The sequence below is a fragment of the Mesocricetus auratus genome, unplaced genomic scaffold (assembly GCF_017639785.1).
Source record: "Mesocricetus auratus isolate SY011 unplaced genomic scaffold, BCM_Maur_2.0 Super-Scaffold_100009, whole genome shotgun sequence".
Lineage (NCBI taxonomy): Eukaryota > Metazoa > Chordata > Mammalia > Rodentia > Cricetidae > Mesocricetus > Mesocricetus auratus.
In genome coordinates, this window is record NW_024429193.1 from 65,777,084 (window position 1) to 65,986,743 (window position 209,660).

Genomic DNA, 209,660 nt, shown 5'->3' on the forward strand with positions numbered 1-209,660 from the left:
AAGACAGGATATGAGAAAAAGTTCACTTAATCATAAATAAAATATAATTAAAAGCAGACATTTTACAATTGCTCTTATGTTTTCCCATTTTTAGTGTAAACACTTCATTCTGTAGGGCAGGGAGAAACCCACATGGGGCTTGCTTCAACACTGCCGAAGGCAGTGGGAGCTGAGCATCTCAAACATCGGAGGGACAAACGCTGCAGCTGGGAGCCTTTTAAGATCGGATGTGGTCCACAGGCATCAAATTCTACACCAAGAAACTGCTTCATGCACAAAACTAAAAACTACTGTACGGTACTGCATTCAGGCTGTATATAATGCATCTGTGAAAACATAATGACATTTTGTGTTTAGTCTCCTAAGGTATCTCATTGTGCTTACGCAAATATCCCCTAACCCTACCACACACACACACACACACACACACACACACACACACACACACACACACACACAAACCCGATATCTTGTGTAAGGGTCACTCTGCCCTCGATCCCTTTCAGGAAGGATATCAGGGCGTGGCCCTGCAGCAGAGAACTGCAACTGGCAGGAACTGGAGTTCAGACATCTGGGCCAGGTCAGAATGAAGTGTTTACACTAAAAATGGGAAAAATAAGAACAATGTTTAAAATACCTGCTTTTTTGGGTGGTTTTTCCAGGCAGGGTTTCTCTGTGGCTTTGGAGGCTGTCCTGGAACTAGCTCACAGAGATCCGCCTGCCTCTGATTCCCAAGTGCTGGGATTAAAGGCGTGTGCCACCAACGACAGGCAAAATACCTGCTTTTAATTTATATTTTATTTACGATTAAGAGTTTATTTGAATGAGAAGCACCCACATGCTAAGCCAGGGCTTGTGCCACTGAGCTGTACCCCTAAGCCCACCTCACCCCAGTTTAAAGATTAGGGTCTTGCCAGGTTACCCAGGCAGGCCTTGAACACAGTCTGAGTAGCTAGGGGTATAGCCCTGCACAACCAGGTCAGGCTCAACTTACTTTCTGTTTCTTTCCTATTGCGCTGTTATTGGGGAGGAGGTGGCTTGTGGCCAAGAGCACAAAGCTAGGAAGGCGGACGCTATCTGGAGAGGCCTAAGGTGTGGCGGTTAAATGGCTATCAGGCCCCTAGGGAAGCTGTGACACACCCCAGAAAGGTGGCTCTGCCCTGGATGGAGTAGGGGTGAAGCTAAGGCCCCCTTGAGGATGGCTGTAAGAGGGTCAGATGCGATCCACCTGCACAGCTTACCTACAGTTGGGTGCAAAGCAAACCTTCAAGGACGACGTCTACACCGGCTGAGTGTAAAAACCCGAGGAGGAGGAAGGTGGGAGAGGCACACAGGCTACTACTAGAAGCTGTTTCTGAAGCATGACACGAACTAGATAAAATCTCCTTTGTTTTATCATTTTTTAAATGCATACAGAGTATCTTGCCTGCATGTATGTATGTGCACTGTGACCATGCAGTGCCTGCAGAGGCCAGAAGGGGGCACCAGATCTCCTGGAAATGGAATTACAGAGGGTTGTCAGTTGATCTGTGGGTGCTGGGAACTGAACCCCAGTCCTCAGGAAGATTAGCAGCACACTGAACCATCTCCCCAGCCCCCATATTTATGTTTTTTTTTTCTGATGGAGATCTTTCTTTCCTCTTCTTTGAAAGTCTTTTCCTGTGTGTTTTGGTATTTAAAAAAATAAGACACTTTCAAGTTTACAACATTGATCCTCAAAACCCAGTCTGAGAATTTGATCCAGTTTGAGAATGAATTGGTATGGTTTAATTTTTTTATTATTATTAAAGGGCTATAACAGTGCCTAAGACATTTTAGACACTGGAGGAAATATTTAAAATAAATATCCCAAGGGGGGGAACACCTCAAGATTAAAAACAAAACCTAATAACACACCCTATTAAAGTATACAAGGAACTAGGTGAGGTAATATAACCATGGTTCCAGTTACTTGAATTGAGCTCAAGGTCAGCCTGGGCAATATGGCAAAGCAGACTCTTTTTCCACAAGCAAATCAGTAAGTTCTGAAAGGCTCTCTCTCATGTGGAACTCCCAGCTGGCGTCTCTGTAGGCCTGGCCTGTCTACGGGAACAAACCCACACAAGGGCAGAGGTCCTGCCTTCCTGAGATGTCCGGTAGACATGGGGTTTCAGACCCCTCATCAACACCATAGCCGCGTTTCCTGACTTAATAGACATATACTGCACGTCTGCTGTGTGCTAACTGCTTCCCTACCCCAGAGAAAACAAGAAGCTCCTTTCCCCCTTGTTCTTACCAAGCTGATATGTTAGTAAGACTAGAGGAAAACAGGTAGAAATGCAGCGCTGGTTGGTTTTAAGTCTACAAGAACAATGCTGCGGGAAGAATAGAGGCACTTGCACCCTTCTTCCAGTGCAGAAGCAAGGAGAGCAGCAGCTCCCAAGCAGAAGTGAGCATGGGACATGGTAGTACACCTGCAAGCCCAGCACCCAGGAGACAGACAGGAGGATCTTCGTAAATTCCAGGCCAGTCTGGTCTATGCTCAATTCCAGGTTAGCCCGTGGTACATTTTAAGACCCTGTCTCAAAACACAAAAACCAAAATCCAAACCCAGAAATATAACCTACTGTGTTCTAGCTTCGCTTCTGTTGTGATAAAAATACTGTGACCTACAGCCACTTAGGGGAGGTTTATTGGCTTAAAGTTCCAGATCCCAGTCCATCATTCTGGGGCAGGCAAAGCAGTAACTTCAAACAGTCATATCCACTCATAGTCAGGAGCACAGAGAAATAAATGCACACACCCTCACTTGCCAGTGTCAAGCCTGATTTACTCAGTTCAAGAACCCCTGCCTCAGGAATGTGCTGCCCACAGTAGTCTGGGTCTTCCCACATCAACAAGTCTAATTATGACAGTTCCCCTCAGACGCATCCATAGGCCAGCCCAGTGTAGACAGTCCCTCAGTGAGACTCTCCTCCAGGTGATTTTAGATTGTGTTATGTCAACAATTAAAGCTAACTATTGCAGTTGTGTTTTGGTTTGCTTGTTTGTTTACTCTTTTGCAGGGCCCTGAGACCCAGCTCCCATATAAACCACATGGAGTCTTATTCTTTATTATAAATGTCTGGCGTTAGCTTGGCTTATTTCTAGCCAGCTTTTCTTAAATTATCCTTTTGCCTCTGGGCTTTTATCTTTTTCTGTTTCTGTCTACCTTTCTTTACTTCTTACTCTGTGGTTTGCTGTGTAGCTGGGTGGCTAGCCCCTGGTGTCCTCCTCCTTCTCTTGCTCCTCAATCTTCTCTTCCCAGATTTCTCCTCTTATTTATATTCTCTCTGCCTGCCAGCCCCACCTATCCTTTCTCCTGCCTTCTTGTTGGCTGTTCAGCTCTTTATTAGCCCAATTAGTTGTTTTAGACAGGCAAAGTAACACAGTTTCAACGAGTTAAACAAATGCAACAGAAAAGAATGCAATACATCTTTGCATCATTAAACAAACGTAACACAGTATAAACAAATCTTTAACTAGTATTTTACAACAAACTATCATGCTTAAATTTAAAGGATTAGCCAAAGGAAGCACTAGGAAGCCCCCCCCCAACCAGCAGATGTGAAAGCATGGATATGACAGTTGCTGCCAGTGGAAAAAAAATCATATTGAAAATGAACAAAACCAGGAATATTCCTTTCAGGCTCCTGTAGTTAAGCAGAAGCAATGTGCATCTCCATCCCAGGAGAGGGCCTGTGATGCAGACCTGTCCAACCACAGAATCCCCCGGACACACACAGAATTCCCCCGTCCGTTAGTCATAAGTCATGACTTAGGGCAGTCAGTGGTTTCAGCTTTTTCAGTGTGTAGGAAAACAAACAGTAAACTAAAAAGGAGCAGAGAAAGATAGGGCCCAGGAGGTCTTTATGACATATTTCAGCCCCAAGATCTAGACATATTGGAAGCTCACCTTTGAACTTGCAACTGACACAATCAAAGAGGGAAATCCTTTTACTTAAGTAGCTTACATTGGATTCCTGAAATTTGCAACTAGTTTAATATGTCCTCTTTCAGGGAGAGAACTTCACTTTCTGTGCAAGGAAGGGTATAGACGGACAGGAGGACAGATGTCAGATCTCTCTCAGTGTCTAATAAAGCTTGTGAAACAGGCAGGTTTTAGGCATCTGAGAAAGTACAGAAAATCAGTTCTGCTCCTTGGGCTCAGGACTGAGGGATATGTGTTTGGGGCACAGTCTAAAATGAATGAGCTATATGAACCCAACAGCCTACTATATAGACCTATAGTTTAAAGACAGAGGAGGCACACAATAGGTGCTTTAAAACATCAGAAAACTGGGTCTGGTAGCATAGACCTGTGATCCCAGTTAGCTAGGAGGGCTAAAGCAAGAGGCTGGGAGTTCAAGGCCAGCAGAAGCAAATCAGAAGCCCCTTCTCAGAATAAAAAGTAAAGAAGCAAGGGATACAGGTCAGTGACAGAGTGGGCGCTTGCCTAGCGTGTGTGAGCATCCAGGCTCAATCCCCAGTACCACAAATAATAAATTAATATTAAACACCAAGAATAGTTTAAAGCCAGCTCCATCCCACATTAATGATCATCTGTCTTATTAGTGTTACTACTGCTGTGATGAAACACTATCACCAAAAGCTACTTGGGGAGGAAAGGGTTTAGTTTACTTTCATCACCACATCATAGTTCACTGGTGAAGGAGGTCAGGGCTGTAACTCAGGCAGTAACCTAGAGGCAGGAGCTGATTACTGGCTAGCTCCTTATAGCTAGCTCAGCTTTCTTCCTCATCGAACCCAGGACCAAGCCCAGGGTGACACTACCCATACTAGGCTGGGCCCTCTCCCATCAATCACTGATTAAGAAAATGCTCTACAGGTTTGCCTACAGCCTGATTTTTTGTTTGTTTTTTGTTTTTTTCGAGACAGGGTTTCTCTGTATTGTTTGGGAGGCTGTCCTGGAACTCGCTCTGTAGACCAGGCTGGCCTCGAACTCACAGAGATCCGCCTGCCTCTGCCTCCCGAGTGCTGGGATTAAAGGCGTGCACCACCAACGCCCGGCATACAGCCTGATCTTATGGAGGCATTCTCTTAGCTGAGGTTCTCTCCTCCCAGATGACTCCAGCTTATGTGAAGTTGACAAAGCATCGGTCACAGATCTATCCTAAACACTTAAATTTTAGAGAAATTTAATATTGACCTCTTTATTCTCAATGCCAATCATCTGGTGCTTTCGAGAAAACGTAAAAGCTTTCAAACAGCTGTGCCCATTAAGGCCATATCTACCAGATGTCATAGCAAAACAAATCGCTGGAGCTCAAGAGATCACCGCAAAAGCCCCAAAGCTCAGATTCTGCTGTTCGCATACTTCAGAACTCTAATCAGTTTGTCACAGATAATAACGCCAACCTTGGTCTAAATGAGAGCGTCAAGTCTTCAGGTCTGTGAGTCAGTAAGATGCTTGTGTGGCAGTGTGCTGGAGAATAAAAATAGCAGCTCAAGGGTAAGCACCAGGTCTCCTGCTGGCAAGAGTAACAGCGCCTCCGTAGTTTTTTAAAAATTATTTTTCCTTCTTTTTTTTTTTATAAGGAATCACCAAATAACGACTGTCTGCCCAGTATTCCAGGGCTGTATGTATGCCCAAGCTCAGGACTCTTCCCTCCGCCCCCCCCCCAAGCCAAATCTTAGTCCACATTGGACAACACTGGGTAGGATGTAAAATAAAATATGATGCATCGCTGCAACAATCAGATGCTATTCTCATAGGAAATGATGCCATCCCAGCCCATACCTCCCTTCTCTGACCACGTCACCTTCACATTGCCAGGCCCCTAGTCACTGAGAAATGTTAAGACCCAAACCACATAACCTGATGGCTTGGCTTCAAGCTCTAACTCTGCAACAGTATTAGGACCCTGGCTGAGACTTACCTTCTGCCATCTGTAAAATGGGAACAGGACTTACTGCACTAGGTTGTTGGCAGGATTAAATGAATTAGTGGATTTGAAGTCCCTGACACAGTATCAGGAGCAAATGCTCAAAAAAGAGAACTATAATTAGTACAATAATCTCTTATTCTCTTAATCTCTTTTCAGCTCTAGAATTTTATGCAGTCTACAGTAGGGAAATAACGCAGGATAGCAAATACGCAAAACAGCACAAAGATCTCCAGCCTCTGAAACTACAGCGCCGAAGAGAAATCAGCTGCGGCAGTACAAATGCCCGCATGCCAGCCCCTAATCACGAGCTAGCCACTTTAAAGTCTGACAACTGGTCAAGGGAAGCATAGGTATCTTTTTGTAGATAAGCCAAGGAGGAGACTGGAGAGGTTAAATAACTCAATGTCACGCTGCTGAGAAGCAGTGGACCTGATTCTACCGTTCATGCCCGCTTCAGCGTCTTTCTCCGCCTCCCACACAGCAAGCACTCAACTGTGAATAACATTCATGTTTTTCAGGATCTATAAAGCGATGGGGACAAGACCGCTTTCCTAGAGAAATAAGTGGGCATCGTCACTCAACTGCCCACAAATTGACGCTCCTGCATTCTCCGTCGCTAATGACCTCCTCTAGCAACCTGTCCTCCCTCTCCAGCAGGCAGCTTGGAGGCCTCGGTGCGCCGGTGTGCCGGCGTCCTCCTGCAGCCGCTTAGACACAGCCCCCTTGGCTGATTGCACGCTTGCATTCTCCCCCTACGTGTTCAAAAGCCCCCCGCAAGTTTCCGGGACTCTGGTACTGACGAGGAACACCTCGGGCCGGCTTACCCTCTGGCAGGGCCCAAGAACCAAGGTAAACAGACGAAGGAAAGGCAGGTGACGCAACAAGGCCTCCTGCTTCAGGGCCAGCCCCAGGCTGAGCGCCACGACCGCGACCCCCGCGTGGGATCCCACGGAGGGCACCTCCGCGCCCCAGTGCCAGCCACGCCAGGGCGCCGGGTAGGCTCCCGGGGCCAGGCGCCCGTGCCCGCATCCGCGGGCGGGGATCCTCTCGGCGGGAGGGCCTCGGGTACCCAGCGGCTCCCGCCCGCAAGAGCTCCCGAGCATCCGCGCAGCCCCGCCGCGCCCTCCGCCTCCACCCCCGCGCCTCTCTCCCCGGCGCCGCAGGTTGCAGAGGCGGCGGCCTGCGGGAGCCGAGGAGCCTCTTACCCGCGCGCGACTCCTCCGACGCTGCCCACTCGTGAGCCTGCCGTTGCGCTGGACCTTCCCGCTGATCCCAACGCGTAGTCTTCCACCTTCAGTCAGGAATCAATGGCTAGGGCGCAGATTGGTGACATCACTGGCGCGCCGGCGTGGGAGGGAGGCCCATGTGATGCATCCCTCTTTTGTTTGAGCCCTTGGAGAATGATGTATTTTGTGGCTCCGTCTTAATATTTCACCATCTGAGGAGGGCATTTTTGTGTGCATGGTGGGAACCAGGTATCTGGCGTTAGGATACTGAGGTTTTGCTCAGGGCCTTGATTCTTCTCCCCAGTCCTCCATACTGTGTTTTGGTTGGAAGACCCGAGAGCATAGATAGATAGAATCAATCTTCTTTTTCAAGGTACCTGAAGACCACAGAACTGGTTGTCAGTGTGCTATAACCAGTAGACTTCGGATGATTGGTTTGAATTAAATCAGTGCAGGAAAGAGCATCGTAGTGGGCTCAGGGTCTAAGAGCACCAGCTGCTCTTCCAGGAGACTCGTTGTTAGATTCCCAACACCTACAAGGTGACTCACAACCATCTCCAGTTCCAGGCAATCTTGTGCGCCCTCTTCTGGCCCCCACTGCCACTGCACATGTGTGGTACACAAACATACTGCATGCAAAATACTCATAGAAACCAATATAATGAGCGCACATTCAACTTGACACCCACCACAAAAACTAAAATACTTCCAATGAACTTTTCATCACTTTGTTATTGGTCCCAACCTTCTACTGTTGCCTTCTCCTCAGTAGTAGCTCCCATCTTGAATGTTCATTTACACAGCTACTACATTGCTTTAATTTCTTTTCACATGTTATTACTAAGCAACACATTTTTATTAGTTGTGTGTATATTTTCCAAACTTGTTAAGCATCTCCTTTCATAAGTAAGTTGCATATTGTACATTTTCACTGCTAGAGAACAATTTATTGTGTACCACAATCCATGTATTCCTTCTCTAACTATTTAAACACAATTTTCAGTCTTCTATTTCCAAGTGTGGCTGTGATCACTATCTTCTGGTACCATTGTATAAAATTTCTTGGATATTTTTATATAGATGAAAGACAGATGGGTCTTTGTTCTGGTGATGATCCATTTTGTAGCATAGTATCTAATTTTTATAGAAAGTATCTATACCATGCATGTAGTGGTTTCTTCCTCTTGTTAAGACTCAGGGACTAAGCCCAGTATGTTGAGGTGCACCTTTAACACCAGCACTTGAGGCAGAAGCAGGCAGATCTCTGAATTCAAGGCCAATCTGGTCTACAAAGTGAGTTCCAGGATAGCCAGGGTTACACATAGAAACCTGGCTCAAAAATCCAAAAGAAAAAAAAAAGCTCCCTCCCTAATCAGGGAATTAACAACATGTGTAAGGTTCAGGAAGCTCCTGAAACTTACAAGATTCATAACCCCCTCCATGTTACATAAGCGGTAGCAGATTCCTGGGGAGAGGAGACACAACTGGCTGCTCTGCCTTCCTTATGTGTAGAGCTTCAAGGATGCAGCTTTTGTGACTTGTCACCTATGCTGGGTGAGCTTTTAAGTGATGTGTGCTCCTATAAATAACCACAGTAAACTCATTTGTTTATCAAGTTGGACTTTGGTAATCAGAGTCATTCATCCCCTATCTCAAGTGAGTAGATGTTTGAGTCTCCACAGGAAAAGTCACAGAGCACATACCAACTAGCATTTATGTCTTCTGTAATATCTCAGATCTTCTGGTTTTTTTGTTGTTGTTGTTTTTTATTTTTAGTGAAATAGTAAGGTGGTTGGCAGAGAACATTTCCTGTCTCCAGACAGGCTCTTGTCACACCCTCCTCCAAGAATGGAGTGGGTAGATAGTGGGGAGTGTACAAATATTGCTGATTCAGGGTCAACTACCTCAAGTGGAGTAAAACAACTTTAAACAAATTGCTGTGTGGGACTTGGATTCTAGGACCCCTGGGGTGCTAGGCATTGTAGTCCTGAGAAGCTTTCAGTGAGCTTTGGGGTCCCAACCAACAGCGGTGCCTTGCTGAACAAGTCTTCAGGTCGCCAAGAGGAGTAACTGCATGTCTCCAGTCTCTTGCAGGTCTTATGGGCTGGAAGCAGTGGCAGAGGCAAACTCCCTTTTGCAGCTGAACTGTGGTGTCTTGGAGTTGGAGGCAGAAATGGGTGAGACTGGCTTGAGCGCCAGGTGGTGGAAGCCTTAGGCACATGGAGCCCCGGGCAAGTCCCCCGGGTGTGAGTCTTGAAGAGTGAGCCAGCTAAGATCCAGACCCTGAAGTCCTTAGGCTTCTTCCTTTGAAGAAGCATCTGGAGATCAGTGTGTGCACGCTCATGCACGTGCGCACGTGCATACACACACACACACACACACACACACACACACACACACCTGCCCCCCAGCCTGAGCTAGAAACTGGACCCTGAACCCTTCCTTACCTCCTTCCTCCAGCAATTCTGTGATTCTGTCTGTGTGTAAGAATGGACGTGCAACGTGCCAGTTGGGCCCTGATTGACTGATTGTGGATATGCAAATAAGATGAAAAAAAAGACCAATCAGGAAAGAACTGTCAACCATGGTGTGGAAAGGGGAAGAATCCTAAGCCTGCTGAAAGTTGCCAAAAGTTAACAGGAAGGTAGGTAGGGCTCTGCCTCTACAGTGGTGTGAAAAAAGACTCTTGTAAGCAAGTTGTCCTTTTCCTGGTTGCTATGGTGATCTTGCAGACTATTACCTGCTTCCCTTTTGCAGTCACTGGGGCTGCTTCTTCAGCTATTAACATTCTGGATCCTGCCTGCTATCAGAAATTTCCACATTGGGGTCAAGGGAGGGCACCCACTAACAATAGGTGTTGGGCGGAATCCAATCCTGGACTTATTGATCTACCCTTAAACATCTCTCCTACTTAGGATAGGTGTCTGCTGTCCTCTGCTGTGAAATGGATTTCAGGGCTGAGCAAGGAGAAAGATATGACCTGGAGACAGCTGTAGCAAGTTTTACTTGGGCCAGTTTTGCATGTAAGAGAGACCCCTTCCTCTCAACATAAGATCCAGAGATTCTAGGAGACAAGAGACCCATCCCCAAATTTGTTGTTGTTGTCTTGGTTTTTCGAAACAGGATTTCTCTGTGTAACTTTGGAGTCTGTCCTGGAACTCGCTCTGTAGACCAGGTTGACCTCGAAACTCACAGAGATCCACCTGCCTCTTCTTCCTGAGTGCTGGGATTAAAGGTGTGCACCACCAGTGCCCGGCAAACCATCCAGATGTTAAGGAAAGCAGGGAAACTTCCAGAGGGGAGAGTGGGTACCATCATAGTATCCAGCAGTCTACCAGTGAATGGTCTAGGTATAAGGGGGTCACTGAAACTAATTGTTCTTTTGGGCAAGAGATTTATTAGAAGAGTTATTAATGTTGACAGGCAGACAGAGAGCAACAAGGGTGAGGCTCTGATGAGAGTTCAGGATCCCATGGCAGAGTGGGGAATCGCTTCTGATAGGTCTCCAACAAAGGCAGAGGTATGTTTCATATAGTCACGCTGTCTCTCACTCCTGTTCATCAGGGGAAGGGAGGAACTTCCTGGGTGATGTCACTCTGAGGGTGTGGGGAGGAGGGGCACATTTAGTTAAGGTGTACCCATTATACAGGTGGAAGATGTGTTACCACCAGCTGACGTCCCAGAAGTCTGAAGGAAAAAGGCAGCGTCCTGGAATCCAGACACCTGAGAGTCTGTTTCTCGACTGGGACAGGTTCTCTGTAGGGTGTCGGTCTCTCCCTGTATTGGAAAGGGTCCTGGAATCAACTATGAGGATGGAGAGGGCTGCAGATGAGCACAACTTGAGTAGGGTCTGGTCTGGGATTTAACATTTCTTTCCTTGTGTTTTGCTGTTAGACCTAGGGGTAGGGGAGCATTTTGATGACTGATTCAGCAAGTTTTATTTAGATTGGCTAGTTAGCTGCCTCATCCTAAGTCTGGGATTTCAGAGAGCAGCCCCTCACTGGCTTTAAGGTCCCTTTCATGGGGAAGGCTTAGGGTTGGTAGAAAACAACTTCAATATTGGCTGTTAGCACCTCAAGGCTGCCTGGTTGGCACGGGGGGGGGGTGCCAGTGTAGATAAGTGCAAAAGTACATCATGTGGAAGGGGAGTCATCACAGGTTCAGGGGTTTAGCAAGGCAAAGGGGTGGGTGTACATCATGGGGTTACAAGTTCAGCGGAGGTTGAAGCACATGGTTTGCAGAATATATTAGGCTTGGGAAATAGAAACTTGTAAGATCTGGAAACTTAGTAACAATGTATAACAATGTGGTTCCTTAACAATGTGACTCCTGATTTGGCTCTCACACTGTTACCAGGGAGGGGACAGGCTACAGATTCACAGAGAGGCTCTTCATGGGGGAAGGGGGTGGGAGGGAGGGGGTGAGAGGTTAGGGAGACTGGGGAGAGAAGGAAAGACTTCTATAGGTACCTGTGGTTAGATTAGCTTGCAGCCTAGAATCTTATAGTGGGGAGATTGCGAGCCAAGAACTGCTCAGCTGCAGAACTTAACCTCATCTGTAACTAGCAGGTTTTGTTACAGGTTCATAAGCTCCAAGCAAACATGGCCAAGTGGCTAAACATCTGCTTACTTGGGCAACGTTTAAAACACTTAGATGGCGCTAGGGTGGGACTCGGTGTTTCTGAAGCAAGGAGCTCCCTTGAACTTAAGAACTCAAAACCAGCCTGGACAGCAAAGTAAGAGCTCATCTATGGCAAAACAAAACCCTTCTTGAATATGCAAACCTTTGGGCTTAGTGAGTGCTGTTGACAAACTTCTGAGTTGATACACTCCAGTCTGTTGTGAAGAAATAAGCAACAAATTAGAAATAAGCCAATCCATCAGCTCTTCCTTGTTACATTTATGCGGAGGATTTTCCTTGTGTTTTGCCCATGGTTTTAGTGGGCATGTAATACTAATATGGACATGTTCTTTGTCAATTTTATTGCACATTTTCTTTCATTTCTGTCTTTTCATTTTCTATTTTAACATTAGATATTTAACTTAACTTTTGAATTTTTTGTCCCCCTCCCCCCATTTTTTTAACAGGGTTTCTCTGTGTAACTTTGGAGCCTGTCTTGGAACTGATTTTGTAGACCATACTGGCCTGGAACTCACAAAGATCTACCTGCCTTTGCCTCCTGAGTGCTGGGATTAAAGGCGTGCATCACCACCGCCCAGCATCAGCTTTCTTCTTTAAAAGTTTTATTTTATTTTGTGTGTATGAGTGTTTGCCTGCATGTGAGTCTCTGCACCACATGCCTACCTGGCATGTATGGAGATCAGAAGAGGCCATCAGATCCTCTGGAACTGGAGTTACAGATGGCTGTGAGCTGCCACGTGGGTGCTGGGAACTGAACCCATACCCTCGGAAAGAACAGCCCGTGCTCCTAACTGTTGAGCCATCATTCAATCCTTGTTAGCTTTCTTATTGCTGTGTAAAATTTCTTTGTATGTTTTCAGTGATGGTTTTTGTCAGCCATATCTTTGGTTTGTTTGTTTATTTTGTTTTTGTTTTTTGAGACAGGGTTTCTCTGTGTAGCTTTGGAGCCTGTCCTGGAACTCACTCTGTAGACCAGGCTGGCCTCGAACTCACAGAGACCCACCTGCCTCTACTTCTCCAGTGCTGGGATTAAAGGCGTTTGCCACCACTGCTCTGTCCAGCCTTATCTTTGTAAATATTTTCTTTCCTACTATTTCTAAAATTCTTTTGACAGTGGCTTTCACAGAGCACAAAATTTTAGTGGCAATAAAGTTCACCTTACCAATTTTTCCTTCCTTTGGTTGTCACATCTAAAAGTTCATCCCCAGACCCTCTCATATCTAAATTTTATCCTATATTATCTTCTATGGGTTTTTATGATTTTTCATTTTACAGTTTTTGAAACAAGGTCTAGCCAAGGTTAGGTTTAAAATAGTAAACATATAGTGTCAGTGTCTTAGGGTTACTAGTGTTGTGATGAAACACCATGACCAAAAGCAACTTGGGAAGGAAAGGATTTATTTGGCTTACTCCTCCATATCACTGTTCACATTGAAGGAAGTCAGGGCAGGAATTCAAACAGGGCAGGAGCCTGGAGGCAGGAAAGTGATTGTGGATGGTGGTTGCACACCTGTGTGTGTATATAAAGTGACTGTGGATGGTGGTTGCACACCTGTGTGTGTATATAAAGTGACTGTGGATGGTGGTTGCACACCTGTGTGTGTATATAAAGTGATTGTGGATGGTGGTTGCACACCTGTGTGTGTATATAACGTGATTGTGGATGGTGGTTGCACACCTCTGTGTGTATATAAAGTAATCATTGAATTGTACATGTTAAACTAGTGGATTTTATCATATTTCCACAATGCTGGGGGTTTTGTTTAAAGCTATCTGTTTTATTTTGTTATTTGGGTTGGATTTTTATTTTGTTTTGTTTTCAAGACAGGGTTTCTCTGTGTTAACAGTCCTGGAACTTGCTCTGTAGATCAGGTTGGCTTCAAACTCACAGAGATCTGCTTGCTGGGATTGAAGGCAATATCGATAGTACCACAAAGGAAAATTAAGAAGAGGAAAGCTGGGATATCAGCTTTCTCTTTAGAAAACCAGTTTTTTATGGACACGATGGCACAAGCCTGTTATCTTGGCATCTGGGAGCTGGAGCTTAAGGTCATCTTCCCATACATAGCAACTCTGGGGACAGCTTAGGCTACATAAGATTTTGCTTAAAACAAAACAAAACAAAACCAGCTCAGCAGTGGTGTCGCACACCTTTGGATCCTTTTTGTAATCACAACAAACTCCAGACTCACCATCCTACCACACCAATGTTTCCCAGTCTTCTTAAAGAGTCAACTATAAGGCCGGGCGGTGGTGGTGCACGCCTTTAATCCCAGCACTCGGGAGGCAGAGGCAGGCGGATCTCTGTGAGTTCGAGGCCAGGCTGGACCGACAGCCTCCAAAACAATACAGAGAAACCCTGTCTCGTAAACACCAAAAAAAAAAAAAAAAAAAAAAAAAAAAAGAGTCAACGATAGCTGTCTTTTTAGAATCATGATTGTTAGGAATTGACAATAGGGTGGGAGGATGGGGGGATGGTGGGGGTGCGGGGGGAGGGAAGGGAGAGGGAACTGGGATTGACATGCAAAACAAGGTATTTAAAATTAAAATAATAAAAAATTTAAAAATCATGATTGTTTATGTGAGTGTTTTGCCTGTATTTATGTCTGTGCACCATGTGTTTGTCTGGTGCTCAGGGAGGTCAGAAGAGGACGTTGGGAGTTGAACCCTGGTGCTGTGGAACAGTCCTTTTGCACACTGTGAATACGAATGACTCTCGTTGGCTAATAAAAGCTGGTTGGCTAGGCAAACTAATAGGCAGGGTGATCAAACTGAGGATACAGGGAGAGAGAAGGGCGGAGTCAGAGAGATGCCAGGAGCCACAGAGGGAAGGACAGGGAAGCCCGAGCTCCGTGGCAGAATGTAGATGAATAGAAATGGGTTAACTTAAGCTGTAGGCGCTAGTTAGTAATAAGTCTGAGTTATTGACCAAGCATTTACAATTAATGTAAGCCTCAGTGTAGTAACTTGAAAGTGGCTCCCGGGATGGGAAAACTCGGCTTACACCCTGGTCTTCTGGAAGAGCAGCCCAGTACACTTAACCACTGAGCCATGGCCCTAGTCCCTTCCTCAGTCTTATTCCACAATTAATATAGTTTCTACTTCTATAGATTTGCCTATTCTAGATCTTTTGTGTTACTGGAATCTTGTTTGTTTTTGAATCAGTCTTGCTAAGCTGTCAAGGCTAGCCTGCAATTAGCAATCCTCCTGCCTCAGCATCCTCAGTGTTGGGGTTATCCTTTTGGACTGCCACACCTGGTGTCCAGACAAGACCTTTTATAATGACTTCTTTGCCTGAGCAGGGTGTCTTTGAGAGTTAGCTACACTGTAGCACATACACCAGTTGAGGGTTAGCTACACTGTAGCACATACACCAGTAGATACTTTCCTCAAGATTCCTCCGTTCCACGTGCTGATGCACCACATTTGTTTATCTGTTTCGAAAATGTTTCATCCTCTCCATTCCTTGGAATTCTGGATAACACCACTATGAATGCTTGTGTATTTTTGCTTTGAAATGTTTTCATATCTTTGTGTAGATATTTTCTGGAAGGAGAATTTCCCAGTCAGATGATAATCCTATGTTTAACATTTTGAGGGGCTGCCAAAGTACTTCCCCAGTGTTGGGAACACTTTCCATCCCCATCTGCAGTGTGCACGGGTACTAGTTTCCTCACATCCCTTCCAACACTTGTTAATGTCTTTTTTAGGATAAGCACCTGGTCTAGGCAAATCCACTGCAGATGGGTGAGAACTGATCTTCAGGTACTGTGACACCAGAGGCAGACTGATCCAGGACTATGCTAAGTATGATTGCTTAGAGACTTGGTCACAAGACCCTGTGATTTGGGTCAGAGAGGCAGGACTAATACAGTGACCAGGACAAAAGCAATTTTCATTCATGCTGGAATGTGTCTGCTTTATCTTAATCTCATGTGAAAGGCACCAAGCAGGTTCCTGACCGTCACAGTACCAGGGTCTGGTCTGAAAACTCAGCCTGCCATGCAATGGTTTCAGTTTAGCCTGGATCCCTACCCTGTGGGTGTGATGTGTTATTTCAATCTGCCTTTGGTTGGCATTTTGCTAAGGAGTGCTGCTGTATAGTCATTTACTATGAATTGATGTGTTCCCTCCCGGAGGCAGGAAAGAGGTTCCTAAGGATAAGGAAGCTAATATACCTCACAAGGCTTGGATTGCTTAGAAAGTCACGTGATTCACAAAGCCCCCCCCCCAGGTTATGTAAGCAGTAAGCAGGAGACTCAGGTGGAGCTGCCTGTAAGTTGCACAGAGCTCAAGAATACAGCTTTTGTGAGTCATCACCAGTGGTGATGTGGGCTTTTAGTCTCCCACATGCTGACAAGTACCCCAATAAATTCACTAGTTCATCAGGCGGGGCTTGGGTGAGATTGTTGTTTTAGTCTGCCGTTGGTGCTCTGTCTGGGGTGAACGGAAATGTGTTCATAATTTCCCTGGAAAGGTGTTTGCATATCTCCTTGAAGGATTTGTCTTCAAACCCTCTGTCCATAGTGTTAATGACTGTCTGTCTTCTTGTTAAAGTATGAGCTATTTAATATTACATGGATGCTTATCAGATATGGGACTTGCAAATATTTTCCTCCACCCCCATTCTTCTACTTCTTTTTCAGGCAGGGTCTTCTCTGTAGCACAGGCTAGCCTCAGTCACACAGGAATCCTCCTGCCTTAGCTCATAGGGATGAATCAGCATGGGCTCTCCACTTCATCACGAATGCTGAGCAAGCACTCTATCACTGAGTTGGTCCTCCCAACCCCCAAATGCATTGTTACTGCCCTTTTATTTTTGTTGTGGGTGTGCTGGTGTGCAAACATGCAGAGGCCAGACCAGAGCAAGACATTTGGTGTCTTCCTCTGCTGCTGTCTGCCGTATTGACTTGAGACAGGATCTCAGTGAACCTGGAGCTTGTCCTCATGGCCGGGTTGGCTCACCAGCAAGCTCTTCAGATCCATCTGTCTCTCCACCCCTTCTTCAGGGCTGGGCTTGAGGCATGTGAAACCATGGGGGTTTTATGTGGGTACTGGATCCTCATGTTTACAGAGTAGGGGATCTTATCCAGGGAGCCATTGCCCAGCTCTGTGTTTGTTTTCTGAGACACAGTCTAGGATGACCTGCAAGTCACTTTGTAGTTTATGCTGACTTTGAACTTGATGGATTCTTCCTGCCTCAGCCTGCAGAGTGCTGGGGATCATACCACCTACATCATCACACATAGCTAGCCAAGGACTTTTGACTCTATAGCTTATTCTAAGTTTTTAAAAAAATAGAGTTAACTCTTACATAAGGTCTGTGACAGTTTCTGAATTGGGTGTGAAAAAACAGACCGAGCTTAATTATTTTGAACATTGTTATCCAGTTGGCTCAGCACTGTTTGTTGAAATGCTCTGAAGTGTTAATCTAATTAATCTTTTTTAAAAGATATTTTAGAAAGACTTTTTAAAAGGTTTATTTATTATGTTTATAGCATTCTGTCTGAATGTAGGCATGCAGATCAGACGAGGGAACCATTACAGATGGTTGTGAGCCACCATGTGGAAATTGAACTCAGGACCTCTGGAAGAACAGCCAGTGCTCTTAACTGCTGAGCCATCTTTCCAGGTCCAACCTAATTAATCCTAATCAATAAAAAAGCAGGAGTCAGATATCTGTAGACAGAAGTTTCTGTCCCACCTGATCCCACAGCTGTTTAATCCCAAATAAACACACAGAGTCTCATATTAATTGTAAACTGTTTGGCCAATGGCTCAGGCTTCCTATTGGCTAGCTCTCTCTTAATTATTAACCCATTTCTATTAATCTGTGTATCTTCACGTGGTCTTGGTTTACCAGAGATGCCCGGACATCTTCCTTCCTCAGAAGCTACATGGCATCTCCCTGACTCCACCTACTACCTTTCCTCTATCTCTGTTTGGATTTCCTGCCTGGCTAAATCCTGCCTGTCCATTGGCAAAAACAGCCTTATTCTTCAACTAATATGAGAAACATATATTCACAGCATACAGAAGGACATCCCCCAACAGATATCGGGGTAAAAACCTGGAAGATCAAAGGACAGGCGCAGCCATCAGCTGCTTCCTACCTGTCTCCTTTTTCCATCCAGAAGGGCTGAGACCCTGTCTCCACTCAGCCTTATCCTGTCTCCCCTCTGCAGTCCACCAAACCTCTATGACTAACTAGCAGCTAGTTCCATCCTCTGATCTCCAAGCAAGCTTTATTTGTCAGGACACAAACAAAATATCGCACAACAATGCTCCTTCTTTATTCACTTGCCTTGATAACCTCGCCAAAAGTGCTTTGGGTTAGGAAAGCAGTGGGTGCTTTAAGCACCACTTAATGGGGGAATAACAGTAGGAGCATGGAAGACAGCGGTGCTGACAATGACTTCAAACATCAGGAGCTGGCTCAAAAGGTTTCAGAGAAGGACTTTAGGATGTTGCCTAGAAATCGTTCTTGAGATATTTGGGTGAAGGAAGAGGCTGTGTTTTGCCCTTGTCCAAAGACTCCACCTGAGGCTAAAGTGAAGAGTTTTGGATTAATTCAGTTGGCAGAAGAAATCTCAAAACATCCCAGTATAGACTCTGTCATGTGGGTATTAGTGGTAACTCTGATGAAGATTTATAATGAAAGGAGCAAGCTGAGCAAGGAAAAATATTTGAGGAGTAAAAGGGTACCAGAAGGTGGGATGGAGATAAATCCTCTGTTCAAGGAGATAAATGGATTAAGAATTGGAATAAAGGGAGTGGTGACCTCAGGTGGTGGTGGCACAGGCCTTAAATCTCAGCAGGCAGAGGCAAGCAGATCTCTGTGAATTCAAAACCAGCCTGGTCTACAGAGCAAGTTTCAGTACAGTCAAACTTAGTGAAGGACAGAAAGCTGGTGAAGATGTAGTTGAACGAGAGGCCATGTCGCAGACCCAGCAAGCAGCAGAACTTGGCAGCTTTGCCCACATGGTTCTGGCTTTAGAGCTAAGGATAGAAGAAAGCAGTTAAGATCCTGTGGTTATGGTCGGCTGGAGCTGAAGAAACAACTGTGATTAACAAGATACAAGAACTACTGAAGCAAAATTTTGCTTTGCTGGGACACTTGATGCTGGTGGCTGGAGCTAAGAAGTCAACGGTGATTAATAAGAGACCAGAATCTCTGAGTGAAATCTTCTGGGAAGTGTTCCCTGAGTACATAGAGAAGCTGTGTTCCAGAGATGGCCAAGTTTGTACCTTGTGCCGCCAGTCAGACTTGGTAATGTGTAAGCATCACCCAGGTGGTACTGGTTTTGAGGTCATGCAGATCAGCTGAGGCTTGATGCTCCGAGAGGCCAGGAGAAGCCATTGGTGAAGGTGCAGCCCAGTGGCAGCTGAAGGCCCAGAGGTTTTGAGACGCCAGTACCATGGGATGGCCACCAAGAACGGCAGCAGCAGTGGAGTGGAGCCAACAGGAGCCTAGAAGACAGCTGTGTGTGCTGCAGAGGCGGAGAAGTGGCCCAGGCCCTTTGGAGGCATTCAGAAGATCATGAGTGGTTCCCAGGTACTGGACTGTTGGGATTTTGTAATTACCCAAGATGGGATACCTGCCAAGGAGAGCTGCTAACAGGGAGTGGAGCCAGCCCAGAGAAAAAAGTGTGTTGAAGTCAACAAAGCAGAATGGAGTTGGGGATATGGAAAGCATTTTGACATCAGACACAGGGATGTAGGATTTGGAGTTTTCCCAGCTGGCTTTTGGTCCAGCATTTCCTCGTTGTGCTCCTTTCCCTGTGTTTTGGAATGGTAATGTATATCCTGTGCCATTTTATGTTGGAAGTATGTGATCTGGTTTTTGTTTTAATTTTTTTTTTACAGGTGATTACAGTTAAGAGGTTGCCATTCATCTCAGGATAGACTTTGGACTTTTAAACATTGTTGAGACTCTGATAGACTATGGGGACTTTAGAAGTTGGACTAAATGCATTTTGCATTATGATATTGTTACAGGCTTATGGGGGCCAGAGAGTGGAATTTTGTAGTTTGAATGTAATTGGCCCCATAATCCCATAACCTCATAGGGAGTGGCACTATTAGAAGGTGTGGCTTTGTTGGAGTGGGTGTGGCCTCGTTGGGGGGACTGTGTCACTGTGGGTGGGCTTTGAGGATTCATATGCTCAGGGTACCACCCAGTTGTGTCAGTTGATTTCCTGTTGCCTGCACGATGCCATGCCCCTGCCTTGATGGACTGGCTCTGAACAGTAAGCCACCACAAGTAAGTGTTTCCTTTATAAGAGCTGCCTTGGTCATGGTGTCTCTCCACAGCAATAGAAACCCTGACTAAGACACTTAGACTACATAGCAAGTTCTAGACTAGTTTGGGCTTCAGAGGGAAGCCTTGTTTCAAAATGCTAGTGCAAAAACAAAAGTTAGGGGCTGGAGAGATGACTCAGTAGTTAAGAGCACTGGCTGCTCTTCCAGAGGACCTGGGTTCAATTCCCAGCACCCACATGGCAGCTCACAACTGTCTGTAACTGAAGTTCCAGGGCTTCTGACACTCTCACACAGATATGCATGCAGACAAACACCAATGCATATAACCTAAAAATAAATTGCATATTAAAAAAACAAAATTAACCCAATAGACATAATGCTCAAAGTCACTTTATGTTCTCGACTTTTAGTTGTTTTATTCCATGCAGCAGGTGGGAATTTCAGCAATGGTGCTTTGAGGAGTCAACGTGACATCTAGGGGTTATTTCAAGTTTTATTTCATTCTTCAAATCTAAGTTCTTTTATGAGACAGGTTTTTCTTTCTAGTTTGTTCTTTTACCAGCCCGTGGGCAGACGTCAATCCTAACTGAAGGCTTAACAGTCACTTCTACAGCTGATAAAGGCACTAAACCAGGCTGGAGTTTTGGCCTGACAGTGTGTGTATATGTGTTTGTTTGGGTGTGTATGTGTTTGTCTGTGGTGTGTGAGTGTGTGTATGTGTACTGTGTGTGGAGGTTTGAGGACAGCCTCTATTGTTGGCCCTCACCTGTTACCTTGTTTGTGTCAGGGCCTCTGTTGTTAAAGGCTGTGTACACCAGGCCAGCTGACCTGAAAACTTCCAAGTTCTGCTGTCTGCACCTCCCATCTCCCCATAGGAGCACTGGGACTGCAGATGCACACTGCAGTGCCCAACTTCTGCTTGGACTCTGGGGATTTGAACCCAGGTCCTCACACTTGCACAGCAAACGCTCTACTCACTGAGCCATCTCTACACTCTGAAGTTGTGTTTTTTATTTCATCTCAGAGTTTCCATTGCTTCAAAGAGACACCATGACCATGGCAGCTCTTATACAGGAAAACATTTAATTGTGGTGGTTTGCTGACAGAGGTTTAGTCCATTACCATCATGGTGGGACATGGTGGCGTACAGGCAGACATGGTGCTGGAGAAGGAGAGAGTTCCACATCTAGATCCACAGGCAACAGGAAGTGAACTGAGTGTCACACTGAGCTTGGTTTGAGGCCTCAAAGCCCGCCCCCACAGCAACACACTTCCTCCAACAAGGCCACACCTCCTAACAGTACCACTCCATATGAGCTTATGGGGGCTAATTACATTCAAACTACCACAGATTTATTTTGGCCTTGGAGAGCTAGCCTTTCTTAGCAGATCAGCTACACACATCTAGGTATTTTTAAATTTTTACTCAGTATTTAAAGAAATTTCTTAGTATGAGTGTTTTTATTTTTGCTTTGTTATTCTTATTGATAACTTCCTTGGCATGTTGCAGAATGAAGCCCCATTCATTCTTCAATCCAGGCCAGTTACAATCCTCTCCTGGCCCCTGTGCTTCCTGCTTATTTCACTACAAGAAAAAGGATCTCATCTTCTACAAAAAGAGGACTGAGGACTTGAGACCAAAACATGTTTGATTCCTAGATGGCAAAAGAAGCAACATTTAAAAAATGATCTCTGCATATGTGGAACTTTCAGCTAAGACATGTATTGTTTTTATACAGATGAAATGACCATCAACGTAATTTATCTTTCAAAAAGCTCTTTGTAGTAGAGATTTGATATATTCGTAGCTCTGTGAACCTATAAAAGGTCAGTTCCAACCTGAGTGGCTGTTCCTGGCTTGGGAAGGAGAGCCGAGTCCTTGCTCACTGGTGATTGGAGATGCTGGATGAGGAAACCTTCTGTCAAGCCTACAAGACTGGGGAGATTGGCTGTTCTGAGAACCTCTTTTGTCACATATCCCAAGGCTTTATAATAAATGGGTAAAATAGAAATGGATAATAAAAATGGATTATATGAACATACACGTGACTGCTGTATCTCAGTCTGTCTTTTGGCTTATTTCCTGTCCTCCCCTGGTCTGTCCTACCCTGCCAAATGTACTCGGTCTTTTTCTGATATAGGGTCTCAATGTAGGCCAGGCTGGCCCTGAACTTCCTCCATACCCTCAGCGCTGGGTTACAGGTATGCACAGCAACACCCAGCTTTATATTTAGTTTCCAGGCTGTGAGAGACCTTGAAGAATTGAGAACAGACGTCTAAAATAGCAAGAAAAACAAAGAGGGCAGCATGGTGCTGCCAAGGTCCTGGTGGTTCCTGATTGGCAGCTCCCTGATCTTCCTTTGCCAAGTTCCTGAACCATCCAAGCATCAGCTTCTGCATTTATTAAACGGGGCCAATAGTATTCTTGTCGCTTATTTCATATAACTGTGAAGACCAAATGAAACGGAGGCAGGAAAGGAAAATTCTGGGCCTCGGTGTTAATGTCTCTAGATCTTAGCATCTTGTTCAGGAAGGAAATCAAAGCTAAGGCTCACACAGATGGGAAGTAGTGAGGCCACTTCACTCAAAGCAAGGTGATGGCACTAATCAGAAAGAAATGTGCCGCCAAGACCAACAGTGGACAGCGTGAGTGGGAGCCAGCCTGACGCTTCTCTTATGTGGTCCAAAGGATGGAGAGAATGGTTACTGAGGGACATACTGTGGGAAGTTCTCTGTTTTGATGACAGGTTTAAGTTATATAGCCTTTTCTCTGCTGCACGTGTTCCTTTCCATAATGTATCTGATTGAAATCATATGCACTCATAAATTACATAGTTACAAGATGACAAATAAGGGGTTTCTTTTCTTTTTCTTTTTGGTTTTTCAAGACAGGGTTTCTCTGTATTGTTTTGGAGTCTGTCCTGGAACTCGCTCGGTAGACCAGGCTTGGTCTCCAACTCACAGAGATCTGCCTGCCTCTGCCTCCTGAGTGCTGGTATTAAAGGCGTGCGCCACCACCACCCGGTCAAATAAGGGGTTTCTTGTTCACTTAGATGGCACTACTTTGCTGTACAGGTACCCTAAACTGTCTGAGGCTAGATCAACTGCCCTACCCTTGTACGTGACTTTGACTTGTACGTGACTATGACAAGTGTGCTTGAGTAAAAGCTATCTGAGCTTGTTAGTTGTTAGGAGGGGAGAAAATGACTTCATTGTTTGGAGTATGGGAGGATGCAGCTCAATGCAGGTGGAGTCCTGTGTTACTCCTAGGTTGCTAGATGTATTATTTGGAGAGGGCTGTGTGTTCATAATGTATGTGGATAAGACTCTCAGGCTGCGGGGTACATTATTAGCAGTGTTCACACAACCAGACTAGGTGGAGTCCCAGATGGTTAAACTATTCCCAATGCTTGCCTGCTGCAGTGACAGAGGGCAGAAGGCTGGAATATGCTGGGATGAAATATTTCTCATCCCTGGATCTATCTGGCTTTACCTGCTAGGCTGTGTTGCCCCTCTACTACTGAGAAAATGGATAGAAAAGGCTATTGTTGGAGATTTTAGGGTGAAAACCTGGATGCTGACAGCGCTAACATGTGAGGCTCAGCCACCTATCCTGAATCTACTAATTAAAGAGACAGGAAGGAATGAACAGCGGAGAAAGAGACATCTTCAATGGAGCTATAGTGAGAAGGCAGGGCAAATAAAGTGGCCCAGGGACCCCCCAAGTCCTTTGTTGGGGCACTGACATGAGGTTTAAGTTAAAACAGAGGATCATTAATATGGATAATTAAGCAGTTTTGGTGATCTACCCATCATTATATACACTCAGGTCTGTACAGTAAGGTGGTTTTCTAAGCTATTGAGTGTCTTATCTGAAGGATGCAAGCACAAAGCCTTTCTGGAGGTTGCAGCTGATGCTAAGTTACATTGTTAACAATCAGAGTTGAGCATCTGGCAGACTCTCCCAGGCTTCTTGTTTCCTCAGTCCACCTTGGAAGGTGTGACTAGGGCGCCCCCTGCAGTCACTCACAGCTTCTACAACTTTGGGGCTCTAGCGGCCGTCTTTGAAGAAAGGTGCCCAGACAGGCTTAGTTTGCTGTTCACACACTCACACAGTCAACTGCTGGATGGTGAAGCTAAAAAAAAAAATCTCTGGAGCATTTGGCCTAGTGACAAAATGGCATTTTGCTGATAGCTGTTTTTTAGCCCATCAGCTCTGGGAGGAAAACCAGCATTAAGGTATCAAGGCTTTATGATTTCATTATTAACTATATATAGGAACAAATAAACCTCAACCCTCTGCAGAGAACATTCGGAAACTTTATTGAGCGACAAAAAGTAGAAGGAAGAAGAACAAAGGAAGGGTGACATGTGTTCACAACTGTGACGCTCACTCCCAAGTCAGTTGCCACCCCAGCAGAAGTCCAACCTCCCTGTGTTAACCTTGACTGTCGACTTGTCAGGATCTCCAATCAACTGCGCGGCATGCCTCTGGGTGGGAGGTGTCTGCAAGGCCATTTCCAGCAAGGATGAGTCCAGGAGAGACCTTCGCCCGGTGGGCCGTGCCGTGAAACAGTCGTCTCGGGTATAAGAGGTGGAGGGGAAAGGCGTGTTGCTTGCCTGTTTAGTTTTATTTCTTGTGGGGAAGCAGATCTGTCACTGCTGCTGCTGCTGTGGCTGCCGCATCCGTCACTGACAGGCTCCAGCTTCTTCAACCTGAATGGACAACCAGAGACTTTCCAGGAATCTTCCAGGGCTTCACAGCACGCCTGGGATTGCTGAGGCTCTGTGGATGGAGCAGTTACAGGTTCTCTGCCTCCTCAGAGGAGATGGGCATTGTTGGAGTACACAGACCCTATTGTGTAAGCCAGTTTAGTAAGCCCCCTTACACACACACACACACACACACACACACACACACACACACACACCACATGTATTTATATATGTCCCATCAGTTCTGTTCATCTAGACCATCCTGCTTAGCACACTTTCTTTGGCCCCTGTGGTGGTTTGAATGAGAATGGTTCCCATAGGCTCATATGTTTGAATGCTTGGTCCGCAGTTGGTGGAACTGTTTGGGAAGGATTAGGAGGTGTGGCTTTGTTAGAGGAGATGTGTTGCTGTGGGTGGGCTTTGAGGTCTCAAAAGCTTATGCCCTTCCCAGTTAGCTCTTTCTCTCTCTGCCTGGTTGCTGTGTCTCAAGATGTAAGCTCTGGGCTACTGCCGCAGCACCCTGCCTGCCTGCCTGCTGCCATGCTCCTCACCATGATGGTCATGGACTCATCCTCTGGAACCAGGAGCCCCAATAAACTCTTTCTTCTGTAAGTTGCCTTGGTCATGGTGTGTTACAGAATATTTGTTTAATTATGTAAGGACGTGTTGCTGTTTATGCATCTGTTTATGCTGTTTAAGGCATCTGATTGGTCTAATAAAAAGCTGAATGGCCAATAGGGAGGGAGGAGATTTAGGCAGGACTTTCAAGCAGGGCGAGTCAATAGGAGTAGGAATTTAGGCTGGGGGTGGGGTGTGGGAAGAAAAGGAGATGACAGGAGACACCAAGGGCCAGCCAATCAGATGCTGAGGAAGCACGAAAGTCGGGAATACAGAATGAAAGAAAGGCAAAAAGCCCCAAGACAAAACACAGAGGAATAGAAACAGGTTGGATTAAGTTACAAGAGCGAGCTAAGGCTGAGCATTCATAATTAATAATAAGTCTCTGTGCCTTTATTTGGGAGCTGGCTGGTGGTTCAAAGAAAATTCCAACTGCAACAGTGCTTTGCCAAAGCACTAGAACATAACTAAAACGGCTTTATATTTGGGAGCTGGTTGGCGGGCCAAAGGCAGCCCCAACTACAACAGTAGCTGTCAAATAGAAAGTAACCAAAATGGCTTCATACATCTTATTTGAGCCCCAGGGTTATTTGTTTTCATCTCTTCCCACTCAACAAATGGATGTTTATTCCCTAAGGCAGGCTTCAAAACCCTCACTTCCCCTATCCACAATCCTAAACTACACGGTCTGTTTTTAGAGGCAGGGTTTTGCTGTGTGGTCCTGGCTAGCCTCAAATTCATGTCATTCTGTCAGCCTCCCCAATGCTAGAATGACAAGCATGACTGGTCTATAGCAGACATTTTGCAAAATCCTAACTCCCCCAACCCCTGCATTCAAAACCCAATCTAAGTCACAGTTTCAAGACCTCATTCATGTCCTGCCTTGAGACAGGACTACAACTGCAAAACTAAGGCTCTCAAAATAACAATCTTTGATCTATCCCCTAGGATGATCCTAATTCCAAAGAGAACCTTGGGATTAATTTCCATCTCGTGGATACTCCATTCCTTTAATAATCGTCTTTGACCCATCAGAGTTTTTGCCGTTCTCCACCTGACCTTCTATAAAGAAAAGGGGGCCCTGGGCTGAAGAGACGGCTCTTGCAGAGGACCCAGGTTCGCTTCCCAGTGCCCACAGGGTGGCTCTAGACCACTTGTCACTCCAGTTCCAGGGCATCAGACACCCTCTTCTGGCCTCTGTGGCTCATGCACACACATGGTGCACAGACACTCTTGCAGACACACGCATACATACACAAAGATAAAACATCTTTAAAAAGCCAAAATGAATAAATACAATCACTTGCGGGGCACTATTCTAGATGTTACTGGATGGACTAGTGGGTGATCACACTCCTGGGGGTTTCTCCCCTTTGAACATTTTTAAAAGTTGTATGCCTCTCTTATTTAATCTGTTGATGGTCACTTGATTTCTGCAAACCTTCAGTGAATGGATGGGAAACTCACTTTGCCTCTGTGCTACCATTGTGCAGATACGCACCTTAAGGCACAGAGCTCAAGACTGCACAACTTCTCCTAGGATGCTCCTCAAGGAAGAAAGTGGATTCTAACCCAAGATGATACTCTTTAAAATATTTTATTGTTATTGTGTATGTTCTCCCTCTCCCTCCCTCCCCCTCTCTCTCTCTCTTTCTCTGCCTCTCTGTCTCTTTGTGTCCCTCCCCCCTCTCTATCTCTCTATCTGTGTATGTGTGTGTAAGTGTGTGTGTGGTGCTGGGGAGCAGGGCTAGGGCTTTTCGCATCTGAGACAAGCAAGCTACACCAAGGTGCTATGCCTTTCAGCCTTCTTGAGTCTGAGGATGCAGGCGTAGGAGCAAAGAGGAAGTGTGGGTCTGGATTGCATGCCCTGGGGGCGTGGGCTCACAGGCCATCCTACCAAGGTCCCGGCTGGTACCCCAGACATGTTACCCCTGGGATGTGGTCTCTGAGGAGGGTGCTACAGACAGGTCCTTGCCATTCACTTGCTCACTTCCAAGCTGTGTTAATTCTTCCTTGGGAAGTCGCCCACCCCTGTGTGCCTTTGCCTACGCTGGGAACTGAGGGGTCTGTGAGGTGTGTGCTGTGAGGTCTCTGCAAAAGCACCTGGTACACAGTAAGTCTCCGTGAAACCTCGTGCGTGAGTGTTGTCCAACTGCTCTATGGGCTGCCCTGTACATCCCCATCAGACTAGAACACACACACATCCAACAATGTTCTGGAAGGTGACTTGCTAGGTCAGGGTGCTGTGGCCTGAACATCATGACTTGATCTTCTTGCATAAGACACTTGGGATAATAACCAGCTTTCTTTGGCTCACGCAGGGACACGAGCTTAAGGTGATGGTGACAATACCCCGGGGTGGCAAAGGGTTCTGTGGAAACATGATGCTCCAGCCGCAGGTAGGGTGGAGTTTTGTCAGCCCTCATCTGCTGCTCGCTTCCTGTGCTCCTCTGTGGTACCTGCCTAGCACCTGGCCCAGAGCCTCTCCAACCTGACCCTGCTCAAAACCTCGAGCCAGAAGTGAAGCATGAGCTCTTGTCACCTTCTGGAACTTTCTTTTGGATTTCGCTGGGGTCCGAGACTCCTGCCACACAGTCCGAGTGTCTAAAGTCAAGAGTGGGAGACTCCAACCAGTTCCTCCTTCCTATTCTTCCTCCCACCTGCAGCTTGTGTTTGTGTCTCCGTCAGAGTAAAGCATATAGCTGCATTTCTGGGCTCCCAAGTTTCCATTTTCGATGCCAAGCAAATAAAACTCAAGTGACTGTTATGCAGAGCAGCTGGTGCGAAGAAGCCCTTATCAGTTAGGTTTGCTGAGCTGGAGAGTTTGGTATCACAGTCAAGCGTACCTCACCCACAGGCATCAAACAGAGGTGCCTGACCATGGTCAGGGTGTTCTACTTGCTGGGGTCCCCCATAGTTACCGGAGAGCCAAAGCTAAGTGGTTCCTGCCAGTTTAACCAAGAGAGAAGTTCCAAGAGTCTCATGGGTTGGGCAGGCAGCAGACGCTGTCCTTCCATGCTGTGTGTGTACATGTGTGCACACACACGCACGCGCGTGCGCGCGCACACACACACACACACAGTGTGCACGGACGCTTCGCTGTGGCAGTCCCCTGAAAAGTCTTCACTCATCGTTAGACGTCCATTACTCCCCCCCTCCTCCTCCTTCACATCCCTCCTCCCCATTCTTGTTTCTGGCTTCATGGCTCAGGCTGCCCTAAAGCTCCTGACCATCTGGCCTCAGCTTCCAAGTGTTGGGGTACATGTATGCCCCACCCAGCTTGATATTATCATCCTTTTATTAAAAAACGATTTATGCAGGCAGTCAGCTCTGTCCCACCAGCTGGCTCCCCAAATAACCACACAGAGACTTATTATTAACTATAAATGTTCAGTGATGGGGCTGGAGAAATGGCTCAGAGGTAAATAGCACTGGCTGCTCTTCACAAGGTCCTGAGTTCAATTCCCAGCAACCACATGGTGGCTCACAACCATCTGTAATGAGATCTGGTCTGCAGGCATAAATGTAGGCCGAAAACTGTATACATAATAAATAAGTAAACAAACAAATAAATAAATAAATCTTAAAAAATTAAATAAATGCTCGGTGATAGCTTAGGCTTGTCACTAACTAGTTCTTATAACTTAAATTAACCCATATTCCTTATCTACAGTCTACCACGTGGCAGTACCTTCTTTCAGTACGGCACGTTCATCTCCTGCTTTCTCTGCATCTGGCTGGTGACTCCGCCCTCCTTCTTCTCCACGCTCTCTTTTTGTCCAGCAAGTCCTGCCTAGCTATTGGCCATTCAGCCCTTTATTAAACAACGAGAACAACAAATATCACAATGCACAAAAAGACTTTTCACAGCAGATTTTTGAGTGTGTTTGTGTGTGCACATATGTGTAGGGCACATAGGAACCAGAAGAGAACATTGGATCTCTTGGAGATGGAATTACCAGTGGTTGTGAAATGCCTGATGTGGGAACTGAGATCTGAACCTGGGTCCTCTGCAACAGCAGCAAAAACCTCTGAGCATGAAACCTCTCAGAGCCATCTCTCCAACCCATGTTGCTGTGTGTATGTGTGTGTGTTTGCATTTTTATGTGTGTATGCATATGTATGTATGTATGTGAGCATGTGTGTACATGTATGTACATATGTGTGTGCATATGTGTATATGTGTGTGCATGCATATGTGTGTGAGTATGTGTGTGTGCATGAGCATTTGTGCTTGTGTGTGTATGTTTTAATACCCATACTTCAGTGTATATTAAAAAAGCACATTTGGGGGTTGGAGAGATGACTCATCATTTAAGACACTGACGGCTCTTACAGAGAACCCGGGCTCCATTCCCAGCACCCACATATCAGCTCACAACTGAAACTCCATTCCAACGGATCTGAAGTCATCCTTCAACTTCTGTGGGCACTAGGCACACACATGGTACACATACATAGATGCAGGCAAAACATTAACATGTGTAACACAAACATTTTAAAAATATAACAAATGAACTCCAACTTTGCTTCACACTGACTTGTCCTGAAATTCTTTTCTTTAGCCTAACTCAAAATCATAGCTTCAACTGAGCAGAGGTCTGAGTAGAACCCAGGCTTCCCAGCGGGTAACACCAAGTTGTATCTCATTTGCCAGGGTCATTCATCCAAAGAAGGACATAATGCAGCCGCTAACATCGGGAAGTTTGTATGGTAACCACAGTCTAGCCCTCAGACCCAGGCTCACACGCCAGGTGTTCTGACAGTGGTGTCATTGGCAGAGTCCACTCCATTATGGTGGCCCACACTTCAGTCCAGTGCAGGCCCTCGAGCCGTCTTGACTTCTATGATTCTGGTAGCTTTGAAGAGAGCAGTGTGTGTGTGTGTGTGTGTGTGTGTGTGTGTGTGTGTGTGTGTGTGTCCCTCTTCCCTTGCGATTGGATTCAGCTTGCATAAGTCTGGAAGGAGTGTCCCAAAAGTGAGAATGGGGACACATAGCACCCCAGGCAGAACAAGATCTGACTTACTATTGATGTTTGCTTTGAACACTCATTTCAGGTGTTTTCCCACAATGATTCTCTTTCCCTTTATAATAGGTGTTTTATACAGCAGTATCTTAGAGCTATGCAAGCCATTTGCAGTCTTTTTTTGAGATAGAGCCTTGCAATGTAGCCCAGGCTGGTCTTGAACTCACTATGTAACACAGGCTAGCCTACAACTGTGGCAGTGCTCGTGCCTCAGCCTCTCAAGTGCTGGTGTTATAAGTATGTACCACCACACTTGGCATTATTGTCCTTTTCTTATGCACAATTGAATGTGAGTGTGTGGAGTGTGTGTGTGTGTGTGTTTATGCCCGCCATACTCTTTTCTTTCTTCATGGGCTGGGAATATAGCTCAATTGGTAGAGCGCTTGCTTATCATGCATGAAGTCCTAGGTTCTTATCTCCAACTCTGCATGATCTGGGTGTGGTGGCACTCACTTGTACCTACCACTCTGAAAATGAAAGTAGAAAGATCAAAGTTCAGGGGCAGACCCAAAAGATGACTCGGTGGGTAAAGGGGCTTGCTGCCAAGCCTGATGACCTGAATTCAATTCCTGGGACCCACTTGGTGAAAGGAGAGAACTGATTCTTGCCACACATGCTGTTTACACGCATGCGCGCGCGCACACACACACACACACAATGGTTTAAATGAGAATGGCTCCCATAGGCTCCCATATTTGAATACTTAGTCCCAGCTGGTGGAACTGTTTGGGAAGGGTTAGGGGGTGTGGCCTTGCTGGGGGAGGTGTGCCACTAAGAGCTAGCTTTAAGGTTCCTAGTGCTTTTGTGGATCAAGATATGAGCTCTCAGCTGCTCCTTGTTCTGCCATCATGGATTTTAACCTTCTGAAACTGCAAGTCAAATTAAATAAACATTTTCTTTCATAAGTTGGCTTGGTCATGATGTTTTATCACAGCAATAGAAAAGTAACTAAGACACACACATGCAACATAAATAAATAAATTGAAAGCAGCAACAGGCATATGCCTCCATGCCCAGCTATTTATTTGTTTAGTTATTGTATTGTGTGTGTGTGTGTGTGTGTGTGTGTGTGTGTGTAGTATGTGTAATATAGATAAATTTCACATTTGTAGGCCAGTGTGCTCACATATAATGGCCAGGGGTTAACATCTGAATATTTTCTTCAGTCATTTCTCTGTCCTTATTTGTTTGTTTTGAGACAGTCTCTGACTGAGTTTTGACATCTTAGACAGACTGGCTGGCCATCAACCCCCAGGATCTGCCTGTCTCCCACCACGCTCCATATTGCAGGCAGCATGAGCACACCTGGTTTTATGTGGATGCTGGGGATTTGAACTCAAGCTTGTGCAACAAGCACTTAACCCACTGAGCCATCTCCCCAGCCCCTGGATTAAAAATACCGTGCTCTCCATCAAGATTTCTATTTGATTTGATCAGCATCTACTTACATTCACATTCCTTGTTTTATTTACTGAGGTTTTTGTTTTCCGAAACAAGATTTCTCTGTGTAGCTTTGTAGACCAGGCTGGCCTCGAACTCACAGAGATTCACCTGCCTCTACCTTCCCAGTGCTGAGATTAAAGGCGTGCGCCACCACTGCCCTGCTCAGTGAGTTTTGTGTTACTGTATTATTTATTTTGGTGCTTTAATTGAAGATTTGGCCTCTCTCTACCTCTCTCTCTATCCTCCCCCCCCCCCCCGTCTCACACACACCCCTTCATTTATACAAAAGACACTTTATTCTACAAGTTAGATGTATTTCCTATATCTTTCTGACATGCTCCAGTGTTAACCAATTTCTTGTTTCTGTAGATGGGCACTTAAAAAAAAAAGCCCTTTTCTGAAAGGCTGAATTAGCTGCATATAGAATTTGCCTAATTGCATTTGCTCACAAGTTGTATTTTCTGTTAAATCGAAGCATCCTGCTAGAATGTTAAATCACATGACAGGAACAGATATAAATGAGGACACTGATTTATCAATGGGAGCTCTCTCAGTGTGTCTGGTCTTTCAGGAGACATGAAGCAATCCCATGCTTTCTCCTCTAGGAGATTATAATTAGAAGCCGAGTCTTCTCGCAGCATTTTAAAGTTACTCTTAATTTTCAGCTTCTCATTAAAAATGTATATTTGTTGTCTGGGAGGGTTTATTAATAGTTCTGCAAATTCTCTGCTGCTCCTTGGGAACAGATTGCATATTTAAATAGTCTTTTCAGGCACTGGAGAGCAAGCGCCGCCCTCCTCGGGGCTATGCACTTGGAGAATACTAACTAGGTAGCATTGTGCTGCACCAGTGCCTCCGGCTGGTTCTTGCCCAGCACCTCACAGCAGCACCTTCACTTCAGCAGGGGCTCTTCTGAGTCTGCCCGATCCCATCAGGGGCTGCAGCTCTCAGAAACCCAGCAAGTTCTGGCTTGGGTGGAGCCGGTGGTCACGCGCGCATCTCCTTCTGTCCACATGATGGCAGCATTGAGTCAAGGCTCCAATCTGCAAAGGCCCGGCTCTGGGAACTAGAAAGACAAGGTTTCTTCCCGAGGAGGAATGGTTTTGATCTTCTCCAAAGCAACCCTCCTAAAACCATGCAGAGTGCGGTCTGCCCACCACACCTTCGCTGCACCTGGTGGACAATGACAACATTATGGTGTGTTAGGTGACGCTTTGTTTTGAGACTATGAGCATGCATCTTGCGCGGATCGGTTTTCAAGGTGCTGACTTGGTAGGTGTAACTGACCAAGCAGGCTGAATCCCACAGCTCATTTCATGCACAAGCCATTCAATGTGAAGGGTTATTGGTGTTATTTAAAGCGGAACTGGGGGTACTTCTCAGTGATAAAGTGTTTGCCCAGCATTGCAGAAACAAGACCTATCTTAAACATGTAAAGATAAGAAACTGTTGAGTGATTGGCCTCTGCCCTACGCTTCCAAAGACAGCCGGCGTCAGAATCTCACGGAGAGACTGGTTAAAGCATGGGTTGCTGGATCCTTCCCCCGAAGCTCTCCCTCCCCCCAGTAGACTTAGGCTAGGGTTGACGTATTTGCATTTTAACAAGTTTTCCAGTGTTGCTGAAGCCGTGGACCAGGGAATTGGTGCTTTAGACACTCACATTTAATCCTGAGCAGCCCTTTGATGTAAGTATTGTCCTCGCTTCCCAGGTATGAAAACCTAGGTTCAGAAACGTAAATACTTGAGGCTGGGCATGTAGTCTAATGGGAGAGCACTCACCTAGACACGTTGTCTGGTAACATACGCTAGTAGGTGGTAGCTATAGTATATGCCTTGTCGCCTGACTCCCAAACCCTCCCTCCATCTACTGCACCTGTGCTTTGGTGGTCCCTCTGAGTGCCATGGTTTCCAAACACACCAAACATGGACCGATAGCAGTGTAACATTTTGAGACTTTAAGAGTTTAGCCATCACTTCATCTTTGCAGTTACTCAGGGTGAAAGCAAAGAAGTAATAAAAATAAAAATTTAAAGTGTAAAACATAAGTAGGTTTACTAGTGTCTTTTTCATAGGACTCTGGCAGCAAAGGCATTGGAGTGGTTCATGGGACAGGTGTAGGCCCAGGAATAATAAACAGGAGAAGAAAGGCAGAGAAGCCATCAATCAAGTAACATCACTCCAAAGTTTCAGTGAGCTGCTTCTAGTTCAGACAATATTCACTGAAGGTCTACTGGATGATGCCTATTGGTGTTCAGGGCACAAAGATGTCCAAGACATGGATCCTAACTTTCATGGGGTATTAACTGGCCAACCCAAAAGATAAAGCTATTTCAGTATGATTCAACACAATTCCAGACCCAGCATGATTTATTGGAATGGGTATAGGCTACGGGGTTGGGTTGCTGTCAACCCCAGTTTACTATATTCCTTGCATGAAATATGATAAATTGTGACACATGTGTGGTGCATAGATGTAGTTTCTGCTATGTGGGAGACAAAGCAGGGTTGCTTTAGCCCGGGAATTCAAGTCCTGACTAACATTGTAAGACCCTGTCCCCGCCCACCTGTGTGTGTGTGTGTGTGTGTGTTACTATGGATTGAATCTGGGACCTCACACATGCTAGGCTACCACTGAGCCTACATCCCCATTCTTTTGTAACATAATTTTGAAATAGAGCCTCCATAGTCCAGGCTTCTCCCTCTCTCTTCTGTGTGTATAGGCATGCATGCATATTCACGTGTGTGTGGGTACACATGCACGTGTGTGTGGAAGCCAGACAGTCCTCGGGTGTTGTTTTTCAGATGAAACGGGTTTCACTGAAACCTGTGGCTCACTGACTAAGTAGGCAGCCTGGGCACTGAGCCAGGGCTCTCCCGTCTGTCTCCATTCCCCTGGTGCTGGGATCACAGGTGAACATCACCATAGCCAGCTTCACCTGCTTTCTGAGACTTGAACTCTAGTCCCAAGGCTTGCACGGCAGGTACTTTACCAACTGAGCCATCTCCCCGACCCTGTTCTGGATTTTTTTTTTAAGGACAGGGGTTCTCTGGCTTTGGAGCCTGTCCTGGAACTCGCTTGGCTGCCTGGTCACCTAGGTGGGCCTGAGGACTGCAGGTGCAGGAGTTGAGCAGCTGTCTATGGTGAGGACCGCAGGCAGTTTCCAGGGATGCCGCCTCTTAGGCTGCCTTCTCTGCTGGTGGCAGGGGCCTTTCCTGCCAAGGTTTCTCCAGTGCCCCTCCTTCTCTTTTAAACCTGGGTTATGGGAGCCCGGACCTGGTCACAGTGGATTGCAAGGACCGTAGGAAGCAAGGTGCAGGCAGGCATATTTGCAGTGTTGTGCTTTGGTTTATTTTGTTTTAGGTTTGTTTGTTGTTGTTTTCGCTTTTTTTTTTTTTAGTAACTGCTGTGGCTGTACTCTTTTAGACCAGGCTGGCCCTAAACTCACAGAGATCCACCTGCCTCTGCCTCCCAAAGCTGGGATTAAAGGCGTGCGCCACCTCCCATTTTGTTTTAGTTTTTTAAAGCCAGGATCTTCTAGATCAGGCTGGTCTCAACTGTACTGTGTAGCTGAGGCTGGCATGGAACCCCATCCTCCTTTCTCAGTCCCCAGATGTTGAGGTTATAGGTGTGAGCCCACACACCTGGCCTTGAGGGTATTTTGTTCCCCATTTTATCTTTTTTTTCTGTTTCCAATTCAGCTAGAGGCTTATCATTTTCATTAGTCTTTTCAAAGGACCAACATCAGGCTTTTTAGGGTATTATATAATAGTTTAAAAATTATCTTTGTTCTTGTCTCCATTTGTTCATTTTACTGTTCTCCCAGATTGACCTTGAACTTGCTTTGAGACCCAGATTGCTTTCAGACTCACTGTAGTCCTCTCTCCTCTCTCCTGAGTGCAGGATGGTAGACGTGAGCCATATGCCTGGCCCCTTCGACTTTATTTGGATTTATTATGTTATTCTTTTTAATTCCTTAAGTTGTGCGAAACCCATTTTGAAATGTAGTGATTCATTAATGTTTTGTTTTTCATATTTAAAATGTCCATTATGATTTACTCTTTGATTCAATAATCATTGATATTTCTTAATTCCTGAGAGAATTCTTTCAGTTCTAATCTTTGTTTTGCTCAGATTAAGTATATATCACATTGTGGTCAGATGATTTTGATTTCATATTTCCATTTCTTTAAAATGGTGGGGACTGGATGGTCATGAATGGATGGGTAATGTATCTACTCCCCTTTCTTGCTCTCATTGCCCCCCCCAAACAAATTGATTTATCAAGGGCAGAGGTTATGGACTTTGACTCTTCATTTTTTGAAAAAGTTTGGCATAATATAGGCAGGCTATTTGATCCCCTGGATGCTCACATGCGCCTTAATTGTCAGGGTGGAATTGTCAACCCTTACACTCCCGCAGCTATTCAGTGACTGAGGAGACTCTTCGGGTGCTACTGTCTCTTAGGCATCCTTTATCCAGTCCTCCCCAGGAGCTTATGCCTGCCTGGTTATCTGAAGGCTACCTCCTAGTCACCCCACCCTGGCAGCTCTCCAGAAATGGATGCTCTTAGAGGGCTGGTAATCAATGGAGTAAGAGCTTGTTCGGCAGGCCAGCCTAAGACAGACACAGCCCAATTGCTGAGCCCTCCCGAGGCCGGGTCAGCATGCCTGAGCAAACAACTCTGGCTCCCACCAAGCACCCCTGTAATAATAATAATAAGAAGGGTGGATATGTGGGAAGTTAAGGCCTACCAGGCCGAGAGATGGGCCACGCTGGAGCTTGGCAGGTGCTGTCGGTGGCCCTGATCCTGCTCAGGCAATGAGGGACAGCCAATGTCAACGGGTTGGACTGCCTGGGTACTGGGAGGGTACATAAGCTTCCCCCATTGCTAAATAAGCATTTGCTCTTTCACCTGACTCCTGGGGTCTATGTCCTTGACCCTGAGCCTTCTCACCCCCTCCCCCGAGGGAGCCGTTAGGACCCAGCAACAAGTAATCATTGGTGTTTCTTAATTCCTGAGGGAATTCTTTCAGTTATAACTTTTGTTTTGCTCAGATTGAGTATATATCATATTGTGGTCAGAAGTTTTTGTTCGCATGTTCCCATTCCTTTAAAATGATGTGAACTGGATCCATTCCCTGGTTAGTCTCCATCGATAGCCCAGGTACCTCAATAGTTTGTGCTACAAGATTTCATGATTGTTGAGTCATTTGTATGTTCTGTGTCCTTTCATAGTTTTTGTGTGCTTGATCTACTACAATCTCAGAGACATTAAAAATTCATGCGGCAGTCTGTGCTTTGTAATAATTCCGTATCTGTGTTCTGCACGCTGTGCATCTGTTAATAAATGCTTATGCACTCTGTCAGTGGCTGGGGGTTTATTTTGACCAGTAAAGCACTTGCCTTGCCAGCATCCAGACATGAGTTTGATGCCCTAGAACCCATGGAAACATGAGTTATAGTGGCCACTTGTAATATCAGCACTCAGAGGGGTAGATAAATGGTCCCTGGGGCCTGCTGGCTGGCCAGCCTCGTACATTTGGTGAGTACCAGGCCTAGGAGAGACCCTGTCTCTAAACCAAGTTGGACAGCACATGAGGAACAGCAGCACGTTTGTCCTTTGGCCTCCACCAGCTTACACACACATGTGATCATAAAGATCACAATAGATCATAAATCAGCCACCAAACAGCAGTGCTGCTGACAATGCCCCACATGACTGCCCTGGCCCAACCCGGCCAGATTCTTATCGGGTAAGAAGAAACCTAACTCAGCACTCCTCCGAAGCCTCACAATGTGGGTTTCTGTTGGCCAGGAAATTCCTCACTTCCCTTCTCCACACCTTATGGCCGCCTGAGGTTGGGAAAGAGCATCTAGCTCCCGATTAACCCCAACGGCCATCTTCCTCTTGAGGACCCACCCTGCAACTGTCACATAAAGTCCACTGACTGTCTCTCTACTCTTGGGAGACAGCCTGGCAGTTTGTCTCCCAATAAACTGTTTTTCTGCCTGGTGGGGTGGTCTAGTTGTTTTTGCTGTGCTCGCTCCAGTGTGTAAATGCACACACACACACACACACACACACACACACACACGCACGCACGCACGCACGCAACTGCTCAGACATAAGCATGCACTCACATACGTGTACACACATACAAATAGTGTATTTAGAATTGTTATATTTTTGTTGTGAACCCAGTGCTTTTTACATTAAAATTTTCCCCCACCTGCTATCTATGTGAATGTGCTCGCTTTCTTTGGATTGACATGTTCTTGCATCTGTAAAAGTACTTTGTGTGTCTGGAGAGATGACTCAGCATTGAAGAGCACTGGCTGCTCTTCCTGAAGACCTGGGACTGGCTCTCCTAACCCAAGTGGCAGCTCACAACCAGTCAGTTGCTCTGGTGATACAAAGTACACAGGTCATGTATAGAGATGCATGCAGGCAGAACACTCTTACACATAAAATGAGAAGAAAAACAGCTTTACAGCGCTTCTTCATTCTGTGTTTTAGACGCATCCCTTGTCTATTGTTAATGTGGAACTGTGGGTCTGATGGCCCTTGCTTGTGCGGACTCAGAACCAGAGCTTTCATCGTTGTTATGGAAATATTTGGATCCACTTGTTGTTTTTCCTTTTCTGAGGCAGGATCTCATGTAACCCAGGTTAGCTTCAAACTTGCTACATAGTCAAGGCTGACCTTGAACTCACAATTCTCCCACACTTTGGCTTCTAGGGTGATAGGATTACAGACATGTACTGCCATGCCTGCCCTGTTCTGTTTCACTTAAAAAGCAATGTCCCCTTCTCTTTTTCTTCCTTTATTTTTCATCCTCCTCCTCTTTTATTCTATTTCTTTCTTGGAGGCAGGGGTCTCACTATGTATCCTAAGTTGACCTTAACTTGCAATCCTCCTGTCTTAGGTTCCTAAGTATTGAAATTATAGGCATATGCCATCCATTACATGGCTTCCAATTTCTTTGATTATTTTTTCTTACTTTTTTAAAACCAGTTTGGAACCTATAAGACTCTTATTTCACTATATTATTAACTAGCAATCTTTGAATTTATCAGTGGTTACCTTCCTTTCCAACAGCAGCACAACTGTAAATACATTTCACAAAAAGTAGCTATTGGAAAAAAAAACCATAATGGACAGTGTGATAGATAGTGCGATAGAGAGACAGACAGACAGTGCGATAGACAGACAGACAGACAGTGAGATAGAAAGACAGACAGTGAGACAGACAGACAGTGAGATAGACAGACAGACAGTGAGATAGACAGACAGACAGTGTGATAGTGAGATAGACAGACAGACAGTGAGATAGACAGACAGTGGGATAGACAGACAGACAGTGAGATAGACAGACAGACAGACAGTGAGATATGCAGACAGACAGTGAGATAGACAGACAGTGGGATAGACAGACAGACAGACAGTGAGATAGACAGACAGACAGTGAGATAGACAGACAGTGGGATAGAGAGACAGACAGACAGTGAGATATGCAGACAGACAGTGAGATAGACAGACAGACAGTGAGATAGACAGACAGACAGTGGGATAGACAGACAGACAGACAGTGGGATAGACAGACAGACAGTGAGATATACAGACAGACAGTGGGATAGACAGACAGACAGTGAGATATACAGACAGACAGTGAGATAGACAGACAGTGGGATAGACAGACAGACAGTGAGATATACAGACAGACAGTGGGATAGACAGACAGACAGTGAGATAGACAGACAGACAGTGAGATAGACAGACAGACAGACAGTGAGATAGACAGACAGACAGTGAGATAGAAAGACAGACAGTGAGATAGACAGACAGACAGACAGATAGTGAGATAGACAGACAGTGAGATAGACAGACAGACAGACAGTGAGATAGACAGACAGTGGGACAGACAGACAGTGAGATAGACAGACAGACAGTGAGATAGACAGACAGACAGACAGTGAGACAGACAGATAGTGGGACAGACAGACAGTACGGTAGACAGTCATTGTGGTAGATGCCGCCAAGAGCGGGAAGGAGCTGAGGTCCCGAGGGCTCCTGCCTTGCACGGTCGTCGGTTCCTCTGCCTTCAACATGGGAAGCCATGGCCATTAGGATTCTTCCAGATGCCTGTGGCTTGGTTTGGGGTCCTTAGTCGCCAGCCTGTGGGCTGGTCTCTGTCACCATGTGTGGCCCGGCCTCTGGTGCTCTGCAAGAGCAGCACAGATGGATCCTCCCCTCATCCCCTCTCTTCTGACAGACATGGTATTTTAGGTGTTAGTTTTTCCCCTTTCTGAAGCAATTCAGTTCAGTTCACAGATTGTCGTTTAATGGTTTTCTCCCTCTGTCACCTTTCCACCCCGTGGTCAATTTTCTAGAGGGAATTCAGTTGTCCTAATTTCTTTTGTTTTTCAAGACACAGTTTCTCTGTGTAACCCTGACTGTCCTGGAACTCACTCTGTAGGCCAGGCTGGCCTTGAACTCACAGAGATCTGCCTGCCTCTGCCTCCCAAGTGCTGGAACTGAAAGCATGTGCCATCACTGCCTGGTATTTTTTATTTTTATTTTATGTAAACTAACTCCGATTTATTGTCAACAAGACGGTTTGCTTCAAACTAGGGGTAGGATTGCAGATGTGTACTGCCATGCCCAGATGTGTTTGCACCCCAGGGAGACCAGACCTCTGTCTAGAAAGCTGGTTCTTCTCCACCAGCACGCTCCATGCTGTATGAAACTGAAAACCCGTCTTTAAACGGCTCAGTATAAGGGAAACTCCTTCAGAAGTTGTAGAGGCTCAAAAGATGTGTCTTCCTTCTAATACCAACGGCCAACTCCATTTCTCCAGCCTTCTGCTCTCATTTCTGGCTTGCAGTCACTCTGGGGCCCAGGCTGAGCTCAGTCTCGGGATGATCTTCCTGCTCAGCCTCCTGAGCACAGGCAGGCTGTGCCAAGGGGAGCTGTGTTGCCCAGGCTCATCTTGAACTTCTGTGCTCAAGACAGCCACCTGCCTCTGCTTGTTGAATAGCTGGGACCACAGATGTATGGTACTATTCCTAGTTTTCAATATTTTTCCAGAATAGCTCGAAGAATTCAGGACTGCATCGACGTGAGTTCATTGTGAGGGATGTTATAGAGGATATTATGTGAGCGTACGGGTGCACGCCGTTAAGTCCCAGGGTTCTGAGGGAGGCAGTTTCTACGCGGCTGGAGTACAGCACCATCCCAGCATGTGGAGGTGCTCACCAGCCAGGAAGCTTGTCAGGGCCCTTCACATAGGGGTTTCCACAGATGCTCCATCATCTAGGCATGGCGAGCTACTCATGCAGTCTCCAGCCCCACTCCCTTTCTCAGAGGGGAGTAGGCTGCTAATTGAGGTATGGCCTTTCTGGTGAGCGGCCCTCATCCTGAAGCTACCCAGGTGTTCAGCACGACACACCTCATTAGAGTGAAAGCAAGTCATTGCCCAGGAAATTCTCTGGGATTTAGGGGCCTTGAGTCAGGAACCAGGATCAAAGACAAAATAGCAGGAAAGAAGGCTACTATAGGGGAAGGCACAGCGTACGGGATCTCTGTCAGGAACAAGAGACAAGGACCCAATAGGCATTTCTTCTTATGTTACATAGCATTCCTACGCCTCTCCTGTACTCCTTTGGTCTTTGATGGTTTGGGTCTAGGATCAGTTCACTTGGACAGGTGAGGAGGCACCCTATGGGCTTCAGTTGGCTGTGGCCACCACAGATCAGGGAGCAGTGTTCAGTGGGGGAGGGATGGGGGCGAATTCACCAAAGAAAACTGTATTGTTGCCCGGAGGGTTGCAGGTAGGGGCTGTGGAGGCAGATGTGTGCCTCTGATTTTCTCAACCACATGCTCAAAAGCAGAGCTGAAGATGCTGGTCCCTCTTGTCTGTGTTTTGATCATGGGTGGTGAGTATTTTCTTTTTTGGGCTGAAACCAAACAGGGTCCTCTGTTGTCAAATCTATGAGCCAAGTAAACATTTCATTGTTATTCTTAGGAAAAAAAATCAATTGAAAGTCAATTTGCTGGGACTTCTAAATGCCAGGGTTCAGACTAATCTGTGAAACTACTTTCTCATTCCAAAAAGGTGGGAAGTGAGGAGGGCATTTCTAGAAAAGCCACTGGAATCACAGCTTGCAGGCACCTACCAAAGGCTGACACTTCCCCAGATGAGTGACTGGGGTGTGGGTGCCCAGTGTTCTCTAACGTGTGTGTGTGTGTGTGTGTGTGACTGCTTTTAAGCGGTACTCAGGGTCTGGAAGCAGGAGGCAGGACAGATTTGGAAGACAGCCTTACCTCAGTAAAGAGGAACTTGCCTGTAGACTGGTAACGTAGTATGTGCACGTCCCCTCCCCCACCCACACCTTTGGGCTTCTGGAGACAGAACTGCACTTGAAAGATGCGATTAAGCATTAAAAAAGTGTAAATTTCAAATTCAAGCTGCAAAGAGATAAAGTCAACTTGGGCTAATCTTCTCATTCTGTTTGCGGGGGTGGTGACTACAACGAAGGTTAATAACCTTGACCACCATTAGCCTAATCCACTGCGGTGCTGGATAGAAATCATTTTAATAATCTAAGTTGGTGGCTCCTAACCGGCAGGGGTTCTTGTAGCTTTATGAGTATTAACTCTAGACTCGTTTCACCAACAGCCCAAACTGATCAACACCTCTGGACTATAAAATACATGGCGAATGAGTGGAAGTAGTCTCAGTATGCGCACCTTAGCTCCTTTGGAGAGCCGGGCCCCTTGTGTTTAATAATACCAATCGCCAATTCCCGAGTGAAGATGAAATTAAGGAAATGTGGTGAGGTTCTGGGTGGGTCTGCCTTTGCTGTAGCAGCACAGAAGGCATCCTCAGAGGCGGGTGTGCTAGCCCACACCCCTGTAATCCCAGAACTTGCAAGATGGGGGCAGGTGTACCGTGAACTAAGGCCAACGTCTGCTGCGTGGTCAACCCCCACTCCCTCCAGGCTCCAGAAGGCACGACATGGCTTTGCTCTTATTTACTTCCCAGTGATTTCAGGAAAGTTCTCCTTGAACTTTCACTTCCTATGTGAAAGGTGATGTGACGGTGACTGTTAATGTCAACCTGATGAAATTTGGAATTACCTAGGTTACAAACTTGTGGGATGTCTGTCGAGGGTTTACTGAGGAGGGGTGAGAGGGGTCCCACATGTTCATCATTCCATGGCGGGGCTTCTGGACTGAAGAGAAGGCAGAAAGTGACTTGAACACCAGCATCATCACCCGGTGCTTCCTGACTGTGGGTACAATGTGACCAGTCGCCTCTAGGTCCTGCCTCTTCCTCCTTGATGGGAGGTGCTCTCAAACCATGAGCCAAAATAAACCCTTCCTTCCCCAAGTTAGCCAAGTATGTTGTCATAGCAACGAGACAGTTAGGGCTGTGAGCTGGACAGATGGACAGCCTGTTCTCATCAGCTCCCGAATTTCAGGGCCGGCATCTTGTTGCTTATTTTGTTCATGGGTATGAATGTTTTGCCTGTGTCTACGTGTGTGCGCCTGCTGCCCATTGGCCAGAGGAGGGTGTCGGATCCCCTGGGACTGGAGTTGCAGAGGGTTGATGGTGAGCCATCATGTGGGTGCTGGGAATGGAGGCAGCGTCCTCAGCAAGAGCGGCTGGTGCTCTCCCCTCGCTGAGCAACCACTCTGGCCCTCGCTCCCCTCGTGGCTTCCCACAGACATAGAAATGGGCCCTTTCCTGGGTGTTGGGGCCATGTTTCTCCTTTCTTGAACTGTTCCGTTCCTATTGACCTGCCGGAGTCACTGTTACTCACCCCCCTCCCCCGTCCATTTTGAAGAATTGGGGTGGGGCCTGCTTTGCTGTCTAACATTCTGTTTTTCTATCACTCAGTTATGTGTAATGTAATAATGGCTTAATTTTTTAAAGGTAAGAGACAGAATTTTATTTATGGTTGGATGCAGTTTTGAAAAGATAAATGAATGGGTTTAACAGCAGCTGCACTTCTTTTTTTCTGTTAAATTCAGCGACGTGCCTGCTAGCAAGGACAGTGTGTTATTTTTAACTGTTTTCCCCCTAATGAAAAATGCCAGCATGGTCCTCCCCAATCGTTACCCAGAGGTAAGGCCAAAGAAAGACATGGTGCCCAGACTGGCTGTGCCTGCAGAAGCTAAGCAGCCAGACAGAGCCACTGAGCTGGAATAACCTGGTGGCATTGTCTGCCTATGCACACAGCACTCGAATGCAGATTAGTGCAGGTTTAAGGGCTGAGGATTGAAAAGAAAGGGACAAAGCTGCGACCCTCCCCCATCTTTATAGCAACCTTGCCCCCTTCCATAGCCCTCTCCTCCCAGCCTCTCAAGAGGATGAAAGCAAAGTTGGGGACCTTGGGGCCAGGCTGGGCACAAGCAGGTGCCTTCGCCGGCACTGTTCCCACACAGCCAATCTCAAGCATCCGCAGGACCCAGAACAACCCTTGATGTCCTGTTGGATTGACAGGATGAATGGGCCTGGTGTGTTTGCTAAAGCTGCGGAGGGTGTTGTGCTGTGTGCAAAGCAGCCTGCCTCTGCTCAGACCATGGAGTCACTGCCTGGGGCTTTATCTGAACATAGCTAAGGGCTTGCCTCTTGTGGACAGCTGGGCTAAACTGAAGCCCTTTCCCGTGTCCTGTTGGAGGGGGTGATCTGGATCAACATTACCATTAGTCAAGGCAGCCTTGGTCTTGCTGTAAAAAAGCAATCTTTTCTAGGGGGTCGCCTTCTTTCCTTCCTTCCTCCCTCCTACCTTCCCTCCCTCCCTCTCTCCCTCGTTCCTTCCCTCCCTCCATCCCTCCCTCTTCCTCCCTCCCTCCTTCTCTCCCTCCCTCCTTCCCTCTTTCCTTCCTCTCAACTAAATTGACAATTCCCCCTTTAAAAATTCCCATTTAAGAGGCTGGGGAGATGGCTCAGGGGTTCAAATGCTTGCCAGACAAGTTGACTACCAGAGTGGGGTTACCCAGAACACACATAAATGCTGGATGGGCTTGACGCCCACTTATAATCCCAGTGCTCTCGGAAGCTGAAGACAGGGGACCCTTCGAGAAAGCCAGTTAGCCAGACTGACTGAAACAGCGAGTTCTGGGTTCAGTTGAGAGACCCTGCCTTCCTCAGTGTGGAGAGAGAGACTGAGAAGTCTGTAGACATCGACCTCAAACCTCCATGTTCACATGCATCACCCACCCACATGTGCCCACACACTTATGAACACGCATGTACACATACACACACATCACACCCATATCCGAACGATTTTTAAATACCCTGTTTAATGTTGAACATGGTGGCTCAAACCTATAATTCTAGCACTCTGGAGGCTGAGTTAAGTTCGAGTGATCTATCTTAAAAAAAAGGGGGGGATAAAAAACATAGCGAAGGGATGAAATGAAAACAGCTGCTCAATTTTTAGGGGTTTGTGTGTGTTGCTTCCCTCTTGTTTATTTAATGTTGTCATATCATGCCTGCACGTGACATAGTGTATTCTTCTGTTTCCATTCAGGAGTGAGGAACGCCACAGACTGAGCCCCCTCGACATCACAATCCCATGCCCTTTGCACAGTGAAGAAAGTGCAGCCTTTCCCAGATCCTCCAAACTACTAACCAGCCCCTCCTCCAAGTCTGATGCCCTTGGCTGGTTAACCGGAATCCTGGGGCTCACTGGTCACTAGCTGTGCAGAACAAACTTCTCATCCCGGGCACCCCCTGGGTGCCGAGGTTACCCAGTCCATTTAACTCCCCACCTCAATGGGTCAATTGCTGCCCAATTCTCTGTGGCCTCATTTTCCCACTGGGATAATGGGTGTAATATTTGACACCCCCTCTCCCAGGGGGACAGCTTTTGTGGCCCTTGGATGGAAGTGCTACAGACTGCAAGCATAAATGATGTCTGTTGAGTAATCAGTCAGAAAATACATTTGTTCATAAGGAGTTTTTAGAAGAGACCTTTCAGGAATGAGCCGCAATAGAAACAGAGCTAGATGAGTTTTTGAAAGACTTTTTGGTCAGAAACCCAGAAAAAATCCAAAATATTAAGTCCTCTGCATGAAAGCACCTAAGTCACATGATGATACTAAGTTTCTATCTAGAAAAATTCAAAGGAAGGAAACTGAGACTCAGGGCATCAGTTCAGGGGCTATGCTTCCAATGCATCTCCGCTGCCCAGATCCATCTACTGGCGGTCCTCTGTGTGTGCCTGCAGCCTGGAACTGCTGGGCACGGCTGTCTTTTTGGTTCCCGGATGCACCACAGGCTCTTTCTATTAACACGATGTACACAGGGCTGCTTGTGTCCACAGATGGAATTTTAAGGCACTTCACCCATGTGACAGCAGGACCTGACTCTGAGGAGCTCCTGGCTGTTGCCTGAGTGTCGCCACAGGCTGCTAGACAGATTTAATTGGTTTGAAGAAGAGCATAATGCAGCCTTCAGTTTCCGAGCGGGGCCCCGGGGACCAGAAAATCCCTCTGGAGCTTTTGATCCCATCATGCAAAAGGGGTCTTTGGCTGGGGCTGGGAGGCTGGGCATCTGTGGAAAGGAGGGGCCAGGGAGCTTTAGAGGGCTGGTGAGGGCCCTTCTGCCACCTGGGCTACGAGGAGGGCCTCCCCTCCAACCTCCACCCACAGTGTCACTGCATAGGACCTGCCATGGATCTGAGCCCCGCCCCCTGTAGGAGTCTGCCTCTTCTCGGAAGGCACCCAAATGGCAACACCAGCTGAACCATGCTACCTCGTGAGGGTGTGAGGATGTGGACCTTCTGACTCAGATGTGTGAAAGGTAGGTACCCAACTGAGCAAAAACCTTAGAGTTGCCTTGGGGAGACCACAGACGTTGATTCTAATGGGTGTTACAAAGTTACGTCACCCTTTCTTATTTCCCTCAAGGAAAACAAAGTCATTGAAGCAGAAAAATATTTCTCAAATATAAACTAATTTCTTCTTTGGTGACTTGTTAAAGTTTACCACAACTCCATTCAAAACTTTCAGGCACTTTGATTTTTTTTTGTCTTTTAATATCCTTTACCTTTTTAATAAAAAGTAAAAAACAAACAAAAAATACATCCATGTCCTGAATAGAACCTTTCTATGTAAAGATCTCACTAAACAAATAAACATAAGACCAAACAAAATATGAAGCTGTGAATAGCAATATAATATATTATGAAGCATTTATATATGTATGTATATATTATATATGAATGTGCAGGTATATGTGTGTGCACCTATGTATGTATAAATATGTAAATATTTGCCTACATACACATCACACACACATACATATTTATACTGACCTCTTTTAGATTGAAGTCCAAGGCACTTTTTACAATGAACAGGTTAAAGCCATTAATTTAGAACATAACTGTTTCTGAGTACATATCAAATTAGGGTGCCAAATATCAGAGCTCACATCTTTCCTTGCTTGATGTGATGAACAGGAGAATAGCCTGTCCAGGAGATTAGGAATGTGTCTGAATGGCTGAACTGGGTTCTTCTTTAGTCCCCAAGAGGTGGGTCCTCACTGGTAATGCTGGCTTCTTCAAGGAGGGACAAGAGAGCAGATGCCCAATTTCTGCTCTGTGCTGAGACCTAGGGGTCTTCTGTCCGGGGACTTGCCTATGGCCCCACCTTATACCCTGATGGTCCTCAACCATAGGCTAAAAGTGGGTTTTGAGGAGGCTCAAAGCTGTGACTTGAGTGTTTTTCACATCGGACTAGAGAAAGGCCACCTCCTACTGACATCGGCGTAGTTCATGTATGTCGTTTAAACTGTGCAATATCAAATGGAATTTTGAGATGCACGCATCTTCATCCTTACAATCATGTAAGACCTGTCCATCATCAAACAATTTGGTAACCGAGGCCCGAGGAAGAAACAGCTTACTTTTTGTTCTATTGGTTACCGTGGTATTGTGGTGAGGCCAGCGCTTCTCAGTGTTGATCGCATACGATCACAACAGCTCTGGTTAAAATGCCCCCGTGACTGAGTGGGCTTGGTGTGGGGCCTGGGGATCTGTTTCTAACAGGTTTAAGGGGTGTGAATGCTGCCAGTCTGTGGCTCTCACCTGGAGTAGCAAGGATTAGCATATGGCTACACACATGAATTATTGCCCAGAGCCTCCTGCTTCCTCTAAATCTGGGATTTGGGTTTGTTTCCTTGGTTGTGGATGAGTTACAGCTTTAATGGGAAAGGTCAGAAGAATATATGTGTCCTCTGTACATGTAAACATCGTAGCCGCTCTACAAAGTGCTACACAGAAAAGCAGAATAGACAGCTCCGTTTTTGAGCAGGAGATGTATAAAGAAACAAATCAATGTCTCTCAGTCAATTACCAAATTGAGAGTTAGCTCATTTCCATTACCCAGTGAGTAAGTAATGTGCTAGAAACAGGTGCCCTGGAGTTCTGATGGCTTTAATAGGACTCAGCCTAGCATATAACTGAGGAGTAACAGATGCTGAGAGAAACAAATGCAATTCGCATGTACAGATAGCCCTAGCTACCCCAGCGGACTGAAGCCGGCCATTTAGATACCTGACTATCATCGGGCATAACTAATGGGTGCCACGGAGGCCCAGGCCTCACCTAGGTTGAAACTCAGTGAGACTTGGAGACTTCTAGACACTTGTCCAGGACAGCACCTGTGGTTTTGCATGGATCAGTGTGCATTTTCAGAGTTTGTGAAGGGAGGAGGCAGGCAGGTAACTCTCCCGTGATGCTACAAGGTCTGCACCTGTCCAGTGTTCTGTGGAAGTCATGCCAGGAAGCAAGGTCCTCACAGAGAGATGTTTCAACTTACGGAAGACTTCCCCCGTCTGCTTTGGTACAGGATAGGACCCTGGCAATCCAAAGGAAGAAACTCTGAAACTCTACATGTGTCTTAGGCGCTATAGCAAGAAGGAGGGAATGGGTTTCATGACTGCTGAACTTTGCCATAAGGGGAAATGTGATGATCAGAACCACTTCCTAATGGAGAGTAAATAGCAGATGCGGAAACCAGCTCTCTGCTGGGTCATCTGCTGGGTCTCACTCATTGTTGCCATCCTGTCTCCTCTTTGGGTACCAATGATAAACTTTAGAAGCCTTGATCCTCCAGAGAGATTGCCAACTCAGAAAAGAGCATCTGCAGTTCCCACTGGCCCCTGCCTGCAGAGAAATCTAATCCTGGTTGTCCCCTTATACAAGAAACTCAATGCTTAGAATTTTGAGTATTTTGAGGCAAAGTAAACGAGACTCTTTTTGATGCCCGATTCTGATTCTGCCAGAGGAAAGCTGGTCGTCTGTGCCTGAGGCAATGATTTACAGAGTGGGTCCTTTGCATTTACATAGAAAGCGTCTACACTTTACTAAACTGGCTGACAGCTACTAAAGGAGAGATGGCTTTAAAAATCACTTCTGAAATGGCTTGATAGAATTTAGGGTAGAATTATTCTTCTAAACTCATGCCTGGCTGCTATTTTTGTCTCCACTACTCACTCAGTCTTGGAGAATGAGAGTATGGCCGTCCAGCACCCTGGGTCTTGGGGTCAGGCAACCACTAACAGTGACGTGTACTCAGAAGCAGTCGTTAGGAAAGCAGGCTGTCACTCAACCTGCTAAAGACTAGCTTGATACAAAATGTTAATCGAAAGTTACAATATATTTTATAATATAGCAATATATTTCATATTTAAAATAAACTGTTATGCTTTCTCCTATCATTAAAAAATAGCAAGCAGTACAGAGGCAAGATGCAAATTCATACCGAAGCCTGACTGGTTTGGAATATAAACACTTCCGTTTCTGTGTTTGCTATGGAAATGGTTCCTCCATCAACATCCTGTCACTCGTGTTTGTTGTCCTCTTGTGGCCAGCACAGAATGGAGAGTCTGGGACTAAATCCATCGCATCATTGTGCCATTAAACACCATGTATGATGAAGGTGCATCAGCTCTGGTCGGGATCCGAAAACTGACACAGCTGGAGAATGCCATTTACCCCGTCCTCCCTCTGGGAAGCTGGATGCCGACTGCTCCATCAGATTGTTTTTTTATTTACCACTGTTCCTATTTTCATTTACTTATTTATTTATTATTTGCCAGAAATGTCAGCATCTCTTTGGGATCTTAACTGGAGGTTGGTATTGAATTTTGTGCTTTTCCTCTACCAGCTTGATTGGTCACAAGGTCCCTTGTCAGTCCAGGCCCGGGGTTACAGCTTCCAGAATGCGTTTCTCGGTGTGTAAACAGCTGTTGCAGGGCGCATGGCACCTGGTTTGGAGGTGGTCTGTTGAAGAGTTGACAATGTTGTTCAGAGGGAACTCCAGTTCATGTTTGAGTATTTCCAGTATGGTGCGAGACAAAAGAATCACAGTTACATTCCCCTCTGTGGTTGCCGACTGACCGCTGCGCAGGGCACTTGTTTATGAGACTATTCAACAAAAATCTACATATTCCTTGTCTGGCAGGAGTTAACTGTCTATGACTTTTCATGCAGCCTGGTACAAACTTCCTACGACCACAGGCAGACACTACTGCTACCCCTCCATCCCCCCGTCTTAGGGCTAGCTATAATCCCATTCCTCAAATGTTTGCTTTGGCAGTAGTGGAGAAGGAAGGGATGTTATCCAAGGTGTGATCCAGTCAACTGACCACAGGGTAAAGAGGGGACTGTTTATGCCCGCCAGGAAGCCTCCAGATAGCTGTCAAAGGGGCAGAAACCAAAGACCAAGAAGTCAACAGGGACAGCAAACTGACCACTAAGGGATCCTTAATCTGCTTCTAGAACCTTTGGGGGAGTGGCTGTATGAAATGGGACCTGTTTGAACACTTAAAAGCAGTAGCTTAGGAAGCAGTAACCTGCTGGTAGCACAATGGTGTCACAGTGTCTCAGCCAGGCTTCTCTAGCAGTAACGACGTTGTCTGTTTTGAGATGAAACACTGACTCTTAGTTTTGTGTACACTGTTTGTCACACTCCGGAGGAGGGGGCTTCCGGAGCTATGCACAAATCCCATATTTCTCCCAGATATCTCTCCTATTTCCCTCAGATAGAGATTTTATTCTCTATCTGATGACTTTTTGATAACTATCACTACATTCAAATGTAACATCTAAGTGTAGGTTAGTCAGTCAAGGCGCTGTACGGACGATAATGGTTCCATTTTGTCCTCTACTAAATACTTTGAACTTAATATTAACTCATCTTCACCTTTAAATACACACAAATCAAGATATGTCGGCCAGATATGCAATCCAGTCTCAGACTTTTATCTATTCTAATTTTGTATCACTAGTTTTTTCTCTTTCCATGACTTCTTTTCAAGGAAATTGCTGCAAAGTGAAGAGGGAAATCTCTAAATATATTAAAGTCATTTTTTTCAATGTCTTTTCTTGGCCTTTAATAACCTTCTCAGCACTTGAGACCTATTTCATGTGCAATTTCTACATCTTCTAATTTGTAAGGTTGTTGTTACATACAGGAATGGACCCGGCTGGGGTCACAGTCACTGATGACTCATGGCTACACCCCTCTCATTCTTTTGGATCAAAGCTAGAGACATGATGTCATGGAGATATATATTATGAAGGTGGCAAGAATGGCTCGCAGATACTTCATGATAATTTATTGATGATGATCACATACGTCGCCTTTGAGCCAAAGGTGCGGGTTTTTATTTGTACTTCAATCTAAGGAGGAATGGGCTTCTACTCGGGTGTAAATTACCAACTGATGCTATCTATGTCCTGAAATCCCACTGAGCTCAGTGGCCTTGGATATCACAGTACATTCCTGACTTCACAGTACATGAAGCTATATAATATGGCTTAAGCAATGAGAGGGTGGCTCTATATTTTTAGTTCAAGTGTCAGATATTTGGGGAGCTATTGTAGTGCTTCTGCCTGCTACTGCATTCCTGGAAAGATGGTAGGAGGGCCTCTGCCAGGGGTCAGCCTTCTAGGAGTGGGTGGAATTTGACGAGTTCAGGGATAGAGTGACATTATAGTAATTCATGGTTTTAATACGCAGCCCACTCTTGAGAATCAAACCTGTCTCACTACCACACAGCCATAGGATCCATTAGCCTTCTTCCTCACCACCTGAGACGCTCAGGAGATGTGAGATTGGCCAAAAGATGTAGGAATACATCTGGGTGAGCTATAACCAAGATTCCTAATACCTAGGTCATCGAGGGGCGATTGTATTTGCAAGAGAAGCATTACTTCCCACATCAAGCTGAAATGCTAGGACAGAGAAGCAGCAGTTCATTTGCCATTGCAGAACCAACCTGCAGATCCTGTCACTTTACGAGGTATATTCTTTCGCTAGACACAAAACCACACACAATTATGACACTACCAATGGATCAGGCCACCCTACAAATGCCCACATCTCTCCGATGCTAGTGGTACCCTCTTGGAAACAACTCTAGTCATTCTCTTGACTAGCAATGCTAACTTAGTCTCCAGGGTTTTCTTAGCAAGAAAATCAACAAAGAAGACAGATTTTGAACTATGTCCAGACCAGGATGGATACTGGCAGGAGAAGCTATGGGATGCTGCATGTCATTTGTGTGAAATGGAGACTAAATCCCTGGCTGGGCCATGTTTACCATCACACAGCCCAGGATCACAGCAGGATGCAAGGAGAGAGCAGGCAAACACAGCTGAGGGCTATAGTCCAAATGACCAGGGAGTGGGCCCATCAGTAGCCTTCGTTTTGCAATCAAGGGTACAAAGAAGTCACAAGGCTATTTCATCTGTTTGTATATGTGCCTGTAGGTTTGGTTAGACTGAAAACAGGAACCATGTTTGGGATAAAAATAATCTTTCAGATAATTAATAATTAAAAGAACAAGTAAAAAGAATTGAACACTAACGACAAATGTGGCCTCTCTGGTGTGTGCAAAACAGCTAATGAAAATGCTCAAGGGACTGATCAAGATAGGCCATTAAGAAGATAGGCCATTAATAAAACAGCAGCAGGCTGGGTGTGGGTGAGTGGGCTAGCATTGTTTAGCATGCATGAGGCCGCAGGTCTGGTCTCCAGCGTTGCAAAACTAAACACAAGACAGCAATAGCAAGATGGAACAACAAACAAGAGACTTAGCCAAAGACCAAAGAGTGACCCCACGCCACAGTTGCCTACCTCACTATCTAGTAATTCCCTGTGCTGAGAGGACCAGGCCCAGCATTGCACAAGGAAAATTCACGCAGTAAGGCAGTGCCTAGGGTGGCCATGACAGCCGGTCACAGGACTACTCTCAAGATAGCAACCAAACACAGATAACACCCTTTCGCTCTACCAAAGACAGATGAACTATTCCACATATAATTTCTTACCAGCAGAAATCAAAGACCTCTGAATGGGAAAAGTGATAAATGACATGACAGTTTTCACACCACACCTGCTGAGTATGGTCAGATCATGGAGCAATGAAAACAAAACAAAACAAAAACAAAAAACCCAAGTGCCTGTCCCTATCCTGGATCTAGATGCTTCTGGAGTCTCTTGGAGTTTGAGATTCAGTGGAGCAGATTTTGTCTCAAGATGAACATGGCACAATAGGAATAGGCTTCTAGAAAGTGTCCACACACACGTGTCCTGGGGCTCCCTGTGTTCTCACAGTGTTTCTTTTTGAGGTGACCTCAGCTAAGGTAGAAGGGACCGCAGGAGCCCCTCCCCACCCTTCTCCTCCCCACTCAGCAGGGAGGCCCTGACATTGTCAAGCCCCTGGGCCTGGAGCTGCTGCTGGATGAAGATGCCCCTGCAAAGCCCAGACAACAGCTCTGCTCGCTACGGTGGTTTTGGGCACACGTGCCCCCTCATCTTCCACATACTGACATCCCAGGATGCAGGGTTCATCAGCAAACAGCTTATTTGGCTGGAAGAAAACTCTTCAAAAGCTGTCGCTTTTAGACCTCTGCTTATACCTCCAGAATGCCAACAGTTTGGGGTTGACACGGCTGGGCCAGGTGGGGTGTGTGCCCAGGGCATCTTGAAGGAGGGACCTGCATCTTCAATGATGCAGAGTGTGGCCAGTACCTGCTAACTTCCTCAACCAAACACACCTCACACTCGTCTCAATGCAGATTTAGAGCTCACTCTCTGTGTGCACAGCAAGGCACCAGGTCTCTTTCAATCAGGCTCAGCACAAGCAAAAAAAGGACCTGGATCGGACAGCTGTGTGTGTATGTGTTCGATATTATTATTGGATGGAAAATCTGGCTTTTTATTTGTCTACGTCACCCCCTGCTCCCATCTAATTTGGGTATGTCCATTTTGGAAAGTTCTGGGCATCTCTCTTCTTACTTTTACCACCCAGGCGCTTCCTTGGACAAAAGAACGGGAGAGAGGTGGCTGAGGTCCCGAGGCAGCTAGGAGTGCATCCCCAAACCTGATACCATCCTTGCCCGATGCACCTCACTCAGCTGCTCCAGAGTGGCTGTCCCTCCCCACCTCCCTGTGAAAACCTGAGATTGAGCAAGGATTTCTGTCCTCCGCAGGCTCTGCAGCAAGGGCCCCGACAGAGGCGTTGCTTCCAGTCACCTCCTCTTCCAGCTCCCAAGTAGAGGCACCTAAACAGAGATTAGATTTCTGGTTTCAAGGCATGTCGAACAAAGCACGCTGAGAGTCCGTGAGTTTGCTCATCAGCTCCATCTCTCTTCGCTCCGTGCCCTGGTCTGAAACTTCCTCGACACCAAAGCGACCAGGAGAGAGTTGATTTGCATCTTAAGACCTATGGGTAATGCTTCTGGAGCGGGGAGTTTTATTTAGCAACTGCTTGAACTGGTGTATGGGGTTGGGAAGGAGGTGGAGCTGATCCCGATCGGGCTGTCAGAGGGAAGTGTGTGGCTAGTTCCCACTGCCACACTGATGCCTCGGGCCTCCACGAAGGCAGTGAGCAGTTGCTGCTGCTGCTGACGCAGGGTGTCTGCGATGAGCAGGGGCAGGGAATTGAAGCTGGCTGTGAGGTGCTCCAGCTTCGATTCCAGGCTGCCGATCTGCTTCTCCAGGTCTTCACTCCGATCATTGAGCTCCGTGATTAAGTCATACATGACGTTCTGCATCTGAGGGAGACAGGAAGGAGACCATCACCACAGAGGAATCCGCCATGGAAAGACAAATGCTCTTTACCTTGCAGCATGAGCCACCTCTGCCCAGCTGTGTCCCATGCCACCAAAGGACTCCAGGACTTTCCAGGTGGTGGACAGGCTGAGCTGGGTATTCTATTTTTCTTTTTCTTAAAGGAGTAGGTATCAATGATCAATTTTATAATTTGCTTTGTTCTTTTGATGCAGGGTCTCACTATGTAATCCTGAATGGTCTGGAACTCAGTATGTAGACCCGGCTGACATTAAACTCACAGAGATCTACCTGTTTCTGCTTCCTTAGTGCTGGTATTAAAGGCATATGCCACCATGCCCAACTCAATTATCAATTTTAAACAGTAAATATGCACGGAAGAGAAGAAACATTCCCCTTTTTCTGGAATGGACTACGGCTCTGCAGGGCTCTCAGAGTCATGCAGAAGCCTGGCATCATCTACTGATTCAAGAGAAGGCCCTGAGGTGGGGATGGCCAACGCCACAGACTCGCAATTAACAAGTCAAGGTTGAAGTGCAAGCAAGCCTTCAGCTCACTAGCAGGGCCCTTAACCTCTCTTACCCTGGCCTCCTTAGAAAACTGACGTTAATAACTACGCATGGTTACAAGATTGCATCCCCACCCCCTTTTCTATCCAGCAGCCAGAATATAAACTGCAATTAATGCCCTGGGCATGATCCTGGACCAGAAGGGGCTATCCTGCTGAGGAGCCACTCTTGCTCCTTGGCCTAAGAGGAAGTATACAGCCTGGATCGGATGCCTCTTTTAAGGGTCGTCCCACCCGGCTGAGGTCTTGATCGATGAGAGATCGATGAGATTACACTTTACTTCTTGGAGCAGTCATGCCTCCCACACTGCCTGGTAGATGCTGCCTCAAGGGTTCTCCTGATGGCGTCCTATGCCCAGCACTATCATACACTGTTCTGGGACCCCACTTGTCACCAGAAGTCCCCGCACAGACACCCTGTGGCCCCTGTGCCAGCTGCAGAATTCTAGACTATTCAACACCCAGTCAACAAGCATCAGGGGTGCTGGCTGTTACTTGGGAGGAAGATTTAGGAGTCTCACACTTCTTGAGTGAGAAAAGGAGTCCTGGGGGAGACAGGGCTTGTGGAACTGTGTCTCTGTGGGATTCTGGAGATCGGCCAGTGACACCCTAATCTCATTTCACATGTCATTACTTTAGGACAGCTGTTCTCAACCTGTGGCTTGCGATCTCGGATATTTACACTATGATTCACAACAGCAGCAAACTACAGTTAAGAAGCAGCCATGAAATAGTTTTGTGGTTGGGGTCACCACTGCATGAGGAACTGTATTAAGGGGTTGCAGCATTAGGAAGGCTGGGAACCACTGCTCTAGGAGGATGTGGAAGCCATAGTGACCCCAGAGGAGCAGGCAGCAGGAAGCAGGCAGCAGGAAGCAGGAAACAGGCAGCAGCGTGAAAGGGAAACAGAAGATAAAGGCAGAGCACACAGGCGGCTGGGGGTGACCGTGAGATTGCAGGAGCGCCCCCACCCCTTGCAGTTGGCATACTGGAGGGGTTGGTATGAAGACAGTTCCTCTCTGGTCAGCTCTGCCCTCCCAGGAAGAGGGTGACATCCTCAGAGAAAGGGTGGCCTGAGGAGTCATGTGCCTCCTCGCAGGGCATGGTCCCCCCAGAACGTGTGAACCACACATCCCAAGCTGGACCACAGGGGCACCTTGGCGAACTGCAGTGTGTGACTGGGTGATGGTCATCTTGCTCCTTGGGTCTGGTTTCCTTGTCTATGCTCATAATAGATCCTGTCACTTTTGAGACCTTCACAGCTCACAAAGCAGCTTTACAGTTCCTATCTTATCTGTTCCCCAAGCTTTAGATGGTGGGAGTGGTTTTTACTTCTCCATTGTTCTTCAAAAACTGAAGGAATTGGGCAAGGGCTCCAAGCCCTCCCAGCTCTGACACTATACATGGGGCCCTTTGATACAGAAAATGCCATCGGGAGGCCACGTGCTTAGTCTAGGGAGGAGCGAAACTCAGAGCTGGGCGGTGGGAAGTCAGGAGGCGGAGCGCCAAGGGAAAGGGCGTCAGGAGGCCCCTCCCTTGCCAGTGCTGTTGACAGGGTGCTGAGCTAATGGAGACCAACACGGAAACACACACAGCTGGTCTTACGGGAGGAGAAGACAAAGACTAGATGGACATCAAAGACGGCCTCCTCCTCAAGTCTTAAGCACGACCCTCACCACGGCTCTGCACATTCTTTATTCCCTCCCCATTACTTATGGCTTAATTTCCCAACGCAGCAATCAATGCAAGAGAGCCTCTCTCTCTCTCTCTCTCTCTCTCTCTCTCTCTCTCTCTCTCTCTCTCTCTCTCTCTCTCTCTCTCTCTCTCTCTCTCTGTGTGTGTGTGTGTGTGTGTTGCATGCATGCATGTGACTCTGTGGGTGCCAGTACATGGGGGCAATCATGAGGAAGCCAGAGGAGGACATAGAGAATCTTCCTTTACCATTCTCTGCCTTTTCCCCCTGAAACAGTGCCTCTCACCTAACCAGAAACTGCTGTCTTGGCTAAACTAGGCCTGGCCATCAAACTTCACTTCCTCTGCCCACCAATGGTGAAGTTACGGCACATGCAGCTCTGCCTGGCTCTCAGGGTGGGTGTTGGGCATTCAAACCCAGACCCTCATGCTTACTCTCATCTCCACGCCATCTCTGTCAGCCCCTCAGTGAGTCAGGGCACCTCTGAGGGACTGGGCAGCACTGCAGCAAGATGAGCTCAAAGCTCGGGTTTCCCTGGTATTCCTGGGGACCATCAGTCACAGTGTGTCCTGCTGGTGCGAGGAAGGAAGGCAAGCATTGCTAGCACTTGCAGAAATATCTTGGGGCATCTCACTGAGCCACACCCAAGGCCCCCAGAATGGGTCCTAGCTGTTTGCTTCTTCCCAGCCACAGCTGATTTGTCTAAAGGCAGACATGTGACTCAAACTGGCCAATCAAATCACCTCTTTTGAAAACTCAGAATTAAGAACAAAAGAAAGTCAATTAAGTCCAAGGTGACCTGGGTTGCGGGGAGGGGAGGAAGAGGTGGCTCTTTGAACAAGCACCCGAGCATGAGAGGGGTGGTGTGAGAATGTCCCCTGATAATCCCTTATCTCCTTGGAATAAATGCCTCCATTTACAATGGACTTCTAGTAGGTTCTGGAAACTGGAATTCTATTAACCAACATGCCCAAGACTCCAGGGGTCCATTCACTTCCTCCCACACTGGGCTCCGGGAAATCCCACACTCCAGCTGAATGCCCCTTCCATTGGCCCACGCGTCTGCGGGCATCTTCCCGGCTGTGATGGAAGCCCTCATAGGCATAGGAGGCCCTTTCTTTGCCTCGACCCCTCCATTGAATGAGGCGCCTGCACGTGGCCCAGCAACCAGCAATTTCTGCTTGCAGGCTCTTTTCAAAGGGCACCTAATCGGCCTGAGGGAGTTCCCTTTGCTTTCCTAGGGAATGAGGTTCCATTACAATTGACATCTGCTGGAATGTTCTGCCAGCCTGGCCCTGGGCTATGCACTTGCTATATAATTTCTATCAGAAGGCAGTGGGGATAGGGGTGGGGGTGGGAGCCCTCCTGGTCAGATCGCCCACGCTTAGCTCTGCCTACAGTGCTGATTTTCAAGAAGAGTCTCTTTCTGGTGTTTATGGCAGTAAAGGCACAAAACACTGAACAACAATGCCATATTGGGCCTTAAGACCTTGGGCTCTCAGGACCTCAATGTTCACTGTCAGTTGTCTGCCTGTTGTGAAATACACACACAGGCACACAGATACACACAGACACACACACACAGACACACACACACAGACACACACACAGACACAGATACACATAGACACAAACACAGACACAGACACACAGACATATAGATACACACACAGAGACACACACAGACATACACAGAGACATACATACATACATACATACATACATACATACACACAAATACACATATGCAGACACACAGAGACACAGATACACACAGACACTCACACAAACATACACACACAGACACACAGTTCACAGACACACAGACACAGATATACACAGACGGACATACACAGACATATAGATACATACACAGACACACACACAGACATATAGATACATACACAGACACACACACAGACATATATACATACATACATATACACAGATACACATAAACAGACACACACACATACATACAAACACAGACACACAGATGCACAGACACATAGATAGACACAGACACAGACACATAGATATACACAGACACAGAAGACACACACACACACACACACACACACACCACTACCACCATCTATTTCATCTATTTGAGGTCAGGAAAACCTGGACTGTAAGGATCAGAAGACACAGGAAAATGAATTTCTATTATAACAACAAATTGAAAAGAACCGTCTGAAGTCTCCATAATCCAGGCCATCTGCAGGGCCCTTCCCTTGCCAGCGCTTGTTGACAGGATGCTGAGCGAATGGAGACGAGCATTTGGTCCTCACTAAAGTGCTTCCTGTGTGACTCCAGTCATCTTTAGAAGCCCCTCGATGCACAGCTAATAAACAATGTATCAGCAAGCTAATTAGTTATGAGCAAAGACAAATCTGCATTATTTAACTTAAGAGACATATGCCAAGTGTTAAAGACAGGACACAGCGGTAGATCACAAATGTAAAAAAGCATGAACATAGACATTTGTTAATCAAAGAGACGTGTCTTTGCCTTCCTGGTCCTGCACTGTGCTCTGTGGATGTGGGCCAGGTCTGTCCCGGGTGCCACTCACCTTAGAAAGGTCCACCAGGGTGTTGGCTTGGTCACTCAGCTTCCTTTGCTCCATCTTGACACCCCTCAGTCTGTGAGGAAGAGATGGGACAAGGGGTTCAAGTCCATGCTGAGTGCTAGGCCCTCACTGCACCTGAGCTTGGAGCTTAGCACTGGGACCTTGAACACAGGCAGTAGCTGAGACAATTAGAAGGCAAACTCTGTCATCTCCATTGCCCCTGTCACTTCCTTACCAGTCTCATCAGTCCACTGCCTGTCTGGGCTGTTGTACTGCCTCTGACGTCTGACTGTCCAGGCTTCCCAAACCTCTGGATCTGAACTAAGTTTTCCCTTTGCTTTTCTGCCCTATTTATGAATTTACTGATGAGCTTATTTAAGGTGGGGGCAGGGTATCAATTTGTAGCTCAAAACTGGCCTCAAACTGAATTTGTAGTCTAGGGTGACTTTCAACTCATGGTGATCCTCCTGCCTCAGCCTCTTGAGTTTGGGGATTACTACCATAAACCACCATAACCAGGTTCCTACTATACTTTTAAAAAACTTATTCCTCTATTACAAAAGGAACCACTGAGTTGCAGTGTGTGTGTGTGTGTGTGTGTGTGTGTGTATGTGAACACACACATGTGTGAAGGCACGCAGGTCTGTATGTATGCTTGTTTCTGTGCATATATGTGTATGTCTGTGTGTGTGTCTATGCATGCGTCTGCCTGTGTGTGTGCATGGGTGTCCATGTGTGTGTGACTGTGCATATGTGTGTGTCCATATATGTCTGTGCACATGTGTGTGTCCATGTGTATGTCTGTGCTATGTGTTTGTCTTTGTGTGTGTTTGTGCATATATGTGTGTCTTTGTGTGTGTGTCCATGTATGTATGTCTGTGCATATGTGTGTGTCTTGTGTGTATGTTCATGTGTGTCTGTGCACATGTGTGTGTGTCTTGTGTGTGTCCATGTGTGTCTGTGCATGTGTGTGTGTCCATGTGTGTCTCTGTATACCTGTGTATGATATCTGGGTGGCATGAGAGCCTGAGCCCTTGCTCTGATCTTTTTACCCACCCCCCCTTGCAGCAGCCTGCCTACTGCCTCTCGGGAGCATCGAGCGAAAGGGCAGTGTGGCCTGGGTGCTTTGTGATTAGAGCAGAGTGGATTTCTTCCGTGCCTCCCTGGTTTGAGAACTTGCAGCAGAGCTGTGGTATCCTGCATTCAGTTTGGCTCCCTGGCACAGGGCTCTGGTACTCACTGGTGGATAGCTTGGAGGAACTTCCTCTGGTGTTTCCTGACTTTGGCGTGGTCAATCTTCTTTAGCAGCTTTGTGTGTTTGTAGATTAACCATGTTTCCCGGAGGACATTGGCGGCCGCATTCTTGATCTATGGAACAGAAGATAAGCCGCTGTCAGGTTAAGTCCTGGGTTCACTCAATTTGTTTTCCGTGCATGTATGGCTACCATCTCCCTCCTGAGAAAGTGCTTTCTCAAAGAGCTATTTTCTTAATCAAGAGCATGAAACACAGAAAAAAGGCTTACAAAACATCTCGCTGGGCATTGGTGGTGCACACCTTTAATCCCAGCACTTGGGAGGCAGAGGCAGGCAGATCTCTGTGAGTTCGAGATCAGCCTGGTCTACAAAGAGCTAGTTCCAGGACAACCTCAAAAACCACAGAGAAACCCTGTCTCGAAAAAAAAAAACAAAATAAAACAAAAAAAAATCTCTTATTAATCTTGTATGGGGGCTGGGCTTTGGTGGCACACACCTTTAATCCCAACACTTGGGAGGCAGAGGCAGGCTGATCTCTGTGAGTTTGAGGCCAGCCTGGTCTACAGAGCAAGTTCCAGGACAGCCTCCAAAACAATACAGAGAAACCCTGTCTCAAAAAAAAATCTTGTATGGGAAGCTGGAGCTTGGAGTTGAGAGGCATTTCTCTTCCGTCTTAACGGTTTCATCGCTGCCTCTCAGCCGCCATTGCTGATGCTATATTTAGACAAGCTGCTTAGCAAGTCCTTGAAGCCTGGGGTGCAGTTTGGATCAATAAACACATGCCATAGGTGCACTCATATTTAGGGTGCCACACTTCACTTGAGAGTAATAGGGTCCCTACCAAGTGGAGATTTAAACAGGTGTCTCTGAGGAGATGTCTTTCCTCCAAACCTCAGTGACAGGTACCAACAAGGCCACTGTTCCTTTCCTAAACGACCTAAGATTATGCACTGCAATTTCACATGTAAATGTAATTGGCACAAAACCGAGATCATCCCAGGGATGTCTGAGAATCAGGGAAGATGCTTAGGTGTGAGAGCACAGTCGTTTCCCTGACACTGGCTTCCCGAGGCTCCGTAGTCACACAGTTCCACACACAACTCTGTCATCTGTTGACATGGAAACCACTGATATCACCCAGCTCACGACTGAGCTGAGACATATCAATGGCATCCAGATGGCAGGGGACAAGGTTTGAACCCAACACAGACATCTTCAGCACATAGCAGCAAGAACAAGAGAAAAGACCCCGTATGAAGCACAGCCTGAACGTAGTTTTGATTAACCGCCTCCATTTCTGCCAGCTATGCATGCTGGCACAGGAACACAGGCCTAGGGCCTGGAAGTGAGGAGACCAGCCTAGAAAAGATCAGGTGACTTGCCAGATAGGATTTTAATAAAACCAGAGAGTACAGACTGGCTTCTTCAGACCGACGCCAACAGATGGGGCGTAGCCACCATGCTGAGACGTGTGGGAGCCTGGGAAAGGTTGCTTTGCAGGCTGATAATATGTGTGCGTGTTTCAAAAATCTATTGCTAAGGATGGGTTACAGTCTTCATTGGTGCTGATGTGATGTATTTCTTAAAAGAACATCCAAGTCTTCTCAGGAATGTCTAAGTGACATAAATATTGCTTTTGTTATTGTTGTTCAGGAAAATGTATCTACTGCAAGAATGGTTTTAAGTGTTTCATTGGCCACCTCTGGCACTTTCTTGTCTGACAGTAAGTAGGTGGCAGGGAGTTGAGGCTGGGGATGGCCAGTGTCTGGTTAGCAAGGAGGGGCAGGTGGATGATGGGCTCTGGGCCTTGGTTCTGGTTGGCTAACGAGGTGGTAGGGTAAGGGAGGGCTTTCTCTCGGCAGAGAAGATGCTGCCGCTGTCCCTTAAAGGGATGGGCAGTTTGCTATAGCATCTTTACAGTTTCCGTGGGCACTCAGCCTCCAGGGAAAGCCTTAAAGATAAGTAGGAGGGAAAAAGCCTGCCCAAACCTTTACAAGAATGGGCTGGGCCCTGGTTACACAGTCCCTTTTTAGGAATGCTCATAGAGCCACAGAATAACAAAACCGACAAGCCTTTGACATCGGTCTCTGTGTCCTGCTAATGAACATTTGAAATGGGAAAGCCTGTAGGCCCTGTGCATTAGTAAGCAGCTTAGGAGCAAATGCATAAGTATCTATAAGATGAGGGGAAGCTATCTTGGGCTAACACACACACACATACACACACACACACACACACACACACACACACACACACACGCCTCAGTCCATCAGCTTACCAATGGCAAGCAGTCAGTGTGGATTTGAGTACTATATAAATCTCAAGGTGTCAGACAGACATTGGTTATTATTATACAACTCAAGCTTTCCACTTAAAACAGAAGGAAACATTTTCTGAGATGGGATGAAAGGCCAGGTGCACACAGACAGCTAATGGCCGAGTCTAATCAACAGTCAGGTCCAAGAGGGGCATATGGTTCTTGTACGGTCTGAAGGGAGACAGATCTGGACTTCATCTGAATTCAAACGGGACCATTTCCTCTTTCCCAGGATCAAGGAATTGGGAAGGATGTTAGTTTGGTTTTTGTCTTGCTTTTTAAAGTCATTCTGGCCCCCACTCAGCATCATGACAGAACACAGACTTCAACTCTCGCCTTTAACACCAGCCTGAATGGAAGGCCCTGAAGTCACAGTTTGGCCAGGTGGCAGAAAAGCATCATATCATCTTTGTGGATTTGAGAGGGAGGCCCCAGAGCATTTGGAAAGTAACGTGACGTGTGAGCCCTTGCGTTGACTGAAATTAATTGCTAGCAAACAGCCAGGCACAAAGCTGAGTAGATCAATATCTGTGAGAGAAAAAGCAATAGGCTTTTAACTGCACTTGGCTCTCCCGAGTCTCCCTCCATTTCACCTGGCGACTGGCGCTGAGCATGGTTGACAAGACAGCACCATTTCAGCTCCTCTTGGGGCCTGCTCAGCCTCCACACCTTTCCCTGATGAAGACTTAGGCACCCTCTGAGCTCTCCCATGAACAAGGGTACCAAATCTAAAAGATGTTCCCAGGATACAGGGTGGGAGGGTCAGCCTTGAGAGGGAGCAGCTCAAGGCTGGCTCTGATAGGCTGAGTTACGTTGTCACTGAGGATGACTAGGTAAGGATCTTTGGTGTGTGAAAGGCCAGCTCTCCAGCTTCCAGACCCATACTTAGCACATTGGCTGATTGTGCTCAGTCTCTAAGCTCTCTATCTCCGACATTGCTGTTCACGCTGATTAGGGTCTATATACTGACTACAGGAAGGACTTTTTTGTTGTCGTTTTGTTTTGAGACAGGGTCTTGTTATACAGTCCCTGAAAGCCTGGAACTCACTCTGTAGACCAAGCTGGCCTTGAGCTCACAGAGCCCCACCTGCCTCTACTTCCTGAGTGCTGAGATTAAAGGAATATACTACCATCCCTGACTAGGAAGAACTCTTCACATTAGTGGTCCTAACTCACAATAACTGTGAGTTACCGAGCACCAAGCCCTGTGCCAGGCTTTAGAGAACACTAACACCTGCATTATTTCATATATTTACCTCCAGATAAATGTGTGAGAGGGTGGGTTGTTGCTGACCTCTCTGAGATTTATTTTCTCCACCCATTTAAAGGACAATTGATGGATATTAATGTGTACCTATGATGAGCCAGGCACCGTTCTGGAAAGTGAGAGTATAAAGACCAACAAATCATTAACATTCTCTTTTTTAAGAAATGGGTCTCATGATGTAGCCTAGACCAACCTTGAACTCACTACTATCCCAGACTGACTTCCCACTTAAAATCCTCTGCAGCAGCTTCTCGGGATTACAGATGTGCACTACCACTCCTGGTGAACCAATAGTGTTGTTGCTGTCACAGAATTTGTAATCTCTGGGCGAAGACGTATACAGTTAAAAATACAGTATCAGATATTATGTGCTTTAAAGAAAATCAAAGCATGGCTCAGAGCTGGAGTCTTGCAAGTGCTATTCACCTGCATGATGGACTCCTGTGTTGGTTAAATGAGACTACGAGTAGAACATTTAGCATAAAGCCTGGTCCCGGTGTGTCTTGATGCACTTTGTATTCTTGTATCTTTCATTACATTTATCTGTTGATCGCGGGGATGGAGTATGCACCACTGTGTACATATAGAGGTCGGAGGATAACTTTTGGGAGTCAGCTCTTTCCTTCTACCATGGGGTCAAACTTAGGTCAGCAGGCTTGGCAGAAAAGTGCCTTTTTTCACTGAGTCATCTCATAAGCCTGTTGTCACTTTATTGATATTACTTTTCCAATATGTGTCAGCTTCCTCTCATGGCCCCAGCCTCCAAGAAAAGAAAACCCAGAAGAGGACACACGTCCCTGCATCCTTGCCCACAGCATCCCATTTACAAGCTGCTCTGGCCACCTCTCTGCTAGGGTAGCATCTGTGAGTTGCAGAGAGAGTGGCCAGGGATGCCAGAAGGATGAAAAGAGCTCCCTTGGTACCCATACCCTCAGTGGCCATAGGAAGCCAACAATTCACTCACTAGTGAACCCCAGCTATGCTGCCAGGAGCCCTTCCCGGGACCAATGTCCCTCTTGGTTGGAGAGGGCAAAGGGGGAATCCAGATCAGCTATGACTTTATTACCTCAAAGAGTGGATGGGTGGACTCTGACCAACAGAGATGAGAGCCATCACGCTGGGAGACTGGCTGGCTCCAGCTTGGTTGGAGGTGTCCATTATAACCAAGACTGGGGGAGGAGGCTTCAAGCCGCTAGTACGTTCTTTCCCCATCCTTCTCCACTGACTTCTTGCTGACTTCCTGAGACTACCCTGTCTCTCAACACCCTGCTTATGCCTCCTCTCTTTTCCTCTCCATCCTGGTCCATATTCCCTGCCTCACCTGGAAAGGGCTCCGCCCCCATTTTTGGTAGGAATTTGGAATGGGGAGAGGGGATGCATTCTGTTGGAGTTTGAGCTCTACCTGAAGCGACCCGTGACAAATGGCAGATCACTCATAGTGATATTAATATGACACCCAGCTAATGTGGAGTCAAACCGGCTCTTCTCCCTAGCAGGCCTGGGACCCTAGCCACCATGTGAAGCTCAAGGAACTAGCCACATTGAGTGGTGGATGGAGGGCTGCCGATTCCTGAGGACAAACCAGATCCCGGGTAGACACAGCTACCTGTGCATGCTGGACACCCACCCCCTTGCCCCTTTCTGGACCCGAGTGTTCATGTCTGGTTTGGATCAGCTCATCCCCGGGATCTTTCCTGTTCCAACACACTGCTTTCCTACTGCCAGTAAAGAAACTCCATGCCCAGTCACTCTGGGTCACAGCCTTTGTGGGAATGCCATTTGCAATCCTCTTCTGGGAGAATTAGCATTCCTGGTAATGGCATGATTGATTACCTAATGAACGCTACAGAGAAAGGCTTGTTCTGGGGACCGACTCATGAGCCAGACCAGCTGTGGGCCATCCCTCTAGAGTTCCTTATCCAGTCTTCCATGTCTACGGAACAACGACTGCCATTATGTTTCCCATAAAACACCCCTGCTAAGAGTAAGACTTTGATTAAGCCTGCTGGAAACATTGTTCCAGCCTTGGACATTTCCTCAGAGTTCAAGTTTTATTTAGTACCGGGCAGTAGGTCTGGGTCTGCCCGAGGTTTTTGAGTGTGGTAGTTCAGGGTGAAATCGTGTCTAAAGGGATCAAGGGGAAGTCAAGTGCAGGGTGACTGTACTTTGGGGAGTGGGTGCAGGATAATCAGATCTTGTGGCCGCAGAAACTAGGAAAAGGGTGCTTTATAGATGGGGCAAGAGGAGCCTTGGGGATCATCGTGTATGAAACGGCCAAGATACGTGAGTGGGGCCCCGTGGGCTGCAAGGCACAGACTAGTCAGAAATGGCAGTGTCTTTGGGTATAGACCAGTCAGAAATGGCAGTGTCTTTGGGTATAGACCAGTCAGAAGTGGCAGTGTCTTTGGGTATAGACCAGTCAGAAGTGGCAGTGTCTTTGGGTATAGACCAGTCAGAAGTGGCAGTATCTTTGGGTATAGACCAGTCAGGCCTGGACACTGGAGGGACAGTGATGTTTTCAGCAGCCCTGAGAAGTCAGGAGCTGGAAGCAGTTCAGGGTTGCTGATTTCTTACTGATTTCATGGGAAATATAGTTTGATGAGATTAGGAGCAAGGAGTCCTTTTGCAAGGAAAAGGGGGCACCTCAAACCAGAGGCACGGCTGACTAGAGAGCCTGCCACAGGCTTGAGTGGGGAGTCAGTAAGACGTTTGGGTCATTTCCCATCCATGCACAGTGTTTCTGTGTGTCACTTCCTTAGACATTATTGAGTAGCCCAGGGATTGGCGATAAGTTACAGTTATAGATTGGCAGTAGCAGTGACTGAAAAGCCAGTGTGGGAAGATAGAACTCCACGAAAGACGGAAGGAACATCGCCACCAAGGCTGACAAGTTATTCAGGAGAATGGACACGTGCCCCTGGGTTTGCCAGAGGTAAGCCACCAGCTCCAATTCTGGTTATAATGGACACCTCCAATCAAGCTCTGGAGACAGGCTGCCTGGCAGGCTCTCCATGGGATGTTTCTCATCTCTGTTAGTCAGGGTCCACCCTTTGACTTGTAACCAAACACCAACATCCTAGTGCTACCCAGAGAGGCTGGGCTGAAGTCACACAGGCTAGAAAAATGAGCATCAGAATGACTCCTGTTTTTATGATTCACGTGCTGTGATTCATGCTTTCTTTCTGCTTAGATGTTTGAGGGGTTAATACTGCCTATACTTGCAAGAGGTTGCTTTTATCAGGTAAGCCTTCTAATTGTCCACTGCAGAATGACAACAGTCCATGGCCCCTCCTTCCACACTGGATCTTTCTCTGAGAATTTACTGGAGTTTTGGGAACAGACTTGAGCTTTGCACCTCATTGACCCATGAGTCACTGTGGCTGGACACATGGCTGTTTGGAAAGAGCAAAGGACAGCTCAGGACCCTCTAGGGCTTCCCTAGAGGTCAGAGGTCAGAGCCAGCTTCAGTTCAGTCAAGGTTGTGCTGGAGGATATTTGTGAAGTCTCAGTAGTGCGGCTTCCCAAGTCTCCCCCTGTAAGACTCATCCCTTTTGTGTTTATTTCTCTGGGAACGATGTAACATATTAAAGGGACATTTCAGCGGATTTAAATGTCTGAGAAAAGTGAGATGTTATTCAATTAAGAAGGCACCTTGCACTCATGGATGAGCAATAAATATCCGTGGATTTGATTTCCAGCCCTATTCCTCCAAAAGTAAGTGGACTTGAAGAGGGTTTTAGTGAATTATTTTTGAAAGATTGAAATTAGCAACCACAACCTCATCTCCTTGTACAATTATAGTGCAGGAAAAAAAAATGTGCTTATTTTCCTGGCCCATGAGAAAGCCGGCTTTCCTTGGTTTTATTTTCCTCTAGCGTCTGATTTACTGGGTGAAAAATGGAAAGGACAAAGGAATAGCATGAAAATACAAAGTATAGTCTTGGCTTTAAAAAAGCCACCAGAGTAAACAGAGAAGGCTAATGTTTCTGTTCTTGGCAAATAACTTCTGAGAACGGCCGGGAGGCATTGCGGGGGCTTCCAAGCCGGGAACTGAGTTGACTCAAAATGACACTTGCATTGGGTCAGTCATACCCCTAGCCTTCCCCCTGGTGCTGAGAATGGAGGGAGGGCTGAGGACGAGGGTCCTTGCAGCATTTGATGTGAGCGCTATGGGTGACAGTGTCACATACTGTCATGTTGGAGCTCCATGTTTTCTTCTGGCTGGTTGGTGGCGCCGTGTGCCAGTGATACAGGAAGATTTGCTTGTACAGGTTCATATCTGCGGTAGTTCTTTAAAGACCCAACAGTCCAATGCTGTAAATAATTCTGCTAAGAAGCTGAGAGGCCTTGGCAACCGCACACTCGGCACCGGCTTCCCCGAGGACCTGCCCGCTCCTTCTCGGGTCTCTTTTTGTTCTGTCTTCCTGTCTGACTCTATTTCTAACACATTTTTACTGCTTTGAAACGTTAGTCACAGATTTCTCTAGTGTGGGTGCTGGTGGACTCAGGTTCCCTTGAGGTATTTCCCTGGGACCCAAGACCTGTGGAGGGCCTAGGGTCCTGGTCCTTTGTCTTGAGAAAAGCAGTCTTTCACGACAGCTGACTGTCCTTCAGACCGCCATGTGTTTCAAGACTGCATGAAAGCTGTTGTTGCAGAAACAGCTCCTACCAAGTTTGATGGCTCTGCTGCTGTACCCAAAGCCATATTCTTGTTCTGTTCTAAAGGAGCCTCATTAATGTTTGCTTGTCTTTTATTTTGTTTTAAGGCAGGGTTTGCTAGGTGGCCCAGGGTGGCCTCAAACTTACAGCAGTCCTCCTGCCTCTCAGCCTCTTGTGTCCTGGGATCACTGTGCCTGACTTTAATGGGCTTCTTTTTCCCTGACAACCCAGCAGGGATGTCTGAGCAGCAGCTAATCACCCCATTCCTGTATTTCCAGCTTATCTTCTTCCTAAGCCGCATTCATAAGAGTGCAAGTGAGAGCCATTACCCAGAAGCCCAAAAGGGGAAAACCAGATGATGATATGTTGATGAGCAACACTATTTGGGAATGCGGGCTCTTTAAATGTCTTTTTAAAGGGGACTGGATTTAGATACATCTCCAGTATAATTTTAAGCCTTTCTACTGCCCTTCTTAATGTGAATCACAAAAATATTTGAGCATAGACAAAAACTGCATCATACTGGGTGATGGCTTTGGCCCCATTAGGCAGGGAGGTGGCGTCTATGGCTGTGTGCTATTGATCTAATTATCAGGAAAATTATTTGGTTGCTTGAAGCTTGTGGTACTTAATGGTGGGCTCACCTGGTTTGATGGGATTCACTCATCGAGCAGGAGCCGAATGCCTGAGCTGGGGCTCCCCTAACTGCCCTCAAAGGGACACTGCTAACCACACCTGGTGCCTGATCTCTTTCTGAGCAGCTCCCACTCCGGCTGCGAACCTACGTGGAGGCATGGGCACAAGGCGTCTTACCCGTTTGGTGAGCTGAGTGTCCATCATGAAGTTGTGAACGTGCTTCTCTGCTTTGGTGAGTTCGAGCTTCCGGGCAACCACAGCAACCACAAGGGCAGTGCAACCTGCGCCCTGCCAGAGAATAGGACATCCGAGGGCCCCAGGAGAGAGAACACACGGTTAGGAGGCGAGACACAAGACGCAGTGTGCCCCATGCCCAGTGTGGGCGTTCCAGGGGACTGACATAAGACTCTGGGTCTCTGACTGGTCGAGACATGCCATAAAGCCCGCCATAACCTGCTTGTGCCCTGATATGCCCACCCAGAAGGGGTCTGCGGTGCTTCTTGTCTGTGACCCTGGCTGACACTGGGGATGACTCTTCATAGAGCTGGCCAGTTCTCAGCACAGTGTGGCTAGGGTGAGTCTTAATTTAACCAGGGCAGTCAGGCTCCTGGGCAGTGCAGCCGGTGACAGAGGGTCCAGCGCGTGGAAGCCTGTCTTTCTGTCTCATGCTGTCCCAGGCTCACACCAGCTCCAGCCCAGCAGGCCCAGGGGGAAAGACACCCGTGTTGACTGCAGTGTGCAGGCCACACCTGGCAGTTGAGGAAGTCCTGAGAACAGCCGAACGGAGCGGCAATGCATTCTCTCCAAAGATGACATGGCCTCCCGAAAGGGAGCCCTTCGGTGGGCACTGACTGTAGTGCCTGCCCCTTGTGTGGGTCCTTCTCCAGGCTGTGGCTCGCCACAAGGAATCGGCTTTCAGGAGGAGCCTCATGCATTCTCGGACACACGAGGATTTTAAAGGTGACAACGCTTCCGCCTGCAGCCAGGCTTTAAAAGACCCAGAAGAGCACCCTCAGCCTCTGTAGAATAACGTTTCTAGTCTGCTCAGGTAGCACCCCCAGCCTCCACAGAGAGCACAGCAGAGAAGGAGCACTGTGACAGGCCCGAGCTGAGCCACGGAACAGTGGGGCTACTTTTCCTGCCTTGTCCTTCAGCTATGCACTTGGCTGAGCAATGAGAAGGAACAGCGTTTAGAGACACTTCTTTCTGTGTGGCTTGGCAGCCCGTGAGTCTGAGGGAGGGAGACAGAGTCCCTTTGTCTGGTTCTGTGGTGTCCAATGGAAGCCATCCCTGGGTTTTCCTCACAGACCACTGCCCTCTCCCTGAACTTGGGTACCACCCTGACCACCACCCATGGAAAGAAGTGTCAGACTCAGGAACGCCAGCAGGGACTCTCCCATGCCACAAAGTAAAGCCCAGAGCCGAGGTTAGCAGTCTGAGATGCTGGGGGTGAAGGAATCCACTAGTAACACTTTTGGCTTAATAGGTTTTGTAATATGTGTGAGAAGTGAGGAGAATATTTCTCAGAAACACTACAATCTACAGCAGGGTTGGGACAAACGCATTTCCTGCAATACTTGCTCTTTCCCCCATCACCGAAGAAGGCCATCCTGTGTGGGATGCTACTGTGGAAAGTGACAGTGCTTTCTCCTAACTCTCTACAAGGGTCTCATTAACACGGCTAAGTGACACTCTGTCCATTCGGCCGCCCTGTCCAAGCACAGCGCTCTGTCTGTGAACTTTTCTTTCTGACCTCATTTTCCCCATTTGGGGATAGCTGTGTTTTCTTGGCATCTGTGACTTGCTGGAGACTCTGTGCCCAGTTGTCAGAAGATATGGGCAATTGGACAGCCCTGTCTATAGCTGTAATCAATTTAGCCTGGCTGCCAAAAGCAAAAATAGCTTAAAAGAAACTGTCCTGGAGGGAGAATGCATGTTCCCTCTCTTCTCAGGCGAAGTCAGCGTCAGCCCTCTCCTTTGTATGGAGCATCCGAAAAGAAGGATGTGTCCTAGCATTAAAAATGGAACATCAGAGGGAGAGGGCTCTTCCCAGGTTCCCCTGGGTTCAGAAATAATTCCACTTAAATCACCCAAAGAAAGCTGGGGTGTTACATCTGAAGAGTGAGTCCCCCTTTTGCTGTATTGGGAGCATCATGAAAACAATTGGTCATGTCCCGGTTGCTGGGGTCTAGACAGGAGCCCTGTAGCTCCAGCCTTGGCCCACAACCTAGCTGACTGACTACAGAGGATTGCTAATCGGAAGTACAGTGCTTTAACTAAGGAGATGCCCTCTTACACGAGATTTTTTTTTATGTATTGATGCAGTAAAGTGGACTGAATCCCAGTGCCCAATTCTTTCAACTTAAAAATGTAAACACTCCCTTGTAGCTACTTCTCCAGAGGGTGCTACCTTCTTAACATCATTCCAACTTCAGTGGATAGTCACAATTATAATTAAAAATTTATCCAATTTAATTATTTGTGTGCATGTGTGCATATGTGTGTGCGCGGGCATGTGTGTGTGTGTGTGTGTGTGTGTGTGTGTGTGTGTAGGACAGAGAACAGTCTGAGAAAGTCAGTTCTCTCCTCCTACGTATGTATGGGTTGTGCGGTTTGAACTCAGGCTACCGAGCTTGGCAGTGTGCCTTTAGCCGAGGAGTCATATTGCTGGCCTGCACGCTCTGATTCCTTTTCGATAATTCATTGTCTGGATATAACGAGGGAGGTCACGAATGATAATGCCAGAACTATTAATATCTATTAGAGGCAACTTTGTGAATATGGGATCAAACACCAACAACCCCCAGAAAGTGGTGTGAGGAGCGCAAAGACTAGACCTTTCCAGGATGTGAGTGAGGGAGAGAGGAGGGAGAGGGGAGAGGTGGGGAATGGGATAGAAAACGAGTCTGCCCACATTCTAGTCAGAAAACAGCAAAGGAGGGAGAGAGAGACAGAGACAGAGAGAGAGAGACAGAGACAGAGAGAGGGGGAGAGAGAGACAGAGAGAGAGAGAGACAGAGAGAGGGGAAGAGAGAGACAGAGAGAGAGAGAGAGAGAGAGAGAGAGAGAGAAGGAAGGAAAGGAAAAAGAACAGTTGATGAGAGTGAACCAAAAGCCTAAGTCAGAGGTAAGCACACGCTCATCCTGCGCTCTGTAGAGGAACCAAAGCAAGACCATGGCCCATGCCCCAGGGCCCAGCCCTGCTTGTCCCCAGGGGTTTGACCTTCACTGCTTTGTTCCCTGAGAAACCTCTTGCTTCTTAGAGTTACCCCAGGGTTGCATTTATTACCTGGGAGTGTTTGCGAGATTTGGCCCTGGTTCAGTTTGGTGTAACTGGTGAACCGACCCTGATTAAAACTGCAGTGTGGCTGTTCCTATTGTCCTGGTGCAGAATCTCAGAGATGCTGGTGGCCAACGGGCATGTGAGGAGAGGTGGGATGGAGTAAGAATGGTGGCAGCACTGTGGTGACCCCCGTGGGGTCAGAATGAGGAGCAAGCTTGTCTTCAGACACCAAGACACGAATCGCTGGCATCAAGACATCAATGGGAATCTTCAGTCCATTCTACCCAAGTCCTGTTCCCATGGAGGGGGAGCGGACCCACCTCCAGCAAGGCCAGACTTCCCCAAGGTACACAGGTAAGCAGAGGACACAGACCGACCAGGGAGGGGTGTCTTGAGGGGTGAGCATGCCTAAGTCATCAGCAGATTTGGACCCAAATCTGGACCCCAACGGCTCCACACCAGGCCCTTACTTCCAAGAAAGAGTTCCAGCTGGAAAATCTCAGACATTGGAAAAACAAGTATCCCAGGGGGGGAAAGTATGAGGTGTTCTTAACTAAAGAGGCATAAGAGGAAATAAAACATAAATGACAGTGACAAATGGAGGAGGGCAGCCTGGAGCGGTTACGGTCAGCGTGGTTGCTGCAACAGATTCCACAGCGGAGCCAAACTACCATCAACAGCTCTGAAACCAAGGTGTTTGAGGAGAGCCACACTGAACAGGACACTAAGCAGATATCTCGATCAGCCCTCCCCGCAATGCTCCCAAAGTCACTGTTTGTGTCACCTCCTCTTCATCTGCTCAAGAGGCATCTCGCAGGACGCTGCCGGGGAGAGCTCGCTGTCCCACCGGACAGCTCGCTGCAAGGCGTTTGTCCACAACCCACATCAGGGTGGCAGGGTGCAGCCCAGCACTGGGAAGGGACAAAGAAAAGCCCCTGGGCGCCCAGGCTCTCCCAGATAACAGAAGCAGAGCCAAAGCTTCGCTCCCCTCCTGGGAGTTGGGTATTAACAACACTGAAAAGCATTCTGGAAAATTCCTCGTGGAAAGATGCTGCAGCACAGGTAGATTTGTGTTAATGAGTGAACTCTCAAGTGCCCCAGGCCTATGCCAGCAGTGTCAAGTTGTCCAGACAGTTATATGCCCTGCCTAATGGTGGATAATTATGCAGTTGCTGGATTGCCAAAGGAAAACAATGATTAAGGCCATTTACAGCAGGCACACTAAATCCTTCCCTTTCCCTTCCTGTGCAGCCCTTGCCTTGGCCTTGTGGTGTCCATGGTAACCAAACAGGAAGCCCTACCTTTAGTCAAGGCTCTTGGAATAATAATCAGGAGATATACATCATGTTGGTGGGGTAGCCTTAGCAATGTGAGCCCCTAGAAAGGAATGACTCAGCTGGAGAGTCACGTTGAATAGAAAAAAAGGCACCAGGCTTCCGAGTGAGTACATTTAACATGGGTAAAGGCACTGGCAGTGAGCAGAGGGAAAATCTCTTGCTGGAGCCCTTGGGGGGTAAAGGCTTATATTCCTGGAGCCAGGCTTTATGCAAAGCGCTCCCAGGAAAGGCCTGTGCTGGAATTGTAATTCAGGAAGCAGTGTGAGGTCCCTCACCTGCTGGCCCTTCCCACTTGGATCCTTCTGCAATCCACAAGGAACACTGTGGGTCCACACAGCCCCCAGGGTGCTGGAAGGTAGGGAGGCCAGGGAAGACCATTGGGGGGGGCAGTGTCTTGGGCCAGGGCTCTCTGTGCTTTTACCATGCTTTAGAGCAGAAGCCAGGAGATGCGAAGCCAGGGAGCCAGGGAAACAGTGGGCCTGGGCGGCTTCTTGGATAAGGCACAGCTCCATGCTGAGAGGGAGAATGGCTGGTATTTAAAAATAACAGAGGCCAGTCTACCTCTTGGCAGCGAGGCTGTGAGCACTCTGCCTGAGCACCGGGGTGGGGCTGAAGCCCACTCCAGGAGTCGCAGAAGGGAAGTTGCAGCCTTCAGGTGGCATTTCACTCCTTTCTGGTAGGAAGACTCTGCTTGGTTTCCTGGTGACAGCTGGAGTTGTGCCAGACAGACTCCTACTGAACGATGGGAGGTGTTTGTTCTAAAGCCTTACACTTACCATGATTTATCCCAGCCTGGCACTATGCCTCTGTCACTACCGGCTGTTTCAAGGCGGCCTGCTCACATGGGCCTGCCCTGCATGGGAGTTGGAAAGAACGGAGGCTGTGGTCAGCCACCCACTGCCCTGGGGTCTCCTCCGCTCCTAGTGGCCGGCTGGCTCCTGCCCACTAACATCAGCTCCAATGGCCACCATACTGAGTAGAAAGAGGGATAGTCTCCCCTCCCTTGATGGAGTTATCTGGAACCTTCCCCTCTGCAGACACAGGTCACTGCCTCATGGGAAGAGCTGCCCTTTCTCCTGGGAGCAGGGAGAAAGGGGCTGAAATCAAAGGAACCCCAAAAGGAGGGTGTCACAGCAACGGAGCGGGTTGCAGAGCAGGCGTGATGGGAAGCTGGGGGCCAATCCATGGGGACCTGGCTGGGGGCCAATCCATGGGGACCTGGTTCCAGGCCTCTAGCGTCCTGTCTGTCCTGTCACCCCAGCACCAACCTCAGTGCCCCCGGGCCGGTGGTGCGCCCTTTTTCTGGATCATTCCTTTTCTGAGAAGAGGGTGTCGCTTGGGCTAAGAAGGAAGTCTAGCATTGGTTCTAAAACACCATGTAGGGAACAAAGGGAGACACTGCCTGTCCCACCCCCCAAAGTATCCCCCAACCCGAGTGGCCCGGGTACAGCTCTCATTGGTGACCCCAAACTTTGGCACCGGTTATTTCTTCGGGTCCCGAGTCAGTGAGGAGGGCGGTCAGGTGTCCAGCTTCACTTTACCAGGAGAGTGCGTGCTCCCAAGGTGGCAGCGGAGCACCTGGCCCGGAGGCCACGGCGAGGGTGTTGTGAAAATTCAGACCCTGCCTCTGACTTGTACCCCAAATCCCTCCCACTGCTGCACCCAGCCCCGGGAAAGGCAGGGGCTTGTGTGTCCCAGAGCCCTGGATCCTGCATTTGTCCGAGGGTGGGAAGATAGAGACCTTGGCGCTGGGTGCCTAGAGACCTGTTGGCACTCAGAGCCAGCGCTCCAATGTGCAGGCACGGAGGACAAAGTCTGGGAAAGTCAACAGTTGGCCCAGAGCCATGTGGGCAAACCAGGACTCAAGCCAGCAGCCAACCCCATCCAGGACACAGGTCCCTTCAGGCTGGCTCAATGTTCTATTTCTGAGCTCCTGCTAAACTTGATCAGAAACAGTACCAAGGTCTGTGGGACCTGGGACACAGGAAGGACACACTTGCCTTTTGACATGCCTAGTGACTAGCACCCCTCCCCCTCCCCAGATAGGCCCCTCTGTGCTCCTGCAACACCTTGAGGGCAGGGCCGCGGGCAGAGTACTCACCATGATGCCAGTGAGAAGACAGACACCTTTCCCACAGTATGTGTGGGGCACCATGTCCCCATAGCCAATGGAAAGGAACGTGATGGAGATGAGCCACATGGCACCCAGAAAGTTACTAGTTACATCCTGCTGGTCATGGTACCTGCCAAGGGAAGACAGGCATTAGTCTGTGAAGCCACTGGCAGGAGCAGAGGCCCAGGGGGAGGGGGCAACGGAGAGGGGGAGGAAGATGCGATGGTGACAGTGTGACATTTCTCTTTAGGCTCCTGATGGTCCTGCACCTGAGCCCACCCAGGTCCTGCCTGCAGCAGCTGAGACCCAAAGGCACAATGTTTTGTCGTGATTTTCAGTGCAGTGTATGTAGACTTCCTTTTACTGTTGACAGGAAAGTTCGAATGAAATCAAGAAGGGATAAGATTTAAATTTTCCTTCTAAATTGACCTTCTGAATGTATGGGGGAATGATGAATCTGAAATCACAGGTTCTTTCTTGGTCAGGAGATCTCTCTCTCTCTCACACACACACACACACACACACACACACACACACACACACACACACACACACACACACACACAGTTGATGGGTTCCAAGACTGGCGTCTCCTGCATGTCCAGAGGGAGGCCATTGTGGTCTGGGCCTCTCTTGAAACTGACTTCATGGGCAGGGAGTTCTGGCGTGCTCCAGGAAGCACAGCCTTTCTTCTGACCTGGACAAATATTTGTGGCAGGACACAGCTGGAAACATCATAATATGTCCTCTGCCTGGAGGTCATTCCACCTGTATTCCCTTCCTTTCCTCCAGGGAACTCAGCCCAGGAGCTCTGTGTTGGGGAGATATAGACATTTGCTGAGAGTTCTGTAAGTGAGCAGGTGGGACCCCTCCACCTCCAGGTGCCTCTTTTTTTTTTTTTTTTTTTTTGACAAGGTCTCACCATGTTGCCCTGGCTGTCCTGGAACTTGCCATGTAGATCAGGCTGACCTCAAACTCAGAGATTCACCTCTGCCTCCTGAGTTCTGGGATTAACAGCAGCCCCAGACCACCACATCCAGTCTGAAGGTGCCTGCTATTGTTCAAATGTGTTCCCTCCTAAATCCAGATGTTGCTCTGAAGACTCCTTCCTCATGAATGGATGAGGGTTTTATTTTATTACCATTTTATTTGTTTATTGACAGTGTCTCGTGAGCTACATAATTCAGACTAGCCTTGAACTCCTGATTGTTCTCTTCATCTCCCAAGTGACAGGATGACAGGCCTGCCTGTGACTTCACCTGAATTAAAAGAGGTTTATGCATCAGTCTGCACAGTTTGCGCTTGTCCCTTCTACTTGTGAGGACATAGCCTTCCTTCCCTCTGGAGGATGTTGCAACAAGGTGGGCCTCCAGACACTAAACTTGTTGTCGCCTTAACAGTGGACTTCCTGCCTCCAAAAGCATCGGAACTAGCCTTTTTCTCCTTTGTCAATCACCCAGACTGTGGTGCTCCCTGGCAGTAACACCAGAGGCTGAGAGACGAGGGGCGGAGCTGCAGTTCTCCAGGAAGGCCTGGGAAAGAGCCTCAAATTCAGCACACAGGGGAGAGGGGAAGAGCCTTTCCCAGAGCATCATCCTTCTAGACCAGTGCGAGTGGGTTACAACGCAATCCTCCTCCTGATAAATCTCCCAGCCGACTATTCAGAAGCTACTGTGTGGGGAACAGAGCCTGGGAGAGGGAGATCAAGCCGTTTGGGTGGAGGGGACAGTTGTTTCAGAATGTTGTAACCAAGGAGACCGATGCATGGCATACAGATTAAAGGCTGGCAAGGGCTGAGTCCTGGCTATGCTCGCTGGGACCTCCATGCGCAACAGAGTCCGGAACCCCACGAGTGGCCACCCAGCCCTGTCTGCCAGGTGAGGTGTGCAGGGGCTTCTGCGAGCACAGGTGTGTCTGGAGATGCAAATGGAGGAAGAACTGCTGGTCAGTCACAGGGGAGCGTCTACGTTGGAGAACACCGGAGCACAGTATGAAGGACACCATTTGTTGACCACCTGTGGTATGACTCACACTCTGAACGTAAGTGCTCTGTTTCTTACAGCGCCCTTTGAAGTGTCTGAGGGGTAAGCAGTTAGAAGCACAGAGACACTGAGTGACTTGTCTGAAGACACACAGGAAGTAACAGAAGCAAAGCCCATGTGTTTTCGCTGCTCTGCTACGCACCAGAGAAGCAGAAGTTACGGGAATGTGTCCGAGAGAGTGAGAGAAAGTGTCCATGAAAGGAGCACACCTGGGCTTCAGCAGTAGACAGTGAGAGGGCGTGGAAGACCAGTGCTCAGAAGAAGTTAGAGGGCCTGGAGTACTGTGAGCAGATGCTTGAATCTGGTAGAGGAAATACAGCATGGTGAGACTCTCTGAGAAGGTCTAGGGCGAGCAGGACGCTTGAAGAGATGAAGCCAATGAAGCCACCTCAGGGGGAGGGGGAGGTGTGCACAGCTGGGATCAAGATGGCTGCAGCTGCCTGCTGCCCTCAAGTCCAGTCCCAACTCATCAACGGGTGGCCTTGTCTTTTCACTGCTGCCTGTCCAAGGGCACGAGCACCTGGGACTTCTGGGGACAGTTGAAGACAGCCTTACTTGCTCTGTTCTCTCTGGTTTAGAACAGACTGTGTCCAGTTCCCAGACATGCTCAGCTACTCTCCTAGGACCCTGGCTGGTTGCTTCTTCCAGGCGCAAGTCCCCAGGTGGCCTGTTCTGCTCCCCTGGTCATCCTGGAGAAGCTCAGGGTTAGTTAGCATCTCACTCTTCCCTCCAGGAACAGGCCTACCCCTACCCCACCATGCCACACTCACCCTAGCTCTGACACGCTTGGACAGGTACACCTTATTTGTACAAACAAGATATCACCATATATTCCCTTTTCTGTCTACAAATAAAAAAGCTATAACTAATATATGAAAATATATATATAATAAGTACAATAACTATATGCAGGTAATAAGTATCAACAATGTCTAGTCTGTTAGCACTTGACAAATTAAGAGAAAATATTCCATTATCTATCCTATCTTGGTGAATCCAAACTCTTGTGCCTAGTTGACTTTGTATTCTAATTTGCATTATCAAATTATCTTTTAATGTCTCTCAACCTTTACACATCTTTTTTTTTTTTTTGGTTTTACAAAACAGGGTTTCTCTGTATTGTTTTGGAGGCTGTCGGTCCAGCCCAGCCTCGAACTCACAGAGATCTGCCTGCCTCTGCCTCCCGAGTGCTGGGATTAAAGGTGTGTGTCACCTCCGCCCGGCCACTTTACACATCTTTAGTGAGTTTATTTTCTGAGCCTGGTAAACAAGGAAAACTATAACTATCTAATCTTCAACTCCCTCAGAGACCCAAGAAGGAAATAATATTAACTGAGTAAACAGGAAGTACAAACAAGCAACTTGTAAAAATGTGAGAAATGACAAAATCAGCTGGCTTCTTGGACAGTCACCCAAGTTTCCTTTGCAATGTTGGGGCATCCATCTTCGGCCTATAGACCTAGCATATCTGACAGACATTCTGTGAAGCAGGATATTCTGAAGGACTGTCCTGCCTTGTCTTGGCAAGGTTTGTAGTCACTCTTTTTGGTGTCCTGTTTGTCCAGTTTGGACAGCATACTGTCATCAGTTGAGGCAAGGGCACTTTCTTGCCCAGTGGCTTACCTTTACCACAAAGAAAGTAAACTCCATGTGGAGTTTCTTCAATGTCCTGCTTGCCTGTCCTACTAGGCCCTTGACCTGCAGCCCCTTCCTGCATGTTGGGAAATGATAGATGCTGGCTCCAGGCTCTAGACTACAAAACTAGACTCTGGGATTGGGGTTGTAGCAAGACTCAGTGGTCGTGTGAAGGACACGGAAGACTAACAGAGCCCACACAATGCACCAGCAGTGCGGACACAAGCTCTGCAGGGCCACTCCAGTGTGACTAGTTAGGAAGAGTATTTTCTGGAAAGTGATCTTGGGTCAGGTCTGAGGGCACTGAGGTTCAGTCAGGAGGGGTGAGGGAGTCAGGGTATGGGCCAGTGCCAGTCCATGGCTGTGGACAAGTGACTTAAATCCCCCTATGACTCAGTTTCCTTATCTGCTAATGGGAAGGTTTAAATAACTCACGGGCAACAGTGTAAGTACGTAGCCCAGAGTAAATGCTCACCATATATCCACAGTAACTGCTTATACAGGGAAGGGCAGAAACAGGAAAGGCAGGAGTTATGACATTGGAGGAAAGAGTCCCAACAGGCGTGTATCGAGGCATTCACAGGACTGTCTTAAAGTTTAGGCTGAAGTACTTGATACTGGAACAGAAGAATCAGAAGCACAAGACCCTTGTCATCTGAGCATGATGGGCTGCCCACAAGTCTAGAGAGGTCAGGCCCCAGGCAGGGAAGTACTGTTTGCAGGCGCACCTGCAGAAGCAATGGGGAGCCCCAAGATTGGTGCGTGGCATGTGCAGGAACGTGTACAGTATTGCTTCCCTGTGCCTGTGGCGCTCCTCAGCCCTTTCCTAGCAAACTCTGCAGCTTGCACTAGTCTTCCTGCGCTTCTGGCTGCCCCCAGATCGCATCATCTAATCCATGCGTGCGTGAATTCTGGGGTACAGAGATTAGAGAGCCAACAAGGCAAACCAGGTGCAGTGGCGCACGCCTTTAATCCCAGCACTCGGGAGGCAGAGGCAGGCGGATCTCTGTGAGCTGGAGGAAAGCCTGGTCTACATAGTGACTTGCAGGATAGCCAGGGCTAGATACAGAGACTTTGTCTTAAAAACAAAACATTTAAAAGATGATATGTTAAATTTTTTCTATGATTAAATAAATATCTGTGTAGGTTTCTTTTTCACTCAGCATATAAATATATGCTGAGGAAAAGAGAAACAGGCCCTGAGAAAGTCACTCATTTACTTATTGCCCAATGGCTGCCCCTCCTTTTGGGGGGGCTATGGGAGGGGCCAACATGGACTGCCCTGGCCCTGCTGCTAGGAGCTGCTGCTCTGCTGTGGCGTAAGCAGTGATGGAGATGAGACCCACGTGCAACTCACCAAGCAGGAAGTGATGATGGAGCAATCAGCTGGTGACTCAGGACAGTGGGAGGGAAAGCGTTGCTCCCAGCCTATTCACAGTTTCAAGTGGTTTACACATGTCACACATCCACATACTAATCTTGTGCTATTTTTTGCAATAGAGAATTTTGGGGAGGAAATAGTTTCACGTTTTTCTTTAAGGGCCGAGGGCGAAGTTTTCCTTTGAACTCAGGAGTAATTATTATAATTGTTCGTTTTTCCATCAGGGTGAACCATGGCTTTCTTTCTTTTTTTTCTACTTAATATTACAAAATAAATAAGAGACAGGAAAAAGCATGGCTGGAGAGATGTCTCATTAAACACACATACCTACCTCTGCTCTGCAAATCTCTTACAACTAAGTTTGTAGTTCCTTATTGTTATAAGTAAGCAAGCAAGCAGGAACCTCGGGACACCTGAAGACAGAAGGCCTCTAGCACACAAAGACACACTAAATTAGTCACTTAGAAGAAAAGGAATCAGGGTCAAACCGATCATTCACAGAGAAGAACTCTTGGGCGGGGCTGGGGAGGGGTGGGGAGGGAACCTATAATTAACACTGCAAGGGAGGGAAAATAAGGCATTGCACCTATGAGGCAAGAATCGAGGGAAGGGAAACTGTGGTCAGAATGTATGTGTTGTATGACAGAAGAATCTATTTTAATTAAAAAAAAGAAGATAGATGCTCTACCAGGAAAAGCCAATTGAATAGAGCAGGAGGAAAAATTGAGCGGGTCTCCCAAATGGCAGAAAACTCAAAGAAAGAAAATGAACATAATGTATAAGAAAATTGGTGAATCTGTCTGCTGAGCCAGAGAAGAGTTTCAGAAAGAAAGAACTGGTGTGGAGGGAGGTCATCACTGAAGAAGTCACATAAAAAATCCCCCAAAACCGTAGGGCTAAGCTCCTACCCAAGTCCCCGGCACAAGGGCACAGTGCAGTGGAAGTCGCCACTGCCATCCGGAGGGAAGGCAATCCTGCATGGCTCGGTGTCCTGGAGGCAGCGGGAGAAGAGGAGACGAAAGACAGACTCAGAGATCACAAACTACAATGACTTGTTGTAAGATAGTCTTTTTGTGCACTGTGAAGCTGTGTCTCTGCCAAGGTGCCTTCCAACTGGTTTAATAAAGAACTAAACGGCCAATGGCTAGGCAGGAAGAGATAGGCAGGACTTTGGGGGAAAGAGGAATTCTGGATGAATTTAGGCAAGTGAGAGGTGCCAGTGAGACACATAAAAAGAACACAGATTAATAGATATATATTAATTTAAATTATAAGAACTAGTTTGGAACAAGCCTAAGCTAAGGTTGGGCTTTCATAATTAATGATAAGTCTCTGTGTCATTAATTGTGAGCTGGCATCCCAAAGAAAAATCTGACTACAATGACTTTGGACTTTTCCCCCAAAACACTGGAAATTAGAAGCTCAGCTACAGGGCTGGAGAGATGGCTTAGAGGTTAAGAGCTCTGACTGCTCTTCCAGGGGTTCTGAGTTCAATTCCCGGTAACCACATGGTGGCTCACAACCATCTACGATTCAATCTGGTACCTTCTTCTGGCATGTAGGCAGAACATTGTATATGTAATAAATAAATACATCTTTAAAAAAAAGAAGGTCAGCTACAGCTATCAAAATTCTAAAGGAAAATGAGACTGGAGAACCCAGGTTCAGTTCCCAGCACCCACGTGGTGGCTCACTGCCATCTGTAACTCTAGGTCCAGGGGATCCCATGCCCTCTTCTGGACTCCACAGACATCATATGGCACAGAGACATACATGTAGGCAAAACATTTGCACACATATAACAAAGTAAAAAATATATATATAAAAGCAAATCAAAAGGAAAATAATTTCCAAACCAGAATCTTGGTCAAGAGATCGCAGAATTCCAAATCCACCTGTGGTGGTTGGAATGAGAATGGTCCATCTGAATACTTGGTCCCCAGTTGGTGGAAAGATTAGGGGTGTCCTGGATGGCTGTGTGTTAATGCAAGCTGGAGTCATCAGAGAAGAGGGAGTCTCAAAAAGGAGCCCTTCCATGGGATCAGGCTGTAGGTAAGCCTGTGGGGCATCTCTTAATCAAGGATCGATGGGGGAAGGCTCAGCCCGTTGTGACTGGTGGTCCTGGATTCTATAAGAAAGCAGGCTGAGCAAGGCATGTGAAACAAGCCAGTAAGCAGTAAGCAGCCCCCTCCATGGCCGCCGCATCAGTTCCTGCCTCCAGGTTCCTGTCCTGTCTGAGTTCCTGACGGTGAACAGCGATGTAGAAGTGTGAGTCAAATAAACCCTTTCCTCCCTAAGTTACCTTGGTCCTGATGTTTCATAGCAGCAATAGTAACCTGACTAGGACGTGAGCTGTGGCCTTGTTAGAGGTGTGTCACTGGGGGCAGGGTTTGAGGTTTCAAAAACCTGGTTTCCAGGTGGCTCTCTCTGCCCGGCGACTGCGTCTCAAGATGTGAGCCATCGGCTACTGGTCCAGTGCCGTGCCTGCCTGTTTGCTCTCTGCTGTGATGGTCATGGATCCTCGGAAACTGTGAGCCCAGTACCTCTTTCTTCTAGAAGCTGCCCACCGAATGATGCCATATAAGAGCAATAGAAAAGTATCAAAGACTCAAAGCAGTAGTTGAGTCTGAAAGTGAGAGAGTGTGAAGGGCATTTTCCCTTTCACAAGGTTCTGTGAGGTTGGTTTCTCCCAGGAAGCCATAGTGGGCATTTAGTTAAGGTTATTATGGCTGTGATGAAACAGCATAAGCAAAAGCAAATTGGGGAGGAAGGGGTGTATTTCACTCACAGTTCCACATCACTGTTCCTCATCAAGAGCAATGACAGCAGGAGCTCAAACGGGGCAGGGACCTGGAGGCAGGAGCTGATGCAGAGGCCGTGGAGGGGCGCAGCTTACTGGCTAGCTCATCATGGCTTGTCCAGCCTGCCTCCTTCCCTTCCTCCTTCCTTCCTTCCTTCCTTCCTTCCTTCCTTCCTCTTTTTTTTCTGGTTTTTTGAGACAGGGTTTCTCTGTATTGTTTTGGAGGCTGTCCTGGAACTAACTCTTGTAGACCAGGCTGGCCTCGAACTCACAGAGATCCACCTGCCTCTGCCTCCCGAGTTCTGGGACTAAAGGTGTGCACCACCACTGCCCAGCATCAGCCTGCTTTCTTATAGTACCCAGGACCACAAACCCAGGGGCGGCGCTGCCTACAATGGACTGGACCCTCTACCATCAGTCACTAATACCATCAATACAGATCTTATGGAAGCATTTTTGAAAATTGATGCTCCCTCCTCTCAGATGGCTTTAGCTTGTGTCAAGCTGACATAAAACTAGCCAGCACAGTGGGGTTGGGTTCTCCAAAGCCGAGGAGAAAGAGGACTAGGGCTGGAGAAGGCTGCCGCCAGAAGAGGGACACCATGTTGCTGTGGAAGACCAGTCCCAAGGCAGGAGGCTCTGGGCCAGTCTCAGGGAGATCATTTTAAAGGCCTGAGAAACTTGAACTTCCTCAAAAGAGGTTCAGACAAACGGTAAGGTTTGGAATTTAACTAGTGATGAGTACATAGAAAATTAAGCAAATGAAGACAAATGATAATTAACAACTCTAGAGAAAATGAAAACTTCTGCAGAAAAAGGAAAATGATAAAATTTTACTATAGGATCCAACTATGAATAGAGTCTAATTATTCCTGACTAAGAGATGTAAACATTGATTTCTGGTTTAGCCAAAATAAGACTGAATTATTATAAAAGGACCAGGGACAGGGGAGAGCTGAGGGGAAGCTAGACCTTCACCTTCCGACCTGGAATGAACAGACAATGCTTGAAACCTAAGCTACCAAAAGTGCACAGTCCAGGCATGACTTTCCGGGACCTGGAGGAAGCCGCTAAGTCTGTTAGCAGAACCACGTGAGTCAGACACCTCCAGAAGTGGCTAAGTGGAGAGAGGTAGGGGCAAGCACTACAGGACCTCAGACTGTGAAGGCTCTGCAGGAAGCCATGGCTGAGGCACATGCCTGCAATCAGCACCCAAGAGTCTGAGGCAGAAGGATTGCAGTGAGTTCAGAAGCCAGCCTGGGTTACACAGCAAGGTAATTACATAAAAAACAAACCAAACCATATTGCCGTAAAAAAAAAAAAAAAACCAACCTAAAATAAAAAAGCAAGCAGCTAAATAAGTAAATATTAAGTTTTTGTAGACATGCATATCAAATACAAAAGTAAACCAAAGAGCTGGAGACATAGCTCAGTTGACAGAGTGCTTGCTTATTACGGTGGTTTCAATGGGGTCATGTATTTCAGTGCTTGGTTCTCAGGTGGTGGAACTGTTTTGGGAAGGATTAGGAGGTGTGGCCTCATTGGAGGAAGTATATTCCTGGAGGTGGACTTTGCAGTTTCAAAAGCCCACGACAGGCCCAGTCATTCTCTCTCTGCCCCTCACTTCCAGTTAAGATGTAAGTTCTCTGCCACTGTGCCAGTGGCTGCCTGGCTGCCTGCTGCCATGCTTCCTGCCTTGATGGGCAAAGACTAGCCTGAAACTGTAAGCTGTGTTGATATCGTTCTTGCACAAATGAAGCCTGCCTAGGGGTCAGAGAATGAAGCTTGCCACTAGTTAACCATAGGGGTCTGGAGGTCTGTACAGACAGACAGGAAGTGAGATAGCTGGGCAGAAACAGGACATAAGCAGGGACAAACAGGAAATCGCTCTCTTGTCTGCTGAGATGCTTAGGAGGTAAGGTGTGCTGTGGCTTGCTCCTTCTCTCTGATCTCTCAGCATTTCTCTCTATATCTACTCTGGCTTTTTATTATCCAGACCAATTAAGAACTCCTTTTGTAGCAAGCCACCAATTAAACAGTTTCTTTTGTAAGTTGCCTTGGCCATGGTGTCTCTCTGCAGCAACAGAACAGTAGCTAAGACACCTAACACACATAAAGACCTGGCCTTGATACCAGCACTGACGTAACTGGACTGTGGAACACACCTGCAGATCCTGACCCTTGGGATTGAAGCAAAATAGCAAGTTCAAGGTCAGTCTGGGCTAGGAACCTGGTCTCAAAAGCAAGCAAACAACAACAAAAATTCAAGTTGAAGAAAAATACACATAATTTTTATGAGGTAAAATGCTTACTGTCCACCATCAACCCAACAGGGTTTAGAATCAGCCAGGAACCACCTCCTCTGTGTGTGTGTGTGTGTGTGTGTGTGTGTGTGTGTGTGTGTGTGTGTGTGTGTTCAAGGACCTGTTCCAAGAGGCTTAATTTATAAGACCACCCTGAACATGAGAGCACTACCTCGTGGGCTGGAGTTCTAGATGGGAACCAGGTGAAAGTGGCTGAGTGCCAGCATTCATGTCTCTGCATCCTGCCTGTGGACACAACATGACTGGTAGTCTCATGACCTTATTGCTATACTCTCCTGACCACAGTGAACTATGTTCCCAAGCTGTAAAATAAAGCCTTCCCCACTGAAGCTGCCTTAGCCAGGCATTTTCGTTGCAGGGTTAAGAAAAGTAACCAATACACAACACACAAATACATACACAAAATACACAAAGCATAACAAGAAAATAAGCCCCCAGAAAGGACCGTCCAACCCCAAGCCCTCACACCCTCCAGTGTGTCCCCACAACTCCCCATCGTCACTTTCCACTGGTGAACACTATCCTGGACTCTGTCTTTCTCCCTCCTTTTCTCTGAGTGTGCGCTGTAGCTTCCGAAATAGCTGCCAGTCCTCCACCCATCCCGAGATCGTCACCCCCTTTGCAGTCCTGTCCCTTGAATGTGGGTTGGACTAGTTCTGATGCGTACAGTGCAGCCAAGCGGTGGGAGCTGTCATCAGGAGTTAGACTGTCAACAGGTGGTGGCTGTCTGTCTTGGCGGCCTCCCACCTATTCTCTCCGGCATCGCTCTTCCTGAGAGAAGTCACTGCCACGTCTTGAAGCAAGCCAATGGGGAGCCCCCACTACTACCATGGTGAGAGTTCACTCTGTGCCACCAAGCACAGGAAGGAGCTTGGATGCTTAAACACTGGAAGAGAGACATCTTGAGCCAAAGGTACCCACTGAAGATGCCTTGGAATGTCCAACCCGTGGAGATCACAATCATAAGTTTATTTATTTTATTGGAGGGTTCGTATCACAGCCTGCATCTGGAGGTCAGAGAAAACTTGTGGGAGAAGATTCTCTCCTTTAGCACGTGGGTCAGTGTTGGGGAGGTCCTGTGCATTTGTCAATAAAGCACTGTCTGGCCAATAGGGAATCAAGATAGGAGGGACTAGGAGACCAGAAGGACTCTGGGTAGGAGAAACACAGGAGTTTCAAGATGTAACACCATGGGGTAGGAGCCCAGAACTATTCTCTGGTAAGAGACATACTTAGATTAACAATTATGGGGTAATTACTTAAAGTAGAGCTAGCCAGTAAGAAACAAGCAAGGCCAACGGCTTCATAACTAATATAGCCTCCTGTGTGTTTATTTGGGACTCATGCGGCTCTAGAACCAGGCTGGAGGGAAGGCTCCTCTCAAGGAAAAAGCTTCTCTTTACAGGTCAGAGACGGAACTCAGATCATCAGGCTTGGACACAGGCACCTGTACCTGCCGAGCCACCTTGTGGGCACTCAAGCACCTTTAATGGAAGTTTTGGATTTCACCAAAGTTGCATTTCTCCATTTTCATTACCCTTAGTGCTTTGTGTGATGTCTAGGAATGAGACTGAAACTCTGCAGTTCATCCGAAACTGGTTTTCCTCCCCCTGACTTTCGTTGCTTCCTCCATGTGAAATAGTTCTATTTCTGAGTTCTTCACACTATTCCATTGGCCTATTAACCCTACAGTTACATAACAGCTCTCTTTGTAGCCTTTCCTGGGCACCACCTCCAGACCGATCAGATAGTAGGTGCTCACTAAACGTCTGTGCCACGAATATGGCTGCTCGTGTGCCATGCTGAATGCAATGCCAGCTCGAGTCACCCAGGGGAGCACGCTAGAACGGCTCCAGCCGTTGTCTTCAGCAGGTTGACTTTTGTCAAAGTGACTGCCAAATTCCTCAAGCTTGGAGTTGGCTTGTTAATAAGAACTCAGCTTCTTGTCACCGGCAGTGACCTGTTCCGGAACAGGGTGAAGGGAATGAAGACCGAGCAAAGAGGTTACAGCTCTTCCTTTGTCTCCAGAGGAGTCTGGGCACTTGTGCACAAATACACTCTTCCTAGGAGAGTTTTCCCGTGTGGATCTGAGTGATGCGGCGGCTCCAGCCATTTGTCTGGGGTTGGTTTGTTTGTTGGAATGTTGCAAGAGTCAAGTCAGGAAGGCCTTGTGCAGAACTCCCTCCAAATGGATGACTGCCCTCAACTTGTATTCCACGCTCAGATTCTCACAGTCAGACACTGCAGTGAGCTGGGCTCCTCCTGCCCAGATCTCCAGGGAAGAGCTCGACAACATACATCTGGTCAGTGGCGGCCTCGGGCCCCACTGCACTGCTTTCCTCCGATCGTCTTGTCCATGGCGTCTTCCGCAGCTTGCTCTCCTCCTTTCCCTCGTTGACCATGTTTTCTAAGCCTCTTCCTCTGGCTTCCTGGTATCGTACGCTTGCCTTGGGCACACACCTCTCAGTTCCACTGCGTCTGCTTTCATCTTCACTGATCCCCTCTAACTGATCCTAGGAGACCCAGCTCACACTCCTGGTGGCCGGAGCTCTACCCTTGATTCCCACAGCATCCTTACTGCCCAGCTGTTGCTCTGGCCCACACCACACAGAATCCTTGCTATCCAGCTGTTGCTCGGGCCCACACCACACAGCACCCTTACTGTCCAGCTGTTGTTCTGGCTCTGCTGCTGGAAGGCCCCAGCCTGTTTGGTGTCAATGTGAAACACAGGCTCCTGGACCAGGCCACAAATTCTCGTTCCATCCCCATAGTACATGCAGTACACTGTCCCCAGTCTCCCAGTAAAAGGGGACAGCAGCACACAGAGTTCCTTCTCCGTGAATGGGAGCAGTGCCTGACACAGGGCTAACTTTGCATGGTCAGCTGTTATGACATGACAGTCTTTTGGGTGTGATTTGCTTTGGCAGAACTGGAGGAAAACCCAAAGACTGTCTGTCCTTTACACCCTAATGGCTTTGTGACCTTGAACGAATGCTGTCCCTGTGCTGTCTTCAGGGAATCAGGTCTGCTCCAGCCCTGCCTACCTCACCAGAATGTGGAAGAGAGATCAGCCTCCGTGCACAACACACAGAGAGACATGCGGCTGCCTCTGCAAGAGCCTGCCGCCTGGGGCTCTGTCCTAGTGGCAAGGACAGCAGCATAGGACACGGAGGGAAAGCAGACACTAGCCACTGCTGTTCAGGAAAGCCCAGCTCCGTGGCTTTTCCACGTGCCAGGCCTCTCTGACTTCTGGGAGGCCATTGCCCCTTCTCCGTCTCCCGGGCTCCATCAACTCTTTAAGGAAGTCAGCTTCACTTTAAAGAGAGTGTCAGTATATGAACATTTGTCTTCTCGTTGGGTAGTCTTGTCCTGTCACATGGACATGGAGGTGCTGGCTAACCGGCCTCTCTGCTTCTGCTTACATACCCACCCCTTGCGCCGCCACGGTTTCATGGTTTCACTGCAGCAGGGGACCAATGGCCCATCAAAGAGCATGACAGACGTCCCTGGGTCCTTCAGAGCAAAAGCCAATCCTTCCAAGTGTGTAACGACCGCCACTCCACACCCATAGGACCTCTTTGAGCGTCTTTGCCACGAGCCTCCTGTTTCCTCTGGCATCTGCTCGGCAGCTCAATAGCCTAGCTTCGTTCCCATCTCCTGCTCGGAAGCCTCTGCCCCCAGACTACAGCAGTCCCTAGCTTACACGCGAGTGTCTTGGTGAGGCTCCTGGCCACCCTCTTCCTACCTGCATTCCTGAGGCACCTGCCATGCCCCAGCTCCTGTCCTGAGCTCCCCACCCCACCCCTACCCCGTGTACCCCACCACCCAACGTGATGCACATTTGGTTTTGTTGCTCTTATTTGTCAGACTCCTTTACTGATGCATCCCTGCTACTCAATGAATGTTTGTTAGGTAAACGGATAGAAGATGACAGGGGGCAGTCCATTTAGCCACAGAGCCCCGGCACAAGCTGGCAAGGTCAGCAGAGTGAGGACTGCTGCCCCGATTTTACATGTAACCAACAAAAAGCCACCAAATAATAACTGACCAAACTAGCTTCTCCCAGCAAGTGAGGGGACCGGCAAGGCTGGGACCCGACCTCTGTTCCCAGCCCAGACATAGCAGCGGCAGTGGGCGGGACAGAGCTTGGGGGCAGCCTCTGGGCCTGACTAGGTCATCACTGGCTTGGCAGGGCCTCTGCCTCTGCCTAATGGCAAGGCTGTGTGCATGTGACCGGCTCCTGCCTGCTCCTCAGAAGGAACCTGATAAGCTAGTGCTGAAGGAAATATACGGAGTCCTTACCTCTGCCTTTGTCCAGGTCCCTACTTGGCTGTAATAGTCAAGCATCCTCAGCATGCCAGGGCTCACCATTGCATCTGTTTCTCAAGGGCTTGTGAGCCTTGGCTTAAAGGCACTGGGGAAATGTGAGGACTATGTAAAGAGGTCACTGAAACTCAAGGCTAGCTGAAAAGTAAATACCTTAGGGACATCAGGGCTATTCTTGCTTATTCCCACCCAAAAGACAGTTTCCTCCATAAACATTCAAATGCGCCATGATGAGGTCAGAAAGCCACTCCCTGGTCCCTTCATGCTTAAAGACAGAGCATTGTTTCTTTAGGAGCTGACTCTGAGTTTAGGGATATAAAGATGTTCCCCTTTGACAGCCAGGATCTTCCCAAGGCACCTTTGTTTTCAGGCTTAGGCACTAACAGCATGCGCCTGGGGGGTGAGGAAGGGCACTACCAGAGTCCAGGGACGTCTGGGTGACACCAGCTGAGCTTCCCTGCCTTTCTGGTGTTTCTTCTCCCCTCTGTCCAGCCTCTGGCTTGTTTTGATCCCCTGCCCCAGCCGTGCAAAGGGGAGCAGCGTTTGAGGGAAGCCAGCTGCCACTCCCTCTGCAGTCCATCTTCTCAGAGGGAGCGCTGTCCACCTCTCCGGATGGTTATTAAATCAAAAACCAGATGGCTCGTCTGGCAAAGCATCCTCAAACTGCAGTGTTTCTTTCTTCTTATTAAAAATATTTCCATGTTTTCTGATTGGGAAATGTTTAACAAGATGTGTGGCAACGGAGAAAAGCTATGCCTAGAAGGAGCACTTCCTGGGGGGTTGGCTTCCGGTAGGGTGTGAGTGGAGGAGGGGGCGTGGGCAGGGAGAGCCACAGGAGGGTTTTCCATGGCAGCCCCGCCACATCTAGCTGTGCTGAGTGCTTCCCTCTCCACATTCCAGGCTTTCCCTTTGACAGGAAGCGTGCCTTAGCTCTCCCGGGCTTGTGGGTCATCAAATGACAGGTCACACGCATCTCACACCCAGCTCTTTGCACACATGGCAGCCTCAGTCAACCAGTAAGAGTGAGTCTAGCTTCATGAAGTTAGACTCCAAACACCCGCGTGACAAAAGCTGTGTTTAATAGAGACAGATGTGTTGAGACGAGCCTAGACTCATGGGACAAGGGACCGTCTTTGAAGACAGTATGTTTACAAGGAGCCATCAAAAAGTGATTGGCGTGCCAGGGCCCGGGCGAGGAGGGTGGCTCAGGAGAAGGATGAGGTGGGCCGAGGGCCAAGGAAGCTGTGCAGGTCAAGACACACTCTCCCCAAATCAGCAGCATGGGGTCTAGAACGCAGGAAGGCACAGGCCAGGGATGCTGGTGGCTGCTCTCGCTGACCATGCGTCTTTCTCCCCCCCCTTCTAGCCTTCTCCTTTTTCTTGTTTCTCTCTTTTGTCAGTCTTCCCTTTCTTCTTTGCCCCTCTCCTCTGTTTCCCTTCCCCAGCCTCCTGGGAGGCCCACTCTCAGGGGAAGATCACCCAAGCCTCCACAAGTGACCATTCATTCTCAGAGGATACAGTCTTGCATACCTGCCAGGTACGATCAAAATGAGTCAGGACCAGTCCCTGCTCCAGGGAGCCCCTGAGGAGTCAGGGCGGCAGAAAGTGAGGGGACAGCTGTCGGCAGGAGATCTCTGGTCTGCAGACGTGAGGTCTGGGGGTGGGCCGCGGCAAATCGACAGAGCTCTGCCCCTGCTCTTAGGGTGGCCCTTTCTTTGCTGCCCAGGTCCTGTTACACCCATCGCCCCTTCTCTCCCAATGCGGACAGTGCCCCCGCCACCTTCCAGGGCCCAGGTGTTCTCTTGAGCTGGCGCGGCCGTCACCACGCGTCTAGTGGGCTGCCCTGTGGATCTGGGCCCCATGCTCTTGGGGCACGTCACTCCAGCAGCCCCTCACCAGACGCCTTGCCTCACATTCAGGCTAGGCCCTCCTAGCTCCGTCAAAACGGCGGTCAAGGAACTCTGCCAAACACAGACACCCCAGGGCCCCAGTTCAACAGTGGCTCCTACTGGCCTGGAAGATGAGAGGGAAGAAGAAATGGGCTCCAGAAACTCGTGGCACACACCTGAGCACCATGGCTGAGGCGCCTGCCCTGGGCTGCGCTGGCTTCTAGCCCCTCCTGGCTCTCCTAGACACTGGCTTGCTTTCTTCCCTGGGAAGCAGGTTGAAACTCAGCTACCACAGTGCAGATAACTTAAACCCAAGGCACATGGGAACAGAATCCAGGGACCTGGGCAGCAGCCCTCTTTGGTCACCAGAAAAAAAAGAAAGAAAAGAAGAGAAAATCAGGCTGGGACCTTGGCTTTGGCTGAAGAGCTGAGGACTGTGTCCTCAGATTGGGGCGGCACCTCCCTCTCTGGCACTGAAGGAGGGAGGCCCAGATCATCTTCCGGATCCCCAGCAAGCAGCTGCCTCCTCTCCCGTGTTGCGCTCTCACGCTCGCTCCTGAATGCTGCTCGCACTCCTGCCTGGAGCCCCTCTGAGCCGGGGACATCACCTCTTTAGGACTGCCTTCCTGACCAGTGTCCTCTGAGTTTGCCAACCTCTGCCACGTCTCCACCCAGGCCTTGCCCTCTGGTGCTCTGCCCCGCTCCTCAGGCAGGGCAGCAGAACCAGGCAAACTGTTGAAAAGGGCATGAATAAATCAGGACTTTGGAAGAAATGACGTTTCAAGTTTGTCTCATTTCATTCCTCTCTGGGCCTCTGCTGTCTTTGGTTTTCATTCCACTCCCCCTGTCCCCGTCTGGGAGTTTTCTGTGTCCTGCTTGGGCCTTTCTTGATGCCTGCCATCAGTCACCATCAGTCACAGAGCATGGCTTGTGGGCAAAGGGTCTTCTGAGGGCTGAGTTCTCACACACAGAGACAAAAATAAAAGTAGTTGGGATTCTTGCAAAATATTTACTCTGTGATCTTAGAAATAGTCTACTTCTCATCTCATTATATTTCTGGAACTATCTCCATGAGGTAAGTAGGCCTGGATGGTGGCTTTATTCTAAGGGAGAGTCACCTTTGTTATCAAGTGTCAACTCGGAGTCACGTGTGCCCAAACTGTACACACTCTCTTATATATGAGTATTCATCATTTCTCATTTCCTGATTGGAGACTCAGCTCCACCAGATTAGGGAATGTGTACAGAATACAGCATTCTCTTGAGGGTGGAGGTGCATTGATCCCCTGCAATCCCAACACTCAGGAAGCTGAGGCCGGAGGATCAGGAGGTTGAGCATATCTGAGCTACATAGTAAGTTCAAAACCAGCTTGAGCTACACAGCAAGATTTGGTCTAAAATACGAAACAACAACAAAAACCTAGGGTCGGAGATAAACTTCAGAGGAAGAGCCCTTCCCTAGCACATGCAAAGCCCTGAATCCAATCTTCGCCGCCTCCCCAAAAGTAAGGAAGGAAAGCATCAACGGAGTGGCTGTGCTGAGTGCAAGCTTGCCTTTGTCTGAGCCCACAGCCCTGTGCTTAGCCATGTTATGCCTCCAAGAAAACAAAGACCCAGGGAAGTTGGGTGGGGAGGTGCTGGGGACTTCCCCCTTTCTGGCTTCTGAGCCTGGGTCTCTATGGAAAGGACCCTTGTAATTAAGAGCTAGGGTTGCCCTGTTCAGCAGAGTAGGTTATGTACAGACCCCAGGAAAGGACATTCACAAAGAACTGTTGCCTAGACACTGGTCCTAGATGGAGCCCTAAAGGGAAGAAGGGGGTTTTCTTCTTGAGAATGAAAGACAGGCAGCCAGGCAAGCAAATTTCTCACCGCGACGTGGTTAGTGTGGGAGGGAGGTGGGGATCACCCTGTGGCCAGGAACAAATAGAAACAGAAGGAGGGATGCCCTGAAAAGAGTTTCCTTGCACAGTTACCCAAGGGAAAGGCGTGGAAGCTTTGGGTGGGAAGCCTCCCCTGCCGTTGGCAAGGTTGGGAAGTGGGTGCTGAGGAGGAACCCCGGAGGCCAGGGGGTGGGGGTTGGAGAATTCTAGCTGGCTTGCAGCCATTAGAAAGCTGGGGAGAGAGAGGGAGGCCATTTCAGAGGCATCCAGGTCAGACCAAGCCTCCCCCCTCATCTGAGGATGGGGCACAGGGGTCCCTGACCATCTCCTTCTACAATATTTCCACGAACCTGGGCATCATATGTTTCCAAGCAAAGGATGGCCAAGTGTAGGATGTAGTAGGTTCTCAGCTAGCTCAAGTTAGCTCAGGCTAATTCCCTGGAACTTTAGTTGGCATGATTAACTGGAAGGTTCTGGAACACAACTCAGATGTGAAGCTTAGGGCTTGTGAAGAAAAGGATGGAGACAGCCAATCGCACCCAACTTTTCCCCTCAAGAGGAGTTTTCTTGCTGGATGGACTTTCAAGTCCTCAAAGATGGCGTGACCCATGACCCATGAGAGCACCCACTGGAAGCAGGGCTCCTTGCTGGAGCTCAGGCGACAACGTCCAGCCACTTACCACATGGGTAAAGTGCCAGCATTAGAATTTCCTTTTCCTGCCCCTTGAGGTGCTGGCCGGAGGAAAATGAGGGCCAAGACAAAGACAAGATGACCCCCCTGAGATTTCTATCAGGGGCAGGGCCTGGAGGGAAAGTGTGAAGTCTGTCCCTGGGTACCTAGCACTAGGGCCCTCGTGTCCTCATCTAGATGAAGAGCATGTCTGTGGCTGTGATCCTCGGAGCAGCCGGCACTGGCAGGGCAGGGCAGTGAGAATCTGCTGCACCCTTGCCCCTTAAAGACCATCTTTGGGAAGATAGATTCACAGGAGCCTTGTCTTCGAGGAGCTCAGGATCACACTCAGGCTTGGTGGCTTGGTGGCAGGGGCCTTTCCACCCCTCTCCCGTCCCTATTCCATTTTTCAGTCATGCTCTGTCACCCTCCTTGTCTTCCCTCCCACTCCCAGAGCTCCCGGAGCTGGGCTGGCTACACAAGCAGAAACCGACCGGGAGGGCTATGGCATCTCGGGAAACAAGACAATGCCAGAGACCAGCTCAGGTGGGACCCCTCAGGCCGACCTTGCCTTCAACACCTCTGCAGGCGCCTCCCAAGCCAGGAAGTGACTTCCAAGAACCTCCGATGGCTCCCAAGCCGGGACTTGGACTCTGACCGTCATCTAGGATACATGGCAGGACAGTAGAGAGGGCTCTGGCAGCAAAACCACTGAAGGGTAGGAATGATTACCCTCAGAGTTATGCAAGTCTGTCTGTCCCCTCTTCTTTCCCCCCTCCTCATCACCCCAGAGAGGTCGCAGGATTCCTTAGTCCCAATGTCCCTGGCCCCAGCTGTTTTAGAGGAAGCAGTCATACAGAAAAAGGTGCTTGTAGCATGTTGCTAGGCAACAAAAATATGTTGCCTGAAAACTACAGCCCACCTCTGACACTTCAGAGGACTGGAAACCCTCAGATGAGAGCAGTGAGGCAGGGAGGGGGGTGCTGGAGCTGGGGAACCCCGGGGAGAAGGGGGTGAGCCTGGCAGGTGTGCAGAGCCAAGCAGGAAGAGTGATTCACCACACGGAGGAAGCCAGCTGGGCGGCAGCTCCCCTCAAAGCCACCTCTGCTTTGTTCCTGTCCTGTCTGCCCTGACTGGGGATGAGGCTCCGTTAAGGAAGACGACAGTGGTGACTGACCAGTGATTCTTATTAGACACCCTTTGAGCAACAGCCTGATTTTCCACTGGCTTTCAGAGCATCAGAGTTATGACCTCAGCTATCATCCTCAACAGACATCTGTTTGCTTGTTGACCTAGCTACCCTGGGCCAGAGCAACACACAGTGCCACACCTGGCTGCCCAGCGACCGGGGCCAGGTCAGAACCTGCCTTATGCACCACCCTAAGTGGGAGGGTGCCTCTGTCTACTCCCTTCACGGAGTGCTGGGAAATGACAAAGAAAGCAGGAGGGCCAGGGAATCCAGGGCAGCACCCTTGTCTCTTCTACAGCCATCCCCAGCTCCAGAGAGGGCGGTTCTCGCAAACCTTGTGCGATGAGCTTGCCAGCAGCTGTCAGAGGCAACCTCATGGCAACTTCAGCCATGATGGGAGGGGCCCCAACTCAGGCCTCAGGGTCTCCATCAGAGAAGGGGAGGTGACCGCAGAGCCTCCAGCCAGCACCACCAAGCAATGGCTGTCTCCTCCTCAGACTTCCAAGTCTGGCTGGGTCTCAGCACCCTCCCTGTAGTGTACTTTGACATGCTGTTCCCATAGTGACAGGCAGATAGTCACAGAAGACTATAGTCTAACTTGAAATAACAGACAGCCTCAAGATAGGTTTATTTCCTATAGAAAATCCATGAGTTAAATTATAAACAAGAACAAAACACACTAAGAATGCTGCTAAGAAGAAACTCGTCTGTTAAATTTGACAAAGTAATAATTAAAAGCTACTAGCCAGTCAACCATAGCATCTATTTAACTCTGTGAGTTTGACAATATAGGTGTCAACCGTGCTGGGTTTGGTTTGTGTTTTCTCAGAGTCTATGCAGTCACACTCTTCCCTCTCCAGAGAACAGAGTCATTTCCATCTGTGTTCCCTTATGGGAAGCGGGTCTGTTCTGAAAATCACTATTGTTGTTTTCTTTAAATCAAACCAATCATAATTTTTTTGAGACACCAGACAGCATGCCATCAAGAAATTGTAAAATAAGCAGTTGGCTCAAAATGCAAGACAAGCCCTTTTCATTCCTCACATATGCTCCCCTGCTCGCTCCCTCTTCCCGGGCACAACCCATCTTAGCAGCCCAGCCTGGTCCCCACATCCTCATCCACAAGTGGATTCCCATGTTTCCATCCTGCCTGCTCGCTCTGTAGGGCAGGAGAAGCAGAAAAGCACGCGGGCTGCATTGGGGCTCCAGATCTCTTCCATTGCACCACATAGGGAGTAAGCTCAGCTCAAGTCTGCAGACCAGGAGCATGGAGTCCCGTGAGGGGAAGGCCCAGGGGCTGGTCAAGAGCCGGCGCAGTCAAGGGTGCTGAGCTGAGCATGCTCCGTGAGGCAGTGGAGCCACGCTTGCTTTCTCCCCTCCAAGCTACCCTCCTTTCCTTCTCTCATTGCCCTCCTCTGTTCCTGTCTCTTCTCCTCTCTCCTCCTTCCTATTTCCTTCCCTCTCCTGTGTGTGTGTGTGTGTGTGTGTGTGTGCGTGCGTATGCATGTATACGTGTATGTGCGGTCTGTGCATGCCTGCATGTGTTCACACACATGCACATTTGTGTGTACATGTGTGCTTGTGCTCACACACATCCGTGTGTATATGCATGTGTACATGTGTGTGCGTGTACGTGTGTACGTGGCATGGCACATTTGAAGGATGGTTGGAGGACAACTCACTGCACTTGGTTTCCAGTTCTTTATCTTCTACTCTGTAGGACGTCAGGCTTGACGGCAAGCCCCCTTTTCCCACGGAGCCATCTTGGCAGCCCTTTCCTGTTTCTTTAGTTTTTTAAAGACAGGGTCTTACTACATAGTCCAGGTTGGCTGAAAATCCAGTCTCCCTGCCTTTGCCTCCCAGACCTCATGGGTGCGGTATACAGTTAGTACCACTATGGCATCTTAGGCCTGGGCTGTCCCACGCCAGTGAGATGTTTTTCACTGGAAGCAATAAAGCTTCTGTGAGATGTGAGGGGTTATTGCAGTCACTGCAAGAACTCAGCTGGTTTATCATGGGCTACTGGGTTTGGGCAGTGGAAGCTGGCAGACTCTAAATTACGGAATATGAATTAATCTTCTGCTGGGAACACTGAAGGCTTTTGAAAGGCAGTAGAGTGTAGTAAAACTAGAAGCTTCTAAGACAGGGAACACAGGGGGCAGCAGGTGCGGAGAAAGGTGAATTTGAAGGGAATTGCAGACAAGAACCATGGAGCTTGAAACCCTTCCTGGAAGGTTGGGTGGGGTAGGCATGGGCAAAATGATGTTGACCTTGGAGACAGCTGGGGCCCAGGATCCCTTCTTTGCAAATCTAGGAGTGAGTTATGAACGAGTGATAAAGACTCCATTTCCCCAGCCACAGGAATGACCAGTGGGAGTTGGGGTGGCGTGTCCATAAACAGCAGAAATGCATTCTTCCCCAGCAGCCTTCTGGAGCTATGTGACGAAGCCACGTCTCCAGCATAGTAGGGCAACAAGGAAGGAATCTCTGTCCCCAGTGTTGTCGGGTGCTAGTCCTGCTTGGGCTGACCCTTCCGCCCCCCAATTTTTTTATTATTTTGTTTGAACTATTGTAATTTCTTTGTCAGAGTCAAAAATTTAATATGATAGACAAAAAAAACCTGATAAAACTCCTGAGAAAAACAGGAGTTAAAAACAGAGAAGCAGGGGCTGGAAAGATGACTTACTGCTATTCCAGAGGACCTGGGTTCAATTCCCAGCACCCACATGACAGCTCACAGCTGTGTGTAACTCCCTTTCTGGAGGATCTGACACTTCCACACCAATGCACATAAAATGAATTTAAACAAACTATTGGAAAAGCAGAGAAGCAGAGAGAGTTTAGGGTAATGTGAGGATCCAAGCATAGACCTGATGCCTGGTGCACTAGTGCATGGGGACACACAGGCACAGCCCCTCACCAGGCACAAGGATAATTCAGGGTACAAGGCTCCTCTAAGGCATGCTTGCCCTGCTGCGATGCTCCCCTTGCTCTCTGAGAGGTTTTCTTGCTCATCAGTAAGACTCCGGTGAAGGTGACAGCCACCTCTGTGACTCGGATGGCTCTCTGCCTCCTATTGAAACTCTTGAAAGGTTTCCACAACTCTTAATGTCAACCCCAACAGAGTGCTCAGTCCCTGTGGGGCTAAGGTGCCCATCCACTGCCGCTGGGGTCCTGCCTGGAGATACAGGGCATGGTGGGGCTTCAAGCATCAAACAAAGCAACCAAGGGTTGAACACGGGAGGGTTGGCAGAAGGCAGATTTTGCATCTGGACTAACACCAGCTGGGGCACCCATATGGACTTTTCAATCATAGAACCTCATCCAATCTCATCCCTTCCCTCACCATCCGGGAATTCTTAAGCCTTCAGTGGGGGGAGGCACAACCATTCTCAATGGACCAGAATGTTCTTAGCGTCCACTGTAAGAAAAAAGCAACTTGTTGACTGGGACATTCTTGGCAGGGGGAGAGGGAATCATTCTAGAGAGGGGCGCTCACAAACCCTTTCCTCCAGGGGTCCCCAAAACAAACAGCCTGGAGGAAAAAATGCCATTGCTAAAGACAGTGAAGGGGAAGTCACCTTTAGTACCACAGGCTGGAGTAGTTAGGCTGGGAAAAGACACTGGGGGGGGCAAGGCTCACTCCTCAGGCCCTATCCCGTACCCAGAACTCAGCGTTGCCCTCTTAGGAAACCTTCCTGGTTCCCATTTCTCGAATCTTCTAAGAGATGCCATGGCTTAGCTGTAGTGCGATGTATAATTAATGCTTACTTAACATAAATAAGAGTGTGAAGAAATGATTTTGCTGTTTAAGAGTAGAAACATACTGTGAGGGAAAGGAAATCATGAAGAGCTGTGTATCATAAATGACGGAAAGGGACACTTAGCTGTGAAAAAGCGAGGATGGGGCACAAGGCAGGTACGTGAGGTCACAACTCAAGTGCCGCTAAACACACGGCCCTGGGACTGATGGCCAGTGCTGAAGTCACCCTGGCTGCAGTCTGCTGAACCTGGGCATGGCAGCTCCCCAGAAAGGCCACTCAGCCCTCAGCTCCAGGTGGATTTGGGCACAGCTGCCCCTGTGGCCAGGCAGGCACCGGAACAGCACTCTCACCCAGGCCCCACAGCCGAGCTGTGGGGATGGAGGAGGAGGGGGAATCACCTGCCTTACATTTCCCTACCATTCTTGCAAGACCATTGCCTCCTTCCTGTGGTTTCTGCATACACGCTGACTTGCAGCGTTCCCACCCAGCAAGGTGCCAGGCAGCATCTGTGAGATCCACAAGCCATCCACACTATGGTGCCACAAGCCCAGGACACAGCCACTCCCAGGGAGGCTCCAGGGAGATGACCCAGGAGGCTCTGGTCATCCTGCCTGTCTCTAAGGTCATCATTGGCTGCTAGACAGACAGGAAGGAACTTCAATAGCACTCTTCAAGGGAAGTTAAATGTGAAAATTACACGACCTGACCTTATTTCCCAAGCCCTGTTGATATGACACGAGGGTTAATGCTGAGGATAAAACGAGGGACTTGTCGAAACTGTCAAAGTCAGCTGCTTCCCTCCATTAAAAATTCATATATAGTGTGGAAATTACAAACAATTTGCACTGCCTTTTCTGTCAAAGGGTTAAACAAGACAAAATACCACTTTAACCAGTCACTTGGCAGAAATTCAAATTCCTCCAGGGTCAACACTTCCTGAGGTCAAAATACGTGCATAAGGTTGCACCTGGTGTTCAAGATTACATGCTGTTTATGAACCATGCTCTTGAAATGCGCCGGTCCACAAGAAAATGTGGGCTCTGGATCACTTTGCCTTAGGGATAAGAACGCAGACGCAGCCCCGCGGCTGAGTATATGTGCCTGCCTGCCTGCCTGCCTGCCTGCCTGCCTGCCTGCCTGCCTGCCTTGGTACAGCTACACCTCCTGACAAAGCAACTACTCTGGATGGTGTGCGGTCATCTTCTTGTGAGCCCAAACCCATCTCTTACACATAGACACAGTCTAGTAAGAACACAATAAATCTAACGGAAAAGTTACATTACATCCCATGGAGAAAAGAGCATGCTATTGACATGTGTTCCCAGGCATTGTGTGTGTTTGGCTTGTCCATAAGAGGTGACACACTGTGTAGAGGCCGTAACGGGTGGCTGGTGACTTGCTGATGTGCTGTGTAGAGCTATTCGGTGTGCTCCTTTCCAAGATCTTCCATAAGACTATTTTCCTATATTAATGTAATCATCAAAAGACTGACTTTTAAACACCGCTGCCTACAAACACACCGCAAGCATGTGATACAACTATTTAAACATTCTTTAAAGGATTCTCTTTCTATCTTACCTGTATGGGTGTCTCATCTGACTGTCCTAAGTACATTGTGTGCAAGCATGTGATACAACTATTTAAACATTCTTTAAAAGATTCTCTTTCTATTTTACCTGTATGGGTGTCTCATCTGACTGTCCTAAGTACATTGTGTGCATGCAGTGCCCAAAGAAACCAGAGGAGGGCATCAGATCCCCTGGAACTGGAGTTAACAGACAGTAGAAGCTGCCATGTGGGTGTTGGGAATTGAACCCAGGTCCTCCGAAAAAGCAGCCAGTGCTCCTAACTGCTGAGTCATCTCTCCAGTCCCTTTATTTAAGCATTCAAATCCTAGACATTCACTTCATTTCTGGTTCTTTGATATTATAGACAACATTACATTGAAGAATCCTGATGTCAGTTGATTGTTGCATTCAAGGAACTTTCTAGAAAGAAAGAGTCTTAGTGGGTTAAAGCCATAAACCTGCAAGGGCTTCCCAACAAACTTGTTTCCAGAAAGATGGTGCTACTCCCTGCCTAATCTCAGTGTAAGACACAACCCACCCCCACCACCAACAGGAAGACCTTAGCCAGCACTGAGTTAAAGCTTCATGCTGTTCTCAGGCTGTCTTACCCACAGCAAACTCATGGCTCTCTGATTAGTGACCAACACACTGTCTATTTCATTTTGGTGACTTTCTCTGATTCTCTGCTGTGGCTGCCTTCAATGGGAAGGTAAACTGTGACTGGTTCCCAGGACTGCTTTGGACAATGAGATATTCCCTCTTGTCACATTGGCTGCAAATATTTTCCTTAAGTAACATTTGCTTTTAGATAGATTTTTTTTGAGACAGAATCTCATGTATTCCAGGCTGATCTTATACTCGCTTCTCACACACACACACACACACACACACACAGGCACACACACACACAGGCACACACACAGGCACACACACACAGGCACACACACAGGCACACACACACAGGCACACACACACAGGCACACACACACACAGAGGCACTCACACACACACAGGCTCACACACACACAGGCACACACACACACAGGCACACACACAGGCACACACACACAGGCACTCACACACACACACAGGCACACACACACACACAGGCACACACACACACAACAGGCACACACACAGAGGCACACACACACACAGGCACACACACACAGAGGCACACACACACAGGCACACACAGGCACACACACACAGGCACACACACACACAGGCACACACACACAGGCACACACACAGGCACACACACACAGGCACACACACACACACAGGCACGCACAGTAAAGAGTTGTTTTGCCTGCATGTAAGTCTGTGCGCCACTTATACTCCTCGAGCCTATAGAGGTCAAAAAGGGTGTCAGACCTCTTGAAACTGGAGTTACAAATGGTTGTGAGCCACCATGTGGTTGCTGGAAATTAAACTCAGGTCCTCTGGAAGAGCACCAGTGCTCTTAACCGCTAAGCCACCTCTCCAGCCCTGGTTCATATTTTTAAAGAAGAGAAATCTAAAATCATATTTATGGTGTAATCAAACACACCTCCTTCCCTTCACGTCTCTTCTCTTCTGAAAACATTTCTTTTCACCTCAGGATTGATTAAATATTCACTTTGATTTCTGGCTTCTGCTCACATTCCTTCTCTTATATCTGACTCTTTAATCTACCTGGAGTTTATTTTGGCGGCTGGCGAGAAGTGGCGTGCCAATTTGATATTTCATCCAAGCTTCCAGTTTCCCCACGAATGTTTATAGAATAATCCATTGCTTCCTAATTGTTTTTCTTTCTCCATGATTGGGTTTCCACACTAGGATATATTTCAGGGTTTTCCATTACATTTCGTCGATCTGTCATTACTGGCTCTTTAATAATGAGTAATGCCCAAGGGACTTAATTACTCTTTGTTTTATAATACATTTTAATATCCACAGAGAAAGTCCCCTTTCTGGGCTTCTCTGTAAGAGTCCAGCTGTTTTCACTTATTGATTAAAATGTCCTGTGAATCACTCATTATTTTCCCTTAAATTTTCTAATTTTGTTTTCCAATACAGCAAAAGTTGATTTAATTGAGTAACTTTCACATTTGTAAATGCTGTTTTTAAAATTTATTAGTTCCTGTTTCTTTCTGTCTAAGGTTTGTTTCAGTCTTCTAGTAAATAGAATTTCTTTTCCTTTTCATCTCTTTTTCTTAGATTTTTGAGGCAGGATCTTGGTATACAGCCCTGGTACTCAATATGCAATTCATGTTGGTCAAAAAACTGAAGATAATCCTCCTGCCTCAGCCTCCTGAGGCATGTACATAAACATGTGCCACAATACTTGGCTTCCTTCTTCACTTTGAAAAAATGTATTTATTGTTATTTCAATGTATGGGTGTTTTATGTGTGTGTTAGTGTACCACATGTGTGCTGTTCCCACAGTGGCCAGAAGAGGGACTCAGATCCCCTGCATCTGGAGTTACAGATGGCTGTGGGTGCTGGGAACTGACTCTGGGATTCTGGAAGAGCAGTCAGAGCTCTTGGCCACTGAGTCATCTCTCCATCCTTCTTCACATTTTAGCAATGAAACTGTAAGAGTTCTTTTCATCTGAGTACATAGTTCTCCTCAAAACTCAGCATTTCAGGTTTTCTTATTTTTTGTATGTATGTATGCACGTGAGAGTGAGTGTGTGTGTAAGGGTGCATGTGTGGGGGGAGGTGCATGTGTGTATATGGGGGCCCAAAGTTCATGCTGCATGTCTTCTCCAATCCATCTCCTCCTTATATATTGAGGCAGGGTCTCCCAGTAAACCTGGAGCTTGACATTTTGGCTCTATGGCTAGTCATCTTACCAGGGAGATCCTGTGTCTGCTTCCTGAGCCATGAGATTGCAGGCGGGCTAATACACCCACTGGGCTTTTATGTGGGTTCTGTGGGTGCAAACCTGATCCATCCTTAGTTCACATGACAAGCTTTAGCCCAAACCATCTCTCCAGCCCCAGGTTCTCAACCCCATCCTTTCTGGACAAAGTTACTCTGGGTTGTGATGCTTTCATCAATACTATTTCATTTTATCTCGTGTGTATGGGTGTCGTACTTACATGTGTGTCTGAGCAGCACCTATGGGTCTGGTACCTGCAGAAGCCAGGAGAGGAAGTCAGATATCCTAGCACTAGAATGCTGGGACTCGAGTCCAGGTCCTCTGGAAGAGCAGCCAGTGCTCTTAGTTGGCGAGCCATCTGTCCAGCCCCCTTTCGTCCGAAACGTGAAATGGCTCCTCTGAACCACACAACACTTTGTGCTGTGAAGTCAGCCTGGCTCCCTTGGCTCTGTTTTGCATTTACATAATAACTTTTGCTATTACTTTTTCTGGGCCCCTTTGCTTTAGCTTCCTCTTCATAAAATATCATGAAAAAAGCTTTTGCTTTGAAATTTATCAAAGCAAGGGGAATTGTCTTTTAATTGAGGAGGTAAACTCAAAACTAATGTTGGTCATTACAAATTTTAGATTTGGTTTTCTGTCATCAGGTTTTGTGGTTTTTGTCCTTACAGTTTTCCAGCCCCAAGTCCTTGTTTCTTCTGTCTTAGCTTGGTGGGACCTGATGTTGGGAAAGTACATGTTACTTAACCTCCTCGTGCCTCAGATCCATCCTGTGTGGAACTGGGATGTCACAGTCCCCGGGCCTCATACAGGTGAGGTATCGGTTCAGGGGGTAGGGAGCTACTCATAGCTGACGCTACGGTTAGCCTTATTGTATGGCTTTAAAGTCCTCCTTGTGGGAACCAAAGAGATGGCTCAGTGGTTAAAAGCACACCGGCTGCTGTTCCAGAGGACCAGGTTTGGTTACCAGCACCCAAGAGGCAGCTCACAACTGTGTGTGACTCCAGTTACAGTGGGGCTGATGTCATCTTGTGGCCTTCATGGGCACTGCACAGACACAGATGCAGGCAAAACACCCACACATAAAAACAAACAAACAAGTAAATAAATCTTTGTTTTGAAAACCTTACTTGTGGAAGCCTCAAGGTTTAAATTATGACTTCTACTATATTTTTCTGATTACTGAGTTTGGGTGTTAGGGATGAAAATTCTCTACATCAGATGATGAATTCAATCTGCTTTTACTAAACCCTTCAAGCCCTCTCCTTTTAAACTTCCAACGATTTGCAGTCCCCTAATTTTTACTATTTTTATTTCATGCATCCACTCCATAGAATCTATGTTTCCTTTGATATTAAAATTTGATTTGGCAACCATGCACAGATGTCTTCATTTCCTTTTTTACAGTATAGCTCTGTCCTCCTCCCTGCCTTTCACATCAGTTATTATTAAGATCTTAATTGTCGGGGCTGGAGAGGTGGCTCAGAGGTTAAGAGCACTGACTGCTCTTCCAGAGGTCTTGAGTTCAATTCCCAGCAACCACATCGTGGTTCACAACCATCTACAATTTAATCTGGTGTATATGTAATAAATAATTCTTAAAAAAAAGAAGGGCTGGGGGGTGTAGCTCTGAAGTACAACACACGCTTATTACTGTGCATGAAGCCGTGTGCTTGACCTCGGTGCCAAAAATAAAGCTATAAAGAAGGTATGTTTTTTTAAAAAAAAAAGATCTTAATTGTCAGTCCTTTGTTGTTTCATTAAATGACAGAGTGGGTCACAAGCTGCAAACTCTGTGAGGATGCCCTCCTGAGTGTTAAAATGTAGTGAATCTGAGGAGATACAGCTGTGCTGTTCACGTGACTCTAGAGTGGCTAACTGTATGATTTAATATAACTCCAGGAAGAGTAATGGATATGTCTAGGGGTCGTTCCTTTTGCCCTTCTGATTGGAAAGGGGGTATTGTTTTTTATTTGCCCTGCCTGGGTCTACCAACCCCATGACAGTTCTAGAAAAGTTTTCTTCCTGTTTGTCTTTAATTATACTTTTGTCCAAACCTGGATTTGATAGCCTCCATCTCTGTGCTAATCACCCTCCCATGCATCTCTTCTAGACTCTGAAATAACTTTTAAAATTATTTATTTGTGTTTGTTTATTTGAAGGACAGGTGCCACAGCCTACGGAGGTCAGAAGACACCTGCCTGAGCTGGCTCTCACCCCCACATCAGCTCTTGGGCACTAACTCGGGTTATCAGGCTCGGCAGGAAGTACCCTCATCCACCCAGCCCTCTCACTGGCCCTCTAAGAAAGCTTTTAGGTTGGCCCTCTATAGTCTACATCTTTAAAAAAAGTCAGCATCTCAAATGTGGATTTTCCTTTTCAGAAAAGCCATTTGAATTTTCAGGAACTCTGAGCACGTGAACCAGATGTGTTTTCATTCCTTCTCTGCGTCTTCCTCACACGGAGACTGTTATTTTCTTGCACTGCAAGGCATATCTAATCTTCTGAGGCTGCTTTGCGCTTCCAACCCTTATCATTCTTTTGCATTCTCCTTAATGCTGCAGAGGTTCCCCCATAGGGCCTGGCTGGGCAACCACCTTGACTGGCTCCTGCCTTATGGAGATGGGCGTCTCATTTCTCCAGCTAGAGGCAGGACTAGAAGAGAGCTTCTCCCAGGGCCATGCTTTCTAACCCATTACCTGATTTCCTTAACCTGCCATTTACAAACATTTAAAACCACAGACTTCCAACAGTAAAAAATGTTGAGCATATACTGCCCTCTTTTATGTATGCATGTATGTGCCTATATCTAAGTTGAACACTTGTATATTAAATAAAAGCTTAACATAAATTATCTTAGATAAAATAGCTATGGCTAGAAGCTCTCATCGGTTTTCACAAGTCCCCCGTGGGATCTTTGCACCAGGTCCATACTGAGTCTGTACCTCACCGAAGGACGCCTAACAACCACAGGTCCAAGCCCCATTCTTTCCGTCTCGTTTCAGCTCAGCTCAGCTCAGCACAGGGGATTCTTCACACAGTGTGCTTCACCCTGGAGTCAAGCTCACACTGCATTCTTCAAGTCAACGCCATCGCCTCTGTTCCCTCCTGCTCCTGCCCTGGAGCTTCCCTTGTCACTGACAGAGAACAGGAATGTAGATTGGTCCCTTCTCTTCCACAGTTCTGAGGATCAGTTTAGGGCCTTATGCATGCTAGGCAAGTATTTCCCCCGAGTTGTAACCCCAACCCCAGAATGGCCTGGTTCTCTCTGGCTCTACTGCCAGATCTCTAGAAACCAACTCTTCATTAAAATATCTGTATGAAAAAATGAAAATTCACAAGGCAAAAATCAAACACCTGCAGATAGTCTAGAGACCCTGAGACAGACAGCCTGCATCCAAACTGGAGACTCAGAGCAGAAGAGTCTAAAGGCGTCCAGCCATTCAAGAGGATGGGGAGGGTTTCCTTGTCGGTGCTGGGGAGGTCTTTCTGCTCCTTCCAAGGACACACACACACACACACACACACACACACACACACACACTCGAAGGCTGCTACAGCACTGCCTGGGATGTGCAGGGAAAGCCGACTTCCCCTGCCCGGTGCCCTGGGACCCGGGTCCTCCACTGTTCCCTTTCTACTGCTGCTTGGCATTTGACAGTGTTTAATGAGGAGGTTCCTGGGGTGGCCTGGGAGGCCTGTGGGAGGTGGGCATGCAGCCAAGAGAATCCTGGAGGATGCTGAGCGCTGCAACTGCCAGGCCTCCGAGGCACTGATGTAATGCATCTCTGGGTCCCAGCAAAACAAGCTGATGTTGCCACTGCCCTCCTGGAAACCAGGTGTTGCCCTCCCAGCACAGGCTCCTCCACACCATTATTAACTCCTGTCTGTCCTTGGCAGGAGATGGAAAAACGTTTATTGTCCCATAAAACCCAACCCCAGATGGGAGAAATGACTTCTAAGATGCATCTTGCTGAAGACGGATTTCCATAGCAACTTCAGAAATATGTGTGTACAGCTAGAGACAAGTCCAGCTGATGGAAGCCACCTGGGCCATATGCAAACCCTGGCTTGGGTGGCAGCCGCAAGAGCAGGTTCTAGAACCTGTCATGGTGTTTAATGCCCTTGACAAGTCACTTGCCCTCTCTAACGCCAAAGGTGACCTAGTCACCATCAGATCAAGCTGAGAGAGATCAAGGTCATCTTTTCCATATCCCTCTCCTACCCTGGTCCATCTCTTCACTCCCCCAGTACAACCCCTGTCTCAGTGTCTCAACCATTATGATTTGACCTTGGGAAGCACAGGGTTACCTACAGCACTGAAAGAAGCTGGCTGTCATTGTAAGAGAGCTTTTCCTGATTACCCGAGTTCTGTACATGCTTTCTCAGTCCTATAGGCCAGATTCTGGACAAGAGTCAAAGACCGCGATATTTGGGGACAGGCAGCTGGGGGTGGGGCTGCGCTCAGTATCAACACAGAGAGCAGGCACAAGCAATGGTAACAGAAACCTCAGGTGATCCCTTAGGGACCCCTAGGTGGCCCTAGAGAGTTATGCTCTAGGAGGCAAAGGTCTCCTTAAACTCTCCCCAGACAGTCAGTGGGTTCCTGCCAGCCCTGAGTAAGGGGTGTGGCCCTGAGTCAGGCAGTTCCCTTGAGAGATGAAGGAATGAGTGCCCCAATCAACACAGGTAGAGCAGATGCCCTCTCAAATCCATTGCACACGCACACACAAATGGACATGCACACATGAGCATGCCCACACATACACACTTGCACAGACATACGTGCATGTGTACACACGCATGCACACGCGTGAAGACTCCATTGAACATTAAGTCAGTCCTGGAAAGAGCATGGCAGAGTGACCAAGGCCACGACATCAGAGAAGACCAAAATGCAAGCCTGGCATTTTTGTGTCACCACAGTGACCCTCAGACCTCAGACTGAGAACATGGCTAGGGCAGTCTGGAAAACAACTTCCTGTCCCCATAGGATCCAGCCTGGGTTGACAAGATAAATTTGAAGTTTAGGGCAGAAATCAGGCTTGCATTCTGACTGCACACTTAGGAGCCCTGTGACCTCAATTCAGTTACTCTCCAGCAGCCAACTCCAGTGTGAGGACGGTCAGTATTCCTTGGGTCTGTTATTGGGTTAGGCAGGTATAACATGGATCATGAGATATTGAGCCAGCAGAGCGAGAAGCAGGAGCCAAGGCACTGTCCCTGTGATTGGTACCACATGCCTAACCCATCCTGAAGAAAGCCTGTGACCACACAACCCATCCCTATGGGAGGGTTAGGCTGGTTTCATTTCCTGATCTTCAGCTGGGGTCTTGAGCAAAGGAGCCGGGGATTCTGTACATAACAGGATAACCTAGTTTAACAAGGGTTAATCTTGTTTAACCTGGGCTAACCCAGGCTAACCTAAGCCTAATACATCTTAATGCAAGCTAACCTTGTCTAACCAGACTAACCCAACCTGGACCTGGAAGCTTTGGAGGGGATTAAATATCAACTGTGATGCAAATACTTCTGAAAACTAGGCTCTCTACAATGTGGTTATTCTCCAGAAATGAATAAATAAGTTGCCATACTTGTGACAGTTTCAATAAACAATGCAACTCACTTGTAGGTGTCTGGTTGTATGTTCAGGCTGTCTATTCATCAAAATACATGCCAGACAATGGGGACAGACATGGAAAACCTCAAGTGCCCCAAAGAGCTATACAAATTCAATTACCACTGTGGGAAACCTTGACTTCTGATGTTTAGAAAGGAAAAAAGGCTGAGTATCAGCGGGCATTTGGTAGGCGTCTATCTGTTCTGGTTATAAAAAAGGCAACCACAAAGTTTCCGAGTTACCTGGGGATTATACAATGTATGTTATTAACTGACTGCCATTATATGGCAAGACACAGTTTTCAAGGATCGCTTTGCTCAACTTGAACAATAAATCCTACAAAATAAGTGTCATTATCCTTCATTCATTATTGAAGCCCAGGGAGTCCCCCAAGGCAGCAGCATGGTGGCACACACCTGTCGTCTCAGCATGAGGAAGCAGAAGGAGGGAATGTGCAAACAGAACAGAGAGATCACAAGTTCAAGGCCAGCCTGGCCCACCCTGTCTCAGATAAACAACAAAATAGTCCCATGAGGAGTTTGGGGTTGGAAGCAGACAGAGCACCCCTTTCTCTGTTGCAGGAGCAGATTTGCCAGAGAAGGTTCCGGAGAACTGTTTGTTTAGTATGGATCCCTGCTTGGAGAAGCTCTGCTGAGCTAGCTCTAGATAGCTGGGCGGTGTGGCTTCTGTCAGAGTCCCCCAGTCCAGAAGTCAGAGGCTGCCCCTCACATTCTAAAGACCACGCTCCGGGCCGCACAATGCCTCAGTCTGAAATCTGAGAGTCATACCAGACTGACTGAGCAACCCAAAACCAGGGAAGAATTTAGTTCATAGCCCCCACGTGAAATTCATTCAAGCCACTCTCCACTAAATTCTCCGTCTTGTCTTTTATCTGCTTGGATATGGGCACATGGAAGATGTGACAGCCAGACTGTAAGTACTGATGCTTAGCAATAGCTACCTGGATCTGTGTGAGCAGCACGGATTTTCCCTGTGCCTCCCCACACAGAGATGCTCTCTGCCCCTGGAGCATGGTTTTATCCATTTCAAGTGACTCTTACTTTAAAATGAGGAAACTACAGGTTCTCGGGCAGACACCAGAGTCCTTGCCTGGATTTGGACTCTACATGGGAGATATGATTAGAGCGAGATACAGCGTCAGCTTGAAAAGGACAGGTGTCACCAACAGGGCCTGAGGGGTGAAGGAGGGAGGTAGTAGCGGTCTTAACGGGACCCACAAGGGTGGCTGTTCATTGCAGAGCCCTCAGGGCTCAGTTCCTTCTCTCCCATCATCGGCTCTATGAATCACCAGCCCTCTGAATCACCAGCCCCCTAAAATCTTCCGTGAATCTATTTCACTAGCATCATAACTCTCCGACTTTAAAGTACATATGAATCATGGTGAGAAACTTCTAGAATATCAGTGCTGAGTTAGTGATTCTGGGGTTAACACCCTGTATTCTAGCAAGTCCCCCAATGATGCTGATACTGTCAATCCATGGACCAAACCTTGAGCAAGGACATATTAGCAGTGATGTGTGATTTTAAAAAATAAAAGCTCTGTCGATGAGGAAATTTGAACTAAGCAAAAATGAACAGGTTTCCTTACTATAGCACTCAGAACTTTTAAAACATTAGCAAGCACCATTCATCCCCAAGAGGAGAGCATACAAAAAGATCAGTAAATACTGATAGGGGTTAAGATGTAACAGGAAGGTTTTGACACACTGCTCTAAAAGAAGGAACAAAAGTTAGTTCTGTGTATTTTTCCAGCTTACCTGGGCTTCGATGTTTCAACATGCTAAGCCAGCTCTGCCCTCTTCTCATCCCCACTTTCTCCTCTGAGGTATGTGAGAACACTCCTGCCTCCTCCATCAGATCTTAGACCTGGGCCTCCCTGCTCCTCCTCCCTTCCCCGCACCGTGCTCAGAGGCTCCCGGGAATACCTTTCGCAGACTCGCACAGTCCAGGCGGCGATGATCCACAGAGAGATGCTGAACACCAGCAGCACCGTGCCGGGGCAGATGGTCATGAGCGTCTTCATGACGAATCTGGTGTTGAAGTTGATCTTGTTGAGGGCCCCAATGCTCCGGGATGAGGCGTCAGTGAAGAGCTTGCTGTGCAACAGCATGACTCGGGCGATCAGGTACAGACGCAAGAACATGGGGATGGACAGGATGATGTCCACATCAGCCTCTGCCCGAGACGGGGTGTAGGAGAAGGCCAGGCGTGCGGTCCAGAAGAACTTGTACTCTCCGGGAATGGGGTGGATGGCACACACCAGCATCTCCAGGCTGATGTAAAGGATGCGCTCGTAGGTCATGGCTATCCGCCAATCATCGGCACCATTGTCGATCACAAAGAGCTGGGGGAGCAGAGAGCGCATTAGTGTGGCCAGCACAGGTGAGCAGGGGTGTCACAGAAGAAGCTAATGGGGTTCCATTAGCCTGGGGTCCACCTGTGGTGAGGGCCTCAGTGGAGTCGAGACCTCAGGGCAGCTGGAGGCCTTGGCTCAGATGCCCACTCTCGGCACCTTGCTTTCCTCCTCGGGAGGTTACTTCCTAGGATACTGTCATGCGTGTCTGTCTGTCTGTCTGTTTGAGACAAGGCCTCACCCTGTAGCCAGCTAGTCTTAAACTCGTGGAAATCCTCGTGCCTCGACCTTCGCAGTGCTGGGATTGCAAGAATAAGCCAGCACAACAAGCTGACTATTGAGGTTTATAATCAGAAAGGATACATTTGGTCTTCAACTTGGCTGATGCATGCAGCTACTAAAACCCCAGGAGAGGGATGGGATGCAGCAGAGCACACAGAGGATCCCAGCAACACACACATGCACACAAACACACACACACACACATATACACACACACGCATATACACACACGTACACACCACACACACTTCACACATGCACAGACACACATATGTACCACCATACACTCATCACACATGCACAGACACACATATGTACATACCACACACTCATCACACGTGCACAAACACACATATGTACACATACATACACACACATTAGTATATCCACCAGACACATCACACTTGCATACACATACAGATGTACACATAACACATGCACACACACATACATACACACCAGACGTATGTGCACACCACACACACAATACATACATACCCCATACCACATACACACAATGAGCTTCAAAAATGATGAGTCTTTGGGGGTGTTGCATTTTGTTTTGTTTTGTTGTTTTGAGTCAGGGTTTCACAATGTAGCCCTGGCAGTCCTGAGTTTTATTGTGTGGACTAGGCTGGCCTTGAACTCACAGAGATCAACTTGCTTCTGTCTCCTAAGTGCTACGGTTAAAGGTATTCACACTTGGCTACTATTATTTAGTGCTGGAGTTTAAACCAAAGGCTTCACACAAGTCAGGCAAGTGTTTTTACCACTGAGCCCCGTGGCTAGCACAGCCAAAATCTCCTGATTGCCCATGTTGTGACTGCTTGGGAAGCACTCGCCAGTCACCGGGTCAGGGCTAGGAAGAGAAGAGTTGCCAGTCCCACCTCCCCAGAGTGGCATCAGTGGCAAAGATTTCATCAAGTGTGCCACACAGTGAGCCTCTGCAGAACCCAAGGACAAGGTCTGGAGACTTCTAGATAGCCGAGCACATGGAGGTACCTGGAAGGCGGGGCACCCACAGAAGCCCCTGGAGCTCCACACCCTTCCTAGACTCCTGCCCCGCCAGTCCATTCCAGCTGGCTGCTAACAGGATTCTCTGAACCATCCTAAAGAAAAACTATGCAAATGCTTCCCTGAGCTGGGCACCTGGCTCCAGCAGATGAATCAAATCCTAGGCCCAGGTCACAGGAGCCCTGACACACAGCTGGTCAGTCAGCCCCGTGTAGACTTTAGAAGAGAGGCCAGAGCTGAAGGACCAGGCCAGGAGCCAGTGGCATCAAATGCTAACTTCAAGTAGAATGGGTTGAAATTGCAGAACATCCCTTTGGTGTGCACGTTTGGTGTGTGGACAAAACTCCCGCAGATCCAATGGGCAGAGCACTTTGCTGAAGGAAGGTCGCGGGAGAGGCAAGTGTTGGTCAGACTTTTCTGCTGTGCACTGCCAAGTTCCTTCCAGCACGAAGGGTCCAGCCACCATGCGTTACTCTGTGCTAAGGAGGATGAAGAGTGCTTGTGTGTTTAAAGGGGAAACAAAAACAGTCTCAGCAAGTGCGGCATGATGGAGAGGGGTGTTTCCTGTATCACTGAGCTCACCGGGCGGCCAGGATCCTGACGCCAACTCAGAAGGGACAGCAACTGTACTCTGGAGCAATGCCCGGCTCCTGAGCCTAGTGCTAACCAGTTCAGTAACCCTGGGTGAGTTACTGAACCTCACTGCCCTTCCGTTCTCTTGTCTGGGGATGTGACATCTGCTGCAAGCAAATCAGAGAGGCTACAACAGTGCAGTTGCATATATCATGCACAATAGTATACCCAGTGTGCAACTAACACTGCGTAACACCTATCACACGATTAGCTATTATGAGCAGAGTGGGGACTATTAGCTATTGTTAATATTAGCTCTGACTGTTACTTTAAGCCTTACAAAGGCAATCATGTTGGTCTTTCCACACAATGGGGACTGGGCTTGGCTTTGTCTCCATTCCTCCCCAGCACCGGCCTCCTTCAATGCTTTGGATCCTGGGGCCAATTCACAAGGACCCACTCCAGCAGGCGTTCCCTGGATACCTGCCTTGCCCCTCCTCTGCTGAGATTTGCATCTGGAAAAGGCCCAGCCTTTGTCCCCAAGGAAGCCCCACTATGTTGCGGTCCCACTGCGTGTGATAACTGTTCAGGGACTGCACTTCCATCCTTCAGCAAGCTCAGTCTTTTCCTCTGAACAGAGGAGCCTTGAAGGCCCTAAGCACCTGGGGCCTGGCTGAGGCTATTGTCAGGACAGCGGAGGTGCCCACCACACCCCAGTACCTCCCGGCTTCTGCTGCCACGCACCCCCATGTGTCCTGCCCAGAGCCCCAGGGAGCCGCTGCCTTCCAGTGTAGCTTCTGCTGGCCTTCAGTGAAGAGCTAGGGTGGAGGTCCTGTGCTCAACTCAGCTGATGCTTGGGGACAGAGAGCCTCGGAGGGCAGGGACCCCACTTGCATATCCTGAAGGGAGGGTGACCCCTGAACCCTGCCTTGATGGCCGGTTCTGAAAGGCCAGTGAGTAGTCAGGCTACGAGAGGAAGGAGCTGACAATGCGGCAGGAACGGGGGAAGGATGAGTTTAGCCTAAAACCCAGCATCCACCAAGGAGAAAGGACAACTGCACGGTATGCTGAGGGATGGCCAGGGGAGGGTGAACCAAGGCTCTTCCCCTGCCCACTTCTGCCTGCAGCAGACTGCAGCTACCCCATCCAAGGCCTGGCCCCACCAGTAGGCCCTAACCCCTCTCCACCGCCTTCCCAAGGAGGAAGAGAAGACTCGCGCTGCCTGGGCCCAGGCCTGCAAGAATAAACCTTGGGAGTCAAATAGTCCTTGGCACGCCCGATACAAACAGAAGGCAAACAGGTGAGTCACGTGATGTAGACAGTGGGGTGGGGGGTGCTTCTTGCTTTCAGTGTCTGCCTTTGACATTTACGGGCTGTGGGATCACGTTCCAGACACGCTAGCCGGCCACTGAGAGGCAAAGGAGGTGTCCATGGAGGGGCCAGACCCCAATATCACTGAGCCCCGGCTTCCCCGCTTCCTGTCCTGTGACCATACAGAGCCATAACAAATGTGAAACTCATAACCCATGTTCAGCACACGTGTTAAAGGCCTGCTGTCTGTTGGGAGGGCGAGGGGCGGATAGCCAAGCAAGGCCTCATGGAGAAACGCAGCAGGGGCAGTAGAGTCCTCCATGAGAGCGCCTGGCTGAGGGGCCTCTCGTCGGGAGTCATCTGGGAACAGGGAAAGATTCCAGCGCAGCACCAGGGGAGCCTCCTGTTTTCCCAGACCCAGATCCATCAATTAGAAAGACAGATCTATGGCCATTCCAAGGCGTCTGTCTGCTCCTAACTGCAGTCCGACAGCTCGAGTCATGGCAACATGACTATCTGCCCAAACTCTTTAAATACAAAATTAAAGCCTTCCATCCAGTAATAAGAAGCGCATTTGGTTGCTATAGTAACTGGGTTCACGCAGTAGGAACCGAAGCAATGAGTAACGGATTCCTTTGATTGCTTGGTGGGGACTGGGCTGGTACATCGTCTAACTGAAGCATGGGGTCTCCACTAAGTTCCACAGCTCAACAGGAAAGAGCTGGACTGGGGTAGTGTCCCCAGTGGCTCTCAGGTGCCCGTGCACTTCTGTTTCCTGACGCAAGGAAGATGGGTAGTACTGGGTAGTCACAGTCAGAGGCAGCTGTACTGGGTAGTCACAGTCAGAGGCAGCTGTACTGGGTAGTCACAGTCAGAGGCGGGTGTGCTGGGTAGTCACAGTCAGAGGCGGGTGTACTGGGTAGTCACAGTCAGAGGCGGGTGTGCTGGGTAGTCACAGTCAGAGGCGGGTGTGCTGGGTAGTCACAGTCAGAGGCGGGTGTGCTGGGTAGTCACAGTCAGAGGCGGGTGTGCTGGGTAGTCACAGTCAGAGGCGGGTGTACTGGTAGTCACAGTCAGAGGCGGGTGTGCTGGGTAGTCACAGTCAGAGGCGGGTGTGCTGGGTAGTCACAGTCAGAGGCGGGTGTACTGGTAGTCACAGTCAGAGGCAGCTGTACTGGGTAGTCACAGTCAGAGGCGGGTGTGCTGGGTAGTCACAGTCAGAGGCTGGTGAGCTGGGTGAAGATGGGCTGTACTGGGTAGTCACAGTCAGAGGCTGGTGGGCTGGACAGAAGCTTCCCACAACCGGGTGCTAGCCTGGAGTCTGTCTGACTGTCTCCATTACGGGACGATTCACCTGTTCCTCTGCACCCCACTGACTGTTCTCTAAGTAGGTGGATCACAGGGCTGCTGCTGGGGCATTTTCAAGCACTGCCGTTGGGGGAGGTTGTTTGGAGTAGAGGAACAAGGAGAACTATTTCAGGCTACAGACTGAGAGCACCTGCTGGACAGGCACCATGGCAGGGTTTGGTGGCTCTGCAGAGCCGGGCGTCTCCCAGCGTGTCCATGGCTCTCCCACACAAGCCTATGCCTTGTGCTTGCCACCCCTGGAACCACAGCTCTGCAGCGCGGCCTCACTTCCGGCAGATGCCCCTGCAGCCCCTCAGCCCCTGTTCACTCCCTGCCAACCACAAGTTTCAGCTATTTATCGGTCTTCGCTGCATTTTCGTCTGTCTTGTCACTTAGACCAGTGGCTGTCAGTGTGGCTGCACATCAGGGCCACTCGGAGGCCTGTTAAAATTCCCTTTGCCTTTCACAACAGGAGCAAGGGGAAGGGGGAAGGGGGGGGAAGGAAAGAAAAGCGTCTCCATGCTAAGGTCCATCCTCAGATTCTGAACCTGTGGGAGGGGAGGGCTGATGTCTTTGTGGGGTGGGGTGGGAGGGGCTGCCCCTGGGACCGTTCTTACTTTTGTTTGTACTCTGTCATGTAGCCCAGGCTGCCCGTCAACTTGCTGTCTTCCTACCTCAGCTTCCTGGGCACTGGGATTGTTCTCCACCAGTGATACTCAAGTGTAACCAGGGTTGGGACCCAGTGAGTACAGCTGGAAGTCCCTTGGTCTCTACTATTGCCATGCCTAACCTCAATCTTAGCATGTAGTGGATGTTTACTGAATGCTGCCACTTATGTGACTGTGGGCAGCAAAGTCTTTCCTCTCTTTGGGCTGTTTCCTCCTCTGCGGATGAAGAATTTCATGATGGTCCCCAATGTGCACTGTTTCAGGTTTCTGTCTGTGGTGGTTTGGAAGAAAATGGCCCCCAAGGGGGGTGGCGCTATTAGGAGGTGTGGCTTTGTTGGAGTAGGTGTGGCCTTGTTAGAGGAAGTGTGCCACTGAGTGAGTGGGCTTTGAGGTCTCATATGCTCAAGTTTCTCCCAGTGAGATAGACTACTTCCTGTCGCCTGTAAGATGTAGGCCTCTCAGCTACTTCTCCAGCACCCTGACTGCCTGTGTGGTGCCGTGTAATGGCCTGAACCTCTGGAAGTCTAAGCCACCACTTCAGTTAAATGTTTTCCTTTGCCGGGCATTGGTGGCGCACGCCTTTAATCCCAGCACTCGGGAGGCAGAGGCAGGCGGATCTCTGTGAGTTCGAGGACAAGCTGGACCAACAGCCTCCAAAACAATACAGAGAAACCCTGTCTCGTAAAACCAAAAAAAAATAAAAATAAAAATAAAAATGGTTTCCTTTATATGAGTTGACATGGCCATGTTGTCTCTTGACAGCAACAGAAACCCTAACTAAGACACTGTGATATAGTGTCAGGACCCGAAACAACCTGGGGATGGAAGGGCTCATTTGGCTTACAGCCCATCACCCCATCATCTGGGGCGCCGTGGAGGGTGCTGCTCACTGGCTTGCTCCCCATGGCTCATCATCCTGCTTTCTTATACACGTCAGGACTGCCTGCCAAGGGGTGGCACTGCACACCACACCACGCCAATCATCAATCAAGAAATGTCCTACAGACTTGCCTGCATGCTATGTAATGAAGGCATTTCCTCAACCGAGGTTCCTTTTTCCCAGATGACTCCAGCTTACGTCAAGCTGGGGGTGAAAAAAGCCACTGCCAGCACATGCGTCTTGCTCTGAGGAGCCAGAATTCTGTGGTACTTCCCCGCCAGCGCCTCCCACTTAGCATGTGTTCTTGGTGCTGTGAGCTCCTCAGAGCAGGGCCCAGGCTTACTCACTCACTTCCAGCGCCTGGGGTAGTACCGGCACACTGTGGCATTGCGTCAGTTTTTGGTGAATGAGGAGTAGGAGCCAATGACTGCTTTATGGAGGATCCAGAGTGGAAACTCCTGCAAGAAACTCATTGCTAGGACTGTGACCAACCAAGGCCTGATGATACATTTCATGCCATGGAGGACGCTGCCCCATTCCCAGATGATAGTCCAATCTGCAATAAACCGCCTTTCTGGTTTGAAAGAAAATGGCCCCCATGTAAGTAGCACTATTAGGAGGTGTGGCCTTGGTGGAGGACTTGTGTCTCAGTCTCTTCCTGTTGCCGTTGGACCCGGATGTAGAACTCTCAGCTACCTTTCCAGCACCATGTCTGCCTGCATGCCACCATGACGACAATGGACTAAACCTCTGAACTGTGAGCCAGCCCTAAGTAAATGTTTTCCTTTATAAGAGTTGCCATGGTCATGGTGTCTCTTCACAGCAATGGAAACCATAACTAAGACACTGCCCCGAGTGATCTCCAACATCAGAAAGCTCTAGAGCTAACCTGGAAGCAGCCTCTCTCACTAGCTTTAAAACGATGTCTGTGATTATGTCTATTACGTTGTTTATTTCTGGCGTGCTCATGTACATGTGTGGAGACCAGAGGACAGTTTGCCGGAACGAGTTCTCCTGTTCCACCATGTGAGCTCTGGGGACTGGATGCAGGTCATTAGACTTGGTGACAAGCACCCTGCCCTGCTGAACCAGGAGCCCTAGACTCAGGATCCTGAGTGGTGCTGGACCAGAGGGATCTGGATGAAAGGGCAACTGTCTGCCCCCAGAACTTGGTCTCGATGACCCAGCCTGATTGCTTCCGGTGAGTTCCTGCAAGGCCCTGGGTGATGACAGGATGTGTCACAAGGCAGGGCCACAGACAACCCTGAAAAGGAGAGGTGTAAGACACTTGGGGCTGGCAAGGAAGTTTTCTCCTGACCCAGCCTGTGCTTGACCCTGCCCACTGTCTCCTTGGGCAGGAAATTCCGTCTCTAAATTGCTGAATCTTGCTGCCTTTCATTGAGAAAGAGATTCTCACGAAGGGAAGGGGCAGCCTGCAGAGGCGACATTGGCACCCAAGTCCCACCCCTTCCCTGGATGGTGAGAGGTTGCCCCAGTCTGGGTCCTTCCCTGGATGGTGAGAGGTTGCCCCAGTCTGGGTCCTTCCCTGGATGGTGAGAGGTTGCCCCAGTCTGGGTCCTTCCCTGGATGGTGAGAGGTTGCCCCAGTCTGGGTCCTTCCCTGGATGGTGAGAGGTTGCCCCAGTCTGGGTCCTTCCCTGGATGGTGAGAGGTTGCCCCAGTCTGGGTCCTTCCCTGGATGGTGAGAGGTTGCCCCAGTCTGGGTCCTTCCCTGGATGGTGAGAGGTTGCCCCAGTCTGGGTCCTTCTGCTACTTCTCTAACTCTGAGAGCAGGAGTCACTCTGAGCGCTTCTGGAGAGAGGCTGACACAACAGAGAGATTCCTAATGGGCCGTAATTAGAGAAGAGCCAGAAGTAATTCAGTTCAACTCGGCTCAATTCAGTGAAGGAGCCAGCAAGAGCCAGCTAGGCTAGGACATTGTGGGGACGTAAGCATGAGTCAAACGTGTGTCTCGGGGACCCTTTGCAGTCTCAAGTGGCTCTAGCATAAGAGAGGCAGATGAGGCCCCTCGGAGGAGAGCTTCTTGGGCAAGACGGGACTCCGGCACCCCTTGGGGGCAAGTACCACGTGTGGCTTACAGAAAACATCCACGGAACCACTCGCTTCTGTAAGTGTGGTATCACCTCTCACCCCACATAGTTTATTTTCAATTTCTCCAGTCTGAGCCTTTCTTTGGCCAATGGGACTTTATAAAATGCAATGCATCCGAGGCTTAAGAGATCGGTCTGCGGGCCTTACGGCAGACACAGGGCCTCATTTTTTCCTGTCACTCAACTTTGCCAGGCACGACAATGAGGCCTTCCTAGACCAGCTTCGTGACAGAAGCTCTGTAGAACCACCACGCCGAGGCTGAGCCAGCTCTGGTTACAGGGGCTGTCTTAAGCTACTGTGTTTCACAGAGCAAAGTCATCACCGCACACTAAGAGGGGCGTGCACGTGGGTAGGTGATTCCAGGAGAGCTGAGCCAGTGGCCTTCCATGCCTGGCACCTCCCTCCTCAGTGTCACATGCTCTAGAAATAACCCACAACACTTGCCCATGCTCTCCCGCCCCCTCAGGTAGAGCGCTGGCCAGTCCAGGGGAGGGGCGGGCCATGGCCAACAGCCATCCTATGGACATTCCTCTTCAGATACCAAGAAACAAGTCAAAGTATAAAAAAGTTATTTTCCAAACTGTTTAGTCATTTTTCAAAATGTTTTCTAGAAGTGTTTAAGGAAGTTCACTGGGTAATTAGATCAAATACCACAGGCAAAACAGAGTTTATGGACTATGGGAACGGCGAGGCCCCTTGGCAGATCCAGCAAGTTACGTGATTAGCTGGCAGGGACAAAGAGGTCAGTGTGGGTATTCTAACTCTGAGTGGCCACTGGTGGTACCGAAGAAAATGACCTTAGAGATCTCAGGATGTAACTGAGACCCTTGAGTTCTGGCCACGGTACCTGGCCTTCAAGGCCTGAGCCCAGAGGCGTCGGCTGGAGTGGTCCCTCCAGCACACTGAGGTGGGGTTTCCTTCCTCCTCAGACTGTCTCACAGAGAAGCTGTGTCATCACTAGCTCATGACAGCCAGCTCTGAAGGGCCATCTGGTCACCTCAGAACAGATCATTTCAACCAGACACTTCGGAGCCTCCCATGGGACAGCTGCAGGGTGCAGAGTGGCCTCCCTGGCAGGGAGGCAAGGGAAGCTTTAACTGTCCTGTTTGTTTCACAGTGGGTTTGAGCTGTCTCAGAGGTCACTGGTCCCCTCCGTTCCAGTTTGAAAGACTTGAGGTCCTTCTGTTCTTTATTTGAGCAAAATCATCTCATAAAACGTCCTCAGCCGTCACAGGGGAGACCCTGTGTAGACAGATCGCAGCCAACGTGAAGTGTTTATTCTCATTCAACTCCAAAGTTTTCTAAATTACAGTGAGAAAATGAGGTGTGGAGAAAGCTTTTGTGTCCTCTGCTGTTCCCTCTGTGGGAGGAAAAACTTCAAAGAAATTTCCCACCATTAAAAAAAATGCAGAAGAAAGGGCTGCAGGGATGGCTCAGTGGTTAGAGCACTGCTGCTCTTCCAGAGGACCTGGGTCCAATTCCCAGCACCCACATGGCAGCTCACAGCTGTCTGTAACTGCAATGTCAGGGAATCCAACACCTTCACACAAACATGCATGCAGGTAAAACACCAGTGCACATAAAATTAAATCTAAATAAATATTTTTCTAAATGCAGAAGAAAACATTTCAGATTTTTTAAAAATCCAAATTTCCTTAAAATGTGTTATTGATATATATCTTACGGATAAATAAACTCCTTAGAGCATATATTATGTATGTACACCATTACTATGGGGTTACCATGGAAACAACATCAAAAAGTCCTGCGGTTCCTAATTGGGTTTCCCTGAGGACAAGAGCTGACTGTCAGTGATGAATAAACTTCGGGCCTACACAAACAGTGAACATAAAATTTCTAGTAAGCAAACGCTACATGGAACTAGATGAAGAAAAGGAAGGAGAAAAAATCGAAATTTAAAAAGCAAAAATTGCCAAGGGCTGGAAAGATGGTAAGAACACTATCTGCTCTTCTAGAGGTCCTGGGTTCAATTCCCAGCACCCATGTGATAGATCACAGCTGCCTGTAACTTCAGCTTCAGGGGACCTGGCACCCTCACACAGACATACATGCAAGCAAAATGCCAATGCACATAAAATAAAAATAAATCATTAAAATTTTGCTGGGCATTGGTGGCACACGCCTTTAATCCCAGCACTCAGAAGGCAGAGGCAGGTGGATCTCTGTGAGTTTGAGGCCAGCCTGGTCTACAGAGCGAGTTCCAGGACAGCCAGGGCTACACAAAGAAATCTTGTCTTGAAAAAAAAAAACAAATAAATAAATAAGCAAAAATTGAAAAAAAAAGTAAGTGCCTGGCAGGGGCCGGCTGGTTGGCGGGGCCGGCTGGTTGGCAGGGCCGGCTGGTTGGTGGACCTGGCAGGGGCTGGCTGGTTGCTGGGCCTCGCTGGGAAGGGCTATCACCGTAGCACCAAGGAGACTAGAGTGCTGGGGTGATGCTCTCCTGTCCCTCGTCCCTCTGAGAGGAAATCCTCCACACCTGCTGGTGTCACTGCCTGTGTGTGAAGTCCCAGCCAGACCAAGCTTCTCCTGAGTGACCCTGGCAGACATCACCACTAGTCTATTGCTATAGACGACATGAGAACCCCTGGGGATTTTCAAGCCTTAAGTCCACGGGGTGCTAACAGAGACCAGTGTTGAGCAGAAATCACTTTGCCCACCCCAGTTCTTGGAGAATGAAGACCAAGCAATGGCAATCGAGAAAGCATGTTTCTCACTCACGAAGCAAGCCTCTCTCCATCCCTGGGCAGGACTGCTGGGGACAGAGCTCTGCACCACTGGCGAGCTTCTCTCCATCCCTGGCTCTCAGATTCCTCCTCTGGATCGCGAGGGTTAGATCCAATTTGCAGCTTTCTATTTCCCACTAATGAGTTTTTTTTTTCAAGTAAGCCCAATATGAGAAAGAAAGTCAGCTTTCTAGACTAAGGCTGGAGGACATCACACTCGGTGCCAAGTCCCTCCCTCTCCACCTACACAGGTCTCTGTGTGACCTCTGTGTCCCTCCAGCTTATCAGGAAAGCCAGGACCTCCTCCAGCTGTGGTGACAGATAACATCTGCTGCTAGAAACGAGGGCTTTGGGGCCTAGTTCAAAAGCTCCTGAGTGTGAGGTTGGAGAGAAAGCTCAGCGACTAAGAGCACTGGCTGCTCTTCCAGGGGACTCGGGGTTGATTTGCAGCACGCACAGGGTGGCCTACACAATCTTCTGTAGTGCCGCTTCCTGGGGATCTGATGCCCTCTTCTGGTCATCATGGGTACTGCACTCACTTGATGCACATGTACATGAAGTAAATTCTCAAATACATTAAAATTTAAATTGTAAGTCTCTGGATACACAGGCATGGGGATTTACTCTGGAGGGCTTGTCGGCCCGTCCATGCATCCATCGTGTTGGGTTGTGTCTGTGGACTCTCACACTAAGCTCTAGGACGCAGAAGATAAATAAAGTAAATAAGAAGTCTGAGCCACAGAGTGGTGCATTGTAGGGAAGCAAAGAGTAAACAGATGAACCACGTAATTTCATAAGCCATGCCTGCCGGCGTGAAACTAAAACAGTGGAAAGAAATGAGAGAAGTCTGGGAGCAAACAAGTGACCCCACCAGGCATCCAGGACAGCGCTGACAGAGGAGGGCGTGAAGGGAATGGAGGCCGCCCAGTGCCCGGTGGGGGTGAACTCCAGGGAAACAGGCGTTTGACACTGGAGGTTTCCAAGAAGCCTCCCTCCCAAGGCTTCTGGAGACACCGGACTCTTCCTCATGCAGGTTTGGAGTCTGTCCAGTTCTAGTCACCGCAGCAAGGTCACAGTGATCCTGCCAGCCCCTGGCTACAGCGGCCGCACCCTTATCTTAGCAAGTGCCCCGTTCCACCCACCTTCCAGCTGACAAAGTGAATGTCCCCAAAGAGAACCAAGCCACACAACTTCCCTAGCCGGGCCCTGCCAGCTGTTCCTTGGGGTGTTCTGGGCCATGCTCAACCTCTTAGTTCACTTGGTAAAAAGAGCGCCTCCCCATCTGAGCTCAGCCCACCCTCCGTCCCCGCCACTGCCCTCCAGCCTCTCCACCTGTGCCCCCGCCCACCCAGGCACTCAGACCACAAGCCGCGCCCCGGGGAGCCTCATGAACTACCGCGCCCTCCCCTGCTCCTTCCCAATGGGCTGCCCCCATCTCTCCAGCTTCACTCATCTCCGCACAGGATGAGGGGGCCTTTTTTGGGGACCTCCCAGCCCCTCTGATCCCCAGGCTCGCAGAGCTGACCCCCAAATAGAAGCTGGGGAAGGATGGCTATAAGTTAGCAGAGCCAGCCCCAATTTCAGGGGGAGGGCTACTTCCTCCCAACAACAGCAGTGCTCTCTAGGCACCGGACCCTAAGCTGTGTGCTTTACAGGACCATCTCATTCAGTCCTGAGCAGAGGTCTGAAAGTATGACTATTCCCATTACACAGACAGGAAAGCTGAGGCTCAGGAAAATGCGGGGATTCAATAATAGTCAAACAGTTAAGGAAGGGCAAGCTTTGACTCGTTCAAAGTCCACTCTCTTGTGCATCCATGTTCTTGACTATTGGGTCCTAGCCCAGGCTATGCTGGGGGTTTGGTGACCTGCTGGTGTTTACCCGTCTTGGGCCAAACTGGAGTTTGTTTCCACTTTCTTCTGCTCTGACAGAGGTGTGTCTAGCACCTTGATGTCTGGGGTAAGCAGAGTGGTTTTCCGAACAGGAAGTCTCTACACTTCCGTTTTGGCCTGACCCAGGAAAGGATCCTTGGGGAGGCTGGGGCAGGGGTGGGCTCACCTCCCGAGCACCAGCCGACAGATAATCCAACCTATTGGCCGTTTGGAGTCTTCACACCTGGCCTAAAGGGTGTTTTCAACAACTGCAGTCAAGAGGTTTGGAGTCCCTGGGCAGCCTTGAGAGCTGAGAGCAGGGCCTAACGCGAGTCCTGGACTGACTGACGCGCCCTTCGACTCACTGTCAAGGACCAGCTTGTGATGCCAGCACCGGGCTGCCAGCTCAAGGCTGGCCTGAACTAGAGAGGACCCTGTCTCGGAAAAGAAAAGGAAGGATGGGATGGCACGCGCCTGTGACTTCAGCCCTTTGTTGGGAGTTCACGGTCACATTCAGCTACGTTGGGAGGCCAGCATGAACTACATGAGACCCTGCCAGGAATAAACGAAAGGGAGGAGGCACTGCAGGGCCAACTTGAGCCACATGAGACCCTGTAATCAATCAATCAATCAGTCAATCGATCGATCAATCAGTCAGTCAATGAATCAATCAATCAGTCAGTCAGTCAGTCAGTCAGTCAATGAATCAATGAATGAATCAATCAATCTATCAGTCAGTCAGTCAATGAATCAATCAATCAGTCAGTCAGTCAGTCAATGAATCAATCAATCAATCAGTCAATCAATCAATCTATCAGTCAGTCAATCAATCAATCAATCAATCAATCAGTCAGTCAATGAATCAATCAATCAGTCAGTCAGTCAGTCAATCAATCAATCAATCAATCAGTCAGTCAGTCAGTCAGTCAGTCAATGAATCAATGAATGAATCAATCAATCTATCAGTCAGTCAGTCAATGAATCAATCAATCAGTCAGTCAGTCAGTCAATGAATCAATCAATCAGTCAGTCAGTCAATGAATCAATGAATCAATCAGTCAGTCAGTCAATGAATCAATGAATCAATCAGTCAGTCAGTCAATGAATCAATCAGTCAGTCAATCAATCAATCAATCAGTCAGTCAGTCAGTCAGTCAATGAATCAATGAATCAATCAGTCAGTCAGTCAATGAATCAATCAGTCAGTCAATCAATCAATCTATCAGTCAATCAATCAATCAGTCAGTCAGTCAGTCAATGAATCAATCAGTCAGTCAATCAATCAATCTATCAGTCAATCAATCAATCAGTCAGTCAGTCAGTCAATGAATCAATCAATCAGTCAATCAGTCAGTCAGTCAGTCAGTCAATCAATCAATCAATCAATCAGTCAGTCAGTCAATCAATCAATCTATCAGTCAGTCAATGAATCAATCAGTCAGTCAGTCAGTCAATGAATCAATCAATCAATCAGTCAGTCAGTCAGTCAATGAATCAATCAATCAATCAGTCAGTCAATCAATCAATCTATCAGTCAGTCAATCAATCAGTCAGTCAATCAATCAATCAATCAGTCAGTAAATCAATCAATCTATCAGTCAGTCAGTCAATGAATCAATCAATCAGTCAGTTAGTCAGTCAGTCAGTCAGTCAGTGGCGGGAGGCAGTGAGACGACTCAGTGGGTAAAGACGCCTGCCTGGTGGATGACCTAAATTCAGTCCCCAGGGCCCCCACGGTAGAAGGGGAAAGCCAACTTCTGAAAGCTGTTCTGTGATTTCTACACATTCTCTATGGTATGCGCATGCCCATATGCACACATAAATGAGTAACAAACACAGCCACGTGCATTGTTTTAATTAGGGCTCTCTGAAACATTAGCCCTCAGGGAGCATTTACTGGTTTCCCAGGGAACAGCCGACCAGTTGGCTATTCCAGTCATGCCATAAGAAGAACTTCACTTTGCGTCTTTCTAATGAACATCTCGTGGCTACATTAATGGGGCACACTGTGACACATGTGAATACATGTGTGCTGATCAAATAAGGGGACTTAGCTTTTCATTGATACCATTTCTCTTTTTTAAGATTTGTTTATTTTATGTATATGGGTATTTTGTCCACATGTCTGCACACCAGAAAAAGACATTGAATCCCATGGGGCTGTTATAGACAGTTGTGAGCTATCATGTGGGTGCTGGGATTTGAACTCAGGACCTCTGGAAGAGTAACCAGTTCTCTTAACTGCTGAGCCACCTCCCCAGCTCCCTACTGTGTCTGTACGCATGCCACTCCTGTGTCTGGAACTCCACTGAGCACACAGCAGTTTGATGTGGACTGCCCTCACTTTGGCACGCTGTCCATCACTGGAGTCCACTCTTCCTGGCCGACAGCGTTTGGGGTGTATTCACACGTACGCTCCTCACAGTGACTCCAGGGGAACAGTGCTGTTGCTTCGCTAGCTCCTAGCTGAGCTGGGTCTCCCAGGTTGGGGAAACAGGACACTGCCCAGAGTCCACATCCTACCCAATAAACATCTGTTTTCAACCACAACCTCCCGTTGAGCTTGCTCCTGAGAGGTTCCTACCAGAACCGTTTCCCCAAAGGTGCCTGACCTGCTTGTCAGCCCCTCACTAACACCTGAGAACTGACTTCCATGTGGCCACAGTGCCAGGTACAAGCTTGGGAAACATGGGCTGCCTAGAAGGATCTAGAGGCAGTAAATGTGGCTGAAAAGAAAAAAGTACCTCTCTGGATCACCATTTCTAATTCTGCCAAGGCAAGAGAATAAAGAAATGCACAAAATAAGGAAATCAAATAATAGTCATTAAAGGACCGCTTGCTTACCATTTTTTAACCAGAAAATAACCCGAATACACATCCATAGGGAGTCAGTTAAATCACGGTGCTCACACTGGGGAACAACATGCAACTGTTTAAAATGAAGTTGGCCTGTGTGTATTGACTTAGGAAAGCTTTGCAATGCATTGCTAAGCAAACAGAAAAAATGGCTCTGCAGTGGGCATAGTGTGAGTCCCCACTAAAAAAAAATCGCCTTTAATCCCAGCACTCAGGAGACAGAGGCAGGCGGATCTCTGTGAGTTCGAGGCAGCCTGGTCTGCAGCGAGAGTTCCAGGACAGCCTCCAAAACAATACAGAGAAACCCTGTCTCGAAAAACCAAGAAAGAAAGAAACCATCCCTCAATGTTGTGTACAAGGTGGCCCGTTTTTGCCTAAGTGTGCACAGACATGCACACAGGTGTGCCGCCGCCTCTGGCTAATGTCGCAGAGTTGACACCTCATATCTCTGGAGAGGTAAGAGCAGGGAACCAGTCCAGGGAACTATTGATTTTCCCCCTTTAATAATTAGAACACACCTCCGTGCTAAAACAAGCCGATATTGCTTCTGTAATTTTACAAAGTTAATAAAAACCTCTTTTTTTTTTTTTTTAGCAGAAGTCTCCTGGGGAAGGCCACTCGTGGAGCCTGCTGGAGCTATTTTAAGCATGGCCATTCTTGGAGAGAAATTGACCCTTAAAGTGCACCCTTGCCCCAATCATTTCTCTGCGGCGCTTCCAGCCTCCCTGAACCCTGCTGGACAGTGCTGCTCCCAGGGCTCCCCCAAGGGTTCCACTCCAAGGCAAGCTCCCCAATCCCTCCCAGCTAAGCCACCCTATGCACACGAGATAAACAACGGTACTTATTCCCAGGCCCAGTCCATCATAGGCCCTGAAAGCCTCAGGAGTCTGCAGCATGCTCAGCCTGCTCAACGCCATGGAGGCTGGCCCCTTATTCCAAACAGCCCTCTTCTCACCACCGAGGTCACCTGCCACTCTGCCCCTTCCCTCCCGAGGAGGGTCTGGAGAAAGTCAGAGAACCAGTCACCAAGGTGGCAGTGTCCCCCGGCCTCTCTGGAACAATGCCAGGCTCTGGGGAGTACTTCTGAGGTCAGAGAGAAAACGCCTGCTCAGCCTGGATCTCAGAGCTAACCCCCAGACATGCACAAACAGACGCATGTGAGGTGAGGCTCAGGCTAAGAAAGCAGCCAGTCTGGTGAGACAGGAGAGGCCAGAGTAGCAATACTCACCATCCAGGGCCTGGCCACTGACGACTATGACTGCCCTGGACCCCAGCTGCCCTGGACCCGTATCCCAGGACTCCTGCTCTGCAACCCACGTGAGTTTTCTGCCCAGCCCCTCCTCACAGGGCTGGAAATCCATGGCCACCCCATCTCATAAGCCTGTCTTCAGATATCCAGTATTCCGGAATTCTCTATCTGAAGGCCAAGCCTGAATCCAGGGCCACAGGGTACCTTCTCCTTGCTGCTCTCCTCAGAGGAGGCTCACGTATCGGGTGGGGGAAGGGGAGCTGGCTGGAGCTCAGTCATGATTAAAGCATCTCACAGACATCTTAGGTGCCAGCATGTGAGGCTGGTCCAGGCCCTGAGGATGTCGGGAATGGTTCTGTCACAACCGTTTCTGACCATCTCACAGATTCATTACGGCAGCAATAGAAACCACAGCCATGTTTTCTAGATCCTTCCAAGGTCAGGCACATGGAGGTGATAACCTTCTTGGCCTGTCCTACCTTCTTTTGCCTTCTTCAGCAAACCCGAGCTCGCAGACCTGCTCTGAGAACTCTGGTCTTTGGAGGAGCCCCAGAGCCAGGTAACCAGTGCCAGATGTTTGAAGTGCTTCCCAGAATTCACTGGGCTCACTGGTATATTATGGTTCTGAATTCTTTTCTGAGGGAAAGCAAACTGGTCAGCATTGAAATGCAGTTTCGCAGATGTACTTGGTTGGCCCTGACTCTCGCTCTGAGGAAGTGTGACAGGGAATGGAGGGGTCGTCCCTTCAAGCCTCTGGGCTCTGTTTTAATCAAGCCACCAGCAGGCTCTGCTCCAGTTCACTGGTGACCAGACTCAAGTCATCACCTCAGTCATTCGAGAGCATCCCGCTGAGACCTGTAAACCAGACTTGGCTGGGCGCTTTCATTTTTATTTATCTGACAGATACTTGTCGGTTCCAGGCATTTGGTGACTTACAGGTATTAGCTGCACACCCTGAACAAACCTCTGTGGGAGCCCTGTTGTTTAAAGATGAGGAAGCCGAGGCAGGAAGAGTCTAAATCACACAGCTGCTCGGTGACTTAGCCTGGATTGGCCCCGCTCTGTCCTCTCCAGTACGGCTGTGTGTCAGCATCCTGCTGCGCTGACGGGTCACCGAGCATCAGTGGCTTAAACAGCACAGACGTGCTGTCTCACGGTTTGGGAGCCCATATGATGACTCAGCCTCACTGGGCTAAGCACGTTTGTGAGTAGGGTGGCTCCTGGAAGATCTGAGGGGATGCATTTCCTGGCCTTTTCCAGCTTCTGGAAGGTACCCACCCTCCGTCCCTCCCGGTCTTTTCTGCCAGTGCTTGGAACTCCGGCTTCACCCATCACATCTTCCTCTGTGGCCAAGCCTCTCTGCCTCCATGCTTATGAGAGTCATCGTGGACACCAGAGCCCTCAGATAACTCAGGGCTGGCTCCCATCTCTGTGTCCTTGATTTAACCACACTTAATCTAGGGATTAAGGGCTGTGGGGGAAGGGATTGCTTAACCTACCAACAATGTTCTTTTATAATTCTATCGCTTCCTCCCTTTCCCTTCCTCCCTCCAGACTGTCCCCTTTCCCTTACTCCCTCACAAGTTGATGGCCTCTGCCTCTGAGTGAAGCACTTGATAGGATGCTTGTCTAGCACTCACAGGCCCTGGTTTTGATCCCAGCATGGCATAAATTTGACACAGTAGTGTATGCCTGTAATCCTAGCACTTAGAAGAGGGAGGCCGGAAGATCAGGAGTTCGAGCTCATCCCAGGCTACATACAGAGTTTGAGACTAGCCTGGCATACAAGAGACCTTTTATTTCAGAAAAAAATGGTAAAGATGGTAAATTTTATATTTTGTGTATTTTACCATAATTTTAAAAGGGAAGACTTCCTGCCCTACACTGAGAGTTTCTGTAGGCGGGAGCCACAGTCACTCCATCCTGCCCGTTCTCCAGCTGGAACACTCAGGAGTGCACGGTGCTAGTGCCTCCCCTTGACAGTGAGCATAGGGTTTAGAAACCCTATGGACTGGTGATTAAGCAGCCATTCCAAGTTTGATTAGAGCAGGGCAAGTGGGGAGGAGGCAGACAGGAGGGGCGTGGCTGGGCTGCCCCTGTGGTGAAGAACAGTGAGGAGAAGAAGGGGCTCTCACCCAGTTTTTCAAGAAACTCTCGAGTGGAGCAAGGGCCCTGCTGTGTACTTTACACATAACGTTCAGCTCTCTCCAAGATTCGCACTTAAAGTACGTGGACACTAACTACTGTGCTCTTCTGTTGACAAACGAATGGGGTTGTAGTTTTCTGGAGAATACTTGAAACCTGTCTACTGTTTGTCTGGATTTGGAAGGGAACACACACCTACTCCGAGAGCTAACCCTCCCTCTTTGGATGGCTCCAATCCTCAGGAATCTCATCTTTTCCTATCATTCCATATGAAAAGCATCCTTTTAGCTAGTCAAGGAAACCTTGGAAGCGGAAAAAGAAATAAGAACAAGCCAGCGTGACAAGTGAGACCTGCTTCATGGTCAATAGACAGCAAAGCCATTGAGGGAGAATTGACAGTAGGGAGAGGCATAAATGCCTTTGCCATTGCAGTGAAAATCGGTGGGTGGCACTCTCTGTGGAATCTTGAGGGGGAATGAAGGGCCCAGACGTGGCTGGTGGGCATCCCTGTGTGAGATCAGGCCACCCATGCCGTACCCAGGTGGCTTATTCCCTCTGTCCCTCTCTCTGCCAGGCTCTTGCAGTCATGCCAAATCCTCCCCTTCCCCCTGGGGCCACACTAAACAGCCTTTCAACCAACAGCACAGAAGGAGGAGGGCTGTTAGTGGCTCTCTGTCGAGAAGTGCAGCATAACAAAAGGACCAGAATGTTCCACAGGAAGCAGGCAAGACTCCCCCCCTCCCTTCCCCCTGGAGGACAGAGGGTTTCGAAGGATTTCTGTAGCCATCCACATCATCAAAACCCCAGGATGGTGATCACAATCTGATGAGCTAATTTGGGTGACATCTAGGGAATGTATATCTCTGTAAAAGGAAAGGGAATTTGCACGTTTTGTTGTAAGCATCCTGTATTCCAGCCTAACTGTCCCAGAGAGACTCTACCCACAGCAAACAGGATTTGGCTAGAGAGACTGCCAACCCCCGGGGAAGCAGGGCAGAGAAGGAGAGAAACGGAGGGGAGTTCCTCCCTGGGAAGTGTTTTCTTAAAGTCCTGACCGATGGTGAAGCGCACCACAAAGGCAGGGGAATGGCTAGTATGGATCCAGAAGCCCCTTCCTGTCTGAACTTAAGACTGCCTCCCCTTGCCTCTAAAATGTAGACAAAACGAAGCAAAAGGCTCTCTGCATCCACGTGTCCTTCATCCTGGTGGCGGGCAACTGTCTACCTCTGCCTCCTGGGTCCCAGCCAGACACAGGGCTCCCTCCAGTGTGTGAGCATCAGCTGCACTAAGAAACCCCAAACAATTGCACTGAAAAACATTCTCACTACCAACACCACAAGCCAGATCTTCCCACTCCAAATGGATATGGACAGTTCAATCCGGGAAGAAAGGGCTATTTAAAACTGTAATAAATCATGTGCCAAGTGAGGTGTCAGACATGCAAACCAGGAATGCTAAGTATGAGCCTTCAGCAGCAGGAAAATGAACATTGGTGGCCTCCTTCCCTCCACCCAGGGAGAAGGCCAGACGGAAACACCCACCTTGCCTTTTGCCAGGCCGGTGTCCAAATGCCTGTAAGAGGCAGACACAAAATAGTTTACCCCGGCTGTCCTCACTGCACCTTATAGCGGCACTAGAGACGGAGAGGGATACCAGGGGTACAGGAAGGAAACAACCAGGAAAGCTAGAAGACTCCAATGTAGCCCAAGGGCAAAGCCACCAGGCTAGAAGATAGACAGACCCCAGCTGAAAGTAATAAGCCACATTAGGCGATTGCCATGAATGAGTGTGATTAATGGAAACTTCAAATTATCAATGAATCATTAATAATGGAAAATACTAAATCCTGTAACTTACTCAAGATGTTGGGGCTACTTTCCAACTGTTTTGGGTGGGGCAGAAACACAACCCAAAATGGCTGCAATAAAATAGTTCTAAGAATGGTCAGAGCAGCCAGGCAGTGGTGGGAACACCTTTCAATCCCAGCACCCGGGAGGCAGAGGCAGGCGGATCTCGGTGAGTTTGAAGCCAGCCTGGTCTACAGAGCGAGTTCCAGGTCAGTCAAGGCTGTTACCTGGAGAAACCCTATTTTGAAAAAAAGAGAATGGCCAGAGAGCAGCTAAGTTAGCGGGTGGAATGGAGAAGTGTCAAAGACTGGCAGACGAGTCACGACCTGGACAGATCCTCAAGGGGTGGGGACGGAGCCTCGAGTGCGGTTTGCAGACGGCCAGCAGCCACCACCCATCACCCCTGACACTCCTCCACAGTCCCTCCAGCCCTCGGGTCATGGAGACACAAGACCGAGGAGTCCCCTTTGCTGATGAAGAAGAGTCACCTTTCTGCTCTAGCTCCCACCAGGCTGTCCGCAGGAGCTCACTGCGGATGCTCAGGCTGTCACATTCACCTCCTCCCTCCCCTCCGTGCCAGCCTGGCATCTAGTCACGCTCCGGTGGGCACGCAGTCCCACAGTGATTTGTGACGTTCCCTGCTTTGTTCTGGGCTAGCTACTGGAGTCAGTGGCCCTCTGAGATGAGAAGGAACTTGGCCAGTGGAGGGCAGACTACACATATTCTCCTTTCTGTCTTTTAACGTCGCTTTTCTGATCTTCTTTCGAGTTGAATTATTCAGTTACTGACGTCCTTGGGAACATGAGTTTTGGACAATGGTTGAGCGGAGTCACAGAAGCAGAGCACACTTCCCTGCTGGGCATCTTGCACTGAGGTGGCCCAGGAGTCACCAGGGAAGAATGGTGGGATAGACCAGTCATGTCTGTGGTGAGTGCCGCATAAGAACCCTATGACAAGTTGCTGTGAAGGTGTAAGGGAGCTCGTCCCTCATTGACCTGTGGAGAGCAATTTCTCACCCACTCTGAGAACAGGTGCTCTGTGTAATACAGGAGGCCATGCCTTCAGGGTTTGTATACGCAACTGGATTTCACACAGCTGGACAGGTCCACAGGCGTCTGTACCAAAGTTACCGAAGCATACAGGCATGATATCAGATCTTCCACATTTTCTCAGAGCATTCTCCAAAATGCCACTGATGGAGCCTGTAAGAGGTGACATACACACCACCCCATCCCCTGTACTCAGGAGGCAGAGCCAAGTGCGTCTTTGTGAATTTGAGTCCATTCTGGCCTCTACAGTGAGCTCCAGGAGAGGGTTACATAGTGAGTGGGGCCTTCTCGCAACATCTACAAATATTGCTATCTTGTCCAAAGGAACATTTGGACCTCAAAGTCTTGGTCTTTGTGTTCTTGTGGCACATTTTTATCAGCCAAGCCAAAAACAAAACAAAACAACAATAACAACAACAAAAAACCAACAACAACAGCAACAAACTGGAACTCTAGGAATATGTTGCCTTTTGCAGCATGGGGAGCTATGTTCCTTCTCTGGCTGGATATTGTGGAGATAATGTAGTCACCCATTTAAACAAGGGCTTTGTGGACATATGAGGGAACATGAGGTCACACAGCAAAGCCACCTCTGCACAGGTGGTTCCAGTCCCTGCAGAGGGAAGGAAGCTTCTTAAGGGTGTGGTTCTGCTCCAAGACCCAATGAGCGGCTGGCTAACAGTATGTGGGTATTGTGGGGAATCCATTCGTTTGCCAAGCACTCCCTGAGCCTCTACTCTGCTGGATACTCTATGTGATTGGAAGTCCAGAGGCATGAGCCAGACTGTCCTTGAAGGACTCAATGAAGGAAGGGAGATGTCTTTGCATTGCAGACAAGGGAACAGGAGTTGTCTATGTGCACGAGGCAGACAGAAGTCGGGGTATCAGGGATGCTGCACAGCAAGGGGGTGCCACCTGGAACAAGGAGTACATTGTATGTGCAAAGGTCCAGAAACGTAGTACGGGGGCTATATGGAGCCTCACAGTGACTGGTGAGTGTGTAAAGAGGAGGTGAGTGAATGTGACAGAAAGGGACAGGGCCATGCCCAAGACGCGCTGCCCCATGGAGTCTGAACTATACCGTAAGCTGCTGGAAGCTTGCATGCAGGCTCAAGGTCAAGGTCAGATGTGTGTCTGTTTGATGCCTTGCCAGCTGTGAAGACAGGAGGAAAGGACACAGAAAGGGAAGGAAGGAGTGCCAGGAAGAGGCCACTGCTGTCATAGCACCCTGAGACCCCGTGCCAGGGATCAGTGGGATGGAGAATGTGACAATAAAATATGCTTAGTCGCTGGAGATGTAACTGGCAGAATGCTTGCCTAGCTGCACAAGGCCCCAGGTTTAATCCCCAGCACTGCCAAAAGAAAAAATAAAAGGAAACCTAATAAAGGTTTCCTGTAACCCTTGGGAAATACCTTAGAAGGTTTACAATGAGCAATAGCCAAGAAGATGCTCAAATAGCGTTACTACCAGATCCGCAGTCCTCACAGAGGCAAGCCCAGGTCCCCTTCCCTCCCCTGGTCTCCAGGGCTCTTCAGCATCACCGTCTGCCTGGAATCATCTCCTGTCCCCAGTAGAAACAAGCTGAGGGTTGAGTGGCACTCCACAAGTCTCATTGTTGTCAGTCACTGACACTGTGGTCACAGAGATGCACTTGCATCCATCCACAGATGCTTAGAAGGATTTTTAACTGGCTGAAAAAAACTGAGGTACACAGGCTGCAAAGGCTCACAGTAAGCAGGTTACAAATTTGTGGCTGGGGAGACAAGTCACGACGGAAGAACTGACTCTGTCCATAAAGCAGCCAGAGTTTTGTCTGCAAACTGGGGCCTTGGGGAAGACCGAGCCCCTGCAACTGTCGGTATGGCAGTCCCGCAGGCCAGAGGAACAGCAAGCCCTCTCTAAGGAACGCGAAGTGCTCCATTGGCACCTGTCAGTCACAGGCAGGAAATGAGGCAGCACCCCGAGGACAGGATATGTCTTTTCCATTGCGCGCCTTGCTTTGGTGATGAATGAAATGAAGCTGGTGGATTCAAAACAACCGGAAATGAGAAAAACATTTGGGAGGGGGCGCACCAGTGTGCTGACCCGGCGGGCCTGCAGAGATGAGTGCTCTACCCAACCTCATAAGAAGTCTTGATTAGGTAGATTGTGGCCTAAGTAAGCTGGCCTGTGATCTGCAATGAGGCCAGTTCCAGAAGGAGGGGAGACAGTCCCCTGGATGATCCAGCTCATGGTTTTCTACGAGAGGTGGCATCCGGAGCACAGAACTGGACTCAGAACTCACCTCTACCGTTCACATTAAGAGTCACCTTGTTGCCAGTAAAAGCAGAACACAGTCATCCTAACTGGAAACAGTCAAGGAAGATGGGAAAGAGCCTGGATTTAGGGGTCTGGCAAAGTAGTGTTCAAATCCTGGTTCGTCAGTTGGCCAGTTATGTGACTGAAGAGGTTATTAGTCTCCCTAAGCCTCACTTTCCTGGGGAGATAATGCTTTAGTACACGGGAAAAGGAAACAATATCAGCAGAAATAAACCTTGTGATACCCAAATTGCCATCTCCAAGATACCTGTCACCTTGAAACCCCTGCCCTGGTCAATCTCTCCTTCCATCATTCTCCATCATTGTGTTGTCCTGTTTCCTATACTGTCCTTAATAGAATTTCCATAGAACTCTTCTTTTGAGACAGCCCAGGATGGCCTTGAACTCACTGTGTAGCTGAGGATGACCTTGAACTCCTGATCCTGCCTCCACCTCCTAAGTACTAAAGGCTACAAGTGTGCACCCCCATGCCTGGGTACTCTGGCCTCTTCGATGCTCCTCTCGTTATGGCCTGCCCCTTTCCTTCCCATAGAATGGAAGTTCTGTGAGGCTGGGGTCATTGCCTCCCCAGTGCCTGGAATTGTGAAGGTGACTGATTTTGACTGGTGAGTGTCACACAGAGCCTCTCTCATGGCAAGGGCTCAGGGCTTAGCTGGAGTGCTGAAGGCTCAGCGGGGCGGGTCTTTGTGTCAGGCTGTCTGGACGGGCCTTAGCTTCCTCATCAGTCCAGAGGACAGTTTAGAGATGGCTGCCGAGACTCTGGTATCCTCAGACTCTGTCCCTGATTCTCACATGGAGCTGTCTGACTAAAGCCTCAGCAAAGCCCAAAGTTCAGGTCCCTCGAAGGAGCCTACAAATGTATCTTTCAGCTTTGGAAGTGCCACACAAACTCTACTGGAGAGTCGGGTGCTGTTCCTGAGAGGAGGTGGGTTAGTATGCACCCACCCTGCCTTTTGCTGTGCCCCGGGCACATCCCAGAGCTGAGGAGCCTCCTGGCAGCCTCCTCACATGTTTGACAAACAGCTTGCAGGATGGCAGAGTCCTGGACTCTCTGGCTTTACTGCTTGGAGCTCTGCTCCACCTGGAAGGTTTCCCCAAAGGTTCGTTCATGTCTTAAAAAAGTAATTCCTGGCCTGAGGATGCATGCATTGCGCTGATAAAGTGCATGCCTGGTATGCACAAGGCCCAGGGTTTGCTTGATCCCCAGTGCTGCAGAAACCCAGGGTGTGGTGATGCACTGAGATAATGCCTATAGTCCCAGTACTTAGGAGGCGGTAGCCGAAGGTTCAAGGTTATCCTCAACTACAAGGCAAGGTCAAGCTAGCCTGGAGTACATGGGAGCCTGGCAAAGAAAGAAAGAGGGGGGGGGAAGGAAGGAAGGAAGACCAATTCTTTAATTTGTGCAAACGCTATCTAGAAGTAGGAGCTTTGGCAGATGGGGTCATCAGAGCGAGACCCCAGGTGGCATTAGTAGCTTCAGAAAAAGAGGAAGAGAGGCCAAACTATCAGACTTTAAGCAAGACACCTTCCCAGTTATAGAGCATATGCCAGCATTATGCTATTATACTTTGGAGCCTAAAGAAATGTGAGCTAAATAAATGTCTCCTCTTTATAACTTACTCCATCTATGGTATTCAGTTATAGCAACAAAAGTGGACTAAGACAGACTCCAGAGCCATTGCTGTCACCATACTGCATCTGATGGCTCCGCTGGTCTGACTCTTAGAGAATAAAGCACAAGAACCTCTCACCCTGGAAGAAGGGAGGACTTTGCTGTCCCCTGATCTCCTGCCTCAGCTCTTGGCAGATCACAGCCCCAGCTTGATAGGACCGCCTACCCACCGGGAGAAGCCACACAATCTTTTCCTCCACCCATCTATTCAAGCACAGGGGCAGATTCACTGATTTCCCTTGGCCCAGGTTCTCTGTGCTGATGTCGCTGGGCTCAGTCACTCTGGGCTGAAGCGCGCTGTCACTTACTGGGTTAATGTGCAGGGCAGCACTTGGCCCTGCTCTGACCTCTAGCACAGAACTCAAAATCATTCAGTAGATTTTTCTGACCCAAATTCTCACCAAAGAAATGGATGCTCCTAGCTTAGCATTTGCCCGTCCCAGTACAAACCTCAATAGGTTGTGACCTGGTAGGATGAAGGACCCTTGGATCAACAAGCATCACTCAACCTAGCAGACCAATGCAGCCTCCTCCTATCTGGGCACCGGTTCCCAGAGCAGAAGCCTAAGCCAGGCCTCCAAGGCCCACTGTGCAAACTACACCCCCATCTCCCCCCCCCATTCCCAGTAAGACTAGAAAATATTTGTTCCAAACAACTCATTAGGACTCTGTGCTGAGCCATCCTGAGCTCCGGCTGACCCAGGCTCCAGCCTTGCTTCTCCAAGGAGAAAAGGAGAGAGACCCCTCCATGTTGTGTGTTATTAAGTGGAAAGCTCTGCCTCTGCCCTGACTGCCCTGACTAGAAAACCATTTATCCTACAAAACAGAAGCAGGGCCCTTTACATTCTGAAATGAAGTGTCAGCACACAGTGACAGCTGAGGTCCCAAGATACCCCTAAAGTCACTTTTTATTCTTTTCTATCCCGATCATTAGGGAAAAATCTCTCTCTACCTCTGTTAAGCCCATTCACTAGAGAGAAATAGATCAATGGGAAAGCCACAGAGCGAGAGGCTGTGCCGAGCCTCTGAAGAGCACATTCATTCTTCCCTCAGCCCACACCAGGACGGAGGATGCTCCTCCCACGCCCTGCAAGAAAAGCTAGCCAAAAAAGTTCTTTAACCAGATAGCTCTTTCTTATCTATTATACAGTACAAACGCTCTTTCTGAAAGTGACATACCTTACACTTCAAACAAGCACAGCTTTTGCCACTTATTTTTAAGCGCACTTGCCTGCTAACGTGACAGCAAAAACCCAGGGGGAAGCGAAAGGAAAATGGCAGAGGTACAGCTGTTCCCACAGCTGGCAGCACTAGCCAACAGCAGCAGGATGTAGGAAAGCTTCTGAGAAAAGCTTGAAGCTCTGACACCCCAAAAGGATGTGGGGACCAGGTAGTGTGTCCTGTCTTGGGCAACGGAAATGGGACAGGAGCCACCGTATGGCACCCATACCCACGGCACTCACTGTGTTGCTTCATTTGCCGGTCGTGGCAACCTGTTAAGGAAGACACAAGCATCGCCCTGCTTTACTGAAGAGGGAACCGAAGTACAAAGGTTTAAACCGCTAGCCTGGGGTTATATCGCCAGTGAAAGGCAGAGCTGAAATTTATATCCGGATCCATTGGACCCTGGGCCAGAGGAAGACAAATGTCATGTACACTTATTGAGCTTGTCAGCAGGGACAAAGACGGTGCGTGACTCAGGAAACCTGCACAGAGCAGCGGGAGACACCTCCCTGCCACCCAAGGAGCTCTCTCCAGAGCAAAGAGGCAGGAAACCTCGGACCATGCAGGAAAGGGTCCAGGTGGAGGGTAACACTCGGGGCAGAGAAACTCAGACACGCCTTGAGGTCTAAGTTCAAGGGTGGATGCATACAGCATGAGCCACCATGCTTTAGAAAGGTAACCTCATAACCCACAACTAAAGGCCAGTAATAACATTAATAATAATAATACCTATTGCAGAAAAATTAGATCCAGTCATTATGATCCTCCAGCCAGGACTGAATGCCAGGCTCTATCGTAGGAAACAGCCCCGCCTGCTCTCACCAGCATGCATGGAACTCCTGACAGCAGGCAGAACCCCCCACAATCCCAGAGGCCCCCACCCGGCTCCCCCTGCCTGTCATGTTAGGATCTGCCTCTTCCCTGGCCTTATTCCTGGTGTCTGATGATTTTGCCTATTCAGACCATTTGGGAGGCAGATGCTGTCTTCAGGAGGGTCTGTTGGTGTTGCGTGCTGACAAGACAAGGCTCTGGCCTCCTTTCTCTGAGGATGGAGCCACCATTTCTATTCCAGCTGTGTGCGCTGGGCTTTGGTTTTGGCCTGGCCTTGTGAACAGCTCAGAAATCCTCCCCAATTCTGCCCACCCAGAAGCAACTCCACAGCCCAGGAAGAAGAAAGGCCATTTCTAACTCAGGCAAGCTCCAGGATACTGCAAACAGTTTCTAGAAGTCCTGTTGGAGCTGTAGCTGAACGTATCAGCAGTATGCAAGCTGTACCAACAGAGATGGGGTCTGAACGGTGTCTGACAGGAAAGCCCTGGACAACTGCCGTTCGGTAGTGATCTGATGTTGTTATCAGTCCTTACTGCACCGTGTGCACGCACGCACACTCATCAGCGACCATCCGCTTCAGACAGAGATTGCCTTCAAAGCGAGAAAAGCCTGCAAAGTCTGCCCAGCGCTCACCTCCCCACCCTTCCCCAGCAGACAGTTTTCTTCTGAACAACACGTTTTACAGCTAGAACCAAGGAGTGTGGGATCCTGTTTTTAAGTGTATTCAACCAAGCAGGGATGGGAAATGAGCCAGGGCACAGCACAGCACAGGGTTGGTGCACAGCTGTTCACACAGCTGGCAGAGACACCCACAGCTGCCAGCAGCATCAGCCAACACTGAGCAAGCTGATGATCCTCACAAGAGATGTGTGAGTGGGGCCACTGGCCATTTGGCTAGAGGGAACAGGAAGGACACCTCCGCCTTGCAAGCAACCCTTTCCCTAAAGCTGTCCCCCCACCACCTGACTTCCCTTTGACTGCCACAGTAAGACCTACCTCTTCCCTGGCCTCTTTCCCCGGCTGGGCAGCTTTTTTTGCTTATTCTGGCCATTTGGAACCTGGACCCTGCCGTCTTTAAGGCCCTGTTACTCTATGCACCCACGGTTTTCTTCCATGCCCCTTCATCAATGCTGCCATGGCCCCCTTGTCCGCAGGTCGTGTCTCCTGCCTCGGCAGTGATTCCTGCTGCTCTCCAGGGGACAGCCGCTTAGGAGGCAGGATCCACTCTGTTGAGGAACCTGTAACGCCCCCTTGCAGAGAGCACCTACACTCGCAGTGGACATTCACACCTTTACGTTTGCAAGAAAATGCTATGGCAAGTTTCCGAATTCACAGTACTGTTCCAAGGGCTTTGATGGGGCATTATAACCCACAAGCTCAGGTGTGCAGACACAGACTAAGATTTTATTAGCGCTGAGAACTAGTGATGCTCCTTCACATCCGAAGTCCTCACGACCCCTGCATCACAATATCTCTGCCGTTATCTCTCACTGCCAGTCTGCTTCCAGCACCGAACACTGGACTGTAGTTAGCTGTCTGATCTGACTGATTTACCTTTTTCGCCATTGTGAGCTACCTCAGGGCAGGGAAGACACTTTACCCTTTTCTAACCTCACGCTAAGTGAAGAATCAATGCTTGTTGAAATCAATTGGACCCACAGTGCTAGGTGAAGCCGCTGGTAACGCTAGCAAACATTTAGCTGTAATCTCCTTCATCTGCAAACCCATTAATCTTCACACTGACCAGGTAAGCATTATTTATACCCTAAGCTTAAGAGGGAACTGAGGCACAGAGAGGGAGCATGTCTCGTTCCAAGTTCAATCAGGACTTGGCAGGGCTGAAGTTTGAACCTGGGCAGTGTGCTTCCAATCTATTTTATCTACTAACATGAACAAAGGAGAAATTGATACATCTGTCCTGACAGCCCTACAAGAGGGACTGGAGAGACCTGGAGGAGAACATGCTTGTCACCAAAGGGAAGGCTCCTCTGGGTACACGTGCCCTGTAGCCTGTAGCCATGGTTACAAGGAGGCACCGTTAGAGCGAGAGGCCTGTGGCTCAGGATCCTGCGTAGGATGGGAGAGGGGCTCCAGCCAACTCTAAAGGGCTCTGAATGCAGTTATTAGGTTGAGAGGCACAGCTGGGGCTGAGGATTAGTTGAAAGTGATGATTCTAGACACCAGAATCAGCTTGAGAGCCTGGGAAATCCCTAAACTCGGGGTCTCCCCAGAGCAATTAAGGCTGACTCTCCAGGGGCCAAACTCTGGTATCATTTGGAGGCTCCCAGGGTGATTCCGGTGCACAGCCAAATCTAAGCATCGCAGCTCTTCTGAAGTGTGCCACCAGGCCAGCTTATCTCCCCATTCTAGACTAAGATGGACGGGGATTCAACCTAGGGCTCCTCCCATCTCCTCTCCCCTGACTCCTCCCATCTTCTCTCCCCTGACTGCCACCAGCAGTTGGACTGCTCTGCACAGCTTTCCTGGATCAGCCAGCCTGCCACTTAGCAACCCCACGAGATCTAATATCCGAGTCTGGGTTTTCTCAACTGCAAGAAGGGGGCTGTCATAAGTAGAACGACACCCCTTAAATGTTCACGTCGAGTCCCCAAACCACAGCAAAGGACAGTGGAGGGTGTAGACAGAGTAGGGTGGTCAGTCTGTAAGATGGGAGCTCCCTGCATTATCAGATGGACACCATGCTGTCACAAAGGCCCTTGCAGGAAAGCAGGAGAGGCAGTGGCAGTGTGACATGGCATGAGAAAACTCAACCAGCCACTAATGGCTTGGGCGATGGAAAGCAAGCTACTCCCAGAAGCTGGAAAGGCCAAGCAAATGGGTTGCCCTGAGCAGCCCTGCCAATGATTAGGTTTTGCTGGCGCCATTTTGAACTTCTGACCCCAACCCCCAAATGTAAGATAATAAATGTGTGCTAGTTCAAGCTACAGCAGCAAATACAAAATGGATGGGAATAAACTGAGGATAATATGAAGATTAAATGGGATAGTGCCTGTGTAGCACGGGGCCCTGTGCTTGACGCGTTATTATTTTCACTGTCACCATTATATCCAGCCAGGCAGCTGTAATGAAGCTGTCCATGCTCCATCTACCAGCCTGAGCGGCAGGTCCCAGTACTTGAGAGAGTGAGGGCTCCGTGCCCCAGTACTGACAGTAAGCTTGTATCTAGGACCAGCAGGGCCGTCTTGGGCAGGAAGAAGAAGCTCCCTGCAGTCCTGTGGTGACCATTAATGCTGGGAGTGGAGAAGGGTGAGGAAGGCAGGGGGTCCTCAGAGACCGTGCCGACCAGAGCCAAGAAAAGAACTGCATGTGGCCAGCGAGGGCCTCGGAGACCTCATCTGAATGAACTGGGTGCCGCAGCCAGCGCCAACCGGGAGCAAGAACCAAGCCTGTGCTACAAGCAAAAGGCAGTCTCGTGGAGGAGGGGGAGGAGGAGGCGAGATAGAACACTCCCCAAACTCCTGGATGTTCCCGGCTTGGTGACATTCTAAGCTGACACTACAACATGTGTGTGTGGCCAGCCTATTCTACACGGAAAGAAACAGATTCAGAGAAATCTAGCAATGCAGTGGAGGTTGACAGTCAAACTCATGAACCTAAACCTAGAATATCCCATGCCATACTGCATCTCATTTTCTCTTCATAAAAGCCCAATTAATATTTCAGACCTTATTGATTTAATCCCGGGAACATGAGAACATGGCAGTATACACCATTAATCTGCCTTTCCTTTTTGAGATGTGCCAGCCAGCAAAACTGAAGCGCTCCAAAACCCGCCAGCACCCAGAAAGGGGCCTGGAGGAAGCCTGTGCCTCTGTCTCGTGTCAGCTCAGGGCTGCCGTGGCTGTGGCTCTGAATACATAACGCTCTGTGTCCTGTGGTCCCTGAAGTTGAGCCAGCAGGTGAGGGATGACAGGGCCACTCCCCACTGTGGGTGCCCAAGGACTCCTGCTCAATTAGAGCATCGCAGCCTTGAGAACTAAATTTATCCCCAAAGCACACCTAGATCAGAATGTTCTCTGCTGCAGGGATCCTGCCCCTCACTGTCTTCCTCTCTCCCTTTCCAGAGCCAGGAAATACGGGCTGTAAAATCCGTTCCTGTCAATCCAGCTTCGAAACCACACTCACACACATGCGCATGCAGATGCAGGGAGTCAACCCGCAGCGGCAAACACTGCAGGTTCTGTGCTAAAAGAAAAAAAAGAAGAAGAAGGCAAACGATGGACACGGTTGAGAAAGAGCCGGAGAGCACGTAAAGGTGGGAAGACGCAGGCAGTGCCGACGAAAGAACCGGAGGTGAGCAAGAGGAGGAAACGCCCTTTGAGTGAGGTCCTGGCTCTGTGACCCGGTCACAGCCCTGCCCCGAGTCCCCACCAGGCCCAGGCAGCACACCTCTCCTATGTGACCCCACTACACACAAGATGCTCCTTGCTGCTTAGGCTGTCGTTGTACTGACACTGTGGGACAGTGACAGTCACTGGTGACTGTCCACCTGGCCAAAATGGCGGGTTTGGATCTGGAAGGCAAGAAAAGATTCAAACCCTTGCCTTTGGGAGAATTTAGGTTCCCAGGGCTGCTGGGAACGGGTGTATTTTTAGGTGGCGGAAACTGGGAACAATAGAGACCAGCAAATGTAAAATCCGAAGGATCCTGTAAAGCCCCGTGGGCACATGCCCTGACTGCCATCGGAAGGTCTGACGGTGCAGGCTCACTGGGGTTCCTGCAGGCCCTGGGATCCGGGATTCTAGGCTGAGAGGCTGAGATGATCCTCGTCACTTCTGATTCTCAACCGAGGGCAGCTGGTAGTTGCCATCTTTAGTCTTGAAGATCTCCAGCAAGAGAGATTTTTCAACCTACTCCCACCCAAACACACACACACACACACACACACACACACACACACACACACACACACACACACACACACACACACAGAGTCCTGAACTTGGAAGTCCTCAACGCCTGTGACCAGGTAACCAACTCCCTCCCACGTATATCCTTCTCCCCAGCCCTCGGTCTTTGATAAACTATTGACGAAACTCACGTTCTTTCCTCAAACCTCTGCCACAGCAGCTTGGAGACATTCCCTAACACCCCTGCCTCTGTCAGATCACAATCCCTTGCCCTCGTAAGCACTTTGCAGCCGCCACCATTTCAGACTCATCGGTAAGGCCCAGACCCGTCCATCCTCACTTCTCTCCTTTATACCTCTCTGCCTTTCCACCCCTGTAAGTCCTAGGCTTTCCTACCTCTCCCTGCTGCTTGGCAGACTCCACCCCCAGAGGACCCTCCCTGCCTCCGCCCACCCTTCTACTGTCTCCTCAGCACCAGTGTGGGGTCCTCATCCCCACCTAGGTTGGAAGGCTCTCTACGCCCTTCACTGGGCCTGCAGTCAAGATGTTTAGCTCAGGCTAGCTCACAAGCCTGCTCAGGGCCTAACTGTCCCTGCGGTGTTGACTCCGAACAGACCTTCAATAGCTCTGTGTGGAGGAAATTGATCACCTTTCGCCCAGCCCTCAGGCAAGGTGGAGAACAGTCGCTATTTCTAACAACAGACAAACATCACAGGCATGCCCCTGCCTACCTCCATCCCACACACACTGGAGCTGGAGCAGAGCGATTCCTCTTTGCTCTCAAATAACGACGTTTCTTGTACATTCTAACAAGTGGTATCATGGAGAACTGGCAGGGATCTTGGAGAGCATTTAGCTCCCTGCCCCAGTGGCACTAAGGAAGGAACTGGAAGAAGTGAGGGGTGCAGTCTGTGGGGAGGAAGGTGTCAGGGACGTTGGAAGTCGTGCCTGCCTCATGTAACGCTGCCTGCCTCGCCGTCTGAGTTTGGAGGCTGTGGCTGCCCTGCCCCTGGCAGATGGCTCCACCGTGGCTGGCTACCGATCCCTGCTTTGTGGTTGTGGCAAGCTTAGTCACAGGTCAGCAGCAAGGGCCAAGCCCAGCTGCTGTGGTGAGGCAATTGGGGATATTAGAGCCACAGGGCATGTGGCTATGTGTCAACACTGTCCTGTAGCACAGGCAGTTGGGGCAACATTGTTACAACACAGTCTTACCAAATGGCCAAGTGTCATGTGTCACCCAGAGCCCAGACTCAGGGCTCTCACCCAGCACCAAGCACGGTAGCGCAGTAAGCATTGGTTATATGAGTGTTTCACAGACGTGCATGCTGTGTAGGGAAAGGTGTGGTAAGCCGGCACATGATACTGCTGTCTAAGGGGAAGCCACTGATTTTTAGAATAAAAAACTTGCAAACACTTGGGCTTCTTTTTAAATCTCAGTTCCCTCTGTTTAGTCCGGTGAAACTGCCCCAGATTCAGTTTCTGGTTCCACATTTATCTCAGTGGTTTGGACAAGGCCCTTACACCAGGCTCATCCAGTGTGTGAGGACAGGCCCCAAACATTTGCTGCTAAATGAGATGCAGGATGAGATGTAAGGAATACAGGGGAACTCTAACAGGGGCGACCGAAGGTGCAGGTTTTCCACACCACCCCCCAAAAAGAAAAGACTGCCTCTACAACACAAATGAGAGAATAGAGGACAGGATGGACACCTGAAAATCAACAGCTCAACGAGGACAGCAGGCTTTGACTGAGCCGTGAGCTGCGGTGGAAGCCAGCTTTAGCTAAGGTCCGGAGAAAGAGAAAGCAAGGAGGTGGCCCCTTACTGACAGGTCACAGGGGTGCATGGAGCCAGCATGGCTCGTGGCGCCTCTGCCTGGACCTATTCGGAGCAGCAGAGTCCGGCAGGACCAGAGCTCTACCTGGAAAGATACGGTGCTGGGAAGTTCTGGGTCCCCTCAGGATGTTTGGTGTGAAGTCGTAGATGCTCAGCCTAAGAAACATCACTACGAGTAGAGACCCTGAGGAAGCTGGGAGGGGGGGCCTGACCTATGTGATTGTAGCAAGCAAAGACGAAAGACGATGTCTAAACAGACCCCAGATTGCCTGGTCTCCAGTGCCTTGAGCTAAAGCAAGTATGAACCTGATAGCCCAGGGACTAGCAGCCGAGTGGCTCCAGACAGCCAGAGAAGGGCACAAGAAATGGGTGCCAGCCCCAGAGAGGGACAGGGAGGTAAGCAGAATCAAGACTGTATGGGGCTCCGCCAGGTAGTCAATCTGCAAGAAAGACTAGAACTTACAGCAAAAGGGAAGGCAGGCAGGGAAAGTTGGGCATTTCAACAACATCACAACATTCTCCAACCAGGTGGTGGTGGCTCACGCCTTTAATCCCAGCACTCGGGAGGCAGATGCAGGTGGATCTCTGTGAGTTCAAGGCCAGCCTGGTCTATAAGAGCTAGTTCCAGGCCAGCCAGGGCTCCACAGAGGACCCCTGTTTCAAAAACCCAAAAGTCAAACCAAACAAACACAACCTCCTCCTCTCCCCCAAGGAACTGGACTCCATCCTTAGACAAGTGTGGGACCCAAGGGGAAGATGGCAGGAAAGCCAGAAAGAGAAAGCAGTTCTAAAAGGTAATTTATCCTCCCTCCACCTCGCTCGACTTATCTGTAACAAAAGACCCGCTGGCAAGGCTAACTGGAAGAACAAAGGCGCAGTCCCTAGTCCACAGGAGAGGAATGGACACGCGGTGCTGCTGCTGCTGCCGCCATGTATGTGGCTGCAAGTCACTTACCAGACCAAGGCTTGAAACAGGGCCCCAGGCTGTGATCTAGGGTGGTACACAGGGTGGGTCAGAGGTTGGCGTATGGTGCCTGTGGAAATCAGGACACGAAGCAAATCTGTCTCACACCAAGGCACATAGTATGCATTGAAGGTGATGAAGTCAGTTCTGGAGGTGACTGGTGGCAATTCTTAAACCACGTATGGATGTCACTTAATGTCATTGAACTGTCTTATAAAGTAGCAAATTTGTTATATAGATTTTACTAGCATTTTTAAGAAAAAAAAACCTAAATGACAGAATCACAACCTGGACCCGGGTCCACTGCCCATGAGCATCCCTCCCTTCTGGCGGGGGAGGTGCCAGAATGACAGAATTTCTTCTGACTTACACTAAATCCTTTTAACCAGAGAGAAACGAAGGACGGGTCCCATCTTTCCCTAATCCAGTTACTGGGTTAGAAGGACTTGAGCTGTGCTGATTTCGCCATCTTTCTTTCTTCTTAGAAATGGGAAAACGTCACTTTACTAGATTCTTGCCCAACAGGACATTAGAGTTACCAGAATTTTCTTGGCAGCATAATGCAATAACAATTGTATGGAAATCTCTAGACAGTAAAATTCTACAGTGTTTCCCAACTTCCCAAACCTTCGGAATCAGTTTCTGCTCGCCCGTTAGAATCACTGAGCTCCTAATGCATGCAGCACCTTTATTAGACACTGAAAGGGCAGCTAGAGATGGTTAAAGGAAGACGCCACCTTCACTGAGCTCGTAAACGGTGCTGCTCCTCTACCCGAAGTGTACACAGAACCCCGGTGGTGCTGCCGAATCTCCACCCGGGGAAGGAGGGTCCAATAGCCTGTGGGGAATCAGACACAGGGCAGTGGGACTGATGTACGTCTCCGGTGGAGGATTGCCACCATTGTGGGGAAGATCACCATTTAAAAATGGCAGCTATAGTCAGACTTGTCATGGATTATTAAACAAAAATCTCAGTTCTGAGAGAAAGAATCAGGGAGGCCCCAAAGGCCTTTAAAACAACACAAGCTATTGCCATAGTCCTTGGTTTCCCGCCAGAACTAACTGGTAAGACCTAGTTGCTGAAGATCCAACATGCTTTGGTTGAACGACATAGAGAAATCAGGAAAACATGAAAACTTCCTCCCTGCTGACTAGCTTTTGTAGTTCTAGAAGGTGCTATCCAGGCTACTGGGGAAGAAAATGCATGTCAATGGTACATGCTGCAGTGCTGACCTTCCAGACAAGATGTGCCCACTAGCGAAATGGTGACAACTGCTTCGGGATGGGATTTGAAACTTGGTCCACAGTAAAAAAAAAAAATCCAGGCCTGGTATTGTAAACCTGGTCCAAATTCCATGTCCCCTGAAGTCACAGGTCCTAGGGAGGAACCTACTACTGTTGTTTACAGACTGTCAAACCATCTTCTAAATATTTATATCCATAGAGTAGTGTTGTGCTCAGCTTTAAACAGTCTTCTCTCAGCAGCGGTCAGAGTTAATGTGGAGATTAATAGCCAGTCAGAGTACTGAGAATCAATGTCTATTGAGTGCTGAGCCCTAAATAGGACACCTATATTAGCACCCCAAAAATAACAGGGGGACACAGCTGGGTATGGTGGCACACATCTGGAAATCAGATCATCCCTTAGGAGGCAAGAAAACCCACACATTCCAGGCCAGACTGAACTACAAGATAAGCCCTTATCTCAAACGAAGAAACAAGCAAACAAACACAAAGTAACAATACAAAACCAGGATGAATTTATTCTGGAAAAGCCATAGACATGCACCTCACCAGACTCAGAGACTTTCACGAGTCGAGCTTGCTGCCCAGCGGCTCTGGAGAAAGGATAGAACTAAGCGTGAATGAAGCCTGGTCACCTGCTGTAATCATCCTAAAGGCTTTGAGAGGCTGGCCAGTTTGTGTCTGGAAAAGACTCTGGAGAAGTCTCCTTTAAATTACAAAATGCTAGAGCCAAAAAAAAAAAAAAAACCTGTCTCTTTAATGGCTTTCTATCAGCTTTGAGGCCGTCAGTCAGTGTCCAATTCTGCTTCTGGGAAGGAGGTAAGACAGTTAAGAGAGGGACAAAGTTGTTCAGATGGACCCCACTAGCCCATCTGAACCTCCTGAGCACACGGTCAGTCAGTGTCCTTCAAACCGCCCTCAGCCACTGTCTACTGTACAATCACAATAACAAAAATAATAGAATTGAGCTGGCAGTAGCCTATCTGGCTACAGTGATCAATACTCCAGACAACCTGGACACAGGTTCTAGTCCCTCATAACAGTGCAGAGCTCACTGGAGCCAGAGCCCTGGGGTGGGGCAGGTACTGCACCCCTGACACTCGCTCAGCCCCCCCCCATGGGGATGCTCTGCACTGCTGAAGCCTCCTGAGCTACATATCCAATGCTCGCTCACTTCACATAGCCCAGGGTGAAGACAAGTGTGTGGTTTCCAAGGCAACCCATATTCAGGTGGATTCTGACTGCTGGGGCCTGTCTGAAGCCAGTGAGGGGAGAAGAAAGCAGGAGTCACCTTCCACTTACAAACATGACTCCTCCAGAACTAATCCGCCCTGGGGCTCTGTCAGGGTCTAAGCCAGAGGACAACCCCTACCACCCTGGACTCCTGGGGCCCAGGAAGCTTTTGTAAGACTTGGCAAGAGGAATTTGCAGGGCTGGGGAGGTGGGCTCTGTGAGTAAAGTATTTGCTATTCAAGTATCGAGCGTGGGGACCTGAGATCAGGGACCCAACCCCCACATAAAAGCTGGGTGTGGCAGCCATGTACACCTGTAAGTCCACAAGACAGGTGGCTCCTGGAGATCTGGCCAGCCAGTCTAGCCAAAACCGTAAGAGACCCAGTCTCAGAAGAGCAAGAGAATGATAGAGGAAGACATCCAATGTCAACCTCTGGCCTCCATTCGTACACACACACACACACACACACACACACACACACACACACACCTCCCTGCTCACTCACACCCACACTTAAAGAGGCATTTACTCTAGAGTCAATGGCACCCAGAAAGTGAACTTGGGAAGCCTGGAGCTGTCCAAGTGGCCGGGGCAAGTCCCAACATGCCCAGGCAGGGTATGGGTTTTCATACCTTTAATAAACACAGCACACGCTCTGTCAGGAAACAGTATGACTCAGAATGCATTTCCCAGTGACAAAACTGAAAGTCAGTACAGACAGCCAAGAGGGAGCCCAGCTGCACTCTCACCCCAACAGTCAGGGCAGAGAAGATACCAAGAGGAGCAGAGGCAGGAAGCTCCCTGTGAGGCAAAAGGGTTAAACTCACGTGTTTAATTAAATATTTAGCAAATAAAGACACAGTGTTACATGGAAATTGACCATCAGGACTGAAGTGGTAACCATGGCAATTCATGACCAGGGGCAGATCTAAGTGAACAGGTCCTGGGTCTGAGGTAGGCTAACCAGAATACCACAGAGAGGACCACAGTGGCCAAGACCAGCTCACAAGAGTAGCCTGTTGAGACCTTTAACCCTTTGGGATAGAAAAATCACGGACCAGAAATCCACACTGTGGACTTAGGCCTGTCCAGCCTTTTGGAGATGAGTTATCCCCTCAGAAGGAAGAGAGACTGCACCTCTCTGCCTAAGTTCGGTTCATTCCCCCACTATTCAGCTTGCTGAGTCTATGTGCCAGACAGACATCACGCAGTCCCATCATCATGGGAAGGCTTACATGAACCAGCATTTGCAACCCACCAGTCAGGCAAAGAGCTAGCCCTACGTCACAGACTAGACAGACACCTTGCTTGGGGACTAGAGGTAGCCAGGCCTAAAGGAGGGATTATCAGGCTAACGGTGAAGCCGGTAAAGCCGATGAACCTGTGAAATCACTCCCAGATTTCAAAGCACAAGCTAAGTGCAGTGAAACCATCACCACGCAGGCAGGCAGCTGTCCAAGTGCTAGTGGCTGCACCGCCTGTCTCCAGAGAATGTGAACAGGTCTCCTGGAGCTCTGCTGCAGCCAGGCACCCTTAGTCTCGCTCACTCTCTTGTGCTCTCCCTGCATGCCCCACCTCTGCCGCCCTCCTTTCCTCTTCCACTGAGACACCATCTCGCTCTGTAACCCAAGCCTCCAGCTCTTCCTGCCTCCTCCTGAACGCTGGGATTGCAGGCATGAGTCTTCCCGGCAGGCCCTCCCCTCTCTTGCTTCCTTCTCTCCAGCCCTACCAAGCACAGGCTGACCCCGGATTAGCAGCGCCATTAGGGAGCCCCCAGAACACATTCCCCATTTTCAATTTCCTGCATGTGCTGTGATCTATCAATGGAGTGTTAATGAGAGTGAAACAGAAGATGGGCATAGACTTGGCAGAGGAGGCTGCTGTGCAGTGTGCCCTGGTCAGGCTGGGAACCCCTTCTGTACCTAAGCCATCTGAGTCCTGGTCTCCTCTGTGCTGGTCACAGACCACGCCAGGCTGAGATGTCTACCCAGGGTCTTCAGATCTCAGGGATTCAGCTGGCAATTCATTTCATGTGTGTGTGTGTGTGTGTGTGTGTGTGTGTGTGTGTGTGTGTGTGTGCTCACATACATGTGGAGGACAGAGGTCAACATTAAGTTTTGTGCTTTTTGTGTCCACTTGACACAGGATAGTGTCATTCTGCAAGAGGTAACCTCAACTGAAAAAAATGCCTAAGAATGGCCTGTGGGCAAGCCTATGGTGCATTTTTCTTGACTGATGACTGATGTGGGTGGGCCCATGCCACAGAGGGTGGTGCCACCCTGGAAGGGTGGTCTTGGATGATCTAAGAAAGCAGGTTGAGCAAACCAGTAAGCAGCGCTCTTCCATGGCCTCTGCATTGGTTCCTGCACCCAGATTCCTGCTTGAGTTCCTGTCCTGACTTCCTTAGATGAGGAACTATAAGCTGGAAGACAAAATAAATTCTTTCCTCCCCAAGCTGCTTTTGATGATAATGTTTTATTACTGCAGTAGAAACCCAAACAAAGACAGATATCTTCCTTAGCTGCTCTCCACCTCATTCTTTGAAGCAGGGTCTCTCACTGAAACTGGAGCTCAGTTTGGCTAACATGCCTGACCGATGAGCTCTAGAGATCCACCTGTCTACACACACACACACACACACACACACACACACACACACACACACACACACACACACACCACATACCCCCCTCCATAGGTTGCAAACACAACAACCCCAGCTTTTATGTGGGTGCTGAGGATCCAAGCTCAGGTCCACATGGTTTCGGTGGCAAGCACTTTACTGAGTCACCTCCTCAGTCCCAGAATCAGAACTTCATATTCATCAATCAATTAGTCACATTATCAGGACTGTCTGTGATCTATCTGCATAAAGGATAGACAGCCTCTAGCTCCCACGGAAGAAAAACATAGCTCCCTCCTCCTCTCCTTATCCCTCTGAATGCTTCAGGCCAACTCTGTCTCCAGTATACAAGGTCTCTGCTCCAAGTGATCGCAGGACCCAGCATCACTTCCCTAGAGCTCACCCACCCTTCAAGAGACACACCCCACTCCCTCGTCCTCCATGCCACATGGACTGTCACACACATCTCCTATGATGCTTATAACCTTGGGTAAGATGGCTCAAGGTGTAGGTCAAACACATCCCAGAGGCAGGAGTTAAGAGTGAATTGTGATTATTGAGATGAACATGCAGGCTCGGTGTTACAGATTCTAGGAGGGCAAATTCACTAATTTGGAGAAGTCAGGACAGATCTCAGCTGTCACATTTCCTCTTCGAGCCAGCATTGGAGTCCACCCTTCTATAGGAAGGGGGAGGGAAGGAGCAGGACTGAACTATCTGCCTGTCCCCTGGTGGGAAGATGCCACTAACCTGTTTAGCAAAGGGACCCTAAAGAGTCTGCACCAATGACACCTCCTTCTTCACACATACCTTGTCTTGGCGACAGCACATTGTAACGACCCAGATGACTGCTTGGACCTCCTGGACAATCTCTCCACAGTGGGGGAGCCTTTTATAATGCGAGCCGTCTCTTGACTATAATTTATGTCCTGTAATTTTAAATAAGTTCCCCGTCTTCTGGGAACACTATTGGTATTTAATAAAAATGTTCACTTTTATATACCTAATAAATGAAAAATCTCCACTTTGGGTCCCTTGTGTTCCAAATTCATGAAGTTGAAGGCTCATATCTTGTCACTGTCATTATGTTTCTGTCACAAAGGAGGAAACTAAAGAAGTGTATGGAGGCTTAGGTTACATCTTGAGGGGATCGACACTCCCAAACATGTAGATAAGCACTATCCATTGAGTCAGCTAATGAAATAGCACACGTTGTAACTGATGGTGCGTGCCTGCGGCTTCTATCCAGGGGCTTCGTGATGTCAACTCCCACTGTTGTCCCCATCCCAGCCTGTGCCCTGCTCCTCCTCCCGGGGCCCTCTACACTTCCCCACTTGCATGCTCCTGGACCAGACAGTAAGCCCTGGTTATCCCCTCCCCCTCCTCATAGTCCATGCACCAAGTCAGACCTGTATGGACTGTCTCCACTCATACACTCTGCACCCCACACCTCCACTGCCACTCCAAGACTGCCCTGACAAGGCAGAACTCAGAGCAGAGGACACACATGTTCTTCAGTTCCGCCCTGCATGGCAGATGCCATGGCTCCCTCTGCCCTCTCTGTGGCCTTTAACTGTGGGTCTCAGTCTCCTGGGAGCCTCCCCCACCTGTGTAAGTATCACCGGCAGAGGTTCCTCTGGGAGCACTGTGCTCTCTCTCTCTCTGTCCCCCACCACCACATTCGTGCCCCACCTTGGCCTCCCCTGTGTTTTCAGTTTTAATGAATGGCACTCTCCAGCACTGAGTTACCCAAGCAATCGGGAGACTCCTCTCTCCCTGCAGAGAATGCAGCCACCCTAATTGGTAACCAAGTCTTGTCGTTTCCGTTCGCCCAGCGTCTCTAATGTATGTCCCCTCCTCCTGTCCTCATTCTTGCACTCGAACTGGTCAGGCACCAGTATCCTTCACCTAGATGTTGTAATCAGCTTCCAGCTATCTCCCTGCCTCCGAAATTGACCCTTCTTCTAACGCTTGCCAGCAACTGCTGAGAGCTTGTCGAAATGTAAATATCCCTCCAGCTTGACACTCTTCTGTGATCACTGCTGCTGTCTACCGCACATTTCAGAACCGTTAGCAAGAGGAACAGGTGCCACTGGGCCTGCCCACCATCCACAGCGGAGCTGCCCCACTGCCCAAGGTCACAGCCTGGACGCTTTCTGAATGGACACCGCAGTTTCCACCCCAGGGCTTTTGCTTATTGTGTAACCTCTGATTGGGCCACGGCGGCAGTTTGAATGAGAATGGCCCCCATAGGCTCGGATATCTGACTGCTTAGTCACCAGGGAGTGGAACTACTTGAGAAGAAACAGGAGGAATGGTCTTGTTGGAGGAAGTTTGTCAGTGGGCATGGGCATTGAGCTTTCAAAGGCCCATGCCACCCCCTCTCTTTCTCTCCCTCCCAGCATGATGACAATGGACTGTAAGCCTCTGAAACTGTAAGCGGCCCCCAATCAAATGCTCTCTTTTATAGGAGCTGCCTTGGTCATAGGGTCTCTTCACAGCAATGGAGCAGTGACTAAGACAGGCTCCCTTTGTACCCTGTGAGCCAGGCATTCCAGACTTTACCTAGGCACTTTCATAATGCTCAGATTTTACCTGGACAGCAGTCTTTGTGACAGGGACTACCACTAGTCTGACTTTACAGGAAGGAAACAGAGTAAAGGAGAGTAAGGAACTTTCTAAAGGTCACCATATATCCCTACCCCAAAATGTGACAGAGTCCGACTTGAACCCAAGCTGGGCTGCTCTGACATCCATGTTACCAGAAGCCTGGTAGCCTGCCTTCGAGGACAGCACCAGACACAGTCAAGCTGGCAACCCCTCGGGGCAGCAATGGTGATGTCAGGGTTTCTAGCCCAGGGAGAAGAGCTCCACACAGGCCGTGCACAGAGCAGCCTCACTAAATCCCTTGCTGAATTAATGACGGAGCTGCATGGCAATGAGGGCAGGGCGGGAAGGCTGTAAGAGAGCAGCCAAGTCTTGTGCACAGAGACATACACCACGGGTATCTAAAGCATATGACACGGGAGTGAGCCGTCCATGAACCAGCATGGCTTCTGGATACATTTTAGTGGATGCCCAAAATGCATAGCTTTTGTGGTTCCCTTTCTTTCGGGATACACCAGCTTAGGGATAAAAGGTACCCGGAGTCTTTCAAAGCTCCACTCCAAGGCGCCATAAGAGGCAAAGGTGGCATCTTCAACAGCGGAAATGACCACGTGACAGTCATGACGCTTTCCTTGCTGTTCCAGAGACAAGACTGAGGCTGAGAGCAAGTTCCAGAAAAGCAGAAAGGGGGCATTCTAGATGCACACTGGTAGATGTTCCTCCCATGGGGCTGTCAGCTCTGTCACCAGCACTCACGGAGCCCAGCAGATCCTGTGCTAGGCAGGTGGCCACAGATAGAATGAGGTCCTCTATGACTAGGAAATGGGACAGTCACAGCCTTCCTACCCTGCTCACTGCAGCAGCAACTAGCCGGCCCAGAGGAGAGGACTTCCATTGTCCCCTGGAAATTCTGTCAGTCACACAGGGGACACTCAGTAACCAGAGCCCTGAATGGTGAGCAGCCATACCTAGACTGAGGAATTTAAGACCAAGGACCCTAATGACTAGTGGGAGCTTCCTTGAAACTGTGGCCCACTACCACAAAGCAAAATAATGATGGACCTAGTTTTAGAAACTAGAGCTCTTGAGTTCAGAACCTTCCATTCAAAAATGTGCTACAAACACCAGATTCCTGTCAGGCACTGTATATATTTTAGAAATGCTTTTTTTTTGGTTTTTCAAGACAGGGTGTCTTCTGTATTGCTTCGGAGGCTGTCCTAGAACTTGCTCTGTAGACCAGGCTGGCCTCAAACTCACAGAGATCCGCCTGCCTCTGCCTCCCGAGTGCTGGGATTAAAGGCGTGCGCCACCAAGGCCCAGCTAGAAATGCAAATATTAATGACATCATTGTCTCCAGTGTGATGGAGAAAGCCATCGTGCAGAAAACTGTAGTTTGCCCGGGTAAAGCACACAGATGGGAACACCTCTCTTGCTGGCTCTCTGGGCATAAGCTACTCACAACACAGACACTGGTAACGTCCCTCGGGAGTCAGTGGGCACGGCATGATGAGGGGCTGGGTCATGGGAATTGAGCCCAGCCACAACAGGGGGAGAGCCAGACACTTGCCAGCAGTGGGCAGCAATGCTAGTGACCATGTTACTGTCCTCCCTGGCATATTCCAAGATGCAGCTAGAAGCTAGAGGGCAGGAGTGTGTGAAACAGGGAAGGGAGTGAAGTTTCCATGTCTTGAGAGACCTAGGCACCTGTGCCACTGACCACACCCAACCCCACTTCTGACACCAGCTGTCTTGAGAGACCTAGGCACTGTGCCACTGACCACGCCCAATCCCACTTCTGACACCAGCTGATGAAGAGAAGCAACAATACAGGGAATAAGGGTATTGCTGGTTATTTATTGTGAGAAAATACTTACATAAGAAACTGAAAATCCAGGTTAGTCTCTACAGCCTTTAGAGACCCAACCAGAACCCCCGAAAAGAGGGCGTGGTCAGCAGCACAGGTGCCTAAGTTTCTCCCTACAACACTGCACTCTCTACCATCCCATCACCCTTAAGAATTCAGCCAAGTGGGCGGCAGGACCCTCAGTCTTTGGGAGGGAAACTGAGCATTTACTATCATCCCAAGGTCATTCAAGCTGCAGCATCTAAACTAAGAGTCAGAGCCACTCCTCTGGGCTGAGTGTAGATTAGAGGCAGAGCCTGACACGGCACCGCCCTGAGTTCCATGCCCAGAACTACAAACAACGGCAAAAAGCTGAAACCAAAGAAATAATCAATTAAAAATCAAAGCCCACTATTCACTTTGTTTCTCTAAAACTGTGAGTGTTGGGCCAAGATGAGTGACCCAGAGAGCATGGTCCTAAACTGAGGGTGGACCACATGGCCTGCCAGCAGCATGACCTGCCCCGGACCAGCGTCACCTTGCAGTTGAACTAAGTCAGGGCTGTGAACCTGAAGCAGGAAAGAGGAGGAGAATCAGAGACCTTGCTCTTCCCTCGTGATGCCTGCGGCAGAAACAGGAAGTTCGGGTGTCTGGGAGGACCACCCGTGTGCTGGGAACCGCCGTCTGCCCTTTGTTCCAACCTGGGGCCAACTGAGTTTTGATTCTTCTTTTTTAGTCTGGCCTCTGTGACAACTTCCCACACAGGCCAGGGTGATGCCGAACCACGCAGCCTCCCTGCAGATGAGAGGTGAGGACACCCAGAGGCTGACGAGCCTCAGACCTTCCAGGTAGAGCAGAACCTGCCCTGAAGCGGACAGTGGCGACCCCGTCCTGCCATGACCCCTGGGTCTTCTTCAATTATGGTACTGACTGCTTTCTGAGGTCTGTTAGACAACAGTGTGGGTTTGAGTCCAGCAGCTTTGTCCAGTTTGAACTCTGAGAAGGAAGCTGCCTAGTGACCTCTGTACTCAGCCTTCAAAGCATCACCCAGTCTAAGCACACAAGACTCTGCAAAAGCTAAAGAGTGCAGCCTCTAAATGGGGTCCTTGTGTCACTGGCATACTGAGAGCCCTGCCCAGATGGCCTAGAGTCAAAACCACTACATCCCATCCAGCCACAGCAACTCCAGCACTAGGCCGGAAGTTGGACCTCACTTAGGGACCAGAAGGCTCCCCATGATACATCTGTGTCAGAACAATGAGAAACAAACGGACCTGAGTTTCCCAGCATTTGCTAACTAGCATTTACACATACATCCAGCTTCTTGTCCCATACTAACAGTAGCCCGGCAAAGTTGGGATAAAGCCTCCATGTTCCAGGTGAGGAGTCTAAGGCCCAGAAAGGTCACAGGGCTAGCCAAAAACATGCTGCAAGAAGAGGTCATGGCCAAGACTCCACCCCAGTCTTTCTGAGTCTTGAGTTCTGGTCTTTGTCAATCTCTTCTTGCTGCCCAGATGTGATTCTGTCTATGTTCCTCTGGCCAGAGAACCATGGGAGTGTCCAGATTCACACACACATGATCAGAAACATCTGGATATTTGGATGACCTGGGTCAGCAGTGAGCAGATCAGCCTGCAAGGGGGAGGGGGCAGGGGATGTTGGCTCACTGTCATGAGAGGATACCCAGGTCCACTCACTCGAGCATCACCCTTGCAGTCCAGGCTGAACTATCCTACTTGTACCAGCCAAGCTGGAAGGATACCCAGATGTCCAGGAAATGTTTCCCAGAGCACTGAGTCACCCCAGGCATCCTCAGCCACGCCACACATCCACTATCTAGAAAAAGGCGCTTCCCAGCCTGGCATCTTCAGAGGTAGAATCCAAACATTCAGACATGCAGGCTCCTTGCTGGTGTGTGTGTGTGTGTGTGTGTGTGTGTGTGTGTGTGTGTGTGTGTGCGCGCGCGCGCGTGTATGTAGGAAAGCACAGCTCCCAGTCATGAATCCTTATGCCTACCCATGAGGTCACCTGAGAGGAAATAATGTCTCTGTTGTTCTAAGGTCACAGGATAGCCTCAAGGTCCAAAGAGAAAGAGAAGAGCCGAGATTTTGGACAGCATCTTGTAAAATCACTCATGTTGGGTTAAGAGTGAATCGAGGCAGGAGGATGGGCTGCTACTTGAAGTGGAGGGACATACCTGGACTTCCCTTGTGTGATAGGCGATGATCAAACCAAGCAGGATGATGGTGGATAAACTGATAAGGCATTTCAGGGCCAGCGAAAACATGGAATCCTGCGGGAGAGAGGGAAAGAGAGTTAGGGGGTCCAGGCAAGGGCAGTGGACAGAGCATCCTTAGCCCCTCCTGGGAGCAGGGTGGAGCATGAAGTTAGCCTGAGCCCGGGCTGCCCTTTCTAAGCCTTTGCTTTTGAAGAGAAAACATTCTTGCAATCCCAGAATGACCCTACGGGAGCACAGTGTTTTATGTCTGTGACACCTGGCTAGATTCTGGTCACTGATGAGCTGAATATTTGCCTCCATGCTCAAAAGTCACACGAATGTTAATTCTTTTTTGTACCATTGTTATATGGTGTGGGTATCCATACCATGTCAGCTCCTGTCTTTATCTTAGCACAAACCAGAAAATTCTGGAGTCCCTCTCATCCCTGGCCATGAAGAGCTTTGGTAGGAATGAACCAGAATGTCCTGGTAGCTTCTCTACCTCCTGGCATAAAACAAAGGCAGTAGAGGGAGACGAGGCCAGCAGCAGAGATACTGGATGGCTGAGGGGCCAGCGAATGGGCAAAGGGGTCCTGAGGAGGTGAAGGTTGTGGCGGCCTCCTGCTCAGGGCAGAGGACGCTCCTTGCAGCTTCAGCCAGATGGCTTGGAGAGCCTATAGTGTGTGCATTAGCTCCCTGGCTGTCAGGTGGGCCCGGAGCCTGCCCCAGCTACTCAGAGCTGCGTGACCGTCAAGGTGCCTGTACCAGCTCAGCTCCCTGATGCTGACTGCCATTACCTTTTGCCCCCTCAGTCAGAGCATCTAGTTGGGACTTGTGACATTCCTGAGTGGTGCACATCCGGAAGGAGACCTACCTCCAGCCCTAAAGGAGCACAGGAGACAGCCCTGAGCAAGCGACTCACAGGCCAGGCAGCACTTCCCAGCACCAGTGTGGGATCTCTCCATGGTTCTGGGAGCCGAGGAAGACCAACGAAACAGTGCTATCCTCAAGGGTAATCAATAACGTACAATCTCTGCACACCCCACCTTACCAGCAATTACATGTCCAGACCGATGAGTGGCTTAGGTCAGAGTTCAAAGCCAGAGCCTCTGACCCCCAGGTCAGAACACTGCACATAGCGCTGCACTAACTCTCCCAGGAGACAGGAATGCTCATGACAATTCCCTTACATGGACCCAAACAGCAGATCAAGACAGGAGACAAAAGCACAATCAGGGAAGAGAGGCTAGCTCTACTCTTCTACATAGAATAACTATGGTTATAGCCACCTATGGCACATTGCAGAGTACCTAGAAAGGGACAACCATTCTTACCACATAGAACTGCACAGTGTTTGAGGGGATGGGGTGCTTACCAGCCTGATCAGTCACTACACACCAACACACGTTTCAAAGGCTGTAACAAAGCTCCCATAAAAGTGTACAAATATTATGTCTCAGATAAGATTTTTAAGATAACAACAGAAGCATTTCAATGGCAAGGTAAGATTAATTGCCAGACGATACTTAGAGCAGAGCTGAAAGAGCTTAGGGGTGGGGGACACGCCTGGCAGAGGTAAAAGGTGTTTGGACCTGCAGAGCAAGGTAATCCTTGAACTCAGGACTAGCAGGTGCCCATGGTGATGCTCTCAACCACCCCCTGTGGACTAACAGAGTGGAAGCCGCTGCCTCTGGTGTGCATGTCAATTCCGTCCCTCATCTCCTTGATCAATCATTGAGGCCCTTTTTACGTCAGGCACAAATTGTCCCTGGAGCTAGGAGGAAGAGCTAGTGAAATAACTCATTTGTTCATTCACTCATACTTTTGGCTTTTTGTTTGCTTGTGTTGTGTGTTACCGGGCGCACACATGGCAAGCAGCCCTGTACATGCGCTACAGTGCTCACGTGTAAGCCACAGGACAACTTCCGGAAGTCAGTTCTCTCCTTCCACCCAGGAACTGAACTCAGGTCATCAGGTTCGCGTAGCAAAGGCTTCCACCCGAGAAGCCACCTCCCGAGACCTGTTGTTTTCTGAGACACCGTCCAGTTATGTAATCTTACCATCTCCCTGCCTCAGCAGCCCAAGATCTTATTCATTTACGTTTTCATAGCAGTTTCAACCAGTGCTTGCTTTGCTAGACACCCATGGTGTGGTCCATGCTGGGGAATATACAGTGAGGTCCCACCCGCCAGAACTTTTCAGTCTGTCTTCTCGAATAAACTCTCCCTTAATTACACTATACAGTCCAGCTGTGGAGATATGTCTCCATTCTGTACAGCCCAAAGGCTGGGGGGTGAAGCTTAGTGGTTGGGCACTAGCCACACAAGGTAGGGAGGTCCTGGGTTCCATCACAGTGCTGAGCCTGCTCAGCATCTTCTGTGTTCTTCAGAAAGAAGAGTAGCCTTGGGTTCTTTCTTGAGCTCACCAGTAAAGGGGTGTCAGGGAGTCCCGGTGCTTTGCTGATGCAATGTGAGCACCAAGAAAAAAACAGAGCACAGTTCTGAGCCTCCAGAAGTTTCCAGCCTTTGAAAGCCTACTTGATGCTGTTCCCAGACCTAGCTGGGGCTAAAGAGAAAAGCTGGAAGCACAGAGACACTCCGGTTGCTGTGGGACAAGATGAATTTCCCTACAGGAATGAGCTGGGACAGCTCACAGTGCTCTCCAGCCAGAGATGGCCATAAGGGTCTTGTCAAAGGGCCCAGAAGCATGCGGACAGCATCACGCCTACCCCAGGACGGCTTGTGATCAGTGGCACACTTCCACCGCTAATTCATCTTCTTGGCAAAAAATTAGCTAACGTCAGGATCTGTGTCTATTCCCATCATTTTTAGGGGAAGAGGCAAAGGGACAGGGGCCAGATGCTGTCTCTTCTCCTTTAAGCCTCTTCCATTTCTCCCCAGAGTTGAAGCTTTTCCATTAACAGGCAGCTCCCACCTGCTCATAGGTTTTGACTGGTGCGGCCTGCTGGGCCAGCGGCAGCCTGCAGGGAGACAGAGCTATGTACTGGACTGACAGGGACCCTGAAGACTTTACAGACATCCTTGAGATCTCATCACATGTCAATAAAAGAAAAACATTAACTCATTTTTCTAACACCTGAAAAATATGTCAAAGAAGTCTAGCTGGATCTGGAACATTCCCCATTTGCTAAAACGTTGAATTATCATCTCCTTTTCCACTTGAACTCCAGTGAAGCTTGAAATTGATGTGACTCTTCAGGTGACACCAGTGACACAGGGTTGACTAATTAGCCAGCAAACACCACATGGTGGGGCACCTGCCACACCCGCTGTGCCCCAACACACTCCATCTGTGGCCTTAAAACTGACTCATGGCTGTGAGGAGTTCTGTGGCCAGCTACTCAGCCCTTCTCCCCTGTATCTGAGAGCTTACAACAACAAAGAAATACCCCACAACATGCAGGATGCACGGGGCACATCCCATTGATGGAGAGACATTTTATATATAAAGCTTTTCCTTTTATTCTTAAAGTATGAATGTAAGAGGGGTACATGTGAGTGCTGCACCCACAGAGTCCGGGAGAGGGAGTCATGAGCCTCCCAGTGTGGATATCGGGAGCCAAACTCTGGTCCTCTGAAAAGGCAGTGTGCACTCTTAACCAGTGGGCCATCTCTCCAGCCCTCATTTCAAAATTCAGCCAGTCCTACAGGCTCAAAGACATTCAAGTGGTTCAGACCACCTGAGCGCCAGTGATGGAGACTAGGACAGCCGTGAGAATAGAGCATCAGAAGACACAAGAGAGAGAAGTTGTGATAGACTACTAACTGGAAAGCTTTGAGCCTCAAACTGTATAGGTAGCGTACTTCTGCTTATTTTTAAAATTTTCCATTTGGAAAAAAGAATGTGAAAATATCAATATTCTGAATCATAGGCTGTTTTCTTATCGCTTTTCTTCTCTCCTCAAATTATTAATAATGAGAATATAGCATTTGCAATTGAAAAGTTTACTTATCAAAATCTGAGCCCTGGACTGCCAGGAAGAAGCTTTTGTGCAGTGTGAAAGATAACATCTTTACTTGTAACATGCGCTCCACGGGGAGTGGGGGTGGGGGGTGGCTGCAGGAGCATGTGTGAACCCCGAGTCCACCCCTATGGTGGAGATGAACCCCTCTGCTTTCTCTGGGTTTTGAAACCCATCTCCTTTACCAGGCCCATTTCCTAGTGTCATGCTGGAGAAGTAGCTAGTCTCAGCTTGAGCAGTTATACACTTAAGCCAGGTGGGCACTTGGGCCTCTTAGTCACTTGGGCTGGGCTTAGGGACTCAAGCCCACTTCAGACAGCCCAATCCCAATCCATCTAAACCCACACGATAACGCATTCATGCTATATGGTTCCATCACCTATTTCGTTCTGAATATAAGAGATGCTTAAGAAACACTTTACTTACAGCTGATCTTCACTGGGCACTGATGACAGGCTTCCTCCAGAATAGGTCACCACACATTTTGTCTCTGATAAAACCTAATGTCTCCATTTTATCAATAAAACACTGAGAGTTGTATTGGAGAGCTATTGAAGTGGCTTTTCAAGGTCATGCAGCTCACTCAGACTTTAGCTATCTGCCAGATTTTCCTGGGTCCCACACTTACCCTGCCCTTCAGTGTCCTAGGTACTGTGTGAGACAGAGCGTCCTGTTAACTCGGTGGAGCCTTGGGCAGCACAAGAGACTTCTGGCTGAGCGGGAGACCAAGACACATTCCTGGAAATGCTCCCACCATGTGGTCCCTGCTCCACTACTGGGTGCAAACCAGCCCTTTATGGGTCTGTGATTTTCCCATAGAATAAAGTCCTGCTACCACAGGGGCCTACCATGCAAAGGAGGAATTATGAACTCTCTTTCACAGATATGGAAATTGAGGCCCCAAGGAGGCTTATTTGTCCAAGGACAAAGCCAACAAATGGCAACGTCAGGATTGAGGGAGTCAGGTTGCCACCCAGACCCATCTTCCTTTGAGCTCTGAAGCAGCAGCCCCGAGGCTGGGTCCCACTGGCCTCCAGATTCACAGAGCAGCTTCTCAGGGCTGCTGTGTCCCGTCCTGGGGCTGTGAACAGGGTGATGGAGGTCCCTAGGCCTCTGAGCCAGCAGTGTAAATCACTCTTCCAGAGACAGGACAAAATCGGAACGATTACAGGAGATCTCCCCCAGAAACTTGCAAGTTTTTAATGTGTTTTATTGTTTGGGACATTGGGGGTGGGGGACAAAAAATGATGCAAAGAGAGTCGTGTAGAGGCTCTGAACCAGAGTGAAGCATAAGCTTCACAACAAAGGGACATGCAGGCCCCTTCCCCAGGCAAGGTAAAAGCTCCAAGGGTGTGGTGCCCCTGTGAGCAGGCGGCACCTGAGCATGGCCCATTCACAACTCTGTCGCTGTTAGAAGCCCCCAAGGGAGAGAGGTGACAATGTCCAGAACCTGTATTTCCCGAATTAAGGTCTGATGTGCCTTCCTGACATCGCCTCGCTTTGTGCATTCGACTTGGGAAATAATCGAGTTAGAAATCTTTTCTGTTTAATAAGGTCAACCTTTGCTTCAATTTCATGGAGAGGCTCCAAGACTCATTGATATTCAGCACTGGCTCCGTACTGTAGCTCTGTAATGGTTGTCCTAATTAGACACTCTTGCTAATTAATGCTATGCAGATTAAGCCAGGCCTTCCTTCCCTGTCCCGTCGCAGCCCCTCCCCTGCCAGGGAAGTCAGCATTCCTGGTTGCTGATCTCCAGGGAGACCCTGCTTCTCTCCTCTGCCTGGGCCTTTCATTCTGCGCCTAGCCTAGCCTTCCTTTCCCCTGGCCGTCTCCTGGCTTTGCCTTCTGAACGTTCACCATCTTGCCTGACCAGACCTTAGCTGGTCTTCCTCCCAGGTGTAGCTGCCTGAGACCAGCTGGGTCATGAGGTCACCTGAGGTCATGCTGGGGATCCAGCATGATGTCCCACCCCATTGTAGGCACTCATGGTCCAGAAGGGAGTCATGGAAAGGCTCCGCCCACTCTATCCTATTGTTAGTGTGTGGGCTAATAACGTTTTTATTGTCTCTTTCTATAACACAGAACTCGACAACAAAAGGCTAGGATTTCAAGCAGTGTCTTTGAGACCTAGCTGCTACGACACTAGGCCTCCAGCTCCTTCTTTGGATCTTAACCTCCCAGGGTCTCCAGTTCCTCCTCTCCTCTCAGTCACACACATGAGATACAAATGGGGGCGGGTGTTGTTTTTCCACATTTTATAAAAGTCAAACACCCTTTCTCAATCCCTCTCTTGCCAATGAGAGCAGAGAAACTGACCTGGTCTCCATGAGGTTCTCCGCTATGTTCTCAGCACTGCAGAGACATGTCAGGCAGCCTTCACTCAACCAATCATACCACTGAGCGTTTGCGCTGCCCAGGCTCCAGACTGAGCCTTTGCAGAACACCGAGCACCTCTCCTCAACCCCCAGTGTACCGACTGAATCCTGCCCACAATAGGAGCTCTTTCCCATCAGCACCCTCACCGTCACAGCTGAACTACACCCTACTGGACATGTTCCCTCAGCACTCACCCTGCCCAACGCCAGAGAGACCGAGAGAAGCAGGCAGGCGGGGCCTGGTGGGCAAATAGGGCCCAGCCAGCCACAATGGACAGGAATTTCCAACTGAGAGAGGACCTATTCCCCGTGGGCCTTACTCGTTGAGGAGTGACCAGGGCCAGAGGAGGTGGCACTCAGGGGCATCTGAACAGCCCCTGCATCCCGAGTGTGAGCTGCAGTCTGCAACCTCACCTACAGGCAAGGCGGCTGTAGAGAGTGCTTTCTCCCGGGACGCCGCTCCCAGGGGTGCAGGTTAGCCTAAGGTAGGGTCTAAGCCTCAGGCACCTTTCCTGCAACCCTTGTGCAAGGTCCTAGTGGCTGCTTCAACCTTGCAGAGGCCTGTGCATGTGACTCTTCTCCTTTATGTGGCGCTTCTGTTCTGGGCTTGCGCCGCCCCTGGAGCGTGTCTGAGGCACAGTGGCCTGGCAGAGGGCCTCCGATGGACCGCTCTCTCCTCTGAGTCCTGGGCTCAGCAGCGTCACTACGTGGGGTGGGGGGAGGTCCGAGCAGACGGCTCCTTGGCGTCCTGCTCTGCTGTGCCACCTTCTCTGCCTCCTGGATCACCCGTCATCTCAGCTGGGCACATTGCCTGCCTAAGATGATCCCGCAGACCTCTTCTGTCCCACACCCTCTCCGAGGCTGCGCACACAGGTGTCTCTTCCCCAAGCTGGGGTCATTTAACAAAGCCAAATCTGCTACTCACTGCTGTTTGTCCCAGCCAGAATGTCCGCCCCAGGGGGAGGCATCTTAATGCTAAATTCATTCCTATGTCATCATATGCGAAATACTGTCGGGTACATAGCAAGCCAATAAATACCAGCTGAATACTGAATACTGAATGTCTGAAGGAAGGGAACAAAATTGAGAGATGTGTCCCCAAGGTAGACGCTTCCATCCTGGAGTTTCATATTCATGAAGCAAGGAGGGGGATGACCAAAAGAATGGGAAATAAGTGTTCACTTGTCCTGGGTCCCGCATGGCTTACCATGTGGCCCTGCCCTGCGGTCAGAGTTCTGAAGCTGAGAGAAAGCTTCTCACTTATCCACAGTCCCTGGGCAGAGAAGAAGTAGAGGCAAGATTTGAACCTAGACAAGTCTGACTGAGATTCGTGCTCTCGTAGCAGAGGGTCTGGGGAAACTCTCGTGGCCAGGCCCCAGAGACTCGGTGGCCTGACAGCAACGGCAGCTTGAGTTAAGGCTGGGAATCCTGGTTGTCCCTGCAAGTGTAACTCAGGCCTAGGCTGGCATGGGGAGGGAAGACAGGAAATGCTAGTGAGAGAAGGAAGCCGACGTCCTGGACTAAACACATAAAATCAATTTGGCCTAGGGTGCTTCTCCGTGGCCCTTTACTTTGTCACTTCCAGAAGGACATAGAACCTGATGTCTGAGGGACATCATGAAGTGAAAATAGCAAGGACACTCGGGTCTGAACAGAGGGTGGCCTGGCATTGTCTAGCGAAGCCAGCATGATGACCAGGACACCAATTAAGAGGCAATGATCCTCCTGGGGCCTGGCACTCCCACAGTGTGATTGCCCAAGGAAAGAAGAGAAGGCCACATTGGAGACCGAGCTCTGCCAGTATCAAGTCCCAGGAGCTGCTGCCCCTTCGGCCGCAAACATGATTCTGATTGAGATGATTTCCTTTACAAGGCCTGGGCAGAAGAGAGTCAACAAACCAGGAAGCCTCTGGTGCACGCCGCTTGCCATGCATTTCCTGCCACACTTACAACACTGGCAATTACTCAGAATTTGCATGACACACTCGCCACGTGCCAGGTATTGTGTTCTGTGGGAGACAAACACAACAGGACGGAGCCTCCCCAAAGATCAAGCTCCTTCAAAGGGAGCCCCCAAGGCCTCTTCCAGACACGAAGCAAGCACAGTCAAATGCGCCTCAGATGCTAAGGACCCCAGTCTTACACAAGCAGAGTGTGTCTCTTCGTCCCCACAGTGAGCGTGGCCCCCGGATGCAACTCCACCAGGCCCTAGGATGGAATGACCTTGGCCCCAACCAGAGCAGCAGATTCAGAATCTGTAGACTTTTAAAACAGAGCTCCGATTCTGATATGCAGGCTAGAGGTGAGAGCTTCTACTCTAGGGCACGCACAAAGGAACCCAGGAGGCAGGAACCAACATTATCGGTGGTCATACACATAAGCAATGGCGTCCCTGAGTCTTGCCATTGGTGGTGACTTAAAAGCCACACAGCCAAATGCCCCCTGCTTCCCGTGTGACCGCCGCAGCCCTTGTTCGTCCAGGCCCTGTCTGACTGACTGCTTCAGAGGCTGCCGGCTCACTTCCTCTCTGGGCAGCCTTTGAGAGACCCTCCCTGGGAAGGCCTGACTTTCTTAGAAATTTGTCCTCAGTTTACTTAAGTGTCAAGGTAAGCCAGTGTCCCTGTGAGTCCCCCGCTCCACTTGGCCTCACAGGTCTCTGTGACAGTTCCTGCTTCTCAGGGCACATTCATGCCAGGAACGGAGGTGCCCTCGGAAAGTCTGCATGAGGACACCGAGGACAGGAGGCTGGCTTGTCTCCTGCAGAAGCCAGCCTGTGTTAGAGCAACTTTAGACTCCAGGCTTGAGTTCACAGGCTCGCCTGGCGGTCCTGTCCTCCCTGAATTCATCTGTTCTCCCCAAGCCTGGGTCCCTGTCTGAGAAGTCATTTCCCGGTCTATCACCTAGTCATTTTCTTTCTCCAACAGACAGTCTGCTCCCGGTTGCCTTTCTCCTCCCTGTACTGTGGCCAGTGTGTATCCTCAGTCAGTCAGCAATGCCATGAGTCCTGGGTGTCTAAAAGCATCGCAGAGCACACACCTGCCACCGGCCACTGACCTTAGACCCTCTCACCCAACTTCCCTGTTTTACAGGTAAGGAAACTGAGGCCCACAGAAAGGCTCCCCCTATCCAAGGTCACGTTCAAAACTGAAAGAGATAAGAGTCCCAACCTCCCAAGGCTTGGGCTGGCATTTCCCCCTGCCCCAGTCTTCATGCAACTAGACTGAGTGCTCCCCCAAAAGGGCAGGGTCCTTTCTGCATCCTCCTCAGCATCTGGGTGGTCCCATTTCAAGACTGAGAAAAGAACATTTCTCCAATGGCTCATTTAAAGGCAAATCAAAAGAAATAACAATTACCTACTCCAGGTTCTCCATCTTCCTCTCGCTTAAAAACACAACTGCTTAAACATAAATAAAGGGAAATGGTCTGGAAAAATAACCAGTTGGCATGGAACAATTGGCATTTTGGTCTGCATAAGAAGTGGAAATACTGTTTTCAGAAACTCAGCACTGCCATGAGCTGTTAACTCCTAACCATTTGGCACAGGCTTTTCAATTGTTTGCGTGTGATAGATGATGTTGACAGAGGTGGTGGAGACCAAACACGGGCTATTAATAGGCTGGCTGTGGTACCTTCATAAACTCTCTCTTTCTCTAGTCCTCTGGCACAAAACTGTTGCCAGCCTGCCCACCTTTTGCTTTGAGTGCCATCAATGCCAGCAATGGGACACCGCATGAGCCATGTCACCTACTCAGACCAAGCAAGCTTATCGTAGGGCCCAGAAGGCCAGCTCCAGGTCACATGACAACTGGCCTATACGTAGATCAAGGAGCTGAGGGCAGCTTTCCTTCTACAGGCCCCAGCGTGCCTCCTTTCCAGCCGGGACCAGACAAAGAGGCTCTCCCAGAAAAGCATGACATACGATGCTTTCAGTCAACAAGGTGATGAGACCAGAAGACACTGCCAACACTCATTAGTGCATATCTCAGATGCTTAGGGATACCCCTGCCATGAAGGAGCCTGGGACCCCACATGTACCCAGTAAAACAAAGCTCAACAAAACTGTCCAGGCCAAAGGAACAGGGGGTGTCCAGAAATACAGTAAGGATGAAGAGTCACTGAGCAAGCTTGGCTCTGTTGCCACCCCCACAAATCTAAATGTCAGTATGGATGAGAGTTAACCACAGAGTGTCAAATAGTTATGAAACTACCCCCTAAAAGGAACCACAAGGCCTGAATGTGTCCCTGTCTAGCAACAGTAGATTGTCCACAACTTTGGGGCCCCCATGAAGGTTTCTTCTGGGAGTCCTCCAATCTCAAATACTCAAGGATATCCTGAGGAACTGTTGCCCAGTGGTCCTAGGGCTAGCTGTCAGAGAGAGAGAGAGACAGAGACAGAGACAGAGACAGAGACAGAGACAGACAGAGACAGAGAGACAGAGAGAGACACAGAGACAGACAAAGAAAGGAAGCCCTCAAAAAATAAAGCATTTGGGTTGCCTCTTGACAATTGGGAAACGAGGACAGAGAGTACTCATAAGTTTTTCCAAGTTTACTTGGGAGGTGGAGGGGCTAGACTCTAACCTCAAGCTTTCCACTCCTCTCTCTCTCTCTTCCCCTTTCTCTCTCTCTCTCTCTCTCTCTCTCTCTCTCTCTCTCTCTCTCTCTCTCTCTCTCTCTCACACACACACACACACACACACACACACTGGCTGGCTGGCTGGCCTATAACTCACTATGTAGACTAGCCTCACACTCACAGGGTTTGCCTGCCCTGAATGTTGGATCAAACGCCCCTGCCACCATGCCCAGCAAACTCCAAGCTTTCTACTCCCATGACCAAGACTGAAGAGTCCCAGGCTGAAGCCTGCTAAGGCCACTCTGCTCTTGCTGACACCTGCTCCCCTTCTGCAGAAGCCAGGTTGACTGATCCCTCCCTCTGTTTCCATGGCCACAGAGCTCCCTGACCCCAGCCAGCTGCCTCTACCTTCATGAGGCCAGCCACCTAGGAAGCCAGTCCAAAACTTGCAGGTGGACCATTTGGCCCTGCTACTGTCTTTAATATCTATTAAGCGACAGCAGAGCCTCTTCTTCCTTCCAGGATTGTTGTAAAGGCTAAATGATGAATGTGAGTGTGTTCTAGTAGTCATGGCTTCCCATGAGCTCACAGTGCAGCCCATACACGGAGTGTCCACGCTCGCTATTAGCCCGGAAAGTCCCATTTGTGCCTGGCATAATGATTAATATGAATAGTAATGTTGTATGATACCCTACAGTGACTCAGACCCTTCTTATCCACAGTGCATTTACTGCCAGCGGGCCTGGGAGATGTCCCTCCACCCTGAAGTCTCCCACCTTGTAGAAGGGAGGAGTGGGGTTTTTCCACTGCATTAGCAGACCCTCCACCCCAGCCAGGCTCACAGACAGGCATCATTTGCTAGATCAAAGTAATTATTAGTAGACACTATTTTTAGCAAGGCAGTGTCACTGTGCCTGGATTAATTGCTCTTATATGTCACTCCTTTAAGGTTTATCACATCAATTATGGACAGTCATAGCCATGAACCCAGCTTGCTTTAATCCTTACTGGCTTGAATTTCTCAGCACAGAATTTCTCAGAGGTAGCAACTTGTCAAGAGCTAACTGTCAGGAAATATTTGATATCGAATCAGTGTCCTGGACAGCGGCTTAGAACTTGCCTATTTATGGTTTTTGTTTGGTTTTGTTTTTCCCAATTTCCTATTTGATCTTTAGGAAATAGAACAAGTGACTCCCATCTCATGGGCAGAAAACCTAAGGCCCAACATATTTAAGCAATTACTTAGAGCCACACAATGAGAACTCCAATTCTTCCAACACAGTGTTGCCAAAACATTGTCAAGCCTTCCCTGCAGATCCATGAGTGTGAACACACCGAGGGCTCTTTCTGTGCTTTGAAGCAGCCCTATGGTTGGGGGCTTGCAATGGTCCATGGGCGCCTGGAGTCAGGCCTGACGAGAAGCCAGCCAAAATACATTCGAGTGTGTGTGTGTGTGTGTGTGTGTGTGTGTGTGTGTGTGTGTGTGTGTGTGTAAGACTCAGGAGCACTTCCCTATGAAAGTTTCAAGGAACCTCACTGACAGAAAGAAAACCAATTAGGAAATTCTAAGAAGAGTATTCCAGATCAGAAAAATGTGCAATCATGGAGACCCAGAACTTTCCATCTTCCAGCAGTGTAGCCGGAAGGCACCTCTCACAAGTGAGAGGTAACTGCTCCCAAGGCCCCACCAGGTGTCTCCTACTGTTAGGATGGGAGAAGCCAGGGAATCCGTTGATACTTAAGTGTCTTCCATTTGGGTCCTTGCTCGAGTGCACCAGCCCCGAACCCCTCTCAGAAATGCAGATCTAAGCAGTCCTCACCCAAAGCCTGTCTTTACAGGTAATGAAACTAGCCAGTTGTGGTGGCGCACGCCTTTGATCCCAGCACTGGGAGACAGAAGCAGGTAGATCTCCAGGAGCTGGAGCCCAGCCTGGTCTACACAGCGAGCTCCAGGACAGCCATGGCTACACAGAGAAACCCTGTCTCAAACAGACAGACAGATAACGCAGCTGAGGCACCATGCAGAAACAAGCAGGGTAGAGCTGAGGAGGACTGTCCTTCCTCTGGCTTCCTGCTGCCCGAGGCTGTGGGGCGTAGCAAGGAACTGAGGCGCGTGGGAAAGTTTGCTGCTGTTCTCCCATCTCTCACCTCCCTTCATCTCCTGCCCCTCCCCCCCACCTCTTCCCATTTGCACTATTTCTGTTTTCCAGGGACATGCTTTAAGATTGCCAGCTACAGAAGGAATGGCGTCTAGATGAAACCAATTGAGCCCCAGAAGTCCCATAGGAAGTCCTGGTCCTCTGCTCTGGTCACCAGAGGCAGGAGGGAAGGAGGCTCATCTGTCCCTCTGCCATGCCCCGCACAAGACCTGACACATAATAAACGCTAGATGAAGACGAATGGGTACCTGAGGAGAGGGAGCTACGCATTGCTCTACCACAGATTTGATCTTTCAGGTAGCCACACTTACAGTTAGGAATTTAAAATCTGAGTCACCTTAATTTCCTCAGCCTACTGACTAAACAGATACTTATTTGTTTAGCATCCATTACTTAAGCTTTTAACTCTAACAGCTGTGACCAAAGACCAAGGAAAACAGAAACCCTTGCCAAACCCTCCTGGGGCTCTTTGCCCTCAGGAGCACTTGCATGGGATAGGGAGCACAGGCCAATAAGGCTTTCAGAGTAATTCCCTGGGTGGGAAAAGCCAACACTGGAGTTCAGACAAGCACTGCAGACGACAGCAGCCGAGCTTTTAAAACCCAAGTCAGCAAAGGAAAAAGACGGTATGGGCCAAATGCACTGTCATTTCTCCACAAAGACGTCACCGGCTAGGAAGCAGCTGCCTCTTGTCACTTGCAGACCAGGTGGAAGGGTTGTAGGCAGAGGAAGTGGTTACTTCTCTGAGGAGACCCAGCTGGGCCCAGGGTGTGAATGGTGGGACCCAGAGTCCTGGGGTCAGAGGGAGGAAGCCAATAGCTGCAGAGTCAGGAGGGTGCGCTCTTCCTGAGGGACTCACCCCTCGGGCCCCGCCACCACCAGCTGCTGGCCACGCTAAGCCAAGAGACAGGGTCAGACAGCAACAGGCAGAGGGACAAATGCAGGACAAAGATGACTGCCAACGAGGGAGATCCCGGGTGTAGACTCTCAGGGCAGGGGCAGGCCTCGGGCTCCTCACAGCTTACAGGACACTGAGGTCAGTCATTAGCTTCAGAACCCAAGACCTAGAGCCTGGATCCTGGACCTGCACCTCAGTCCCCCTTCTGCTGTACCCTGTAGGTTCTGTAGCAAGTGACATAAGACAAGTCACTCCCCCTCATGCTTTAGACTCCATTTGCCACTTCTTCAGCTTCTGGGACAGGGACAGGTACTGCACGGTACTAACCCTGCCCCCCCCACACACACACTCACACAAACACACACACACTCACACAAACACACACACACTCACACAAACACACAGACACACACACACAGACACACACACTCACACAAACACACAGACACACTCACACACACAGACTCTCACACACACAGACACACACTCACACACACACACAGACACACACAGACACACAAACACACACACTCACACAAACACACACACACTCACACAGACACACACACTCACACAAACACACACACACAGACACACACACAGACACACACACACAGACACACACACACTCACACAAACACACACACGCACTCACACACACAGACACACACTCACACACACACAAACACACACACACAGACACACACACACTCACACAGACACACACACAGACACACACACACAGAGACACACACACACGAGCCAGGAGTCTATTATCTTCTCATTTCTCCACCTCCTCCAGAAACTCAGTATTTTGCCTGAGATATGAGAAAAAAAGTCACTAATATTGGTAGAATCAGTTGTTAGGACCGGCGTGAACCCAGACTGCATGGGTCTCAGAAAGCTGTGTTACCCACGGAAAGGCCAGCCTGCTCTGGACAAGCTGTAATCTCTGATTTGCTCTCCCTTCCCCCACTCATGGGAGGGGAGTAGGGTCTCAGGTACAACTGAGCCATATGAGGTGGCGATTCGCGGGGAAACAGTGATGGAAATCCAAGTGACCTGAAGACCAGCTCCCACTAATGCTGACATGGGTCATCAAATGGCGATGGCAAGGCAGTCAGGCTGGTGACTAAGCTCACTTACCCATGAAATGAACCCATAAACACATGGCCATCGCCATGGAGTCAACTGTGATTAGCAGCTCTTAGGAAACAAAGCACATGCCCCCTGCCCCTGCCCAAGAGACACGTCCACCCACGGGAACACGGAACGACCAAGACCCTCTGACGGTTCCCACTGACGTGATTTTTTTTTACAGACTATTGCCTTCAAATGGCTTTCCCTACACAAAACATAAACAGGATGTTACCCTTGCTGCATAGGCCCTAGGCACCTGCAAGAAGGTACCCGTGCAGCACAATTCATAGCAGAGACAAGGGGGTACAAATGCAGCTTACACAATCAGAGTGCATCACCACACTCAGGTGACCAAGGACTGGCCTAGGCATGGAGTGTCTTCCCATCAGAAGGTCGCCCAGCTCAGACCCAGCAAGACCAAGGACTCCCTGCCGCTTGTCCACGGAAGCAGCTCTCGACACCCATCAGAGCACTTCTAGGGGCTCTGACCACGGGTGGAAGTGGTTTTTTGAATGACAGAGCACAGGGACAAACACAGTTGGGCAAGGTGCCCCGAGCCACATACCAGAACTGTTTCTCTGGGCTGCACCATGCCCTCAGCTCTTTGCCAGGAGGAAGGCAGGAAACAGGCCTACAGGGCGTGGGGCAGCTCCATGGGCTGGGTGGGGTGGGGGTCAGAGACTTCAAAGACCCAGGGTGAGAGCCCACCAGGCTTAGTTTGTCTATTTATCACTTGCAATTTATCTAGTATTTTCTCAAAGGTCACTGGGTGGTGATTTCAATATTGTAAAATTTGTAGAGATGCCCCAGAAGAAAAGTACAAATTTCACAGGTTTATGCTGGCTTAAAGGTGATATATTTTATTAAAAGCATCTATTCTGGGTGTACTTTGGATAGGATTTGGCAACTGATTGGTTAGAGATCCAAGAGGCCTATGCTATTAAAAGATTCACTGTGGGGTTTTTAGAAAGGGGAGAGAAATAGAAATCAAAGGCATCTGCAAAGGTAGGGTTGGTAGACAGATCACAAAGCATTGAGATCACAAAATGCCTAGTCACCCTGCAGGCCCCAAGGCAGGGGCTGGGGGAAGATCTGGCAGAAGCTGAGGGCATTTGCCACCAAACTTCCCACCAGCCGCACCTGCACAGGCCCCTCCCCTGGCCCCTCCTCCGTTAAATCCAATCTTCCTCATTGAAAGGAAGATGAACGGGGAATTGCCTGAGAAAAGAGACTCCTCATTGTGGGCCAAAAGACTCTACGTGTTCCCTCAGCCCCCATCAGACTCTCCCGGCAGCAGAGCCATTTTCTTCCTGTCAGCCCATTGATGCACAACTTCCTGTCAGGGCAACAGAGGAGTCTGGGGAAATGCGTCTTCCTTCACAGCCTCCGCGGGTGCCAGGCAACAGTGAAGAGCATTTCAAAGAGCCAGCAAGAATCTTCAGCCTGTGGCTATTGGCCATCCTGAGGACTCAGCCGCCCGGAGGGGACCACTTGCCACGGAGCCCAGCACAGCCCAGCTCCCCTCTGGGCACCCAACCTAATCATAAACACGATAGCTATCGGGAAGGCTGAAGCTGGCCCTAAGGTGGCAGAAATACGGCAGGAATGAGGGAAGGGCTCTTCTGGGTAAAGACTGGCCACTGAGGACAGGCCCAGAGTGGAATAAGAATGAAATCCCCCCCTTTCCTTCCAGGTCCCACATTAAGTGCAGTGAGAGGAATACTAATTACCTCCACTTATTGAATTCGCCCCCAGGAACCTGCATTATGTCCTTTAATCCCTAACACACTTGCCATGGTGGTTCCCAAACTTTGCTGCACTCTAGAATAACCCAAGGAGCTTGGGGAATTCCCAGTAGCCAGGCTGCATCCCCAACCAACAAAGTCAAACGGTAGATGGCTGGTACAAGCATCAGGGTTTTGGTTGTTGTTATTGTTGTTTGTTTGTTTTTCCTTTACATCAGCTTTTCGAAAAGATCCCAGGGTAATTTCAAATTGTAGCAGGGGCTGGGCAAGGTAGCAAACACCCTTAATCTCCAGACTTGGCAGGCAGAGGCAAGTGGGTCTCTGTGAAGTCAAAGCCAGTCTGGTCTACATAGAAAGTTTGAAGCCAGCAAAGGCTCTAAAGATCCTGTCTCAGAAAAAAATGTATCAGGGTCTGTGCACCCCTAAAGAAGGTGTTATTATCACCTATTTTATTCATGAGAAAATTAACAGGCTAAATCACTGCCAATTGTCACAGTCTATAACTCTCATAGCTTTCAGCAGAACGCCTCAGATCTGAACACTAGGGGCCCCTCCCTATCAGAGCCCACCCCCCCCCCAGGGCTCAGGAGCTTGAACACAAGGGTCTGTGCATGGCTGGGAGAGCAGACTGTGTGTGGTGTGGTGTGGGATCAGTAGTTTCTGCTCCATCGGCTAATGATATCATTTGAGATCTCTCCAGAACAAAGTCCTGCCTAACCCAAGAGGATGCCCAGGTGTGAAGAAAATATAATCGAGCTTACGTTCCACAGAAGGCAACGGTGCAAGCCCAAAGAGGAGCAGGCGAGGGATGATTCCCGGGACCTGTGAACCAGAGCTCCGATGACTATTCCTCCGTTAGCTAGGAGACATGAGGAGAGTCACTCCCCTCTCTGGGCCTCGGGTTCCTCCTCCGCCTGGCCACACGGATCCTTCCAGCACTTCCCGCAGTGCTTGAGGGGTGCGTTCTTGGTGTGAGAGGGTATGGGAAGAGAAAAAGTCCTCAAACCCTTCAGACGCCCCCAACACCAGCTGGACAAACAGGCCAACAGGAAGAACAGCACCCCACACCTGCCCTAGCCATGGCCCTCTGGGCAGGACAGGAGCCAATATACCAGGCCTATCTCACCTGACAGCACCCCAATATCTGGGCAGAAATATCTGCTGAATGTCCCTGTCCGCCCCACCCCCACTCCTGGCTGCCACCCCACCTCACCCCCACCAAGGAACTGCTTCCATTTCCCAGAGACCAGGCCAACTCGGACTCCCAGACACGGCTTGTTCATGGCCTTTGCCGCTGTCCTTAATGTCCCTGCTACCTGTGTTCCCAGCTCTATCCCTCTCCTTGCTTCTGTCACACTACACAGACCCTCTGTTCACACCCCTGACACCAGAGGTCTGAATCAAACTCTCATCTCAAGACTCCCTTAGAGCATGGCTGCTCACTCATCGGCACGAGACCAAGCCTTACCATACTCTACTATAAAATGGGGCATATGCATACGACCTCATGAAGCAGCAGGGCCGAGCACTTGCAGGGGAGACTCCGTCAAGGAGAGCTGGACGCTCTTGTTCATCTTCAGGGTGCTAGAGCCTAGCATGGGCCCTGGTACTGAGAGCGTTGAGCAGGTCTGGCCACACTGAGCCCCAGATGTGTTTGCAGACTTAGCCCCTGTCCACCCTCTGCTAGAGGTGGCTCTTGTATCTGTCTAGTACACAGAACACACCCACCTGATGCACCATCCAGAGGAACCAACTGCCCAGACGCTCCCCACTCCTGTCCAGCCTACACGGCTGGTTCCCAGGACTCCTTAAACCTTAATCCTCCAAATCTCCAAGCTTCCAGGGAGTATCTATTGGGTTCTGATCCCAAATGTCCTTTTTGTCAATTCCCACCTTGTCAAATCCTAAGCCCTAAGATTAGTTGGGGAGGAGGGGTACTAGGGCTGGGGTTCAGTTTACCTAACATTGGAAGACCCTGGTCTGAGTCCCAGCCCTGAGGGTAAGGGGTAGAAGAAAGCTTAGGAAGGTGGGGAGAAAAGGAGAAAGGTTGAAACCCCCCATAGCCAGAGCATAAAATCCTTCAAAGCAGGTGTCAGACATGTACAAGCAGACACATCAGGATACCTTGCCACCTCCACTCGCCATAGAATCCAAGATAAAGCTACCCAGTGGCAAGACTCACAATTCAAGATGGCACTTAACGAAGTATGAAGCCTCACCCGGACATATATAGGAGAGACAATGACCGAGGGACCTCTGAGGGAAGCTGTCTGTCTGTCCACGGAGGGACCGCTTAGGGAGAGCTGTCTGTCTGTCCACGGAGGGACCGCTGAGGGAAGCTGTCTGTCTGTCCACGGAGGGACTGTAAGAGTTAAGGAACCCCTCTACTCAAGAAGCAAGCACAAGCCCTCTGTGCCTGCTGGGTAACTGTCTTGCAGGTGGGGGTGACTACAGAGGGACAGGCAGCTGGCCAGCAGGAAAAATGAGACTAGTAATCCCAATGGCAATCAGGAGCATGGGAAGGAGAAAACTCACCCTGTGGGGTGAGCGGGGTCTGCGGAAGTACCCACACTCCTTCCTTTTCCCCTTCCCAGCCCCCCTTCCGCCCATCCATTATGCAAATTAAGTAACTCCACACAGATTTGCATAATGTATGCATTGTTAGTACTTGATCTTGTGGGCTTTCAGACTTTATAAAGCAATTTTTCTACCTTTAATGGAGAATCAGAGACAAAATTCTAGAGAGAGATTTCTGTCCTTTTCTCATTACACACAGAAACAGTGTTTAAATCGTCAATTGGGGAATCATCCACAGAAATGAAGTAACTACCAGTCAGAAATGTAACCAAACACTTCTTTGACACTTTAGCAAAGAATGTATCACCGAACTGGTCACAGGTCATGGCCATCAAGTGTCATACACACTGTGTGGTTTCCGCTGCAGAAAAGTAGAGACTGTACCACGGCCGTGAAGTCACTTAGGGCTCCTCAAAACAATGAAATCCACACTCCACGTTTTTACCTTTTGTAAGATATTTAATTCCATTTTCTTCCCCAGTACCTACAATAAGCCTATCACTCCCATGCTAGAGATAAAGAAACTGGGTATGATGAAGTATGAGTTATGCACTACCAGTCAGTCTTGGATCTCTATATTCCTTCTGCAACACCAGTGAAAGCACACCCCCTCTTCCCTCCATCTCTCCTTGCCATGACAGACATCACAAATCAATCACAGCACGTTTCTCACTGAGCTCAGATAGCACCTCAGAATCCTTCTCATCACAGCTCTTCTGGCAGCTGGTACCAACTGTTCAGAATTGACACCCAGATAAAAGCTCTTTGCTATGCCTACTCTATACCCTGCCAACTCTTCAGGATCCAGCCAAGATGGTGACAGTGCCACAGATTTCTGAGAAGTGCTTATGGACTATGCCTAGCCTGGTTGCTCAGCCTCAGGAACCCCATACAATGCCCATTAGCCTGCTGACCACTTCAAATGGGTTCTGAGGGAACCAGACACACCTACCAACTGAAGGGATCCAGAGGACCAAAGAGGCCTCTGCTGTCACTGCAGGTCCCCTACCACACAGGACCATAAGCACACGTGCACACACTGTATCCTGCAAGGGAACCTGTTTGAACAACTTCAGGACAACCTCAAAGTGTTCGTGGTGGTTCTCAGGGACACCTTGTCATTCAGGACAGGGAAACTTAAGCCTTGCCCTTCCCCAGCGCTCTATGACCTCGCAAGCCCAGAGGAAAGACCTAGCTCCTTTGCTCACCAGATTGAAGACAGAAAGCTGCCCACTGGCCCCAGAGAACCCTGGACCTCATCAGTGCTGGCTTTGGCCGGTCCCCAAGACACAGATAAGACATGCTCTTCTCTGCACACGACCCAGGACCCAGCAACGCCTCTCTCGGCTTGAGGCTCCAGCTGACACTGCTCTTCCTTCGTCCCCTCACCTCGTCTTCTACGTTCACCTCACAAGATCTCACTCCCTCTCTCGGCCCCGTGGCTCCCAAATCTAAGCAGTCCTGGCTGAGTTCATCTTTCAAATCACCCAGGGCAACCTGGCGAGGACTCAAGAGTAGTCTTGATGCTTGAAGCCCTGTCGATCCTGGGCTGGAGGAGCATAGGGGAGCGTCTGTACCCCACCACCAGAGAAGGACAGATTATCCCTGACCTTGTTTACAAGTGCTTAGTCAGAAGTAGACAACATGGCCCCTTATGGTCTATACCTGAATCTGTCCCATGCCTCAGTTCACCATAGCCCTTAAGTGGCTGCAGCGAGTTTCCACAGGGTTGGATCAAATTCCAGGAGAAGAAAGCAGCCAGAGGCGTATGGGAAAGGGGCGCAGAGGCAGAGAGGCCTTTGGATGCGCTCCGCCTGCCCTGCCACCGTTGGGGGTAATCAAGGTATTTGGGGACTGCCCTTTGGGGCCTATTGTACTCGCTGAAGGAAGAACAGATGCTAATTAGTGTACAAGTCACTTGGGCCGTTGGCATAACCACACCTATCACTCGCTATGATGAAGGCATTGGAGCATTCCGCCCGCCCAGCACCCAAGGCCTCCACCTGCACATTCAGGCAGCCAGTGCAAACCCTGGACTGCCTTTCTGCTCTCCTGTAGCTGAAGCAGGTCTGCCTGGCCCCTCATCACAGACTCTCTGCCATGGGCCTCCCCTAAGGCCTGTCTCCTACTCAGCCACCTCTGCTATTCCATGCCTAAGCCATCCTTGTTCACCTACCAAGGACCTGCAGGGAGCCTCTATGCTCTGGTGTCAGGATGTCCCTGATCTCCTGCAACCCTCCTGAGAGCCCCAGACAGCAGCATCACCACCCTGCTCTATGCAGGACACTGTCCCTCAGAGAGCGTTCATGTCCGTCCAGGTCACATGGAGAGAAGCAGAAGACAATGGGCATCAATGTCAGAGTGCCAGTCCAGGACTCTTTCTTCTCTGGAGCCTGAAGAGAGCCAGACCCCAACTGGAGCCCTGGGAAGAGATCCAGCCAGCCTCTGAGGAGCCTCATGATGGAGAGACACCGGGGACCCAGGGAAGTCTCCAGTAATACCAGAGGCTAAGCTGATTTGCTGACCCCGCAGACCTCTCTGGTCTCTGCACTGAAGTGGCTGATAGGGGCAATGTGTGTTTTGAAAACTTGGTCTTAAGCTGGATAATAAAATCATCTGTAGACTCTGAAGAGGGATGACCCCAGGCTGCCTACGACACTTCTCTGGCCCTCCAGCACCACAGCCTAGACAATTGCCACCTCCACTGTGTCCCCCCTTCCCCTCCTTCAGCAGCAACCATGGTTGGCTTCCCCCATCCATCCCGCTCAGTCCATCATCACTTTTTGGCAATTCAAAATGGCGACTGCTGCTGAACCGAGCACCTTCCACCTGTGTCCTTGAGTCCTTTGCCAACCGGGACGCCGGTTACTCGGTACACTCACTTAGAACTACAGAAACTGGGGCTCAGGGAGCCCGGACAGCTGCCCACTCGGCCCTGTGCAGACTCCACTGAGATACACTGTGAACCAGGAGGAGGGGCTGTCTCTGCATGCTGTCGCTACTCTGCTCAAATCTTTTGAAAACATGCAGGAAGAGGGTGTATCCCTCTCCATTGCGTCTGGCTGGAAGCCAGTGCTGATGGGTTCCAGAAGGAGAGCCCCCAGCCAGGGCGCCGGTGCCAGTTGGTGCCGGCTGGTGTGGGCACTCTGCCACCACACTCTCTGGGACAGCAGGCTTCCTGGCTGCTCCCTGATGCCTATCCTCCAAGGAAGGGCTGGGTTTTGAGCAAAGCAGGGAGGTACTCAAGCCACTGTACTTGTATCAGCCTTCATATGCAGCCTCCACAGTCCTGGGCCAGAAGGGGGTGCCCTGCATGTGCTCTCTTGCCAGTTCCTACCTTTTCCTTTCCACCGCCCCTAGCCTGGTCCAAGCCCTCACCTCACCACCACGGTTCTCTGTGTCAACGCGTAATCACACCACTGCCCTGTTCCTCACGCCTTTCAACAAGCGCACAAAGCCCTCAGCCCGGTATGCAAAGACCGGGGAATCCTGTCCAGTTCTAGGGCGTTCACTCCCAGAGGCAGAGAGAAACCTGCCTCTTTTTGTTCCTCCATAATGACACTTAGCACTCTCTGATTTGGGGCCTCGCACACACACACACACCCACTTCCACCATCATCCCTTCAAGCTCAGAACACTCTTTCACTTCTGCCTTGGGAAGCCCTGAAAACCCACCTCAAGCCTGGTTCATCTGAGAAGTCTCCAGACACTGGGACTCACAGCACACCCTAAGGAGGAGGAGCCTGTGAGGAGCTCACAGCAGTCTGCACGCCTCCAAGCTCCACAGCCTGCACACCCTCAACCACACAGCGCCCATCTCCGTGTTCCTAGTGATGCCAGGGTCAGCGCCTAGCAAAGGGCAAGCATCAGTGAGAGTCCTCCCAGCAGCAAGTCCTCGGAGTGTGTGGGCAAAGACCGTTCCCGGGTCTGTCTTCACCAGGGGCTGGCCTGCAGCTCAGCACAAGCCCTTGCTTCCCAAGGTAGACCTGGAGAGCGCTGACCCACACGATCTCCAGAGGCTTCTGGGTCAACGCTGACCCACACGATCTCCAGAGGCTTCTGTCTTGACCCAGACTGGTACACCAGCTGCTTCTCCCCATTCCAGGAAATCTGCCGCTCAACCAGCTAAGTCTCCCACTCACGAGCACAGAAGTAATCGCCCTGCAATTCTCTTTCTTAAATGGAGACTGCAGCTCCACCATTCTCCGAAACAGCAAAGACCAAGACGAAGTGGGCCCAGCATCTGAGGCCTCTCGGAGGCAAGAGGGGTTCCTGGAAAGCCCCTGCCTGTCCTTCTCACAGGCTTAGATGTGGTTCACACCTCAGCCCCATCTACAGAGAAAATCTCAAGGCTGTAAAGACAGAGATCAGAAACAAAGAACCAACTCCAGAGGGCCTGAACTTGAACACAGAACTTAGATCCAAGTCTGAAGGCCTGGTGAGGCAGCACATGCCTTGAATCCCAGCACTCAGGAGGCAGAGGCAAGTGAACCCCTGAGAGTTTGAGGCCAGCCTGGTTTATGTAGCAAGTTCTGGGCCAGCAGGGGCTACATAGTGAAACCCTCAAAACAAACAAACGACATCAAAATTCAAGTCCGAGCCCCAGTTCAGCATCCCAGAGAAGGCAGACCAGTGTCACACTGCAGTTGGGGTGGCATTTCCCTGTGACGAGGCATCTATCCAGGCTTCCTCAGCGTCTGCTGTATGGAACCAGGTAATGCCTTGCTTCAGTGCATATATCCCTGGCCCCTGCCTGTTAGGTGCCTGTCAAATCCTTCCCTGGGTTGGGATGACCACGCACGCCTCTGGGCTCTGCTATGTGTCCTCAGGTGGAAGACCTTGATTAAAAGCCAACTAGATCCCAGGTCACCTTTATTGCCACCTTCTCGACACCTTTTGTTCCTCATCCATGCACAACCCCCAGACATACAATCTCTCGCCACACAATAGGCAGGAAACCTGTGCACAGCACTCCTGAGGCGTCTCACACAAGGAGAAAGAATCGGCATTTAGGAGCCAGAGGATCACCGCAACCCATTAGTATCACTCTCGCCTGCGCCACTAATAGCTGAAGACTAAATTACTAACGTCTTACAGTCAACTAGTGGCAGGTCCAACCCCGAATGGGCCAGAAGGCCCACACACAGCATGCCTGACCACCCAACTAGGGGAGCTGGCCCACAGATCCAAGTCCCTCAGACTCTCACCCTCTGAGCCCAAGGCCAACTGTCAGACACCAAGTGATTGGAAGAACACCTCTAAAGCCATTCCTGCCCTCTTTCCCCCACTCACAAAGCAAACAGTGGCATTGCTTAAGCAGTCCCCAGATCCCTGGTGGCGTCAGCAAGCTTCAGACAGAGTGGTTTAGCCATGGAGCATGAGACTGGAGTCTCTCCACACTAGGCCTCACCTGAGTTATCTTTTCAAGCTCACTGATTCCTTCCTCACTGCCCATGGAGTTGAAAGTGTTAGAACATTAGGAATCCTTGGTATGTATCTTTTTTTAAAAGAAGCAGTTTTTTAAATTATTTGTTTGTATTTTTTATGTACATTGGTGTTTTGCTTGCATATATGTCTGTGTGAGGGTGTTAGATCCCCTGGAACTGGAGTTACAGACAATTGTGAGCTATCTTGTGGATGCTGGGAATTGAACCCAGGTCCTTTGGAAGATCAGCCAGTGCTCTTAACCGCTGAGCCATCTCTCCATCCCCCACACACCCTTGATATCTATCTTATTTCAGTCATCCCTGCCATACCAGGGAATCTATTGTCACTTCTGACCCTGTCCATCAAAGTGATCTCGGGGGTCAGTCCAGAATAGGGAGACTTGATCTTCAAATGTGGACTGACCCAGAAAACCCCTATTAACTTGCTGTGGCCTTTGGAAACTAAACACCAGTAATGCTGTAAGCACAAATCATTTATTTGATTTTGTTTCTGTGTGTGGCATTTTGTACCATGGCATGGGTGTAGTTCTTGGGTGTGGCCCTTCAGTGTTGGAAGGCCCTTACCTTCCACCTTGAGATCGGATCACTTTGCTGTTCACTGCACACACCAGGCTAGCTGGCCTGTGAGCTCCAGGGATTCTACTATCATACACCAGGCTAGCTGGCCTGTAAGCTCCAGGGATTCTACCATCATATACCAGGCTGGCTGGCCTGTGAGCTCCAGGGATTCTCCCATCTTATCTTAGAAGACCTGGGATTACAGACATGTACTACTGCATCCATTTCTATAGAGGTTCAAAGTTATTTTGAGGATGTACTGCAAGAGCTTTACCACTGAACTATCTCCTCCACCCCTTTGATCTGTTTGGGATTTTTTAACATTTATTTATGTTGTGGGGCTGGGGATGCACACACGCCACAGCACACACATGGAAGCCAGAGAGAAACTTGCAGGAGGCCATTCTTTCCTTTCACTATGGGTCCCAGGGATTGAGCTCAGGTTGTTAGGGTTGACCACAGACACCCTTACCCACTGAGCCACTTTGCCCATCCATTGATTTGTTTTAAAGGATGCCAGCCTTGTCACAAACTGTCCTTTGGAGTGCAAGAGGAGCCATCCATCGTGGGAAGGGGCTGGTCAAGAACTTTCTATAACCTGTGTGGTTCTCACAAATTTCCCAATTTCTAGGACACAGGCTACACACCCAATTTCTAGGACTACACTATATCCCATGGCTACCCCACACCTCCCCCACTTCATCAGATTCACCAGAAACCCACCCTTCCACACACGGCACGGACCAGAAGCTCCCGCCTCCAGGTCTAGATCACCACCAGGGCCTCCCTGTCTGTGCCTGACTCTAAAACCAAAGCCAACTTGACTGGTCTCTACTCAGAATCCTCCCCCACCCATGCCATCTCACCGGGGGAAGGGGCAAGTTCGTCACAGCATGCTCCAAGTCCCACCTCCTTGCTAGTCCCAACTCCTGCCCATCACCCATGCTCCCCATCCCTCAGCCAGGCAGGCCTGAGAGGCTCCTCATTCCGGGGGCGTGTCCCTGGAACCTCACAAGTTCTACCAAGCCCCAGCAACCCAGAAACCTTGGCCAGTACAAGGGATTTCTATGTGCATTTTGATGTCAACTATTCATCTGAAAGCTGGTGTACCAGGGTTCGGGGAAACAGCTCAGCAGTGCAGCACGTGCCTGGCACATGTGAAGCCTGGGCTTCAACCCTAGAACCAAAATAAAGAACTATAAATCTAAAGCTGATTCACCATTAATTTATTAGAAAACTCTAAAGTATGCTTGCAAAAACGTGAGTGTTTATATTTAAGTATAAATTTTATGGGCTCTAAAGCAGGTCAAATGTTTCCAATGAAGATGTCGTGCCTGGTTGAGATGGGCTGTCAGACACACACCAGACCTAGGACTGGAGACAGAGTGTAAAACATCCCATTGAAAATTTTTACATCACTTACGCACTGAAATTATAATGTCTTGCTTCATCACATGAAATGAAAATATTAACATAAATTTCCTACGGCCTACTTTTTAAAATTTATGGCTACCAGGAAGCATAAAGGGACCAAGATGCCCATGCTCTATGTCTATTGGACAGAGCTATCCAGACCGTGGCAGGCATAACCCTGACCCAGGCCTTCATGTTGCTAGTCCCCACCCCCACCCCCAAGGATGCCTGGCTGCTCACCAGCCTCAGTCACCGAATGTTACCTTCTCAGCAAGGCCTCCTCTGAGCACTTATTTAAGCTCTCCGAGCTTCCCCTTGGAACTCTGTGCCCTCCTAGCCCAGCTCTCTTTTCCTTCATAGACCGTCAAATGTAATGTATAATTAGCTGACATCCTTTACTGTTGGGTTCAGCTACGGAAACGTGAGTCCCCAAGGGCAAGACTTTTGTCTGCTGTGGTTTTTCCCACTGTGTTGTGCCTAGAATAATTGGCTGGCCACTCACAGATGGTCACTAGCCATCTGTAGAGTGGGTAAAGGTTCCTGCTTTTCTACCTGGACAGGAAGTTTCTCAAGGGCTATATGTAGCACACAGTAGGTACTTGACAGATGGCTGTTGGTAAGATCCCTGGGGAAACAGAGGCAGCTTAGCTGAATTGTTCGTGGAAGGCAAAATTGAGCACCAAAGGCCCTGAGGTTGAACACCGTACCCCCGTTGCCTGCTCCTCTCTCCTTATCCCCAGAGAAGTTCCCCAGCAACCCAGAAACCTTGGAGCCTCAGGGGAAGGGTCATTTCTCTCCCTTCCATCAGTTTTTACTCTCCCAGTGAGAAGACAAATCTGCTTCCCCTCTGCCAGAAGGCCTCGAGCCACAGCTCCTTACATTAGAGTAATTAAATCCCTGCTGCTCAGAGGGTTCAGGAGACAAACAGGCCTCATGCCAAGGGCTGGCCTGCAGGGAGGAGGCAGCAGAGAGGGCTCACGGCCAACACGGCCTGTCTCTCAGCTGTCTCCTGATAGTGAGGAAATCCACTTAGCTGTGTTACCTTCACAGGTTTGCACATGTGGGACATTAGATAACCCTCCCCTCCTGCCGACACTGCCACCAGAACACCGCCGTTTCCTCTGTCCACTCCCAGTTCCACCGGGCCACCACAACCAGAGCAAGATGGCAGGAGGGAGGCTCCTCCATCTCTCTGCTCCATTCTCCAGATGACAAAATAAATGGCCAGACGCCAAGCTTGTCCACGCCTAGCCAGAGAGGTTCTCACCGCAATCTCAGCTGACCCTCACCGAGGGCTCGGTGTAGGCCAAAAGCTGTGTCACAAGCTTACCGACAGCAGCCTGTCATTGTCCACAGAAGCCTGAGCAGCCAGGTCACCATTTGTCACCAAGGACATTGTGAGTCAATACGATGGAGCAACTCCCTAAAACTAGCAAGTGACAGAATGGAGCTAAGCCCCAGAGAGTGCGTGAAACCAGTGGCAGGGAAGGCACATAGGCCCAGATGACTCTGCCTGGAGGAGGCAGGGAGGAGGACTCCTTCCAGTCCTCAGTTTCAGGGATGGAGCTAGCACTGGGAATTGATTCAGTGAGAACGTTGTCGATGTAATACTTAGCACTCACCTCGCCCTTCCCAAAGCCCTTGCTGCATCTGTGTCCATCACAACACACGGCCTCCCCGGGAGGAAGCATGATTGCCCCCACTTACAAGCCTAGAGACGGAGACTCACAGAGCCGCAGAGCCAGGCAGGGACTCAAGGAGTGTGCAAGCCCTGTCACTGGCTCCTGGAGCTCCCACAAACCTCCATTGCACTGGCAGCATTCTGTCTGCCCCTCCATCCACCCCTGGCATAACAGCAGGCAAGTGGGCCAATGAGGGGTGAAACCAGAGGACAGGGAGCAAGACAAGGGGTAAAACCAGAGGACAGGGAGCAAGACAAGGGGTAAAACCAGAGGACAGGGAGCAAGACAAGGGGTAAAACCAGAGGACAGGGAGCAAGACGGGGGCTCTGAAGGACCGAACAGGACGGCTTCAGCCACTCCGCCCTGTGCTCGAGTCCCAGCTCGGACGCTCTAGCTGCAACTTCCTAGGCAAGACGCCCATCCCCTGTGAGGCCCCAGACTGGTGTCTCTAAACAGGATTAATGATGTCCACCTGGCATGTTGTGGCAAGCGTTAATGAGGTACGTGAAGGCTTAGAGTGGACCCTTTGGAGACTCTCATTATCTTCTCCCTCTTCTGTCTCCCTTTTTCACCACTGCATGGGACATGGGTACCCACTTAGAAAATGTTTGTTTTATTTGCTTGTTTAGGGGAGTGCTTGTGGAGGTCAGAGAACAACTTACAAAAGCTGATTCTCTCCTTCCGCCATGTTGGTCCCGAGGATTGAATTTAGATAATCTGTCCAGGCGGAAAAATGCTGGCTCTGGTGTTACGTCCATGGGAGAGAGGAAGCATCCATTTTGAGACCGTGCTACTGGGGCAGAAGCATTGTCTATGATGCCTCCTGTCTACGAGGAAACCCGCCAGACTCAGCCTACATCTAAGACTGGCTCCCAGCTCACATCCATTTCTCTCTTGAGAAACCTCAGGATCCCTGCCAACAGCGTGGACCAAGGAAGAGTGGGAACCATGGGCCAGTTAGCGAGCTCCTAACATCACAAGGCCATGGGCTTTCAGGAGAGACATGAAAGGCAAAGGCCACCGCTGCCAAGAACAAGAGCCCCTTAGGGGCCGTATCTGTCCAGCTCACTCACTCACCCCTTAGGGGCCGTGTCTGTCCAGCTCACTCGCTCACTCCTTAGGGGCAGTGTCTGTCCAGCTCGCTCGCTCACTCCTTAGGGGCCGTGTCTGTCCAGCTCGCTCACTCGCTCGCTCACTCACTCCTTGCCATCCTGGTTGTTAGGTAAATAGCAGACTGGTGATTCCCAACTTAACCCACTTTTAGTCCCCCACTGCCACCCTCAGCAAGAATTAAAATCCCACCTTCCCCTGTGCAAAGCCACCCAGCTCAACAGTCAGTTACTGTTCCCAGTCTGCAGAGAAATCTTAAGCACTTTTAGGTTGAGATGGCAGAACGATGGGCTTGCCGGGGTGGAGAGAAACCCCTGGAGGTGACTATATAGTCTTCAGGGACACCAATCCTTTCCACTCCTGGAACCCAGAATGCTTGGAGGATGAGGGAAAAAGGGAGTGAAAGAAACCAGAACCCCTAGATTCCTGCTGTACCTCTGCTACTTACAATGCTGAATGCTCTGGTGGAACTCGCATAACCTCCCTGGGCCCTGGAGTCCTGAAAGGTAGTCCCTGCACTGTTGTCCTAACTAAAGAGGGGCCCATGCAGGAGCATGCCCACCCAGGTTGGCGGGGCGTGGCCATTCCAGGCAGGCATGATGCTACCCAAGGCAAAAACGCCCCCAGCTCCCCCCAGAGAAGGCTTTCTGCAGGTCTTCTTTACCAGTGCTCTCCAGCTCTGAGCCCTTCCAGACACAGTGGCCTGAACCATAGCAGCACCCTTACACTCTCAAGATGAGAAGGAACGGCGGCTCCAGATGTTTCCTGTGTGGAAAGTTAACATCTCACCTGACGGAAGTCAGAAGAGAAAAAATGCCCAAGCTCCAACTTGTTAAATCAGAAACCAAAGGGAAGAAGGCCCAGCAAAAATCCCCGCTAGTGGAGCCTCGCGGGAATGTGGGCAGGTGGCAGCTCGGGCGAAGGTGTGAGGAGGAATCACCAGTCTGGGAGAGGTGTCAGCCACTGCGCTGGCCACTTACTCAACCGTTCCCAAACGTGATTCTCACTGGGGTAGAGAATGCCAGTATTCCCGTCTACAAACAGGGACACTGAGGCTCGGAGGGCTTGAGTTACAGTCCCTAGGGTAGCTCAGCAGTAAGAGTAGACCACAATTAGGACCTAGGGCAGCCGGCTCTTCCTGGCTCCCCACAGCCTTCTCTAGTTCCAAGCCACCCACAGGGAAGGGGCTCTGGAGATCCGCTGATCTTGCTGCTTCCTCTGGGCTTGCTGGGTGACCCTGGCAAGGTGCTCATTGTTTGGACTTCTCCATGCTAAACACGTGGAGACACGGCTGCTAAACATGGCCTTGAACATGCTGGAAGACGCGGAACCTGCAAGCTCAAGGTGCAGACGCAGTCCGTGCAGTCCATGCAACAAGCTTCATCTACGCCAACGTTCATGCTAACTTGACACTGAGCGACAGTCTTCTCCTTTAAGAAAAATGCCCATCAAGCTGACTCCCCAGTCACAGATACCATTTGCATATTACTTCACAAGTCATTTGCACATTGTTCATTTGGTATCACTACGGCTCTGTTCAGAATACAACTCCAGCATCTGGAGTGAGAAGAACGGCTTCCTCACCTGCAAGCCCAGGTTCCCTGACATATCCTCCTGTGCCCAACTACTGTTGGTGCCCCCTGGTGCCGGCTAGGAGCACGGCCTTAGAGTTCCAAGCCAGGTGAAAGAGGCAGGAGAGCGTTTACGTTCTGCAAAGCACAGGTCTTGAAGGGAAACTGTTCTCTTGGTGGCACTGTGGGCAAGATGCCGCACCCTCCACTGGCCTGAGTCTCTCAGGCCAGCCTCCTGCCTGCTTCCTTCCCCAGAGCCCCACAGTCTCTTTCTGCCTGATCTTCATGTGTCCTCTGACCTTCCTCTCAGCCTCTGGCCTGCCCCATGAGTCTATTTTTATGCTCTCTCCACCTGTCCAATTTGAATGTCCACCCAATTAGCTATACCCAGACCTCAGACTGCCAACTCTGAATGTAGAGACTTGTGATAAGGAGACTCTAGAAGGCCAGGCCAAGCCGCCATGACAGTCCCGCCTTCCCAAGAACGGCCCCTCCCTCTCATTTACACAGGTACCCATCCAGCCGTGATACTGGGGTCTTGGTCATTTGTTTGAGAATGAGGGCAATAGCCCCATGTGCTCAAATATTCCAGAGATTTTTGTTTTGTTTTGTTTTTTGAGACAGGGTTTCTCTGTATTGTTTTGGAGCCTGTCCTGGAACTCACTCGGTAGACCAGGCTGATCTTGAACTCACAGATATCCGCCTGCCTCTGCCTCCCTAGTGCTGGGATTAAAGGAGTCTGCACCACCAATGCCTGGCAAGATCTTTTTCCTACCAGAATCCCATCTTCTCCACAGTCATCTGGAAAGCATGCACAGGTGACATGTGAACTTGTGTCCCTCCCGGCTTGGTCCTACAAGTGGCATCCTCTAATGAAGGCAATAGCTTGCAGCTGCTGAGGTTCAATGCCATGTCCTGCTCAACACCATGTGCTAGGTGCTAAGCTACAGGGTGAGGGTACTGGGCACTGGGCTAGAGAGAGAGTGCCAGTACTCCAGTAAGGAAGTCTTGGTGCAAAGTGCGATGTTTCACAGAGGGAAGGGTGCTGGTGTTATACTGCAGGGAGAGATGTTGGATGCTATGATATGGGGGGGGCTCCCTCTTACCATCTGAAGAAACAGGCTCAGGGTTCAGCAAAGTCCCCACCACTGACTGGTATGCCACAGAGTTAAGATATGAATTTAGATTCCAACCCCTTAACTACCATACCAGGCCATGCTGGGTAAGATCATACTTGAGGGGAAAAGGAGCCCCAGATCTTCGGGGCTTACGACAATTCATTATAATCCCATCACTGTGCCCACAACCCTGGCTGGAGTGTGTTGATCCCTGCTCAGAGCCTTTCAGAATGCAGCACAGCCCCCAACAATTCGCACGGCCTTCTCTTTCTACCCATCTGCCCTCGTACACACATCCTAGGGGCATCTTTAAGATACCCTGCGTAGCCAGTTTTGTTGCCGACACAGTCTATCCCTTATACCTACAGTTCTCATGGGCCCCACGGTTCTCCCACTCACAAATAAGGCCCTCTCCATTACAGCTCCTGTGATCCTTCAGTGGCTGCCACGCCTTCTAGGGGGAGCCCCAATATCTCCAGCCCAAGTTATCCTCTCCCTCATAGTGTTCCCAAGCACTGATACCATAAACCTGGATCAATGCTGTCTGGCTGTCTGGCTGCCCGCAGAATACCCCTAGAGAACGTGGCTTTGAGGACAATGGCTCAGCCAGTCCTTGTGGGGGAACATGACCTGGCGGCAGAAAAGGAGTGTAGCTCTTGGGTTTGAGTAACTTGAAAACGATCACAGAACAAGCAAGAAGCGCCAAGTACCAGCACCTCCTTGGGGCTCCTTGAAGACAGATGCAGCCGTCTTCGTCACTCTCTGTGCTGACAGCACTGAACAAAGGCAGACAGACAGACAGACAGACAGACGAGAGAACAAACTAGTACTTGACCTGAGCTTCATTCTAGAACCATCTTAGTGTCTCAGTCTCCTCAGCTGGAAGCCACAGTTGGCTGGTATGATTCTGAGGCACTGTGTGGGAGCAGCTGGGCTGTGTCTGGTAGACATGGGGTGCTGAGCCCCCACTCTGCCGGCAGCCAGCACTGAATGAGGAAGGAGATGTCTAAGAGATGATCCAGGCAGGAGGGGACAATAAGACAGAGAGTTCGGGGGCCCCACTGGCTCCCAGGGGGCAATGGTGCTGTGGTAGAAGCCTACTATAAGCCTCTAGAAGGCAAGTTCTTACTTTTCCCTGCAATTCCTACAACTACACCCTCACAGCTTATCCAGGGTCTATCCAGGGTCACCTTGACAGTGTGTGACCACACCCCCATAGAGGAAACGTCTCAGGGGCCCACCATGGGCCTGCCACAACCTCACCCTGAACCCAGGCTGCCTACTCCTAGGGTCCTAGTTGCCCTGAAGAATCTTTTTTCTGGGTTCCTGTACCAGCAGCTCCGAGTCAAGTCCTTCTGCCTACCTCTTAGGCAAGCTTCTCCTGCCTCCTGTATCTCTGGTCTCTGGCCCATAGACCTTGATCTGTGTCTTCTAAGAATATACCAGGGGCTGGGGGGGGGGAGGTTCAGTCAGTAAAACCTCTTCCATGCGAGCACAAGAATCTGAGTTCAATCCCTAGTGTCCACATAAAACCAGGGGGCAGGGTAGATGGAACACCGCGGAGGGCAGAGACAGGATCCCTTGAACTCACAGGCCAGCTATGCCAACTGAATCAGTGAGCGCCAGGTTCAATGAGAGACCCTGTCACGAAACAAAAAAGACGCCCTCGGACTTCCACATGTACACGTGTTGTATGCACATGTACACATAATACAACACATGTAGAGAAAATATAAGCAATCCAAAAAGACAAAACCAGAAGAGAATATAAGCAATCTGGGCTGGGGAGATCGCTCAGCGGTGGAGCGTTTACCTAATATACACAAGGTTCTGCACTGAAATGCCACAATGGAAACACGGACAAAAACACGAGCAACGTAACCAGTCTCGAGCACAGAGGAGCTTAAACTTGGGAGTCAAAAGGGCAGGGTTCTTATGTCAGGGCCACACCCACTGGCAGTGTTAGCTCAGCGAGTGATCTCATCTGCATAGGTGCCTGCAGTACCACCTACTGCTGGGACTCTCGGGTGTAAAGTCATCCAGTACTTAGGAAAAGGTCCTCGCCTTCCCTCACCTGTCACTCAGCAACGATTCACGCAGGAGCAGTGTGGGGCAGAGAGATGAAACAGTGTGGTCCCTGCCCCCAGCCTCTCCCCTGACTCCCGAGCACCTGGGGGTGGAATGACAAGGGGAGGGGGCCTTGAAAACCTATTAGCCTCCTCCGGACTTTCCTCACAAGAAAAGGCACTAGAATTTTCCTCCCCACAGCTCCTGAGAACAGCACAGCCTTAGAATTACCCACCCTCATTATTTAAAGAGGAATTGATGGCTTTCTTCTTTTTCTCTCTCTCCCTTTGGGGTTTTGAAAGAAAAACAACTGCCAAGAAATGCTCTGATGTCCTGTCACTGAGCGAAGAATAGGGATATTTTATCAATATATAGCTGCTCCTCACAACCACACACACACACACACACACAGAGTCACACACACAATCACACACACTCTCACACTCACACACAGTCTCACACACAATCACACTCACACACATTCACACACATAATCACACACACTCTCACACTCACACACATTCTCACTCTCACACACACACAATCACATACTCTCTCACAATCTCACACACACAATCACACACACTCTCACACTCACACACACAGTCTCACACACAATCACACACTCTCACACTCACACACACAGTCTCACACACAATCACACTCACACACACAGTCTCACACACATACAATCACACACACACACACACACACACACAAACAGAGCCTCAGTTCTCTGTTCTGATTTTACATTTCCATCAGGGCCTCGGAGTCACAATACAGGTTACTCAAATTCTGTTCTGTTTTTCTCTGCCTAATTTTTTTCTTAAGAGGATCTTTTGAGGATGGCCTCCTACATCCTCCTTCCTGGAAGCTAAATAAGGGAATAAAAGGTCATGGAGTAGCTTTCTAATTAGCTTATTCAGGAGACAAATGCCCAGCCATTGTCCCAGTGCCCAGCACCCGTGAATACCGCCTGTGGGGAAGGGACGCCTGGAATCATTGCAGTCTGTCCCCGGGACAGTTATAAATAGTGGGGTGACATGCGAAGGAAAGAATATGACAAGTTAGCAGTAACCGTATAAGTTACAAAGACTTATTTACTCACTGTCCACAAAGAATAAACAGTCACCATGGGGGAGGGTGCGGCTGTTCAGTCAGACCCTCTTGTCCTCCTCTGGGCTGGCACAGTCAGTATACCCCGTGGCCATAAGACGTAGACCTGAGGCCTTGGCTGCTGGCTCTCCAGGTCCTGCCTGCAGTCAAAGTCCTTTTTTTTTTTTTTAAATCAACTCGCTTGCCTTCACATCCTGGGAGGGCATCCTGCAGGGGGTCCACCCAAGGGTCTGCCCTATTCCTACTGCCCCAGCATGCCTGAAATCACAGTGACTGGTGTCCCCCAATCCGCCAGAAATCCGTGCTCCAGCAACCAGTTGCCTAATCTCAAGCAGCACTTGGGCCCAAAAGGAACAGGTAGGGCCATTCACCCTGTCAAGCCCAACTACTCTCTGCCCTTCTGCAGCTAGGACCTCCCTTCCCAGGAAGGCAGAGGATCAGAACTGGGAGACTCGGGGTGTTAGGGATGTGCTCAATAGAGTGCTTATCTACCGTGTGAAACTGCGTCTACCACCTCCCCACACACCCTACAAGGCCCAAAACTAAGACCTAGAATGCTATCTATTGGTCATTCCAGCCAAAGCCTGGAGAGACTTCTCTGCTATCTGTGAGGCCAGCGTAGAGATAGGTAACACAGTGACCCTGGCCTAGAAGCCACCCTCTGAAGAGTATTCTTCAGAGACCTCTTCTCGGTGCTCAGTAGAACTAGTTCCCTCGGGTGGCAGCTCATTGGGTGGTCTGAAGAAGAAGAAGTCAGAAGAAGCCGCCAAGGGAGCAGACAGGGGCTCCTGTGTCTGTAAACCATGTCATACTAGCAACAGGACAGGCTGGGGTGTCCGACGGGCACCAAGTCTGGTCGGGTGGACAGGAGGGATGAGGGGCAGAGGCGAAACTCGGGTGGCTCTCTGGGCCAGGGACGGGGAAGCTGTTGGAGACTGTGCAAAATCCATGAAGACAGACAGCTACCCTGCTGCCCCGCACGTCCAGGCTTCCTGAGGAAGCAGCCACAAGCCTGAGGTTCCGCCAGGGCACAGAGGAGGGCAGAGCAGGCCAGGCTATCCTTAATGCTCTCTGGTCCTAGGAGAAAGGGCATTGCTAACAGCTTAAGGCAACAGGGCTACACAGTAAGAAACCCCCTATAATCCTCATTGCCCTCACCCTGTTAGACTCTAACAGGTAGAGAGAGGCTGGTAGGTGCGGACGGAACCACCAGGACTTCGAAACAGGATCTAGACTCTGCCTGTCCTGTTGTGTAAGGCTCCAGACAGGAAACTCCCTAACTAAAGAAAATGAAGGTGGAGAAGATGAGGAGGAGAGGGAAGAGGAGCAGGGGGAACAGAGAAGGGAGGGAGGGGAGGGAGGGAGGGAAGAAGGAAGGCAAGCAGGAAGGAACAAACTAGAGCCGCCCCCCCCTCCCGCCGCTCAGGCTTCTACCTCCCTTTGCAGCAGAACTCCTGCCTTCCAGTGTCATCGCCTACAGCCTGTGAGGTGGGAGCAGGGAAGCACTTTGTCCCCGTTTCTCAGCCTCCTCACACGGGCTCCCTTCTGCAACAACTTTGAGCATGCTCAGGGTACCTGCCGCTTCTCTGCCTGGGCCTGCATGGTGAATGACTTTCCCAGCAGCAGATAGCAGCCAAGGATGGGTGAACAGAAAGGGTGTGACCTTGTGAGGTGAAGCAGAGAACTTCAGGGTTGGCTAAGGCACACGCTGCAGACCATCAGAAACTGCCGCTGCAGGGGCAGAGTCTCCTGAAACGACCTAGCCTCTGGCTTCTAGAATCGCCATCAAAGCCAGGCAAGTACACAAGCTCTCCAGCCCAGGAGAGTTCCTCACCTGCCCTGAGCCTCTCTGAGCTCTTCTGCCCATTTCCTGACTCCACCCCCCCCAGGCTGACACCTCTCCCCAACAGCTACCTCATGTTTAAAGATGGTCTCTGCAGAACTTTCTCCTCCATTCCCAAGTCTTACTTTCTATCATATCCAGAGCCTGAGTTAGATTACAGAGGAAGAAGGCATCTCTCTCCTAGGCCATCCCAGTCACAGCACACCCCTCTTAATGAGCAGGAGCTATGGAGGGCCTTGAGCTCATCTGACTCAATATTCCCGCCCGAAGCTAGAAAGAGATCTGCAGACCGCCACGACTTATCCAAAATCACACAACAGTGGCAGAGCTGGGACTCCAGTTCTGGTCCCATTGTCTAATATGATACTGTTTGCCTCTATGGCAGATAGGGACATTCGCCTCGTTAAACATTCTGTCATTCCAAATCTCATCCCCAAAGTGCACAGGAAGTGGCCACCTCACCAACTGAGGCAAGCAGGAGCTTCTTAGCCACTGTCCCCTGGTACCATCAGCACCAGAGAGTCCTGTCTAAGGGGTGGAGGAAGCAGGCACCTCAGGTGATCTCACCGGGCCACCACAGCCTGCCTTCCTGGGAAAGCCTCTTCCCATGAGTACTCCAGCAGAGAAGCGAGCTCATCCCTGCCTGGTGGCCACCCTCTCAACACATTCAGACAAATGATCATGGAGCCCACACTCGGAGCTGACACAGCCACTGACTCCTAGAAAAGCCACTTGGTTAAGAGCCACCACGGAGAACACTAAAGAGAGCATGCCGGTGCCACCCCACGCCCCCGGGATCTGGGCTTCCCTGGGTTTCCCCTAGCAAGGACTCTTGGTTCCCAGGGGTGGCTGCCAGCCCATCTCTCAGGCAGAGCATGCACCAAGAGAAGCAGTTCTCACAAGGCAGGGAGCAGAGGACTGCAGCCTCCCAGGCTCTCATTACAGGGAGTGACTAAGTGAGCTGGGCTTCCAGGGGAAACCCCACTCTGCTCACAGAGAGTGGTCTGTTCATCCATGAGCTATTTAGACTAAGGCAGCTCCCAAGTGTTCTGGCTCGGGCAGTCCCTGCAAAGCAGCAGGTCCCTGGAGGACTCTGTCCATGCCGATTGCCTGACAAGGAGCTGCCCATCCTGGTTAAAGTGAGACTCTGGGAATGGGGGAAATCTGATCAGCGACTCCCAGGTTTTTGTGACTAGATCTCAGCAAGGAATGTGACAGTCTCCGGCAGCTGTGCCCTGCCTGAAACAGGCTCTATTTGAAACCTCCGACAGCTGAGCCCCTCCCAGCTACCCGCTAGCCAGCCAGCCACCCCTTGTCCAAAACGACAAATAAATTCAGGAATCCACACAACAAGCAGGACTCACACAAGTACACACAGAGAAAGACACACGCATAAATGGGGGGAAGGCTACAGTAGGGGAAAAGCACTTGTCCACAGCTCCCCGCATCTCCAAGCCCTGCAACCATCAGCCTCCTGGCAAGCACAGCAGTGACAAGAACCCACCTTCCTCAACCTCCTTCCCCTCTGGGAAGGAGACCCCCAACTGAAAGGCTAGGGCTACGGAGCCCCCCCGCACCCCCACACACACGACAGGGCCTGCCATTCTCCATGCAGTATGCACTCTCACATACACCCGTCTTTATTTATCCCAAGGAGAAGGAGTTGGGGTGGGAGGGAAGAAACGGGGTTGAGCCAGGGGCACCGGCTCCCGCGGCCCGCTGGGGAAGCCCGTCATCCCCTCCTAAGGACAGGCACTCTTCCTATGATGCCAAGGCGGTGCCCATCTGCTCTGCCTGGATAACACCTGTAGCCATTTTTATCAGGGCATGTTTACAAGGCGGCAGCAGGTTTATTCTGAGTCCTCTTTCCTGAGGGAAGGGACTGCTGATTTCCTCCACCTATTTTTTCACCTGGTGCCCTTGGGAGAGACTCGGGTACATCTCTATTTTACTCTGGAGTCTCTCTGGGATGAGAAGGGAATAGAAACTTGGGAAGGGAGCGGGGGGGGGGGCACTTAGGGCATGGTACAGGATCCCTAACCCCAGCCAGACATTTATTTCTTTTTTATCCTGGGGAAAATGGAGTGGAGCAGGGAGGGGAGGGAAGGAGGGAAGTAGCAGGAACTGGCAAACACATCAAGGCAGAGTGTAATTAATTGGTGCGTTAAGCTGCTGGGTTATGCTTTAGTACGAGTGAGCCTGGAGGAAAAAAAGCGATTTCTCAGAAGGGATTCTTTAATGCTCCCTAACACAGAGTCTGCAAATTAGACACAGTGTATGGGGATGTCCCTACAAAGGAAAGCAGAGAAGGGATTCTCACAGGACCAAGCAGGAGTTAAGGTCTCTCTCTCTCTCTCTCTCTCTCTCTCTCTCTCTCTCTCCCCTCTGCATACTCCTTTTGTTGAAGGTATAAAGAGAAACCACAGCCCTACCTTTGAGTACAAACCCCAAGACAGTTCGGTCTCTATCACCATAACAACAATTCCAAACATCCCAAAAATCAGAGCATAGTCACTCAGTCGCTTTCTCTTTTCAAACAGGGCCCTCCTGTGTCCCAGCTTATAGCCAATGTTTTGGTTTTTCCGCTTGTTGGCTTTGGGGAAGGTGGTGCTGCTGGCAGTGGTGCCGGCATGCTGGTGGTTGTGGGTAGCGTTGGGGTGATGGAGCAGAGTCTGGTGGGCATGGTTATCCTCCCTGGAGGAGATGACAATCTCTGGGGGGTTGCTGGGACTGAAGAGCTGGAGGGGCTGGCCCTCAGGCTCGGCCTCGATAAGGTTTCTCCGAGAGGCGCTGAGGCGACTGAGGGGCTTCATGACCCCACCGCTGTATTTGCAGGAGCTCATAGCTATCTCCGTGAAGGGGTTGCTGTCCCGCCGGTGCACCAGGGGGCTGGCCTGCCGGTGCCGGCTGCCTCCACCAGGCCCACTTGTGGCTGTGGAACTTGGAGAGTGGCCAAGCAAGTGGTCATTGAGATTTAGCTGGCTGCCTTGCCTGGAGGAAGGGTGGAGGATGGCGGTGGAGTTGGCCGAAGTGGGAGCCCTGAAAGCCGTGGGAGAGGAGTGTAACAGACCAGGATGGACAAGCTGGCTCTGGAGTTGGGCAAGCTGAGGCAGGGGATGCAGTGGAGCCTGCTGCTGCTGCTGCTGCTGCGGCTGCTGTTGCTGCTGCTGCTGCTGCTGCGGAGGCTGAGGCTGCAGCAAGGGTCCTGGAGGCTGCTGGGGGACTGCTGGTGGCGCTGACGATGGTGGCGGTTGCTGCTGCTGCTGTTGCTCATCCCCAGAGGATGGACAGGGACACTTGGGGTCTTCATCCAGGTCCCCCACCCCCGAGTCATGGAAGTGCCCAGAAGTGTCCATCTTGGGGCCTGGCTGGGTTGCCTGCAGCACGACCCTCCACCCCAAAGCCACCTTGTTCCAAAGATGACCTCAAAGAAAGCCAGGCATCCAAGCTTCCCCACCAGAAGTGTCTTGGCTCCAGTCCTCTCTCTTTGGTTTGCTTCAGTTCTCTGGGGCTGCCACTCGAGAATGCATTGTATTGGGCGAATAGAAAGGCCAGCAGAGGAGCTGGGAGAAGGAGGAAGGGGCGAAAAGAACTCTATTCTGGAGGCGTTCCTCTAGGAGTGTATGAGGCAGACTCAGTCAGCTTCACTCCTCGCTGGCTCAATAGCTCCGCTCTCCTCCTCCTGACACTGTTATATGGCAAGCCAAGCCCACTTATTAGCCAGCGGTTTCATTGGCTTGGCTTAACTCTCCAACCCTCCTAACTCCGCCTCCTTCCCAGACTCCGCCTCCTAGAAGGGGCCTGCCATCCTCCGTTCCCCGCAGGGTGGCAGCGCAACGAGGGCTGGGAAGTGTAGTTTTTGTTCCAAGACCCCCACCCCCCAGCCTCTCCACACCCCACCCCCGAGCCGATCGGCTGCCCTCTTTCCTCGGGAGGTAGGGCTAGGATCCTGAAGCCCCGATCGGGGATCGGGGCTCGACGCTGGCGTTGGGGCAGTGGAAAGAAGAAACAGAGGGCATTCTAAAGGGGAAGCTGTCCCCATGCTTTGGGGACCGGGAACGGAGAACAAACGTTGGTTAATGGCCAGTACCTGTGACAGGTTGTTTGACACGTAGGATTCCAGGCACACCTTCCCAAAGCCCAAGGGGAGGGAAGCTGTGCTCTCATTTTACAAAGAAAATTAACACTCAGAGACATTGAGTAAGAACCACCAGAAGTGGACCTGGACTGCTCGTCCTGACAGGGAGAAACTCACCTACCACTGCCGGAGCACCTGCGCTGTGTGCAGGGGCCTCTGTTATTTCTAAACCTCACATCAATCCTATGAAATGACGTCATCATTCTAAAAAAGAAATAAAAGAAAGAAGAAACCCACTCAGGCACAGATAAGAAATATGTCTCTTGTAATTAAAGGCACTAGGGTTTGAACGCAGACCCCTCTGCTCCCATGCTGTTACGCAGAGTGCTTTTCTCCTATGGTGCCCAGCACAATGTGGCTGTTCAATAAACAGTGTCCACATGATGGATGGGAAAGAGCCGAAGAGAATCTGTCAAGGAAGAGCCAACTTCCCCTAAACAGAATGTGTGAAATAACCTGGACCCAGCTTCTTCCGGAACAGCAGGGTCTGGAAGGAGGTCCTGGTGGCTCCGTGTCTCATCTGTTCGGTGGGTCCTGGGAAGTCAGAGCTGGAAACAGCTGCTGGCTTCCCTGGTTCGGAATCCTCCTCATAAAGTATTTATTAAGGTCCCACTGTGTGCAGAAGAGGCTCCAAAGGGACAAAGCCAGAGATGACTTTATCTCCGTTGCTAACCGCAGCAGCCTTAGGGACAGAGGGGAAGAGAATGCTACGGAATTCCTCTGGGCACCCTGGGGCCTTGAGGGGGAGACACCTTCCTGTCAATTTCCCCGTTCCCCACCATCCTCAGGCTTCTGTCCAGTGCCTTCCCTAGATGAGTGTGGAAATAGCAGGAGATCCAGAAATGCATAGATGCATATGTTTGGGCATGCACGAGCACAGGTGTGAGCATGCACTAGCCCATGCACACCTGTACACATGCCGGTGTGCTTCAAGGCATTTCTCCCGAGAGGTGAACAGCAAATGGCCAGGTCAGAGAGCCGCAGAGCTCCCACCAACCGAGGTCAGGGTCCCCCTCTGCATATCAGCTCCCACCTCCGTAGGCTGTTGTCAGCCCAGAAGACTGAGAGTTGAGCTACTTGTGCTATAAGCCACACCCCCAGGGACCTGATGATAACAACCATTCTTGCGCAAGATTGCCATCAATGATGGAGCAGTTTGTACACACACACACACACACACACACAGGTGCACAGCATGCATGTGCGCACACATGCACGCATGTATGCAAACACACTGAGTCATAGCATCAGAGCACAAGTGCAAGCCTAGGGTTTCATGCATTTTTCTGTGACCAGACAGACTTTCAGTATCCAACCTTACCTTCCCGCATGCCCAGCGTGCCCAATCTGTTCTCACCTTCCTCCTTCATATTCCTTCCTCCCCAATCCCCAAATAGTCATCCATTTGACTCAAGGCTCCAGATCATGTGACTGGGTTTAATAATCATTAATAAATGATCACTAATACAACATTAGGAGCAAAAATGTGCTGCTAGTCCTGGGGCTTTGTGACAGATATCGATTCTGTGCTGTGGAAAATTCATTGCTAGGCCTAGAAATTTCTTTGCCTATGATACCCACAGATTGCCTTCTGCCTCCGCTAACCTTTCTGAGACAGTTATTCTAACTGTGACAACAGGATCCAGGTAGAGGCAGCTGTGTCACCATCATGGGCAGGACTGCTCTACAGCCAAGCCGGAAGTAGTCTGAGACTGTCGCCACCTTGGGTGCAGCAATTCTGTCCGAAAAGAAGGTGGATGAGATGTGCTTGGCGCTGAAGTCCTGACTGCCATGGATGGTCATGTGGCACAAGCAAGATGCCCTTCTGGTCCTCAGCTTCCTACTCTGTAAAATAGACGAAGTGAAGGTCCCTGTCCTGTGAGTCACTAGGATCCTGTCCCACCCTACACAGCGACCCTGACCCTCCACAGCATGTTGGAGCTGGCCAGTAGTGGTTGACTGGTTGGTGAGTGGGTTGGTGGGTTGGTTTGAGATAGGGCTTCTCTATGTAGCCCTGGCTATCCTGGGTCTTGATATGTGGACCAGGCTGTCCTCAAACTCACAAGGCTCCACCTGCCTCTACCTCCCAAGTGCTGAGATCCAGGGTGTGCACCTCTGTACCTGGCAGTGCTGGTCTCTAAAAGCTGCCTCTGACAGCCCTCCCCACGCCGGTTCACCAGGGTCACACTGGCAGCCTGAAGTCCTTAGTGGTGGGAGTGTTTACACCACAGACGAGACAGACCTGTCACCCAAGGCTAGCTTCTTCCCGCCAAGTAGTACTAAGCTCTTACTGACTAGCCAGTGCACGGCTGCCTGCTGGCCCAGCATTAGCTCCAGTTGACACAAAGAAAGAAGCTGGATTGAGAAGGCCTGGATCACTTGATAACACTCTCATATCTTCCTCCCCTTAGCTCCAAGGTAGGACAGGCCAAGGACTTGTAACTTGGAAGTGTGTGACTCAGCCAGGACCTGAGAGTAGCAGGGTTCCAGCTGCCCAGAGCTGCACAGCACCCACCAGGATTGATCGCCTCTCCGAGTGTAAGAAACCCCCAGTGCTCCCCTGAGCCCCCAACTCATACCTACTGCATGTTGGGAGCATCGTGGGACAACTGAGGCATTAGGTTTTTAAGACTTGCCTGTACCTACTAACCAGACAGATAGCAACGATGCAAATCTCAATGAGTACCCAAGAAGTTAGAGTTGGTGAAGAGCAGAGGGCAGTCAACAGAGGCTTCGTGGGGCTAAAGAGATGTCTCAGAGGTTAGGAACACTTGTTGCTTTTGTAGAGGACCTGGGTTCGATTCCCAGCACCCACACAGCGGTTCACAAACATCCATTGCTCCAATTCCAAGAGATCTAATGCCCCCTTCTGACCTCTATGAGCACTAAGCACACACATGGTGCACACACAAACACTCAGGTGAAACACTCACACAAAAATAAAGTGAGTAAATCTAATAAATAAAGTATGTTTTAATAGAGAGGCTTCATAGCGGCTGGAGAGATGCCTTGGTGGCTACAAACACTGGCTGCTCTCCAGAGGGCCCAGGGTTGATTCCCAGCACCCGCATGGCAGCTCACAACTGGCTGTAACTCCAGTTCCTTTGTATCTGGTGCCCTCTTCTGGCCTCCATAGGAATTGCATGCAATTGGCACACAGACATAAATGCAGGCAGAACAAATGGAGGTGCTAGAGCTGGAGTCACTGAGTCTTTACACTGCCCTAGAACGAAAGGATGGAACACTGGGCCTCTCCTGACTGTGAAGACAAGGGGCAGGGGTGTGATGAAGCGTCTTACCTCAAGGGGTACCGGAGAGTGGGTAAGGGCCGACTCCCCGAACTCAGGAAGGGTGGCCACAGACCAGCAGCTCCACTCCAGACAGGCTCTCCGTCTACACGGCCCTCTCTCCAGGCTCACTCCTCACCCCCCCACCCCCCGTCTAGAGCTTCAGCTCCGCCTGAGTCACGCCATGTCACGCCTCCATGCCTCACTCACTCTGCCCCTTCTGCTCGCCCTGACTATCCCCCAATGCATTTCTCCTTGACCTTCAAGGCCTTTTGTCAGGAAATCCCTCCTCGCCCTGAACTCCTTCTCCTCTACCTTTGGGGACTCCGTGCTAACAGTGTCCCCATCAAGCACACTCCTCACCACTGTGTGTCCTTATTCCTACGCTGTAACTTTCTGGAGGGCACACTGATGTGTCTTTGTCTAGGTAGCTGCCCTCTTCCACAGGGCTGGGCATCCCGTAGAGACCTGATGGAATGAAGCAATGGCCTTAAAATCAGGGAGAGAGCATCTGGGGAGAAGAAGGGGGAGTCGAGGCACCCCCCCCCAAGAACAAGCAGTTTCCCATGTGGTAAATTGGGTGCAGCAGAAAAGGTGTTTCGGGGTGTTCTGGCTCTGGAACGGTCTACTCTACGGCCCTCACTGCCTATAAACAGAACTGACTGAAAAGAAGCAGGTGACTGGAGGCCCGTGTTCATCCCCTTCCCTTCGGAGCAAAAGGCTCTAACTCATGCTGTGTTGCCAACACCAAGCAGAGAATCTGATCATGTGTGTGCTCACTAAAAGTTAATTGGATGGGTGGACGGGTGGGTGACAAATACAATGACAAATAATAACGAGATATCTAGAAAAGACAGGGACGTGAGGAATCTTCTTAGGCATCCAGCAAGGGTCAACCACACAGTCCTCAGATGGTTGGACTGGAGACATCTCTGGACTGAAGAACTCGCTCATTGATCTACCCAGATTCAGTCTGCATTGTATTTGCATCTAAGAGCTTTGGTGTTAGATTAACTGGCACTGCGATCATAAAAACAGCTGTAACTGCATAGCCCTTTATAGTTTCCACAGAGTTCGCTTCATTTGCACATCTGGAAGTCCTAGAGGTGCGAGCCCCATTACTCCCACTCCCACAAACTAAGGTTAGAAAGGCTCAGTGACTTTCTTGAGGTCACCGGTTAGCCATGGAATGATGAGGGATGTCATTCTGTATACTGTGAATATATGCTTCTCTTATTGGTTGATGAATAAGCTGTTTTGTCCAATAGACAGGCAGGACTTAGCCAGGCAGGAAATCCAAAAAGGGATAGGAAAAGGTAGTAGGTGGAGTCAAGGAGACGCCATGTAGCTACCGGAAGGATAGGATGCTGGGCTTTCTCCGGTAAGATAAGACACATGGAGATACATAGATTAATAAAAAAAGGGTTAATAATCAAAAGAGAGCTATTCTGAGCCATCAGCCAAACAGTTTATAATTAATAATCCCCTGTGTGTTTATTTGGGACTAAATGGCCGTGGGACCAGGAGGGACAGAAAATTCAGTCTACAATGGAACCTTGTCCCTTCCTGCCTCCGCGTGCCCTATGCCCAGCTGTCCTGGATGTAAGGAGCAGGGACCTTCTCAGGCTCCTCACTGCTCTCCCCCACCTGGACACCCTCTCTCACTTCTGAATCCCTTGTCGTTTCATTTGCTGTCTCTGCACACATTTTTCATCTCTTCTTGTCTTGGCTTTGTCAATGAGCATGTCTTTTCTCTCCCGCATCTAATTTGTACCATAAATTCCTTAGTGACAGGAGCTTAGGGTTCAGACTGTACAACACACATGCACAAGCACACACACAACAAGCACACACCACCACAACCACAACAACTCACCCTGAATGCAACGGTTGTGGGGAACAATAATCGAGTAGATGAGTCTATGTGTGAGTGGGAGTTCGGGGCACTTTGACTCTGGGGTCCCTACCCCTAGCCTGGCCCCCTGGCCCCCAGGGATGCCAGTTGGCAAGTATAGGCCTCCTGATTCTTTCCTGGGTTCCTCCATGTTCAGACTCTGGGATGAGGTGTGTTAAAACTTAACTCTACCCATGTACAACCTAAAGAGTAAGGTTTGACTATAGTGCCTTCCTCTGGTCACGAAGCCACACACTAACAACTCCTAGCCACCTACACATGCCAAGGGGTCACACAGCATCCTGCTTTGGCTGAAGGAAAAAATTAAACTGTGGAAGGGACAGGGAAGGCATGACCTGGTCACACCTTGAGCACTTATTGGAACCTATTTTGTGCATATGTGGTGCCAATGGCTAGGGATCACATCAGTATACCCATTCCACAGTTAGAAAAATGGAGTCAAGTTTCAGTGACCGAGAGCAGAAAGCTCGCACTCACAGAGGAGGCAAGAGGCCCAGCTAGGAACCAAAACAGTCCTATTCTGTCCACTCTGCCTTACCACTGGGCCCCTCCTCCTGAAAGAAGGTGTCCCTTATGCTCGCCACTCCTACCCCAGGTCCTCACAGGAGCCGCTCTGGTGACTGGAGAGTCTGGGGAGGCAGTGGGTCTGCCCTCGGCTGTGAAAGGCCAGCCCATCCTTCCCTGGCAAAAAGACAGGATGGGATATCTGGGCACCGCGCTGGGAGCCACCACGGGCTGGGCGCCCACCCCTCCAGCTCCCCGCTGTCCTGCCTTTGCCAACGCCCACGATGAGAACATCTCACCAGTTAGCCTGTAAAGCCAGGCGCTTTACGTCTCCTTCCACAGCTGGCTGGGGAAAGCATGACCCAGTACTAAACGCTTCTCGTGACCCCTTCTTCAGGGCTTTGGTGTGGGAGCTTACTGTTCTGGAAAGATGAGTCATTCCGGACGGGAACGTTCGTCTGGGGGTCAAGGTCAAATGAAAGGTACCAACACTGTGATGGGAAAGGAACGTGTCTAGGAAAGAGGCAAGGGAAACGGACAGAGTGCCAAGATTCTGTCACCATGATGCCCTGTTGGGTTCCCAGCGGTAGCACATATATTCTGTAAATGGGGCCACCCGTGTGGGCTGGGGAAGCATGAGGGTGAACGGCTGGCTGCTGGAGGGCTCACCTAGGCTCTGGACTAGGAAATGTTGGTTTCTTGAGGCCAAATCATGGAGCAAGCCCTTCACCTGCCAGACTGGCTGTTTTGTAGGCAGTGAGGTCCTCCTCATAGGCAGCATTCATGTCTGCTGTATTTCCAGCATCTACAATAGCGCCTGCCACAGAGATGCTCTTATTAAAATATATTGAATAAATTGACTTCTTGGCCCTTAACCCAAAACGATTAAAGAAGTCTCCAACAGTTTCCCAACACAAAGCTGGCCCCAGAACCTCCCAAGGTGAGAGCCAGTGCCAGGTACACAAGGCTCCGACAGGAAAAGAGGGCATGATCGCTCTGGAGCCTGTGGAACAAGTCTCCTGCAGGGAGAGTAAGAAGCAACTGTGGGACCTAACTGGGGTTCTGACTCGAACCCACTGAGCTCACCACATCAGACCTGAAGGCTAAAGAGGGAAGGACCTGGGGCCCACACACCTGATGCACCTTTGAGACCTGGCCCTACAGGCTCGGATTGGCTCTGTTCATCCACCTAGGGCACAACAACCTGTGGAGGATTTGTGAGGAGTGTGGCACCCTCTGCTGGTGGCACATGCACGTAGTCTTGCACTCAAGGCAGCCTGGGAGACACACACACACACACACACACACATGCATGCACACATACACACGTGCACATATGCACACGCGTGCACACAAGCATGCATGCGCACACAGGAACAGAACCTGAACTTGCCAACTCGACATTCAGCCTCTTTCCACAAAGACCCAGGAACTAGAGTTGGTGCCATGGACCCTTGTAATTCTTAGAAAAGTGATATATTGATATTTGAGAGTGTGGGGAAGCCCTATGTAGCCCCACTACACTGTGGCCCTGGCTGGCTAGAAACTTGCCGTGTAGATAACGTTGGCCTCAAATGGCACAAAGGTAGCTTCTATCTGTCAAGCTTCTCTGGAGTTCCCTGGCACCTGGCAGGAAAGGCGTACGCCCTGCTAACCCTTGTGAGGACAGCGCAGTGCTTCTGAGTGGCAAGGCTGGACAAACGCCCTCCTTATGTGCAAGAAAACCAGCTGGGAGGTGACTCCATAAACTCACACATCTTAGGGACAAGCTGGGTGCCCCAGTTCTCTTTGACATGCCCCGTGCCCCTCTGCTGGTTTCCACTGGACATGCAGCAGCAGCCTACTACAGTGTCTCCCACTCTGCCAGCCTCACGAGCTCAGTCACGGCCTCAGCCCCACAGAGCAGCTCTGTCAAGTAAGGAGAGAAGCCCAGTCTCCCCCACTACATCCAAGGACACACCGGGGCCAAGGCCCCAGATCCAGCGTGTTGCCGAGACGCAGGCCAGACAGCGCT

At 49.4% G+C, this 209,660-nt stretch overlaps 2 protein-coding genes and 4 long non-coding RNA genes across 9 annotated transcripts in view; 4 read left to right on the forward strand and 2 right to left on the reverse strand.

The window, feature by feature from the left end:
- Adar (adenosine deaminase RNA specific) overlaps positions 1 to 6,862 on the reverse strand; it is a 39,600-nt gene extending 32,738 nt beyond the window's left edge. Inside the window, exon 1 of one of the 2 annotated variants that reach the window (XM_013120619.3) lies at positions 6,752 to 6,862. The gene's annotated coding sequence lies outside the window, so the exon portion shown is untranslated. The remainder of the gene's footprint in view (positions 1 to 6,751) is intronic. The other variant, XM_013120618.3, reaches the window with a different exon arrangement.
- Positions 6,863 to 7,439: 577 nt separating this feature from the next.
- Positions 7,440 to 10,225, forward strand: LOC121142429. Its single transcript, XR_005879454.1, has 3 exons — positions 7,440 to 9,330; positions 9,614 to 9,797; positions 10,069 to 10,225. It is a non-coding gene; the product is annotated as an uncharacterized LOC121142429 (long non-coding RNA).
- An 8,469-nt stretch (positions 10,226 to 18,694) lies between these two features.
- On the forward strand, positions 18,695 to 22,098 carry LOC110342782. The gene is made up of 2 exons (XR_002384948.2): positions 18,695 to 19,349; positions 21,567 to 22,098. It is a non-coding gene; the product is annotated as an uncharacterized LOC110342782 (long non-coding RNA).
- A 23,211-nt stretch (positions 22,099 to 45,309) lies between these two features.
- On the reverse strand, positions 45,310 to 201,473 carry Kcnn3 (potassium calcium-activated channel subfamily N member 3). 2 transcript variants are annotated; one of them, XM_005080188.4, is made up of 8 exons: positions 200,235 to 201,473; positions 160,403 to 160,498; positions 112,562 to 112,980; positions 76,647 to 76,788; positions 70,103 to 70,213; positions 61,033 to 61,160; positions 59,796 to 59,865; positions 45,310 to 54,946 (listed from the first exon to the last, which is right to left on the reverse strand). In XM_005080188.4, the coding sequence occupies exons 1-8, from the start codon at positions 201,156 to 201,158 to the stop codon at positions 54,650 to 54,652; spliced, it is 2,187 nt and encodes a 728-aa protein (XP_005080245.1). In that variant the 5' UTR covers positions 201,159 to 201,473; the 3' UTR covers positions 45,310 to 54,649. The 2 variants fall into 2 exon arrangements, with proteins under 2 accessions (XP_005080245.1, XP_040608319.1); XM_040752385.1 differs by lacking the exons at positions 160,403 to 160,498; positions 200,235 to 201,473 and adding an exon at positions 146,586 to 146,801.
- Positions 73,255 to 79,569, forward strand: LOC121142431. Of its 2 annotated transcripts, none has more exons than XR_005879458.1 (3): positions 73,255 to 73,562; positions 76,909 to 77,002; positions 77,822 to 79,569. It is a non-coding gene; the product is annotated as an uncharacterized LOC121142431 (long non-coding RNA). The 2 variants fall into 2 exon arrangements; XR_005879457.1 differs by lacking the exon at positions 73,255 to 73,562 and adding an exon at positions 74,511 to 74,648.
- LOC121142430 lies at positions 119,834 to 122,884 on the forward strand. The gene is made up of 4 exons (XR_005879456.1): positions 119,834 to 120,265; positions 120,423 to 120,543; positions 121,053 to 121,191; positions 121,368 to 122,884. It is a non-coding gene; the product is annotated as an uncharacterized LOC121142430 (long non-coding RNA).
- Positions 201,474 to 209,660: the final 8,187 nt, after the last annotated feature.

Bases quoted from the DNA above. Each gene is read 5' to 3' on its own strand.
- Kcnn3 (XM_005080188.4), bottom strand. From the start codon at position 201,158: ATGGACACTTCTGGGCACTTCCATGACTCGGGGGTGGGGGACCTGGAT. The intron at 160,499-200,234 runs GTAGGGCTGTGG...TCTCTCCCGCAG, and splicing joins CTTGGGGTTTGTACTCAAAG to GATTCCATGTTTTCGCTGGC. The intron at 61,161-70,102 runs GTAAGACGCCTT...TCTGTTCCATAG, and splicing joins ACACTCAGCTCACCAAACGG to ATCAAGAATGCGGCCGCCAA.